This window comes from Saimiri boliviensis, chromosome 7 (genome assembly GCF_048565385.1).
Source record: "Saimiri boliviensis isolate mSaiBol1 chromosome 7, mSaiBol1.pri, whole genome shotgun sequence".
NCBI lineage: Eukaryota > Metazoa > Chordata > Mammalia > Primates > Cebidae > Saimiri > Saimiri boliviensis.
Window position 1 is genome coordinate 107504836 of NC_133455.1, and position 202135 is coordinate 107706970.

The window sequence follows — 202135 nt, forward strand, 5'->3', positions numbered from 1 at the left end:
GGCTAATTTTTTATTTTGTATTTTTGTATTTTTTTTTTTTTTTTTTTTTTTTTAAGAGATGATGTTTTGCCATGTTGCCCAGCTGGTCTCCAACTCCTGAGCTCCAGCAATCTGCCCACCTCAGCCTTCCAAGGTGCTGGGATTACAGGTGTGAGCCACTGTGCCTGGCCCGTGAGAATGGAAAATGTCTTTTAATGAGAGATTCTAAGGACTAATAGAAATTTGACAGACCTCAGCCAGACATGGTGGCTCACACCTGTAATTCCAGCACTTGGGGAGGCTGAAGCAGGAAGAATGCTCGAGCTCAGGAATTTGAGACCAACTTGGTCAACATGGCCAGACTTTGTCCCTTCAAAAAATAAGAAAATTAGCCGGGTGTGGGGGCAGACGCCTGTGGTTCCAGCTACTGGAGAGGCTGAAGCATGAGGATACTTAAGCCCAGGAGGTTGAAGCTACAGTCAACCATCTTCGTGCCATTGCCTGGGCAACAGATTGAGACCCTGTCTCAAAAATAATAATAATAATAATATAAAAATGCACAGACCTAATGGTAGTAAGAGAGTTTGAGTTTGGAGAGGTCTTGTTGAGGAGAGGAGGTTACAGGTTGACTAATGCAAGGATTAATTAACTAGTAAGAGGTCAAAGCTATAAACATTCTCCACACACAAAATGCACAAAAATGAAACTTCACAATTTCAGGGAAGAGCAGAGTAAGATGATAGAAATGGCTTGGCCACCAAGTAAACAGAACTAACAGGGCGCCACAAGATACAGTATCAAAATCAAATGTAATAAGTTTAACCAACACATTTGGTTGAAAGGGGCTTCAGAATCTCTGGACTGTGTGTACATTATGACTTCCCTAAACTGGAGAAAACATTTAGCCTTTGCTTTAGAGATGATGTGTTGATTTGAATTATGAAATATGATGGCCCATTTATAGCTAAACTGGGAAAGACAAAACTACACTGCTTTCAGGTTGACCTTTTAAACAAAATCACTTGCAAGGCAGCTGCCTGGGACAGGCCATTTTCTAAATTGTACCACCATTGAAAATGAGTTTGTTTTTCATCTTTAGGTAAAAAATGGCATGGTTAAAATAACTTAGAAGAAGAAGTTTGAAAGCTGGTGCAATCTAATACAGAAAGCACCGTTTTTGATTGATTGACTATAGAGACAAGGTCTCTATGTTGCCCAGGCTGGTCTCAATTCCTGGGCTCAAGCAATCCTACTGCCTTGGCATCCCAAAGTGCTGGGATTATAGGCATGAGCCACCATGCCCAGCTGAGTACTATTTTAAATGAACACGTAACTTTACTCTTGTGCAGAGTAGGCCCTTGCTTGTTTGTTGCTTTATACTTATTTCTGGTTCTGAACAGAGCAGTCTGGGAGTGTGCAAATGGCAAGTACAAATTCAGTCCAAATTAGGTTCCGAGGGTGAATGGGACTAACCAGAAGTGCCTCAAAGGAAGTCAGATTGAGAGCCATACACAAGAGGATGCCTGAGCAGGTGTGCAGTCCTCAGGTTCGGCCTGAGCAGACTCATTCCTTTTTAATTAAGATTTTGTTTGGAGTTCTGCTATAAAGTTTGTTGGAATATGGCATATAGGAATTACGTGGCTCATCACAAGTACATAATATTGGTTGAATTAGATGATTAGTAGAAGTCTGCAGGATGATGCATAATTATTCTTTGAATGCTCTGGAAGACTAAATAGGGTGGCCACTTAGTTTATTATAGCTATAATATTTGACTAAATGAGTGATTATGAGGACTTCACACACTTTGGAGCAGGGCAGTGGAAACATACGGATGTTATTTCTAGTGCCCAAACTGCTAGGTAGGTTGGAGGGTCGGTGTTAGGACCTGGATACTTCACAAAGGAAATATTGCTGGGCAGATCATGTCATAAGCTGAGAGGAATATTATAAGATAGTTGAGAGTATTTTTTTCCATTCTAAAATAAAGTTAATGGGACCTACCTTTCAAGGTTGTTAGAAAAATTAAAGCAGTTAATACAAATAAAGTTCTTGGCACAAAGCCAGTAATAAGCACTCAGCATTAGTCACTGCTGTTGCTGGTAATCAAGGTTAACTTAGCTAGCACTAAGGAGAACCTGCTATTAGGTATGAAAGTGTGTAAGAAAAAGATTTCTGGAAATTATTTGAAAAAGCAGTACTATAGTGATAATTTTAGAAACTGTAACTCCATTAGGCAAGGGTGTAAATAAAAATCTTGTTAAATTAAGCATACTCATTCTAACCTTACCAACAGGTAGGTTCCTACAAGAGGTTGATTGCACCATGAACTGCTGTGTGAACACCCTGGAAATGTTTGACATCTTGTCTATGAAGGTGCTGTTTTGCCATGTTCCTAGTGCTTAGTGGGCTCAAAATCCCAAATAATGTGGTAGATTCAAATTTGAAAACACCATTAAAAAGGGGTGTGTTTGTGTACAAACTATCAGGTGCTGTTGATGTTTCTGGGACAGGGATAGAATCCACATGGTTTTCAAATAAGCTGTGTTCTAGCCAGGCATAGTGTGGCTCATACCTGTAATCCCAGCATTTTAGGAGGCTGAGTCAGGTGAATTACTTGAGCCCAATAGTTTGAAACCAGCCTGGGCAATATGGTGAAACCTCATTTCTACGAAAAAAAAAAAAAAAATACAAAAATTAGCATGATGGCACACGCCTGTAGTCCCAGCTATTTGGGGGTCTGAGGTGGGAAAATCACTGGAGCTCACAAGGTTGAGCCTACAGTGAGCTGTGATCATGCGACTGCACTACAGCCTGAGAGAATAAGACCCTGTCTCAAAAAGAAAACAAGCTGTGATCCAATTAATTATGTACTCTAACAGAACAGCTGTGATCTGCAGGGGATCTAAAAATATTACATAGTGGTTTGCTTCCTGGCTGCACATTAGCCTCTACCTGGGAGATTTTAAAATATCCGATCCCCAGAGACAGATATAATTGGTCTGGGGTGGGCCTGTACTTGTCCATAGCCTTTTCTAAAAACTCTCCATATGACCCTAAATATGCAGCTAGATTGCAAACCAATGGACAAGTTAAGTTTCATTTCTATCACTGTGAGAAAAGCAATTCTGGTTATAGAGACAAGACTTTTCCCAAGTAAATGTGGAGGAAATTCCGAACTTTCCATTTATTATCTCAACCCTCAGTAACTTGCAAGGTAGATAGGCGGCACCTCTTTTTATAAGCAATTCAGGTTCAGAGATAGCATACCCATGGTCACAAAACTGGGCCCTCTGTGAGCTTTAAAGCCCAGATACCCCTACTAATCACCAGAAATGGATTATCTTGGGTAGTACTCACAGGATTGGTGGGGAGTATGCTCAAGCTAGTTATAGTTTGAGAAGTCCACTTCTTCATGACTAAAGTGTTTCATAGCCCACAAGGCCAGTGGGTGCTGACTGCTTACAGACTAGAACTCATAAGCTGCCAGTGAAGTTAAGCTCCTCCTTGAGGAGCTGAGTGTTAAGGAGCCACCAGACAGTTGCCCATCATAGCCAGATGCTCAAGCATCTGAGAACTCAGACCAGTTACAGCATGGGAAACTTTCAGCTCTCCAGCCTAAAGCAAAGCCTTCACCCCATCTCTCACCCTCACACCACAAGCAGTGAGGCCTGCAATTTTGAAAAGATAGGTTTTCTGATCATGCAATTTTTACTCACTGTATGAAATTTGGAAGACAAAAGCATACAGGGGGGAAAATTCTGTTACCAGAAACAGCTTCTATTAATAATATGGTTTTTTTTTCTGCCTTAAAGTTTTTAAAGAAAGTTAGGATAATTGTATATAATTTGTGTCCTTTTTTTCCCCCTCCATTTAATATTAAAGGAGTACATTCTTCCATTTCCACCCCCCGGAAATATTTAAAGTAGCTGTTACCTTCATATGAATGAACCATAGATTATCTTAACCACCCCACTCCAGTTTTCCAGTAAACTGGCCAACGTGGTAAAACCTGGTCTCCATTAAAAATATAAAACTTAGCCAGGCATGGTGGTGGGTGCCTGTCAAGAGGCCAAGGCAAGAGAATTGCTTGAACCCAGGAGGCAGAGGGTGCAGTGAGCTGAGATGGCACCACTGCATTCCAGCCTGGGTGAAAGAGCAACACTCCATCTCAAAAAGAGAAGGAAAAAAAGAATACTATCCATGCTGTAATTTTTATTAAAATGGAAAACACTCACTACATCAAGTGAAAATGAAAGGTTACAACATAGTTATGTGCAGTTTGCTTTGTATTAGTTGTTACCTTTAGTAGGAGTACAGGTGATTTTTCTCCTTTTTTCAGTCTTTTACACATTTTATTTGCTAAAGTTTTTCTAATTTCTTACAATAATCATGTAATTAGGGAAAATGCTATTAAAGTATATGCTTATAGCTAACTCTAAGCTTGCTTTAGAGCTTGGATATTACATAATCATGATGCTAGTGACTTTGGTACAAATCCAAGTAATAATTGAACATGTTCATATGGGATTATAATGAAAAGTCACCATTTCCCAGGAATCTTAATAAAATGTTAAAGACATCATTTTGTTTATCAAAAGAATTTATTAGAAAATATTACACACTACATATTTATTTAAGAGTATAATTTCAGTAGACAGCACTCCAACTTCATAATACAGACAATATATCATAGACCCTGGGACAACCACTGTGCTTCTGAAGCTACATCTTTTGGATGGAACATTTAAGCAGTATACACTGTGGCCATTTAAAGGACACTAAGAGAAAAAATGTGATAATTACCAAAACAAATTGTAAAAAGCACAAAACTTTTGGAATGTTAATGGATAACTACTATTAGTCTCAAAATTCTAGGCATTTCTGTAAAATATCGGTCAATGTGATAGTAAGTTAAAGGGACCAAAGTCTCAAAGATCAAGTCAGTACTGAACCTTTAAAAATAACAAGAGGAAATGTAATCACACAAAATGTTCCTAATTAAGTTTGTGCACATGCAAGATTAACAAATTTCTCAAAGAACTCAAGAATGAGGAATGTTAAAGCAATATTTTTCAACATAAAGCATGCACTTTCTAATACATTCTTAAACATTTCAAAATTTTAAAAGTTTGAATTCTAATCAAGTAACACTCTTCTATTAGCTATTAATGCAGTCTAACCAGTGCCCCAATCAGATATGAAACATACATTTCTTATTTTCATGGAAATAATTCATGGGAGTGCTACTAAAGATATATGAGACCTCAAATCGGCCAGGTGTGGTGGCTCACGTTTGTAATCCCAGCACTTCGAGAGGCCGAGGCGGGCAGATCACAAGGTCAGGAGTTCGAGACCAGCCTGGCCAATATGGTGAAACTCCCCCATCTCTACTAAAAATACAAAAATTAGCTAGGCATGGTGGCAGGTGCCTGTAATCCCAGCTACTTGGGAGGCTGAGGCAGGAGAACTGCTCGAATTCGGGAGGCGGAGGTTGCAGTGAGCCGAGAAGATGGCCACTGCACTCCAGCCTGGCAACAGAGCAAGACTCCATCTCAACAACAGCAACAAAAAATGACATATGAGACTTCAACTCTTGACCACACCACTTGTTTTTCTCCAGAACTTTCAAACTTGTTTGCAAAAGCTAAATGGTATAAAGCACATTTTAAAATGTCACCAAATTCTCAAATGTCACTAGAAAGAAAATGCAGGAAAAGTACAGACTGTGTGATTAATCAGCTTAGGCACAGCAATTTGCTGCAAAAATTTCAATGAATGAACTAGACTTAACTCAAAATAGTTTGATAGTCTACAAAATTGTTTCTAGGGTTCTGAACTAAAATAACTAAGGAGGTGTGCCTTCATATTCCGAAACACTGTTTTGATATTTTATTAGAAGAAATAGCTTGAAACTTCTCTATCATAATCTAAACACAAATTTTAAAAATATATACACCAGTAGAATACCATTATTACAAATGCCCAGAAATGTAGAATGAAGATCAAAAACTGCTTGGAAATATTTTTATGATTACACTCATAACAAAGCTTAGGAACTAGCACAATCATTATGGGGTGAACATTTTAAAATATTATGCCTATCAAAGCTAGCACCAAGAAAAGTATTATGCACATAAAATTGACAAACAAATAATCTTTAGAAAAGCACAGCTCTAGAGTATTGCTCTGGCTACAGTTTAGCTAGTAAAAGGGTCAGTTTATCTCACTGAGGATGATGTATCTCCTTGGATCCGTTAACAACTTATCTGAAGAGCTTTCCAGTTACTTGGTAAAAAGTTTTTACTGGAATCAGAGTTTATCATGGAGAAAACTCCATTCTTTCAAGATGCCAGTTAAAATAATGGCATGATAAAAATTTTAAACTTACCTTTTAGAAAACCTGACATATTCTAGTACTTATTAAAAACAAACAAACAAAACCCAAATCCTTAGTCCCTGAAAGAAGGAACTTCATTATCCAAATTAAATAATGGACTCTCCATTATTTAATTTTTCCCTCCCTTTCTAACACACAAGTTTTACTGTCTAGAATTTTACAACATGGCTAATGGCTACCATATGGTCATCAAATTAAGACTACATTCATTGTAAAGCATCTGGGGATTTTCAAGTGTGAAACTAATTTCATCAGTGATTAAAAAACAACTTGAAGCCAATACCGTGAGTCTTAAAATTCTTAGTCCCAAGGAAGCGGGGGTAACACTTAACAGCAATTCTCGAATTGGCACAATTTATCATCTGTGATGGGTAGAAGATAGTATGAAAGAACATAATTTCTACAAAATCAACACTTTTTTTTTTTCCTGCTCCTGTTGCCCTGGCTAGAGTGCACTGGTGTGGTCTCTGCTCACTGCAACCTCCGCCTCCTGGGTTCAAGCGATTCTCCTGCCTCAGCCTCCCAAGTAGCTGGGATTACAGGTGTGCACCACCACGCCTGGCTAATTTTTGTATTTTTAGTAGAGACGGAGTTTCGCCACATTGACCAGGCTGCTCTTGATCTCCTGACCTAAGGTGATCCACCCGCCTTGGCCTCCCAAAGTGCTGGGATTACAGGCGTGAGCTATCATGCCCGGCTGAAAGTCAACACTTTTTCCAAATCTTTTTCCTCAAAGTCTTCAACAAAGGCTTTGAACTGCCAAAGTTGTATCTAGTAAATCAAACTGCTTACCTCAATCAGGGGGTGGAAAAAAAGGCACAAAAGAAAAACAAGCAGCATAACCTTTATTTGGTCATACAATAGGTGAAGAGTGTCTGAATGTTTTGAACACTAAATTTCACTCGTGATAATTTTTTTTCTATCTAGGTGATTTATTCAGATATGTGCTTTAAAAATACACATTAGGAACCCTGCAATTGATATGTTCTATTTAATATTAGAAATATTTTTCAATGTAATACATTATTTAACTTTCTATAATTAGAGGGAAAAATCATAAAGATCATACTTTATATTTTAACCTGGCAGAATAAATGCATTATATATAATCTCTTCTAAACCAGTGCACTTAGCAGTTACTAATTTATGCACTCCATTGCTCTAATCAGAAAGCTATACATCTTCCAGTATCCACACTGTAACACGTAAGTAGAGGTGCACGTTTCCTTTGAACCCTTTACTTTCCCTTGAATTTGTCAGGGAGGGTGGAGGGGAAGGAAGGATACAGAAGTTGCAGTGCAGAACTATATTTATTTAGAACAAAACATCATATCCTATGTTAAAAAAATAATTTTATCAAAACCAAATTTCAATCACAGTTATGCATGATTTTCAGTTAATGGTATATGTTGAAATTGCACTTTGCAGATATCCTGATAATGTCCTTTACAGCGTTCCCCATTTCAGCCTATGTTTTTTTCAGTAGACACAGTTTCTTCCAGAGTTTTCTTTTGGCTCCCCTTCCGTGAATATTTGTATTTGTCTACATAGGCTTTAACCAGATTTGCCACTTTAGTAGAATTTACTTCTCCACTCTTACTATGACAAACCTAAGAAAAAAAGGTGGGGAGGGGGGCGGTAAACTTTTTTCATGCTTAAAGGATTAAAGCCAAAATAGAAAGCTTTGTGAAAAACCACCCCAAAGAGATAAACAGGCTTATTTTCATGTTTCATTATCTTATACAAACTATTCAAAAGGCAAAAGGTAGACAAGAATTAGTAGGAGCTAGCTTTTATTATTTTAATTATACTTCAGCATTCATGTATTAAAACAGAGGTGGTTCAAAACAATATGCATACATTTCACTAAAGCCATAACTTACTTTATCTACTGCTTTCCGTACAATTTCTTTATATTCTTCCTTGGTGATATCTTTATTTTGGTAAAATGGCTTAATGGCCAATTTTACCTCTTGTGCTGCTTTTTCTTGAATCTGCAATTTCTGATAAGAAGAAAATGTATAATTTGTTATTTACAAATCATATACTCTCACAGAATTCCAAATAAGAAACTGAAATACTTGACATTTACAATAAGAAACTCTCCAACTATTAATGTCACAAATATAAACAGTTTATTTACTAAAACATATCAAACATTTCTGAAAACAATTATAAAATATTACCAGTAAGTTACTGGACATCAACACATCTAGACAGAATCCTTCAAATAATACTGCATTCAGACTGCCCATAAGAAATTCCTTTCACCACTCATACAATAAAAAGCTGATATTTTTTCACCATTATAAAATATACAGAATTATGGAGGTTGCTCTCAACCTTGAACTTGCCTTGTCTGTCTTCGAGCTATCTGCGCTGGCTTCCACTGTAACACTTACTTTGCTTTCTGCCAATTTTACAGCAGCATTAGAGGCTTTGCTGTGACTTGATGACGAAGTATTACCAGAACTTGGTCCCTGAACCATTCCCGTATTTCCTGGGGCTGCTGTCGGAGCAGGCAAAACTGGTGTACTCATGTTATTACTTACATGAGAAGAACTAGGAATACCCTGTTTTAAAGAGTTATCATCAGTTAATGAATTACTTGTACTCGATGGATGTCTTTTAGTGATGTATGAGAAGTAACATTAAAAAACACAAAGTGAACCAACCTTAGGACTAAAGAAAAATGCATATTTCAGGCCATTTATATCTAAAGGGCTCTTTAAAGAAAACTGAGTAACACTCTTAAACAGGGCGTTATTTAGATATGTCAACATGACTTTAAAATTTTATATTAATGTATTATAACATTCTGACAACAACACTAAAAAGAAGGAGAAGGAGAACAGTATTTAAAGAATCATATCGGCCGGGCATGGTGGCTCACACCTGTAATCCCAGAACTTTGAGAGGCCGAGGCAGGTGGATCACCTGAGGTCAGGAGTTCAGGACCAGCCTGGCAAACACGGTGAAACCCAGTCTCTACTAAAAATACAAAAATTAGCCAGGCATGGTGGTGCATGCCTCTAATCCCAGCTACTTGGGAGGCTGAGGAGAATCACTTGAAACTGGGAGGCAGAGGTTGCAGTGAGCCGAGATCATGCCACTGTACTCCAGTAAGAGTAAGAATCTGTCTCAAAACTACCATACAATACAATACAAAAAGAATTGTATCTTTCCTACAAGAATCTTTAGGAATATTAACGAAAATAAGTACCCCCACTTTAAAAATTGGAAAAAATGAGGCAGTAAAGGCAAATGGCTTGCAGTAAATTGATAGGAGAAAAAGATTAAGATCCCAAATACTAAAATCCAATTTCCCCATTCTTCAACTCTATTTTACTGTCAGAATTCTAATTTTATTTTTTTGAGACAGAGTTTCACTCTTGTTGCCCAGGCTGGAGTGCAATGGTGCTTATCTCAGCTCACTGCAACCTCCGCCTCCTGGGTTCAAGTGGTTCTCCTGCCTCAGCCTCCTGAGTAGCTGGGAATGTGCCACCAGGGCCAACTAATTTTGTATTTTTAGTATAGATGGGGTTTTTCCATGTTGGTTGCGCTGGTCTCACTCCCGACCTCAGGTTATCCGCCCACCTTGGCCTCTCAAAGTGCTGGGATTACAGGCATGAGCCACTGTGCCCGGCCTAATTTTTTTTTTTTTTTTTTTTTTTTTTGAGACGGAATCTTACTCTGTCACCCAGGCTGGAATACAGTAGCATGATCTTGGCTCACTGCAACCTCCCACTCCCAATCAAGTGATTCTCCTGCCTCAGCCTTAAGTAGCTGGGATTACAGGTACACACCACCATGCCTGGCTAATTTTTGTATTTTTAGTAGAAATGGGGATTTGCCATGTTGGCCAGGCTGGTCATGAACTCCTGACCTCAAATGATCCGCCCAACTTGGCCTCCCAAAGTGCTGGGATAACAGGCATGAGTCACAGTGCCTGGCCTAGGGTTCTAAAATTTTAGAAAGGCAGACATAACATTATAACAATACAATGTTTGCAAATTATTCAAGTTTTCTATGGCTCATATAGGCACTTCTCCTTTCTTTTTAGCATGATAACTCATGAAAATGAAACAAAGATGGTAATGGATAATGAACAGCTTTATCTAGTGTTTCTCCAAACAAGACAATAAAAGCTTCATCACAGTACTTAATCACTAGTTCCCACCACCCCATATACCCCTTAAATAATGCAAAACGGGAAAAACGTAAAGCACCCACCACTTTATTCTAATTCGGATTACTCAATGTAAAAAATCCTGTTCCGATATAAATAACGGCATATATGTAGCCTGGATTTGGTAATATGTATTCAACTGATTTTCTAATTTGGGAGTTGGAGTGTTTTGAGAAGGACAGTGAAAGAGGGATTATGAAGGTTTACCGTAACTAAAATCAAATAAACAACTGTTTTTGGAGGCCAGAATGCCTTTTTTTGGACATCTGTCCTGAACAGCTAAATGTCTACAATGGCTATATTGATTAAACTTGAGTTGCTAAAAACATACCTGCAACTGCTTTCCATCTGGTTGTGAAGCAATGTAGTTGACTTGTTGGGATGGTGGGGGAGGGGGTGGCGGTGGTGGTAGTCCCTGAGATACACTGGTAGGAGCGGCTACCTGCATGAGGGGCACTCCTGTGTGGAGATGCAAGGGTAGCTGAGGATGAATGTTAAATGGATTGCGTTGGATGTTCATCAAAGGAGCATGAACACCCACTGGATATGGGAAGATATTCATAGGCTGGTGTTGTGCATTCATTTGTTGCTGCATTACATTCATTTGTGGTTGCATCATATTTATAGGTAGCTGAGAACCATCAACTTGCTGGTTTGTTTGGTCTTTTAAGCTAGAATCTATCAAAAGAAAAAAAGCGTGTGAAAAAACTCATGTTACGAATATCTTTACACAGAAACAAAGAACCACTGGTTACACTAAAATTAAACAGCAATTAATAGGCTCAATACACCAATACCAATCTCCAATTGTTTATTTTAATCCTGTCATTTCTAAATAATGTGGACTGATTTTCTAAATGAAAGAAAACATTCAACTGAAAATATTTTTAAGAATAAGTTTATGCAAAAACATATATCAACAATCAGTAGCTCAAGAAACTGACTAGTTAAAAAATCACATAAAACTTAGTTACTAAATTGTAAGTAATTACTTAGTTACTAAGTAATTGTAAGTAATTACTTAGTTACTAAATTGTAAGTATGATTATTCAATTTTTATATCTTCAACAGCCTTTTTCTTGCAATGTTCTTAGCAAGAAAAAAACAAGATAAATCTTTACTATTAAAGCAATGGCTTATTTTATTTGTGTAAGAACAATGATCAAAAAAATTAAAAGCGTACATATCTGAAATAAACAAATTAGTTGTTGAATCCTGCATAGGAATATCCCAAACTCTTCTATTGCAGCAAACAGTGCTGAAAATATTTAAGTCTTTGGCAAGGTTTGGAGCAGAGGCAGGGTTAAAAATATACTGATGTAGATAAATGTACATGTATATATATTTATATAATGCAAAGTGACTTGTAAATAACTAGGGTTCAGCTTAAATTTATAAAAACTACAAATAAGGATCATTTCAACTCATACAAAAAACATATTAAATTTATAATTCTTCAAATAAAACAGTATCAATAAACAAAAAAGAATACGTTACCCTGTCCAGATGTTTCCTCCTCTTGCCTCATCCATCCAGACTGTGGACCTGAAGAATTTCTGCCTCGTCGCGAGTAGTAGTTTTGTACATCCGCTGGCAAAGTCTTTCTCACAGCCCAGCTAGATGCAGAGGTCCACCCGGATCTATCTGCTGGTGTATCAAATGCGAACTCTTGTTCACTTTTCCGCTTATAGGACTGCTGTTCCACAAACTTGAAAGATTCACTCCCCGAACTGTTTGAATTCCCTGAGAGGGGCTTTCGGTTTTGCCACCTATTTTCATTCTGATCTGTATAGGCAAAACTATTTCTGTAAGTGCCTCTGCCACGGTTGCCTCTGCCTCTACCACGGTTAGATACCCAACCAGAACCAAAGTTTTTATTCCAAGAATTTCCTGAATTTTCATTTCTTTTTTCTTCCCAATGAGACTCTTTCAACTTTTCTGGATTTCTGGTTCTTGGATCAGGCCCAGAGTTTATTTTTTCTGTTATCCAACTGGGACAGTCATTCCTATGTTTGTCAGCAGAATTTGGATCATCACCATCTAGGTGGATGTCATTTTTTTCTTTTCTTGTATTTTCATTCTGTTTCTCTGGGTCATTCTTTCTGTACCGATCACTTCCTCGTGGACATCTCCAACCATCATTTGCCCATCTTCCCTTCCAGCGGGGAGCGTAACTATCTCTGTCATTTCTACCAAATGATGAACTCTTACTTTTTGGTCTACATCCTGAGGGGGACCTAGAATGAGATCTGGACCTAGACCACTTTCTGGTTCTCTTTTCTCTCTCTCTCCTCTGCCCATCTCTATCACTTTCTCTTTCTCTGCTCTGGGACCTAGATTTTTCTCCTGGGGAGGAATCTTTCTCTCTTGGTTGAGATCTTTTGTTCTCTCTCAAAGTATCTCTTCTTGGGGACAGTGATTCAGATCTTCTGCTTTCCTTAGTATTATCCCTTTTTGGAGACTGAGACTGAGATTGCCTCCTTTCTCTTGCAATATCCTTTTTTGGGGACTGAGAACGGGATTTTTTCCGGCCTCTGGCAGACTCATTCTTAGGAGATGGTGATTGAGACTTCTTGCTTTCTTTCCTCGTTTCTCTTCTGGGAGATGGAGACTGGGGCCGCTTCTTTTCTTGTGGAGTGTCTTTGTTGGGAGACCAAGTTGTAGATGGAGAATGAAATCTAGATCTTCGAGTACGAGGCTTTTTGGCTTTGTCCATAGTATCTACTGGGCATTCAGATGGTTGAGATATAGTTTCAACCTTTTCATCTGCAAGAACTGAAGACGACATATTATTTTCAGAACTGTGTATCACAGAATTTTCATTTATTTGTTTAAGATCAGCATTTACAGATGGTTCAACTTCAGATTCATTTTGGTCACCGCATAATGAATCACACTCCATAGGTATCATTTCATTGTTGTCCTCGTTAAAATGCTTCTGAATCTGATCAATGTGTGTTTTAGGCAACTCTGTAGATCTGGGATGTTCGATGAGTGATTCATTCTTTTCTTCTAAAGATTTTTCCAGTTTGGTGTTCAAAAGATTATTTTTTAATAAATTATTTTCAGAGTCTTGAATATTATTGAAATCTTCATTCCCAGATGTATCACATGTTGCAATTATTTCTGCATCTTCAGTTTCAACATGCTCAAGCAATTGAACCTCTGGGCTCGTAACAGATCTTCTGCCCACTGTTTGTATAATTTCATCTTCAGAAGATTCTAACTTGGGGCTCTCTATAAGCTCCTCTGTTTTTAGTGCAGAATCTTTATGTTCAGTAATTTCTACTATGGAACTCTCTGTCATTTTTTCTTCATTAACCACTGACTCTACATTCTCAGATAACTCACTTACAGGACTAGATACAGGTTGATGTACTTTGCTTTCAGATGTTAAACATGTAGGAAAATCATTTGGAAGATGAACTGTACATACATCTGCCTTTACCTCTGATTCTGAAAATCCAGATACCTGGTCTTGCTTTTCCAATGGATCACTTCCTTTTTCAAAAATATTTTTAGAAATCTCACTTTCCACACACAAAACTTTAGCCTCTATACCTGTATTCTCAAGTTTTTGAACTTTGCCTTCCTCACCAACTAGCACAGGAGGATCTTGAGCACAAGACTCTGAAGATGAAGATTCTACTCTTTCCTCTGTATCATGATTTGCAGTCTGTTTCTCACTTTCTTCTGTTTGCTCATTGCAACTTTTCAAACAGTTATCAGACTGGTTTTCTATATGTGTCTGCAAAGTAGAAATGTTACTACTGTCTACATCTGATTGGTGCTCTTTTTCTAACACAGGTGATGTGTCAGATTCTGCTGTTTCTTCATCTACTGAATCATTGGAAGATGATTTTTCAGGGGCAGCTACAGAGCTCCGAAGTTTCTTTTTCAGTAAAGCTGGTTTTCTTCCTCTTCTTACAGCCTTCCGTTTTGGAGCCTGTCTTGTTTGCTTTTCTGACTCAGCTGAAGAAGGAACACTTAAAGATGGATTACTGTTACCTGGGGCATCACACCCAGAATTATTTGATATTGGGGATCTCTGAGACTGACTGACTGTTTCAGCTCTTGTGTTACGTGTAGACCTCCTTGTAGGAGTTGTCATTGCAGGTTTTCGTCTTGATCCTCTGGTATTTGATGTACCAGAAGTTTGCTTCTTTTCTTCCCCTTCTTGAGTATGTGCTAATGCATATCCCTTGCAAGAAGTACCTAATAATATTTTTTTTTAAAAAAAGGTAAAAAATATTTGTTTTAAGAAACAGTAATTTGGCTTTAGCTAATTTTAGCATAAAATACTCTGCAACAGAGTGAGGTAAAATACTTATAAATAAAACTATTAATAAATGTACAGCTACTAACATCAGAGTAGTGTGAGGTATTCATCAATTTTCTTAATGACACTGAAATAACAACTAGATTTGGTTCAAGTGGGCAATTTTATAGGGGAAAAAAGGAAAATAATATTTGGTCTTATAACTGCTACCTGCTTAATGATTTTTTTTTTTTTTTTGGGACAGGGTCTCACTCTGTCACCCAGGCTAGAGTGCAATGGTGTGATCACTGGAGTGATCATGGCTCACTGTGGCCTCAACCTCCCAGGCTCAAGTGATCTTCCCACCTTAGCCTCCCGAATAGCTGGGACTACACACATGCACTACCATGCCCAGGTAATTTTTGTATTTTTAATAGAACAGAGTTTCGCCATGTTGCCCAAGCTGGTCTCAAACTCCTGAGTTTAAGTGATCTGCCTGCCTTGGCCTCCCAAAGTGCTGGGCATAGAGGTGTGAGCTATTGCGCCTGGCCATGAACTGGTATTATCTAGGCAAAAGGTGAGAGAAAACTGTCAAGTTATCCATGTATTAATAAAGACTCAAACTATTTATTAATAATTAACAGATGTTACTTCTAAAGATCTATGGTTTGGACAGGAAAGCCCAAAACAGAAAGGAGACTTATAATCAGTTCTTCAAAGCCTCCAATTTGTAATTTCTAAAAACTGTAGCACAGAGTTTCTAGTTGGAATAGTTTTTAATTTTAAAACTGACTGACAGATAAAACTTTATGTGTTCACTATGTACAACATGATGCTTTGAAGTACATATACATTGTGAATGACCAAAACTAGCTACTTAATAAATGCACTACACCTCACATAGTTATAACTTAGTGAAAACAGTTTATACCCACTCTCTTGCAATTTTCAACAATACAGTGTAGTTGAACTTTTAACAACACAGGGATTAGGAGCACCAACCCCCCACACAGCCAAAAATTGGCGTAGTTTTTACTCCCCCAAACTTAAATGTTCACCAGACTCCTTACTGATAACAGTGAATTAACGTATTTTTAATGTGATATATGTTACATACTGTATTCTTACAATAAGCTAAAGAAAAGGTTGTTACAAAAGTCATAACAGAAAATACATTACAGTGCTGTACTGTATTTACCAATACTGTAAGCTTATATCCTTCGTTTACAAGATGAATCATCTGTCTGAAATGGCAGGCAACAGCAGCTATAGATCTCAATCTAAAGTTCCTATCAAGGAATTAAACAACTTCTTGTAATACCATGACTTTTCTGTGCTTCTTGGGAGCACTTCCTACATCACTAACGGCACTTCATGTGGGTCCCCAAGGTGTTACTCAAGGTTTACAGTATTGCACTAAACACTTCGAAAAATATGCAAACACTGTAAGAGATCACATTTCACTGTGATATGCAATCTATAAGAAAGACAAATGCGGCTGGGCGCGGTGGCTCACGCCTGTAATCCCAGCACTTTGGGAGGCCGAGGCGGGTGGATCATGAGGTCAAGAGATGGAGACCATCCTGGTCAACATGGTGAAACCCCGTCTCTACTAAAAATACAAAAAATTAGCTGGGCATGGTGGCACGTGCCTGTAATCCCAGCTACTCAGGAGGCTGAGGCAGGAGAATTGCCTGAACCCAGGAGGCGGAGGTTGCGGTGAGCTGAGATCGCGCCACTGCACTCCAGCTTGGGTAACAAGAGCGAAACTCCGTCTCAAAAAAAAAAAAAAAAAAAAAGACAAATACTTATGTGGAGATGACTATATTACACCACGTTTTGCGTTTTTTTTTTTTTGTTTTTTTTTTTAAAGATGTAGTCTTGCTCTGTCGCCCAGGCTGGAATGCAGTGGCGCAATCTCAGCTCACTGCAACCTCAGCCTCCCAAGTAGCTGGTACTACAGGCGTGCACCACTACACCTGGTTAATTTTTTTGTGTTTTTAGTAGAGGCAGGGTTTCACCATCTTGGCCAGGCTGGTCTTGAACTCCTGACCTCGTGATCTATCCGCCTCAGCCTCCCAAAGTACTGGGATTACAGGTGTGAGCCACCACGCCCAGCCAGGTTTTTTGTTTTTTGTTTTTTGTTTGAGACAGGCTCTTGTTGTGTTGCAAAGGCTAGAGTGCAGTGGTGCAATCATGGCTCACTGCAGCCTCAACCTCCCAGATATTCACAACACTTGAGTTCACCAGAATAGCAATGGAAGGTGGCCACAAAATTATTACAGTGGTAAATATGTAATATAGTTAATATTATGCAGTTATGATTTAATACTGTATCTTTATAGCTGTTTACATTTCTCATGACTTCAAATGGTGGCACCATGTGGTTTGAGTGTGTATATGTTTTGATAAATTTTAACTTTTTATCACAGATTTGTAAGTATTTTATGGTAGTAAATGATAAAATAGATTAGTACCTACATATATTTTATGCATTAATGACATAATTTTCTCTTAATTTCTTCACTATAGGCTATGCAATTTGTGAGCTTTTTTTTCAGTGTTGCAAATCTCCAAAAAAATTCAATATATTTATTTTTCAAAATTCACATATGAATGTCTCCACGCAGTTAAAACCTGTGTTGTTCAAGGGTCAACTGTATTATTCTAGTCATCACATTATACAATAGATCTTTAGAACTTATCCTACCTAGCTGAAATTTTGTATCCTTTGACCAACAACCTCCACCCCACCATGACTACACCACCCCCTAGTCTACAGTCTAGTTCTATGAGATCAACTTTTTTCAATTCCACACAGAAGTGAGATCATGTGGTATTTGTCTTACTATGCCTTCCTTATTCACTTAGCATAATGTCCTCCAGATTGATCCATGTTGTCACAAACAACAGGATTTCTTTTTTTTCTGTGTGGCAGAAAAATATTCCATTGTATATATATACTCTAGTTGAAGCAATTTGTTTTTTTTTTTGAGACAGAGTGTCGCTCTGTCTCCAGGCACCAGGCTGGAGTGCAGTGGCGTGATCTCGACTCACTGCAACTCCTGCCTCCCGCGTTCAAACAATTCTCCTGCCTCAGCCTCCCAAGTAGCTGGGACTACAGGCACGCGCCACCATGCCCAGCTAATTTCTGTATTTTTTAGTAGAGATGGGGTTTCACCATGTTGGCCAGGATGGTCTCAGACTCTTGACCTTTGTGATCCATCCACCTCGGCCTCCCAAAGTGCTGAGATTACAGGCCTGAGCCACTGCACCCAGCCAAAGCAATTTTAAAGTCAAGTCACTGTCCAAATATTTATAGAAGTATTTACAAGTTACTATACCTTATTTCACAGCTTTTGTAAGTAATCAAACACACATTTTTATGAAACTTGAAGAAACTAATAATAATTTTTAAAATAGAAAATGATTTCACAAACTTTACCAAAATTTTCTAAAGATATGGTACTTGTTGGAAAAATAGTTCTTGGCAACACAGAAGAAATGAGAGGAAGGACTTCTGTTTCAACATTCCAGGGTATAAAACCAATTCTGAAAATATAATAAAGACATTTTTGTTTAAATGGTTTAAAAAATTAAACCAGCAATTTAAAAGTATTAATTCTCTAAATCAGGTTAGTAATATTAAAATACAGTGCTTAAACGTTTTTTGTCCAAATAACTAACAATGTAAATTCAAGGTTATTCCTTGTCTAAAAATAGCTACCAATTGGCTGCAACTCAGAAAAAAAAAAAAAAGCCTTTAAATATATGTTTTTCTGATAAATTCATGGCAAAGAAGAGATGAAAGAAACTTAACACAGACAGTTCTCTTTAAAGTAATTTATGCAGTATTTTGTCAAGAATTTTTCTAGCTTTCATTATGTTCTTCACTCTTCTAAAAAAAACTTTGAGGTATAATTCAACATAAAATGCACAGATTTTAAGCGTGTATTTTCTAACTTTTGATCGAAGTGTGTGCATACATATATGTCTGTGTAAACGCCACTCCAATCAAGAAATAAAATATTTCTGTCCCTCCAGAAAGTGTCCTCACACTCCTTTGTATTCTTCTCCCTCCTTTCCAGGCAACCAAGGAACTGATTTATACCACTATGTTATATTCTAAAATTCCTTGACCTGGGAATGGCTCTTTAAAGGTCTCAGTGTCCCCTAGAGACCTGTCAAAACCCCTCCCCCTCAAATTTTCTACACTGAAACCCAAACCACTTCCCAGCATTTTTTTTTCTTACTCATTTAGATCTCCTAACAAAAGACTATCTGATTCAGTATAAGGTGAGATTCTGGAATAGAAGAGAAGCATGGAAAAAAAAATGTAACATGTACATGTATAGAAATATGTAACTGTAAAGAAGGGTTTCATAGGACATACATCTGGACTTCTTCATTTGACTTTTATTATGTTCTGCCATCATTCCTAGAGGGTGAATTCCCTATACAGGACTACATAGTAACATATAAAATAAAGTCATAACATGTTACAGGAATTAATATAATACTCAGGTAGTGACCCTAATCTTTACTTAGGAGCTTGATTTAAATATATATTACATATCTAGCCACCATCTTGGTAGCTTCAGAACTAAATTAAGAAAGAAAAAACTAGATTACAGAAAGTCATGAGTGTCAGAGTGGAGTAGGCACTTGGTCAAATATTTTAATAAATCTAGCATATACATAGCTATACTTGTTAAACAGATAAATTAAGAATTCTTTACTTTCTAAGGGGTCCTTTATATAGCACTCTTTGTTGGGCATTTGAAACATCAAAGTTTAATTTGCACAAAACTTCCTTAGGAAAATAACAATTAAGTAAGGTACCCCTGTTAAGTACTAATGCTATCTTGTTCATGTAAGCATATAAACACTAGAGTAAATAATTTTTTTATTTTTACCTTACAATACCAGGTAATGTATCAGGAAACCATGACAATTCCAGATCCTGTCTCTTCTGCCTTATCAATGCACTGATTTCACTGACTTCTAGAAATTCTGTACTAAAAGACAAATTTTAGACATTCATCAGAATCTCACAATTTTAGGTTCAAAGAAACAATTAGATCATACAAAAAATAGCAGCTGTTTTTGTACCTAGCATTATGAATCACACTTACAAGAATGAGGGCTTTTTTCTATTTAAACACTTTCAAAATAAACTCAGTCCTAAGATAAGTAAAATTGTTATACTGCAAATCAAAATTGTATTTATTTGATTATTAAAAATAACCCTTGAATTTCCATCTTAAGTGACAGATTTTTTTTAATAAAGTCAAGTCAGACTAATATCCTCATTATTGATAGAAAAAAATTCTAGATGCAATAGTTTCCCAGTTGAAACTAAGCCTAAAACAAAAGAAGAAAATAAAGGAGGGTATGATTACTGCAACCAAAAATGGGTATAGTACAGCTTTTCAAAAGCCTACTCAGATATAATTATTTTTTTGTTACCTTGCCAAGCTCTAAAATTAAATCAAACAATCTTATTCTGTGTGGCTGGCTCAACTAACTGTACATGATTTTAAAGATTCAATTTAATCTTCAAATTCCATAAATATCTACTTAGTATCTACATGCCAGTCACTAGGATTCGGCATGAGTGGATCAGCTCTAAAAGCATTCTGCTTGAGGTACTATTCCCACAATTTAATAGATAACATGCTTCTTTAGCATATAGAAAGCTTATATACAATTACTTATTAATGAAAACAAAGCACACTGGCACAGACAATCATTCCACAACAGAGAAGCTCCCAAAATTAACAGGTTTTCTCTTGCATAGAGCTAGTTTACTTTCCGAAACAAACAAACAAACAAACCAAGGTGGGCCTTTCAGTTTTTATTGGGCCCAGAGTTTAAATTTCTAGCAAAAGTCAATTATAATCATTAAACATCAAGTATAAGCAGCATAAATTAAAAGTAGAAAATACTAACCAATAAGCTCTATAGGTAAAGGAAGATTCTCCAGGGTGACTAATAGAAGAAAACATATTGGAGAAAAATTTTCTGAAACACTGATTTGTACTCCAATTTGATCTCTGAGGCTAGAAAAGTAAAAAGTAGTTAGTGAAACAACAAATAAAAATATCTCTAATAGGTAAATAATAGTTATACTTAAATATTTTGATACACCTGAAGCACTGGCTATTTATGGACTAAATAACCCTCAAGTGCTATTATCTAAGAAAAAGATTTTTCTTGGTTTCAACAAACCTTATTTATCTTTATTGTTGCATTTTTCTTTCCTCCTGTTTCACTGAATAAAGAGTTACCTGTACAAAGACATAAGAGGACTTGGTTACCTTGTATTAATTTTTATTAAAAAGGCTGTAAACCAGCATTCATACTAGCACACTGGCAAAGGCTGAAATATGTAGAATAGCTGCATTTCATATAATACACAATTTTTTACATGCTTTTCCCAAATGCTGATTTCATCTTATCTTGTTAAGCTACCAATACAAGTAAAATACAAAAGGCCACAATAGAGAAAACTTGGTAAAGTATGCAAAACCTGCTTTCCTTACATGTGAATTAAAATTCTACTCAACATTTTCTGCTACCTTATGCAAACTTAAACTATCTTATATCATAAGGTATACACAAGAAGTCAAACTATTTAACATCAATAATACACTTAACATTTCCAGGTATCATCTAGAAAACAGGTAGCTATCTCAAGTAGAGGCTGACTACGGGACCTGGGGCCTTCAGCTCTTGTTAACTAAAAATTACCATTTAGTCACTAGCACTCACTTCAAGTTTCTTTCCTTCGAATTTTATACTTAGAGGAAAAAGTGGAAGTGTTGACTGAAACAGCTTTCTGTTACAACAGTGTTGGTGGCTGCATTGTTTATAACTTGTCTACAGTGCATATGACAAATTTTCCGCCTTGCTTGCCTCACAAAGGGCCTATTGATATTGTTCAAAATAAATCACACTAAGTAGGGGCTTGTTTCCTGCACTGGAAGATCATATGTATCTTGGTTTACTTCTGTTAATCCAGTTGGTAATAGCCTGCTTTCTACTTAATAGCATACTAATTTCCTTTTCAGTTATTACACAATATCTGTTTGGTTTTGCACAAGTCCCTGTCAGAATTACTATTAACAAATTCAATGTCGGTGGCAGGGGAACAGGCTGAGTTCCAGCACTTACTGCCTTACCCCTTTGATCTATATCTAAAAGATGGTAACATTGATTTTTAAAACTGCTTAAGAAGCAAGAAGTAAAAATATATGGTAGTTACATAGATACAGTCTTAGAAAGAACCATGTTCCTTCAGCTAGACATAGAATTGCTCTGCTATACCTACGTAGTGTCTTTTATGCCCTAAGGATGCTGAGATGTTTTGTTTCAGGTTTCATTCACTCAACACTTAGTAAATATGTAGTTGTTCACATAGCATTCTTTCACTTGGAAGCCTATCTCAGAAAGCCATCATTAGATAAAATGCTCTCTACTGAAAGAACTGTTAGTTTTCTCTGGGCAAGGCTACATATGAAAAGCCAGTCCAAAAGCTATTTCACATATTTCTGGGTAATTCTCAGATAATTACTGAGCAGCTTCAATGACAGTCTCTAAAGTATTCAATACTGGTAAATTTGTCTAAATTGTGGTTTCCTGAGGATCGTTTTACAAATCCACCCTACCTGTCTGTCTTTGGAGAGCAGTGATATTCCTTTTCATTTAATTTTTATCAAACTAATGCATGTACCTACTTTAATAAATCAAACAGTACTTCCAATCTTCTAAAGAAAAATTACAGAAATACCCACTCTTGATTTCTGTTTCCCCAAAGCACTCATTAAATCCTTTGTCTGTTTCTTCTAATATTTATTTCTTTATTTCTAAATAACATCCTTGTACTACTCTACCTTTATTTTTTGGTTTCAGATATTTTCTTTTGTTTCTTTTTTTGAAATGAAGTCTTGCTTTGTTGGCCAGGTTGGAGTGCAGTGGCAGAATCTCAGCTCACTGTGCAACCTCTGCTTCCCAGGTTCAAGTAATTCTCTTGTCTCGGCCTCCCAAGTAGTTGGAACTACAGGCACACACCACTACACCTGGCTAATTTTTGTATTTTTAGTAGAGATAGGGTTGGTCAGGCTGGTCTTGAACTCCTGACCTTAGGTGATCCACCCATCTTGGCCTCCCAAAGTGCTGGGATTACAGGCGTGAGCCACCACACCTGGCAAGTTTCGAATATTTTCTGGTGATTTTTTTTTTCCACTACGGAAGATAAAGATTTTTCTTTTTATGCCACCCTGCCTTATCGTCTATCTTTACTCTGCCTATATTATCCTTTTTGATATATAAATATATCAACACAATGTAGCAGTGTTACATCATAATCATTTAAGCATTAATCACAGCTGAACCATATAATGAATGGTTACCTTTTTAATAGATTCTTGCTTTTCCTAGGGTTAATAATGGTTTTTTCTCTTTTCCTTTTCTTCCTGTATTATCCACCATTAATTTAGCTAACTACAACAAAAGTTATACTTAGATTTACAAGAAAAACAGTTATACTTAGATTTATAATCAAGTTTAAGACACTCAAACACAACTTATCCATAAAGCTTGTTCCCCACTCTCCTAGCAAAACTCTTTGTCCTGCTCCAATATGAACTGGTAATTCTCAAAGCTGCTGTTCAACAGTCATTCTGGGATTGTTCTCTGTCATTATCCTGATAATCCTCTTTTTCCTTTTTATCTTTTCCTGAGTTGTAACTCATTTTCTGAATCTCACATTGTTCTTCCATTTACCATCTCATTTAGTGAAGTATACACATCCTCCAGCAGAAGGGGGAAAGAGTGGGAATTAATTTTTGAATTCTTATGTATTAGAGAATATGATTATTCTTATTCTGAGTTAATATACGATGGATAGTTTGATAGGTTTTACAATTTTCTAGGTTAGTAATAATTTTTTCTAGAGTTTTCGAGGCATTGCTCCACTGCTCCAACTATTGTTGATGACACTCTGTAACCCTATTCCTCTATGTGGTCTGTTTTTTTTCTCTCTCTCGTCATCCTCATACTTCTAGAACTTTATGAAGTACTAGGTATAAGTATTTCCTCATTTACTAGGTATCATCTCCTTCACTTTTGGTCCTACTTTCTGAGACTTCTCAGCTTTTCTTCTACTCCTATTTATATATATATATACACACACACACACACACACCATATATATATATAATATATATATATGTATTTTTTTTTCTTTGAGATGGAGTCTTGCTCTGTCACCCAGGCTGCAGTGCTCACTGCAACCTCTGGCTCCCGGTTCAAGCGATTCTCCTGCCACAGTTTGAGTAGCTGGGATTAGAGGTGCATACCACCATGTGCAGCTCTTGTTTATATTTTTGCTGTAATATTTTTAATTTCTAAAAGCTTTCTTTTTAAAAATATTATTTTTTGTATATCATTGATAAAATATCCCTTCTTTCAGGCTTTGAGGATATTGTTTTTAAAAATTATTCCCTATTTTCCAGCATTGGGTCTGTCCCATCAGGTTCCTTTTATCTCTGTTTTGATCTCTATTACACTGATTTCCCTCAAATATCTGGAGATCCTTGATTGTTTGCGGGATACTAAAATACTGATTGAAAATGGTGTAGATGGTTGGACAGAGCCTTTCAGCTAATGTGTTTCACTGTAGGGTGATCAAGCAGACATCTGGTTATTTCATTGGGAGACTCTCAAATGGCATTATCTCTAAGTTTTTTCTTCTGGGCAAGTCAGTATTCCAAAAGATGTCCCTTATCTCCTACTTTGGAGAATTATAATAAGCAAGACTGCTAGTGCTTTGAAAAGTATCTTGGGTAGAGGACTAGAAGCCTCATCATTTGACTTAATTTCCCTCTCTGTTGTTTCCTGTACAATCATTTATGCTAAAATTTAAATCTCGTTCAAATACTCACTCTAGAGAGTAAATCTCCAGTCTTTCATTGGGTATTCCCCTTCCTCTACCATGTTCAGCCAGGAATCTTCAGGATCTAAAAATTTTTAACCAATTCTGTTTTCTGAAACCACTCCGTATCTCTGCCTTCACAAATACTTGACATCTCCAAACTCAACTTTCTAAGGTTCGATGGTATGTGAACTGTCTTGAGATTCTTAACTCCACTCTCCCCATGAAATGTTTATGTATCAGCTTTCTGCTAAGATAATTTACCATTCCTCTAATACTATTTTACTTTCTATTTTGTGGACACGTCTTACATGCTGTACCCCTCTCTCCAGCTTTCTTGTCTTTGTGGCTTAAAACTTTTTGGTCGGGCACAGTGGTTCACACCTGTAATCCCAGCACTTTGGGAGACCGAAGTGGGCAGATCACCTGAGGTCAGGAGTTCGAGACCAGCCTGACTAACATGGTGAAACCCTGTCTCTACTAAAAATACAAAAATTAGCTGGGTGTGATGACAGATGCCTGTAATCCCAGCTACTCAGGAGGCTGAGGCAAAAGAACTTCTTGAATCTGGGGGTGGAGGTTGCAGTGAGTTGAGACTGTATCACTGCACTCCAGCCTGGGCAATAAGAGTGAGACTCCATCTCAAAAATAATCCCACACTTTTCTTTTCATTCCTTTATTGCCATTTTAGTAGATATTTGGGGTAGGAGGGGATCAAAGCATTAAACAAGTGCTCAATCTGCTATGCTTAACTAGAAGCTTGTCCTTATTTATTTTAATTCAGCATATCCTCAAACATGTTTCAAGAAACACTAATCCGAAAAGAAGGTTTCATGAAAACATCCTTTTGTACAATACAAACCAGTATAATAAAGCCTCTGAGTTTAGAACCTACAGGCATCCAATTAAAGTCTGTTTAATTGATTTGATTTCAAAGTTTAATAAAGACATAATTAGATGGATCTAGTATGAACTTAAAGAAGTACTACATTAAGAAATGCCTGAAAGGGAGATCCTTTCTGTAAGCTATATCAATTATAAATTACTATCCCAAACCAAAGATTAATGTTCATTCCAAGAAACAAAGTGAATATAAAGGAGATTAAAAACAAAAATGTGTAATTCAGTTATCCAGTATGACAGAAGAAAGAAAGTGATATTTCTTCAAGAAATCTGCCAATAGGTTTGCTGCCTAACCTTTCACAATACCTCTAGTGTGGCAACATCATCTTCATTACATGAGAAAACTAAACCGTTTATATAATTTTACTAAAGTTTCAGGTGTTTTAATGGTAAAAAACTGTATAAAACTCGAGAGGCCTTTCAGTGAAACCATCTATTAGATCTGCTGAAGTTTTAACTAGTATTATATTTATAGGCTATACTAATAATTTCTAATAAAGATATAAGAATTCAGCCGGGTGCGGTGGCTCAAGCCTGTAATCCCAGCACTTTGGGAGGCCGAGGCGGGTGGATCACAAGGTCGAGAGATCGAGACCATCCCGGTCAACATAGTGAAACCCCGTCTCTACTAAAAATACAAAAAATTAGCTGGGCATGGTGGCGTGTGCCTGTAATCCCAGCTACTCAGGAGGCTGAGGCAGGAGAATTGCCTGAACCCAGGAGGTGGAGGTTGCGGTGAGCCGAGATCACGCCATTGCACTCCAGCCTGGGTAACAAGAGTGAAACTCAGTCTCAAAAAAAGAAAAAAAAAAAGATATAAGAATTCACAATTTCATAAGCTCTATTCATTAATTTGATTACTGTATAACAAATGACTGCAGACAGTAAGTCACACACCTATGTTTAAAGAACAGTCCCATCCTGCTTCACAAAACTTTAAGAAATTAAAGTCTGGCTGGGTGCAGTTGCTCACGCCTGTAATCCTAGCACTTTGGGAGGCTGAGGTGGGCCAATGATCTGAGGTCAGGAGTTTGAGATCAGTCTGACCAACATGGTGAAACCCTGTCTCTACTAAAAATACAAAAGTAGCCAGGTGTGGTGGTGCATGCCTGTAATCCCAGCTACTTGGGAGGTCAAGACAAGAGAATTGCTTAAACCCGGGAGGCGGAGGTGACAGTGTGCCGAGATCACGCCATTGCACTCTAGCCTGAGCAACAAGACCAACTCCCATCTCAAAGAAAAAAAAGAAAAGAAAAATAAGCTTAGTTAAGCAGAGTTGCTTCTAAAATCTAACCAATCACTCTTAGATAAAGAGACAGACAACAGCTTCTCGAGTAGTTCTTTTATAAAATTAATTTTTATTTTTGAGATGGAGTCTCATTCTGTCGCCCAGGCTGGATGCAGTGGCACAATCTCAGCTCACTGCAACATCCTGGAGATGTTGCAATTGTTCAAGCAATTCTCCTGCCTCAGTCTCCTGAGTAGCAGGAATTACAGGTGTGTGCCACCATAGCCGGCTAATTTTGGTACATAAAAAGAAATTTAAATTATCCTTAGGATATATCATGGTTTCTGTTCAGTGTAACTGGGTAAATAAAGATGTATTCAATTTGCACAATCTCCCACTAACTCAACCTTCACCTTAACTTTTTCTCTTGGTTCCTTGCTTAGTCATCAAATGCCAACATTTAAGGGTACAAGCTGGCTTTTCTGTTGCATGACAGGTTCATTACTGCCCCTAAACTATGTGATAATTTCAAGTTACACTTATGGATTCTCTTAGAGTCTTCCAACTAATCAGTTTGTTAATACTGTCTAGAAAACCTCATAAGAAATGTAAAAATTAAAAGAAAAATTAAAAGCTAAAGAAATGTCCAAATTAAAGGTTAAAACTCTTAAAAGTTCCAATCTTACAGCTATGATTTATGACCTTTAGTCTGAAGGAAAAAAAAGAGACTGATATCTATATTGTATTTCTGAAAGGTCAGGCCAAAAAAAAAAAAAAAAAAAAAAAAAAATCACAGTTAACTGGTAAGTGGGGGGCAGCTATTCTGTTATCAAAATGACAGAGCACTAATTTTACATTAAAAATTATTTTTCAAAGTACATCCAAACGAGATCCATCAGAATGGCAGTAATTTAAGTTATAGAGATTGCAAACAACCATAAAGTGAGAGGCTTAATTAAGGTAACACTAACAGTATCATGCTTTAGCATTATTTCGTGGTAAAAAGTGGCATTGGATATAAAGTCAGAAGGCTGGATCAAATTCTGGTGGCTCCAATTATTACCAAATGTGAACTTGGACAAGATATTTAGCCTTTTAAAAAAGACTTTACAAAATGTTGTTAATACATAATCTCAGAGGACAGCTTATTAACTTCTTCTTTTGACATCTTTAGAAACTTTCTAACATATTACTTGGCTTCCCATCATTTTGGAATACTTTAACCAGGTCAGTTTTTCTAAAATAGTTTCACCACACTGTATCCCAATGAAAAGAACTTTCAACTGCGTCTACATGCATAGCAATCTTCCTTTTCAGTCTTATTTCCTTTTATTTATTTTTTTGAGAAAGGGTCTCTCTCTCTCTGGTGTCCACACTGGAGTGCAGTGGCATGATCATGACTTACCTGCAGCCTCAACTTCCTCAGGTTCAGGTGATTCTCCCACCTCAGCCTCCCAACTACCTGGGACTACAGGTATGTATCACCACGTTTGGCTAATTTGTGTATTTTTTGTAGAGGTGGGTTTCACCTCTTATATCTGATCATCATAGTCTTAAACATTTTGCCTGAACTCAAGAGTGAGAAAAGAAGTAACAACTGGAAGAAACCATCAATTAAACTGAGGAGTCAAGCATAAATAAACACATGTCAACACAAACTGTTCACCACTAAAACATGAAGACAAATAGATGGTATTTGTACATGATATGTAAGCATCTGATTTTCTTCAGAGCATCTCTATATGGTTGTAAACACCTTACGTATTGAAAAACGAATTTGCCCATCATCATTAGTGAGGTACAATTGAAAAAAATTGTATATATTTAAGGCATACCACTTGATGTTCTGATATAGGTACACACTGTGATAATAATCACCACAAACTAACATATTCATCACCTCACTGTTACTATTCTCCCTTTTTCGTGTAGTGAGAATACAATATCTATTGGCTTGGCAAATTTCAAGTATACAATACACTGTTAATTATATCCACATTGCTATACATCTATATATTAGGTATCCAGAATTTATTGATCTTGCATCACTGAACCTCTGAATCCCTTGACAAACATCTCCCTATTTCCCCCACACCCAAAAACCACCCCCATTCTACTTCTAAAAGAGAATTCTTCACTATACCCTGCCAGACGTTCTCCTACCAGCCTTCCCCATCTCAATAACTGGCAACTTCTATTTTACCAGTTCCTTAGGTCGAGACCTTGTAGTCAACTCTGACTTCCTTCTTCCTTGTACCCTATATCCAATCCATCAACAAATCCTGTTAGCTGCATCTTTCAAGTACAATGTAGCTGACCCTTGAATAACATGTGTTTGAACTGCAAGGGTCTACTTATTCATGGACGTTTTTCAATAAAAGCTATACTGAGTGTGCTTGCCTCTCTTGTCTCCCCTTCTACCTTCTCTGCATTGCCATCTAAGACAGCAAGACCAACCCCTTCTCTTCCTTTGCCCACTCAATGTGAAGACAACAAGGATAAAGACCTTATAATGATCCACTTCTGTTCAATGAACAGTAAATATATTTCCTCATCCTTAATTTCTTAATAAGATTCTTTCTCTAGCTTACTTTATTGTAAGAATACTGTATATAATACAACATACAAAATGTGTTTATCAACTGTTTATGTTATCTGTAAGGTTTCCAGTCAACAGTAGCCTATTAGTAGTCAAGTTCTGAGGGAGTCAAAAGTTATACATTGATTTTTGACTGGGCAGGGGTCAGGATCCCTAACTCCTGTGTTGTTCAAGGCTCAACTGTACATACAGAATTGAACCAATTCTCATCTCCACTAATATCTCCTTGGCTCAAGCCACCATAATTTGTGATGTAGAAAAACACCACCTAAAATAAAAAGAACCAAAAAGAAAGAAACCCACCTAACTAGTCAATTTCCACTTGTACTCTTATTCTCCTATGATTTTCTTCCCTTCACAGCCAGAGTAATCCTTTTAAAATGTACCAGATCATGTTACTCCTGAAAACACTTTCCTAGCTCACACTGGCCCTAAATGATCTCACCTTGTGTCTTACTCTTCCTCCTCCATCTAACTCAGTCATTCTAGCCACACTAACCTCCCTGCTATTCCTTGGACATATTCCAAGAATATTCCTGTCTCAGGTTTTTACACTTGCTATTCCCTTGCCTGGAACAATCTTTCCTGAGATACCTTCATGGCTTAACTTCTTACTTCTTGAAGGTCACTGCTCAAATATATCTTTATTCAAGAGGGTTTCCCTAACACTTTAAATAAACTGTCACCTCCATAATGTCATTACCCTTTAACCTTTTACTCAGCTTTATTCTTCCTTAAAGCATTTATTACCACCTGTTTTACATATATTTATATTTTTGTTGGCCTACAAGAAGATCCTATTGGCAGGCACTTCGTTGTTTTTGTTCACTACTATACCCCTAAGAGTCACACAGTAAAGTATTTGTTGAATGTATGAGTGATCTCAATTCCCTTTTGCCTCTCTGAGTATGAACATCCAGTACTGAGTATGTATCGAGTATGAATCTGGAATTTAAACCTGAGTAATTTTCATCAAACGTAATACCTAAACATAAGCTACTTCATCTAGTAAATAATCTATTTCAATACAGGAAGAAAAACTGACCATGTTAGACTTAACAAATTTCCCTAGTAAAAAGTAACATATAGCAAAACTTTTAATACCTAAATGGATAATCAGTAAGTACAGTAGTCTTCTCTTATTCACGGTTTCTCTTTCTGTAGTTTCAGTTACCTGTAATCAACTGTAGTCTAAAAATATTAAATGGAAAACTCCAGAAATAAACAATTCCTAAGTTTTAAATTGCATACCATTCTGAATAACATGATGAAATCCTGTGTCACTCCACCTTCATCACAAGAAGGGTGAGTAAAGTACAGTAAAATATTTTGAGAGAGCCCACATTCATATAACTTTTATTACAGTATACTGTTATAATTGCTCTATTTTATTATTCATTATTGTTCATCTTTCCCGTGCCTAATTTACAAATTAAACTTTATCATGGGTACGTACATATAGGAAAAAACATAATATACATAGAGCTTAGTACTAGCTGCAGTTTCAGGCACCTATTTAGAACATATCCTCTATACCCAGTTTCCTTCAAATCAGTCCAGGTTGGTCAGTGAAGACATCTGCTCATAATTACCTGGGTATCAGCACTCTTATTATCCACTCAAAGTATAATGAGTACACATTCGAAACAGTAAAACAAAATCCCATAAATGGATATCAAGTTTTGTTGACTGTTGTTTTTTTTTTAATTAGAATTAACATGATCCCTCAGGTTAGATTTACAGATTAACCTTTGAAATTTTACTATTAAAGTGAAATTGCAGCAAAGCTTCTGTCGTTAAAAAGACACTTTTCTCTACTTGGAGACTTTTTCATAGAAAAAAGAAAAAAGACATTTTTCTCTTGTTAGTTTTAGATATGAAAACAGACTTTGCTTTTCTATCATTGCTGTAAATTAGCATTCTATTTTTATGGATAGCATTTGTTTGCCAATTCTAAGATCCAATATAAAATTTACTGCTGAGGAAGAGTAAATGATGTTACAGATTTTCTGTAGATAATTTGGCCCACTAAATTATGGTAGTCTTACCTCTGTAATATTTCTTAAGTACATATCTCTTGCCTGGGCTCATTTTTAGAGGGTGAAATATAGGAAAATCTTTAATCCCATAGTGCTTCAATATAGTCATTTATAAGCATCTATGATTAATTCTGATTTGGGATTTTGTTTTACTGTTTCGAATGTGTACTATTTAGATTGGATAGGTATTTTAAAATTATAATTAGAAAAACCTATTTCTGCCAGAAGGTTAACCTTGTCTAAGGCCTGTAACTCAATGCTGTATCTACTTAAGATGCCTGAAGTCATTTATTTCATTTAGGATAGACAGAAATACCCATTATACTTTGAGTGGAAAATATAAGATGGGAAACTGTGAATTAGTTTCTTGCTGCCACAGACTTCTTTTGCTACTGCTTACAGTTACTGGCCCACAAGGTATTTAATCTCATCTCCCCTAAGGACTTCTACACTAATCAGTGGAATAAGACCAAATGTAGGCTGGTAAACATCAAGAAATTGTGAAACACTCTTTTCTACACACAGACACACACCCACACACACCTCTTTCCTTTTAAGAGGAGCAAGAAGGAAAAAAAAGGGCAGAAAACAGTAAAAATGGCTCCATGAAAACAAAATTTATGTAGGACTGAACACAATGTGCAGAGCTCTGAGGACTATTTTCCAGACCAAAATGTTACTAATGAGAAGTCTAGCCACAATCATTAAATTACCAAACAAACAAACAAACAAAAAAGGGTAAATAACAAGCAAAAAGTCACTTACTATGTATCAATTTCAAATCACAAATGTTTGCACTTAATAGATCTTCTCTTACGATGGCTTTTCTTCTGTAAACATCAATAAAGACACGAAAGAATTAAGGAAAAAAAACATCATTTTGCTCACTTCTTTTCTTTTCTTTTTTTTTTTTTTTTTTTTTTTTTGCTCACTTATTTTCAACTCGTTCTCCATCAAAATGAAATCTATTATGCACTGATTGTAGTAACTATGCTGAAAGTCCAGTAAATGGTTTAAGGATATTCTCATAGACTCCTATGAGATATCAGAGTGACAAGTTAGAGTATAATATCTAATGAGTTGTATTATCTCAGGTTTTTTTTTTTTTTTTTTTTTTTTTTTTGTGGTAGAGGGTTTTTTTTTTTTGTTTGTTTGTTTTTTTAAAGACAGGATTTTGCTGACACCCAGGCCAGACCAGTGTGGTGCTATCACGGCTCACTGCTGCCTTGACCTCCTGGGCTGAAGGGATCCTCCCACCTCAGCTTCCCGAGTAGCTGGGACTACAGGCATGTACCACCACATCAGCTTATTTCTTTCTATTTTTGCAGAGACAGCATTTCCCTTTGTTGTTGAGGCCGTTCTTGAACTCCTGGGCTCAACTGATCCTCCTGCCTTGGCCTCCCTAAGTGCTGGGATTATAGGTGTAAGCTACCATGCCTTGACTAATCTATTTTTTATTTTAATTTTTTAACTAGAGATGAAGTCTCACTTTGTTGCCCGGGCTAGTCTTAAACTCCTGGTCTCAAGCGATTCTCTCGCTTCAGCCTCCCAAAGTGCTGGAATTACAGGCATGAGTCACCATGTCTGGCCTCATCTCAGTGTTTAAAACTATAATCTTAATGGCTGTATGACTGACTGGCTACTGAGCCATGCAGAGTAGCAGTAAGTAGATAATTACCTTTTTTAAAAGAACCATTAGAAAATTCTAGCAAGGAAAGCCTTTCGGTTCCACTTAAAATGGAGGTTCACTATGAAGAAACAAAACACCACTGTAATGCCTTCTTTGAAACTAGTAAAAAGTATCCGAAAGAGAGAAGTGCCAGGGTTTCATTGCTTTGGAAGGGAGAGGCAAAACTGAATGGAGTTTGTCTGCATGTTGAAAAATCCAGCATATCCAGCAAAAAGTAGACTGAAAGACAGGACTACTAAAAACAACCAAGACTCCAAAAAAGAGTATAATGTAAATATCCAACAGCTGACAGGGATTTTCCACTTTGGGAAAAATAGTTAAGTTAACCCTTGGTGGGCAAAGGCAAATATTAATTTCATAGCTGTTATTTCCTTATGAAAAATCTCGGAGAAAAACCAGTTAAATATGGGGACTACTTCTACTATGTTAGGTTCAAACAAGAGCTGTGAGTCTTACAGGTCATTTTCTGCGATGACTACTACACTCTCAGCAAGAGCCAAGAGAATTGGGTAATTTTGAGGGAGAGACAGAGAAAAAAAGCACATCTATGATACTGTCATGGCCAGTGATATAAGTTGTATTTCTACCAAAAGCTATTTCTTGAGTGGGAAAGGTGTACTACTATCTACTATGTAAATACAAATGCAACAACCAAAAGTGATTAACTATTTTTCAGAAACAATTATAAAATTTGGCCTAATGCAGTTATTAACTTTGGGGCTCATGGGTAAGCTCTTGGAGTAGGTATTCCATGAATACCTTGAAATCATATACAAAGATTTATGTCTATAAACATGCATATTTTTCCAGCAGAAAGGATCTGAATCATTCTTCACATTCCCAAAGAATGCCATAACTAACCAAAAGTTAACATCTAAGGAACTACAGTGTTATAAAATAGTGATAGTTTCAATAAACCTCAGTGACTATTGCCAACTGTTTCAGGAACTAAATAACCTTACTCTTTTAAGACAGTAGTATTCTGATGAAAAGTACTAATGGATCATAAATTTAATTATGAATCTGACAACATATTGACTTAAAAACACAACTTTTGCACAGCTCTATAAATACATTTCAGATCAAAATTAGCTTAAGTTTCAAATGTATTAGAACAAGTTATTCTAAGCATCAATTAATTTCCAGTGTACTACTCATGTTCAATTTAGTTGAAAAATGGGTTAAACACCTATTAAACTCAAGTACTACTAAACATTGCATTTCTAGACATTTATGTTAAAATAGGCAATGGTTTTAATAGCGACTAAAAAAAAGAGAAACCCATATACATTAAAAAATGTTTTAACATAAACACTTGCTGATACCTGCTACAACACGGGAAAGCAATATGTGAAAGTTAATAAGCAGTTTAAATTATAACTGATGAAGAATGTTGTGCTATACTATTAGGTACTCCTACTTTTTGTCCATAAATAACTTGATCAGTGCTATTCACAGTGTTGTCTGAGCACCAATGCTTATGTATTGTTTAATATTGGTTTGTGATTAAGTACAAAAATGATGGTAAGCATTCAGAATTTTTGTTTGTTTTTGAGACACAGTCTTGCTCTGTTGCTCATGCTAGAGTACATTGGTGTGATCACAGTTCACTGCAGCCTCAGACTCCTGAATTCAAGATATCCTCCTGCCTCAACTTCCTGAGTAGCTGGGACTGCAGCCATGTGTCACCATGCCTGGCTCATTTGTAAATTTTCAGTAGAAACATGGTCTCATTATGTTGCCCAGGTTGGTCTTGAACTCCTAAGCTCAAGTGATCCTCCCACCTCAGTCTCCCAAAATACAGGCCTTAACAGGTGTGAGCCACCACACCTGCCCAGCATTCAGAAATTTTACATTGCTGCAATATTTTTATTTTACAAAAGTTTTGGTCTAAAACAGATTCAGAAATAAACTGAAAAGAACAAATTCTTGTAATTGTTTTTATTTTGTGTTATTTTCCAGTAGAGACGGAGGAGGGGAGGGTGGTCCTCATTATGTTCCCCAGGCTGGTCCCAAACTCCTGGTCTCATATGATACTCTCACCTTAGCCTACCAAAGCACTGGGATTATAGGAGTGAACCACCATGCCCAGCCAGAACCAATTCTTCACCAAAAACAGAGTAGAGCTCAAATTAGATTCTCAGATTTCAGCTAGATTTCAAATTAGATTTTCAGATTTCGCTCCTTAAATTATCAAGTGTGTGCTTTCAAATAAGTGATTAAATACATTTAAACCCCACTTCATTTTTTTTTTTTAAAGAATACTCCTTTTGTACCAGTTAACTTCTGTTCCACTCATTTGCATTCCACTTCTAAAGTTAATCACTAACCTTATACAGCTTTTAGAATTTTCATGACAGGAGAGCTGTTTCTCAAATGAGTTTTCATTTTTCTTGTCTTTTATTTCTCTCAGTTGTTTTTTTATTTGAACCTATGAGAAAAGCAAAATCAATTTAGAGCAACAATCCAGCATTACCAATAACTTTGTAATTCTTCCTTGAAATGATTAAAATTACAGAAACAAAATTTTCTGTTTAAAAAGTATAGTCCAAATACATATGCTTATTCATACAAGCATGCTAAACCATAAGCTTAGTAAGTGTGCTTAACTCTGGGGAAATAAAATAGTGAGAGATGAGCATAAGTAAATTAAGTGCTTATAACAGATACGAACACAGGTTTGTATATACATGAAGGACTCAGAAATTAACTGAGGATGTCACAGAAGACTTTAATGAGTAGATGATGTATGAGTTGGTCTTAAAGGATAGTTAGGAATTGATTGGTCTAAGAAAAAATTCTAGGTGGAGGAAAGAACAGAGTTGTAAGGAACGTGAGAAGCCAATGTAGACAGAGAAAAACAGAGTAGCTAGATATAAAGTTGATGAAATGTGTTAGGACTTGATTGTAAAGTTTCTTGAATAAGAAAATAATTCTACAGGCATCAGAGAGTAAGTGGACTTTTTAAAGCAAGCGAATGCGATGATCAAATTTGTTTTTAGGAAGATAACTTTGGTAGCGATATGGAGAATCAACCAATTAAGAAGAGACTATAAAAACCAGGAAATAAAAAAGGAAGCTCTTAAGATAGACTAGATCTACATTGTCCAAGACAACAGTCACTAGCCACATATGGCTACCTAGTGCTTGGAACGTGGCTTGTCTAAATTGGAATGTCTGACAAATATACAATAGACAAGATTTCAAAGACCTAGTATAATTTTTTAAAAGCATGTAAAATCCCTCAATAATTTTAAAATATTACATGTTGAACGAATACATTAGACATATTGATTAAAAATAAATTATATCATTCAATTTATTTCATTTCTTTATATTATTTTAGGGTGCTACTAAAAATTTTAGTTATTTATTGGCTTATAGTATACTTCCATCAAACCGCACTAGCGAGATGACAGAATAGGGGCCTACAAAGAGGCAACAATGGAGGAATAAAGAAGAAACATATTTAAGACATTCAACAACAACAAAAAATAAATGAGAGAAAGAAAAATGGAAAAGTTCCAGTTATTTCTGATCTTGGTGACTGGGGTTGTGATTCCATTAACAATTGGGGCTGGGCAAAGGGGTAGGAAATGTGATTAATTTGAAATTTGTTAATGTTAGATTTTTTTTTTTTTTTGGTATTCCAGATGGAGATGTACAAGTGGTTGTAAATACTGGTCTGGCTCTCAGTAAAGAAGTATGGGATAGGGTCAGAATTTTATTTTATTTTTATTTTTTGAGATGGAGTCTCACTCTGTTGCCCAGGCTATAGTGCAGTGGCACCATCTTGGCTCACTGCAACCTCCACCTCCCAGGTTCAAGTGATACTCCTGCCTCAGTCTCCTGAGTGGCTGGGACTACAAGCACCTGCCACCATGCCTGGCTAGTTTTTGTATTTTTAGTGGAGATGGGTGTTTCACTATGTTGGACGGGTTGGTCTCAAACTCCTGACCTCATGATCTGCCCTCCTCGAAGTGCTGGGATTACAGGCGTGAGACAGTGTGCCCAGCCAGTGACAGAATTTTAGAAGCATCCAAAGATAGGCGGTACTTAAAGCTACTGAAGTATAATAGTTGAGACGACTTAGAAAGTAAGTATACTGAGACAATTTAAGTGAAGATCCTATGAGCCCTAATGATTAAGAAAAGGAAAGGAGGGCAGGGATATGACAAAGAAGATTGTGAAGGGACAGAGAAGTAAAACAATCATACATACATACATACCCACAAGAGAAGGATGTTCTAGAGGCCGAAGGAAGTAGAGGGTAGTCAACAGCACTCACTACACGCAGAAAACAAACCATGGAATGTGGAAGTCTGAGTCTGGACCTTGGTGAGGGCAGTGTTTGTAAAATAAGATAATAGAGGTAAATGTTCTATGAAAACTGAAAAGTGAGTAAGAATTGAGAAAAGGGAGTTGTCTCATTCAAGCAGTTCAGTTGCGGCCAGGTGTGGTGGCTCATGCCTGTAATCCCAGGACTTTGGAAGGCCCCGTCTCCACTAAAAATACAACAATTAGCTGGGCATGGTGATAGGTGCCTGTAGGCCCAGCTACTCAAGAGGCCAAGGCAGGAGAATTGTTTGAACCCGGGAGGCGGAGGTTGCAGTAAGCTGAGATCACACCAATGCACTCCAGCATGGGAGACAGAGTAAGACTCTGCCTCCAAAAAAAAAAAAAAAATTGTTCAGTTGCAAAGATAATGAAGTGAAGATTCGAAAGAAGTAAAGGTCTAGGGAAGGCATTTAAGAGAATGTGGACGCTATCTCATGAGCGAAGAAATAACTTTTAAGTTAAACAAAATAAAATTAGCACTGTACTAAACCTTTAGGTAAAATACAAACTCCATCAAACACATTTTTATTTTAAGCAACAAAATGAAATTTCACAGAAAAATATATTTGGAATCTAGTTCAAACTAATGAATCTTTAGCAGTGTAACTATATACATAAACACATACACACACAGGGTTTGGAAAAATGGAGAATATGTCTTCAGGAAAAGCCACATTTATATATTACACTTCTACAATGTTTTATCTTTTATACGCTAATTTACTTTGATGGCAAAGTTATACAATTACAACAAGCAAACCATTTTATTTGAATTGCAGTTCTGTTTGTAACTTGCATAAGGTTCATCTGGTAAAAATGTATCAAAGTAAATTATAAAAACCTGCACTGAGAAAGACAAATGCTTAAATAACTGTACATTGCTTCCATCGCCTTTTCCACTTACATATAGACAACAGTAACCAAGTGGATACAGACTAACAGTGCTACCTAAAAATGCTTTGTTTCTCTCATTAACAGCATCACTTACGTTTACATTGAGTACTCTCATTTTTAGCTATTTTTCATTCATGACTTGGTAGTGAAACCTCAAGAAATCTTTCTCAGATACTTAACTACTACTCTTCTCCTTTTCTCTCTTCTTCTAACTCTTACGCAACTCACACATATTTTTTTTCTTTGTTTTCTCAGGCAAGCCAAAAGTTAACATAAACACAAATCATAATCATGGCTCACCAAAGGAATATCAATGAGGTAACCAGATTTTAATTTTATTGGCTAATTTCAAAATTATAATGTTTTTCAGGAAAACAGTTTTAGTTATTTTGGACTTAAGGTTTTTTGAGAGTTAGTCTTTGAATCTAACACTTCATTTCAAACATTTTTTCAATGGAAAACAAGTATTCAAAGTGCTATCCAATTAAAAAATTGTTTGAAATACAGGAAGATGTCCTCACATTTAAGATATTCTAAAATGTTAAGTATTTTGTAATTAAGCCTTAGTATGAAACTTCCTTCAGAGCATCAGAGATCTAATACATTTTGTATTAGATTTATAAGATTTATCTTATAAATCATTATGGATATGCCCTCATTAGGGTGCAAATGAAAAAAAGGTTCAGAATTTAAGTATCCTAGTTGAAAGGTATACATTTATCATGCTAAGGAGAATTAAAAATCACACATTAAACCTTACGTTGAACAATTTCAAATATACACAAACTGACAATCTATCAAAGTCAAACAGCTTAAATTAATTTTTACATAATTAATGTTGCAGAATAAAATCTAAGACTTACCTTAACATAACCTTCCAATGCACTGAATTTAAACACTGCCTGAAAAGGTTTTCGGTCAATAGGACATGAAGCCAATGTCTGAAAAGTGATTAACAAATTATATCTTACAAATGTTTCTTTAGAATAGATAAATTTATAAATATACTTCTAAATGTTTCATAAAAAAGAAAAATATTTTCATCTCTATCTTTGAAAGAAACATATTTTATACCTTAAATTCGTTTATTCATTCAAACATTTACTGAATAGCTCCTGCATGCCAGAAAATTGGAATACAATGATGAACAAGACAGAATCTGTTATTAAAATCCCATTAAGATATAGTGCCCAGTTGAGAACTACTGGTATAGTGAAAGATGAGTTGGGCTAACAGCAGCAGTTCTGTGATGTAAAGCTGGCTGCTATGCTAAACTTAGGCCATTCCAAATGGCTTAGAAAGGTCCTTCACAAATGTTAATATTCTGTGACTTAATATTTCCCCCCTAAATTAGTTACATTAAATAGGCAGTTGCACCAGAAATAAAAATATTTAAAAGATATGAAGAAAATGAAGTACTCCATCCCTCTGCTCAGCCACCTAGATGGCCACTCCAGAGGGTTTCTTACATATAACCTTTTGTGGATATCCATTGCATATACATATATGTGTATCTTTTTAACACATAAACTTAAGATTGATTCATATTAGTAATTCAGATCTGCCTCATCCTTAACAGCATGGTATGAATAAGGGTTTTTTAGTTTACATTTCCTTTTATAGGAGTAAAGTTGAGCATATTTTCCTATTTTTAAGGATATTCAGAGTTCCTTTTCTTTAAGCTGTCTATTCATGTTCTTTGCTTAAGTTTTATAGGTTGTTACTTTTTCAAATTGAGTTGTAGGTGTTATTTATTAAGGAAATTGGTCCTTAAATCATTCTTTGATTATAAATCAACATTATTATCTTGCTTTATTTCCTGTCCTTTTAAAATTCCTGTGCATCAACTGTAAGAGTTTCTCTGATAAAATTATTAAATATTTGTATAAGAATGGGTTTACATTATTTAAATAATTTAAGAAGGAGTATATTTTCTATTAGGGTAGGAGGGAAAACTCTGCAAAGAGAATACCAAAAGGTGATATTATTAATACCTACTATTACTAAAATAAAACAGAATTTTAACAATCTAATAGCAAGTCTTAAAGAGCAAAGATAGTAATGCAATCTAGATACATTATGTAAAAAATGTGATCTTTGCCTTTCGGGTTTTATCATGTATCAAGATATGCTTATACAGGTAAAGGTAGAACAGTTTGTGTAACGGTCCTTGATCATTTTACACATTTTTACAAAGCTCACAAGTCACTCTAGAAGCAGCCAAAACATAAGCCGAGTTACTATTTTCTCTTTTAAATGGACTTCAATGGGAAAAGAGCTTTACCACATCTGAATTAAGAAATGTGACCTTACTATATATTAAATTGGTTCAGACTGGAAAAGGCCAGTTCAGCCTACTTTTAAGTACTATGGATTTAGAAGGCTATTACTTTCCCTGTAGAAAACTTGACCTTCAGAAGCTTTGCTTCAGCAACAAAGAAGTTCATATCTTTTTTAATAATGCATTGTCTAGTTCAAAGAACTATTAACTGTTGTTGTTTATCCTGATAGCATACACTGTATGAATTTCTTATGTTAGAATTTATTAAGGCTATATTTACAGTTTTCAAAAATATTTAAAAGTAAAATCTGGCTGAGCATGGTGGCACATGCCTGTAATCCCAACACTTTGAGAGGCCAAGGCAGGAGGATTCCTTGAGCCCAGGAGTTTGAAGCTGCAGTGAGCCATGATCACATCACTGTATTGCAGTCTAGGTAACAGAGTGAGATCCTATCTCTGAAACACAGATAAATAGAAAGTGAAAACTTTCTAGTGCTTCCTATTTTTACAAAAACTTCAAAATATATTTTTTACTCCTATTTTAAAGGTAAATTAAGAGACATTAATAAAAAGGTTATACAGTAATAAATGAAAATTTGTTTCTTTTTTTTTTGTAAAATCTAGTAAGATGTACAGAGGCTGTGAATTTACTATATGACATTCATATCTTGTCATTTGTGTAAACTTGAGCAAGTTAGTCTCTCTGTGCCTCAGTAACCTTATTTGTGAAAATGAGAAAAGAATTTACTTCTAGGGTTTTTGTGGGAATTAATAATTCCTAGAAGAAAGTGTGGCATATACTAAATATTAACTAAGGTCTTGTAATCAACTAGCTTTAGTAACAAAAAACTTAACAAAAGACAACCACAATATGATATATACACACATGAGAGACATGAGTTCCTAAGAATTTTTATTGGAATTTGCAAAGCTTATGACATATATGGAAATCCAAGTACTTTATTATTTTAGCTGTTTCGATTTTTGACACTAAGATCCAAAGAAAGCCATGTGTTCAAGAAATTTGTATTAGATGCATCAAACCTTTCAAAAACTCTCAAATCATGCAAACTCATTTTTTCTTTATTAAATTTCCTCTGTTGACATCAGCTAAACTGCATTCTGTCCTTTACAAATTTTTCTTTCTCTATTTTTATTTATTTTTTGAGACAGGGTCTCGCTCAGCCTTCGCCTCCCAGACTGAGATCAGATGATTCTCCCAAGTCAGTCTCCTTAGTAGCTGGGACTACAGGTGCATGCCACCCTACCCAGCTAATTTTTGTGTTTTTCGTAGAGGTGGGGTTTTGTCATGTTGCCCACGGTGGTCTTGGACTCCCAGGTTCAAGCGATCCACCTGCCTTGGAGGGGTTACTGGCATGAACCACTGCGCCCAGTTTTCCTTTTATAATTTTGAATTACGACAGTTTTAATCTAAGCTGTTACTTAAGGGTTTTTTTTGTTTTTTTTGTTTTTTTTCAGATAGGGTTTCACTCTGTTGCTCAGGTTGGAATGCAGTCACCTGATCACAGTTTACTGCAAGCTGGAACCCCTGGGACTCAAGTGATTCTCCCAGTTTAGCCTCCCAAGTAGCCGGGACTACATGCATGTATCACCACACCTGTGTGGGTTTTTTTGTTTGTTTGTTTTTTTAACATTTTTCATAGAGACAGGGTCTCACTATGTTGCTCAGGCTCATCTTGAACTCCTGGGCTCAAACAATCCTCCTACCTCAGCCTCCCAAAGTGTTAAAATTACAGGTGGAGCCACTATACCTGCCCTGAGCCATTCAATTTGATCTGTTTCAAATAACAGAGTTGTAAGAGTTCCCTTCTTTTTTTTCCTTAAGCATAATTGCCTTGAATTTGTCTAAAGTTTCATTTTAAGAAAAGGTTCCACTGGTATTACAAAAACATAAAGGAAAAACAAGAAAAAAAAAGTAGTAGTAGGAAATCTACTGCCATATATCACCACAGTCTGAATGTATATGCTGTAATTTCCTAAAGATAACTTAGTTAACACCAGAAAATGATTTTCTTTGTCACAGGCTCAGCCATCAGAATTTTTTTTGTTTTTGGACAGGGTCTAAACCTCTTGCCCAGGCTGTAGTGTAGCTGCATCATGGCTCACTGCAACCTTGACCTCCCAGGTTCAGGCGATGTCCTCACCTTAGTTTCCCAAGTAGTTAGGACTACAGGTGTGTACCACCAGGCCCAGCTAATTTTTTTGTACTTTTTGCAGAGATGGAGTTTTGTCATGTTGCCCAGGCTGGTCTCAAACTCCTCAGAGCTCAAAATCAGCCCACCTTGGCCTCCCAAGTGTTGGGATTACAGGTGTGAGCCACCACAGCCAACCCTGACTGGCCTAATGTTAAGAAACTCCCAAGGATGCCTCACTCTTATATTGGGCAGATACCTATCCAGAAAGGTCTTGAAGATGTTTTAATTTTAGCTTTCAGAGTAGAATTTATGATTAAATTTCTAAGTTGTGAGGTTTTAAAAGTTCACATTTTAAACTAATATAGAGAAATTTTAACTAATACTGTATTTTTTAAAATTATTTTAATTTTGAAGAAAATTATCTCAAATTTTGTTTCCTTAAATACAACAAAAATGTCCTTCAATTATTTACTATTTTGATTCCTTATATACAAAATATCCTTCAATGATTCATTGTTTTAATGAATTTCATTTCAATAATTTTTAAAGTATCTAATTCAGTTTCATAATCAAGTAGTCTAATACCATCATTGGCTTTATGTTAAATCCCGTTATTTGACAATCACTGCTTTACAGTGTAATGTGTATTAAACAGAACATACATTTTACTGTGAATGCTCTGTACTAAGGGTCTATCAGTTAAGGAGGCAATTTTTATAGGAAAAAACTAATCTTCTTTATGATTTCAGTAAAACATGAAAAAGCTACTATTCTAAAGCATTGTAAATTCTCAGCTCAAACCCACATTTAAATATAAGAACAGGAAACCTTCCTTATTTGGGAATTCAGGGTCCTCAATTTCCAATTTCTCGCTTCCTGCTGCTGCTCTATCCCCAATCACATAGGCTGCTTATAGATAGCCCCTCTTAGAAACAAGTGTTAAGTGCTTAAAGACTAAATCTCAGTACCTATGCTTATAGGTAGGTTCACCTGCTCAGGGGAATCTCAAACATCTCTCCCACTAACAAAACAGAGAATATTATATAAAAATTCTAGTTCAAAATCAAATAAAGATGACTTAGGAATGCATATCGTTAGAGGCTAATGCTTATTCTAAAGCTATTTTCCAGAATCTATCTTTTTTCATTTATGGTTCCAAAATATCTCACCTGGACTTCCAAAGTCAGTCTACATGTTCCCTATCACATTTAACCTGTTCTTTCAAGACAGTCATTGTCAATCCATATTAGTGAAACTGTGGTTCTTTATAACAGCTTTCAGAAGTATATCTAAAGGTCAAATGACTGTCAGTGATAAAATTAACCCCCATTAAGAATGTATTTCATCAAACTACTCAAAGAAAATCTCTTCATGTTCTCTAAGATACTTGATAACAGTTGGGCAGAATTACATTAAATCTTAATTGCTTCTGACAATTAATAGTTAACACTTTATCTAGTGTAAAAACAAAAACCTCAGTAAACTACCTGCATCAATCATTTTACATATTCTGACATTTAAAACTAGGCTACAAAGAAATCCATACTAATTTACCTGACTGGTAAACAGAGTACTTGAAACTCTTTTAGATATATGCTTTAGTAATTGGTCTTCACAATTCAAAAATCCTCATTGCTCTACCAAAAAATTTCACAAAGGATTAATTCACAGGGTGAAAATACTGGTGGATCTGAAAAAATCTGCTACAAGTTCAAGTTCTGGTGGAGCTAGCAATCACTCCAATCCACACTAAGGATGAAAATGGAGAGAGCCCTGATCACCTATTGCACAGGTATAATAAATTTTAAAAATTTATTTGACAATACTTTATAAATTATAAAGGACTAATTTAGTAGTACTACACAGATGCATTTACATTACTGTTCACAGAGTGCTACAAAACAGTCAGGGTTCTGGGTTCTGGTTAGTTTAATTTTTTTTAAATTAGAATTTGAGGAAAAACTGATTGAAAAATCCCAGATAATAAAGCTTTACTAAATTATATTACTAAAAAGTAGTCTAATAACCAGAATGGAGAAATTTCCACTTAGAAACACATGTATATAAAACATATTTGTAGTCCAGATGTAAGTCAACTCATGTCTTAATTTTTCGGTATACATTATTAATTCAAAAATATAATCCTCATCTATGTTGAACATTGTTGACTTCTTCAAGAACTGCATGTCACCTAAATGAGACTTCATTTCTAATTTCATGAGAGAAACCATGCTTTTTCCAACTGCCCAATTTTGATTTCATTAACCTTACTGTCTCACATTGAAGCTGTTGACATTTGATACAAAATGAATGAGATAAATAAATTGAGGAAGAATAATCTGCTTACTATGGGAAACCAATCACATTAAAAAAATAATACTTAAAAAATAAGGGATATATTTCATATTACTTAAAAGGGAAAAGAATGCCAGCAGATATCAAAAACATCCTCATCACATATGCTGCAGGTTCCATTAAATAGTGTAAGAACTCAAATGCTTTAAACATATGTCTTCAAACCATGACCCTTTAAGGTTCAAAGTTTTAATCACTTCTCATCAACTGCGGGAAATAATGAATCTTTTTTTTTTTTCTTTTTTGAGACAGGGTCTTATTTTGTCACTCAAGCTGAAGTGCAGTGGCACAATCACAGCTCACTGTAGTTTTGACCTCCTGGGCTCAACTGATCCTCCAAGCTTCCCACCTCAGCTTCCCAAGTAGCTGGCACTACAGGCATACTCCACCATGCCTGGCTAAATTTTGTACTCCCCCCTCCCACCCGCCCCACCCCAGTAGAAATGAGGTCTTAGCATATTGCCCAGGCTGGCCTTGAACTCCTGAGCTCAAGTGATCCACCCTTCTTGACCTCCCAAAGTGCTGGGATTAGAGGCATGAGCCACCATGCACGGCCAATAAATCCCATTTACTTAACTATGTGTGTGTGTAGGAGATTATCTTGTCTGTAGGAAATCATAATTATAATCAATTGTCGTGTCAAGATTTCTCTGTATTTTACCTTCCTAATTAAACTGCACAAGCTAAGATAAATTTATTAAAAGCTATCAATAAGTGTATATCTGTTTTTTGCTCACAGTATGGGTAAAATAACTTTCTAACTGAATAGCCAATAAACTTTAGTATACTGGTTCTACATACATTTAATCCATTCAAAGGTCTTTTAATTTCAAATTGTTGGCTCTAACAGTGATGGTCTAAATTAACAAAAATTTCAGCCTTCCTTAATGTCAATTATTGTGTCACTGTTCAATATTCTATTTTGTATAATCATCATTATTTTATAACTCAACAAGCTTACCATCTACGGATTCCTAGAAACTAAAAATAGTCACAGTGGACATGATTAATTTCAATTTGTTCTAGTGTCCCTAAAGGCAGGCAATTAGGCTATGGGCCATGAAGTCTATCACAGGTTCACCCTGAATCCTTTTGCCCCAGAGGATTCTATGACACACCTACCTAGCTTTTGTTTAAATAACCACAGAACTGAAATTTTAGAGCTTGGAAAGACTGAAACTAACTTTGATCTGTGTGTCCAAAATAAACATACTAGACCACAAAACACTTTAATTATTCAAAACATCAGTTTCTTAAAGACCAGTGTTTGTAAGAATGTGTTCCACGACTAAAATATTAAGATGAAAGTAAATAAATGAGTCCTTTTTTGGTGTCTGATATCCATTCTGAATCCTATTTCAGTGAACCTTGGGCACAAATCTGAGAAAGCACAGAAATTTTGAAAGATACAGAAATCTAGAAAGATGATCCTAAATGCAAATTGTACTGTTCTCTTATTATGCAGATTTCCAACTACTGTAAATCTCACTTTGATTTCTACTCTTCTACTAGAAGTGAACTTTCATCCCAGCCATTTGGGAGGCTGAGACGAGAAGACCCTTGAGGTAACGAGTTTGAGGCCAGGTTAGCCAATACAGGGAAACTCCATCTCTACTAAAAATACAAAAACTGAGCCCGGCACAGTGGCACGTGCCTGTAGTCCCAGCTACTTAGGAGCTAAGGCATAATTATCACTTGGCCTGGGATGTGGAGGTTGCAGTGAGCTGAGATCATGCCACTGCACTCCAGCCTGGGTGACAGAGTGAGACTCTGTCTCAGAAAAAAAGTAAACATTTGTAAAATTATAAGCCACAGATATTTTTTTAAAAAAGATTTTAACTTCATGTTATCCCCTGAGGTACTTAAAAATCACAATTTTAGAATCCTTGTCTTGTATAGCAAATAAAGATTAACAGTGAATTAAATGAAATTAAATGTCAGAATGTGTAAGAAAGCCTTAGTATAAGGCATGGCCTGTTAGGAGACTGAACACACATATTCCTAATCCTGAAATCCAAAGTAATCTGTAAATTTTGCTTTTAAATGTGAGGAGATTGAGGGAAATGAGAGGATGGAGCTTAATTTATAATGATAAAAAAAAAAAAAAAAAAACCCACATTTCTGAATCTGAAATCTGATTCTATTTGTCAAAGCACTTACATGCTTCAAAACATAGCTATTTTTATCACAGCAATAAAAGATTCAAACTGAAAACTTAAAGTCTACGTGAGTTTTTTAGCCAGCATTCACTTATGATTCATAATAGGCAATTTATTAGTAGACTGTTCTCTTGTTACTGCTCAACTGAAGGGTTTATTTAACGGCTTACTGCTATCGCCATCAGGGACAATGAAAGAATATTCTGTTTATTCTCCCTTTAACGGTTAATTACCTTTGTTTAAATAATATCACAACTTCTCCCTGCCCACCTGACATCACAATTTATGACAGCAGTATAACAGATAAGTACTTTCTTTTGAAAAGCAATTTGAAAAATATTACATGCGAGAAAGGTGTTGGGTGCCATACTATGTATGTTATCCAGTATTTTCAACTTAAAAATATTCAACGAGAGTTAAAAATATAGACAAGTTTGCTACTATCTAATAGAGTTGAGTATGTGCATAATCTACAACCTACAATTCCACCTCTAGATAACTAGAGAAATCTGGAATATGTACATCAGGGTAAAGCTTATGGTTGTGTGAAAGATGCACATGAAGTTGTAAAAAAGGATGGAGAATCATATCTACTTATTATATATACATTATAATCTTCTTAGAGAAAAACATATACTCAGATTAAGTTGTTGAAGTTCACAATTATGTGGTCACTGAATACAATCTTATGAAAAGCGCTGTATTGAAACCTTCCACGCATCCAACAGTATTTCTTTACCTGAAGCAAAATCTCTAAAAAAATTTAACCACAAAGCAACCATGTGCACTAAATTCAACACAGATAAAATCTTTATTTGGGTGGCAGAAAAAAAACATGCATTATTCCATTAAACAGTGATCCTACAAACACATGGAGAGATTTACCAGCAAAACTCAAAATACTTTTCCCCAAAATGCATTTTCACCTATCCTTAGTGTCCCTTCTTGTTAAAGACCAGTTTAGATTTTACTAAATTAAAATAATTTCTATGTATATTATTATTAATTCAATTTGTTTAACAAATTTTCTCTTCCCTTTTCTCAGAACTCAGCCATAGAGTCAATACACAGTTATATTCTCCTTTCTACACTATTAATGAAAATTTAAGCAAAACACAGCACTTTGAAAACCAAATTATGTGATATACAATTAATCCCAATGTATTTAAGAACATTAACAATTTGAATGGAGCTAGTTAAAATATTTTTGATATTATCTTCTTTACTAATTTTTACAGATTGACAAACTATTAACTCAGAAAATATAGCACGATTAATATAAACAATAAATTTTTACTTAACATTTCATAACAATAAGGCTTATAATAAATTAATATTTACTTCAAAGTATTTGGCCCAAATTGAGTCAACATAATACATTAAAAGTCAAAAATGTCGAGTTTCTTATTCACTTGTCTGTGACGGTAATATCTCTAATTCAGACTCTGAAATTAGTCCATACTAAATTAAAAACAGGAATTAGAACATCAATTTTAAATTCACTTCTGCCTCTTAAACTATGAGATCTTGACTAAGTTATAGAACATAAAATCCAAGTTTCCTCATTTGTAAAATGGAAGGACACTATCGTATCATAAAGAAAAAATCAAATAACCTATGTGAAAATTCCCTGAAAAATATAAAACAAAAAGCAGACAGACGGTGTTATTAGTGGCAAACAGATATTATCCTGTTAAGTACAGAGTCAAGTACACTGAAAAACGGATTATTGCATTTGTACCAGAGAAAATTGTTTGATCTGTTCTTCCTCTAAGGTTATTAACCTTTTGTTTTTCTTTCTTTCTTTCTTTCTTTTTTTTTTTATGAGACAGAGTTTTGCTCTTCTTGCTCAGGCTGGAGTGCAGTGGCGCAATCTCGGCTCACTGCAACCTTGCCTCCTGGGTTCAAGCAATTCTCCTGCCTCAGCCTCCCGAGTAGCTTGGATTATAGGCAGGCACCATCACACCCAGCTACTTTTGTAATTTTTTGTAGAGATGGGGTTTCACCATGTTGGTCAGGCTGGTGTCGAACTCCCACTTCAGGTTTTATCCGCCCACCTCAGCCTCCCAAAGTGCTGGGATTACAGGCATGAGCCACTGCGCCCAGCATAGGTTATTAACTTTTTTAAAAAGAGTATGCATTTTAAAAATGTTATTTGCTAAATAAAAAGCTGGTAAAAGAAAATTACAAGAAAATAACTAACGATTTGAATAATACCAGTATTTGACCAAAGTAGGAAGAAAATACATTACTGTGAAATAATTTATGAAAGGCAGTAACAACTCTTTAGGTTAAATAAAATCATGCTAGGAAATTAAAATACATTAATGTGTCAAACTTACCTCTGCCCATTTAAGAATACAAGTCATACAGAAGACATGATTACAGCTTTCTGGAAAACCAACTTCCTTTTCTAACAGACAATTAAGACATATTGGGCATCTGTCAGCCTCACTGTACAACAGACCAGTGGGAACAGTATTATCTCTGTTTTCTTCACCTGTAAAGTAAAACAGCCATATGTGCTTTCAAGTTTTCCAGACCAAATAACTTGTGCTTCTAGGAGTATACTGGACTAGAATACTCTAAAGGGCCCTCCTATTATAAAGCAAATAGATCCTAGATAAATTGCAACAAACATACTGCTTGAGCCCAACCTGCCCAAAATATACTCTCTTATATTTTTTAATAGGGGAGCGAAACAAACTTTTCATTAGTTAATTTTAAAGTAAATGTAATATTCACGTGGTTCAAAAATTTAAGAGCAAATTTCTGATTCAGATTTACCCCCATCCAGTAACAACTGTTAAATTTCTTTTGTGTTCTTCCTAAGAATTTTTAATGCACAGAAAAGCAAATGCTAATACACTCTTCCACATTCCTTCCTTCACACAAATGCAAGAATACTATCCACACGAATCTGCTTTTTGTTCGTTATTCAAATCTACTGGACATTCACTTGTTTTCAACTTTTGGCTATGACAAACAATGCTGCAATAAAAATTTAGTTACTTCACATTTTAAAAAGTATTATCTGTAGTATAATTTCTGAAAAATGGAACTGCTAGAGTAATGTGTGTATACATTTGTAATATGAATAGATATTACCAAATTATTCTCCTTAGAGGGGGATTTGTACAACTTTAAACACCCACCAGAAAGTAAGGTAACCACCTCATCCATAAGTATGCATTGCTCATTCATAAGAAAATAAGATACTCTGAAATTTGACATAAATATAAAACAAAAATAAAGGAATGGTCAGCTGAAATGTGAAGTGTAAATATCAAGCAAAGTTGGAATTGTCCTGGGCACGACTGTCCACACTAGTGTTTACATCTGGAGACTAAGCCTTGGAACCACCCCGGGAAGGAAAAATAATCATGACAGACTCCAGGATCAAGCCAAGACTCTTTAAATGGGGCTAAAGAGGTCCTAGCATGGGCCTTGGAAGAAATAAACACAAATCCTCTCAAGGAAAGAATACCTAAATTAGGCCTTCACAGATTTAATTTATCCAATATGGGCTCATAATCAAACATTACCAAACCTAAGAAAATAAGCTGTCTTGAGTGAGAAGCAGCAGAAAACACATTTAGAAATCCACTAACTTCAAATATCAGAAGTTTCAAATACCACATAAAATGGATAATCAGCAGGTTAGATCCAAAGAAAAAATACTGGTGAACTGGAAGACAAATTTGAGCAAACTAGCTAGACTCTAGGAAACAGAGGAGGAAATATAAGACATAGCCTGTGAAACACAGGTTAAGAAACGAGGTTACAGAAAGGTCTAACACACTAATTGAAAGCCAAAAGAGAATAAAGACAACAAAGAGGCAATGGCTGGGAAATGATTAAAAACATGAACCAGTAAAGGAAACACAATGTATACTGTTAAGGTAAATAAAAATAATCCATGCTAGAAACAATGGAGTAAAACCGTAAACTGTCAAAGATAAAACCAAGACCTTAAAAGCAGAAAATGGGAAAAGACAGTTCACCAACAAGAAAATAACTAGACTGAGAAGAAATTTCTAGACAACAAGGAAAAAAATATGATTAAATAATATCTTCAAAGTGCTGAGAAAAAAAAACTATCATTCCAGAATTATCTACCCAGTAAAATTATCTTTGAATAGTTTTAAAGTGGATAAAATAGATACAAAAACTTAAGAGTTTACCACCAATAGACCTTCACTAAAGAAGCTTCTCAGATTCATTTTCAGAAAGAAAAGAAATAAGGCCAGGCACGGTGGCTCACCCCTGTAATCCTAGCACTTTGGGAAGCTGAGTTGGCTGGATCATAAGGTCAAGAGATCAAGACCAACTTGCCCAACATGGTGAAACCCCATGTCTATTAAAAATATAAAAATTAGCTGGGCATGGTGGCGTGCACCTGTAGTCCCAGGTACTTGGACGGCTGAGATAGGAGAATCGCTTGAACTCGGGAGGCAGAGGATGCAGTAAGCTGAGATCATGCCACTGCACTCCAGCACGGCAACAGAGTGAGACTCCGTCTCAAGAAAAATAAATAAATAAAGTGGAAATTAGCAAGCATTGCCTGCATAAAACATCATCTAATTGGTGGTGTTTGAAATAACAGAACTCAAATAATAGAACTATAATCTATAAATTGGGATTAGGATGTAGTTAAAGAGTACTTGGGTTCTTCAGTTGGCAGTGAAGATTAAATTAGCTTTAGAAGCAGAGGATAGTATCAATGCCATTTTTTTTTCTTTTTTAAAAAGACAAAGACAAAAACAGAAACAGTAATTCCTAAACCAGTAGAGAGTAAAGCTTAAGAAAAAAGGGAATAACAAACCAAAAAACTTGATCAACTGAAAATAAAATATGGGAGGAAAAAATATGTATATACTTAGGCAGCTTATTTCAGAATTTAAGAACAAAAAAAGTAAGTAAAAACAAAAAACTCCTTGTGTAATTTGAAATGTATACAAGCGGACAGTCTGGAAACACTGTTTTGCTTTCAACAAATAAACTTTATAAGAATGAAAAGTTTATAGAAATGAAAAGTTACCTTCCATATCTTCATACTTCTTATCTCCCATATTTAGGGTATATACAGTTTTCCTCTTCATTTCTCTTTGGAAAAGGGTTTCCTAGAAGATAAATTACAATAGAGATTTTTTATGTTTGCCTTCTCCCAATAATATCAATTAAAAAAATAATTCTATACAGTAAGAAATTATTTTACACATAAAAGAACACAGTACAAACCAAGCCAAGCCAAGCCAGTTTGTGGATAATCCAGTACTCTTTTATATTCCTTCCTATCAAAGTGCACAGTCTTATTGAAAGGAAAAGCCTCATATAACTATTAAGCAACAAGCCTAAATGATATATTTTTGTGGCACAGACATAAATGCAATTGAAGCTTAAGGAACAGAGATCAATTTGGAATGGAGTTTTCAGAGAATGTGATAGGTTATATGTGTTGAGGAACTTAGGCATTCAAGAAGCAACATAGTATGGAGAAATGAAATAGCATTTAGCTAGGCCAATCTCACAATTAAGTGAGAGAAAAGAGTGGATGAGAGAAAAGAGTGAGTGAGTGAATGAGTGAGAGAGAGTGAGTGAGAGAGAGAGAGAGAGAGAGTGTGTGTGTGTGTGTGTGTGTGTGTGTGTGTGTCTACTAAAAAGACAGCTGTGTGTGTATATGTATGTGTCTCTACTGAGGAGGGGGCTGGTATGTAAGCCATGAATTTCATCTGAAAAAATCACAGTGAGGGTAATCAAAGAAATCAGCAAAGCAATATAAATCAAGTAGGGTTAGATTATACATGGATCGCTAATGACTGACTGAGAACCTTAATCTTACAGATCCTCTGAAGAAGAGTGAAAAGATAAAAGTGATGTGATTTTTTTTAAAAAAAAGGTTGATATGCCAGCCAAGTATAGAATGGATTACAATGGAGAGAGATTAGAAGCAGAGAGATTTGCACAGCTAAAGTAACTGGCTGTGAAGTAAATTAGAAAAGCATGAAATTAAATGGCTGAAGAATTTCTGAGATTTGGTGAGAAATACAGTGAGGAAGACAAAAAATATCCTGGCCTAAAAGACTAGGAAAATGGTGCTTATAAAGAGGTAAAAATTAGAAATGTAGAAAGGGGGTTAATCTGGCAGTCAAATTTATAAAGTAAAACTATTTTTTTTAATCAACTCTTTTTTCCTAAGAGATGGGGTCTTGCTATGTTGCCGAGGCCGGTCTCCAACTCCAGAGCTCAAGCAATCCTCCAGCCACCAACTCCCTAAGTGCTGGAATTAAAGGCATGAGCCATAGCACCTGTCCTTAAATAAACTCTTATAATATTCCTTCCTGGCTTGATGCAAGACACACAGTTGTAAGGAAATGTCCATATACATGTTTCTATCTAGTCACAAGAAACCACTGATTTCATCAGTTGTGATTCTCCTATATGTATCTGAATTTTTCTATTAGTTTCTAAAATAATTTACACATGGTAGTCACTACATTAAAGGTATGAACTGCCCAAGAAATAATTCACTATTTGGTTAAATAAAGAGATAAACATAAAGTCCCATACTTACAGTTCAAAAACCAACTGTAAAAGCAGAGGAAACTTACTAGCATATATAAAGAATGATTTAAAGGTTGTAGCAGATTAAATACAACCTCACAGTGAGTCAGCATTAGAATACCTTTTTTTTTTTTTAAAGCCAATCAGTCTGACAATAAAAGTCGGATGAGGAAAATTTCTCACTCTTAGCCTATATGTGCAACATTTGTTTTAGTTCCGATGTTTAAAGACAAACGTAAATGTCCAAGGAAAATGACTAAAATAGTGACAGCCCTGGAAAATCTATTATATGCAGAAAGGTAAACTAGTCAGAATGTTTAGTTTGGAAGAATAGAAAGCTTAAGAACACTAGCAATAATCTTCAAATTAAATGAACTGTTCTGAAGGGAGGTAGAGTAACCTATCAATGAAAGTATTCAAGCAAAGGCCCAATGGCCTTTTGTGGGATTTTTTTTTTCTCAAAGATTTATTGAATACTATAGGTATACTACTAGGCAATTCTCTTAGTACTGAACAAGACAGAAATCTCTACCTTTATGTTCTAGTGGGGAAGACAAAATAAACAAATAGTAAAAACAGTGTGGCTAATAAGAAATGAAAAAAGAGGAAGCTGTTGTTTCATACAGAATACTCAGGAAAGCTTCTGTGATAAAGGGACATTTGAACTGGCAATCAGAGAGCAGCAAGGGAGACAGTTATGTGACTACCATCCAATGCTTCCAGGCTGAGCATTTTTGCTGGAGAGAACAGCCAATATGAACGTCCTAAGACAGTGGTACATGTCTAGAATGTTCAAGGAACAACAAAGAGATGAGTGACTAGAATACAGTGAAAGAGGAAGAGTAGCAGATGAGGACAAAGAGGTAATAATAAAAGACCATGTAGCATCTTCTAGGCTAAGGTAAGACTGACTTCTCTGAGTAACATAGGTTAACTAGGGCTTTCTGAACAGAGGAAGCAAGGGGAAAAGAACAGGCCAGTAAGGAGACTACTGAAATAATCTAGGGGAGAGATGATAGTAGCTTATACCACAGTGGAATAAACTGTGATGTGATGAAATGTACTCAGATTTCAGATGTTTTGAAAATACAGCCATCAGGATTTGCTGGTAAATTCAACGTGGAGTATTTGTTAGGGAGCAAGGATCCCGGATAACTCCGAAGTATTTTGATCTAAGTAGCTCAGAGTTGGTTAGACAGAAGATTATTATTTAAAAAAATTCAGATATGAAATTAGTATGGCCATTATGGCAAAGTGCATAAAGGGTCCTCTAAAAACTAAAAATAAGCCAGGTGCTATAGTGTGCACCTGTAATCCCAGTTACCCAGGAGGCTGAAGCAGGAGGACAATTTGAGCCAAGTTGTTCAAGATCAGTCCTCACAATAGAATAAGATCCCACCTCGAAAATACAAAAACAATCCTAAAATAGAGCTATCATATAATCCAGCGATTCCACTATTGGGTATATATCCAAAAGAAAGGAAATCAATATAACGAAGAGTTATCTGCAGTCCCATGTTTACTGCAGCACTATTCACAATAGTCAAAATATGAAATCAATCCAAGTGTGTATCAATGGATGAATAAAGAAAATGTGCCAGCCTGGTCAACATAGTGAAACACTGTCTCTATTAAAAATACAAAAATTAGCTGGGCATGGTGGCACGCACCTGTAGTCCCAGCTACTTGGGAGGCTGAGGCAGGAGAATTGCTTGAATCCAGGAGATGAAGGTTGTGGTGAGCTGAGATGGAGCCAATGCACTCCAGCCTGGGCAACAGAGTGAGACTCCATCTCAAAAAAAGAAAAGAAAAGAAAAGAAAAATTTTTAAAAAAGGGGGGGTATATATAAACAAGGGAAGATTACTCAGCCACAAAAAGGAATAAAATCCTATCATTTGCAGCAACATGAATGGAACAGGAGGTCATTATGTAAAGTGAAATAAGGCAAGCACAGAGAGACAAATATTGCACAGTCTCACCCCTATGTGGGAGCTACAAAAGTGAATCTCATGAAGATAGAGAATAGACTGGTGGCTACAAGAGGCTGGGGGTCAGGGGATGAAACGAGGTTAATGGGTACAAAAATACAGTTAAGAAAGGAGAAATAAGATTCAGCATAAGATCAGTAGGGTGACTATAGTTAATAATAATCTACTGTATATTTCATAACCAGCTAGAAAAGGAGAATTCGAATATTTCCAGCATAAAGAAAAGATAAACGTTTAAGGTAATGGATATCCCAATTACCTTGGTTTGATCATATCTTATATGAATATCAAAAATTACATGCACCCCAAAAGTATGCACATGTATTTTGATATATCTTTGTATCAAATCATATATCTATTATGTATCAAGAAAAACTTTTTAAAAAATTCAGTTATAGGTTACTCTTCTTGCTATTCATGCAGAAAAGCAGCATCAGTATCACCTAGGAACTTATTACAAATGCAGGCTATCTCAGGCACCATCCATACCTAGTGAATCAAAATCCGCATTTTGCCAAGATCTCTGCGTTATTCCTATGTGCATTAAAATCTGAGAAGCACCATGGCAGACAACTTCCCAATTTAGTTGCTTTTACAGTTACATTGCACTACTATATATATTCAGTAAGCATAATTTTTTATTTGGGGAAATTCATACTATACTATCTCCTCCTTTTATCCTAAACATCTGAAAATAAAAATAGTAAGGTTGGAGTTAATTCAATGTGATAAAATGTCATTTGAAAGTTAACACAATATTTTAAAAACCTAAGAGATGTTCAGATGTAATATACTATCCTTTTATGTAATTAAATGATTTATTTGTCCTATTTAAGTCTTACCTATGCTATTTTCACATTTCCTCCTTTAAGCATACTAACTTTATATATAATTTATAATTTATGTTTAAAGTGGAGTGTGGTGGCATATGCCTATAATCCTAGCTGAGGTGGGAGAATTGCTTGAGCCCAAAAAGTCCAAGACCAGCCTGGGCAACACAGCAAGACCTTGTTTAAAAAAAATAATAATTATACACACACACATACACACACACACACACACACAGAGTAAGCACTGTATTCTCTATTTTAAGGCCCATACAGTGAAGTACACATTAAGTTTATCACTGAGAAACTGAAAAATCTCAATCAAGTTACAGACTGCCTTTGTTAGAAATCTGCTTTAATGGCAGGGCACAGTGGCTCATGCCTGTAATCCCAACACTTTGGGAGGCCAAGGTGGGAGGAGCACCTGAGATCAGGAGTTCAATACCAGCCTGGCCAATATGGCAAAACCTTGTCTCTACTAAAAATATAAAAATTAAGCCAGGCATGGTGGCTCACACCTGTAATCTCAGGACTTTGGGAGGCCAAGGCACGCAGATCACAAAGTCAGGAGTTCGAGACCAGCCTGGCCAGAATGATGAAACCCCGTTTCACTAAAAATACAAAAAATTAGCCGGACATAGTGGCGCATGCCTGTAATCCTAGCTACTCAGAAGACTAAAGCAAGAGAATCACTTCAAAACAGGAAGGCAGAGGTTGCAGTGATCCGAGATTGTACCACTGCACTCCAGTGTGGGCAACAAAAAAGAAACTCCGTCTCAAAATAAATAAATAAAAATACAAAAATTTGCCAGGCGTGGTGGCATGTGCCTATAATCCCAGTTACTTGGGAAGCTGAGACAGCAGAACTGCTGAGGCGGAGTTTGCAGTGAATTGAGATTTTGACACTGCACTCCAGCCTGAGCAACAGAGAAAGGCTCCACCCCCTCCCCCCCCAAAAAAAGAAAAGAAATCTGCTTTAAAAACTGTTTAATCATTCCAAATTTTTAGAAGTTCCACGCTTTTGTTCCTGAACATGACCTGTATTAACTATCTTTATACCTAAAAATGATTATGCCATGTTACTAATTTAGTCATTTAAAATGACAGAAACTTAGCATTTTGCTAGATAAAAGTCCTAAGTCTCAGTTCAACAACTTCTAAACTTGTACCTTGTCCTGTTTATCTGTTCGATCTGCCTGTACTCCAGTTTTCAATACAAGGATCCATCTGCGTTTTTTAATAAAAGCTTTGCTTTGAATATCCAGTAACAGAACACAGTAATACCACATAGAGCCATGGTCCTAGCCATTAATTTGTGGTCAACAGACCTTAGAGGTAAGATGTGAGTAAGTAGGAATACCCTTCCTTGTAGTTACCTATAAAGTTAGATCTACCCTACTTTTGTGTTTTAACTATTTATGGCTCTATAATTGTAAGTCATATTCTACCTATACTACTTATTAGTTTTACTAATAAGTTCTTTAAGTTAACTGTAAGTTAAACTGTATTTTCTTTTAATGGTTAAATTTACTAAATAGATGTTAATTCTAGACCTTTGGTAAACTTACCTTTTCCAATGATTTTAATTTACAAATGTCTATCCTTAATGTTTCCTCATAGGCTTTACCTTTTGACGTTAAATTATCCTTTTAGTCTGCTACTCCTATGATAATGATATAACATACTTCTATTTTCCAGCTGCTCTTTTCCATTTCATAACATACTGTTTCTGCTGGATACTGAAAGTGATTCTCCATCTATGTTAATACAATAATTGGGGAAGAATGGTCTAAGTTTTAAGACCATTTAAGAATGGTCTAAGTCTAAGAATGATCTAAGTTTTATTTATCATATAAGAAGATAGTGAAGTTTGGAATTTGAAATTTTAAAAAAAGCACTGATACAAATCAGTTTTAAGGAACTCATAACTCATTTTCCCACAGTGGAATACATGGAATGAGAGTCCTAGGCCAGCCACTACAGCACACTCAAATAATGGGAGTGAGGCAGAGCACAGTGGCTTATGCCTGTAATCCCAGCACTGTAGGAGGTTGAGGCTGGCAGATGACTTGAAGTCAGTAGTTCTAAGACTAGCCTGACCAGCATGGTGAAACCCAGTCTCTACTAAAAATACAAACAATTAGCCAGGCATGGTGCAATCCCAGCTACATTTAGCCAGGCATGGTGCAATCCCAGCTACAGGCTGAGGCAGGAGAATTGCCTAAACCTGGGAAGTGGAGATTGCAGTGAGCCGAGATTACTCCACTGCACTCCGGCCTGGGTGACAGAGTGAGACTCCATCTCAAAGAACCACCCCCCCAAAACAAACAAACAAACAAACAAACAAACAAACACAAACAAATAATGGTAGCGTATTAAGGCATTTCAGCTCTTTAGAATAGTGCTGCCCAACAAGGAATTATTCTATCCAGCACTTCAGGTGTGGTCAGTGAATGTGAGAAACTGTTAAATTTTAGTAAAGTTTTAGTTAATTTAAATAACCCAATGTGCTACAGGCTACTGTACAGCTATTTAAAAATATATTTAATAGTTGCACTGCTACTGTAGAGCACAGCTGTTAAAAAATTGTTTCAAGTTATATTTGGGATGCTAAGAACTTACATTCTACTTTAACAGTTGTTGGCCACCTCAAGCCTGGGCTCCTAATAACGTAAACTATTCTTTTTAGCCTAGTCTGGTTTGGTTTCTAATTACTACCCTTCTTTCCTTCTCTCTGTCTTTTTTCTTCCAAAGTCTGCTTCTTTCTGCCTATTACAAAACAGAACTCCTTTCCCTTCCAGTTCACTTCAAAATTCCCTCTCCCTGCTTACTCCTACCGTTCTTCAAGTAAGCCCATGGTATCTAAAAATATCTACATCCTCGTTAATACTACAAACTTGAGTCTAACAGGTCTAGATTCAAATCCTGACTCTACCATCATTCAATAAATGGCTATTTATCAAGATCATTGGTTATTACTGGTTATCAAGATCATTATTATTATTGTCAGAAACAGCAGAGAGACAGAAAATCGTAATAAAACTGTTGATACTTTCTTTGTTTTCCCTAAAGCAAATCCAAAGAAAGGACTGAAAAAAAGATAAATCTATTTTTCTAAATAACAACTAAATTGATCAAGTCTCCTATGAATGCGTGTGCGTGTGTGTGTGTGTGTGTGTGTGTGTGTGTGTGTGTGTGTTTTAAGAGAAACAGTCTTGCTTTCTCATCCAGGCTGAAGCATGCTCGGTGGCATGATTATAGCTCAGCCTCCCAAGTAGCTACGACTGCAGGTGCACACCACCACACTCAACTAATTTTTTTTTTCCTTTGGAGATGGAGTCTATCGCCCAGGTTGGAGTGTGGCATGATCCTGGCTCACTGCAACCTATGCCTCCTATGTTCAAGCAATTCTGCCTCAGCCTCCTGAGTAGCTGGGATTACAGGTGCCTGCTACCATGCTGGCTAAGTTTTGTATTTTTAGTAGAGACAGGGTTTTACCATCTTGGCCACGCTGGTCTTGAACTCCTGACCTTGTGATCCACCCACCTTGGCCTCCTAAAGTGCTGGGATTATAGATGTGAGCCACTGCACCCGGCCTCAACTGATTTTTTATATTTGTAGACGTGGAGTCTCACTGTTGCCCAGGCTAGTCTCAAACTCTTGACCTCAAGCAATCTTTCTGCCCTGGTTTCCTAAAATGCCAGGATTATAGGCATGTGCCACTGTGCCCAGCCTTCTAATAATATTTTGTCAAAAGGGTAGAATCAGATTCTCTGGTTACAAAGAATGAGGAGGAATATAAATGGCCATGAGGAAATATCACAGGATTACCAACCCTACTACCAAGCCCAATCTTGCCATGACAGACCCTACTATGGAAGATCACTGATATGATAAATGAAAGACAGAGTTGAATAAAAGGGAAAGTAGGAGAAGTCTCTATGATAGGCACACTTATGCCAAGGATGAAACACCATTCATGAAGTTGCTAAATACTATGTGGTCTTGTTATGTTTTGTTTTGAGACAGGGTCTCACTCTGTCACACAAACTGGAGTGCAGTGGTGTGATCTCAGCTCACTGCAACCTCCTCCAAAGCTTAAGTGATTCTCCTGCCTCAGCCTCCCAAGTAGCTGTGATTACAGGCACACGTCACCACCGCCTGGTTAATTTTTCTAAGTTTAGTAGAGATGAGGTTTCACCATGTTGGCCAGGGTAGTCTTGAACTCAAATGATCCAGCTACATCAGCTTTCCAAAGTGCCAGGATTACAGGTGTGAGCCATCGTGCCTGGTCCTAAACACTATGTTGATTCACATAAGATCCTTAGAGAATTCACAATCTTTATTCTTTATCTCCCATCCACTCTCCAAGACAAATTGGTCCACAAATTCAACTCTCTGCCCAACAAAATTCGATTTAAAAAAGAGGGGGCATTCAGTGGTGTATTTCAATTATTAAAGACTTGGATGCAAGGCACACCTGTGCTCATGATATTGTCTAGCAATAATAATCAAACGTTAACCATTACTACTAACCCAGAATCTATCATCTCAATCCTAGTCTTAAAAAAAAATTAAGTTCCTCCCACTTATTCACCAAAATTTTGGTCCTCCCTCAAAGAATGTAATTCTCCATGAAGAAACCATAAACGAGGCTATTTTCTTTTAGTGATGTCTAGGGATGACTACTATCCATTAGCAGAGCAGCATTCTAAAATCTAGCTGCCTGTTTGTTAAAGTTTTGTTGGAGCACACATATACTCATTTCTTCCTATATTTTCATTTCTACCAACAGTTTCAATTTCACCCAAATTTTATAACTACTAAAACTGAGATTGATATGAAACTCAGAAAACTCTTAATCAATGTTTGTTTTAATAGACTTACACGCTCTGCTTTCTGTTACTATTTCCTATCATATCAGTTCCCGGAATTACTTTCTAGTTCAGTTTCTAAAAAGATTATCAGTGATCTGACTGCTTATTAGCAGTTGATCAACAAAAGCAATTCCTAGGAATCTTTTATATTCACTTCCTCCACTATGGACCTATATTCAGAAAAGGTCCAAGCACAATTCAATGATGAACAAATAATCCTATTATCTTAAGGCTTACTAGATAAAATGAAAATTAATAAGCTGAAGTCACCCACACTTACAGGTCTTTTAATAAAATCAGTTTCCTATATCAATCTAGGAAGGGTATGTTTCAGAATGTCCCTAAAATTCTCATTTAGTGTTTGCGAAAGGAAGTGAGTGCCAAAATAATCCATGATAAATGTCACCTCAAACTAAGCTCTACAATGATCAAAACCTAATTTTTGAAACAAATCATTTTTAAAAGAGTAAAATGAACAAAGAATAAAACATTTCAAAGTGAAAGGCAAGCCAGAAATCCTCAGCCAGACAATAAAGATTGAATTGAAAATACAACAAGTTTTTTTCAAGGCTATATTTATTTAGAAAGGTCATCAAAAGCCAGGCGCAGTGGGTCACACCTGTAATCCCAGCACTTTGGGAGGCCGAGGTCAGTAGATCACCTGAGGTTGAGAGTTTCAGACCAGTCTAACATGGAGAAACCTCAACTCTACTAAAAATACTTTAAAAGTTAGCCAGGTGTGGTAGCGCATCCCTGTAATCCCAGCTACTCAGGAGGCTGAGGCAGGTGAACCTGAGAGGCAGAGGTTGCGGTGAGCCAAGATAATGCCATTGACATTCCAGCCTGGGCAACAAGAGTGAAACTCTGTCTCAAACAACAACGACGAAAAAAGTTTACTACCTTTTCCCCATCCTGAATCTCCTGGTCTGGGATTAATAAAGCCTGAAACCTAGTAAGTAGGCACTGGTAATGACAGACAGCAAGTTCTAAGAGAATTCTTCTAAATACAAAGCAAGGTGCATAAGGGGGAGGTGCGGGGAAGGAGTGTCTCCCAATGTTCAGAAAGAAGGGGCAAACTGCTCCCTTTTTTTTTTCTTTCCCTGTTCCTCATTCCTTATGTCCAAATTCCTAAATGAGCTGGGTAATAGAGGAAACAACAATGGCAAGAGCAGAACCTAAAACTCTTAAGAAAGAGAAACAAGAACCATCCTCACCAAATAAAAGAACTCTGGCCCAATCTTGTTGACTTCTCTCTTGTCTTCCTGTTACTTGGATCCAGACACAGTTGTGGGAAATGGAGTAAATGAAAACCAATTTTCTGGCCAGAATACAGAAAAGAGTGTTCCAGGGATCTAGAACATACCATGGATATAACCGAGAGGAAAGAACTCAAGAAAGTAACAGTAAGCTGTTTTTGAACTCCTAACTCACCCAAGCTGAACATATGTGGATTTAAACCCAAGCAGCTTACCAGACTCTGAAAACTAAAATACAGGATAAACCTCCACACATGTCACAGACTGACTACTGGGTAGTGCATACTGAAAAAGTACAATTAGTACTGTCAAGTTGTGAAAACAGAACTGAGGTTAAAAAACAACAACTTACAGAAAGCTGGTTGGAACTTAGGACCAACCTGAACCCAACTGGATCAAATGCCTGTAAAAATAAAAATATTGCTGGACACAGTGACTCAAGCTTGTAATCCCAGCACTTTAACATGTCAAGGTGGGAGGATTGCTTAAAGCTAGCAGTTAGAGACTAGTCTGGGCAACAAAGGGAGATCCTCTCTCTGCAAAAAATAAAAAATATAGAGCCAAGCGTGGTGGTGTGTGCTTGCAGTCTCAACTAATCAGGAGACTGGGGCAAGAGGAGCCCTTGAGCCCAGGAGTGAAAGGATGCAGTAAGCTACAATCATGCCATGCACTCCAGCCTGGATGCTACAGCAAAACCCTGTCTCTTAAAAAAAATACGAAAAATAAAAACAAAAATATCAACATTTCCCATAGCATTTAAACAACAAAGTTTTGTAACATAATGTTCAAAATGTACAGAACACAATCCAAAATCACTTGCCATAGAGAAAACTGGGAAAATAACACTCTCATGGGAAAAGACAATTGAAAGAAAACACCACCAAGACGACACAGCTGGGTGAATTATCTAAAATGAACTATCTAACAAGTAGACAAAAATTTAAAGCCAGTATACATATTCCAACAAGTATAAGTAAATACTTTTGAAACAAATGGAAAGCCAAACGATCATAGCAAACAAACAGAAGACATAAAGAACCAAGTGGAAACTAAAAAAAGTGAGAATGGAAATAAAAAATATACTGGATAGACTTAACAGCAGAATGGAAATAAAAGAGTAAAGAGTCAGTGAACTTGAAGATAAACCAATAGAAATTACCCAATCTAAAAAACAAAGAGAAAAATACTGGGGAAAAAAATATTAAAGGCCTAGGGACCTGTGATGCAATCACAAAAAACCAACATACATGTCAAGAATGCAAGAAAAGGAAAATCACTGCAGTAAAGAAGAAAAAATAATGGCTGGAAACTTTCTGAAATTTGGTGAAAGGCATAAACTTTTATCTTTAAGAAGTTCTCACAAACCTCAGACAGAATAATTCCAATGAAATGCATGCCAGGACACACATCAGAGTCAGGCTGCTGAAAATTACAAAGGAAAACCTTGAAAGTACCCAGAAAAAAATATGATGCATTACTCATGAGGGGGAGAGAGTTTAATGATTTGAATCACTAGTGATTTCTCATCAGAAACCATGCAAGTCAGAAGAGAGGGGAACAATATCCTTCAAGTGCTAAAATGGAAAAGAACTGTAAACTCATCCTCTATCTAGTGAAAATATTCTTCAGGAATGAATGTGAAACAAAAGATATTCAAAGCAGAAGAAAAATGAGAACTTTTTTCCAGCTCTAAAAAAAAAAATCTTAAATATAAGTTCTGTCAGAAGAGATATAATATTAGGAATTATGGAAGATCAACACAGTAAATGTCTGGGTAAACATAGTTAACTGTTCTCATCTTGAATTATTTTAAAAAATGCTTGGCATTAAAAGCAAATATTTATAACACTTCCTGATAAGATTTCTAATACAGACATACCCCAAAGACATCATGAGTCTAGGTTCAGACCAGAGTAATAAAATAATATTGCAATACAGCAAGTCATATTAAATTTTTGGTTTCCCAGTACACATAAAGGTTTATATAATGCTGTAGTCTATTAAGTGTGCAATAACATGTCTAAAAACTGCACATACTTGATTTAAAAATACCTTACTGCTAAAAATGTTAACAATCATTTAAGCCTTCAGTAAGTCATAATCTTTTTGCTAGTGGAGAGTCTTGCTTTGATATTGATGGTTGCTGACTAATCACAGGATGGTAGCTGCTGAAGGGCAGGGTGGCTGTGGCAATTTCTTAAAATAAGACAACAATCAAGTATGCCACACTGACAGACTCCTCCTTTCACAAAAAAAATTTCTCCGTAGTATGAGATGTTATTTGACGGCAATTTATCCACAGCAGAACGTCTTTCAAAATTAAAGTCAATCCTTTTAAACTCTGCTACTGTGTTATTAACGAAGTTTATGTACTGTTTTAACAATGTTCACAACACCTTCAGCAAGAGTACATTCCATCTCAAGAAACCACTTTCTTTGCTCATCTCTAATAAACAACTCTTCATTCAAGATTTATTACAAAATTGCAGCAATTCAGTCACATCTTCAGGCTCCAATTCTAATTCTATAATAGTTTTCTTGCTGTTTATACCACATCTGTAGTTACTTCCTCCACAGAAGTTCTGAATCCCTACAAGTCATCTATGAGGGTTGGAATCAACTTCTTCACAATCCTGTTCATATTTTAATCTCTTTCCATGAATCAAGAAAATTCTTCATGGCATCTAGAATGGAGAATCCTTTCGAGAAGGCTTTCATTTTACTTTGCCCATACCTATCCAAGAAATCACTGTCTAAAGCAGTTGTAGCCTTATGAAATGTATTTCTAAGAGAATAAGACTTAACAGTCAAAATTACTTCTTGATCAATGGGTCGAAGAATAGATGTTGTTGTTAGCAGGCATGAAAATGTATCTCTGTATATTTCCATCAGAGCTCTTGGATGACTAGGTATACTGTTAATTATTAAGTACCATGTTGAAAGGAATCTTTATCTGAGCAGTTGGTCTTAACAGTGAGCTCAAAATATTCAGTAAACCATTCTGTAAACAGATGTGCTGTCATCCAAGCTTTGTTGTTTAATTTACATAGCACAGAGTAGATTTAGCATAATTCTTAAGGGCCCTGGAATCTTCAGAATGGTCAATGAGCACTGGTTTATAAATTTATAGTCACCAGCTGCATTAGCCAAAAACAAGACAGTCAGCCTGTCCTTAGAAGCTTTGAAGCCAGGCATTGACTTCTCCTCTCTACCTATGAAAGTCCTAGATGGTGTCTTCTTTCAATAGGAGGCTGGTTCATCTGCGTTAAACATCTCTTGCTTAGTATAGCCACTTTCATCAATGATGTCAGCTAGGCTTTCTGGATAACCTGATGCAGATTCTGCATCAGCACGTGCTGCTTCGCCTTGTGCTTTTATTTTATGGAGATGGCTTATTTCCTTAAACTTCATGAACTAACCTCTACTAGCTTCAAACTTTTCTTCTGCAGCTTACTTGCCTCTCTCAGACTTCATAGGCTTGAAGAGAGTTAGAGCCTTGCTTTGGATTAGGTTTTGTGTTAAGAGAAAGTTATGATTGGTTTGACCTTCTATCCAGATAGTCAAACCTTCTTGATATCAGCGATCAGCCTGTTTGGTCTAACTTCAATATTGTTAAGGAACAGGGAGGTCCAAGGAGAAGTGGAGAGATGAGAGAACAGCTGATCAGTGGAGCAGTCAGCATACACGTAAGCATATTAACTTATGCCTTATGTGGGTGCTCTTTGTGGTGCCCCAAAGTAATTACAATAGTAATATCAAAGATCACTTATCACAGATCACAACAAATATAATAACAATGAAAAGATCTGAAATACTGTGAAAATTACGAAAATGTGAAAGAAACATGAAGTAAACAGAAGTTGTTGGAAAAGTGGCGCCAACCTGCTTGACGCAGGGTTGCCACAAACATTCAATTTGTAAAACATGCAGTATCTACAAAACCCAATAAATGGAATTGCATAAAAAGAGGTATGCCTATATTGTGTATATTTAATACAAGACACTGCAACATAAAGGGAGAAAGGGAAAGAGACATACGTGGCGGTCAAGACCTCAATCTCACTTCTAGTGGTAAAATACGAATGCCAAGTAGGCTAAAATTTTAAGTATGTATAATTCTTAGAGCTACCACTAAAAACATTAGTCAATGTCTTCTGTCACTCCATCTTCATCTCAAGAAGGGTGAGTAAAGTACAGTAAGATATTCAGAGACAGAGCCCATATTCACTTAACTTTTATTACAGTATATTGTTATAATTGCTCTATTTTGTTATTGCTGTTAATCTTTCCGGTGCCTAATTTATAAGTTAAACTTTATCATGAATATGTACATACAGAAAAACATAATATACATAGAGTTTGTTACTATCTGTAGTTTCAGGCATCTACTTAAAACATAGCCCCTATGGACAAGTGGTAACTACTATACCCGGTTTCCTTCAAATCAGTCCAGGTTGGTCCATTAAAATACTAAAAAAAAGTTCAAATAACCCAAAGAAGGAGGGTACAGAGGAACAAAAATAGAGGAAACACACAGGAAACAGACTTGAACCCAAACATAACCGTAGTTACAACACGTGAGATGCAGCAAAAGCACTGCAATATTAAATTTCTTCTATCAGAAAAGGCCTCAAATCAGTAATTTAAACTTGCATGTTAAGAAACTAAAAAAGGAGCAAAACATATAGAAAACGGGCAGAAGAAAGAAAATAAAGAGAACAGAAATCAACGAAATTGAGAACAGAAAAACAGATAAAAATCAACAAAACCAAAAGCTCATTCTTTGAAAAGATCAATAGAATTTAAACTTCTTGCCAGACTAATGATATAGTTAACTAGAATATAGTACTATTTGAAGAAACTGAATTTGTAGTTAAAAGCCTTCCAAAAAAGAAACCTCTAGGCCCACATAAGTTCCCTGGTGAATTCTACGAAATATTTAAACAAGAAATGACACCAAATCAACACATCTCTTCCAGAAAATGGAAGATGAGCACTTTCCAAGTCATTTCATGAATCCAGCATTATCCTGATAGAAAAAACAAACAAACAAAAATAGTACAAGAAAAGAACACATTTATATTCTGCTCATCAAAATAAAAACTATGGTACAGTCAATCATATAATAAAATACTGCTCAGCAAGAAAAAGAAATGAACTAGCATTTCAGTTAACAAATTGAATGCATCTCAAAGGCGTTCTATTTTGTGAAAGAAGCCAGTCTCAAAAAGTTACATATTATAGAACTGCATTTACATGCAAAACTATACTGATGAAGAACTTGTCAGCAGTTACCTGGGTTAGGAGAACATATGACTACAGAGATAGCACAATAGATTTTGGGGAGGGATAGAACCATTGCAAATCTTGACTGTGGTGGCAAAAGAGATCTATACATGTATTAAAATTCACAGAACTATAAGCCTCAAAAAAGCTCAATTTTACCATCTATAATAAAATTTACATTTTCTTAAAAAGATTAACATGAAAGCAATTTTTTTAAAATATTATGAACTAAAATATAAATTGTTAACATTTTCAAGAAAGGCACTTTTTCACCGTGAACTTCATAGTCTCAGTCATTCCAATGCTTATAACTATTGCCAACACAGGAGTTACCCAAATTATACTGCCACAAGATGAACTTGCGAGGAGGTGTTTGAATGTTTTCTCCATTTCTGGAGCACTGACAGGTCTGAGAGACAACAGAGACCTATAACCTGTAGCGATACAGAGATTAAAAACAGGCTCAACTTAACAGCTCCACTAAATTCTAAGGCTGAGTTGCAGAAACAGATCAGTTCCAAAACACTAATGATAGCATGGGGGATCACTGGAGGAAGACCTCCAGTATGACTCCCAGTTAGGTTACACCAGGCTTCCCCAAACTTTTTACACAGGGGGCCAGTTCACTGTCCCTCAGACCGTTGGAGGGCTGCCACATACTGTGCTCCTCTCACTGACCACCAATGAAAGAGGTGCCCCTTCCTGAAGTGCGGCGGATAAATGCCCTCAGTCGCAGGCCGTAGTGTGTGGACGCCTGGGTTACACCCTTAGGCGACAGTTGTCTACTCTATGGGAATAATATATTTACGATGCAGTACTTTATATAAGAAAATAAAAATGAGTGCCTTTTCTGTGCCTGGATAGTTTACCATGAGAGTCTGATAAAGAAATCATCATATATGACAGGCTTCTATTATTTCTCCAAATAAGAAACACCTGTAAACAGTAGCATATGTCCTTCGATAACTTTAACATATATATGCAATTGTTGTCTAATAATCCCACCCCTGCATAAGGTATGGAGGACAGAATACAAAGAGTTGATTACATAATCTTAATTTAAACTCAAGACTCTCGTTCCCATTTACTAAAGTACAATGACATTACTAATTTATATGGTAAGGTCAAACCTGAAGCTCTCTTGTATTTATTCCCGCTAGGCAATTTCTGAATGCCTACTGAGGTACCTTAAAGGGAAGAGTTATACGTTTGGAAAAGTAGAGTTTATATACAGAAAACTAAACTTTATGCCTATAAGAGACAAAAAGCAAAAGAGCAGTGAGATGTTACAGACTCATTTTTACAACCAAGCCTCCCAAGAAGATTATAGGAGCACTTGGGATCAACAGCACTGTATTTTCACACATGGCAGGCAGAATAGCAAAAAGAAAGGCATTCTGGATGGAAACATGGAAGTAAAGGAAGAACTGGTGAATTTTTATCCTTTTAATAAAACAGGAAAACTGTCAACTATATTTTTACTTTAACACTTGGTGTACTTTGGAAAGACTTCTGAGCAGAAATGACAATGCCTGTCATCTGCTCACCTCCCAAAAAAGGGAAATGGGAAAATTATGTAGGACATAGAAAATACTTGCAAATAACAAACAAAGCTCTCTTAGTTCATTTGTGTTGCTGTACAAAAATAAAAATAAAAAAAATAAAAAAAATACAGAAGTGACCAGAGACAGGTAATTTATAAAAAACAGAAATTTCTCATAGTTGTGGAGGCTAGGAAGTCTAAGATCAAAGGCATCAGTAGGTTCAGTGCCTGGTGATGATCTGGTCCCTGCTTCCAAGATGGCACCTGTTACTGCATCTTCAAGTATTAAGCGTAGGGCTTTTATGAAGTGATTAGGCTGTGAGAGCTCTGCTCTCATGGATGGCCTTATAAAAGGGGCCTGCTAGTTCTCTCCAGCCCTTATATAAGGCACTAATTCCATCCATATATTAGGGACTAATTCCATCCATGAAGGCAGAGCCTCATAGCCTCATCACCTCCTAAAAATCCCACCACTTAATACTGCTGCATTCAGGATTAAGTTTCAACATGAATCTTGCAGAGGGCAAGAATACAGAAACCACAGAAAAATCCTAAGAATTAAAGGGGCAGAATTAGTGAAAATAAATGACCACATACAAATGCTTGTTACAGAAGAATGAGAATGGACGTAATCTAAAATAAGAAAAAAGGGATGATGTTCAAAACACTGATTCTGAAATTTCACCCTGTTCTATTTAAACAAGATTTTTAAAACTCTACATTACAGAGTTTCAACTCCAGAAATTAGTTTATTTTGCACAAATGCTGAAAGTTACTCTTTGGCTGATTCCTTGAGAATTGTTAACTTTTTTCGTACTAATCCCTTACAAACTGGTACAAGTAGCTGTTACGAAACCAAGAGGAGGAAAAAGCAATATTTTGCATAGTAAACAGGACATCTACTCTTTTCTTTAGCTATGCCTATTATCTGGATTTCTTAAACACAAACTCATCCTTCTAGGTATCTCAGAGACAAGCACAATTATGTTACTCAAATGTATGTAAATCAATGTGCCCTCATGTAAATATTTTACACACAATTTAAAGAAGCATTTCACAATCCTACTCCTAGGAAATACTACAACTTTAACCCAGATACTGATTATATTACATATTATGCAAACTTAACAAAAATTCTGCCACTTTAGCATAAGGCATAAATAGATATTGGGATCCTTTTCCTAAATGTAATCATACTACAAATGCTACAAACACCCACAAACTGGATTTTTGTGCAAGGTTTTCCTATTATTTTTAGCTACTACTTTCTCACAGGTCATGAATTAACTCCTTTAACTTTTATATAACCTGGTAAAAGAGATATCTCAATTTTACATACAATGAAAGTAAGTAACATGCCCAAGATCAACAAGCCAGCATTAAGTAGTAGGACTGGAACCCATTAGCAATTTACCAGTAAATAACACAAATATTAATCCAAGTCACTAGAAATTACAAGTATTCAAACAACAAGAAGTGGTAATATTTCTTAATGATTCAAAGGACTGCAAAAATGGTAAGCTTTTACCTGCCCTCTTTATCACTATATTACCAGATCCAACAGCATGCCTTCAAAGGAGTGTCCAATAAACAGCTCTGAATAAATTATAAATACGTTCGACAACCACAGCACATGTTATTTGTCAGGCATGAGGCTACCTACACGTAGCCCCTCTCTCTACATATGATATATTAAAAACCCACTAAGATCTTGAGAGATTAACTCCATTTTACTGTGATACTGTCATTACCTTCATTTTATTGTGGAAGCACCTAGCAAGCGGTGGAGCTGGGACTGAAATTCAGGTCATCAGGCTCCCCTATGCTCTTAACCATGACACTAAACTGCCTAACACATAAATAACTTTGTAAGGGTCATAAGTTACCCAACAACTCACCTGAATACCATCTCCCTACAGTATTCAAGTAACTAATTAAATAACATTTATCTGAGTCCAGTGGTAATAGCAGCTAACTCTATGTTCCATTCTCTTAAATTACCTCTAGTGAGTGATTTTCAAGCCCTTTTAGTGCAAAGAACCTGAGAGTAAAATAACTGGATCAAGACCATCCTGCTCCACCAGGTTCCAAAACACCATTAGTATTCTCCCTCCCAAAATACACTAATAGGAAAAATGAAACCGTTATTAGTAAGATACTAGGTATCAATGTCTAAGGTTAAAAAAGAAACAGGGCAGGTGATTTACAAATTAACAAAATAAATATTGTCAAAGAGTATATACAGTTGGTTTTTGGAAGAGACCAACTCAGACCAAAATAGTGCTTTCAAAGATTGAATAATATTGGGATTGTCTCCTAAATGTAATCTTATTATAAAAGCTACAAACTGCCAACTACCTTTTCAAGAAAAATCTCTAACTAGTCAGTCTTCTGCTATGTTCGTCATGACTAACACATAATATGATTTGTTCAACACCATAAAGTATATCAGTAAGATATATTAATGAGAAAGGAAACAGGGATGAAAAGTCAAAAATGAAAAACGAACTCATCCCTAAAACGAAATACTCTAAATGATGTGATAATTTAGAAAATCTTATAAATCCATGCCAAAGAAATAACCCTGATAATAACCCAAGTCCCTTAAAGTTCCATCAAAATAATCCCTAAACAAAGAGCCCCTTAGAGCTCTAAGAGTCCTGTCTCCTAAAAAGATCCAAAAACTGAAACACTATACTCCCATTTTCTGAGGAATAAATATAATCTGTCATCCCTGAATAACCACTTTTTTTAACAATCTCATTTCCCCCCAACCAGTTATTCTAGTTACAGATTAACTCTAGGCTGTTCACAGGGCTATTCAGCCTGAAAATTTGGAGTAGTCTCCCTAGTCCACTAGTTTTCAAATTTCTTAAGTTTTATAAATATTTTATTCAAATTTTATTTTCAGATATATTATCAAACATGGTTTTGGCCAATATAAAGTAGGCCCCACTATAGCCTACCTCAAAAAATCCAGGCAGAACACTAAAGGTATTTATCTAAATACTATACTCTGAAAAATAAATAAAAGTAGGTGGAATGTGGAGGGAAGTAAAAATCTGGAGAAGTGAACTGCATTGAGTCTTCCTGTTTTATTTTTCATCTTTTCTCTCATAGCTTTATCCTAACGGTGGCTACATAGTGGCAGTGGAATAGGTGGCTAAAAGTCTGAGAGAAGCCCCATTTTTCTGGGTGTTTCTAGCCACAGGAGCCAGGAAAGAGGACACTGCAGGTGGGAGGGTGGAAAAAAATCCTGGAGAGAGTCTGATCAAGGGTATTCCTTAATTCTCCGCATGAATCTACACACATCTTAGCTGAACTATGCAAGCATTCAGTTAGCACAAGACAGACCCAGAGCAATACAGCAAAGGCTTTGAAACTAAACTAAAGGTGACCTACCACCCCCAAAAGGCAAGACAAAGTTTATAGTCTGAGGCCAGGCATGGTGTTCCATGACTGTAATCCTAGCACTTTGGGAGGTAACGTGGGAAAACTGCTTGAGCTCAGGAATTCAAGACCAGCCTGGGCAACATAGCAACACCTAATCTCTACCAAAAACAAAAACAAAAATGTTAGTCAGGTGTGGCAGTGCACACAGGCAGTCCCAGCTACTCAGGAGGCTGAGGCAGTAGGATCGCTTGAGCCAAGGATATCAAGGCTGCCGTGAGCTATGGTCTTGCGACTACACTCCGGCCTGTGCAACAAGAGTAACACCCTGTCTCAAAAATGAAACAACAAAAAAACTACCAAAATGTACAGTCTGAATCTTATGGACTCTTTGCTAAAACAAAACAAAAACAAAAAATCTCAGGCCGGGCACGGTGGCTCAAGCCTGTAATCCCAGCACTTTGGGAGGCCAAGGCGGATGGATCACGAGGTCAAGAGATCGAGACCATCCTGGTCAACATGGTGAAACCCCGTCTCTACTAAAAATACAAAAAAATCAGCTGGGCATGGTGCTACGTGCCTGTAATCCCAGCTACTCAGGAGGCTGAGGCAGGAGAATTGCCTGAACTCAGGAGGCGGAGGTTGCGGTGAGCCGAGATCGCGCCATTGCACTCCAGCCTGGGTAACAAGAGCGAAACTCCGTCTAAAAAAAAAAAAATCTCTAGAAGACTATTTATAGGACCTACAGTCTGTGTAACATAATATTGTCCAGGATACAGTTCCAACTTACTTGAGATACAAAGCACAATAAAATATGACCATTTCTCAAGGAAACAATAACAGCCAACCCCAAGATAACTCAAGTATTGGAATTACTGAGGACTTTATTTTATTATTATTATTATTACTTGATACAAGAGTCTGACTCTGTCACGCAGGCTGGAGTGCAGTGGCACAGTCTCGGCTCACTGTAACCTCCAAAATCTCGGCTCACTGCAAACCCCCACCTCCTGGGTTCAAGTGATTCTCCTGCCTCAGCCTCCTGCGTAGCTGGGATTACAGGCATGCACCACCATGCCTGGCTAATTTTCGTACTTTCAGTAGAGACAAGGATTCACCATGTTGGTCAGGCCGGTCTCAAACTCCTAACCTCATAATCCGTCATCCTTGGCCTCTAAAAGTGCTGGGATTATAGGTGTGAGCCACTGTGCCTGGCCAAGGACTTTAAAATAGCAATTATAACTATGTTTCTTGGAGAAAAAAATAAACACTTTCAAAAAAATGAAAAGGTAGAATTCTCAGCAGTGAAATAGCATAAAAAATTTAAATTTTAGAGGTAAGAAATATGATGTCTAAATAAAGGGACAGTAACAGAATAGAAATGCAAAGGAATGAATCAGTGGACATGAAGCCAAATCAATAGAAATAATCTAACCTGAAAAACAGAGAAGTAAAAGAATGAAGAAAAAATGAAAAGTCTCAGGGGTACTAAGGACAAAAAAGTTTTCTTTCTCATGTGAATAACATAAAGAGAAAGAAATTGGTACAGAAAAAAATATTTGAAAAAATAATGTTCATAAGCCTACCAAACTTGAAGAGCACAAATTTAGAAATTCACGAAGCTCAGAGAACACTAAATGAGATAAACGCAAAAGTAAAACATGCTTATAAATCATAATCAAAGGTCAGGCAATGTGGCTCATGACTGTAATTCCAGCACTGTGGGGGAGCCAAAGTGGTTGGATTGCCTGAGGTCAGGAGTTCAAGACTAGTCTGGCCAACATGGTGAAACCCTGTCTCTACTAAACCTGAAAAAATTACCTGGGTATGGTGGCTCACCTATAATCCCAGCTACTTGGGAGGCTGAGGCAGGAGAATCGCTTTAACCGGGGAGGTAGAGGTTGCAATGAGCTGAGATCGTGCCACTTCACTCCAGCCTGGGCAAAAAGAGCAAAACTCCATCTCAAAAAATAAATAAATCATAATCAACTGTGACAAAGCAAACGTGAAGAAAAAAAGTATTTTTAAAAATTTATTTTTATGTCAATAGTTTTTGAGGTACAGGTGCTTCCTGGTTACACGGATAAGTTCTTTAGTGCTGATTTCTAAGATTCTGGTGCACTTGTCACCTGAGCAGTGTTACACTGTACTCAGTATGTAATCTTTTATCCCTCACCCCCTGCCAACCTTCACCCTGAGTCCCTAAAGTCCATTATATCATTCTACTTATTTATTTTTCAGACAGAGTCTTACTCTGCCACCCAGCCTAGATAGAGTGCAGTGGTGTGATCTTGGCTCACTGTAACCCCCACCTCCCAGACTCAAGCAATTCTCATGCCTCAGCCTATGGAGTAGCTGGGATTATGGGTGTGCACCACCACGCCTGGCTAATTTTTGTATTTTTAGTAGAGATGAGGTTTTACCATGTTGGCCAAGCTGGTCTCAAACGCCTGGCCTCAAGCGATCCACCCACCTTGGCCACCCAAAGTTCAGGGACTACGGAAATGAACCACTATGCCCCGCCCAAAGCCCATTATATCAATCTTATGCCTTTGCATCTTCATAGCTTAGCTCCCACTTATAAGTGAGAACATACATCTGGTTTTCCATTCCTGAGATACTTCACTTAGAATAATGGCCTCCAGCTCCATCTAAGTTGCTGCAAAAGACATTATGATTAAGTAGTATTCCATGGTGTATACGTACTATATTCTTTTTAACTACTTGTTGGTTGATGGGCACTTAGGTTGGTTCCATACCTTTGCAACTGCAAATTGTGCTACTATAAACATGTGCGTGTATGTGTTTTTTTCATACAATGATTTCTTTTCCTTTGGGTAGATACTCACTAGTGGGACTGACGGATTGAATGGCGATTCCAATATGTACACAATATTATCATTTCAACATGTAATCAATTAAAATATTATTAAAGATGTAATCAACGTAATAATTGTTTAATGAGCTATTTTACATTGTTTTTGTAAAATCCATTGTGTATTTTATACTTCTAGTACATCTCAACTCAAATTAATCACATTTCAAGTGCTCAAGATTCACATACATAGTTACTTTACTGACTACTCAAATGGACCATGAAGCCCTAACGCAGGCGTCCCCAAACTTTTTACACAGGGGGCCAGTTCACTGTCCCTCAGACCGTTGGAGGGCCACCACATACTGTGCTCCTCTCACTGACCACCAGTGAAAGAGGTGCCCCTTCCTGAAGTGCGGCGAGGGGCCGGAAAAATGGCCTCAGGGGGCCGCTTGGGTACGCCTGCCCTAATGCAACCACTAAAAAATAATACAGAGAGATAAGAGTTTAAAAACCAAGGGTTACATTGAAAATAAAATACCAAAATATATTCATATCATCTAAAAAAGGACAGACACTTTGGGAGGCTGAGGCAGGAGGACTGCTTGAAGCTATGAGTTCAAGACCAGCCTGGGTAACACAATGAGACACCTATGCCTACCAAAAATTTAAAAAATTAGCCGAGTGTGGGTGCATGTACCTGTAGTACTAGCTACTCTGGAGGCTGAAGCAGGAGGATTGCTTGAGCCCAGGAGGTTAAGGTTGCAGGGAATTATGGCCATCCCACAGCATTCCAGCTGGGGGACAAAGTGAGACCCTGTCTCTCCCCACACCTCCTAAAAAAGGGAGGAAATAAAGGAGCAAACATTAATAATCATATTAAATGTAAATAATCGTGCACACCAATTAAAAGAGGTTATCAAACTGGATTTTAAAGAAAGAATGAATTATATGACTGTCTACAAGAAATGCCCTTTAAAAATAAAGACAAGTTAAATATATAGAAAAGGATAAACAATGCAAACAATAATAAAAGACGGTTGGAATGACTATATTAATATGAACTATATTTTAAACCTTTTTAAAGGGCCTAATTGGATTTTGTCTAACCTCCATTCAGTTTTAATTAAATCTAATTCTGTGGCAGTTTTGAAAGAATGAAGCTATTTTGTTTCAATCAACTCCCTCACATTACTCATGTTGATACATTAAGTAACTGGACATGCACAACGGTTCCTAAAGAAATACGACCTATTACATTAAAACTGTCCTATCTGAAGGCTTTTCTATGATGAGGTTTTAAGGAGAATGATTGCTTATAAATTTTTTGAGTCATTAATATTTATTCCCATTATAACAGTTTATAGAAGCATTCTTCTTGACAAGCCACCTAGGTATACAAAACAGTGTTACAAGTGTATTTACATGTAAAAAATCACCTATCGGGTCCAGGTGCGGTGGCTGACGCCTGTAATCCCAGCACTTCAGGAGGTGTCCACTGCTGAGATGGGCAGATCACTTGAGGTCAGGAGTTCAAGATCAGCAATCAGCCTGGCCAAAATGGCAAAACTCCATCTCTACTAAAATACAAAAATTAGCTGGGTGCGGTAGTGCACGCCTGCAACACCAGCTACTAAGGAGACTGAGACAGGAGAATTGCTTGAACTTGGGAAGCAGAGGTTGCAGTGAACGGAGATCATGCCACCGCACTCAAGCCTGAGAGACAGAATGAGACTCTGTCTCAAAAACAAAACAGACAAACAAAATCTATCATTTGTAAACTGTTTCACTGATCCTAGAGAATTTTCAAAACAGTGTTGTTTTGGCTGCTGTCTTTAATGTCTGTATTTCTGTTTTGGTTTACTTTAAGTGCTAAATAACTACTGGGGCCAGGGAACTGAACTTGGTATTGGAATATAAAGACAGATTAAGATACTGTATCCCTTCCTGGATCTAGAGACGTAGGATATAGAAGATGAACAACATAGCATATGCTAAGTGCCAAATGTGAGAAACAGGCAGAGTTCCTAAGACATTTTTTAAATATACCAGTGGGGGAGTAACCAATGATGGAGGAGAGTAAAGAAAAATAATGATAATAAAGTGCAAAAACGTTAAGGTACTTAAGTCCAAGTTAGGACTTTGTGTTTCCTTAGGTGGACTTAAAGTCCACTGCTCTCCCATTTATTTGTTTTGAAAGTGGTTTATGAGATGTTTAAATTGGGGATTTTGAGCTTCATGCAGTAATAGAAAGGTGAGCTAGCGGGTGCAGATAGAAAGCACGAGAAACTAGTTAGGAGAAAATGGAAAGAAGACTGGATATCAGTAAACAAGGCCTGATAAGGACCAAGTTCCCCTGGAGCACAGACCTAATGGACATATAGATATCAACAAACCTGGAATTCAGAACTACAGGTAGAGTGAGTGCTTACAATATACTCACAATGAGCATACTGTCCAATGAACTAAATATTCTGGCATGCCTTTCCACATTTAATCCTCAAAGTACCACAACACAGTACATTAAAAAAATTAAAACACCATCAAAACTGAACAACAGAACACTACATTAAACATGCTTAAAAATCACCCACTAAACAAAGCTAACTTAAGAGTATGAACAGAGACAGAGTTAGTGGTTACTACCACTGAACCTAGATATATGTTATTTAAAAATTAGGTGAGGAAATGGAGATATTGATTAAGTCACCTATAAAAGGTGACAGTCATCCAGGACAACCAGAGTTCAAAGCCAGGTCTGACTGACTCCTAAACTTATATATAAAAAAGAAAAAGGAGAAAAAAAAAAAAACTGAAATAATTTTTAACCTTATTGTCAAAATTACAACAAAAAGACTCCTCTAAAAGTATATCTGAGAAGTCTAGGGTAAAAGAAAGGGTAAAAAAGGAAGAAGTTTAGTCTTTTCCCTAACAGAGATGTGAGAGTCTCAAGAGGGTTTATATTTCTTGAGAACGCTTAAAATTTTCACTGTAAGTGTTGGTATAATCATCTACAAAAAGAAGCATAAACTTTAAAAGAACATGTCTATATGCTGCTATTCTGGTTGGAGGCACTGGAGCCCAAGATAGTGAGTAAAATGCCCATGTTAGGAATAGTGAGGGAACCCAGATTAAGGTATTAAAGCTCAAGCAGGACGGTAAAATCTTCAGTATGGGGTATCTAAAAAGTATAGAGTAAGGGGTGCAACCCAGGACAGGATGTCAGAGCCTAAGTAGAGAAAAAAGTTATGCAAAGAAGGTACGGAACAGCAAAGGCAATGGGAAATTGGCCACATGCAGGGGATTGATCAAGTAAGTAAGGACAATGAGTCAGATTTCTCCTCATTAGAAGGGAGTTATAAATTTGGTAATGGAGAAAATGAGGACAAATCTTCTGGACTGAAATCAGAGAAAGGAGAAATTGGTACCAATTCATAGTTTTCTACACACAGATACCGAAATAATTATAGAGCATCCAAGTCTTGTTTTTCAGATATTTTTCTCCACTAAAAGCAACCAATCTTTGGAGAAATGGTTGATTCCAGTGCTGGGGCAGGGAACATACAAAATGAGCTTTGTTTTCTTATGTCAAAAGTAAGGAAGTGGCTGGGTGTGGTGGCTCACGCCTATAATCCCAGCACTTTGGGAGGCCAAGGCAGGTGGATCACTTGAGGTCAGGAGTTCAAGACCAGCCTGGCCAACATGACAAAACCCTGTCTCTACTAAAAATACAAAATTTAGCCAGGTGTAATGGCCCATGCTTGTAATCCCAGCTACATGGGAGGCTGAGGCACAAGAATCGCTTGAACCTGGGACTCAAGAGTTTGCAGTGAGCCAAGATCACCACACTGTGCAGCCTGGGCGACAAAGCGAGACTCCATCTCAAAAAAAAAAAAAAAAGGAAGTGTGAAGAGCAAGTCAAAAGAAAACAGAAACTAGCTTGAAGGGCTTTCATTGGCCAAAGCTGAGACAATTTCAGAATAAATAACTGGCAAGTTTAATAAGGAATGGATTATTTATACGGTCTCAAAATACTTTTCCACAAAATGCATGTTAATTACTAATGGGACAAAAGTAACTTTACAGTGAAGAAGCTTGGGTGACACTACCTCAATCAAGTTATCAAAGTGCACATCATCAGTAATGAGACAAACAAATTATATGCCGTTTGATGGGACACAATGAGAAAAACATAACATCATTACTGTCAAATAGTATACAATCTTAATCTAACCATAAGGAAGTATCTGGCATCCTAAAGAAAACTACACATGAAAAAAACTAAGCATGAAAAAAAGAAGTATCAAACTCAAACTGAGACATTTTGCAACAGAACTAACCTATAAGCTTTAAAGAGTACCAGCAGGGTCATGAAAGTCAAGACTGAGGGACTGTTCCAGGTTAAAGGAGTCTAAAAAGGCATCACAATTAAATGTAACACGGAATTCTGAATTCTTCTGTTACAAAAGAAACTACTGTGGAAACTGGCAAAATTTGAATGGGGTCTGAGGTCAGAGTCTAACAATATAGCAAGATTAATTTCTTGATTTTTTTTTTTTTTTTTGAGACAGGGTCTTGCTCTGTTGTCCAGGCTGTAATGCAGTGGTACAATCTTAGCTCACTGAAGCCTCGACCTCCTGGGCTCAAGTGATCCATCTCGGCCTCCTGAGTAGCTGAGACCACGGGTGCTTGCTACCACACCTAGCTAATTTTGTTTCTTTTTTGTAGAGACAAGGTCTCACTATGTTGTCCAGGGTGGTCTCAAGCTCCTAGGCTCAAGTGATCCTATTGCCTCTGTCTCCCAAAGTGCTGAATTAGAGGTGTGAGCTACCACACCATGCCAATTTTCCTAATTTTGGTGATTATGCTGTAGTTTTACAACAGAAAGTCCTTGTATTTGTGTGAGATGATAAGACTGTACCTGCAACTTACTCTCAACTGGTTTAGGAGGAAAAAGGTCTTTCTAGAGTACATGGAACTTAAGTGGGATTCTACAACTAACTCTCAAATGACTCAAGGAGGAAAAGTTCTTTGTACTGTACTAGGGACTTTTCTGAAAGTTTAAGATTTTTTTTTACAGTTACCTGTAAAATTCACTACAGCAGATAAAGCAGTGTTCCTTTCAAATGAAGAACAGTATGTATTTTCACCTCTTCTTTTTATAAGACCCTGCTTTACTATTTAGAAGATTCTCAATGACCTTTGTTCTATATCTGCATCATCCAATACAATAACCACTATTCAGTACCTCAACTGCACTGCCATTGTTACAAGTGCTCAAAAGCCACATCACTATCAACTGCTATACTGGGCAATACAGATTCAGAACATTTCCATCATTAAAGAATTGTCTACTGGACAGCACTGATCTAGAGGTTGAGAGGCAACTGATACAATAAACAACTAAAGGCTGAAAGTCAGATGGACCCAGCTATAAAAGGTGACAATCATCCAGGACAACCAGAGTTTAAAACCAGGTCTGACTGACTCCTAAACCTATTTAAAAAAAAAAAAAAAAAAAAAAAAAAAACCAAAAAACTAATTTTTACCTTATTGTCAAAATTACAACAAAAAGACACCTCTAAAAGTACATCTGAGAAGTCTAGGGAAAAAGAAAGGTATAGGTACTTAGCAACTTCTCTGACACTTAACAAGTCATTTAACTTCTCCAGAGCCCCAGACTCATCTCTGCAAAATGAACTAAGACATTCAACATTGCAAGGCAACTAAAAAGATCAAATGAAAACATATGTAAAACGTCTACAACAGAGTGGCTGACACATAGTAAATACCTGATAAACATTAGCTGTCTTGTGTAAAATGGGTGATAATTTCTTAAACTTTGATCTCAAAACTTTTAAGCAATTACAGAAGCAGCAGTTTCAAAGTAAGAACCATACTGCCCTGCTTGTTCAAAAGGGCAATGAGCTTCACATTGTTAGAGTCAACAAAAATTTTTTTAGTTCTTACCTTATTCAACTCTTATCAACACTTGATCCAACTCTCTCTCCTTGACATCTCTCTCCTTGTAACACTCTCCTTTGGTTTCTGTAACACCCCATTCACCCTCTACTTCTCTGATCTTCACAGTTTTCTCTGGGAGCTGACAATCTTCTAGCAAACTTTTTTAAATGTTAGAGGTCATTGTGATTCCATCCTAGGCTTTTTTTTACCCCAACTTATATTCCCTCACCTAGGCAATTTCATCCATATCTATAGTTCTAATTACCTGTATGGGACTCCAGTTTTCCATTTCCAGCCCATACTCCTCCTCTGAATTTTAGAATCATATATCTAATTGCTTACAGAAATTTCTACCTGAAAACTCCAAAGGTACCTTAAGCCTGATATGTCAAAACCAAAAAGAGCTCTGCTCCTTATTCCAGTACCACTATCAACCCAGGAGTGCAACCCAGAAGTAATCTTGGAAATTTCTTTCTCCCTCACTTTCAATCTACTGAGGCCTGCTGGTCTCTGGAAATTTCTTTCTCCCTCACTTTCGATCTACTGAGGCCTGCTGGTCTCAAATCCCATCCACTGAGCACATCTCCACAATTATCATCCTAATTTAAGTTATCCTCATCTCTTTCAGACTACTGACAAAGCCTCCTACTTCTCCCAGATCTCCTGCTACCTCTCTCCTCCCTTTCAATACACATCACCACAATCCTAGTTCTGCCTTCTGGAACCATAGGAAATAAATATGGCTTCCAAATTACATTTTTAACAATAAGATAGTTATAGTGCTTGATATGGTTTGGTTGTGTCCCCATCCAAATCTCATTTTGAATTGTACTCCCATAATTCCCATGTGTTGTGGGAGCAACCTAGTGGGAAATAATTTGAATCATGGGGGTGGTTCCCCATACTGTTCTCATGGTAGTGAATAAGTCTCACAAGATCTGATGGTTCTAATAGGGGTTTCTGGTTTTGCATCTTCTTCATTTTCTCTTGCCACTATCATGCAAGAAGTGCCTTTCTCTCCCAGCCATGATTCTGAGGCCTCTCCAGCCATGTGGAACTGTGAGTCCAATTAAACCTCTTTTTCTTCCCAGTCTCAGGTATATCAGCAGCGTGAAAACAGACTAATGCACTGCTCTATTCTTAGCTAAGGCATTCTTAGTTCCTTCTATATTAAGACAAATGATAGTTTCAAGGTCACATAACGTCATACTCCTCTAAAAACATAGAACCCTTAGGCTGGGTGTGTTAGTTTATTCCAGTAATCCCAGCACTTTGGGAGGCCAAGGTGGGAGGATTACTTAAGCCCAGGAGTTTGAGACTAGCGTGGGCACTATAGTGAGAGCTGTGATCACACCACTGCACTCCAGCCTAAGAGACAGAGTGAGATGCTATCTGAAAGCAAAAACAAAACTAACAACAACGACAAAAAAACATGGACCCCTCAAATGAACATGGCCCATGTGCATGGATATAAGTAACCTGGCACTTTATGCCACAGATTGAGACTTGCTTAGTCTATTAAGTCTCAAACCACAATCATTATTTGTAATGTTTATAGAGGAAAGCAAGTTAATTCATTAACTTACATGTAAGGCATTGTTCAGGTGTTTAGGGGCAAAACAGTGACCAAAACTGACAATTATCTCACAGAAGATACATTAGAGTAAAGAAAATATACAATAAACAGAGTTAGTAGATTACACGGTATGTTGCAAAATGATAAAGGCTATGGAGAAAAAAACTGGTGTAAAAATGGATAGGAAATATCGAGGGGATGGGGGGAAGGCTGTTGTTTTCTACACAGTAGTTAAAGGAGACCAAAATAACATAGGGAAAAGGAGACTGGAGTAATGGTAAGGAGATGAAGTCAGAGAGGAAGAAGAGATTCAAATCATAGAGCCTTGTAGGCCATAGTAGTATGGAATTTACTATGATTGAGAAGGAAAGCCATTTGAGAATAGAAGTTACATGACCTGACATTTTATCAGGATCATTCTGTCTATGGAGTGTTAAAGACTGTAGATTGGCAAAGGTCACAGTGACTTTTTAGGAAGTTATTCTGCAAGCAAAATAGTGGTTGTGTTTTTACATTTTGTATTGAATTTTTAATGTGTCTATGTACCAGGAATTCATAAAGTTCATAGCCAGAACTTAAAAAAAAAATACAATACAAAGATGAGTTTTGAGAATAGTAAAAGAATGATACCGAATATTTTAACTCTGGGCTCTACCCAGTAGTACTAGCAGTTATTACTGCTCAGAAGCAAGACATGGTGCAAAGCTATTAATTTATTTTGGGGGGCAGACTAATAAAAATATGGGTTTTAAGTTTCTTTATTTCACTGGGCAAGGTAAGTCAAGATACAATTTACATCATTAAAAGACAAGAGCAGATGAGGGCAGAGCTTGCTAAAGGGAAGTTACAATGAAAATTATTCTACAGTTGACTTCCTTTTTATTCCTTTTATGCCTGCCACCCTCTTTAATTAAGGCACTACAACTATCTCTGATATACCTTAAAAGTTAATTGATGGGTAGTGTAATACTGTACTTCATTACTAAAAGATGTTATTGATGATGAATCAACAGTATCATATAACTGCACTGATTCATCCTATCTCTGCTGAATAAAAGCACAGGTTTTCAAGAAAACTGTCTAAGCTCTAGTTGGTGCCAACCGACGATAGGGAGCTGAGTAACTCCTGAAAAGTTTCCATCTTAACACACTGGCCCCATTACCCATGAAGGCAATAACAGAAAAAAAAAAATTCTCCTTAAAATTTTCTCCATGACATTTTTTCAGGCAACATATTTAGAAACTTTATATTTTCTTCTAGTTTTCTTCCCCTTTATATTGAAAAATGTCTTTAAACCACAAGTATACTTACAGTAAACAAACATTCAAATTTTACCCCAATGAAATTTTAAAATGTACTCAAACTCTCAGGCAAAAAGTAACTATTTGAATGTGAAAAAGTGAATGACTGTTAAAATATTTGCAAGCACCAAAAAATATTATGGCTAAAATGCAGCTACCCTAAGAACTACTATTTCTTAAAAACTCACATGGCATAAAAAATATAAATTCAGATTATCCGATAGGATATAAAACAAAAGCAATACAAAGACAGTTTAAAGATTTCATTTATCTTGCCCAATCAGTTGAAACAACAAAAACAAAAGGTCCATAAACTTTTTCGTGCATCTTTTAACCAAAATAGTGAGATGATCAAGCTAACTGCCAAAGAAACAGGAAAGAGAAAGCAATTGTTTAGAAACAGACTGCATTACGTGTCAAAATTGTAATACAATAATAAAATGCAAAAACCAATCGTTATTTTAAAATGTACTGCCCTGATATTCTGCTGCTGAAGTAGGCAGTCATATGTATAAACTCATTTTTCTTTTAAAATGAAAAAAAAATGCACCTATTAATAAGCATTTCCCAAAATTCGGGGGAAATTCCCAAATCGGAGAAATGTAACATCAGCATCTACTACACAAAGCATTAAAATCATTTTTCAGCATTTTTGCTAAGTATCTTAGTTCACTGGTAGTGTGCTGGCCAAAATGTAATCCAAAATGAATGAAAAACACTCAACTGGTAGGCACTTACGTAACACCCTACGGAAATATACTGGGGTATTTCAAAACTCAACATTTGAATCTGTGAATGTGTAAATCAAGTACTCTAAACTAGGCGTCTACTCTGAAACAATTTTTCAAAATACATGTTACATCTGTAAGAAATCTTTTTAATGACTTAAAATCCCTAGGTCTGAGGAGGGGCGACGGATTAGGCTAAATTTAGATTTCCCGGCCCGGTAGTTGTCAGCCCAGGCAGCGAGTTTAAAACATCGGGGGTTGGAGAGCAGTCTGTAGTTCGGAGCACCCAGTGAAAAAGCTGCACCCAGTGAAAAAGCTGATGCTTACAAGCGCCGGTTCTTCCCCATTCGTGCACTTGAGAGGTCACAGCGTAGTAAAGTTTGGTTTCACAAGCGGGCTTGGACGCTCGCGACCAAAGTCTCCCAAGAAAAGCCGATACCGGGGTCGGGAGTGCCCGGAAGCTCAGCAAGACACGTTTCCACCGCAGGGAGGAGGGCGTCTGCGGCGGTGCTGGCGTGGAACCCGTTCTCCCCCCCGCAGGACCCTGCCCCCGGGCGGGGACAGGCATCGCCAGCTAAGGCGGCGGGAGGCGCGTAGGCCACAAGGAGGAAATGGGACGGAGTGCTAGAGAGGCGGCGGCGGCGGCCCAGAGCCGGGCCTCCCTCGCGGGGCAGCCAGGGAAAGGGGCCCTCCCGGCCGCAGCCTCCCCCGCCTAGAGGGGCAGCTGCAACTTTCCTCCCAGCGCACGACGCCGCCCGGGCCGCGCGAGATCCCGAAACTTTGTCAGTCCTCGCGCGGCCCGAGGCCCGCTCCAGCGCTCTGCGCCGGCCTCTAACCCCGGCCTCGCCCCGACAGCTGCCCGAGCCCATCCACCCCGCGGGTCGGCCCGTGTTTACCTCAGGCCGAAGTCGAGGCGCTCGGTCCGGCGGCGGCCCCACAGTAGGTTTACAGGTCCCAGTCAATACGCCGCCAAGTTCCCCAACATGGACTCCTTGGTCCGCTTTGAGGGGTTACAGGGTCTCTGGGACACTGACTCCGGTGGCCCGGTCCGGAGGCGGCAGCTACCCAGGTTGCGCTGCTCCGCGCGGCTTGCGCCACCGCTGCTCCCCCTCACCCCGCCTTGTCTAGCCTCCTCCCTCTCCTCCCCGCGCGTCTCCCTCCTCCTCCCTTCCTTCGCTGCGCTCGGCTCCCAGGCGGCGCGCTACGGTGACGACGGCGGCGGCCACACTCGCAGCACTCTGCCGACTCGCTCACTCTGGCCCCGCGTGCACGTCCGCAGCACCCAGCCAGACCGCAGGGGGGCGCTGACAAACTGCTGTTTGCGACCGAGGAGTGTGGTGGGTGGAGTCACGTCACGAGGCCAGAGAGCGGGAGGAAGGGCAGCTGCGATGGAGGGGCCTTCTGGGAAACGTCCTTCCCGCCCCGCCCCGCCCCGCCCTCCGCCCACGCCGCGGAGGGTGCGCATGCGCCGCGCGTGGACGTTGGCCTCAGAGTTCCTTTGGCGGCGTTACGGGCTGCGTCGCGGAGGACAATGAAAGAGGCTTTAAGGGAACTGGACAGGAAGGATTTTGCGTGGGGCGCGCTCCTCTATCTTGATGGTAATCTGATGTTGAAAAGAGTGGCCGTCTGTTTGCAGTGGGCTGAGTGTTCACCTGGCGGCGTTGCCCACCAGAAATGCAGCCCGCGGTGTGAAGAGTCGGCACCTCTCTTCCTTTCTGGTGGGCTTTTTTTTTAGATGCTGAGGGGATGGCTTTCCTGACTGACTGGCCACGTCTTAATCCCACATCACAAAATTAGATTTGGGCCAGGTTCGCGGTGGCTCTCGCCTGTACTCCCAGCACTTTGGAGGCGGAGGCTGGCAAGGCGCTTGAGCCCCGGGGTTCGAGATCAGCTTGAGCAACGTAGTCCTCCTTTCTACAAAAAATAAAACTAGCCGGCCGCGGAGGCGCGCGCCTGTGGTTCCAGCTCCCCCGGAGGCTGAGGCGGGCCGCGGAGGTTGCAGTGAGCCGAAATCGCGCCGCTGCACTCCAGCCTGGGCGACAAAGCGAGGCCCTGTCTCAAACAACGACAAACACTCGATTATGATTTACTTCAAAGACCTCTGCTTTGCGGTTAGTGACCGTGTGCCTCCCGCCACTCCTTCCTGGCGGGTTGCTCAATGTTTTGTTTTACCTCAGAAGTATTTTGGCTTTTTCAAAGTCACTAACTTCTTAAATCTCCTAGTTTCTCTTCTCTTCGACTGCAGCAAGCTCCTGGCTGCCCTGCCTGCCCTCGGTGTCCCTCGTCTTCTACCAGCAGCCCTTCCAGTCCTCCTGCCCACGCCATTGCCCTGCTTGCGACTCCCGCAGGACTTGGCTCTGCTCCCTGCGCGCGGCCCACCCAGGTCCCAGTCGCTTTCACCTGCGCGCTCACACATTTTCCTGTCGCTGCCCCCGTTCTCCCTGTCCGCGCGCGCTGCGCTCTCCCAGCCACGCTGACCCCTGCCCGGGATGTTTCGTCCTCACTTTTCCGCGGTCCACCGGTCAGGCCGCTTCTCTGTCCCCTCCTCCTTCCCTGAGGACGTCGCTTTTCTGGCAGCCTCATCGTACGCATTCTGCTGAGTCTGCTCACTGTCCCACACTGTGAGGATTGGAACAGTGTCTTACCACTTTCATAACAGCGCCTGGCACTTGCTGAAGGAACACATGAGTGGCAGCCTTGTCGCTTTCAAAGTCTTTGGAGTTTTACAGTGTACTGTTTTATATATGGGGTTTGGGAATTTAGATGGCTTTACTCTTTTTGGGATATTTGAGGGAAAAATGAGCTAGAGGCGTTAAAATTCTTTCTTCTGATGGAAGAACAAAATTCTTACGAAGAACCTTTCCCTGTCACAATCAGAGCAAATAGTACAGAATATACATTATTTGGATATAAAGAATGATTATAAGGGATGATTGTTAAGAAAATTAGTGTGGAAAGATATAACCAGGTCAACACGAGCCATCCAACAGAATAAGGGTGTAGCTTTACAATCTCTAGGTTACCTATGCAACTCTAGGATTCACTCTAGAGTCCTGCCTTAGGAGTATAACTCCTGATGTGGACTCCTGGTGCAACATTCTTCTGTGTATGTTTTATATTTTTTAAAATCTCAGTTTTGTTTTAGGAAAATGTTCTTTCTCAAAATTTAAAGCCTAAATGATAAAATCTGCCAAGTAGAAAACTTTGTTAAATTGATAATAACAATTTTAGTTTCATCAAAACTAAAAGATACCAAGTGTTTCGATATATTTATTTTCTGAAAGAGAATTCAGTTTTCACATTTTTACTGTTGGCCTCCTAGATATCATGTGAGCATGTCTTAAGGAAAAATAGTTTTAATGTCATTGTGGTTTCTGCTTTCTTTCTAGGATTACAGGCATGCGCCACCACACCTAGCTAATTTTTGTATTTTTTTTTTTTTTTAGTATAGACGGGTCTCACCATGTTGGCCAGGATGGTCTGGATCTCTTGACCTTGTGATCCACCCACCTTGGCCTCCCAAATTGCTGGATTTATAGGCGTGAGCCACAGCGCCCTGCTGGTTTCCACTTTCACGTGCAAATAGGAGAGTGGTGGTTTGTAATAATCTCCCCAGAGAAAAGACCATGTGTATTTCTGAATAAGCAGCATCCTCCTCATTATGTTTGCATGTAAAGATTTAGTCTCTCTGATGTCTTCATATTTTTAAAATTTACAATACAATAAAGAGGTACAGAGTTCTAAATCAATAAAAGATGAGCTGTAAAATAAATGGAGGAGTAAAGTTGATATACCAACCATCATTGTCAACATTTTAGATTTGATTTTAACTGTAAAAAGCACAAATGATATGCATCATAAAATAGCCTTCAACTGAATGTCCACTTGGTGTGTTGCACTTTACCAGGCACTTAAAATACCAATCCTGTGTCAAAGCAACAGAAATCCACAGTGGCATCTTTAAAATTGATAATCAAAGTATTGATTTTCATGGAGCTTTGTCAGAAATAACTGCTATTTTAATTTAACTATTATAAATAGAATGCAATGTAAAATTCAAATTAAGGGAGGAAATCATGGTACAAGTATACTGGATTGAAAAACATGAGCCAATTCCCCTAATAAATCCCCTGTCATATATCTATATATCCTAATAGTTCTCTTTGCTGCAGTCTACTTCTTCATTTCAGTTTCTATTTACTTTTTTAAAAAGGTAATAAGCATTCATTTTAATTCCAACAACACAGAAGTGTGTAAAATATACTCAGAAGTATGTAAAGAAAAATATTGTTTTCTTCTCCCTATCCCACTCCTAGACAAAATCAATGTTAATAGATTGAAGTTTCTCTCAATACTTTTTCTAATGTTTTAAAACACATAGAGGTTTTCATTTGTATATTTATAAATAATCTCACTGTATATATTTTTCTTCAATTCTAACTCAACAATTCCTTATAAATAGCCCATTCTCTTAACTAGCTGCATAATATTACATAGTATTAATGTACAATACTTTTTTTGAGACAGAAAGAACTCTCTCTGGAGAACCCTAATACAGGGACCAAAGACAATTTCATTAAAGAGCAGGTAACCCAAACCAAATTCAGACAGGTATTATTCCAAATTTGAAGACTCTGGTACACACTCAGGTTGTTCTTCATTCCCAATAGCACTTCTTCTACGTGTTTTTTGCTCCCCTCAAGTCTCAACCTCACAATCACTCCTGCTGAGTTCCTTAACCCTGAACCCAGCAAACAATCTCACCACAGTCATTATAAGAGAGAAACTCAACTTCTTTCCTTTTACTGACAAAGTCTATCTAGAACTGTGTACATCCATGCATACTTGTTTTTCTCTATCACAGAATTTTCTGTTCCCTTGTTTAACCCATTTATACCTGAGGTTGCAATTTTTTGGATTTTTGCAGTCAGACCTCACTGATAACCTCGAGCAGTAGAGTATAAATAACTCGCATGTGCTTAGTGTTCCAATAATGTAATACTAGGTATGGCTTAGCTTTCTACTTGTGCCATAGATCTGTTTTTTTCAGACATTGGGATTTATAGGCCATTCACATTTCTAACAGTCTGAAAACAGATAACAGGGCCGGTAACTTTTTACTCTTTCCAAGTAACAGTATATATTTGTAAAGTCTTTCCATCTTTTGTCACCATGATTTCTTAAAAGAAATACATTTTCACCCAAAAAACTAAATTTCATGAAATACTATTCTGTTTGTTTACATTTCCCTGTGGAACAGTGAAGCTGTCACAGCCCTAGTACATTTGGGACTCTGCTCTGAAACAGATCCCTTCTATCCCCTCAGGATGTGGATCCATGAGTTAGTTTGTCTTCGATATGTTTAATGCCTCCTTTACTGAAAGCTAACTTATGTCTCTTTGCTCCAGGTTTTAAAACAATTTAAATTCTGAGACTACTTCTTCATTTCAGTTTCTGTGTACTCTTTTTAAAAGGTAATAAGCATTCATTTTAACAATTGTAACAATACAGAACTGTATGGAATTTATTCAGAAGTATATAAAGAAAAAGATCATTTTCTTCTCTTTATCCCAGTCCTAGACAAAACCAATGTAAAAGATTGATGTTTCTCTCAATATTTTTTCAAATGTGTTTTAGAAACACATAGGTGGTTTTTATTTTTATTTTGACAAATAATCACACCACATGTTTTTCTGCAACTTTTTCTAACTCAACAGTTAATTATAAATATTTAAACCATTATTTTAACTAGCTGCATAATATTATATAGTATTAATGGACCATAATTATTTTTTTGAAATCTTGCTCTATCATCATCCAGGTGTGATCATAGCTGACTGCAGGCTCAAATTTCTAGACTCAAGTGATTCCCCTGCCTCAGCTTTGCCAGTAGCTTAGACTGCAGGTATGAGCCACCATACCATGCCTGGCTAATTTTTTTTATTATTATTTTTAGTAGAAACAGGGTCTTGCTATGTTGCCCAGGCTGGTGTCCAGCTCCTGGATCCTCAAGTGATCCTCCTGCCTCAGCCTCTCAGAGCACTGGGATTACAGATGTGAGCTACACACTTGGCCTCTTCTATCATAATTTTTGAAACTTTTCTATTGATAATACAGATTTCTCCAGATTTTGTGTCATTACAAGTGATGCTAGAATAAATATCCTTATATGTATATCTTTTAAAAGTTAGGCATTTTTGTATAGGATTGATCCTAAAAGTGAGATTGTTAAAACCCTACATATGTGCTTTAAAAAATATATTTTAATAGATACTGCCTGTAGAGGGGTATGAGGTTTTATGTTTTGTTGTTTTGTTGGTTTTTTTTTGGTAATAGTTTTCCTTAGATGAATTAGTCTTCTTCCTCTCTTAATCTGTGGGTTACAAATGGAATGGGGTCCTCCGTTGGATTACACATTGGACTTTGATTTAGGACTGGCTAATAAGAATGTAGTACCCTGGCTGGGTGTGGTGGCTCACATCTGTAATCCCAGCACTTTGGGGGGCTGAGGTGGGCAGATCACCTGAGGTCGGGAGTTCAAAACCAGCCTGACCAACATGGAGAAACCCTATCTCTACTAAAAATACAAAAAATTAGCTGGACGTGGTGGTACATGCATGTAATCTCAGCTACTCAGGAGGCTGATGCAGAATCACTTGAACCTGGGAGCCAGAGATTGTGGTAAACCAAGATCACACCATTGCATTCCAGCCTGGGCAACAAGAGTGCAACTCCATCTTAAAAAAAAAAAAAAAAAAAAAAAAGAATATAGTAACCCATTAGTTTTAATGGTCTGTAGTTCAGGGATGGGCACGTGATTCAGTTCAAGCCAAGCAGAATTAGATCAAAGACATTTGTTCTGTGCTGGACTTGTCAATGTAAATATGTAAGCTCCCTTCACAAAGAGATACACTTTCTGAGAATGACTTCTCCTCAGAGGACAAAAGTAAGGCATGAAAAGCAACTAGGTTTTAATGATATCATTTAGGTAACCTAAATACAGCTGTGTCTAGACTTTGAGTTATGTGGCTTAATAAATATCTTTCTTTGAGTTGGGTTTGCAGTTACTTATAGCTAATGCTGTTATGACTGACACACTGCCAGATTATCTTTACTCTAGAATTATTTTAGTTCATACTCCAATCTAAATGTTGAAGAACCCATTTTCCACTCTCTTGCCAGGACTAATGTATAAATCTTAAATTTTTGTCAGTCTGATAGGCATTAAATGCTATCTGTCTGTTGTTTCAATTAGCTTTTTGCTGACTACTAGTGGGACTGAATTCCTTTCATATGATTTTGGACTGTTTATGGTTATTGTTGTATTTTTGTATTGAGTTTTTATCCTTTTCTGATCTGTCTATATGATCCCTTGTGTATTACAACTCTTAATACATATGGTGTTCCATATGTGCAGGTACTATTTTTTTTCATAATGATCTTTGGACTTTGCTTATGGTAGCTTTTGTTATAAGAAAGTTTTAATTTTAATATTGTTAAGTCTGATCTGGAAAAAGTCACTGTGACCTCATATGTGCCAAATACAATGAACTCTTTTTTTTTTTTTTTTTTTTTTTTTTTTTGAGATGAAGTCTCCCGCTGTTACCCAGGCTAGAGGGCAGTGACGCAATCTCGGCTCACTGCCGCCTCCTTTGCCTCCCAGGTTGAAGCAATTTTCCCTGCCTCAGCCTCTGGAGTAGCTGGGACTATAGGCATACACCACCACACCTGGCTAATTTTTCTATCTTTAGTAGAGATGGGGTTTTGCCATGTTAGCTAGTCTGGTCTCAAACTCCTGACTTCAAATGATCCACCTGTCTCGGCCTCCCAAAGTGGTGGGATTACAGGCATGAGCTACTGCACCGAGCCTACAATGAACTCTTTATAGTCCTCAGCAAGCAATTATCTCATATCGGTACCTGCTGTATACTGGGCGCTATCCTAGGCATGTTGTCCCTGCCCTTAAAGAAATTACAATTTAGTGCAACAGTCAAACAGATGAACATAATTAATATGTCATTGATGCCGATATTGGGTTTGCATTATGGGCTGAAATATGTCCCCTGAAATTCATGTGTTGAAGTCCTAATTCCCAGTAACTGAGAATGTAACCATATTTGGAGATAAGGTCTTTAAAGAGGTGGTTGTTTTAAAATGAGCTCTTTAGGGTAGGACTCAATCTAATATGACTGATGTCCTTATAGGAAGAGGGGATACAGACACAGATGTGTGCACAGAGAAGGAAGACCATATAAAAACAGAGACAAGACAACCATCTACAAGTTAAGTAGAGAGTCCTCAGAAGGAGCAGTCCTGCCAACATCTTGATCTTGGACTTCGAGCCTCCAGAACTGTGAGAAAGTAAATTTCTGTTTGTTGAACCCTACCAGTCTATGATTTTTTTTTTTTTATGGCAGCCCTAGCAAACCAATAGAGTTTGCCTCCTCAACATCCCTTCCATTCTAACCCCTTGTGTACTAGTCATGTGATTGTGGGGGGTAAGGATTAAAACATGACACCAATTCCAGGAATCAGCCCTGACAATTTTAGATCATTCAAGGTAATCCTACAATTCTTGCTACAGTGGGTAGTTTAGGAAACCCAAACATTCCTTTGGTCAGTTTGCATCAGTAATACTTGAAGAGCTGGTGACTCTGAGAAAGACTTTCTTGTTCTCAGATAAAGCTACTAAAAGCTTGCTCTCTTCCTGTTTGGATGATGAGAGGTGAGAATTTAAACCTGGAATTAATGCAGCTACTCTGTTGTCATGAACTAGCCTAGCTTTGGAATAATGCTGCCTCTGTGGAAGGCCTAGCAGGGAGGTGGAGCAAAATTAGTTTCTTGTTGAAGTGAGTAAGCCACTGATCAAATAAATTCTGGTACCTGACTAGTTATGTGAGCCAATAAGTCCGCTTCATTATTTAAGCATTTCAGTTTTTAAAAAATTTACAGTAGTAAGGGTCTTGGCAGTTAAGGGATATGTGGGGAAAAGAAACTGTCACAGGTCAAATTCCCTAGGAAACACTTTGACATAAAATATTAGAGTGCAGAAATTTCACTGGGAGGTGCTCTTAGGATCCACCTAGAGAAAGAATAAAGAAAGCAGGCTTAGGCAAAGGAAGAAGTTGACCTACAGCGAAGTCCAACAGAGGCCTCAGCCATTCCTATAGGGAACTCTGAAGACTATGCCATCTCATTGACCAATCATTTTGGCTGCACATAGAAAGGTGAGGAGGCCCTCTTCAGCAGAGTGTAAGTCCTGTTGAAGGATTCAGTTGAGAGTTGTCAGCCTTGAAACTTTCAGCATTTGGTGGAATGACTGCTTCAGTCCTGGACTTGGGGAAATCTACTGTACACCATGCATGATACCCACTACTGTCTACCTCTCTAAATATAAGATCTAGGAGCAGCTGTTCCAAAGTTCTGTTGGGCTTCTAATAAATTTAGTAGAAGAAGGTTCGTGGGATTAATTACAGCCTTGAAAGCTGCTCTTGGGGCCATAATTTTATTTTATTTTATTTTTATTGCATTTTAGGTTTTGGGGTACATGTGAAGAACATGCAAGATTGTTGCATAGGTACACACATTGCAGTGTGATTGTTGCATAGGTACACATGTGGCAGCCTTCCTCCCCTTTACCTATATCTGGCATTTCTCCCCATGCTATCTCCCCAACTCCCCACCCCCTGCTATTTCCCCCCAACAGATCCCAGTGTGTGATGCTCTCCTCCCTGTGTCCATGTGTTCTCATTGTTCAACACCTGCCTACGAGTGAGAACATGCGGTGTTTGATTTTCTGTTCCTGTGTCAGTTTGCTGAGAACGATGGTGCCCAGGTTCATCCATGTCCCTACAAAGGACACAAACTCATCGTTTTTGATGGCTGCATAATATTCCATGGTGTATATGTGCCACATTTTCCCTGTCCAATCTATCATCGATGGGCATTTGGGTTGGTCTCAGGTCTTTGCTATTGTATACAATGCTGCAATGAACATTCATGTGCATGTGTCCTTATAGTAGAACGATTTATAATCCTTTGGATATATACCCAGTAATGGGATTGCTGGGTCAAATGGAATTTCTATTTCTAGGTCCTTGAGGAATCTCCACACTGTCTTCCACAATGGTTGAACTAATTTACACTTCCACCAACAGTGTAAAAGTGTTCCTATTTCTCCACATCCTCTCCAGCATCTGTTGTCTCTAGATTTTTTAATGATCTCCATTCAAACTGGCATGAGATGGTATCTCAATGTAGTTTTGATTTGCATTTCTCTAATGACCAGTGATGATGAGCATTTTTTCATATGTTTGTTGGCCTCATGTATGTCTTCTTTTGAAAAGTGTCTGTTCATATCCTTCACCCACTTTTGAATGGGCTTTGTTTTTTCTTGTAAATCTGTTTTAGTTCTTTGTAAATTCTGGATATCAGCCCTTTGTCGGATGGGTAGACTGCAAAAATGTTTTCCCATTCTGTTGGTTGCCGATTCACTCTGATGACTGTTTCTTTTGCTGTGCAGAAGCTGTGGAGTTTGATTAGGTCTCATTTGTCTATTTTGGCTTTTGTTGCCAATGCTTTTGGTGTTTTGGTCATGAAGTCCTTGCCTATGCCTGTGTCCTGAATGGTTTTGCCTAGATTTTCTTCTAGGGTTTGTATGGTGTTAGGTCTGATGTTTAAGTCTTTAATCCATCTGGAGTTAATTTTAGTGTAAGGCATCAGGAAGGAATCCAGTTTCTGCTTTCTGCACATGGCTAGCCAGTTTTCCCAACACCATTTATTAAACAGGGAATCCTTTCCCCATTGCTTATTTTTGTCAGGTTTGTCAAAGATCGGATGGTTGTATATATGTTGTGTTGCCTCCAAGGCCTCTGTTCTGTTCCACTGGTCTATATCTCTGTTTTGGTACCAGTGCAATGCTGTTTTGATTACTGTAGCCTTGTAGTATAGTTTGAAGTCTGGTAGTGTGATGCCTCCCACTTTGTTCTTTTTGCTTAGAATTGACTTGGCTATGCGGGCTCTCTTTTGGTTCCATATGAAGTTTAAGGTGTTTTTTCCCAGTTCTTTGAAGAAGGTCTTTGGTAGCTTGATGGGGTTAGCATTGAATCTGTAAACTTCTTCGGGCAGTATGGCCATTTTCACAATATTGATTTTTCCTAGCCATGAACATGGAATGTTTCTCCATCTGTTTGTGTCCTCTCTTATTTCATTGAGCAGTGGTTTGTAGTTTTCCTTGAAGAGGTCCTTTACATTCCTTGTTAGTTGTATTCCTAGGTATTTTATTCTCTTTGTAGCAATTGTGAATGGCAGTTCATTCTTGATTTGGCTCTCTTTTAAGTCTGTTATTGCTGTATAGGAATACTTGTGATTTTTGCACATTGATTTTGTATCCTGAGACTTTGCTGAAGTTGCTTATCAGTTTCAGGAGATTTTGGGCTGAGACAATGGGGTCTTCTAGATATACAATCATGTCGTCTGCAAATAGAGACAATTTGACTTCCTTCTTTCCTATTTGAATACCCTTTATTTCTTTTTCTTCCTGATTGCTCTGGCTAGAACTTCCAGTATTATATTGAATAGGAGTGGTGAGAGAGGGCAACCTTGTCTAGTGCCAGATTTCAAAAGGAATGCTTCCAGTTTTTGCCCATTCAGTATGATATTGGCTGTGGGTTTGTCGTAAATAGTTTTTATTATTTTGAGATACGTTCCGTCAGTACCTAGTTTATTGAGGGTTTTTAGCATAAAAGGCTGTTTAATTTTGTCAAAGGCCTTCTCTGCATCAATTGAGATAATCATGTGGTTTTTGTCTTTCGTTCTGTTTATGTGGTGGATTACGTTTATAGACTTGTGTATGTTGAACCAGCCTTGCATCCCTGGGATGAATCCTACTTGATCATGGTGGATAAGCTTTTTGATATGCTGTTGCAATCAGCTTGCCAGTATTTTATTGAAGAGTTTTGCATCTATGTTCATCATGGATATTGGCCTGAAATTTTCTTTTCTTGTTGAGTCTCTGCCGGGTTTTGGTATCAGGATGATGTTGGTCTCATAAAATGATTTGGGAAGGATTCCCTCTTTTCGGATTATTTGGAATAGTTTCAGAAGGAATGGTACCAGCTCCTCTTTGTATGTCTGGTAGAATTTTGCTGTGAACCCATCTGGACCTGGGCTTTTTTGGGGTGGTAGGCTCTTAATTGCTGCTTCAACTTCAGACCTTGTTGTTAGTCTATCAGGGTTTCGACTTCTTCCTGGTTTAGGCTTGGTAGGAGGCAAGTGTCCAGGAATTTATCCATTTCTTCCAGGTTTACTAGTTTATGTGCATAGTTGTTTGTAATAATCTCTGATGATAGTTTGAATTTCTGTGGAATCTGTGGTGATATACCCTTTATCGTTTTTTAGTGCATCTATTTGGTTATTTTCTGTTTTCTTTTTTATTAATCTGGCTAGTGGTCTGTCTATTTTGTTGATCTGTTCGAAAAACCAGCTCCTGGATTTATTGATTTTTGAAGGGTTTTTTGTGTCGCTATCTCCTTCAGTTCTGCTCTGATCTTAGTTATTTCTTGTCTTCTGCTAGGATTTGAGTTTTTTTTTTAATCTTGCTCCTCTAGCTCTTTCAATTTTGATGATAGGGTGTCAATTTTCAATCTCTCCTTGCTTCTCATGTGGACACTTATTACTATATATTTTCCTCTAGAGACTACTTTAAATGTGTCCCAGAGATTCTGGTATGTTGTGTCTTCGTTCTCATTGGTTTTGAAGAACATCCTTATTTCTTCCTTCATTTCATTGTTTATCCAGTCAACATTCAAGAGCCAGTTGTTTAGTTTCCATGAAACTGTGTCGCTCTGAGTTAGTTTCTGCATTCTGAGTTCTAACTTGATTGCACCGTGGTCTGAGAGACTGTTTGTTATGATTTTCATTCTTTTGCATTTGCTGAGGAGTGATTTGCTTCCAATTACGTGGCCAATTTTAGAGTAGGTGTGATGTGGTGCTGAGAAGAATGTATATTCTGTGTATTTGGGGTGGAGAGTTCTGTAAATGTGTATTAGGTTTGCTTGGTCCAGGTCTGAGTTCAAGTCCTGGATATCCTTGTTAATTTTCCGTCTTGTTGATCTGTCTAATATTGACAGTGGAGTTTTAAAGTCTCCCACTATTATTGTGTGGGAGTCTAAGTCTCTTTGTAAGTCATTAAGAACTTGCCTTGTGTATCTGGTCCTGTATTGGGTATGTATATGTTTAGGATCGTTAGCTCTTCTTGTTGCATTGATCCTTTTACCATTATGTAATGTCCTTCTTTGTCTCTTTTGATCTTTGTTGCTTTAAAGTCTATTTTATCAGAGATGAGAATTGCAACTCCTGCTTTTTTTTCTTCTCCATTTGCTTGGTAAATCTTCCTCCATCCCTTTATTTTGAGTCTTTGTGTATCCTTGCATGTGAGATGGATTTCCTGGATACAGCACACCGATGGGTTTTGGCTTTTTATCCAATTTGCCAGTCTATGTCTTTTGATTGGGGCATTTAGTCCATATACATTTAGAGTTAATATTGTTATGTGTAAATATGATCTTGCCATTTTGATGCTAGCTGGCTATTTTGCCTGTTAATTTTTGCAGATTCTTTATTGTGTTGATGTTCTTTATCATTTGGTGTGTTTTTGTAGTCGCTGGTACTAGTTGTTCCTTTATATGTGTATAGCCTCTTTCAGGAGCTCTTGTAAAGCAGGCCTGGTGGTGATGAAATCTCTGAGTACTTGCTTGTTCGCAAAGGATTTTATTTTTCCTTCACTTATGAAGTTTAGTTTGGCTGGATAGATGATTCTGGGTTGAAAGTTCTTTTCTTTAAGGATGTTGAATATTGACCCCCACTCTCTTCTGGCTTGTAGGGTTTCTGCTGAGAGAGCTGCTGTGAGTCTGATAGGCTTCCCTTTGTGGGTAACCTGACCTTTCTCTCTGGCTGCCCTTAGCATTTTCTCCTTCATTTCAACCATTGTGAATCTGATGATTATATGCCTTGGGGTTGCTCTTCTTGAGGAATATCTTTGTGGTGTTCTCTGTATTTCCTGGACTTGAATATTGGCCTGCCTTGCTAGGTTGGGGAAGTTCTCCTGGATAATATCCTGAAGAGTGTTTTCCAGCTTGGATTCATTCTCTCTATCATATTCAGATATACCTATCAAATGTAGATTAGGTCTTTTCACATAATCCCATATTTCTTGGAGTCTTTATTCTTTTCTTTTTACTCTTTTTTCTCTAATCTTGCCTTCTCATTTTATTTTATTGAGTTGATCTTCAGTCTCTGATACCCTTTCTTCTGCTTGGTCGATTTGGCTATTGAAACTTGTGTATGTTTTGCGAAGTTCTTGTGTTGTGTTTTTCAGCTTCATCAGTTCATTTATATTCTTCTCTAAATGATTTATTCTCATTAGCATTTAATCAAATCTTTATTCAAGGTTCTTAGTTTCTTTGCATTGGGGCAGAACATGTGCTTTTAGCTTGCAGAAATTTCTTATTACCCACCTTCTGAAGTCTGATTCTGTCATTTCATCACACTCATTCTCCATCCAGCCTTGCTCCCTTGCTAGTGAGGAGTTGTGATCCCTTGTAGGAGGAGAGGTGTTCTGGTTTCAGGTGTTTTCATCCTTTTTACGCTGGTTTCTTCCCATCTTTGTGGATTTATTCACCTGTTGTCTTTGTAGTTGCTGACTTTCAAATTGGGTCTCTGGGTGAACTTCCAGCTTGTGGATGATGAAGTTATTTCTGTTTCTTAGTTTTCCTTCTAACAGTCTGACCCCTCTGCTGTAGGACTCCTGAGGTCCACTCCAGGCCCTGCTTGCCTGCGGACCACCTGCAGCAGTTGCAGAACAGTAAGGGTTGCTACCAGTTTCTTCTTCTGCTATTTTTGTCCCAGAAGGATACCCGCCAAATGTCAATCTGTTCTCTCCTTTATGAGGTGACTCTTTGGACATACAGGGGTCAGGGAGCTGCTTGTGGAGACAGTCTGTCCTTTATTGGAGCTCAAGTGCTGAGCTGTGTGCTCCGTTGTTCATTCAGAGTTACTGGATAGGTACGTTTAGGTCTGGTACAGCAGAACTCGTAAACTCCTTTTTTTTTTTTTCCCCAGGTGCTCTGTCCCAGGGAGTTAGGGCTTTATTTATGAGTTTCTGTTGTGCTGCTGCCTTTTTTTTTCAGGGTTGCCCTGCCCATTGAGGAGGCAGCTTAGTCACTGTCTGCCTGCAGAGGCTTTGCTGAGCTACTGTGGGCTCTGCCTAGCTGCCCTGTGATCTTCTCTGCAGTCCTGTTTATATGGGTGTAGTTAGAACTGCCTTGGCATTGGTGGCCTGCCTCTGTAATGGCAGGTTGCCTCAGCAACGGTGGGTTACCTGGCAACGGCGGCTGCCTCAGCGATGGGGAACTATCTCCGTAGTGGTGGAGTGTCTCGGTAATGGCGGACGCCCCTCCCCCACAGAGCTGGACCATCTCGAGTTCAGCTGTGGTTGCTGTGAAACTCTCTACCCAGAGCGTTTTCAATTGCTGTTTTGTTTTTGTGGGGGTAGGTCCAGCCGAGCCTGCTCATCTGACTCCCTACCCAGAGTCTGTTTTGTTTTTTGTTTTTTGTTTTTTTTTTAGTTGAATGGTCGACTCTCTCCCAGGTGTTCCAGTTGCCAGTTGAAAAGTCTCCAGGATCTGTGTGATTTCCTGTGCGGCGACTCACTGCACCTGCTGAAACAGCGACGCTGAGATTCCTGTAGATTTTTTTGCCCAGGAATCTCCTGGCCTGGCTCTCTGTTTCAGTTCCTTTTTAAATCAGATGAATGGGCAATCTGCCTTCCTGGGTCTCCAATCGCCAGCTAAAAGGGCACCCAGACCAGGGTATTTTGTATGGAGAACCGCCATGCCAGGGCTCCGGCAAAGCAGCCACGCCAGCCAAAACAGCCGCACTGGCCAAAACAGCCACGCTGGTGACCCATGGGGCTCCTCCGCCTGTAATCTCCTGGTCTGTGGGCAATAAAAATCCGTTTGGAAATGAGGCGTCCATTCACCCTCTGCGCTTTCACTGGGAGCTGCAATCCTGAGCTGTTCGTAGTTGGCCGTCTTGGGTCCTCCCCCCAAGACGGGATTTTTTTTAATGTGATGATTGTGTATGGCATTATAATAGTGAATGTATGACATTATGTATAGGTTAAAACCCACCCATAGAACTTTACAGCATAAAGACTGAACCTTAGTTTAGCAATTGAAGAAAATCATTTGGGTGGTTGGTATCTTAGGATAGAATGCAGGCTGTGAGAAAAAAATAAACTATATTTTAGGGACTGGGAGGAGATACTAACCTAACTTTGTAATGAGTGGAGACAAAGACTAAAGGCAAAAGAACTGTACATGAGCATTGTACTCTTCGTTGGTAGTTTCTCTTGGTGGTCTGAGTTAAGAATTCTGAAATCATTATAAATATATACTGGAATTATGTAAATGAATGATGAATGGGAGCCAGATTTCTGACTGTTAGAGTGGAAGGTTACAGACAGCAGGGAAGCAAAGGGTGGAATGATCCATGTGATCAAGGATTAATTTATAAACTCAATTTAGCTTAGCATCCATACAGATTGATACATAAGGAAATATTTATAAATAGGTGTATATAAGTGATTTAGTACACACACATATTTTCCATTGCTCTGTCAGCTAAGAGGGCGCAGAAGCAATTATGCCCTGGTAGCAATTAACACACCCAGCACCCAGATCTTGGCTTCTAATACCGTTCTCCCATAAGGGAACCAGCTCCTTAGTGAAACAGATTATTCTAAAGCTGGATCTGGAAATATATAGGATGATCCTGTAGCATCCTGTAGTGCCAGAAGACAAGGAAGTGCTTAAAGAAATAAAAACCACACAATGGGGTATATCAAAGGGACACTGGGGCCAACTGAAAGAACTCCCAATGGCTAAAACTGGAACAGTATGTGTAATGAAATAACACAGTATTGGATTATAACCCAACCTATACAATAGATATCTATGAGACCATATCATTAAAAAGAAATGATTGAATAAAATGAGGGAGAGTATACAAACTTTTTGTACAGGTCAATTGCAAATAACTTATGTAAATGCTCTGCTGTCAAGGAGGCAAAGAGTAACTTCCCATCTCTGAAGTGTGGGCTGTGCATAGTTACTTCCTTTTTTCTTTTGGAGACTGAATCTCCCTTTATCACCCAGGTTGGAGTGCAGTGGCACGATCTTGGTTCATTGCAACCTCTGCCTCCAATTCAAGCAGTTCTCCTGTCTCAGCCTCCTGTGTAGCTGGGATTAGAGTTGGGTGCCACCATGCCGGCTAAATTTTGTATTTCTTATAGAGACAGAGGTTCACCATGTTAGCCAGGGTGGTCTTGAACTCGTGACCTCAGTGATCCTCCCACCTCAGCCTCCCAAAGTGCTGGGATTACAGGTGTGAGCCACCATGTCTGGCCAGTGCAAAGTGACTTCCTTTAAAACCATACAGTATGAAAAAGGGGAAAAGCAAGTAATCTGACAATGGGGAAACCTGACAAACTACCTTAGACAGGTGATCAAGGTCAACACCAACAGTGATAAATTTCATGTTCATAAGTATATACCTTTGATATAGTATGATGATAATGGTTCTTTACTTCCATGCTCTTTCTCCCCCAAACTCTTAAATCCAGTCATGACAAAAACTCCAAAGAACATTCTACAAAATACCTCACTGGTCCTTCTCAAACTGTGAAGGTTATTTAAAAGAAGAGAAATCTGAGAAACTGTCATTGTTTAGAGGAGCCTAAGGAAACATGATGACTAAATTTAGAATGGTGCTGGGCATAGTGGCTCATTCCTGTAATCCCAGTGACTAGGAAGGCTAAAGTGCTAAGGTGGAAGGATCACCTGAGGCCGGGGGTTTGAGACAAGTCCAGGCAACATAGTGAGGCCCCTGTCTCTAAAATAAATACATACATATATGCATACATACTTAAATGTAGTATTATCTCCTGGAATTAAAAAAGGACATTAGGTAAAAACTAAGGGAGTCAGGATAAAGTATGGACTTTCATTAATAATAATATATTAATATTGGTTCATCAGTTGTGACAAATATACCATACAAATGTAAGATGTTAACAAAAGAGGAAGCTCTGTAGGGGGCATGTGGAAACACTGCTGTTTTTGCAACTGTACTATAAGTCTGAAACTCCTTTAGAACAAAAAAGGCTATGTTTAAGAAAGATATTGAATTTACTTACCACAGAAGGATACATTCATGGGTAATGTGGGCAGAAGAGATCTTCCAGCTGTCTCTTTGTGGACCTAGGCATTAGTAGCTCACTTGTGATAGCGCCCAGAAGAGGTTCCACAGTGGTGAGTGCTCTGAGAGCCCTGCTCTCAGCAGCTGTGGTAGACTTTATTAGCAATAACTTACCAGACACAAACAGGAAGCAACTGTGACCTTAGACATGTACACAGTGGCATCCATGTGACTTCTGGTTATAGCTGGTCAGTTCTCCTTTGCTTCCTCTCTAGCTATATCTCCTGCCACTCTTCCCTTGATCACTCCACTCCAGTCATACTAGATTTCTTTCATTTCCTCATAGTTATCATATTATTTCTCACCTCAGGTCTCTTTCTCTGTCATTTCTTTATTCCTTTCCTCTGATTTCCTTCCTTTCTTATTTTCCAACTCTACTCCCTCTCTCTTTTTTCTCTCTCCTTTCACTTCCTCTTGTGGCCTACCTACCTCTCTGACAATTGCTCATATTTGCAGAGTAATATAGGTGAGGTAGTGGCAGTGCAGTAGGGTAAGAAGGCAAGGGATGAGTGGGAGCAGACCTGCTGCCTCTTTTACTTAGAATTGCAGCATGTAGCAAATAAAAATATAGAACCTGTAGTTAAATTTGCATTTCAGAGAAACAATGAATCATTTCTTAGTATAAGTATAACCCAAATATAAGTATAACCCAAACTATACAGGGATATCTCATTTTATTGCATTTCATCTTATTGCACTTTGTAGTTATTGTTTGTTTTTTTTTTTAACAAATTGAAGGTTTGTGGTAACTCTGCATTGAGTAAGTCTGTTGGTGCCATTTTCCAACAACATGTGCTCACTTTGTGTCTCTGTGTCACATTGTGGTAATTTTTGCAATATTTTCCACTTTTTCATTATTATTATATCTATTATGGTAATTTGTGATTAGTAGTCTTTGATATTACTATTGTAATTGTTTGGGGGTGCTACAAACTATGCCTATATAAAAGTGAAAAATTAAGTGATGAATATTGTGGATATTCTGACTGCTCCATTGACCCACTTTTTCTTCATCTCCCTCCTCAGGCCTCTCTATTACCTGAGACACACTATTGAAATTAGGCCAATTAATGTAATTATGATGGTCTCTCTAAGTGTTCAAGTGAAAGTAGACACACATGTCTCTTGCTTTAAATGAAAAACCAGAAATGATGAAGTTTAGTGAGGAAGGCATGTAAAAAATCAAGATAGGCCAGAAGCTAGGCCTCTTGTGTAGGACAGCTAAACTGTGGATACAAAGGGAAAGTTATTGATGGAAATTAAAAGTGCTACTCCAGTGAACACATGAATGATAAGAAATATCATTCATGAAGAGTGAAGTTGTGTTGGTTGGTTCTCACGCTGCTAATAAAGACATACACAAGACTGGGTAATTTATAAAGAAAAGAGATTTAATTGATCCATAGTTCAGCATGGCTGGGGAGGCCTCAGAAAACTTAACAATTATGGCAGAAGAGGAAGCAAACACACCCTTCTTCAAATGGTGGCAGCAAGGAGAAGAGCTGAGCACAAGGGGGAAAAAGCTCCTTATAAAATCATCAGATCTCACAAGGACTTACCATCATGAGAACAGCATGAGGTAACCACCCCCATAATTAAATTATCTCCTACCAGGTCCCTACCACTACAGGTGGTGATTATGGGAACTATAATTGAAGATAAGATTTGGGTGAGGACACAGCCAAACCATATCATTCTACCCATGGCTCCCCCCAGATCTCATGTCCTTAAATTTCAAAAAACAGTCATGCCTTTCCAACAGTCCCCCAAAGTCTTAACTCATTTCAGCATTAACTCAGAAGTCCACAGTTCAAAGTCTCATCTGAGACAAGGCAAATTCCTTCCACCTATGAGCCTGTGAAATCAAAGACAAGTTAGTTACTTCCAAGATACAATCAGGGTACAGGCATTGGGTAAGTACAATATGGAATATATATGGAAATATCCAGGCAGATGTTCTTTGCATACAGCCATTCCAAATGAGAGAAAGTGGCCAAAATGAAGGGGCTACAGGCCCCATGCAAGTCTGAAATCCAGCAGGGCAGTCAAATCTTAAAGCTCTGAAATGATCTCCTTTGACTCCATGTCTCACATCCATGTCACACTGATGCAAGAGGTGGGCTCCCATGGCCTTGGGCAACACTGTCCTTGTGGCTTTGCAGGGTTCAGCCCCCGACTTCCAGCTGTCTTCATGGGCTGGTGTTCAGTGTCTGGCTTTTCCAGGCACATGGTGCAAACTGTTGGTGGATCTACCATTCTGGGATCTGGAGGATGGAAGCAATCTTCTCACAGCTCCACTAGACAGTGCCCCAGTGGGGACTCTGTGTGGGGACTTTGACCCCATATTTCCCTTTGTTACTGCTCTAGCAGAGGTTCTCCATGAGAACAGCAAACGTCTGGCTGGACATTCAGGCATTTCCATATATCCCCTGAAATCTAGGCAGAGGTTCCAAAACCTCAAATCTTGACTACTGTGCACCAAAAGACCCAACACCATGTGCGAGCTATCAAGGCTTGGGCCTGTACCCTCTGAAGCGATGGCCTGAGCTTTACATTGGCCCCTTTTAGCCATGGCTGGAGCTGAAGCAGCTGAGACACAAGGCAGCATGTCCTGAGGATGCATAGAGCAGGAGGGCCCTGGGCCTGGCCCTGGAAACCATTTTTTCCTCCTAGGCATCTAGGCCTGTGATGGGAGGAGCTGCCATGAAGGTGTCTGACATTTTCCCCATTGTCTTGGTGATTAACATTTGGCTTCTCTTTACTTATTCAAATTTCTGCAGCCATGTTGAATTTCTCCCCAGAAAATGGGTTTTTCTTTTCTAGCCCATCTATCATTTGCACAGTTTCTAAACTTTTATCTTCTGCTTTCTGTTGAATGCTTTGCCCCTTAGAAATTTCTTCTGCTCCTGACAAAGACAACCTTTCCCATCCACTATTGCCTCTCAGTGACATCACTCCAGCAACTTTTTTCTGTCCCTCTCCCACACTGATAATTTCTTTCTCTCTCTTCTGTATGTTTCTAATGTTTCTAATATAAGCATGATATTATTCCTCTTGTGTAGGACAGCTTTTTAGGTATTATTAAAATATATAGGTATTAAAAATATAGGTATTATTCCTATATTTTTAAGATTTATAATCTTAAAAACAACCAACCAAACCAAATTAAACGAGCAAGCTCTCTCTGGACCTCAGCTCCTCCTCTAGCCACTGTCCCATATCTTTCCTTCTCTTTTCAGCAAACTCTGCAAAAAGGATGTCTTAACTGTCACCAGTTTCTCTCCTCTCCTTTACTCTTGAACCCTCTCCAATCAGACTTTCACCTTCACCATGCCACAAAAGCTGCTCTTATTGGGGTCATAAAAGGCCTTAACATTGCTAAATCTAATGGTCAGTACTTGGTCCTCACTTTTCTTAATTTGTCAGGAAAATGACATGGCTGAGACTTCCCCTCCTCCTCCTTCGCCTCTTCCTCCCCCTCTCTTCTTCTTCTTAATCTTCCTCTTCTTCTTCCCCTTCCCCTTTTTCTCCTCCTCCTCCTTCTTCTCTTCCATTTTCTTTTTCTTCCTTTTCCCCTTTTTCTCCTCCTCCTCCCTCCACTTCCTTTTCTGCCTCCTCCTCCTTTTAAGACAGGATCTTACTCTGTCACCTCAGCTGGAGTGCAGTTACATAATGATATCTCACTGCAGCTTACAACTCCTGGACTCAGGTGACCCTCCTGCCTCAGCCTTCTGAGTAGCTAGGACTACAGGCACGTGCCACCATGCTTGGCTAATTTTATTTTATTTTGTTTTGTTTTGTAGAGACAGAGACTTGCTATGCTGCCCAGGCTTGTCTTGAACTCCTGGCTCCAAGGCCCACCTAGGTCTTCCAGAATGCTGGGATTATAGGCATGAGCCACCAAGCCTGGTCCCTTCTTCTTTTTGAAACAATTTCTTCACTGAACATCTGTAGCCCAAACAAGTCCCCTGAACTCCAACCCCATTCATTTATATGTCTACTTAGCATCTCATTTGTATGTATAAAAAGATTCACAAACATAATATGTCCAAATTGAGCTCCTATTCTTTCCCATCCCACCTCTTGTCCAAATCTGCGCCTCCTGCAGTCTTCTCTGTCACAATTGAAAGTAACACCATACTACTATTTATTCAGCCTTAAAGTCTTGGAGTTATCTTTGACTTCTCTCCTTCTCACATTACCCACATCCCACTCATCAACAACTCCTGCCAGGTCTACCTTCAGGATAAATCCAGAATTCAACCATTTCTCACATCCTTCCCTGCTTTCATCCCAGTTCTATCCTGGTTCAAACTACATAGGATTATTATAACCTTGTATTCATTTGTTCTTGTATTGCTATAAAGAAATACCTGAGACTGGGTAATTTATAAGAAAAGAGGTTTAGTTGGTTCATGGTTCTTCAGCCTGTACAGGAAGCATGGCAGCATCTGCTTATGGGGAGGCCTTAGGGAGCTTTTACCAAGGGTAGAAGGCAAAATGGGAACAGGCATTTTACATGGCAAAAGTAGTAGCCAGCAAGTGAGTGGCAGAGATGCTACACACTTTTAAATGACCAGATCTCAAGAGAAGTCACTCACTATGGGCAACACTGCCCTTGTGACTTTGCAGGGTTCAGCCTCCCACTTCCAGCTGCCTTTACAGACTAGTGTTCGGTATCTGTGGTTTTTTCAGGCACATGGTACAAACTGTTGTTACCAAGGGAAAAATCCACCCCTAGAATTCAGTCATCTCCCATGAGGCCCTACCTCTAACATTGTGGATGACATTTCAACATGAAATTTGGGTGGGGACAATATCCAAACTATATTAAACCTCCTGAGCTCCCTGCTTTCCCATTTTTCTCCCCTCAGCCTAGACTCAACACAGCAGTCAGAGTGACCCTGTTAACCTAAAAGTCGAATTGTATCATTTCTATATGCAGAACCCTGCAGTAGCTCCCTATTACTCTCAAAGTAAAAGCCAAAACCCTTATAATGGCCCAGAAGGCTCTACACTAAATCCCACCCTGATTTTCCTTCTGAGCTCATTTCATAATACTATCTCCTTTTTTTCTGAGGATCCACCCACATGCCCCCACTGTTGTTTCTTGAATATGCCAGGCATATTCAGTTGCCTGGAATACTTTCCCCTGTATATTTGCAGATCTTCCCACAGACTGAAAAAGCAAAATAAATGCTTATTTTTCCCCTTTATTCACCAGTTTTCAGAATAATGAGCTGGTGTCATAGTAACTTCCAGAAAATGTCAAACAAATTATTTTACAATAAGAGAATTGAAATAAACCCTTGATTTTTAATACATTTCATATGTTTAAACTGTGGTAGCCATTATTGTTTTTGATGGTGAGGTTGTCATCTTTGGCCAATATGAGTCAAATGCTATCCTAAATCCTTTTGATATGACCTTTGATGGATTTCTTTTGTGTTCCTCATTTTGAAATTTGAATTAAAATCTATCTGCTGGAATGCTGGGAAGATGGCCGCCTAAGAACAGCTCAGGACTTCAGCTCCCAGTGAAAGTGCAGAGGGTGAGTGGACGCCGCATTTCCAGACGAACTCTTATTGCCCACAGACCAGGAGATACCCAGGCAGAGGGGTCGCCAGCATCGCAGTCCCAGCCGGTGCGGCTGTTTTGGCCCCCGCGGGGCTGATTCCGCCCGCGCGGCTGCTGTGACCACTCCCTGTTGCTGCCGTTCTCCGTACAAAAGCCACTGGTCTGGGAGCCCTCTTAGCTGGCGAGCAGAGCCCTGAGACGGCAGAATAGCCCATTCATCTGAAATAGCGAGACAGGCCAGGAGATTCCTAGGGAAAAAATCCGCCAGGAGCCGGCGCCGCAGTTCAAGCCGACTCCCTGAGTCGCAGCACGGGAGATCCCGGCGCCTTTTCAACAAGCGACCAGAACGCGGGGTCGTTCAACTTAAAAGAAAAGACTCTGAGTCAGGGAGCCAGGTGATCAGGCTCAGTTGGTCCCACCCCTCCACCCCCAACAACAACCAAAACAAAAACAGTAATTGGAAACCCTTTGGGTTGAGCCCTTCAAACCAAGCACAGCTGAACCTGGATGGTCCGGCTCCGTGGGGGAGGGGTTTCCGCCATTACCGAGACTCCACCGCTAGGGAGGCAGGCTGCCGTTGCCGAGGCAACCTGCCACAACAGAGAGAGTCCACCATAACAGAGGCGGGGCCACCATTGCCCTTATAAAAAGGACTACAGGGAAGAGCTCAGGGCAGCTGGGCGGAGCCCACAGCAGCTCAGCAAAGCCCCTGCGGGCAGGCAGTGGCTAGGCGTGCTGCTAGCTGGGCGGGTCTGACCTGAAAGAAAAATCAAAAAAGGCAGTAGTGCAAGGGAAACTCATAAAGCTCCAACTCCCTGGGACAGAGACAGACAACAGGTGGATAAACCCACAAAAATGGGAAGAACCCAGCGCAAAAAGGATGAAAACTCCCGAAACCAGAACACCTCTCCTCCTAAAAGGGATCACAACTCCTCACCAGCAAGGGAACCAGACCGGATGGAGAAGGAGGGTGATGAAATGACAGAATCAGACTTCAGAAGGTGGGTAGTAAGAAACTACAAGGAGCTAAAAGAACACGTTCTAACCCATCGCAAAGAAAATAGGAACCTTGAAAAAAGATTGGACGAACTGCTGACGAGAATGGACAGCATAGAGAGGAGTATAAATGAATTGATGGAGCTGAAAAACGCAACACGAGAACTTCGTGAAGCATGCACAAGCTTCAACAGCCGAATTGACCAAGCAGAAGAAAGGATATCAGAGGTCGAAGATCAACTCAATGAAATAAAAAGAGAAGGCAAGAACAGAGAAAAAAGCGCAAAAAGGAATGAACAAAATCTTCAAGAAATGTGGGACTATGTGAAAAAACCTAATCTATGTCTGATAGGTGTACCTGAATGTGATGAAGAGAATGAATCCAAGCTGGAAAATACTCTTCAGGATATTATCCAGGAAAACTTCCCTAACCTAGCAAGGCAGACCAATATTCAAATCCAGGAAATACAGAGAACACCACAAAGATATTCCTCAAGAAGAGCAACCCCAAGGCACATAATCGTCAGATTCACCAGGGTTGAAATGAAAGAGAAAATGCTAAGGGCAGCCAGAGAGAAAGGTCAGGTTACCCACAAAGGGAAGCCCATTAGACTCACAGCAGATCTCTCAGCAGAAACCCTACAAGCCAGAAGAGAGTGGGGGCCAATATTCAACATCCTCAAAGAAAAGAACTTTCAACCCAGAATCTCCTATCCAGCCAAACTAAGCTTCATAAGTGAAGGAAAAATAAAATCCTTTGTGAACAAGCAAGCGCTCAGAGATTTCATCACCACCAAACCTGCTCTATGAGAACTCCTGAAAGAGGCTATACACATGTAAAGGAACAACCAGTACCAGCCACTCCAAAAACACACTAAATGGTAAAAAAGCATCAACACAATCAAGAATCTGCATCAACTAACCAACAAAACAGCCAGGTAGCATCAAAATGACAGCATCAAATTCACACATAACAATACTATCCCTAAATGTAAATGGACTAAATGCCCCAACCAAAAGACACAGACTGGCAAATTGGATAAAAAGCCAAAACCCATCAGTGTGCTGTATCCAGGAAACCCATCTTACATGCAAGGATACACAAAGGCTCAAAATAAAGGGATGGAGGAAGATCTACCAAGCAAACGGAGAGCAAAAAAAGGCAGGAGTTGCAATTCTCATCTCTGATAAAATAGACTTTAAAGCAACAAAGATCAAAAGAGACAAAGAAGGACATTACATAATGGTAAAAGGATCACTGCAACAAGAAGAGCTAACGATCCTAAATATATACGCACCCAATACAGGAGCACCCAGATACATAAGGCAAGTTCTTAATGACTTACAAAGAGACTTAGACTCCCACACAATAATAGTGGGAGACTTTAACACCCCATTGTCAATATTAGACAGATCAACCAGACAGAAAATCAACAAGGATATCCAGGACCTGAATACAGACCTGGAACAAGCAAACCTAATAGACATTTACAGAACTCTCCACCCCAAATCCACAGAATATACATTCTTCTCAGCACCACATCACACCTACTCTAAAATTGACCACATAATTGGCAATAAATCACTCCTCAGCAAATGCAAAAGAACAGAAATCATAACAAACAGTCTCTCAGACCACAGTGCAATCGAGTTAGAACTCAGAATGCAGAAACTAACTCAGAACCGCACAGCTTCATGGAAACTGAACAACTTGCTCTTGAATGTTGACTGGATAAACAATGAAATGAACGCAGAAATAAAGATGTTCTTTGAAACCAATGAGAACGAAGACACAACATACCAGAATCTCTGGGACACATTTAAAGCAGTCTCCAGAGGAAAATATATAGCAATGAGTGCCCACATGAGAAGAAAGGAGAGATCTAAAATTGACACCCTATCATCAAAATTGAAAGAGCTAGAGGAGCAAGATCAAAAAAACTCAAAACCTAGCAGAAGACAGGAAATAACTAAGATCAGAGCAGAACTGAAGGAAATAGAGACACAAAAAAACTCTTCAAAAAATCAATAAATCCAGGAGCTGGTTTTTTGAAAAGATCAACAAAATAGACAGACCACTAGCCAGATTAATAAAAAAGAAAAGAGAGAATAACCAAATTGATGCAATAAAAAACGATAAAGGGGATATCACCACAGATTCCACAGAAATCCAAACCATCATCAGAGATTATTACAAACAACTCTATGCACATAAACTAGTAAACCTGGAAGAAATGGATAAATTCCTGGACACCTGCAACCTCCCAAGCCTAAACCTGGAAGAAGCCGAAACCCTGAATAGACCAATAACATGGTCTGCAGTCGAGGCAGCAATAAAGAGCCTACCACCCAAAAAAAGCCCAGGTCCAGATGGGTTCACAGCTGAATTCTACCAGGCATACAAGGAGGAGCTGATACCATTCCTTCTGAAACTATTCCAGACAATCCAAAAAGAGGGAATCCTTCCCAAATCATTTTACGAGACAAACATCATCCTGATGCCAAAACCCGGCAGAGACTCAACAAGAAAAGAAAATTTCAGGCCAATATCCATGATGAACATAGATGCAAAAATCTTCAATAAAATACTGGCAAACCGATTGCAACAGCATATCAAAAAGCTCATCCACCATGATCAAGTAGGATTCATCCCGGGGATGCAAGGCTGGTTCAACATACGCAAGTCCATAAACGTAATCCACCACATAAACAGAACCAAAGACAAAAACCACATGATTATCTCGATTGACGCAGAGAAGGCTTTTGACAAAATTCAACAACCCTTTATGCTAAAAACCCTCAATAAACTAGGTATTGACGGAACGTATCTCAAAACAATAAAAGCTATTTACGACAAACCAACAGCCAATATCATACTGAATGGGCAAAAACTGGAAGCATTCCCTTTGAAATCTGGCACTAGACAAGGATGCCCTCTCTCACCACTCCTATTCAATATAGTACTGGAAGTTCTAGCCAGAGCAATCAGGCAAGAAAAAGAAATAAAGGGTATCCAAATTGGAAAGGAGGAAATCAAATTGTCTCTATTTGCAGATGACATGATTGTATATCTGGAAGACCCCATCATCTCAGCCCAAAATCTCCTGAAACTGATAAACAACTTCAGCAAAGTCTCAGGATACAAAATCAACGTGCAAAAATCACAAGCATTCCTATACACCAGTAATAGACTTCAAGAGAGCCAAATCAAGAACGAACTGCCATTCACAATTGCTACAAAGAGAATAAAGTACCTAGGAATACAACTAACAAGGAACGTAAAGGACCTCTTCAAGGAGAACTACAAGCCATTGCTCACCGAAATAAGAGAGGATACAAACAGATGGAGAAACATTCCATGTTCATGGTTAGGAAGAATCAACATCGTGAAAATGGCCATACTGCCCAAAGTAATTTACAGATTCAACGCTATTCCCATCAAGCTACCAATGACCTTCTTCACAGAACTGGAAAAAAACACCTTAAACTTCATATGGAACCAAAAGAGAGCCCGCATAGCCAAGTCAATTCTAAGCAAAAAGAACAAAGCAGGAGGCATCACACTACCGGACTTCAAACTATACTACAAGGCTACAGTAACCAAACAGCATGGTACTGGTACCAAAACAGAGATATAGACCAATGGAACAGAACAGAGGCCTCAGAGGAAATACAACATACCCACAACCATCTGATCTTCGACAAACCTGACAAAAACAAGCAATGGGGAAAGGATTCCCTGTTTAATAAATGGTGTTGGGAAAACTGGCTAGCCATGTGCAGAAAGCAGAAACAAGACCCCTTCCTGACACCTTACACCAAAATTAACTCCAGATGGATTAAAGACTTAAACATCAGACCTAATACCATAAAAACCTTAGAAGAAAATCTAGGCAAAACCATTCAGGACATAGGTGTAGGCAAGGACTTCATGACCAAAATGCCAAAAGCAATGGCAACAAAAGCCAAAATAGACAAATGGGACCTAATCAAACTCCACAGCTTCTGCACGGCAAAGGAAACAGTCAGTAGAGTGAATCGGCAACCAACAGAATGGGAAAAAATTTTTGCAGTCTACCCATCTGACAAGGGGCTGATATCCAGAATTTACAAAGAACTAAAGCAGATCTACAAGAAAAAAGCAAACAAGCCCATTCAAAAATGGGCAAAGGATATGAACAGATACTTTACAAAAGAAGACATACGGGAGGCCAACAAACATATGAAAAAATGCTCATCATCACTGGTCATCAGAGAAATGCAAATCAAAACCACATTGAGATACCATCTCACACCAGTTAGAATGGCGATCATTAAAAAATCGGGAAACAACAGATGCTGGAGAGGATGTGGAGAAATAGGAACACTTTTACACTGTTGGTGGGAATGTAAGTTAATTCAACCATTGTGGAAGACAGTGTGGCAATTCCTCAAGGACCTAAAAATAGAAATCCCATTTGACCCAGCAATCCCATTGCTGGGTATATATCCAAAGGATTATAAATCATTCTACTACAAGGACACATGCACACGAAAGTTTATTGCAGCACTGTTTACAGTAGCAAAGACCTGGAACCAACCCAAATGCCCAACGATGATAGACTGGATAGGGAAAATGTGGTACATATACACCATGGAATATTATGCAGGCATCAAAAACGATGAGTTCACGTCCTTTGTAGGGACATGGATGAACCTGGAAACCATTCTCAGCAAACTGACACAAGAGCAGAAAATCAAACACCATATATTCTCGCTCATAGGCGGGTGTTGAACAATGAGAACACATGTACACAGGGAGGGGAGCACTACACACTGGGATCCGTTGGGGGGAAATGGGGGAGGGGCGGGGGGGTGGGGAGGTGGGAAAAGATAGCATGGGGAGAAATGACAGATACAAGTGAGGGGGCGGAAGGAAGCAAAGCACACTGCCATGTGTGTACCTATGCAACAATCTTGCATGTTCATCACATGTACCCCAAAATCTAAAATGCAAAAAAAAAAAATAAATAAAAAATCTATCTGCTATTTTTGTACTAGAACATGGACTATAAAATCAGAGCTATCTGAATTTAATTCCAGTTTTTAGTGTCAACCTGTGAAACTCAGAAAGTTAGTTAACTTCTTAGACTTGAGGGTCCTAATTTATATAGTTAGAATGATAATACTTATTCAGTGGATGATGTTATTTGGCTGTGTCCCCACCCAAAATCTAACCTTGAATTGTAATCCCCATAATTCCCACAATCCCCATGTATCAAGGGCAGGACCAGGTAATTCAATCATGTGGGCGGTTTCTCCATGCAGTTCTAGTGACAGTGCATGAGTCTCATGAGAACTGATGGATTTATAAGCATCTGGCATTTCCCCTGCTTCCCCTCCTCACTCTGTCCTGCTATTCTGTGAGAAAAATTTTTTCTTCTCCTTTTCCATCCACCATGATTGTAAGTTTCCTGATCCCTCTGGAGCAATGTGGAAGTATGGGTCAATTAAACTTCTTTTCTTTATAAATTACCCAGCCTCCGATATTTCTTCATAGCAGTGTGAGAACAGATTAACACAGTGGAGTTCTTTGAGAATTAAATGAAATGTAGTATATAGGGCACCAGGTACAGAATAGATACTTGAAAATTGTAGTGTTTATTATTAAAATTGGAAATAAAACCTTGTTATCATGCAAAAGTAGCCAGCTGCTTCATTGTTACACTTTAGAAGATGATGTTATTAAAAGCATAAATCTAGTAATAATTTACATTTATTGTGGCTTATTATGTACAAAATGCCATGTTAAACATTATTGCTTTACTTCAGTTGGTCCTCTAAATAAACCTATAAGACATTATTAATATTAATATATATGTTTACATATTACATGTGAATACAACTTAATTCATTATAATGTTCTTCCTGTATTATAAATTATGAGTCTGTGGCTTAGAGAGGTTAACTCATTCATTCAAGTGAACTAGAAAGTGGCAGACGTCAGAATAAAACCCTCTGACCCCAAAGTTTGAACACTTAACACTTCTGCTATCATTTATATGTTCTGTTTAGGTGTGTTATATTGTTTTGAAATAATAGCCTGGATAAAAATACTCTTCTAAGAACTCCAAAATTTCCATAGATTATCTTGGCACTTATTATTTATTTACTTTATCTGACTGCTTTTTTTTTCCAAAGAAGATACTGCATTTTAAGCAATAGCCACCAATTGGAGCCACAAACCAAGAACTTCATTGACAGTTTCTTGTGAAGGAGAATTTATGTTAATAATTTAACACAAGGAAAAGCAAAGACAGAAAGACCAAGAAGAGTGTCCCAGTCTTCTCTATTTTAAACTTATATTCTTATATCTTTCCTATTTTTAAATTTCTCTCTCTTTACTTTTTTCAGTGTGGTATTTCTATACATACAGTTAAAATGTTTAAGTTTTCATGTTAAGACTTTCCTCTGAAAATAACAATTTTAAAAGCCATTTGGAGCCTTTTACATGTGATGGAATTTAGGCAGAGGATGGGTTTGAAGGTTCCAAGGTGGCTCATTTGCATGTCTGGCACCTTGGTGAGGATGTCTGGAAAGCTGGGCTCAGCTGAGACTGTTACCAGAGCACCTACATGTGGTCTTTCCTGCACAGCAGTCACGGGGTGGTGGGACTTACCATATAACCACTGGAAGTAGGATTTTGTGGAGCCTCGGGCTTCCAAGAGACAAGGCAGAAGCTGCACGGCCTTCTGTGACTTAGCCTTGGAAGTCACACCACACCATTTACACAATACTCTGTTGGTGGAGAAGTCACAAATCTCCCCAGACTCAAGGGAGGGAACATAAAGCCTTATTTAAAACTACCAAAGGGATAGAATCCATTGAAGGATAGAGACACATATACCAGAGCACAAGAGCTTGCTCATTCTATGTATTTTAACTCCTAAGAAAAGGGTCTCTATAGACGTTTGATTGTAAGAGAATGACAGTAACCCTGACAAGGCAATTTCTGAACTCTCCTACTACTTATTTACTTATATGTTCTGATTGGGGGTAAAATGAGTTAGGAGAAAACTTGGCTTCAGATATCAGCCTAGAGCAGCAAACACATGAAAATCAAAAGTCTCTAATATATCATTTGTCTTTTTTCCAGTAAGGTAAAATAAGGCATAAATGCTTGTTTGATCATAGCCTGTCTGTGCCCCTCTGCCATTGTCCCAACATGCCACCACTAACCAGTTCCTCCTCTTCCTGGATGCTCTTTGAGCTCTCAACACTTACACCTCACCACTGGTATCCCTACCTCAGAATTCTCCTCTCATTCAGTTCCTCTCACCCACTGGTGCCATGTTGTCTCTGGATTGTGCTGTTTTTATCTTGGCACCAACTTTGAGGCCTCCCAAGGACTAATGGGTTAAATCCAAAATCTTCAGTTAGGGGCTTCACAATGTAAACTCATTCTCTACGAGGCTCCAGAATGAATTCTTTACTTCACCCAGTCAGGTACCCTAGAAGACTGTGATGAATTCAAGGGCATGCATCTTCTAGGAAAAATGTCAGCAAATTTTTTTCATCAAGGGTCAGAGAGAAAATCTTTTGGGTTTTGTGGGTCCTATCATCTCTGAAGCAGCTATTCAGTTCTGCTGCTGTGATACTAAAGCATCTGTAGACAATGTATAAACAAATGAGTGTGGCTGTGTTCCAGTAAAACCTTATTTATGGACTTGGATGTTTAAATTTCATGTAATTTTCTTGCATCATGAAGTTTTATTCTTCTTTTGATTTTCTTCAATGACTTAAAATTGTAAATAATCTTAGCTCATGGACCATACAAAAATGGGAGGCAGGCCAGGTTTGACCCACAGGCCACACTTTGCCACTCTCTGTTCTAAGATTGCTGGTCATGAGCTTTTGACTTGCTCTTGACTATCCCTGACTTGCCACAGGGTGGCAAGAGCAGGCCCTCCTCTCCCCATGATGGCATCCTTTGTCATGTGAGGTGCAGATCTGCCCAGCGTCTGAGTTTCTAATTATCTACTTAGAAGAAGGTCCTTCAACTAACCACATGGCCATGAGTAGGTGGAACACCATTGCCTGTGGCTGGAGCACTGGGCAAAGGACAGATAGGGCATTTTGGAGAAAAGGCAAGTTCCAGCTACTAACAATGTGCATGGTGTCCTCCTACTCAGTCCAACTGGAGTCCTTCTAGGAACTAAAACCTCACATTTAAATAGTTCCCTCTTAGTATTATATGAGGCACCTGACCTGTGGATAAAGGTCACTGACACATTCCCTGGCGAGTCTTCAGATAGTGTTGATAGTCATGTCATTTGGTAGGGACTCTGAACCTGCAGCTTAATGCTTCTATGGAACCAGAGAGGTTTTATGTCTGTCTACTGCTAAAGGGAGGCACGGTTCACCTTCAGCTTCCTCCCTAATTTCCAGACCTAGAAGACAGCCCTCTAAGCCTTGCCCAAAAACGAGATACAAGCACCTCTAAATTAAGATCAGCCTGTCTCCAAGTTGCCTAAGAATTTCTTCAGGAGTTCTAGCAGAGGAAGGGACAATATTAGTGGTGAAGGGAAGAGAGTGTGCTGAGTTCACCTTTTCAATGTTATCTTTTCTCCTGCAGTTGGGTTGTTACCAGTAATGCCTTTGGGGGAGAAAGCTGGGAGGCAAAGGGCCGAACTTGGTGCTGGAGTTGCATGGCTATCAAGGCCACTAGAGGGTGCCAGAGCCTGAGATTAGGGAGCCCCAAAAGGCACCATCTCATTCTACCACCTCAGGAATTACTAGCCAGCCAAGAAGTGAAAGCAATAGACAGGGTGGCAGTAGACCATAAGGATACTGCTAGGCCTGACCATATGGAGGGGGACAAGCAGGATCTCGAAGTATTCAGAGCCTTAAGGCACAATGGACCAAGTAACTTCTTACTTTATCTAAGGGCAATCACTGAAGCAGGGAACTCATGGATCTGGGCTAGGGGTGAGAACTGCTTTATGGCTACAGTGAAACATAAATTTAACTCCCCACCTTAATGAATACTACATTAAAATCATTAAATAAAATAACAGGAAGTGCTGGGGAGTAAAATAAAGAATAAGAATTGGGGTAGGGTGTAGGGGCTTGAATAGTAGCCAAGACCATGTTCAGATGACAGCAGATCAGAAAACAAAGAAAGGCAAAAAAGAATGTTCCTTCACAGCCGGCAGTGAAGAGCAGTGAGCTCAGCCACAGAGGTCTTACTCACTGTGCTTTATGCTTCTCCCAGTGATAACCACCTCAATCTGCTTTTAGGAATTGTTCAAAGCAAAGAAAGTATGTGGGATCCAGAGAAAGATGGTCATTTGCTTAGGATTTGTTTAGGAAAACAAAATTATAAAATTGGTCTTGGGCTGGGCATGGTGGCTCATGCCTGTAATCCCAGCACTTGCGGAGGTAGAGGCAGGCAGATCACATGGTCAGGAGATCGAGATCATCCTAGCCAACATGGTGAAACTCCATCTCTACTAAAAATGCAAAAATTAGCTGGGTCTGGTGGTGTGCGCCTATATCTCAGCTACTCAGGAGGCTGAAGCAGGAGAATCGCTTGAACCCGGGAGGTGGAGATTGCAGTGAGCCGAGATCGTGCCACTGCACTCCAGACTGGCAACAGAGTGAGACTCTGTCTAAAAGAAGAAAAAATTGGTGTTGTACCTGGAAACTAGCATAGATTGTAAAGGGTTAATAACAATCAGTAATGAAAATCCAAGAAAATTTAGGTCAACATGGGTGATGAGAGGGAGAGTTGGTTGAGTAGAGAGGGCAGTAAAATCTTGTTATGATTCTTGTATTGTTTAGTGGTTACAAATTCTGATTCATTGTTAGAGCTGATCTTAAAAATATGAATGTTAAAATAAGGGAAACCACTAACAACAGGAATAAACTGTATAGTTTTTAGGCTGTTTGAGAAAAACACTAGTCCCAAAGAACTCATAGGAGGATGATGACCACCACCTCAATGGTAATCCATTGGAGCCCAGATGGAGGGAGGGGTTGAAAGCAACCAGCTGGTATCCAGGGATCGACAGTGGGACATTTCCACTGTGGGTATCTCTGAGAAACCCCCAGAATTGAAGAGTCAGCTTGGAACATCTAGATCATGATACTACAGTAGACAATAGCAAGTCCCTTTTCTCCAGACCTAGCCCTGAAGCAAGAAAGTGAGCAAACAAGGGAGAAGCTGACCATGTCTCCACGCCCTATTGCAGATTTTCATGACTACAGCAGACCCAAGCCTGCAGAAGGAAAAAACTAAGTAAGATGGAGTTTGGAGTTCTCATTATCACACGGATTGGGTCTCTAAATGTTAAAACAAAAAGACAATGTATATGTTATCTACAAGTGATCTAAAGAACTGTGAGACCTGTCCAAGATTTCACCCAAGGACAAGGAATGGTCTATTTGATGGAGTAAGTTCACTGAGGAGTGATGACATAGAATAAATGTGTTTTATAATTGTATCCTATTAAGCTCAACCCATTCAGTATAATTGTTACATTAAAATCGGATTAATTTTGAATCAAGGTGAAAAGTATTAAATAAAACCAAGAGGAATTTTTACATTAATGAACTAATGACCTTTATAACAATATTACTCCTTTCTTTGTTATTCCCTGCTCTCTCTCCTTCAGTCCACTAAGGAGATTTTCCTTTCTCTCTCCTCCTTGAGTTTCCAATTTGCCTCATATTCTATGCATTCTATAACATAATATGGAATATTATGTTATAATATTCCATAACATTCCCCTTGTCTGTCCTGGGGTCAGAAGCCCTTTTCTCCCTACATGTCCTTTACCCATAAGAATTAAAGGGTGGCTTCATCAATGCACTGCTATGTGGCCTTGAGGAAATTACCTACTCTCACTGGATTGTAACTAATCATTTGTTAAATGCAGAAAAAATTTCCTACTTTGAAGATTAAATAAAATAATTCTTGTAAATTGAGCAAAATTGCATATGGCACACAATAATTCATGGCATTAATAGTTATCAGTGAAACAAGGTTAGTGGTAAGAGAAATCTACCAAAATATTTTATTTTCTTTCAAGAGCAGAAAATAAGCCTTCTCTGTAATATGTGCATTTTTAATCTAGCATATAAAAAAGTTTAGGGGCTGGGTGCCGTGGTTTATGCCTATAATCCCGGCACTTTGGGAGGCAAAGACGGGAGAATCACAAGGTCAGGAGTTCAAGATCAGTTTCACCATGTTCAAGTCCAAGTTTCACCATGTTGGTCTCTACTAAAAATATCAAAAAAAATTAGCTGGGCCTGGTGCGTGCCTGTAATCCCAGCTACTCAGGAAGCTGAGGCAGGAGAATTGCTTGAACCCTGGAGGAGGAGGTTGCAGTGGGCCAAGATCATGCACTGCACTCCAGTCTGGGTGACAGAGCGAGATTCCGTCTAAAAAAAAAAAAGTTTCGGATATATTGCCTGATGATGATGATTATAATGACAGTGAAATGGTAACAACAGCAGTAATTGTTATGACAGAAAGATACCCCACAATTGTAAGAACCAAATGCAAATGGCCCAGGAAAAATACCAGTGCAGATTATGGGACCTAGTAGATTATTACTAGGAATCAACAATAACAGGAAGATTATGTTGAGATACTGTAATTGGAGATGTGAGTGTTTCAAGTCCAGCATAAACTCCATGCTGTCTCCAGAGCAAAACCAAACACATAAATAGTGGTGGCCATTAGAGAATGTATATATATGTTTTTTGTTTGTTCTGAGACAGTCTTGCTCTGTCACCCAGGCTGTAGTACAGTGGTGCGATCTTGGCTCACTACAACCTCTGCATCCTGGATTCATGCTATTGTTCTGCCTCAGCCTTCCTAGTAGGTGTGTGCCACCACATCTGGCTAATTTTTGGTAGAGATAGGGTTTCACCAGGTTGACCAGACTGGTCTTGAACTCCTGACCTCAAGTGATCCACCCACCTTGGCCTCCCAAAGTGCTGGGATTACAGGCATGAGCCACTGCGTCCATCCCATTCGAGAATATTTGATAAATATTCTGTGTATAACATTCAGATAGACACTGGAGACCACTTTCAGTCTTTTCAGCTGTTCTGTACATAGACTAGTATAACATCATATTCAGACATGAAGGACAGCAATAAATCTGTTTAACTTCAGCACCACCACATAATGTCAGAAACATTAAAAGAAGATGCAAATTTCTAAAGCTATGGGAATTGTAATTTGGAGTAAGCAGTGGGTTCTATGAAACAAATTGCTTCTGACAAAACCAATGGCAATTTTGATAGAATTATAAAATCACTCTTTTGTGGGAAGACAATTATATTTGAACATTATCAAATCATTTGCCATTTCTTCATGCAATTTTAAATAATTCAGATTAGACTTAAACATGAGCAATCACAAAATGAAACAGTTCAATGAAAACTGGCTCAGGGTCTATAGATAAAGAGGTCACAGTAAAAACAATATGTGAAGCTGGGAATGAGGTTTGAGTGGGATGGCTCTTTCCAGGCTTAATATCTTGATTAACGGAGCAGGTGATGGAGTAGCAGTGTGAAATGTTGCATTAGGTCTTTTCAGGTGAGTCTTTAAATATAAAAAAAAAGGAACAATGAGAAGAAAAACCCAGAGAAGTCAAAATTTGCAGCAGAAAATAAAAAGCTGCCTTTTAGATTGTAAAATTACATCTAAATTATGTGGTGCAAAGTATCCTGACTTCCTGAATAAATTGATAGAGTTATTTATAATATCTCGTGATGCCTAAGAGGCAATTGGGTAATAGCAGGTAGAAAATTTGAAATAAATTCATGATGACAATGTCTCTTTGCATTCTAGCCTTTCACCAAAAAGAGTTCAAGTTGATCTCTGTGTACTAGAGTATTGTAAAATAGTGAAAACAGGGAAGTAAAAGTTCATATGTTAACTGAATGATAGTAGGATTATAATGGCTGTGTATAAGTTAATTGGGGAAACTAGATTTAATTCTCCAAAAGACTATACTATCTTCCTATTTGTTTTGATAGCAATTTAAAAAACAAGTATGAGAGATACTGAATTAAAATAGAATACTGGACCATTTGGGGGGAAAATAGAAAAATAAAGTACAATAAATGCTGGATCTATAGTTAAAGAGCCTGCTGAGGTATCTGTTTCTGTAAACTTTAGACATAATTCACCATCAACAAAATTGAGAGAATGTAACTCGGAAATGGAATAAACTTGTGCTAACAGGGAAATATTTATCAAAATTGTCATCAATGAGATTAGAATTTTTGAGCTGGAAAAGACCTTAGAGATCTGCATTTTATAGAGGAATAAACTGAAACTCAAAGTGATTTAGTAACTTGCTGAGAATGACACAGCCATTCTGAAGCAGAGTTCATCTCCCGCTCCAGTGCTTATCCTGCTCTGCCATGACTGGTCACTGAGTCAATGATGATGTAATTGCTATGGCTAATCTATCTCCTTGTTGAAAAACTGGGTAAGAGCTTAGATTCTGCAGCCAAGATACTTGGGTTCAAATTCTGACTCTACTGTTTTCTAGTATGGTAACCTTAGCCTCTTTCTGTTTCCTAATCTGTATAATGGGGACAATAATAACACTTTCTTCATAGTATTGATGAAAGAATTAAATTAGTTAATGTGTTTAACTGCTTAGAACAGTTATTTTGGCACATGGTAAATATTCAGTAAATACTCTTATGTTTGTGACTAGAAGTCTAGATTTCATGCTGCTAAATTTCATAGAAAACATCTTAGAGGTTAAATTGGCTTCCCAGTTCTGCAGGCTCTGTGGGAAGCATAGTGTCATCTGCTTCTAAGGAGGCCTCAGGGAGCTTTTACTCATGATGGAAGGCAAAGCAGGAGCAGGCTTCTTACATGATAGGAGCAGGGGCAAGAGATAGAGGGGAGTTGGTACACACTTTTAAATGACCAGATCTCATGATAACTCACTCATTTTCATGGAAACAGGACCAAGGAGGCAATCTACTTCCATGATCCAATTCAACATGAGACTGCAATTCAACATGCGATTTGGTGGGGAGGTATACAGATCCAAACCATATTACCACCTGAGGTGAAAAACTTGTCAATTCATGGGCAATCTTGTTTAATAAATACAACTTCTCCAGTGGTATGATGGAGGTGGCTTGTACCAGCTGGAGAGAATGGACTGTGAATGTCTCTTTCCAACTCTAAGCTCTAGGTTTCATACTGCTAAATTTAATGTAAAACACCATAGAGATTTTTCAAATGCTTTCATGGATTTTATGAAACAAGGAAGAATTTATTTCAAGTATAATAGGAAGATATATTCTTAGAAGTCTTTTTCTGCATTCTTTCAGTTGAGAGAGGATCCAAAGTTATTTCTGGAAAACTTTATTTTCTTTGTAATTTGTAGTAAACACTGATAGCTTGAAATTGGTCATGGTGGGTGTATATATACCATGACAATCAGCAGATGATACAAGTAACACAAATCAGGCCCTCATTCCACTCAAGCATTTACCAATACACCACTGTGTTTCTCATTTTTCCCTTTCATAATACTTTGTGGCAAATCCCAGAAATAATATTATTTCATTTGTAAATATTTTCATATGTAGCCACCCCCCCAGATTAACAATAATTCTTTAATATCCAATTACCAATCATGGCTGGGTATTATGGCTCGCACCTGTAATCCCAGCATTTTGGGAGGCTGAAGTGGAAGGATCAATCACTTGAGCTGACAGGTTGAGGCAGCAGTGAGTAGTGATCATGCCACTGTACTCCAGCCTGGGTGACATAGCAAGGCCCTGTCTCAAAAAATAGACAAACCCCATCAAAAACCCAAGAAAAAAATTGCTACTCGGTAATCAAATTGCCAACTCTCTTTCTTTCTCTGAATTAGGATACATATAAGGTCCCTTCAGGGTAATTGGTTGATATGTTTGTTGACTCTCTTTTAATCTATAAGTTTCATCTCTTCTTTACTTTTTCACTTGCAATTTATTCAAGAAATCAGTTTGTTTTGTGGTTGTTCCCTTCATTGTTGATTTTGCTGACTATATTCCTGTGGAATACAATCAGCAAATGTTATAATGTTGTTAAACATGTTATTCTGTTCTTTGTATTTCCTGTAAAATTATTGGATCCAGAATCTTAATCAGACTCAAGTTGAATTTTTAGAAAATTTATTTATTTATTTATTGCCAGACCACTCTGTCCTTTGGTTATGAGGCATATGATATTTGGTTATCTCTTGTTTGGTGATATTATTAGCTGTCAACAATCATTACTTAGTCTATTATTTCATTAGGAATTGCAAAATGGTGATGTTTGAATTCAAATGTATTATAGAATATTTCTATAAAGAGAGAACTTCCTTCATCTTCTACTTTATAACCCAGTGGTACAGTTTATATAAGAAAAGCAGGATAAGTGGTTGAATTCTTCTTTATTTATTAGTTTTTAAAATAATGAGTTGGTTTCACTGGCATGTCTTAGATCAATTCAATACTTTTTTCCTTCTTTTCCATTTGAATATTATTATGAACTCATGATTCTAAACATATTTGATGTATTTCAATACATTGCAGTTGTTATTGAGTCTCAAAGTATCTCTTCTTTGGCTCATGGGAGTATCTTTAAGTCAGCTTCTGAGTCCCTTTGACATGACTGCAGCTGTCTTTTGAGGTTTCCTCACAATTTCCTGCCTCAGAGCTGGGAATAGCGATTTTTCCCAAGAGCCTTTTTTCCTTTCTGTGGGGAATGGTATTTAGAGAACACAATCCAAGTGGCCTTTTAAGAGCACAGGGCTTCCTCTAAGGTGACACAAACCTGTTAGAAGCAAAAAAAGAGCAGAGCACGGGGCTAAGAAATGGTTTCTTTTATGCTGTGTTTTTTTGTTTTGTTTTGGTTTTTGGTTTTTTTTTTTTTTTGAGAAGATAAAGTATGAGTTTAAACTGATACTTCAAATTCAAGATTACAGTGTTTGTATGATGTAACTCTTCTTTTATTTTTGAGACTGAGTCTCACTCTGTTGCCCCGGCTGGAGTGTAGGGGTGCGATCTCAGCTCACTGCAACCTCTGCCTCCTGGGTTCAAGCAATTTTCCTGCCTCAGACTCTCGAGTAGCTGGGATTACAAGGCACCCAATACCACACCCAGCTCTCTTCTTTTTGCCCATGCCAAGGATTTTTTTTTTTTTTTTTTTTTTTTTTTTTTGAGATGGAGTCTTGAACACTCACCTAGGCTGTAGTGCAATGGCATGATCTCAGCTCATAGCAATCTCTTCCTGGGTTCAAGCAATTCTCCTGCCTCAGCCTCCCAAGTAGCTAGGACTACAGGCGTGCACCACCACACCCATCTAATTTTTTTGTATTTTTAGTAGAGACAGGGTTTCACCATGTTGGCCAGGATGGTCTTGATCTCCTGACCTCGTGATTCGCCCGCCTCAGCTTCCCAAAGTGCTGGGATTATAGGTATGAGCCACGGTGCCTGGCCCATGCCAAGGATCTTATCCATAACAGTGAATGATAGAATTAAAAATATTAAGGATATTCAGTAATTATTTATTTGCTTTGCCATATATAATAGTCTCTGAATAACAATGCCTACATTACTGCTCACAATATGATCACTAAAAAGAGTTTGACAGTTTATTTTTTGTTTTAACAAAGAAATTTAATAGAACTTCAGAAATATACATTTCATAAAACATCAGAAAAAATATAGTTTATCATTAAAGTTTTAGGAAAAACTGATTTTGAAAATAATTTTTAGTTCTTACAGTTCCTAAATCAACAGTATTATCATCTTTTGAATATATTAAGCCTTTTTTGCCAAAAATTATAACCAACATTTATATAGTACTTTAAAGCAAACAAGGAATTTTTATATGTATTATCTTTAATCCTTACAATATCTGTGTAATAGTATTGTTCTTTATATATATATATGTATTTTTTAAATTGCATTTTAGTTTCTGGGGTACATGTAAAGAACAGGCAGTATTGTTGCATAGGTACATACATGGCAATGTGGTTTGCTGCCTCCATCCCCTCGTCGCCTATATCTGGCATTTCTCCCCATGTTATCCCTCCCCTACTCCCTATCCCCCACTGTCCCTCCCTTAGATGCCCCCCTACAGCCCTCAGTGTGTGATGCTTCCCTCCCTGTGTCCATGTGTTCACATTGTTCACCACCCGCCTATGAGTGAGAACGTGCAGTGCTTGATTCTCTGTTCCTGTCAGTTTGCTGAGAATTATGGTTTCCAGGTTCATCCATGTCCCTACAAAGGACACGAACTCATCATTTTTTATGATTGCATAGTATTCCATGGTGTATATGTGCCACTTTTTCCCTGTCCAGTCTATCATCGATGGGCATTTGGGTTGGTTCAAAGTCTTCACTATTGTAAACAGTGCTGCAGTGAACATATGTGTGCATGTGTCCTTATAATAGAATGATTTATAATCCTTTGGATATATACCTAGTAATGGGATTGCTGGGTCAAATGGAATTTCTATTTCTAGGTCCTTGAGGAATCGCCACACTGTCTTCCACAATGGTTGAACTAATTTACACTCCCACCAACAGTGTAAAAGTGTGAGTATGACATTTTATTTTACTTTTTTGCACTTTTTTTTTGATGAGACATGTTCTACTGAGGCTATGCAGTCAAGTGTGTTTTAACATTATTTGGAATTATTTTGCTGTATGTAGATAGTTTTGCCATCAACTGGACACACAATTAGGTATATTTATTTCATATTATTTTTAGAAAATTTATTTACATTTTATTTTTTTTATAGTTAACTAAAATACTTACATTCTTCCAAAGTCAAATCTGTAAAACAAAGTATATCTTAAGAAGTCTACCTTTTTCCTCCCTCCCCCATACACTGACATTTCCACAATTGTTATGGTTTATCTTTTTTTAAAAAATAAGCAAGTACATTTATATTTGTATGCTTCCTTTCTTAAAAAGGGGTAGCATACAATGTATACATTTTTCCCACTTTGTTTCCTTTACTAAAACTGTAACCCCAAAACATCTCTGTAGTAGTATAGAGATACTCTTTCTTCCTTTTTACAGTCACTAAGTATCCAACCTATCATGTGGGCATACTATAGCAGTGACTGTCAAAGTGTGGTCTCTGGATGACACATCATCATCATCACCTGGGAATTTGTTAAAAATGCAGATTTCAAGGCCCTACCCAAGACTAGCTGAATCAGAAACTCCAGGGTTGGGGTCACTAGTATGTTGACAAGGTCTCCGGGCAATTCTGATGCACCAAAATTTTAACAATTGTTGGACTGTAGTTTATTCCATAACTTCTCCCAATGAATATTTACACATAAATAGGATGTTTCTATTTCTTTAGGCCTTTTAAAAGATTATGTTGTCAAATTTTTGCATATTTGCCTATCTGAGGGTGCTAAATGGTACATCAGTAAAGTTTTCATTTGCCTCCTATAGTTGAGAACCATTCGCATTTTTTTTTTCCGAATGTAGCCCATTTTTCTATAAAGCTAATTGAAGTTTTGTTCTCTATTTTTAGAAGCTCTTTGTGTGTCAAGGACATTAACTTTTTGTGTGATACATGTTGCAAATTTGCATTTTCTCCCAATTCATCACTTTATTTTTACTTTGTTTATGGTGTCTCTCTCCAAGCAAAATATTTTTTATTTCTATTTAATAAAATTTTCCTTAAATCACACTCTCGCTACTTTTCATTTGGTCCCTTCTGGGAGTCTTATAGGGAGAGAGATGTTTTTTCCAGGATTGCTTATTGGTGAAAATGTTTAACAATGGGAACTTTAGGAGAAAATAAATCAACACTGCTGAAGTATAGAATTTAGTGCAATGTACTTAGATGCTCAGTAGTCTCTGTAACTTCTTCATAATTGTTAACAGGTGTTCAATGGTGTTGGCTGGAAAAAATATTCAAGCTGGGCCTATTAAATTCTTTCTAGGCTGTGTGATCTTATTCTCTTTTTGGCTTCTGAACAAATTGGTGCATTAATGCAGTTTTTATAAAGCATTGATACTTCACACTGTGCTTATTTGTAAAGCAATTCATGTAATAAAAATAGATAGAGTCCTGACACATTAGAAGCCTCTGGAAATGGGGAGAGTGGATTATATTCACTTCCCTGGAGCGAGCTAATTAAGAGAATTCAATGAAAATTCTGTTACCAAGTTAGATGTTCTGCTTTTATCTCCTTATATATATCTACAGGTGCATAGCAGTCATGTGACTCATGTAGCACCGCTTATTCTTTAACTCAGCTTCAATGAGGTGGTTTACAATTTAGATATTGTAATTTCCTTTTATGGAGTTATGTGCATGAACTCAGAAGGAAGAGAGACTTTATATTGGAGTCAATTCCTTTTTTTTTTATTTTGGGGTGCAGTTTCAGAAATATGGATGACTACAATCCCTGACATAATCATTCATACCATCTTAAATTTGTTTTTTATGTTTTTCATGTTTGTTGAAATATGAAAATAATCTTACAAGAACTGTATGTGGTAGATGGGGCTTTATATCATGCATGAGACATTTCAGAAATTTTAAATGACTTGCTCAATGACTCACAGCTAATAAGTAGAGAAATTAAGGTTTATACTAAGGCCTAGCTACAGCTACAGAGTTCTTTGGTAGTTGAGCTTATCTCTTTGTTGAAGTTCAGTAGAGCAGTTTTTTTTTTTGTTGTTGTTGTTGTTTTAAGAAACAGGGCCTTCATCTGTCTCCCAAATTGGAGTGCAGTGGTGCAATCACAGCTCACTGCAGCCTTGAACTCCTGCCTCAGCCCCCAAGGTAGCTAGAACTACAGGTGTGTGCCATTACACCCAGCTAATTTTTAACTTTTTTGTACGGATGGGGGTCTCACTATGTTTCCAGGCTGGTCTGGAACTCCTTGGCCTCAAGCAATCCTCACTCCTTGGCATCCCAAATTCTAAGATCACAGGTTTAAGCCACTGTGCAGAAGAGCAGTTTTGTTAAAATAAAAAAGAGATATTGTTTGAATATTATGAGTCCTCACACTAGATTAGAGAGGAAAAAAGAGGCTTATTCTATTTTGTGGTAATATAACATGTAGCTTGTCATAGGGGCCATGGGAAAACTTCTCCCCTTCACTCTTTGAAGTTTTACTGAAAAATAAACTCACAAAAGGCAGCTTAATTGGAGAAAAGGCATACAAATTTATAAATGTAAACACGGGGAGAGCAGAGTCGTTACTTGCCCCCAGTGGAGATCAGAATCTTATAAATTAATGTCATCCTAAGACATCCTAAAAATTACAGAAAGACAGGGAACTGGAATCCTGGCCAAACAAGTTATGAGAGGGAGGAGAAGAGAAATTTGTTGAGGGACAATAAAGTATTACTAAGGAGAATGAATGAATCTGGGAACAAAAATTAACTTGTAAATAGTTCTCTTTGGAATTGGAATGAGGCTGATAGGCAGATATTATCTTGGGAAAGGGTCTGTTCAGATGTGGTTACCTTCTTGGTCTTACAGGGAGAGGAAGGAAAAAAAAATCATCTTTTTGGTGGGCCAGGACTTGAGGCAGATAAAGAAATTTCTTCCTGGCTTTGGGAGTGTAATGGGGGAGAAGTCAGAGAGACCTTGAGGCTTCTTATTTACTTCAGCATGTCAAAGCACCGTATTTGGAATATTGGTTTTTGAGCCTCAATATAGTGTAAAAGAGTTATATGGTTGTAAAAGAGAAGAACTATGGGTATTGCCTAGTCATCTCTTACCCTGCAGAGGGGAAACATAAGTTCTGTGATGATTAAATGGTCTTGAACTCCTGGCCTCAAGCAATCCTCTCACCTTGGCCTCTCAAAGTGCTGAGATAATAGGTGTGAGCCACCACATCCTACCCTGTGTTGGTTAAATGGTTTGTCTAAAGTCATGTCACATGTTGTTGGTGCAGCCAGATCTCTGTTTATTGAGGAGGCAGAAAAAGTGACTGTCATGGGTATCACTGGCTAGAGCCAGCATTGCAGACAGTAAAAAAATTTACCAAGACAGTTGCAGGTAAAACAAAAAAGCAAATGTATTAGAGGGAAAGTACATTGCAGGGAAGCGATGGGCAGCACAGCAGAGAAAGCACTTTCTGTAAAGAGGCAGGGGCTGGAGGAAAGTTTTATAGGCTACGCACAGATTGAGGACATGCTGCTGGGGCTATGTACAGAGCAAGCTAATTGTGCCAGTGGTTTGTTTATGATTCGCTGTCTCTTTGACCAATTGTTCTCCCCAACCTGGGGCCCCTTCTTTGTTGTTGCTAACTTGCTAAGACTACATATCCCTTCACCCCCAACTCCCAACATTAAACAATGACAAATCTTTGGCCTTGGGATAGAAGTTTCATCTTCCAACTACTTCCTGCTGACTGTGGGTGTAGTGCTGACTCTACCTATGGTTTCTGATCTGTCAGGAGACCCTGACTTTTATACAGAAGAATTTTCCCAACCTAACAAGGCAGGCCAACATCCAAATTCAGGAAATACAGAGAACATCACAAAGATACTCCTCAAGACTGTCAGATTCATCAAGGTTGAACTGAAGGAAAAAATGTTAAGGGCAGCCAGAGAGAAAGGTTGGGTAATCCACAAAGGGAGGTTCATCAGACTAACAGTGGGATCTCTCAGTAGAAATCCTACAAACCAGAATAGAGGCCAAAATTCAACATTCTTAAAGAAAAGAATTTTCAACCCAAAATTTCATATCCAGCCAAACTAAGCTTCATAAGTGAAGGAAAAATAAAATCCTTTACAAACAAGCAGATGGTGACAGACTTTGTCAACACCAGGACTGCCATACAATAGCTTCTGAAGAAAGCACTAAACTTGGAAAGGAACAACCAGTACCAGCCACAGCAAAAACAACAAATTGTAAAGACCATTGACACTTTGAAGAAACTGCATCAACTAATGGGCAAAATAACCAGGTAGCATCGCAATGACAGGATCAAATTCACACATAACAATATTAATCTTAAATGTAAATGGGCTAAATGTCCCAATTAAAAGACAGACTGGCAAATTGGATAGAGTCAAGACCGTTCAGTGTGCTGTATTCAGGAGATCATCTCACATGCAAAGACACACATAGGCTCAAAATAAAGGGATGGAGGAATATTTACAAAGCAAATTGAAAGAAAAAAAGAACAGGGGTTGCAATTCTGGTCTCTGATAAAACAGACTTTAAACCAACGAAGATCAAAAGACACAAAGAAGGGCATTACATAATGGTAAAGGTATCAATGCAACAGGAAGAGCTAAGTAGCTTAAATACATATGCACCCAAGACAGAAACACCCAGATTCATAAAACAAGTTTTTAGAGACCTATAAAGAGACTTAGACTCCCACACAATAATAGTGGGAATCTTTAACACCCCACTCTTTAATATTTAATATTAATTAAATTAATATTTAATTAATATTAATATTAAATTAATATTTAATCTGTCAATATTAGAGAGATCAATGAGACAGAAAATTAACAAGGATATTCAGAACTTGAACTTAGCTCTGTACCAAGAGGACCTAATTGACATCTACAGAACTCTCCATTCTGAATTAACAGAATATGCATTCTTCTTAGCACCAAATCACACTTATTCTAAAACTGACTACATAATTGGAAGTAAAACACTTCTCAGCAAATGCAAAGTAATGAAATAATAACAAACATTCTCTTAGGCCACAGTGCAATCAAGTTAGAACTCAGGTTTAAGAAACTCACTCAAAACCACACAATAACATGGAAACTGAACAATCTGCTCCTGAATCACTACTGGGCATATATCAAATTTAAGGCAGAAATAAAGAAGTTCTTTGAAACCAGTGAGAACAAAGATACAACGTACCAGAATCCTTGGGACACAGCTAAAGCAGGGTTTAGAGGAAATTTATAGCACTAAATGCCAACAAGAGAATGCAGGAAAGATCTAAAATTGACACCCTCACATCACAATTAAAAGAGCTAGAGAAGCAAGGGCAAATAAATTCAAAAGCTAGCAGAAGACAAGAAATAACTAAGATCAGAGCAGAACTGAAGCAGGTAGAGACACTAAAAACTCTTCAAAAAAAATCAATGAATCCAGGAGCTGGTTTTTTGAAAAGATCAACAAAATAGGTAGAATACTAGCCAGACTAATAAAGAAGAAAAGAGAAAATAATCAAATAGACACAATAAAAAATAATAAAGGGGATATCGCCACTGATACCACAGAAATAGAAACTACCATCAGAGAATACTATAAACACCTTTAGGCAAATAAACTAGAAAATCTAGAAGAAATGGATAAATTCCTGGACACATACACCTTCCCAAGACTAAACCAGGAAGAAGGAGAATTCATAAATAAACCAATAACAAGTGCTGAAATTGAGGCAGCAATTAATAGCCTACCAACCAACCAGATGGATTCACAGCAGAATTCTACCATAGGTACAAAGAAGAGCTTGTACCATTCCTCCTGCAACTAATCCAAACAATTGAAAAAGAGGGAATCCTCTCTAACTCATTTCATGAGGCCGGCATCATTCTGATATGAAAACCTAGTAGAGACACAACAAAAAAAAAGTAAATTTTGGGCCGGTATTCCTGATGAACATTGATGTGAAAATCTTCATTAATATACTGGCAATCAGAATTCAGCAGCACATCAAAAAGCTTATCCACCATAATCAAGTTGGCTTCATTCTTGAGATGCAAGGTTGGTTCAACATATGCAAATCAATAAACGTAATCCATCACATAAGCAGAACCAATGACAAAAACCATATGATTATCTCAATACATGCAGAAAAGACCTTCAACAAAATTCAACGGCCCTTTATGCTAAAAACTCTCAATAAACTAGATATTGACAGAACGTATCTCAAAATTATAAGAGCTACAGCCAATATTATACTGAATGGGCAAAAACTAAAGGCATTCCCTTTGAAAACCAGCACGAGACAAGGATGCCTGCTCTCACTATTCCTATTCAACATAGTATTGGAAGATCTGGCCAGGGCAATCAGGCAAGAGAAAGAAATAAAGGATAGTCAATTAGGAAAAGAGGAAGTCAAATTGTCCCTGTTTGCAGATGACAGGTTGTATGTTTAGAAAACTCCATTGTCTCAGCCCTAAATACCCTTAAGCTGGTAAGCAACTTCAGCAAAGTCTCAGGATACAAAATCGATGTACAGAAATCACAAGCTTTCCTATACACCAATAATAGACAAACAGAGAGCCAAATCATGAGTGAACTTCTCACAACTGAGCCCTATCTAGAAGGAGGGGTCACTGTCTTTCCACAGTATGATGAAGGAATTGGAATGATTGCCCCCTCAATGACCCAAGGGAACATCTGATATGGACAGGGCAATGCCACAGCTGGAGCAGGGCAATTTCTACTCAGGCTAATGCCTGTGGGTAGCTTGGATGAATATGGGCAGCCTGCTGGACAGTGTTGGACTCACAGCCCATTTTCAACATCTGATTTATTGAATTGGAAGAGTTTCAAACCACCTTATAGGGAGGACCCTCTGAAAATGATGGACCTCTTTGAATCTATTTTTGCTACCCATCAGCTATCCTGAGCAGATGTATGGGCCTTTCTAAACATGCTCTAACTGCAGATAAATGTAGACTAATTATGAAAAAGGCAAATGAGGAAACTTGGTGCCTCTATGAGGCTAATTTAAATAGTACCCCTAATCTCATAGAACTATTCCTGGCACAAACCTCAACTGGGATCCCAAGTGAACTGGGAATATGGCCTGTCTGGCACATTACCAGGCACACATCCTTGTTGGACTCAAGAGAGGACTGCTCAGACAAAAGAGTTTAATCAAAATTTAGTCATCCAAAAGGCAAATGAGAATCCCTCTGAATTCTCAGAATATTCTTACCAAGGCTTCCATGGATATAAACGTGGAATACTGAAAATTTAAGACTAGTGAATGTGACTTTCATTCAGCAGAGCATATATAAAGAGAAAGATAGAAAAATGGGATGTTGTACTGGGAGTGACTCCTCTGCATTTGGTGGATATCACTTTCAAAGTATTCAGTGGCAGGCAAGAAAATAAAAGCCTATCACCAAATTTGTGAGGCCATCACTCTCAAACAAAGGCAGCCTCATCTTGGCCTGACCATGCTGAGGAGCCTGCTTGGACATGTAAACCAAAAGAAGAGTTAAAACTACTACTTAAGAGAAACTGTAGAGAAGTAACTTTTTTGGGGGGTAATTTCCTATAGAATGAAACCTGTTTAGTCCCTTTAGTTTTAAATTTATCCTTTCTGTCTACTGCTGCCACCACTAACCTCTTCCTACATTCCTACAGTATGCGGATGGTTGACAGCAGGACTCCTGCTGGATCTGTGGCCTATTGCCTTTCTCTAGCAGCCTAGGCCTGCCCTGGTAAGTATTACTTATACAGGGAATTGACTGACCACACTTGCAAGCCTTCATAGAAGATGATAAGGAGTGGTTAGGGGCACAGATGTCAGGTGTTACCAGAAAAGATACAACCCATGACCCATAAATAAGACTCTCAATGACTCTGGACATGAGGAGACTTTCTAATGGAAATATAATATAGGAAAAGGTAATAGCATTGGTCACCCCTCTACTGGACAAAGAAATGATCATCCAAAATATAAAGCCCCAGTACTCTTATTGTAAAAATGAGTTTCTTCAAATCTGGAGTAGCTTTATATGGCTGACAGCATTAATGGGACACTTAGGTCAGATAGCCCCCTTCTTCTGGAAGCAGTGGAATCATACCCTAGACTGGAGTCAAATAGTTCTGGAGATATGGGTTGGATTCCCTCAGAACAATGTCAACATACCATAGTTCTATAGAAAAGGGACTCTTTTGCAACAAATTGGTCCCAGTGACCCAGGCTTAACTGGTACATTCCTAATGGAACTCATTGGTTATGTTCTACAAACCTCTTACCCTGGATACCATGATGATGGCTAGGATTTTGTACTCTGGGCCTTTCCTAGACTCAGAGACAATGGGAAAAGACTGTAGAAAAGCCTGTCAACACATGGGCAAAGATTTCATGATACAAATGTTGAAAGCAGTTGCAACAAAAGCAAAAATTGACAAATGGGATCTAATTAAACTAAAGAGCTTCTGCACAGCAAAAGAAACGATCACCAGAGTGAACAGACAACCTACAAATAAATAGGGAAAATTTTTTGCAATCTGCCCCTCTGACAAAAGTCTAGTAGTAGTCAGCATCTACAAAGAACTTAAACAAATTTACAAGACAAAACAAACAACCCCATCAAAAAGTGGGCAAAAAATATGAACAGGCACTTCTCAAAAGAAGACATTCATGTGGCCAACAAACATGAAAAGAAGTTCAGTGTCACTGGTTATTAGAGAAATGCAAATCAAAACCACAATGAGATACCATCTCATCCTAGTTGGAATGGCAATTATTAAAAAGTCAAGAAACAACAGATGCTGGCAAGGGTATGGAGAAATAGGAATACTTTTACACTGTTGGTGAGAATGTAAATTAATTAGTTCAACCACTGTGGAAGGCGGTGCAGTGATTCCGTTTGAAATACCATTTGACCCAGCAATTCTGTTACTAGGTATATACCCAGAGGAATATGAAACATTCTATTATAAAGATACATGCAAGTGTATGTTCATTGCAGCACTATTCACAATAGCAAAGGCATAGAATCAACCCAAATGCCCATCAATGATAGACTGGTTAAAGAAAATGTACATACACCACGGAATACTATGCAGCCATAAAAAGGAATGAGATCATGTCCTTTACAGGGACATGGATGGTGCTAGAAGCCAATATCCTCAACAAACTGATACAAGAATAGGAAACCAAACACCGCATGTTCTCACTTATAAGTGGGAGCCGAACAATGAGAACACGTGGACACAGGGAGGGGAACAACACATACTGGAGCCTGTTGTGGGGTGGAAGAGCAACAGGATAAATAGCTAATGTATGTGGGGCTTATTACCTACACGATGGATTGATAGATTCAGCAAACCATCATGACACACATTTAGCTATGTAACGAACCTGCGTGTCCTGTACACGTATCCTGTAACATAAAATAAAATAAAATAAAAACTGTCAATCATGGTTAGTAGATGACCCAGATCCATTTTTCACTGATATGATCACCTAGCTTCTATCTTCCTAGCATCCCTAGTCTGGAGGATGTCATTTGGCATATAAAAGCTCTTGCTCAACAGCCAATCAGCTCTAAATCACAGTCTCCAGGGCATCTCTCTAATAAATGCTGAAATGTACCATATACATAAAGCTGTTTTACAAAACTGGATGGTGCTAGATATCCTAACAGCAGCTCAAGGGGACATTTGCGTCTTCATTAAATCTGAGTGCTGTAGGACAAGATGGTAAATAGGAGCCTGGGCTAACTTGCAGCTCCCACTTGGCTGTACAGAACACTGTGTGGAGACTCGCATCATGATCTTTTGCTCCAAGAACCACCATAGAAATGTACCAGGAAAACCAAAATAATTCACAGAACCTTTGAATGAAGTGGCATGCCACTGCAAATTCCATGAGACAGATTAAAAACTGTGAGTTCTCAAAGTATGAGAGAGAGAAAACCTGCCTCCAAACACACATCTCCACTGGGGAATCTGGAAATCCGGATCATGGAAGAAGGTTTTGACCTTACCTAGGGCTGAAATGGATTTAGGGAGTCTCACAAAATCTAAAAGTAGAAGCAGCAGAAGGCAGTGCCTTGAAAGCACTCCCAGTCTCCAGCTTGAGCCCAGGGAAGCCATCAATGACTGTATCTCACAGAGGTCCCTGGAAAAGGCAGCCAGTGGAATTGGAGAGTGGCTACAGGGTGAAGGAATCTTCCAACTGAAATTGGTACTAGTTTAACTGGTCACAAATTTTCTTTAGCAGAGTCCAGGGGGTAAGAGGGAGCTGCTGCATACATGAGTGCAGGAACTGCCTCAGAGTGGGCAGACAGGGAGTGGCAAAGACTAAAAGTTGTGCTTGCTTTCTAAGTGGGGAAATTCATGACCTTGCCAACTACATAGGAGTTGGATGAGGCCTCTTGCTACCAGCTATCCCTCACTTCCCTGGTGAAATATTTGGCACAGCAGAGGTGGGCAAGACCCCTCTGGAACATAACCCCATTGGCCTGAGAACCACCCTTCCATCCACTACAGTGGCCACAGCAAGTCCTACCCAAGGAGAGTCTGAGCTCAAACCTGCCTAACCCCGCTCCCACCAGATGATATTTCTCTGCTTGCCCTGGTAGCTGAACACAAAAGATAGAAACTCTTGGGAGCTTTATGGTCCTGCCCATCACCTGAGAAACCATAATATTTGCCCTAGCCAACTTAGGGCAAGCTTAGATCCCTCTACTACTACCATAGCTGGTGCTTTCTTGAAAGTACTAATGCCTGTCTAGAGGCCAACCAACTCAGGCCATTACAGCAACTAATGACAGAATAACCCTGATGGGAAGGAGAAGACAACACTTAATTCCACTGCCTACAACATTCTGGCCAACCAGAGATGCTGAGTGTGTCCAAGTGACAACATCACAGCTAGCATAGCCAGCATTTGAGAAAGCCAACACACTAAACATATCTACAACCAAGGACTCCCACAGAGTCTATTTCATTCCCCTGCTACCTCCACCAGAGCAGGTGCTGGCATCCACAGCTAGGAGACCTGAAGATGGATCGCATTCCAGGACTCTTTGAAGACACTCCCCAACACCAGCATGAAGCCTGGTAGCACCACTGGGTGGATAAACCAAAAGAGCAATAACAATTACTGCAGTCTGGCTCTCACAAAGCCCTATCCCTGGAGAAGGAGTAGAGCACCACATCAAGGGATCATCCCATGGGACAAGAGAATCTGAACAGTAGGACTTGAGTTCCAGAACTTTCCACTGACATAGTCCACCCAAGTGAGAAGAAACCAGAAAAGTCATTCTGGGAATATGACCACACAGGGTTCTATAACACCTCCAAAAGATCACACTAGATCCCCAGTAATGGGTCCAAACCAAGAAGAAATCTGAATTGACAGATAAAAAAATTCAGAAGGCTGTTTATGAAGCTACTGAAGGAGATACCAGAGAAAGGTGAAAACCAACTTAAAGAAATTTTTAAAAATACATAATATGGAATAAAAATTCTGCAGAGAAATAGATTTCATAAAGAAAAACAATCACAACTTCTGAAAATAAAGGACACACTTAGAGAAATACAGAATGTAATGGAAAGTTTCAACAACAGACAAGAACAAGTAGAAGAAAGAACTTCAGAGCTCAAAATCAAGGCTTTCAAATTAACCTAATCAAACAAAGACAAAAAAAAGTTTTTTTAATGAACGAAGCTTCCAAGAAATTTGGGATTATTTTAAACCTCCAAACCTAAGAATAATTGGTGTTCCTGAGAAAAAAGAGAAATCTAAAAGTTTGGAAAACTTATTTGAGGGAACAATAGAGAAAAACTTCCCTGGTCTTGCTAGAGATCTAGATATTCAAATAGAAGAAGAGCAAAGGACAACTGGGAAAATCATTGCAAAAACTCATCACCTAGGCACATAGTCATAAGGTTATTTAAAGTCAAGATGAAAGAAAGAATCTTGACTTTAAATAACCTTATGACTATGTCATAAGGTTATTGATGACTTATGACTTGTCATCCAATAATTTTGTATTCTGCAAAACTAATTTTCATAAATTAAGGAGAGATAAAGTCTTTTTCAGACATTTTGATGAGAGAATTTGCCACTACCAAGCCAGCACTAAGATAAATGCTAAAAGGAGTTCTAAATCTTGAAACAAAAGCTTGATATGAATGAAAATAGAACCTCCTTAAAGCATAAATCTCACAGGACCTATAAAGCAAAAACACAATAAACAAGTATGTAGGTAACGACTAATATAATGAGCAGAACAGTACCTTCGATCTCAATATTAATATTGAATGTAAATGGCCCAAATGCTCCATTTAAAATATATAGAATGGCAGAGTGGATAAAAAATTACAAACCAGATATCTGCTGTCTTCAAGAGGCTCTCCTGACATGTAATGATGCACATAAACTCTTAAAGGGATGGGAAAGAATATTGCACACAAATGGAAACCAAAACCAAGGAGGAATAACTATTCTTTTATCAGAAAAAAACAAACATTAAGGCAACAACGATAAAAAAAGTCAAATAAGGACATTATATATGATTAGAGGATTAGTCCAAGAGGAACACATCACAATCCTAAATATATATGCGCCTAACACTGGAGCTCTTGAATTTATAAAACAGTTACTACTAGACCTAAGAAATGAGATATATAGTAACACAATAATAGTGGGGGATTTCAATATTAGAAATGGCATTAGACAGGTCATCAAGACAGAAGGTCAACAAAGAAACAATGGACTTAAAGTATACCCTAGAGCAAATAAAATTAAGAGAGATTTATAGAGCATTCTACACAACAACTGCAGAATATACATTAGTTTTATCGGTACCTGGAACATTCTCCAAGATAGAGCACATGATAAGTCACAAAACAAGTCTCAATAAATTTAAGAAAACGGAAATCATATAAAGTATCTTCTCAGACCAAGTGGAATAAAACTGGAAATTAACTCCAAAAGGAACTCTCAAAACTACACAAATACATGGAAGTTAAGTAATCTTCTCTTGAATGATCTTTGGGTCAACAATGAAATGAAGATGAAAATTAAAAAATTATTTGAGCTGAATAATAGTGACAAAACTTACCAAAACCTCTGCGATATAGCAAAAGTGGTGCCAATAGGAAAGTTTATAGCATTAAATGCCTGCCTCAAAAAGTCCAAGAAAGTGCAAATAGACAATCTAAGATCACATCTTAAGGAACGAAAGAAACAAAGAGAAACCAAACTCAAACCCAGCAGAAGAAAAGAAATATCAAAGATTAGAGCAGAACTAAATGAAATTGAAAGAAACAAATAAAAAATTACAAAATACAAATAAAATGAAAAGCTGGTATTTTGAAAAGTTAAACAAAATGGACCATTAGCAAGACCATTAGCAAAATTAACCAAGAAAAGAAGAGAGAAAGCCTAAAGAAACTCAGTTACAAAAATACAAAAGATGATTCAAGGCTACTATAAACACCATTACAGGCACAAACTAGAAAGTCTAGAGGAGATGGATGAATCCCTGGAAATATACAACCTTCTAGATTAAATAAGGAAAAAAAAGAAACTTTGAACAGACCAATGAAAAGTAGAGAGATTGAAACAGTAATTTAAAAATTTGCCAACAAAAAAAAGTCTAATGCCAGATGGATTCACAGCGGAATTCTATCAGACATTCAAAGAAGAATTGATACCAATCTTACTGAAACTATTCCAAAAGATAGAGAAAGAAGAAATCCTCCCTAAATTATTCTATGAAGCCAATATCACCCTAATTCCAAAATGAGGAAAGGGCATAAAAAACAAAACTACAGACCAATATCTCTGATGAACATAGATGCAAAAATTATCAACAAAAAAACTAGCTAACTAAATCCAACAGAACATCAAAAAGAAAATACATCATATATGCAAGTCAATAAATATGATACATCACATAAACAATTAAAAACAAAAACTGTATGATCATCTCAATAGACATAAAAAGCATTTGACAAAATTGAGCATTGCTTTATGATTAAAACCCTGAGCAGAATTGGCATAGAAGGCACATACCTCAAGATAATAACAGCCATTTATGACAAACCCACAGCCAACATTATACTGAATGGTGAAAAGTTGAGAGCATTTCTCCTAAAAACTGGAATAAGACAAGGATGCCCCTTTAACTACTTCTATTTAACATAGAACTGGAAGTCTTAGCCAGGGAAGTCAGACAAGAGAAAGAAATAAAAGGCATCCAAATTGGTAAAGAGGAAGTCAAATGGTTGCTATTCATTGATAATAGGATTGTATACCTAGAAAACTCTAAAGACCCACCCCAAAAGCTCCTAGATCTGATGAATGAATTCAGTAACATTTCAGGGTACAAAATTAATGTACACAAATTAGTAGCAATGCTATACACCAAAAATTACCAAGCTGAGAAACAAATCAAGAACTCAATGACTTTTACAACAGCTGGAAAAAATAAAATACTTCAGAATATACCTACCCAAGGAAGTAAAAGATTGTCAAGTCTGTTACAACATCCTCACACAGGGGCACCAACTGTCAAGTCCAATCAGCAGATTCAACTGAGCTGATGGATGAAAAAGGTACACTGACACAGGCTTGCCAGTCAGCATAGCTGGGGGACCTCTGCCAGAGACAGCAGCAGCCCTGGGTAAGCTGGAGAGGTTCCACATTCATTTAGTACAGATTTAACGACAAAGGCCTCAAATAAACACCATTAACATTGCCGACTCCCTGAATAGAAAGCAGTTTTGCCCATGAATATTCAAAGTTGGTCTTAGTAAACAAACTATTTAGATAAACTCCTCTACATTCCCTTGTAACCTTCCCTTTTGCCCTAGCCCCAAGATAAGAGGATTAGGCTGCCTTCAGCCATAACCTCCTCCCAAGGCTTTTGAAAAACCTTCTGGCCTTCCAAGAAGGTTTATGTCTTTCTATAATTTTTCCATCAACCTGACCAATCTCCTGCAAAAGATCTCTACAAGGAAAACTATAAAATGCTGCTGAAAGAAATCACAGATGACATAAACAAATAGAAACACATCCCCCATGCTCATGGATGGGTAGAATCAATACTGTGGACATGACCATACTGCCAAAAGTAACCTACAGATTCAGTGCAATTCCCATCAAAGTACCATCACTGTTTTTCATAGAACTAGAAAAAACAATTCTAAAATTCATATGGAACCAAAAAAGAGCCCTCATAGCCAAGAAATCCTAAGGAAGAAGAACAAATCTAGATTTTTTCACAATACCGAACCTCAAACTGTACTAGAAGGCTATAGTTATCAAAACAGCATGGTACTGGTATAAAAATAGGCACATAGACCAATGGAATAGAATAGAGAACCCAGAAATATAGCCAAATACTTACAGCCAATTGACTTTTGGCAAACAAAAGCATAAAGTAGGGAAAGGACACTCTATTCAACAAATGGTGCTGGGTTAATTGGTAAGCCACAGGTAGAAGAATGAAACTGGATCCTCATTTCTCACCTTATACAAAAACTAACTCAAGATCGATCAAAGACTTAAATCTAATACCTGACACCATAAAAATTCTAGAAGATACCATTGGAAAATCTCCTCTAGACCTTGGCTTAGGCAAAGATTTCATGACGAAGAACTCAACAGCAAATGCAACAAAAACAGAAATTGATAAACAGGACCTAATTAAATTAAACAGCTTCTGCACACCACCAGCAAAAAATAATCAGCAGTCAACCCACAAAATGGCAGGAAATATTTTCAAACTATGCATCCAACAAAGGACTAATATCCAGAATCAACAAGAAACTCAAACAGATCAGCAAGAAAAAAACACGTGATCACATCAAAAAGTGAGCAAAGTATATGAATATACAAATCTCAAAAGAAGATATACAAATGGCCAATAAACATATGAAAAATGCTCAGCATCACTAATTATAGGGAAGATGCAAATTAAAACCATCTTACTCTTGCAAGAATGGCCATTTAAAACAAACAAACAAACAGAAAAACACAATGTTGGTGTGGATGCAGTAAAAGTGAACACTTTTACACTGCTGGTGAAAATGTAAACTAGTAGAACCATTATGGGAAACACTATGGAGATTTCTTAAAGAACTAAAAGTAGAACTACCATTAAATCCAGCAATTCCACTACTGGGTATCCACCCAGAGGAAAATAAGTCATTATTTGAAAAGACACTTGCACATGCATGTTTATAGCAGCACAATTCTCAACTGCCAAAATATGGAACCAGCCTAAATCCCCATCAGCTAATGAGTGGATAAAGAAAATGTGATATATATACACTGGGAAATACTACTCAGCCATACAAAGGAACAAAATAATGGCATTTGCAGCAACCTGATGGAGTTGGAGACCATTATTCTAAGTGAAGTAACTCAGAAATGGAAAACCAAATATCCTGTGTTCTCATTTATAAATGGGAGCTAAGCTATGAGGATGCAAAGGCATAAGAATGATATAATGGACTTTGGGGACCCCAAAGGGGCAGTGTGGGAATGGGGTTAGGTATAACAGATCCGGGTGTGCTAGCTCACTCCTGTAATCCCAGCACTTTGGGAGGCTGAGGTGGGTGGATCACAAGGTCAGGAGTTTAAGACCAGCCTGACCAATATGGTGAAACCCCATCTCTATTAAAAATACAAAAATGTTCTCACTGATAGGTGGGTGTTGAACAATGAGAGCACATAGACACAGGGAGGGAAGCATAACACCCTGGGGTCTGTCGGGGGGAAATAGGGGAGGGACAGCTGGGGGTGGGGAGTTGGGGAGAGATAGCATGGGGAGAAATGCCAGATATAGGTGATGGGGAGGAAGGCATCAGATCACACTGCCATGTGTGTACCTATGCAACAATCTTGCATGTTTTTCACATGTACCCCAAAACCTAAAATGCAATTTAAAAAATAGAGAAATTAGCCAGGCATGATGGCGTGTGCTGTGGTTCCAACTACTCGGGAAGCTGAGGCAGGAGAATTGATTGAACCCTGGAGGCGGAGGTTGCAGTGAGCTGAGATTGTGCCACTGCACTCCAGCCTGGGCAATAGAGTGAGACTCCATTTCAAGGAAAAAAGAAAGACTACACATTGGGTACAGTATACATTGCTTGGGTGACAGGTGTTCCAAATCTCAGAAATTACAATTAAAACTTTTCATGTAACTAAAAGCCATCTGTTCCCCCAAAACTATTGAAAACCTGAGTATTGTATATACATCCTAGACAACTTGGGGAATGTCTCATTAACTCTGCAAGATATGCATAAACAAGTTAAAGCCATGTCTGACCCCACATTGTCACTAGATCAATGGTTTGTGCCCTGGTTTGGGTCAGAACCATCCTCGGGAAAAGTGGGAAAAGTTACTTGTGACCTCGACCATAACTGTGGGAATAGGCATACTTCTTTGCTGCAGATTCTACTGCTGTTGTACATTCTGCATGGGAATTCAAGATAAACCCTCCCAGAGACTTGCAAATCTTCATAGTATAATGCTCCAACAGTTTCAATCTGTGAGCCCAGGTGTGCGAGAATATTTCCAATTCTAGTAGATCAGTTTCATTACAATATTCTTTAACTACATCCTTGTTCAGCAGGAAGTAGTCAGAACAAACACATCACCCATGTTCCATAGAAATGGAATGGAATTTGACCGTGGGATGTTGTAATGAGTACCCTGTGTTTGAATATTCTTTTTCTTTTCTATATTAGTTGGGATTCTCTAGAGGGACAGAATTGATAAGATATATGTATATATAAAAGAAAGTTTATTAGAGAGAATTGGCTCCCATGATTACAAGGCAAAGTCCTGCAGCAGGCTATCTGCAAGCTGGTGAAAGAAACTGGTAGTGACTCAGTCCAAGTCCAAAAGCTTCAGCACCAGGGAAATTGACAGTGCAGGCCTCAGTCTGAAGGTCTGAGAGCCCTGCAAGACTTTTGGTGCAAGTTCCAGAGTTCAAAGGTCGAAGAACCTGGAATCTCAAGTCCAAAGGTGGGAGGAGAGGAAGCCCAAGTGTCCAGCAAGAGAAGTGAGAGAGTGGAAAGACTCAGCAGCAAGGTAGTTATCCCCCTTGTTCTGCCTGCTTTATTCCAGCTGTGCTGGCAGCCAATTGGATGGTGACCACCCACATTGAGGGTGGGTTTTTCTCTACCAGTTCACTGACTCAAGTCAGTCTCCCCAGCAACCCCCTCACAGACACTCCTATGAACACTACTTTACTTGCCATCTAGGGATCCCTAATCCAGTCAAGTTGACACCTAATATCAACCATCACACTTTTTCTTTTTCCTCCTTGCTTACTTTGTGTTTAACTTCTTACAAATGCAATAGTGACCTTTGCTCTCTTTCTTTTCATCAGGTACAGTATCCTCCTTATCTAGTTATACACTTGCTTAGAAGTTCCAGGGACTGAATCTTAAAACAATCCAAGCACCTATAGAATTTTTCCCCACCAGATTACCTCAGGGTTGCAGTTAATTTACAACCTGATTATGCTAGGATGCCCCAGCCCATTCACCAGAGGGGGCAATAACTCAGGACAAGTCGTTGGAGCAAGTCACGTAGATCTGCACCTTCTTGCCCCTCCTGTATTCCCCCCATATGGAAGAGAGCCTGGGATGCTGAGCAGCCCAATTCCAGGGGCAAACCTTCCCACTGCATCCCCTTCTGGCTTCCCCCATCTGCTGAGAGCTACCTCCACTCAATAAAACCTTGCACTCATTCTCCAAGCCCAGGTATGATCCAATTCTTCTGGTACACCAAGGCAAGAAGCCAGGATACAGAAAGCCCTTTGTCCTTACAACAAGGTAGAGGGTGTCATCGAGCTAGTTAACGCAAGCTGCCTATAGATGGCAAAAGTAAAAGAGCACAAGGTAACACAGGCTCACGGTGGCCTCAGGAGCTGTAAACACCCACCTCTAGATGCTGTCATGGGGTTGGAGCCTGCCTGTCTGCCTGCTCCCCTAGAGGTCTGAGCAGCGAGGCACTGAGGAGCCAAGCCACTCTCCCTGCCACACACCCTGCAAGCGGGACAAGGCAACCTTTCCCGTTTCAAAGCTTTGGCCATTTCCCCACTGTCAGCTCTGGCATAAAGTGACTTTTCTTCCACCACACCCTGCCCTTGTTACTTGACTTTCAAGTGTCGAGTGACTGAACCTGCAAAGAGTTACAATATTAGTGTTTTATTTGACCTCTCTCTTGTCCTCCTTTTCAGTCAGTTTCTAAAGGCATTTGACTTCATGGACTCCATCTTTTTAATTTCACACCATAGCTAGAAAGCACTAAGTTGATATTTTTAAAAGAATCCAAACATCCAATTTTAGGTGAAATATAGGGAATTTGGAAAATAGTAGACAGTTTATTATTAATAAAAACCACTGCTAGTGCACTATCTTTAAAACAACGTAAACTAGCACATTTAAGATGCACAATAAAGCTCAGAACCTACATCTAATTCTGAAAGCACCAAGAACATAAAAATCCAACTTAATACTGAATATCAAAGTAGAAAATAAAGTGCTATAATTTTCTTTATTTCTCTATTAAAGGAGAATTGATCTAAATTCAAAAAACATAGTTTAAGAAGCAGTCTATTTAAACCATGTCAAAATTCATCTACTGAGTATATAGTGTGAATGTTTTATCAGCAAGGACATGATGATCCTTTTGTCTTTTTACACTACAATTTAAATTTTATTCTTTAATTTTCTGAAAAGTGTCAACTACCGGTAGCCTTTGGCTGCTTATAAAATATTTATTTAAAAAATTATTCAATAAAAAATCCAAACAGCAGCTGAGCTCATACATAATTTAGCAAATGGGAAACTGACTTCTATTCATGTGCAGAGGCCAGATTACAGAGATGATATTCCCCTGAACCCTGAAGGCAAATATAGCGCAAAAGAATTCTGGCAGGGAAAGAGGAGAGGAAGAAGCCAATATGAAATACAAATGCTTCTATTCTCTTTTACATAATATTCACATTTGGAGCCTGAAATGGTGACTTAGCTCATCATTATTTCTGAAAAATGGCACATGTCTCAGCTACTTAAGTCTCTTAAATCTCTTTCAAGGAAATAAGTAGTGTTTTTAGTCTTTTAGAGTGGGATGGATTTCCTCTGACCATTGGCTGAGAAGCAATCAGTCTGGTATATGTGGCTCCACCCTGAAGATTTGGGTGGAATAGCTTGGTAGATTTTTAATGGTGCCCGGAACTTGGATTCTTTTAACTATTGGCTCTAGGCTTGAAATTCAATTTGAATTTACCAATATGAAAGCATAATTTTTATGAAGCTGCAATTCAGCATGTATGTGACTCTGTCCCTCTATTCACATGCAGAAGTAATGAGCTCTAATGGATTACTCTTGCCAGAAACACTGATGGCTGGGGGCAGACTCCAAAAATGCAGTGTCTCTCCAGAAGTGAAGGCCTCCAGTAGATTCTCTTTCAGATGTATAAAGACCCAGGGAAACCAGGAGGTGTTGACTGCGTTAGTGATCAGATTACAGGCACACAATTATACTATGGCCTAGCTAGTCTGTATTTCAACAGGGATTTTATTTTTAATGTTTTGTATCTAACTTTTTGAATTTTGATGATGTTGTTAGTTGTATTTTTAGCAATAAAAATAATTGATATCTTTTTATTACAAAGATGAATAACCATGGAAAATAACCTCTTAGTTTCCAGTGGTCAAGTTTATAATTACTCATTTGCACATTTGATTGGTCACTGTAACGTAAGAAATGGTAAATGAGGATGGGCGTGGTGGCTCACGCCTGTAATCCCAGCACTTTGGGAGGCCGAGGCAGGTGGATCACAAGGTCAGGAGATCAAGACTATCCTGGCCAACATGGTAAAACCTCACCTCTACTAAAATACAAAAAATTAGCCGGGCGTGGTGGCCTGCTACTGTAGTTCCAGCTACTTGGGAGGCTGAGGCAGGGGAATCATTTGACCCTGGGAGGCGGAGTTTGTAGTAAGCTGAAATTGTGCCACTATACTCCAGCCTGGTGGCAGAGCAAGACTCTGTTAAAAAAAAGAAAGAAAGAAAGAAAGAAAGAAAAAGAAATGGTAAATGAATATTGGCTATAGAAACCTCCAGAAGTAGACCGTTACCTTCTTTTATAAAGAAATGCATGTCTAATAAAACTAAAACTTTACAGTTAGCTTGTGACTGTAAAGTTTTTCTTTGTATCTTTTCTTTGTGATTTTTGCTTTCCTTGGAAACAAGGCTTGAAGATAGAGCAATTATACCCTCTTGCTCAGAACTCAAGTGTCATAGGTTAAGAGCATATCTTTGGCTTTCATAAATGGTTAATATTCTTCAGGGATTGTATTTTGTGTAGTATACGGGCTTTAATATGGGAAAGAGAGACTCTACTCCCCCATCAATGAAGTCATATTTCCCTTTTTCTTCATTCCAATAAGGGATGCCCCATCTCAAATGCTGGGCAGTTCTATTTGATTATACATATGATGTTTATGTAATATTGCTGTTTGACTTTGTCCCCAAAAGAGTATTAACAGGAATATTTGTTATCTCCACTGAACCAGGTGTACACTTTCTCTCCTTGTTTGAGAGGAACTTTTTCTTTCTTTCTTGAGAGAGGTACTGTGGCACTCTAACCCCCTTGCTGTTCCACAGATGGGCTCAATTATCCCCTGCCTCAAGCCCTTTGTGCTTATCCTAGATATCCATCTGAACCACCCCGTACTTACTTTAGGTTTTGTTTCTTGTTTTGTTTTGTTTTTTGAGGTAGAGTCTTACTCTGTCACCTAGACTGGAGTGCAGTGGCGTGATCTTTGCTCACTACAACCTCTGCATACTGGGTTCAAGTGATTCTCTTGCCTCATCATTTTGACTGGTGTGAGATGGTATCTCATTGTGGTTTTGATTTGCATTTCTCTTATGATCAGTAATGTTGAGATTTTTTTTCATGTGTTTGTTGGCCATGTACATTTCTTTTGAGAAATGTCTGTTCATGTCCTTTGCCCACTTTTTGATGAGATTGTTTTTTTCTTGTAAATTTGTTTTAAGTTTCTCATAACTTCTTGATATTAGACCTTTGTCAGATGGGTAGATTGTAAAACTTTTCTCCCACTCCATAGGTTGCCTGCTCACCCTGATGATAGTTTCTTTTGCTGTGCAGAAGCTCTTTAGTTTAATTAGATCCCATTTGTCAATTATGGTTTTTGTTGCAATTGCTGTTGGCATTTTTGTCATGAAGTCTTTGCTCATGCCTATGTCTTGAATGGTACTGCCTAGGTTTTCTTCTAGAGTTTTTATGGTTTGGGGTTTTACATTTAACTTTTTAATCCATTTTGAGTTAAATTTTGCATACGGTGCAAGGAAGGAGTCCAGTTTTTATTTTCTGCATATGGCTAACCAGTTTTCCCAGCACCGTTTATTGAAGAGAAGGTCTTTTCCCATTGCTCATTTTTGTCGGGTTTGTCAAAGATCAGATGGTTGTAGATGTGTGGCCTTCTGAGACCTCTGTTCTGTTCCATTGGTCTATGTATTTGTGTTAGTACCAGTACCATGCTGTTTTGTTTGCTGTCACCTTGTAGTGTAGTTTGAAGTTAGGTAGTGTGATGCCTCCAGCTTTGTTCTTTTTGCTTAGAATTGTCTTGGCTATATGGGGTCTTCTTTGTTTCCATATGAAATATAAAGTAGTTTTTCCAATTCTGTGAAGAATGTCAGTGGTAGTTTGATGGGAATAGCATTGAAGCTATAAATTACTTTGGGCAGTATGACCATTTTCACAATATTGATTCTTCCTATCCATGAGAATGAAATGTTTTTCCATTTGTTTGTGTCCTCTCATCTCCCTGAGCAGTGGTTTGTAGTTCTTTTTGAAGAGGTCCTTCACATCCTTTGTTAGCTGCATTCCTTGGTATTTTATTCTCTTTGTAGTGATTGTGAATGTGAGTTCATTTATGATTTGGGTCTCTGCTTGTCTATTGTTGATGTAAAGGAATGCTTGTTATTTTTGCACATTGAGTTTTTATCCTGAGACTTTGCTAAAGTTGCTTATCAGTTTAAGGAGTTTTGGGGCTGAGACAATGGGGTTTTCTAAATACACAATCATGTTGTCTGCAAACAGGGACAATTTGACTTCCTTTCTTCCTATTTGAATACCCTTTATTTCTTTCTCTTGCCTGATAGCCCCGGCCAGAACTTTCTATACAATGTTGAATAGGAGTGGTGAGAAAGGACATCCTTGTCTTGTACCAGTTTTCAAAGGGAATGCTTCCAACTTTTACCCATTCAGTACGATATTGGCTGTGGTTTTGTCATAAATAGCTCTTATTATTTTGAGATATGTTTCAATACCTAGTTTATTGAGAGTTTTTTTTAACATGAAAGGATGTTGAATTTTATCAAAGGCCTTTTCTGCATTAATTTGAGATAATCATGTGGTTTTTGTCTTTTATTGGATCCCAGCCCCAACCCTGTAAATGGGTGCCCTTAGTCCCAGTGGTGATGAGGGATTGAGAAAAGGAAATAAAGACAGAGACACAAGAGTAGAATTACAGCATGGGTCCAGGGGACCAATGCAAGCATGGGAACCATATTGGCCTAGACCTCTGGGCTCCAAACACTTTTATTATGTGCATAATGTCATTGATCTTATGGGCATGGAAGGGGAGGGTGAAGGGGTAGGTGGGGGAAGGGGAGCACTTGAGATCCTTCTAAGACATGATAAACTAGGGCTCTGAGCATTTAACAGCACTTGAGATCCTTCCAAGACATGCTAAACTAGTATTCTGAGTTTATTACCGATTGTTATCAGGGTGAAGCTGCATCGGAAGTATAATGGATGAGAAGCCACCTAGTCTGACCAAACCCAGTGCATCAAGGGACTTTTATCTCCTGAACATTGAGGACATAGAGCAATTAAAATCACTACATATTCTGAGACCTAGGCAGAACCTGAGGCATTCCATGATCTCTGCCCCGGAAGGCTTTTCTCCTCCTTGCTTGCTCCCATCTGCTATAAATTTTCCTCTTAACACTGCTTTAGTTGTTTCCCAGAGATTCTGGTATGTTGCCTCGTTGTTCTTATTGGTTTCAAATAACTTATTCATTTCTACCTTAATTTCATTATTTACCCAGGAGTCATTTAGGAAGATGTTGTTCAATTTTCATGTAACTGTGTGGTTTTGAGTGAGTTTCTGAATTTTGAGTTCTAATTTGATTGCACTGTGGTCTGAGAGACTTCAGTTCTTTTGCATTTGTTGAGTGTTTTACTTCTAATTATGTGATCGATTTTATAAGACGTGCCATATGGCACTGAGAAGAATGTATGTATTATATAGTTATATAATATATATCACTATATATGGTTATATATATTATATATTATATATAGTTATATTATATATAATTATAATACAATTATATATTATAATATATATATAGTTATATATATATTACTAACAAATCAAAACCTTGTTTCTATACCTTGTATAAGCTAAGGACTGGGATCATATAACACTCATAGTTTAGGAATTCCCATGCCAAAAAAATTAACATTAAAAATTAACATTAAATTAACATTAAAAATATAGTTATATAATATATATAACTATATAGTTATGTGTTATATATAGTTATGTATATATATATATATATGTGTATATATATTTATATATATTTCACCTAGTGAAAGGCTTTCTGGCCTTTTCTTCACTGAGGGGTGTCCCTTGAGATTCTTGGTTTCACACAGAGATTTTCAGCTTAAACTTTACCTCACACAGGCCTGAAGGAGTTACCATCTACCTCTACTTAGGAAGTGAAACTCAAGATGATTATGGAGACTGATAAACATGCCTCAGAATAACACAGCATCTGCTCATATAATTACCACCCTAGTTTTCAGTTCCTGCTTATTTCTGCACCTGGAGTTTATTCCCCTATTCCCACCAAGTTGAGATATACACCTTCATGGTTTTGTATTTTAATTATCTGTGGAAGGAGGTCGCAGTGTTTTCTTGGCCTATCTTTCCACAATCCTGTTTCTTTGTTTTCTTCTAAAATACCAGTAGGTGGGAGTAAGAAAAAAAAACACAAAGGCAGACAAAGAGAATGAGCAGCCACTCTAACTTGTCGTAACTGAAACAAAAGAAGATGCCACTTGGCTCCAAGATGGCAGGTTGGAGGCATTGTTAGCATGCCTCTCTCACTTGGAAAGACAAAATAATTTGTAGAGATTCATACTGTGAACTTTTTTCCAATGAGCAACATAGAAACTTAACAGGAAAATTTTAAGAAACACAGAACCTTTGAAAGAAGTTATGGGTTGCAACCTACACTGTGAGCCAGGCAGAAAATTGTTTAAGTCTCTGGAGTGGGAGAAAGGAATAAATTAACTGCCTCTAGGATACACACTCCCACAGGGGAGCCAGGCAATCCAGGTCATGGGGGAAAGGTCTTAATCCTACCCAATGCTGCAGCTGACTTAGTGAGTGGTGGGGAGAAGATGAAGAGCAGCATCAGGACATGCTTTGTGTGCACTCCTAGACTCCAATAGGGAAAGAGGGAAGCCATTTCTGATCCTACTTCGCAGGGGACCTTGTGGAAGTCTGCTGCCTAACTCACGGCGTGGTTATAGGTTGAGAGAAGCTCCCAACTGACATTTGTAATGTAATCTCAAGCAGGGATAAACTACCTTGGCCAGAACTGAGGAGTGAATGGGAAGTGGGCTGTAGCCATGGGCACAGGAGTTGGGCGCTCCAGTTTCATAAGCAAATGGGGAAATGTATGGTCTGAAAGTCATGGTTACTGTCTCCATGAGGAAGATTTATGGGCTGGGGCAGTTTTGAGTTCTAAGCGCAGACTACCTGGAACCTAGCTAGCTGCTGCTAGTGGAACACTGTGTTTTGAGACTTGCCTTGCCAAGTGCATGCCTGTTACTTTCCACTCTCTGGTGGACATTTCTGCAGCAGAGACAGCTGTGCTCCTCCCTGGAACATTACCCCAGTGGCTAGGGAACTGCCATCCTATACCCATTGTGGCTGCTGCTTGCCCCGCATGTGCAGAGACAGAGTGGGGACTTGCCTGATCCAGCTCCTGTCTAGCTTTGCCCCCTCCACACATAACACAAGTGACAGAAACTTTTGGAAGCTCTATGGCCCTGCTGGTTGCCCGAGACACCAGAGTGCTTCCCCTGCATAATATAAGGCAAGCACATATTCCACCATTACCACCAGAGCTGGTGCTCTTTGGCAAGTGCCACCTCTTGGCTGGAGGCCAACTGGCACAGTCCATTACAGCATCTGTAGGCACAATAATATTGGACCTAGGAAGAAGGAAACTTGTGTATGCCCATAGCTTATCACGATTGCCTGCATCAGCCTTGATAGCCAGGAGGTCCTGAGTCTGTCCATGTAACCAGTTCATTACTACTACAACTGGTATGTGAGAAAGTCAATGCACTAAAGCTATTTATAACCAAGAAATTTCAGTCCACATCACTCCCCTGCTACCCCTATCAGAACTGGTGGTGGTACGTGTTGCTGGGCGACTAAAAGACAGATTACATCTCTGGATCCCTTGCAGAAATTCCTCAGTACCAGCCTGGGGTGTGGCCATACCATTGGGTGGCTAGACCCAGAGGAACACCAGGATTCACAGTAGTGTGGTCCTCGGGAACTCCTACTCCTAGGGGAAGGGGAAATGCACTACATCAAGGGAGCACACCATGGGACATTATAATCCACATAGCAGGCCTTGTTTTTCTAAACTTTCTGCTTGTGGGAAGTTTTTTTCAGCAAGTGCATTGCTGGGTCAGTGGGGAAAGTCTGTGGCTCTTCCCCAACAGTCAGGCAGCCGTGGTGTTCATGACAGGTCTTGGAAATAGGTCTTTTTATTTCCTTCACTCACCACTGTAGAAACAGCTGCCTAGGGCTTCTCCCATGGGAGCTCAGCCTGGGTGCACCTGTAGACAGTCTTTCTAAAACACTGCAGAATGATTGCATCCCCAAAGGAGGAGTTTCCTCCGAGTTCAGGCTTGTATGAAGGTTGGAGTCATAAGTCATAGAGTCTCTGCACAGAACAACAGCATTCCTACTGACAAATAGAAGCACTTGTCTGACCTGAATAGCCAAATATTGAGTCAAGGGTGTGACTGGGAGGCAGATTACTGGCCTGGTAAGGAAGCTGAGGTGGTTATCTCCTTTCTACCTGAAAATACCTCAGTGTGTCTCACTAAGAGCTCCCCCAGCTATCTCTGTCAAGGCTGGAGCCTCTGTCCACCACTGAATATGGCATTTACCTATCTGCTTTAACCACAGCTAATTTTTACCCATAAATACCTCCCCCACTAGGCTGAAGCCTAAACTCTTCAACCCAGTAAATAAGATCTTGTAGTGGTGGTGGTGGGGTAACAAATAAATAAGTGCACCCCACTGAGGAATAAGATAAGCTTCAAGAGAACTCTTCCCTTTCAACCACACAGGAAACAATGAACCTGCTCAACACAAGACTCCCTATAACCAAGGAAGTCATACAGAATCTTCATCCCTGAAAGCACCCAGAGCCAAATTAGGTTGCTTTAAACTGTAATCATTCAAATTATACCCTCAAAGGAAAAAAAGAAAAAAAACAGTCAAATTAAAAATAAACTTGAAAGCAATTAGAAGAAATGGTCTACCAAAATGAAAAGGAACCAGAAAAATAATCCTGGCAACATGACAAAACAAGATTCTTTAACATCCCCAAAAGATCATATTAGCTCTCTGGCAATGGACCTAGACCAAGATGAAATCTTTGAAATACCAGATAAAGAATCCAAAAGGTTGATTATTAAGTTACTCAAGGAGATACAAAAGAAAGGTGAAATTCAACATAAATTTTAAAAAATCAGAATATAAATAACAAATTTTCTAAAGAGATAGATATTGTAATAAAAATCAATTGGAACTTCTGGAAATGAAAGACACATTTAAGGGAATTACAAAATGCAGTAGAAATTTTTAATAGACTAGGCCAACTAGAAGAAAGAATTTTATAGCTTGAAGACAAACCTTTAATATTAACTCAATCAAACAAAAATAAAGGAAAAGGAATGGAAAAAAATGAGCAAAGTCTCCAAGAAACTCAAGTTTAATGTAAAATGGCCAAACCAAAGAATCATTGGTATTCCTAAGGGAGAAGAAAGGCAAAAAGCTTTAAAAATGTATTTGAGGAAATAATTGAGGAAGACTTCCTTGACTGTGCTAGAGATTTAGACATCTAAATATAAGAAACTCAAAGAACTCCTGAAAGATTCATTGCAAAAAGGACATCTCAAAGGCATATAGTCATCCAGCTATCTAAAGTCAATGTGAAAGAAATAATTCTAAGAGCAGTGATAGAAAAACATCAGGTAACCCATGAAGGTAAATGTATCAGACTAACAGCAGACTTGTCAATTGAAACATTAGAAGCCAGAAGAGATTAGAATCTTTAGCCTCTCTAAACAGCGTAATTGTCAGCCAAGAATTTTGTATCCAACAAAACTAAGTTTCATAGATGAAGGACAAATAAAGTCTTTTTCAGAAGAACAAGTGCTGAGGGAATTTGTCACCACCAGACCAGCCCTGCAAGAAATGCTAAAAGGAGTTCTAAATCTTGAAACAAAAAGTCAGTATGCACCAGAATAGAACCTCTTGAAAGTATAAAACTCACAGGGCCTATAAAACAATAACACAATGAAGAAAACAAAGGATTTAATAACAATCAATATGATGACTGAAACAGTACCTCACATATCAATAGTAATATTGAATGTAAGTGGTTTAAATGCTCTACATAAAATATACAGGTTGGCAATGTGAATAAAAATCAAAAACCAAAAATTTGCTGTCATGAAGAGAGTTACCTAACACAAGGATTTTTATAGACTCAAGGTAAAAGGTTGGAAGAAGATATTCCAAGCAAATGGAAACCAAAAATGAACGGGAGAAGCTATTCTTTAAGCAGTTAAAAAAATTTTAAAGCAACAACAGTAAAAAAGTCATTATGTAATGATAAAATGATCAATTCAACAAGAAGATATTACAACCTGTAATACATAACCTATATAACATATATACTGTATATTATAGGTTATAATATTTTTAAAAATTATTTTTATACTTTAAGTTTTGAGATACATGTGCAGAACTTGCAGATTTGTTACATAGGTATACACTTGCCATGGTGGTTTGCTGCACCCATCAACCCATCATTTATGTTAAGTATTTCTCCTAATGCTATTCTGCCTCTAGTCCCCAACCCTCGACATGCCCCAGTGTGTGATGTTCCCCTCCCTGTGTCCATGTATTCTCATTGTTCATCTCCCACTTATGAGTGAGAACATGCAGTGTTTGTTTTTCTGTTCTTGTGTCAGTTTGCTGAGAATGATGGTTTCCAGCATCATTCATGTCCCTACAAAGGACATGAACTTATCCCTTTTTATGGCTGCATAATATTTCATTGATTGTTTTTAATCCATTCTATCATTGATGGGCATTTGGGTTGGTTCCAAGTCTTTGCTACTGTGAACAGTGCTGCAATAAACATACGTGTGCATGTGTCCTTACAGTAGAATGATTTATAATCCCTCGGATATATACCCAGTAATAGGATTGCTGGGTCAAGTGGTATTTCTGGTTCTAGATGCTTGAAGAATTGCCACACTGTCTTGCACAATGGTTGAACTGATTTACAGTCCCACCAACAGTGTAAAAGTGTTCCTGTTTCTCCACATCCTCTCCAGCATCTGTTGTTTCCTGACTTTTTAATGATCGCCATTCTAATTGGCATGAGATGGTATCTTGATGTGGTTTTGATTTGCATTTCTCTGATAACCAGTAATGATGAGCTTTTTCTTGTATATGTTTGTTGGCTGTGTAAATGTCTTCTTTTGAGAAGTGTCTGTTCATATCTTTCATCTACTTTTCAACAGGGGTTTTTTTTCTTGTAAATTTATTTCTTTGTGGATTATATTAGCCCTTTGTCAGATGGATAGATTGCAAAAATTTTCTCCCATTTTGTAGAGTGTCTGTTCACTCTGATAATAGTTTCTTTTGCTGTACAGAAGCTCTTTAGTTTAATTAGGTCCCATTTGTTAATTTTGGCTTTTGTTGCTATTGCTTTTGGTGGTGTTGTCATGAAGTCTTTGCTCATGCCTATGTCTTGAGTGATATTGCTTAGATTGACTTCTAGGGTTTTAAGGTTTTAGGTCTTATGTTTAAGTATTTAATCTCTCTTGAGTTAATTTTTGTGTAAGGTATAAAGAAAATGTCCAGTTTCAGTTTTCTGCATATGGCTAGTCAGTTTTCCCAGCACCATTTATTAAATAGGGAATCCTTTCCCTATTGCTAGTTTTTGTCAAGTTTGACAGAGATCAGATGGTCGTAGATGTGTGGTGTTATTTCTGAGGCCTCTGTTCTGTCCTATTGGACTATATATCTGTTTTGGTACTAGTATCATGCTGTTTTTGTTACTGTAGCCTTGCAGCGTAGTTTGAAGTCAGGTAGCATGATGCCTCGAGCTTTGTTCTTTTTCCTTAGGATTGTCTTGGCTGTACAGGCTCTTTGTTGGTTCCATGTGAAATTTAAAGTAGTTTTTTCCCAATTCTGTAAAGAAAGTAAATGGTAGCTTGATGGGAATAGCACTGAATCTGTAAATTACTTCAGGTAGTATGGCCATTTTTACAATATTGATTCTTCCTATTCAGAAACATGGAGTATTTTCCATTTGTTTGTGTCCTCTCTTATTTCCTTGAGGAATTGTTTGTAGTTTTCTTTAAAGAGGTCCTTCACATCCCTTGTAAGTTGTATTTCTAGGTATTTTATTCTCTTTGTAGCAATTGTGAATGGGAGTTCACTTATGATTTGGTGTATACAAATGCTTGTAATTTTTGCACATTGATTTTGTATCCTGAAATTTTGCTGAAGTTGCTTATGAGTTTAAGGAGATCTGGGCCTGAGACAATGGGATTTTCTAAATATACAATCAGGTCATCTGCAAACAAAAACAATTTGACTTCCTCTCTTTCTATTTAAATATGCTTTATTTCTTTCTCTTGCCTGATTGCCCTGGCTTGAACTTCTAATACTATGTTGAATAGGAGTGCTGAGAGAGGTTATCCTTGTCTTGTGCTGGTTTTCAAAGGGACTAATTCCAGCTTTTGCCCACTCAGTATGATATAGGCTATGGTTCTGTCACAAATAGCTCTTATTAATTTGAGGTACATTTCATCAATACTTAGTTTATTGAGAGTTTTTAGAATTAAAAGGTGTTGAATTTTATAGAAGGCCTTTTATGCATCTGTTTAGATGTGGTTTTTGTCGTTAGTTTTGTTTATGTGATAGATTGTGTTTATTGATTTGTGTATGTTGAACCAGCCTTGCATCCCAGGGATGAAGCTGACTTTATTGTAGTGGATAAGCTTTTTGATTTTCTGCTGGATTCAGTTTGCCGGTATTTTATTGAGGATTTTTGCATCAATGTTCTTCAGGGATGTTGGCCTGAAATTTTCTCTTTTTGTTGTGTCTCTGCCAGGTTGTGGTATCAGGATGATACTGGCCTCATAAAATGAGTTAGGGAGGAGTCCCTTTTTTCCTATTGTTTGAAATAGTTTTAGAAGAATTGGTGCCAGCTTCTCTTTGTACCTCTGGTAGAATCTGGCTGTAAATCCATCTGGTCTTGGTCTTTTTTTGGCTGGTAGGCTATTAATTACTGTATCAATTTCAGAACTTGTTATTGGTCTATTCCGGGGTTTGACTTCTTCCTGATTTAGTCTTGGGAGGATGTATGTATCCAGGAATTTACCTGTTTCTTCTAGATTTTCTAGTTTATTTTTATAGCGGTGTTTATAGTATTCTCTGATGGTAGTTTGTATTTCTGTGGGATCAGTGATGATATCCTTTTTATAATTTTTTTATTGTGTCTATTTGATTCCTCTCTCTTTCCTTCTTTATTATCTATTCTGTTAATCTTTTCAAAAAACCAGCTCTTGGATTTATTGATTTTTTTGAAGGATCTTTTGTGTCTCTGTCTCCTTCACTTCTGCTCTGATCTTAGCTATTTCTTGTCTTCTGCTAGCTTTTGAATTTGTTTGCTCTTGCATCTCTAGTTCTTTTAATGATGATGTTATGATGTCAATTTTAGATTTTTCCTGCTTTCTCTCATGGGCATTTAGTGCTATGAATTTTCCTCCAAACACTGCTTTAGCTTGTCCCAGAGATTCTGCTACATTGTGTCTTTGTTCTTATTGGTTCCAAAGAACTTCTTTATATCTGCCTTAATTTTGTTATTTACCCAGGAGTCATTCAGGAAGAGATTGTTCAGTTTTTATGTAGTTCTGCAGTTTTGAGTGAGCTTCTTAATTCTGAGTTCTAATTTGATTGCACTGTGGTCTGAGATGCTGTTTGTTATGATTTCATTCTTTTGCATTTGCTGAGGAGTGTTTTACTTCCAATTATGTGGTCAATTTTAGAATAAGTGTGATATAATGCTGTGAATAATGTATATTCTGTCAATTTGGGGTGGAGAGTTTTGTAGATGTCAATTAGGTCCTCTTGGTCTAGAGCTGAGTTCAAGTCCTTTGTTAATTTTCAGTCTCAATGATATGTCTAATATTGACAGTGGGGTGTTAAAGTCTCCTGCTATTATTGTGTGGGAGTATAAGTCTCTTTGTAGGTCTCTAAAACTTGCTTTATGAATCTAGGTGGTCCTGTAGTAGGTGCATATATATTTAGGATAGTTAACTCTTTTGTTGCACTGATCTTTTTACCATTATGTAATGCCCTTCTTTGTCTTTTTTTTAATCTTTGTTGCTGGAATGTTTGCTTTATCAGAGACTAGGATTGCAATGTTTGCTTTTTTTGTTTTGTTTTCTATTTGCTTGGTAAATCTTCCTCTATCCCTTTATTTTGTGTCTATGTGTGTCTTTGCATGTGAGATGAGTCTTCTGAATATAGCATACCAGTGGGCCTTGACTTTTTATCCAGTTTGCCAGTTTGTGCATTTTAATTGGGGCATTTAGCCCATTTACATTTAATGTTAATATTGTTATGTGTGAATTTGATCCTGTCATTATGATGCTAACTGGTTATTTTGCCCATTAGTTGATGCCCATTAGTTGATGTTATGTTTTTGTGGTGGCTGGTACTGGTTCTTACTTTCCATGTTAAGTGCTTCCTTCAGGAGCTCTTGTAAGGCAGCCTGGTGGTGACAGAATCTCTCAGCAGTTCCTTGTCTGAAAGGATTTTATTTCTCCTTCGCTTACAAAATTTAGTTTGGCTGGATATGAAATTCTGGCTTAAAAATTCTTTTCTTTAAGAATGTTGAATATTGACCCCTGCTCTCTTCTGGCTTGTGGGGTTTTTGCAGAGAGGTACACTGTTATTCTGGTGGGCTCCCCTTTGTAGGTAACCCACCCTTTCTCTCTGGCTGCTCTTAACATTTTTTCCTTCATTTCAACTTTGGTCAATCTGATGGTTATGTGTCTTGGGATTGCTCTTCTTGAGGAGTATCTTTGTGGTGTTCTCTGTGTTTCCTGAATTTGAATGTTGACCTGCCCTGCTAGATTGGGAAAGTTCTCCTGGATACTATCGTGAAGTGTGCTTTCCAATTTGGTTCCTTTCTTCCTGTGACTTTCAGGTACACCAATCAAACATAGGTTTGGTCTTTTCACATAGTCCCATATTTCTTGGAGGCCTTGTTCATTTTTTCATTCTTTTTTCTGTAATCTTATCTTCATGCTTTATTTCATTAAGTTGATATTCGGTCTCTGATATCCTTTCTTTCACTTGATCGATTCAGCTATTGATAATTGTGTATGCTTCATGAAGTTCTCATGCTTTGTTTTTCAGCTTCCTCAGGTCATTTATGTTCTTCACTAAACTGGTTATTCTAGTTAGCAATTACTTTAATCTTTTTTCAAGGTTCTTAGCTTCCTTGCATTGGGTTAGAACATGCTTCTTTAGTTTGGAGGGGTTAGTTTTTACCCACTTTCTGAAGCCTACTTCTGTCAATTCATCAAACTCATTCTCCATTCAGTTTTGTTCCCTTGCTGGTGAAGAGTTGTGATCCTTTGGAGGAGAAGAGGTGTTCTGGTTTTTGGAATTTTTAGCCTTTTTGCTCTGTTTTTTTTTCCCCCCTCATCTTAATGGATTCATCTACCTGTGGTCTTTGATGTTGGTGAGCTTCAAATGGAGTTTCTGTGTGAATGTCCTTTTGGTTGATGTTGATGCTATTCCTTTCTGTTTGTTAGTTTTCTTCTAACAGTCAGGCCCCTCTGCTGCAGGTCTGCTGAAGTTTGCTGGAGTTTCACTGCAGACCCTGTTTTCCTGTATCACCAGTGGAGGCTACAGAACATCAAAGATAGCTGCCTGTTCCTTCCTCGGGAAACTTCATCCCAGATGGGCACCCACCAGATGCCAGCTGGAGCTCTCCTGTATGAGGTATCTGTCAACCCCTGCTGGGAGGTGTCTCTTAGTCAGGAGGCATGGGGTTTAGGGACTCACTTGAGGAGGCAGTCTGTCCCGTAGCAGAGCTTGAGCATTGTGCTGGGAGATCCACTGCTCTCTTCAGTGGTGGCAGGCAGGAACATTTAAGTCTGCTGAAGCTGCGCCCACAGCCACCCCTTACCCAAGGTGCTCTGTCTCAGGAATATGGGAGTTTGACCTGTCAGCCCCTAAGTGGTGCGAGCTGCCTTTTTTTTTTAGAGATTCCCTGCCCAGATAGGAGGAATCTTGTGAGCTCTTCCTGTTGAATTGATATATACAGATATATGCTAACAATAAAGCATATACTGATATATACTGTATGCTATATACTGTAGTTCAGTGTATACTGTGTATGTTATGTACTGTAGTTCAGCATATACTATATATAAACAGTATATACTGTACATATACAACATATATATATCATATACTGAACTGTTCAACATATACTGATATATGCTGAAGATTTCGTAACCTACAATATATGACATTTAATATACAATATATTATAGGTTATAATATCTTTTTGTTAAATTGTTATATAACCTAATATAGATTTTATATATATATATAAAATATAACCTAACCTAATATATAACATACATATGATATAACCTAACCTAATATATAACATATATATATAACATAACCTAACTATAACTCAACTCTATACCTCCCAGATTTATAAAACAATTGCTACTAAACCTAAGAGAAGAGACAGACAGAAACACAATGATAATGGAGGACTTTAGTACTCCACTGAGAGTACTAGACAGATCATTTAGGCAGAAAGTCAACACAGAAACTCTGGCCTTAAACTGTACTCTGGAACAAATGGACCTAGCAGATATTTACAGAGTGTTTTACCCAAGAACTTCAGATTATACATTCTTCTCATCAGCACATGACACATTCTCCAAGATAGATCACATGATAGGCCACAAAACAAGTCTTAATAAATCTTAAAAAATTAAAATTATATCAAGTATCTTTTTAGACCTCGGCGGAATAAAACTAGAATTCAACTCCAAAAGAAACCTGAAAACTATACAAATACATGGAAATTAAACAATGTGCTCCTAAATCATTTTGGGGTTAACAATGAAATCAATATGGAGATTAAAAAATTATTTGACATGAATGATGATAGTGACAAAAATTATCAAAATCTCTGGGCCACAGCAAAAGCAGTGCTAAGAGAAAAGTTTAAACTGCTTAACACCTACATCAAAAAGTCTGAAAGATCACAATTTGCAATGTAATGTCACACCTCAAGGAGCTAGAAAAACAAGAACAAAGCCAGCAGAAGAAAAGAAATAGTAAATATCAAAGCAGAACTAAATGAAATTGGAGCAAAAAATACAAAAGATCTATGAAACAAAAGGTTTGTTTTTTGAAAACATAAATAAAATTAATAGAACATTAGCTAAATTAACTAAGAAAAGAAGAGAGAGGATTTAAATAAGCTCAATTTGACATAAAAGTAGAAACATTGCAATGGACACCAGATACAAAAGATCATTCCAGACCACTGTAAACATCTCTGTGCACACAAACTAGAAAATCTAGAGGAAATAAATGTATTCCTGCAAACATACAACCCTCCCAGCTTGAATCAAGAAGAAAGAGAAATCCTGAACAGACCAAAAGCAAGCAATGAGATTGAAACTGTAACTAAAAAAAATTGCCAGCAAAAAAAAATAAAAATAAAAAAATAAAAAAATAAAAAATAAAAATGCCAGCAAAAAAAAATAAAAATAAAAAAATAAAAAAATAAAAAATAAAAATGCCAGCAAAAAAAAGCCCAGGGCCAGATGGATTCACAACTGAATTTTACTAGACATTCACAGTAGTATTGGTACCAATCTTACTGAAATTATTCCAAACATTAAGAAAGAGAGAATCCTTCCTAACTCATTTCATGAAGCCAATATCATCCTGATATCTAAGCCAGGAAAGGACATAACCAAGGGGAAAAAAAAAAACAAAAAACCAGAAAAACAGAACTACAGGCAATATCCCTGATGAGTATACATGCAAAAATCCTCAATGAAATACTAGCAACCTAATTCAATAATATATCAAAGAGATAATTCACCATGATCAAGTAGGTTTCATCCCAGCAATTCAGGGATGATTCAACATATGCAGGTCAATAAATGTGATTCACCATGTAAACAGAATTAAAAACAATTACCATATGATCATCTAATAGACACAGAAAAATTATTGAATAAAACCCAGCATTGCTTTATGATATAAACAGTCAATAAACCATGCATAGAAGGATACCTCAAAATAATAAAAGCCATAAATGTTAAACTCACAGCCAACATCAGAATGAATAGGGAAAAGTTGAAATAATTCCCCCTAAGAACTGGAGCAAGACAAGGATACCCACTTTCATCGCTTCTATTCAACATAGTACTGGAAGTCCTAGGCAGTGCAGTCAGGCAACAAAGAAATAAAGGGCTTCCAAATTGGAAAAGAGAAGTCAAACTATCTCTATTTGCCCATGATATCATTGTATACATAGAAAACCCTAAAGACTCCTCAAAAAGGCCTCTAGGTTTGATTGAATTCAGTAAAGTCTCAATTTACAAAATCAATGTACATGAATCAGTGCCATTTCTATACACTAACAACTACCAAGCTGAGAATGGAACCAAGAACTCAATCCCTTTTGCAATAGCTATATTAAAAAAGCATAAGAATATACTTACCCAAGAAGGTGAAAGATCTCTACAAGGAAAACTACAAAACTGCTGAAAGAAATAAAAAATGACACAAACAAATGAAAATACATCCCATGCTCATGGATAGGAAGAATCAGTATCATAAAAATGAACATACTACCCAAAGCAACCTACAGATTCAATGCAATTCTTATCAAAATATCAACATCATTTTTCACAGATTTAGAAAAATAATCCAAAAATTAATATAAAAAAAAGACTCTGAATAGCTAAAGCAATTCCAAGGAAGAACAAATCTGGAGGCATCACATTACCTGACTTCAGATTATACTACAAGGCTATAGTTACCAAACTGCATAGTACTGTTATAAAAGTAGATAAATAACTCAACAGAACAAAATAGACAACTCAGACATAAAGCCAAGTACTTACAACCAATTGGTCTTTGACAAAACATACAAAAGCATAAATTGGGGAAACAATACTGTATTCAATAAAGGGTACTGTGATAAATGGATAGCCACATATAGAAGACTGAAATGGGATCCCTCTCTCCATAAAACCCTATCAGGCCTTTAATCTAAGACCTAAAACCATAAAAATTCTAGAAGGAAACCTAGGAAAAACTTTTCTGGATATTGGCCTAGGCAAAGAATTTATGACTAGGAACCCCAAAGCAAATGCGACAAAAACAAAAATAAATAAATGAGACCTAATTGAACTAAAATGCTTCTGTACAGCAAAATGAATAATCATCAGAATAAACAGACAACCCACAGAATGGGATAAAATGTTTGCAAACTACGCATCTGACAAAGGGCTAATATCCATAATGTACAAGGAACTCAAATCAGCAAGCAAATTAAATAATCCCATTAAAAAGTGGGAAAATGACATGAATAGACACCTCTCAAAAGAAGATATACAAATGGTCAAAAATATTTGAAAAATTGCTCAGTATCACTAATCATCAAGGAAGTGCAAATTAAAACCCCAGTGAGATTCCACTTTACCCCAGCCAGAATGGCCATTATTAAAAAGTAAAAACAAAACAAAACAACTAAAAAACCAAAAGTGTTGGCCTGGATGTAGTGTAAAGGGAACACTCATACACTGCTGGTGGGAATGTAAATTAGTACAGCCTCTATGGAAAACAGCATGGAAATTTCTCAAAGAACTTAAAGTAGAGCTATCATTTAATCCAGAAATCCCACACTGGGTATCTCCCCAAAGGAAAAGAAGTCATCATATAATTTTTTCTGTAATGCACATGTATGTTTATCACAGCAGAATTCACAATTGCAAAGATATGGGACCAACCTAAGTGCCCATTAACTGTTTAGCAGGTCAAGAAAATGTGATATATATATACTATGCAATACTACTCAGCCATAAAAAGAACAGAATAATGTCTTTTGCAGCAACTTGGATGGAGCTTGAGGCCATTATTCTAAGTGAAGTAATTCCAGAATGGAAAACCAAATACCATATGTTCTCACTTATAAGTGGGAGCTAAGCTATGGATATATAAAGGCATATCAAGTAGTACAATGGACATTGGAGACTCAGAACAGGGGAGGGTGGGAAAGGAGTAAGGTATAAAAAACTACATATTGGGTACAATGTACACTACTTGGGTGACAGGTGCACTAAAATCTCAGACTTTATCACTATATAATTCATCCATGTAACCAAAAGTCACTTGTACCCCAAGAGCTATTGAAATAAAAAAAATATTTAAAAAGAAGATGCTTTTTATGCAAAGAAGCATAAACTATTTTCTGAGAAAGATAATTTAAGGGGAAAAGTGCACTGAAAAACTATAAGGAATCAGAAGGAATATATTTCAGATAAGCAGATGTCAATTTAGGCAACATGTTACTAAGTATCTACATTTCCTGGAATGTGCTTAAAAACACTGGGGAAAAACAATATTCATATTGTTTGCATTACAAATCTGCCAGCTAATTAAGATAATGCTACCATTGTAGTTACTGTCCTAAATTAAGTAAAAACAAATAGAAATGCACATATTTTTATTAGGAAAAGAAGACTTGTAAAAGTGTTAGCTTGACTGTTATGAAGAATATTACCAAGTTTCTATATTTTCCCCAACTCCTTATATTTAAAAATAGCATTTTAACAATGTAAACATACTCCATTTGGGCATTCTGTGAACTTACATACATTCTAAAAACTTATGAAAGAAAACAAGTAATATAGAATATCAAAGCTTCACCCCTCTCCAAACAAAATTCATGAGGCAGAGATTTGAGGTAAAGATGATGTATTAATTCTGTATTGCTACTGTAACATGTAATCAGACTTAGTGGCTTAAAACAGCATGAATTTGTTATTTTACAGTTGTATAGGTTAGAAATCTGTCGGGGCTATTCTAGGCTAAAATCAAAGTATCAACAGGGCTGTGTTCCTTTTTGGAGGTTCTCAGAATCATTTTGTGTGTGTGTGTGTGTCTTTTCCATCTTCTAGAGGCCTCCCACGTTCCTTGGCTCAAGTCCTCCTGAGTTTTCCATTTTCAAAGCCAGTAACATTACGTTTCTAAGATTAGTCTTCCTGAGTGACATTTTCCTTGACTGACCTCTTCTACATTCAACACTTGTGATATTGTGGCATAATAAGAAATATATATTTGATCTTTTGTTCCTAGCAGAGAACTCCTAAAGCCCTTGGAGTTTCCTAAGTGATAAGAGCCGTAAAAGTGAAAGGAGTTTTTTTCTGTTATTTATGACAATCTCATCTGAGTTTATGTTAATGAGATGACTTTTAGAAAGCCCCTAAGAATGAGGAGTTGGTTGCAAGAGGGCTTAACCATATGATTAGAGGGTTGGAGCTTTCAACCCCTCCCTGTACCCCACCTCCAGAGGTGTTGGAAATTGAGTTCAATCACCAGTAGCCAATGAGTTAATCAATCATGTCTACATAATAGAACCTCCATAAAAACTCGAATGGAAGCAGTTTGGAGAGCTTCCAGGTTGGTGGACACATGGAGGTGCTGGGAGAGAGGTGTGTGCCCTAAGAGGGTGTGGAAACTCCATGCCTCTTCCCATACCTTGCCCTGTGCATCTCTTCCATTTGGCTGTTCTCGAATTATATCCACTATAACAAAAGATACAACTTTATACTCATGTAAGTTTGTACTTTTGGAAAACATAAGTAAATGTTTCTCTGAATTCTGTAAGCAATTCTGGCCATTTATCAAGCCTAAGGAATTATGGAACCTAAGGAGGAAGTCATGGGAACTCCTAATAGATTGCTGATTGGCCAGAAGCATGGGATACCCAGATCTGAAACTGGCATCTGAAGTCAGTGCAGTCTTGTAGGACTGAGCTCTTAACTTGAGGGATCTGATGCTAATGCTAAGTACATAGTGTCAGAATTGAACTGAATTGTAGGACACCCAGTTGATGCTCAGAGAATTGAAGAATTGCTTAGTATGGAGGGGACCCACACATTTGGTGTCAGGGTTTGTGAGTATAGAATGAGTTGTTTTTTTTTTCTTTTAAATACTGTGATCACATTGGGCATCCAGATAATTCAGATAGTCTCTTGAGTTTAAATTCAGCTGATGGAGGCTTAAATCTATCTGCAAACTTAATTCCCCTTTACCATGAAACCTCCTCAGGTTTTAGGAATTAAGAAATGGACACCTGAGAACCAAGTGGGCCCGAGGCGGACGTGAGAAGGGTCGGGCCAAGATGGCGGTGCAGGTGGTGCAGGCGGTACAGGCTGTTCATCTCGAGTCTGACGCTTTCCTCGTTTGTCTCAACCACGCTCTGAGCACAGAGAAGGAGGAGGTGATGGGGCTGTGTATAGGGGAGTTGAACGATGATATAAGGAGTGACTCCAAATTTGCATATACTGGAACTGAAATGCGCACAGTTGCTGAAAATGTTGACGCTGTCAGAATTGTTCACATTCATTCTGTCATCATCTTAAGACGTTCTGATAAGAGGAAGGACCGAGTTGAAATTTCTCCAGAGCAGCTGTCTGCAGCTTCAACAGAGGCAGAGAGGTTGGCTGAACTGACAGGTCGCCCCATGAGAGTTGTGGGCTGGTATCATTCCCATCCTCATATAACTGTTTGACCTTCACATGTTGATGTTCGCACACAAGCCATGTACCAGATGATGGATCAAGGCTTTGTAGGACTTATTTTTTCCTGTTTTATAGAAGATAAAAACACAAAGACTGGCCGGGTACTCTACACTTGCTTCCAATCCATACAGGCCCAAAAGAGTTCAGAGTATGAGAGAATCGAAATCCCAATCCACATTGTACCTCATGTCACTATTGGGAAAGTGTGCCTTGAATCAGCAGTAGAGCTGCCCAAGATCCTATGCCAGGAGGAGCAGGATGCGTATAGGAGGATCCACAGCCTCACACATCTGGACTCAGTAACCAAGATCCATAATGGCTCAGTGTTTACGAAGAATCTGTGCAGTCAGATGTCGGCAGTCAGTGGGCCTCTCCTACAGTGGTTGGAGGACAGACTGGAGCAAAACCAGCAGCATTTGCGGGAATTGCAACAAGAAAAAGAAGAGCTTATGCAAGAACTTTCTTCTCTAGAATAAAGCAGGAGACAAAGTGGGGAAAGATGAAAATATCCAGTGTAAAGTTAATGAAGCTAAATCAATTTTGAAGAAGAAAAAGTTGGAGGACTCCCATTACCTGACTTCAAGACTTACTATAGTAATCAAGATAGATGATATTGGCAGAGGAACAGACAGATAGATCAGTGGAACAGTTGAGAGAGCCCAGAAATAAACCCATATAAATACGCTCAACTGATTTTGAAAAAGTGCAAAGCAATTCAATGGAGGAAGAATAGCCTTTCTGACAGATTATGCTGGAGCAATTAGACACCCACAGCAAGGAGAAGAAAGAATCTCTACTTAAACCTCACATCTTATATGAAATTTAACTATAAATGTATAATGGACTTAAATGTAATACATAAAACTATACAACTTTGAAAAAAAGCCACAGGAGAAAAATCTTCAGGATCCTTGGGCCAGGTGACAAGTTCTTGGACTTTGCCCCAAAAGCACAATCCATAAAAGAAAAAAACTGATATATTGGATTTATTCAAAACTTAAAAACTTTTGATTTAAGAAGAGGAAAAGACAAGGTACAGCTTGAGATGAATTATTTGCAAGCTATCTATCTGATCAATTTGGAATATATAAAGTTTGCTCAAAACTCAACAGTAGTCCAGGCATTACGGTAGCTCATGCTTGTAATCTCATCACTTTGGGAGGCCAAGATGGGAGGAGTGATTGAGGTTAGGGGTTCAAGACTAGCCTGGGCAACATAGTGAGACTCTGTCTCTACAAAAATTTTTTAAAAAAATTAGCTGGGCACCATGACATACACCAGTAGTCCCAGCTACTAGGGAGGCAGGAGGATCACTTGAGCCCAGGAGTTTGAGGCTACAGTGAGCTGTGATCACACCACCGCAGTCCAACCTGGGTAAACAGAGTGAGGCCCTGTCTCAAAAAAAAAAAAACAATAAAAGCCACAAAAATTCAACCATAAAAACAGTCCAAGTAGAAAATGGGCAAAAGACATGAATATATGTTTCACTGAAGAGGATCTATAAATGGCAAGTAAGCATATGAAAAGCTGTTCAACTCCATAGTCACCAGGGAATGCAAATTGAAACCACAGTGAGGCTATGACTTACTTATCTGAATGGCTAAATTTAAAATAGTGAAAATACCAAATACTGATGAAGATACAAACTGGATATTTCATACATTGCTGACAGGCACAGAAAATGGTACAGCCACTCTGGAGAAGAGTTTATAAATTTCTAATCAAGTTAAACATAAGACCCAGCAGTTGTGCTCCTGGACATTCATTCCAGAGAAATGAAAACCTATATTGTACTTGTACGCAAATATTCATAGCAGCTTTATTTGTAATAGCCCCAAACTGAAAACAATCCAGATGTCCCACAACAGGTAAATGGTTAAACAAACCATCCATAATTCGCAATACTACTCTGGAATGAAAAGGAACTAACTGTTGATATAAGAACTTGGTTGTCCCTCAGAGGTATTATGGTGAACCAAAAAAAAAGCCAGTCTCAAATGGTCACATACTGTGTGATTGCATTTATATAACATTCTTGAAATGACAATTGTTGAAATGAAGAACAGATTAATGGTTGCCAGGGACAGGGACTGGAGAGGGTGTGGGGTATGTATGACTCTAAAGGGATGGCATAAGGAGTTCCTCTGTGCTGATGGAACAGTTCTATATGATTGTGATGATTATGATGTTGATTATAATAGTTGATTATGAGGTTAAGCACATGAATCTATACCTGTGCTGAAGTTGTATGGACCTACATACACACAATGAATGCATGTAAAATCTGGTGATACTGAATAAAGTCTGTAGTCTAGAAAAAAAAAAAAAAGAAAGAAATGGACACCTTTGAGGGTCCATCATTCTATCTACCACAGCTGTTGGGTAATATTTTGAAAGTTTTGAGTTTAAGGTCTCTGTGATATATCCAAATGGAATTTCTTATATGTAGCTGGAAAGAGGAATCCAGTGCCAAGTTTTAAAAAATGTTATCTGATGATATAGATTTAAGGAGATATTGATGTATTTATAGTTGGAGCTGTGGAGTATGGAGGAGTCCCTGAGGGAAGGATGATCAGACTTAGCAGAAAAAAAGGAGAGTCAGGGAGGGGAAAAGTTCAGAATAGAAGATAGGAGGAGAAAAGAAACTTAGAGGAGGGGCAATATATACATTTTTGAGGACAGGCTAAGAAAATTAAGGAATTCACTGATTTATTATTATTATTATCTATAGCTTTTATTTTGGGTTCAGAGTTACATATGCAGGTTTGTTATGTAGGCAAACTCGTGTCACAGGGATTTTTGTACAGATTATTTCATCGCCCAGGTACTAAGCCTAGTACACAGTAGATATTTTTTCTGACCTTCTCCCTCCTCCCACCTCCACCCTCAAGTGTCCGTTGTTGCCCTCTTTGTGTCCATGTGTTCTCTTCATCAGGCTTCCACTTTTCTTTTTTTAATTATTATACTTTAAATTCATGTGCAGGTTTGTTACATAGGTATATACGTGCCACGGTGGTTTGCTGCATCCATCACCCCATCATCTATATTGGGTGTTTCTCCTAATGCTACCCCTCCCCTATCCCTTCACCCCTTGCTATCCCTCCCCTTGCTCCCCACACCCCTAACAGGCCCCAGTGTGTGATGTTCCCCTCTCTGTGTCCATGTGTTCTCGTTGTTCAACACCCACTTATGAGTGAGAACATGCGGTTTTTGGTTTGCTGTTCTTGTGTCAGTTTGCCAAGAATGATGCTGTTATTATTTTTTGAGATGTAGTTTTGCTCTTGTTGCCCAGGCTGGAGGGCAATGGTGCAATCTCAGCTCACTGCAACCTCTGCCTCCTGAGTTCCAGTGACTCTCCAGCTTCAGCCTCCCGAGTAGCTGGGATTACAGGCGCTCACCATCATGCCAGGCTAATTTTTTGTATTTTTAGTAGAGATGGGGTTTTGCCATGTTAGCCAGGCTGGTCTTCAACTCCGACCTCAGGTGATCCACCAGCCTTGGCCTCTCAGGTTATTATTTTTTGAGACAAGGTCTCGCTCTGTTGCCCGGGCTGGAGTGCAGTGGTGTCATCTCTGCTTACTGCAACCTGCACCTCCTGGGCTCAGGTGAACCTCCCACCTCTGTCTCCCAAGTAGCTGGAACCACAGGCATGCACCATCATGCCCCACTATTTTTTTTGTTGTTTGCATTTTTTATAGAGATGAGGTCTCACTGTGTTGCCCAGGCTGATGTCTAACTCATGAGCTCAAGTAATCTGCCCACATCAGCCTCCCAAAGTGTTAAGATTACAAGCATGAGCCACTGCCCTGGCCAGGAGTTCACTGCTCTTTAAAAATTTAATCTGTAAATGGTGGTTTACGTCATCTGCCATATGGTACATAAACAAGAATCCTGAGATTATTGATGAAGGTTTGAAATGGTCATTGAGGGTTAAAGGAAAAGGAACAGACTAAAGATGAGTTTAAAAACCTGGTGCAGCACCCACACCTGTAATCCCAGCCCTTTGGGGGGCAAGGTGGGAGGGTCATTTGAGGCCAGGAGTTCAAGCTGCAGTGAGCTATGATTGCACCATTGGACTCCAGCCTGTGTGTCAGAGGCAGTCCCAATCTCTAAAAACAACAACAACAAAGGATTGCTGAGTTGTTCCTGGGGCTTACCTGAACTTATTCTAATATTCTTCTGAGAATTTTAGAAATTCTAAATTCAAATTTTAGAAAACTAAAATTCTCCAAAAATAATAGACATGCTTGATAATTAATTGTAAATCTATCTCATCCTTTCATGATGAGAGGAATATGTATATTAGTACTAATCATGAATTAGATAATAATTTATAGCCTTGTTTTATATTTTTAAAAAACCATTCTGTGGATTTGATGACAAATGCCTGTAATCTCAGCTACTTGGAAGGCTGAGGCATGAGAATTACTTGAACCCCGGCAGCAGAGGTTGCAGTGAGCCAAGATTGTACCACTGGACTCTAGCCTGCGTGACAGAGTGAGACTCTGTCTCAATAAGACAAAACAAAACAAAAAACAAAAACAAAAAAAACATTCTGAATTTTAAACAACTAAGAAACAAACTTTGGCATGTGATCTGCTAACAATTCTTCTCTCTTTTAATATCCGTTATTATCTGGTCCTGCTTATTATCCAACCTCATTGTTTATTCTATAATGTCTGTTCAGCTTCTAGTTAGCTCTTATTGACTTACTCTTTGGCCTCCAATTGTGATCTTCTTCTATATCTGAAATTCCAGTTCCTCTCTCTTGTGCTTTCTCCAATAGTGCTTATCCTTAGAGACTGTGTGCGCGGTTCAACCGTAATGACTAGGCTATCTCACTTCTTTGAATTCCTGAATCCCTTATACCTGCACCACCATCTAAGGGAGCCCTTAACCGTGGGTTAATTTATATCATTTGCTATAGCTTCTAATGCATTAGATTTCTCAGAGCTCCCGTTCACTCATTTTTATTATCTCTTCTGTGCCAGACTTTCTGTAACCCAGGGCTATATATAAAGTCATGTTCAAAACACATGTAGTCCTTATTTTTACTTTTGAATATCCCACATCACCGAATACAATGCGGAATCTATAACAGGCACATAATAATACATGCTATTTATTATGACATGATGCAAGATATTTGTCAAGGCTACACGTGGTGCTGATGTTGAAGGCTGAAGTAAAAATCCAGGAGTCCACTGTACTAGATACACCAGTATGTGCTTTTTCTTGAAAATTATTTAGTAAGTCCAAGTTGCTTTCCAGAGAACAGAGATGCTGAGTGGGAGAAGACTGATTTTAGGCTTGGAACATAAATGCTTCAGGTGATAACAGGCATTTGTCCAACTAATGAATGGGCAGGGAAACCAAAATACAGGCTGCAAAAGATTCTAAAATTGCAGATCACCATGCTGAGAGAGTACAGAAAAGAGTATTCTGGCTTTCCTGGAAACTAAAAGACACCCCAAGTCTGTAGGAATTTATGGTAAATTTGAAGGTGCCTACTGAACTGTCTTATAAATAGAAAAAATATAGTTTATGGAGGTCCTGGGCCCATTCAGGTGAAATTAAACAGATTTTTAAACTTCTTGCTTAGAATTTGTTTTATAAGATGGGGAAAGGAGAGAATGAACCAACGGACTTACTGACTTACATTACAGTCATTAGGGTTTTTTCCTCCTGTGGACAAAGAGTAGAGAAAATCTGTTCTGCGATCAATAACATTGTTACATGTGCCTGTGGGTGTATGGTATGGGGATGTTAACTCTATATTGGGGTGAGTGTTTTCTGACAAGGACTAAGTAATTATGGGACTAATAAACTGAGATTAGATATGACTCTGAGATGAGAATTTTTATGAAAAACAAAATGAAAAGGGAGAGAATGAGTGAAGGAGTTAAAAGAATAACTTTTTCCTGGATCATTTTCTCCTTCTTTCTCTGTTTTTCCTCATTTTTCTCATGCCCAGTTGAAAGCATCTTAATTTCTGTGGGAAAGGAGGTCGGCAGAAGAGGGCCACAGGGAATTTGGAGTTAGTCAGGAGGAGTTGGTGCAGCAGCCTGGAGAATTTGACCAAGTCTGGAATGTTTGGGAGAAATGAGTTCAAGTGTTTAGTAGCAAAGAAAAAAGAAACGTGAATATAGGGATACTGTATACAGAAACAAGCCCAGAGCCTTGGGAACCTTCAGGGAGGGAAATTTCATCCTGCACCTGCAGATGATCACTGTTGAACTAGCCATAAAGAGACTGGGACTTCATTTGATATTCAGAATAACTGCAAGGGTGACATTAGCATTGTTAATATTTTTCAGACAAGGAGGCTGATTCCTAAAGTGACACTTGGCTCGATGGGGAAATCAGGAGTCGGACCTCACTTTTTAAAATATACAGGCCCTTTTCTCTTTCCACCAATGTGTATGAGCTCATGTAATATGCATAGGTGAAAAGAAGAAGGAATTTTGAGTCAGATTGTTTGACCTGGGCAACATTCATATCTTCTGTGATTGCGTCTCTACCCAAGCCTTCACTTAACCTAGATTTGACTTCTCTTCTGAGGTCCATATTTAAAGTTATGACTATCTATTGGGATCTCCACCTGAATAACTTTTCCCTGCATCAGTTTCTTCACATATCTCTTGTTCCTCACTAAAGATTTTCTAGGACCCAGGTTCAAAAGCTTAGAGTTGCCTTTGACTTCTCCCTATCCCTTACACTTTACAGGCATACCTATCAATGATTTCTCTCAAAGTTTTTAAGAATTATCCCTTCTTGGCTGGGCGCGGTGGCTCACGCCTGTAATCCCAGCACTTTGGGAGGCCAAGGCGGGTGGATCACGAGGTCAAGAGATCGAGACCATCCTGATCAACATGGTGAAACCCCGTCTCTACTAAAAATACAAAAATTAGCTGGACGTGGTGGCACGTGCCTGTAATCCCAGCTACTGAGGAGGCTGAGGCAGGAGAATTGCCTGAAACCAGGAAGCAGAGGTTGCGGTGAGCCGAGATTGTGCCATTGCACTTCAGCCTGGGTAACAAGAGCGAAACTTCGCCTCAAAAAAAAAAAGAATTATCCCTTCTTTTCTGCTCCTCCTCCTTCTTCTCTTTTACCACTTTACCTATAATTCTGACCCTTATTGCTTCTCCCCTGGACAGTTGTATAATGCCCCTACTTGCATCCCCTTCAACTTTCTTTAATTCATCAGAAGCCTCATTGACAAATGGATTACTCTGAGTGTCAGCTTCAGACATATAGCTCTTCTACTCAGAAACCTTGAATAGCTCCCCACTGTTGAGTGGACTAAGTGCAAATTCACCAAATTTAACATATAATATTTATTGAGCATTTACTGTATTCCACACACTGACAAAAGTACGTGAATCCTTTCATTAGTTTTCAAAACAACTTATGAAATAGGCCTTTCTATTGTTCTCGCTGTACAGAAAAGATAATTGAGGACCAGGGCTACTAAATAACTTGCTCAACACACAGCAAAAGAGTAGCTCAACCCAGGCACCTGATTTCAGAGCCAGCAAATGATGTTGCCATTTCAATTGAGTTGCCACTTTTTGGAGGTAAAGATTAAGCTCATAGTAGCAAATCTGTATATATAATGTTCAAAACGTTTTGGTGTCTTCTAAATGGCATTTGTGATTTTTTCCCCACCTAAAACCCAAAGTGTAGAATTGTACTTATCTTTAAAGACCCATTCCAGTTCTACCTCCTTTATAATGTTGGTCACAATCCCTCCAAACAGATGTGTTTGAATCTTATGAATCCTTCTTTGAATCTTATGAATCTTCAAATATCAAAATAATTTGTTCACTTTATATTTGCCCCTAGTTAAATCCCCTTCTCTTCTGACGCAGGAGCTGTTTTCTTCCTTACACATTGTGAAGTGCATTAAATTGGATGGTTGGATACAAAGTTCCCAGAACTGCTGTGGCTCCAAGTATCAAACTCTGTGCCCCATGTGTATGTAGATTTCCTTAATAAACACACAGTTTAGAGCTGAGAGCCCCTCAACAGAGTAGATGTGTTACAGATGATCCAGGCCATAATCTGCTGGGGCTTCTGCCAGTGTAAACAGATGATTATTGGAGGATAAACGTCATGTAAAAATGCTTAGTCCCCCCTGGCTTTGGCTATATGAGTCTAGTTTTAATGGACTATAAAAAAGGGAAAGGACCTCCCTAAACTAAATAACTTCTTTTTAATCAAAAAGTCTAAGCGAATTGTTTTCAAAACCCTTTCTAATCCATCTAATTAGGCGCAGAATCTTCTCCAACTTTTTTTTTCTTGATTTTGTCTCCGAGTGACACATTTAAAGTTAATTTTAGTACAGAGTCAAGTTTTACACTTCAGTTTACAATGTACTAAAAGCTTGATTGACAAATAATGTTGACTGAACTGGAAAAGTGAGGCATTATCTTAGTGATTCAGACCCAAGTTACTCTTTCACCAGAAATATCCAAACAAAACAAAATATGAACCACAGGGTCATGTGTACTGAAATCTTGAGATACTAGGATTCTGGTGCACTCCTTGGAGGTCAAACACAGAAAACTGAAAATAAATAGAAAGAATCTCTACTTGATTATTAATTCACCGTAGTATTTCTAGAGTATCTACCATGTAGTGGGGATGGCATACAACACTAGAATTTATTGGTAAATATAAAATATCAGATCCTTGACCTCCTCAATTTACATTGTTCATTGTGTGTTGATTCTGAAACTTTGCTCACCGGAAGAGTGGGACAGCTGGAAGAATGCTTTCAAGGTTTGGATCCGTTGGACAGATACATAAAGAGGCATTGAGGGAAAACAGGGCTGTTTGAGACCAGTTCCCTATCCCTGTGAGGAACAGCATGTGGAGGATGACCATAATCCTCTTACAGAGCATAACACTGGACTGCCAGAAGCACTAGCTTACCTTACTATGGAAGTGCTCTTTTTTTTTTTTTTTTTTTTTTAGTGGAGTGAGTCAGCTGTTTGTAGACCCTGTTTGGTCCTACACTGAAGCCTGAAGTTGAGCTTTCTAATCTTTAAATTTGTATGGTTATTTACACACATCCATTGATTTTCTTCCTAATTACACCAATTTCATGATGATTATACACCCTAAAGTTAAGAATCTTGTTGATGTCAATTACTAAGTTTAAAATAAGTTAAGCTAAACACATACTCTGAAGCTTTCAACAGTTACCAAAAAGATTGTTTATAAAGTGTCCTGAGCTGTACTTCAATGCAGCTGTCAGTAGATGGCAGCACATTATTCTTTGCTCACTGTAGGTTTTTCAACACACCCTGTTTTGGAAAGACAGATCTAACTAGAACATATCTATATGTTCTAGTTATGTTCCCATATCTAATAGAACAGTTCCCATATCTAATCCTCATTGTCTCAAAGGTGTTCCTTTAATTCTACACATTATTTTGTATTTGTAGTGCCTTAATTTTAAATTCCATGTACATTATCTCATCAATATGCCATTATATGTACCATATTAGCTTTATTTAGGCTTTCAATAGTATAACTCAGATGAATTTTTTGTAATTAAAGAGCCCTATTAAAAGATTAAAACTCTGAGTGATGTATACTCATTTTGGAAAGCTGTCTCTGAGCCGATATTGGGCATTAGGGATCAGAGAACTAGGGAGAAATTGTCTTTCTTATGTCAGATTTCAGTATTGCTGTACCTCCTCAGGATGAAGCAGAAATAAAAATCGCTGCTCTGTTATCCAGCTATTTGAACCTTGTATCTTTCCAAGGATTTTAATTTATGTCAGTGTTTTGAGAGAAAGGGGAAATGTTTGCTCTTTAGAAAAACTCAGAGTAATTCTGAAGGCATGTGAACCACTTAGCTTTCAACATAAAAAGTCTTGTAAGCTTCCAAAAATGTGTAAAAACAAAGTAATCAGTTCAATCCAACAAATACTTATTGTTCATTTCTTTAATTATTCAACAAACATTTCTGACTATTATTCTTTAACAGGTATCATACTGGGTGCTGTAGAAATACCACATGAGTATGATATACTTCCTGCCCTCAGTTAATTGTTCTAAGGCAGAGAGAGTAAGGCATATATACAAACAAATATAAGGCACATGGCACATGTTCAATAAATATTTGTTACATGAATGAAGGGCCATAAGACATACGTAAAAATGTGCCATGGGATTTCAAAAAGGGAAATCAGGTAGACAGGTTAGAAAAAGGTACATGGAAGACATGGTCTTAACACGGCTTTAGAAGAAAGATATGCTTGAAGAGTCAGGAAAGATGAGGGCACTCCAGGTGATTGGAATACCAGGAACAAAAGCATATTACGAACGGACAGTTAGTCCAGTTTAGCAGGAGGCTAGATCAGGCATCAGCCTCCCACTTGAATCAACAAGACACACCAGGCGACATAACAACCTCCTGGCAGCACATTTACCAAAGCAGGAGTTAAGGCACAGAATTCTACAATCAGAACTTTAACCAGACTCTCCAGAGTGGACTTCAACATTCAGAGCCCAGTCCCTTATGTGGTACAGGCAACCTCCATGTTCTTTCTTAGAAACCAATAGATAACAATTTTTATTTAGTTAGAACAATGACTTTTAAAAAATAACAAATATTTATTATTTTAAAATTCAAGCAATTCTGAAAAATATGAATTTTAAAACTAGTCTAAATTTCACCACCCAGGAAATAATTTCAGACCTATTTCTTCATATATACAGATGGAGGGCTGGCTAAGAATAATTTTGCAAAAATGAGACCATACTGTTCATTCTAATTTTACATTAAAGTATTAAATTTAATTATACTTGAATTTTCAGTGAAGAAAAAGAAACCATAATTAAAATGAGCAATTATGGAAACTTAGGTAAATGTTTCTTAATTTTAGTTGCTTGAAAAATGTGTAATATGTTTACGAGACAAATTTCAAAAGCTATGTGTTGGTGAAAAACCAGTGAAAATCCTCCATCTCATTTTGTCTTCCATCTACCCACTTTCCTTTCCCAGAGTTATCAGTGATACTAGTTACTAGTTACTTGTCCAACTTTCCAATGATTTCAGTCTTTAAAAAATTTATTTACTGCAAAGATATTCATTCTCAAGATTAAAAGAAGAAAGGGGGCCGGGCCCAGCTGTTTGCCCCTGTAATCTCAGCACTTTGGGAGGACGAAGTGGCTGGATCATGAGGTCAGGAGATCAAGACCATCTTGGCCAACATGGTGAAGCCCCATCTCTACTAAAAATACAAAAAATTAGCTGAGCATGGTGGTGTGCACCTATAGTCCCAGCAGCTCAGGAGGCTGAGGCAGGAGGATTGCTTGAACCAGGGAGGCAGAGGTTGCAGTGAGCCAAGATCACGTCACTGCCTTTGAGCCTGGGCGACAGAGTGAGACTCCATTTCAAAAAATAATAATAAAATAAAATAAAATAAAAAGATCATAAAATAATTGAAGCCAGTTTTAGTAGCTTTTACTGTTTTATTATAATAGTAGTATCTAATGCTGGACATGATTCTAAGAACTTCACACAGATTTTTTTCATCTGATACCCAAACATCATCATCCTCATCTTACCAGTAAGGGAACAAAGCAGGTTAAATAATTTGTCTGAAGCTCAAAATAAGAATTGTCAGAGCCATGATTGAAACCCAAGAGATCTAATTACTGAACTACTCACTACATACACTGTTTCCTTTTAATACTGAATATAATCCCAGTGCTTTTACCCTAACATGTCCATTTATCTCTTGGGTAGCTTGATATAATCTCTTGTAGTTTTTCCCTAGAAGGGCCACATCTGCTAAGGCCTTTTATGCTTAAGCATGTGTGCTTATTGCCTTTATCCTCAAATAAGACTGTATAGGTAATTTTTAAGACATGGTTTTGCTGTTACTCAGGCTGGAGTGCTATGGTGTGATCACAGCTCACTGCAGCATTGAACTCCTGGTCTCAATGATTCTCCCATTTCAGTGCTCCAAGCAGCTGGGACCATTAGGCCTGGCAAATTTTTTGTAGAGATGAGGACTTGCTGGCCTCGAACGCCTGGCCTCAAGCAATCCTTCTGCCTCATCCGCCCAAAGAGCTGGAATTACACGTGTGCCGGGACCAGTTGAGTATTTTTTTTTTTAATACTTTAACTTCTGGGATGTATGTGCAGAACGTGCATGTTTGTTATGTATGTATACATGTGCCATGGTGGTTTGCTGCATCCATCAACCTGTCATGTAGGTTTTTAAGCCCCTCATGCATTAGGTATTTGTCCTATTGCTCTCCTCACCCACTACCCCACAGCAGGCCCCAGTGTATGATGTTCCCCTCCTCGTGTCCATGTGTTCTCACTGTTCAACTCCCACTTATGAGTGAGAATGTGAGGTGTTTGGTTTTCTGTTCCTGTGTTAGTTTGCTGAGAATGATGGTTTCCAGCTTCATCCATGTCCCTGCAAAGGATATGAACTCATTCTTTTTTATGGCTGTGTAGTATTCCATGGTGTATATGTGCCACATTTTCTCTATCCAGTCTATCATTGATGGGTGTTTGGGTTGGTTCCAAGTCTTTGCCGATGTGAATAGTGTTGCCATAAACATACACGTGTATTTGTCTTTATAGTAGAATGATTTATAATCCTTTGAGTATATAACTGTCTGGGTATTCTTAAGTCACACTTTCTTTTACTCAGAATTCTGTAGACACAGCTCCATTACCTTCTGGCACAAATTGTTGTAGAGAAGTCTAAGCCAGCCTAATTTTGTTATCCCATGGAAATGACTTGTTTTTCTACCTCCATTCTTCTAATTCTTACAGGCCATTAACCTAATGCTATTCTTATAACTCAAAAAGTTATTAATCTAACTAAGCTATGTTACCTGTTTTAATTATCCCATATCAGTTTTTCCTGAAACTTAAATTGCTTACTTTATATGCAAAATTAATCATTATTAGTTTTTATTTATTTATTTATTTATTTATTTATTTTAACTTTTTTTTTTAATTGCATTTTAGGTTTTGGGGTACATGTGATGAACATGCAAGATTGTTGCATAGGTACACACATGGCAGTGTGCTTTGCTGCCTTCTGTCCCCTCACCTGTATCTGTCATTTCTCCCCATGCTATCTCTTCCCACCTCCCCACCTCCCCGCCCCTCCCCCATTTCCCCCCAACGGACCCCAGTGTGTAGTGCTCCCCTCCATGTGTCCATGTGTTCTCATTGTTCAACACCCGCCTATGAGCGAGAATATATGGTGTTTGATTTTCTGCTCTTGTGTCAGTTTGCTGAGAATGATGGTTTCCAGGTTCATCCATGTCCCTACAAAGGACGTGAACTCATTGTTTTTGATGGCTGCATAATATTCCATGGTGTATATGTACCACATTTTCCCTATCCAGTCTATCATCGTTGGGCATTTGGGTTGGTTCCAGGTCTTTGCTATTGTAAACAGTGCTGCAATGAACATTCGTGTGCACGTGTCCTTGTAGTAGAATGATTTATAATCCTTTGGATATATACCCAGTAATGGGATTGCTGGGTCAAATGGGATTTCTATTTTTAGGTCCTTGAGGAATCGCCACACTGTCTTCCACAATGGTTGAATTAATTTACATTCCCACCAACAGTGTAAAAGTGTTCCTATTTCTCCACATCCTCTCCAGCATCTGTTGTTTCCCGATTTTTTAATGATCGCCATTCTAACTGGTGTGAGATGGTATCTCAATGTGGTTTTGATTTGCATTTCTCTGATGACCAGTGATGATGAGCATTTTTTCATATGTTTGTTGGCGTCCTGTATGTCTTCTTTTGTAAAGTATCTGTTCATATCCTTCGCCCATTTTTGAATGGGCTTGTTTGTTTTTTTTCTTGTAGATCTGCTTTAGTTCTTTGTAAATTCTGGATATCAGCCCCTTGTCAGATGGGTAGACTGCGAAAATTTTTTCCCATTCTGTTGGTTGCTGATTCACTCTACTGACTGTTTCTTTTGCCGTGCAGAAGCTGTGGAGTTTGATTAGGTCCCATTTGTCTATTTTGCCTTTTGTTGCCATTGCTTTTGGCGTTTTGGTCATGAAGTCCTTGCCTACACCTATGTCCTGAATGGTTTTGCCTAGATTTTCTTCTAAGGTTTTTATGGTATTAGGTCTGATGTTTAAGTCTTTAATCCATCTGGAGTTAATTTTGGTGTAAGGTGTCAGGAAGGGGTCCTGTTTCTGCTTTCTGCACATGGCTAGCCAGTTTTCCCAACACCATTTATTAAACAGGGAATCCTTTCCCCATTGCTTGTTTTTGTCAGGTTTGTCGAAGATCAGATGGTTGTGGGTATGTTGTATTTCCTCTGAGGCCTCTGTTCTGTTCCATTGGTCTATATCTCTGTTTTGGTACCAGTACCATGCTGTTTTGATTACTGTAGCCTTGTAGTATAGTTTGAAGTCCGGTAGTGTGATGCCTCCTGCTTTGTTCTTTTTGCTTAGAATTGACTTGGCTATGCGGGCTCTCTTTTGGTTCCATATGAAGTTTAAGGTGTTTTTTTCCAGTTCTGTGAAGAAGGTCATTGGTAGCTTGATGGGAATAGCGTTGAATCTGTAAATTACTTTGGGCAGTATGGCCATTTTCACGATGTTGATTCTTCCTAACCATGAACATGGAATGTTTCCCCATCTGTTTGTATCCTCTCTTATTTCGTTGAGCAATGGCTTGTAGTTCTCCTTGAAGAGGTCCTTTACGTTCCTTGTTAGTTGTATTCCTAGGTACTTTATTCTCTTTGTAGCAATTGTGAATGGCAGTTCGTTCTTGATTTGGCTCTCTTGAAGTCTATTACTGGTGTATAGGAATGCTTGTGATTTTTGCACGTTGATTTTGTATCCTGAGACTTTGCTGAAGTTGTTTATCAGTTTCAGGAGATTTTGGGCTGAGATGATGGGGTCTTCCAGATATACAATCATGTCATCTGCAAATAGAGACAATTTGATTTCCTCCTTTCCAATTTGGATACCCTTTATTTCTTTTTCTTGCCTGATTGCTCTGGCTAGAACTTCCAGTACTATATTGAATAGGAGTGGTGAGAGAGGGCATCCTTGTCTAGTGCCAGATTTCAAAGGGAATGCTTCCAGTTTTTGCCCATTCAGTATGATATTGGCTGTTGGTTTGTCGTAAATAGCTTTTATTGTTTTGAGATACGTTCCGTCAATACCTAGTTTATTGAGGGTTTTTAGCATAAAGGGTTGTTGAATTTTGTCAAAGGCCTTCTCTGCATCAATCGAGATAATCATGTGGTTTTTGTCTTTGGTTCTGTTTATGTGGTGAATTACGTTTATGGACTTGCATATGTTGAACCAGCCTTGCATCCCCGGGATGAATCCTACTTGATCATGGTGGATGAGCTTTTTGATATGCTGTTGCAATCGGTTTGCCAGTATTTTATTGAAGATTTTTGCATCTATGTTCATCATGGATATTGGCCTGAAATTTTCTTTTCTTGTTGAGTCTCTGCCGGGTTTTGGTATCAGGATGATGTTTGTCTCGTAAAATGATTTGGGAAGGATTCCCTGTTTTTGGATTGTCTGGAATAGTTTCAGAAGGAATGGTATCAGCTCCTCCTTGTATGTCTGGTAGAATTCAGCTGTGAACCCATCTGGACCTGGGCTTTTTTTGGGTGGTAGGCTCTTTATTGCTGCCTCGACTTCAGACCATGTTATTGGTCTATTCAGGGTTTCGGCTTCTTCCAGGTTTAGGCTTGGGAGGTTGCAGGTGTCCAGGAATTTATCCATTTCTTCCAGGTTTACTAGTTTATGTGCATAGAGTTGTTTGTAATAATCTCTGATGATGTTTGGATTTCTGTGGAATCTGTGGTGATATCCCCTTTATCATTTTTTATTGCATCAATTTGGTTATTCTCTCTTTTCTTTTTTATTAATCTGGCTAGTGGTCTGTCTATTTTGTTGATCTTTTCAAAAAACCAGCTCCTGGATTTATTGATTTTTTGAACAGTTTTTTGTGTCTCTATTTCCTTCAGTTCTGCTCTGATCTTAGTTATTTCCTGTCTTCTGCTAGGTTTTGAGTTTTTTTGATCTTGCTCCTCTAACTCTTTCAATTTTGATGATAGGGTGTCGATTTTAGATCTCTCCTTTCTTCTCATGTGGGCACTCATTGCTATATATTTTCCTCTAGAGACTACTTTAAATGTGTCCCAGAGATTCTGGTATGTTGTGTCTTCGTTCTCATTGGTTTCAAAGAACATCTTTATTTCTGCCTTCATTTCATTGTTTATCCAGTCAACATTCAAGAGCAAGTTGTTCAGTTTCCATGAAGCTGTGCGGTTCTGAGTTAGTTTCTGCATTCTGAGTTCTAACTCGATTGCACTGTGGTCTGAGAGACTGTTTGTTATGATTTCTGTTCTTTTGCATTTGCTGAGGAGTGATTTATTGCCAATTATGTGGTCAATTTTAGAGTAGGTGTGATGTGGTGCTGAGAAGAATGTATATTCTGTGGATTTGGGGTGGAGAGTTCTGTAAATGTCTATTAGGTTTGCTTGTTCCAGGTCTGTATTCAGGTCCTGGATATCCTTGCTGATTTTCTGTCTGGTTGATCTGTCTAATATTGACAATGGGGTGTTAAAGTCTCCCACTATTATTGTGTGGGAGTCTAAGTCTCTTTGTAAGTCATTAAGAACTTGCCTTATGTATCTGGGTGCTCCTGTATTGGGTGCATATATATTTAGGATCGTTAGCTCTTCTTGTTGCAGTGATCCTTTTACCATTATGTAATGTCCTTCTTTGTCTCTTTTGATCTTTGTTGCTTTAAAGTCTATTTTATCAGAGATGAGAATTGCAACTCCTGCCTTTTTTTGCTCTCCGTTTGCTTGGTAGATCTTCCTCCATCCCTTTATTTTGAGCCTTTGTGTATCCTTGCATGTAAGATGGGTTTCCTGGATACAGCACACTGATGGGTTTTGGCTTTTTATCCAATTTGCCAGTCTGTGTCTTTTGGCTGGGGCATTTAGTCCATTTACATTTAGGGATAGTATTGTTATGTGTGAATTTGATGCTGTCATTTTGATGCTACCTGGCTGTTTTGTTGGTTAGTTGATGCAGATTCTTGATTGTGTTGATGCTTTTTTTTACCATTTGGTGTGTTTTTGGAGTGGCTGGTACTGGTTGTTCCTTTATATGTGTAGAGCCTCTTTCAGGAGTTCTTGTAGAGCAGGTTTGGTGGTGATGAAATCTCTGAGTGCTTGCTTGTTCACAAAGGATTTTATTTTTCCTTCACTTATGAAGCTTAGTTTGGCTGGATAGGAGATTCTGGGTTGAAAGTTCTTTTCTTTAAGGATGTTGAATATTGGCCCCCAATCTCTTCTGGCTTGTAGGGTTTCTGCTGAGAGATCTGCTGTGAGTCTAATGGGCTTCCCTTTGTGGGTAACCCGACCTTTCTCTCTGGCTGCCCTTAGCATTTTCTCTTTCATTTCAACCCTGGTGAATCTGACGATTATGTGCCTTGGGGTTGCTCTTCTTGAGGAATATCTTTGTGGTGTTCTCTGTATTTCCTGGATTTGAATATTGGTCTGCCTTGCTAGGTTAGGGAAGTTTTCCTGGATAATATCCTGAAGAGTATTTTCCAGCTTGGATTCATTCTCTTCATCACATTCAGGTACACCTATCAGACGTATATTAAGTCTTTTCACATAGTCCCACATTTCTTGAAGATTTTATTCATTCCTTTTTGCGCTTTTTTCTTTGTTCTTGCCTTCTCTTTTTATTTCATTGAGTTGATCTTCGACCTCTGATATCCTTTCTTCTGCTTGGTCAATTCGGCTGTTGAAGCTTGTGCATGCTTCACGAAGTTCTCGTGTTGTGTTTTTCAGCTCCATCAATTCACTTATACTCCTCTCTATGCTGTCCATTCTCGTCAGCAGTTCGTCCAATCTTTTTTCAAGGTTCCTATTTTCTTTGCGATGGGTTAGAACATGTTCTTTAAGCTCATTGTAGTTTCTTACTACCCACCTTCTGAAGTCTGATTCTGTCATTTCATCACCCTCCTTCTCCATCCAGTCTGGTTCCCTTGCTGGTGAGGAGTTTTGATCCCTTTTAGGAGGAGAGGTGTTCTGGTTTCAGGAGTTTTCATCCTTTTTGCGCTGGTTTCTTCCCATTTTTGTGGGTTTATCCACCTGTTTCTGTCTCTGTCCTAGGGAGTTTGAGCTTTATGAGTTTCCGTTGCACTACTGCCTTTTTTGATTTTTCTTTTAGGTCGGACCCGCCCAGCTAGCAGCACGCCTAGCCTCTGCCTGCCCGCAGGGGCTTTGCTGAGCTGCTGTGGGCTCCGCCCAGCTGCCCTGAGCTCTTCCCTGTAGTCCTTTTTATATGGGCCTAGTTAGAACTGTCTTGGCAATGGTGGCCCCGCCTCTGTTATGGTGGACTCTCTCTGTTGTGGCAGGTTGCCTCAGGAACGGCAGCCTGCCTCCGTAGCGGTGGAGAGTCTCAGTAATGGCGGAAGCCCCTCCCCCACGGAGCCGGACCGTCCCGGTTCAGCTGTGCTTGGTTTGAAGGGCTCAACCCAAAGGGTTTCCAATTACTGTTTTTGTTTTGGTTGTTGTTGGGGGTGGAGGGGTGTGACCAACCGAGCCTGATCACCTGGCTCCCTGACTCAGTCTTTTCTTTTAAGTTGAAGGACCCCGCGTTCTGGTCGCTTGTTGAAAGGGCGCCGGGATCTCCCGTGCTGTGACTCACGGAGTCGGCTCGAACCGCGGCGCCGGCTCCTGGCGGATTTTTTCCCTAGGAATCTCCTGGCCTGACTCGCTATTTCAGATGAATGGGCTATTCTGCCGTCTCAGGGCTCTGCTCGCCAGCTAAGAGGGCTCCCAGACCAGTGGCTTTTGTACGGAGAACCGCAGCAACAGGGAATGGTCACAGCAGCCGCGCGGGTGGAATCAGCCCCGTGGGGGCCAAAACAGCCACACCGGCTGGGACTGCGATGCTGGCGACCCCTCTGCCTGGGTATCTCCTGGTCTGTGGGCAATAAGAGTTCGTCTGGAAATGCGGCGTCCACTCACCCTCTGCACTTTCACTGGGAGCTGAAGTCCTGAGCTGTTCTTAGGTGGCCATCTTCCCAGCATTCCCTAATTTATTAATTTTATATACTTTTCTTTCAACTCTTAATTTGTGGGAAACATTTTAAAAAATATTTTTTCTGTTTTTTTTTTTTTTTTTTTTTTTTTTTTTTTTTTTTTTTTTTTTTTTCTGTTCTCTACTTCAGAGACACCAATTATCCTTGGGTGGAATCTTCCTTATCTCTCTTTAACATCTGCTCCTCTCTACTTTTAAATTTTTTTTTTCTTGATTTGCAATGACAATATCAAGTCTTCCCTCTATGTCACTACTGTGATTCTATTTTCAGCCTATTTTATTCTTGCTCTTCCTAATTTATTAGTTCTTTCATGGTATTTCTTTGATCCTCAATTTGTAGTTTTAGCTCAGCTATTTCCCATTTACCTCTTGTTTTATCATTTTGCTTTTGATATCTTATTAAGTTTTTCTATACTGTGAAATGCTAGCAGGAGTTTTTTCTAACTGTGGAGTACATTTTCTTCCAGACTGGGCCCTCCATTTGTCCTTTATTTGCTTGTTCGTATCTGTTACCCGGTTTTATTTTTTGCTAGAATATATTTGTATAATTATTTTTATAATTTATTTTGTATAATTTGTATAATTTATTTTCCTCTTGCTCATACTTAACAGGGGAAGTGTTTGCCAAGCCTTCTACTTAATTTGAAATATTATGAATAAGTTATTTTTTATCTTCTTCCTATATTATTTAGGATATATTCCTGTCCCCTCCAAGTTACACATGAAGACCAGGTCAAAAAGAAATAGACATCAGCTGGGGCTATGACCAGGCTTGAGGGAAGATCACTGTATACCTATTGAATCACACACACACACAGACATACACACACTAACACACATGCACGCACATTGCAAGGATATACATTAATTCCCAGAAATGGGAAAATCTACATTTATATTTAAAAAGAGAAACACTGTCCTAACTATAACCTGCACAGCTGCTTCAGCAAACATGGAGATGTTTCTTTCATTATTACACAGGAGGCAGAATAATCTGGTAGTTGAAAGCACACCTCACTAGGTTCAAATCCTAGCTTTGCCACTTACAAGCTATAGCTACGAGCAAGGTACTTCTATTTTTTAAGGCTTAGCTTTCTAATATATAAACTGGGGATGATAATAGGACCTACCCTTAGGGCTATTTTTTTTTTTTTTTTTTGAGACAGAGTCTTGTTTTGTTGCCCAGGCTGGAGTGCAGTGGTGTGATCTTGGCTCACTGCCACCTCTGCCTTCTGGGTAGCTGGGACTACAGTTGTGTGCCACCATGCCCAGCTAATTTTTGTGTTTTTAGTAGAGACAGGGGCCAGGGCTATTATGAATAACAAATGAAATTGAACATAGGAAGTCTTTGGCACAGTGCCTGGCATACAGTAACTACTCATAAATGTCAGCTATTATTATTTTTAAAAAGAGTAGCAGTTTTCTTTTGTTCATCCTCCTGCTTTTGGGCTTTGATCAGGAACCTTCATGAGTAATGGACATTGAAGAGCCATTTACTTTCTGATAGTACATTGTGGCTAAACAAGAACTGCAAGGAGGTCTAAAAATAAACACATGGGTCACTCATACATTGCTGGTGGAAATGTTAATGGTACACTCTGGAAAATAAATTGGCAGTTTTTAAAAAAAACTAAGCATGAAACTACCATTCAATGTAGCAACTGCACTCTTAGGCATTTATCTCAGAGAAATAAAAATTAAAAATATCTACACAAATATTCACAGCAGCTTTATTCATAATAGCATAAAACTGGAATCAGCTCAGATTTCCTTCAACAGAAGACCAGTTAAAACAAATTGTTGTATATACATATCGTAGAATGCTACTCAGCAAAAATGAGGATCAAGCTATTGATACATGCAGCAATTTGGATGACTATCCAGGGACTTATGCTGAGGAAATAAAAAATCAATTCTAACAGTTGTATATTGTGCAATCCACTTATATAAGTATATTATATAAGGCAAATTTACAAATGGACAACAGATTAGCGATTGCCAGATCTTAGGGATGAAGGAGAGGGAGGGGAGATGGATATGGCTGTGAAAAAACAATGTAAGAGGTCCTTGAAGTGTTGTCACATTATCTTGACTGTGGTGGTGGATACACAAACCTACACAGTTGATATAATCACATTGAACTTAATATGCACAAACATAAAAACACAAATGCAGATGAATAAAAGTAAAAATGTCAAACGGGAAATCACAATAAGATAGGTGGTTTGTATCAATATCAATATAATGTTTAGGATAGTCTACTATAGTTTCCAAAATATCACCATTGGTCAAAACTGTACAAAATGTACAGGGATCTCTTTGTGTTATATGTACAACTATGTGTGAATTATCTCAGTAAAAGTGTCCATTGAAAATGAAGAGAAAAAATATTGCCTTATCCCTTTCCTCTCCTCTCCCAAAGTAAATTTCTTTCTCTCCTTTTGGGATCTTAACAGATTTTTAGGCAAAGAATTTTTCTGTCATCTCTGTGGAGGAAGTGGGGACATGTGAGAACATATTACATTCTTTGGCCCTAACAGCTTCCCACCCGGGTGGTATGGATGGGAGCACTGTTAAGGGGTGTTCTTCCAACTTAAGGAGCATAGAATGGGAGCAGGAAAAGAGTCTTAGAGACTATTTTGAGCCTTTATTTAAAAGGTTCTTGAGCCAAGGATGATGTGATGTTTTTGGAGCTGTGTCACAGAAAGAATAACCCTGGTGGAACTGTGTTAAGTCAGTGCATTAGTCTGCTCTCACATTGTTAATAAAGACATCCCTGGAACTGAGTAATTTGTAAAGAAAAAGAGGTTTAATAGACTCACAGTTTCACATGGCTGGAGAGGTCTCACCATGGCAGAAGGCAAAGGAGCAAAGGCATGTCTTACATGGCGGCAGACAAGGCAGCCATGTGCAGGGGAATTGCTTGTTTATAAAACTGTCAGATCTTGGGAGACAATCACTGTCATGAGAACAGCACAGGAAAAACCTGCCCCTATCATTCAATTACCTCCCACTGGGTCCCTCCCATGACACGTAAGGATTATGGGAGCTACAATTCAACATAATATTTGAGTGGAGACACAGCCAAACCATATCATTCCACCCTGACTCCTTCCAAATTTCATGTCCTCAAATCTCAAAACCAATCATGCCTTCCCAACAGTCTCTTAAATGTTTAACACATTCAAACATTAACTCAAAGTCCAAGTCCAAAGTCTCATCTGAGACAAGGCAAGTTCCTTCTGCCTATGAGCCTATAAAATCAAAAGCAAGTTAGTTACTTCCTAGATACAATGAGGGTACAGGCATTGGGTAAATACACCTCTCGCCTCTCATTTCCAAATTAGAGGAATTGGCCAAAGCAAAGGGGCTGCAAGGCCGATGCAAATCTGAATTCCAACAAAGCAGTAATTAAATCTTAAAGCTCCTAAATAATCTCTTTTGACACCATGTCTGATATCCAAGTCATGCTGTTGTAAGAGGTGGGCTCCCATGGCCTTGGACACATCGGCCCCTGTGGCTTTTCAGGGTACAGGCCTAATTCTGGCTACTTTCGTGGGCTGGTGTTGAGTGTTAACAGCTTTTCCAGGTGGACGATGCAAGTTGTCAGTGGATCTACTATTCTAGGGTCTTGAATGGTTTTGTGGACTGTCCTCTAGAGGACAGGCCCTCTTCTCACAGCTCCACTAGGGAATGCCCCAGTGGGACTTTGTACAGGAGATTCAATCCACATTTCCCTTCCGCACTGCCCTGGCAGAGGTTCTCCATGAGGGCCCTGTGCCTGAAGCAAACGTCTGCCTGAACATCTAGGCATTTCCATACATCCTCTGAAATCTAGATGAAGGTTCCCAAACTTCAGTTCTTGACTTCTGTGCACTGGCAGGCTTAGCACTATGTGGAAGCTGCCAAGACTTGGGGCTTGCACCCTCTGGAGCCACAGCCCAAGCTGCACCTTGGCTCCTTTTAGCCATGGCTGGAGTGGCTAAGATGCAGGGCACCAAGTCCCCACACTGCACATAACGGGGGAAACCTTCGGCCAGCCCACTAAACCATTTTTTACACCTAGACCTGTGATGGGAGGGGCTGCTGCAAAGTCTGGACCTGTGATGGGAGGGGCTGCTGCAAAGTCTCTGAGAGATTTTCCTCATTGTCTTGGTGATTAGCATTGGGATCCTTGTTTACTTATGCAAATTTCTGCAGCAGGCTTGAATTTCTCCCCAGAAAATGGACTTTTCTTTTCTATTGCACTGTCAGGCTGAAATTTTTTTGAACCTTTATGCTCTGCTTTCTTTTCAATACTTTGTGGCTTACAAATTTCTTCCACCAGATACCCTAAATCATCTCTAAGTTCAAAGTTCCACAGATGTTTAGGGCAGGGCCAAAATGCCTCCAGTCTCTCTCTTTGCAGGGTTCAGGCCCAATTCTGGCTACTTTCATGAGCTGGTGTTGAGTGTTAACAGCTTTTCCAGGTGTACGCTACAAGATGTCAGTGGATCTACTATTCTAGGGCCTTGATTGGTTTCATGGACTGTCCTCTAGAGGACAGGCCATCTTCTCACAGCTCCACTAGGGGGTGCCCCAGTGGAGACTTTGTGCAGGAGCTCCAATCACGCATTTCCCTTCCGTACTGCCAGAGACTGGAGGCATTTTATATATATATACATATATATATACATATATATATATATATATATATATATATATATATATATATATATATATAAAATTGAACTTTAGGTTCTGGGATACGTGTGCAAAACATGCAGTATTGTTGCACAGATACCTGTGTGGCAATGTGATTTACTGCCTCAATCCCCCTGTCACCTATATCTGGCATTTCTTCCCATGTTATCCCTTCCCAACCTCCCTATCCAGCGCTGTCCCTCCCCTATTCCCCCCCAACAGACCCCAGTGTGTGATGCTCCTCTCCCTGTGTCCATGTGTTCTCACTGTTCAATGCCCACCTATGAGTGAGAACATGTGGTGGCTGATTTTCTGTTCTTGTGTCAGTTTGCGGAGAATGATGGTTTCCAGATTCATCCATGTCCCTACAAAGGACATGAACTCATCTTTTTTTATGAACACATAGTATTCCATGGTGTATGTGTGCCACATTTTCCTTGTCCATTCTATCATCGATGGGCATTTGGGTTGGTTCCAGGTCTTTGCTATTGTAAACAGTGCCTCAATGAACATACGTGTGCCTGTGTCTTGATAATAAAATGATTTATAATCCTTTGGATATACACCCAGTAGTGGGATTGCTAGTTGCTAGGTCAAATGGAATTTCTATTTCTAGATCCTTGAGGAATCGCCACACTCTCTTCCACAATGGTTGACCTAATTTACACTCCCACCAACAGTGTAAAAGTGTTCCTGTTTCTCCACATCCTCCCCAGCATCCATTGTCTCCAGATTTTTTAATGATCGCCATTCTAACTGGTGTGAGATGGTATCTCAATGTGGTTTTGATTTGCATTTCTCTAATGACCCATGATGATGAGCATTTTTTCATATGTTTGTTGGCCTCATATATGTCTTCTTTTGAAGTGTCTGTTCATATCCTTTGCCCACTTTTGGATGGGTTTGCTTGTTTTTTTCTTGTACATCTGTTTTAGTTCTTTGTGGATTCTGGATATTAGCCCTTTGTCAGATGGGTAGATTGCAAAAATTTTTTCCCATTCTGTTGGTTGCTGGTTCACTCTAATGATTGTTTCTTTTGCTGTACAGACACTCTGGAGTTTAATTAGATCCCATTTGTCTATTCTGGCTTTTGTTGCCAATGCTTTTAGTGTTTTGGTCATGAAGTCCTTGCCTAAGCCTATGTCCTGAATGGTTTTGCCTAGGTTTTCTTCTAAGGTTTTTATGGTGTTAGGTCTTATGCTTAAGTCTTTAATCCATCTGGAGTTAATTTTAGTGTAAGGTGTCAGGAAGGGGTCCAGTTTCTGCTTTCTACACATGGCCAGCCAGTTTTCCCAACACCATTTATTAAACAGAAATCCTTTCCCCATTGCTTGTTTTTGTCAGGTTTGTCAAATATCAAAGATCAAAGATCGGGTTTGTTGTAGATGAGTGGCATTGCCTCTGAGGCCTCTATTCTGTTCCATTGGTTTATATCTCTGTTTTGGTACCAGTGCCATGCTGTTTTGATTACTGTAGCCTTGTAGTATAGTTTGAAGTCAGGTAGCGTGATGCCTCCAGCTTTGTTCTTTTTGCTTAGGATTGTCATGGTTATGCAGGCTCTCTTTTGGTTCCATATGAAATTTAATGTTGTTTTTTCCAGTTCTGTGAAGAGGGTCATAGGTAGCTTGATGGGGATAGTGTTGAATCTATAAATTATTTTGGTCAGTAGGGCCGTTTTCACAATCTTGATTCTTCCTAACCATGAGCATGGAATGTTTTTCCATCTGTGTACTCTCTTATTTCCTTGAGCAGTGGTTTGTAGTTCCCCTTAAAGAGGTCCTTTACATCCTTTGTTATTGTATTCCTAGGTATTTTAGTCTCTTTGTGGCAATTGTTAATGGCAGTTTGTTCTTGATTTGACTCTCTTTAAGTCTTTTATTGATGTATAGGAATGCTTGTCATTTCTGCACATTGATTTTTGTATCCTGAGACTTTGCTGAAGTTGCTTATCAGTTTCAGGAGATTTGGGGCTGAGTTGATGGGGTCTTCTAAATATACGATCATGTCATCTGCAAATAGAGACAATTTGATTTCCTCCTTTCCTAATTAAATGCCCTTTATTTCTTTTTATTTCCTGATTGCTCTGGCTAGAACTTCCAATAGTGGTGAGAGAGGACATCCTTATCTAGTGCCAGATTTCAAAGGGAATACTTCCAGTTTCTTCCCATTCAGTATGATGTTTTGTGTGAGTTCATCGTAAATAGCTTTTATTATTTTGAGATACGTTCGATCAATACCTAGTTTACTGAGAGTGTTTAGCATAAAGGGCTGCTGAAATTTTTTGAAGGCCTTTTCTGAATCTATTGAGATAATCACGTGGTTTTTGTCTTTGGTTATGTTTATGTGGTGGATTACGTTTGTAGACTTCCATATGTTGAACCAGCCTCGCTTCCCTGGGATGAAGCATACTTGATTATGATGGATAAGCTTTTGGATGTGCTGTTGCAATTGGTTTGCCAGTATTTTATTGAAAATGTTTACGTCTATATTCATCATGGATATTGGCCTGAAGTTTTCCTTTTTTGTTGAGCCTCTGCCAGGTTTTGGTATCAGGATGATGTTGGTCTCATAAAATGATTTGGGAAGAATTCCCTCTTTTTGGATTGTTTGGCATGTTTTCAGGAGTGGTACCAGCTCCTCTTTGTATGTCCAGTAGAATTCAGCTGTGAACCCATCTGGACCTGGGCTTTTCTTGGTTGGTAGGCTATTAATTGCTGCCTCAACCTCAACTCTTGTTATTGGTCTATTCAGGGTTTCGACTTCTTCCTGGTTTAGGCTTGGGAGGGTGCAAGTGTCCAGGAATTCTTCCATTTCTTCCAGGTTTACTGGTTTATGTGCATAGAGTTGTTTGTAATAATCTCTGATGGTAGTTTGTATTTCTGTGGAACTGGTGGTAATATACCCTTTATCGTTTTTTATTGCATCTATTTGATTATTCTCTCTTTTCTTTTTTATTAATCTGGCTAGCAGTCTGTCTATTTTGTTGAACTTTTCAAAAAACCAGCTCCTGGATTTATTGGTTTTTGAAGGGTTTTTTGTGTGTGTGTCTCTATCTCTGTCAGTTCTGCTCTGATCTTAGTTATTTCTTGTCTTCTGCTAGCTTTTGAGTTTTTTTGGTCTTGCTCCTCTAGCTCTTTTAATTTTGATGATAAGGTGTCGATTTTAGATCTTTCCTTGCTTCTCATTTTGGCATTTATTGCTATAAATTTTCCTCTAGACACTGCTTTAAATGTGTCCCAGAGATTCTGGTACGTTGTGTCCTTGTTCTTGTTGGTTTTGAAGAGCATCTTTATTTCTGCCATCATTCCATTATTTATCCAGTCAACATTCAAGCACCAGTTGTTCTGTTTCCATTAAGTTGTGCAGTTCTGAGTTAGTTTCTTAATCATGAGTTCTAATTTGATTGCACTGTGGTCTGAGAGACTGTTTGTTATGATTTTTATTCTTTTGCATTTGCCCAGTTGTGATTTACTTCCAGTTATTTGGTCAGTTTTCGAGTAGGTATTATGTGGTGCTGAGAAGAATGTAAACTCTATAGATTTGGGTGGAGAGTTCTGCAGATGTCTGTTAGGTCTGCTTGGTCCAGATCTGAGTTCATGTCTTGGATACTCTTGCTAATTTTCTCTCATTGATCTGTCTAATATTGACAGTGGAGTAGACTCCCACTGTTATGGTGTGGGAGTCTAAGTCTCTTTGTAGGTCATTAAGAATTTGCTTTATGTATCTGGGTGCTCCTGGTCTCTTTGTAGGTCATTAAGAATTTGCTTTATGTATCTGGGTGCTCCTGTATTGGGTATGTGTATATTTAGGATCATTAGCTCTTCTTGTTCCATTGATTCTTTTACCATTATGTAATGCGCTTCTTTGTCTCTTTGGATCTTTGTTGGTTTAAAGTTCATTCTATCAGAGACTAGGATTGCAACTCCTGCTTTATTTTTGCTCTCCATTTGCTTGGTAAATCTTCCTCCATCCCTTTATGTTGAGCCTATGGGTGTCCTTGCACGTGATACAGGTTTCCTGGATACAGCACACCAATGGGTCTTGACTTTTTATCCAATTTTCCAGTCTGTGTCTTTTGAATTAGGCATTTAGCCCATTTACATTTAAGGTTCATATTATTATATGTGAATTTGATTCTGCCATTTTGATGCTAGCTGGTTGTTTTGCTCATTAGTTGATGCAGTTTCTTCATTTTGTCGATGGTCTTTGCCATTTGGTATGTTTTTGGAGTGCCTGGTACTGGTTGTTCCTTTCTATATTTAGTGCTTCTTTCAGGAGCTCTTGTAAGGCAGGCCTGGTGGTGATGAAATCTCTCAGCAATTGCTTTCTCACAAAGGATTTTATTTCTCCTTCACTTGTGAAGCTTAGTTTGGCTGGATATGAAATTCTAGATTGAAAGTTCTTTTCTTTAAGAATGTTGAATATTGGTCCCCACTCTCTTCTGGCTTGTAGGATTTCTGCCAGGGTATCTGCTGTAAGCAGATGGGCTTCCCTTTGTGGGTAACCCAGCCTTTATCTCTGGCTGCCCGTAGCATTTTTTCTTCATTTCAACCCTGGTGAATTTGACAATTACGTGCCCTGGGGTTGCTCTTCTTGAGGAATATCTTTGTGGTGTTCTCTGTATTTCCTGGACTTAAATATTGGCCTGCCTTGTAGGTTGGGGAATTCTCCTGGATAATATCCTGAAGAGTGTTTTCCAGCTTGGATTCATTCTCTTGGTCACATTCAGGTACACCTATCAAACATAGATTAGATATTTTTGCATAATCCCTTATTTCATGTAGGCTTTGTTCATTTATTTTCACTCTTTTTTCTCTAATCTTGCCTTCTCATTTTATTTCATTGAGTTGATCTTCAATCTCTGATATCCTTTCTTCTGCTTGGTCAATTTGGCTATTGAAACTTGGGTATATGTCCTGAAGTTCTCATGTTGTGTTTTTCAGCTCCATCAGGTCATTTATATTCTTCACTAAACTGTTTATTCTCATTAACATTCCATCAAACCTTTTTTCAAGGTTCTTTGTTTCTTTGCATTGGGTTAGAACACTTTCTTTTAGCTCTGAGAAGTTTCTTGTTACCCACCTTCTGAAGCCTGTTTCTGTCAGTTCATCAGACTCATTCTCCATCCTGCTTTGTTCCCTTTCTAGGAAGAGTTGTGATCCCTTGGAGGAGAGGCATTCTGGTTTTGGGTGTTTTCATCCTTTTTTTCACTAGTTTCTTCCATCTTTGTGGATTTATCTGCCTGTGGTCTTTGTAGTTGGTGACTTACATATGAGGTCTCTTGAGTTGACATCCTTTTTGTTGCTGATGACGTTCCTTCTAACAGTCAGGCCCCTCTGCTGTAGGACTGCTGGAGGTCCACTCCAGACCCTGCTTGCCTAGGGATCAGCTGCAGTGGCTGCAGAACAGTAAGGGTTTCTGCCAGTTTTCTCTTTTGGTGTCTTCATCCCAGAAAGATACCTGCTGGATATCTGCCTGAGCTCTCCTTTATGAGATGTCTCTTTGGATATATGGGGATCAGGGAGCTGCTTGAGGAGATAGCCTGACCCTAATTAGAGCTCAGTTGCTGAGCTGTGAGCTTCATTGTTCCATTCAGAGCTGCTGGGCAGGTATGTTTAAGTCTGCTGCAGCGGAACTCATAACTGACTTTTTTCACAGGTGGTCTGTCCTGGGAAGGTGGGGCTTTATTTATAAGTTCCTGACATGCTGTTGCCTTTTTTCAGAGATACCCTGCCCAGCTACGAGGTAGCCTAGTCACAGTCTGCCAACAGAGGCATTGCTGAGCTACCGTGGGCTCTGCCCAGCTGCTGTGTGAACTTCCTCGTGATTTTGTTTATAGAGGTATAGTTAGAACTGACTTGGTAATGGTGGTCTGCCTCGGTAATGGCATTCTGTCTCAGTAATGGTGGACTGCCTCTGTAATGGCAGATTGCCTCAGTAATGGTGGATTGCCTTGGTAATGGCCAACTGCCTCGGTAATGATGGACTGCCTTGGTAATGGCAGACTGCCTCTGTAATGGTGGACTGCCTTGGTAGTGGTGGACTGCCTCAGTAATGGCAGACACCCTTCCCCCTACAGAGCTGGATCATCCCAGGTCCAGCTGCCCTTGCTGTGAAACTCTTAATCCAGAGCATTTCAGATTGCTGGTCTTTGTGGGAGTGGAATCCACTGAGCCAGATCACCTGTCTCCCTGTTTCAGCCCTCCTTTTTTTTCAGTTGAATGGGTGGCATTCCAGGAGCCAGTTGAAATGGCTGCCCAGATTTGTGTGAGTTTTTGTGTGGAGACCCACTGCACCAGCTGAAACAGCCATGCTGGAAACTCCTGGCACTTTTCAGCCCGGGAATCTCCTGGTCTGTGGGCAGTAATAACTTGTTTGGAAATGTGGTGATCACTCACCCTCTGCATTGTTCTTGCTGGGAACTGCACTCCAGAGCTGTTTCTATTTGGCTATCTTGGATCTGCCTCTCCAGTCTCTTTATATAGCAAGAGTGACCTTTACTCCAGTTCCCAACAAATTCCTCATCTCTATCTGAGATCACCTCAGCCTGGACCTGATTGTCTATGTCATTATAAGCATTTTGGTCAAAGCCATGCAACAAATCTCCAGGAAGTTCCAATCTTTCCCACATCTTTCTGTCTTCTTAGCCCTCCAAACTTCTAGGAAGTTCCAAACTTTCCCACATTTTCCTGTCTTCTTCTGAGCTTTCCAAACTGTTCCAACCTCTGCCTGTTACCCAGTTCCAAAGTTGCTTCCACATTTTTGAGTATCTTTACAGCAGTGCCTCACTGCCTGGTACCAATTTACCATATTTTTCTGTTCTCAGGATGCTAAAAAAGATATATGCATTACTGGGTAATTTATAAATTAAAACAGGTTTAATGGACCCACAGTTTCACATGGCTGGGGAGGCCTCACAATTATGGTGAAAGGCAAAGGAGGAGCAAAGGAACATCTTACATGGTAGTAGGCAAGAGAGCATGTGTAGGGGGAATCACCTTTTATAAATCCATCAATTTCATGAGACTTATTCACTATTATGAGAACAGCATGTGAAAAACCTGTCCCCATGATTCAGTTACCTCCCACTGGGTCCCTCCCATGCACATGAGGATTATGGGAGCTATGATTCAAGATAAATTTGGATCAGGACACAGCCAAACCACATTAGTCAAGAAATACAAGATAGACTAGGATGTGTGGGATACCACTTCATGCTGGAATTTTGGGAGTACTAAATAGTTCCTCAGTTTAATAACTGATCCCTTCTGCCGTGAGTGTTCAAAATTTTCACAAGTCAGTCTTTATATTAGGGTTTTTAATATCCCATTTGCAAAGCACTTATGTTACTTGTGATTCTGACATATCTCATTTTTGACACCAGTTTATCTAGTTCAAGTTGATTCAACTACATGAAGATTAGGGAGTAAAGGGATGAATAAGAGACTGTAAAGTGGTAGAGAAGGCACTTAGGAAATGACCAAAATATATTGAGCTGCTCCTGGAGGTAGATATGATGGGCTGCACTAGTGGGTCTTTGGGCCATCTAAGAAGCTGCTTGAGGACACTAGAGGATGTGAAATTTGCAGATACCAGGATAAAGTCAGTTTTGTCAGAACCAAACAAATTCGAGTCAGGAAAGCATGAAGGAGGAGGGCCTATGCTTGTGTGTCAGAGATAAACTGTCTTAAGCACTTTCTAAAATAATTCCATGAGAAATTCCTTCTCATCTTTCACATATCTTATGCTTTTTATGATCTACATTTTTTACATATGCACATATTTATATGACCAGGTTTCTCACTAGACATTGTTTAGGACTGCAGCAGTTCAGATAAAATGCTCTTAAAAGAAAACTTTGGCTGGGCTCAGTGGCTCACGCCTGTAATCCCAACACTTTGGGAGGCCGAGGCAGGTGGATCACGAGGTCAAGAGATCGAGACCATCCTGGCCAACATGGTGAAACCCCATCTCTACTAAAAATACAAAAATTAGCTGGGCATGGTGTTGTGCGCCTGTAGTCCCAGCTATTCGGGAGGCTGAGGCAGGAGAATTGCTTGAACCCAGGAGGTGGAGGTTGTAGTGAGCCAAGATTGCGCCACTGCACTCCAGCCTGTCGCCTGGTGATGGAGTGAGACTCTGTCTGAAAAAAAAAGAAAACTTTACCCATTATCTGCATCTCCTCCAGTGAACTGATGCCAGGTATGGCTTTGAGCCTCAGGAACCAATGAGCTCTCTTTCCAAGCAGCTTATTTGAACTTCTTTTTGCCAATAAAAGCTTCCCTTATCCCCACCTTTTCAACAGCATATGTAGCTTTCTATAGCTGTGCATTCTGGATTATGATCCTCTTTGCTTACACCCCAATAAACTCATTAATTTAGAAGATATTTTTCTCTGACCTTTTTAGGCTGACAAGACTAGGGGAAACCTTGGGAAATAATATGTACAATCTTATACATTCTTTGCATGTATTGTTTAATTAAACCTTATAACAACCTTTTGTGAGCTAAGTGCTGTTATTACCATTTCAAAGAGAAGATGGAAGCTTAAATAACTTAAGAAATTTGTTGGCCGGGCGCGGTGGCTCAAGCCTGTAATCCCAGCACTTTGGGAGGCCGAGGCGGGCGGATCACGAGGTCAAGAGATCGAGACCATCCTGGTCAACATGGTGAAACCCCGTCTCTACTAAAAATACAAAAAAAATTAGCTGGGCATGGTGGCGTGTGCCTGTAATCCCAGCTACTCAGGAGGCTGAGGCAGGAGAATTGCCTGAACCCAGGAGGCGGAGGTTGCGGTGAGCCGAGATCGTGCCATTGCACTCCAGCCTGGGTAACAAGAGCGAAACTCCGTCTCCAAAAAAAAAAAAAAAAAAAAAAAAAAAAAAGAAATTTGT

At 38.4% G+C, this 202135-nt stretch overlaps 1 protein-coding gene and 1 pseudogene across 5 annotated transcripts; one reads left to right on the top strand and one right to left on the bottom strand.

Moving 5' to 3' along the window:
- Window positions 1-4564: 4564 nt before the first annotated feature.
- Window positions 4565-103900, bottom strand: SCAF11 (SR-related CTD associated factor 11). Of its 5 annotated transcripts, none has more exons than XM_074403175.1 (16): window positions 86419-86786; window positions 74977-75074; window positions 52447-52528; window positions 49748-49905; window positions 39318-39395; window positions 35553-35653; window positions 32298-32362; window positions 21058-21116; window positions 20779-20888; window positions 19743-19844; window positions 18272-18378; window positions 12066-14783; window positions 10900-11246; window positions 8734-8952; window positions 8263-8382; window positions 4565-7989 (listed from the first exon to the last, which is right to left on the bottom strand). In XM_074403175.1, the coding sequence occupies exons 3-16, from the start codon at window positions 52505-52507 to the stop codon at window positions 7843-7845; spliced, it is 4392 nt and encodes a 1463-aa protein (XP_074259276.1). In that variant the 5' UTR covers window positions 52508-52528; window positions 74977-75074; window positions 86419-86786; the 3' UTR covers window positions 4565-7842. The 5 variants fall into 5 exon arrangements, with proteins under 5 accessions (XP_074259276.1, XP_074259277.1, XP_010350565.2 ...); XM_074403176.1 differs by having other exon boundaries at window positions 74959-75074; XM_010352263.3 differs by lacking the exons at window positions 74977-75074; window positions 86419-86786 and adding an exon at window positions 103779-103900 and having other exon boundaries at window positions 8782-8952.
- LOC120360768 (lys-63-specific deubiquitinase BRCC36 pseudogene) lies at window positions 86977-171779 on the top strand (annotated as a pseudogene).
- Window positions 171780-202135: the final 30356 nt, after the last annotated feature.

What these genes read in the sequence shown, in the direction of transcription:
- SCAF11 (XM_074403173.1), bottom strand. An exon ending in GAAGTATGAAGATATGGAAG is followed by an intron (nt 49,906 to 52,446) that starts GTAACTTTTCAT and finishes TTTACTTTACAG; the next exon opens with GTGAAGAAAACAGAGATAAT. An exon ending in GTATTCTTAAATGGGCAGAG is followed by an intron (nt 39,396 to 49,747) that starts GTAAGTTTGACA and finishes ATCACTTTTCAG; the next exon opens with ACATTGGCTTCATGTCCTAT.